Source organism: Lissotriton helveticus, chromosome 6 (assembly GCF_964261635.1).
Source record: "Lissotriton helveticus chromosome 6, aLisHel1.1, whole genome shotgun sequence".
NCBI classification, from domain to species: domain Eukaryota; kingdom Metazoa; phylum Chordata; class Amphibia; order Caudata; family Salamandridae; genus Lissotriton; species Lissotriton helveticus.
Genome location: NC_136067.1, coordinates 720,360,216 through 720,648,573, shown reverse-complemented (window position 1 = coordinate 720,648,573; position 288,358 = coordinate 720,360,216).

Below are 288,358 nucleotides of genomic sequence, written 5' to 3'. Positions count from 1 at the left end.
TATGAATGTTTGGTGGGAGTTTTCTGTACGACAGTCAACTTTTGATGCCTGTTGTTGTTTTAAAAACACAGCATACTGAGTGTGAAAAGTTAGGTGAGTAAGGCTGTTTGCCGGCCAAAATGCTCCATGGTGCTGGAACATTAAGATGATTTATGCAGTGATTTTTCTTTGAGTGAGCATCTATACTTTCTTGGTCCCAACAGCGATTTGTTTGCTGTTGTGCTCCACCGGCATGACGCTCCACTCCTCATGGTACCGGAGGTTCATGTGGATGCAAATGTTCGTTTCGATACACATATATATGTATATTATTAACAGCAAAAATAATTATAACAAATATATGACAAAAAATATTTAAAAAACCAAATATAATAAATATTAAATTACATTGTTTTAAATAAAAATAATATAAACCATAAAACATATAAATATCTAAATAATATAAACACAATAATAAATAGCAATAAAAAACTATTAATGTAGACTAACAAACATTACAAACAGGGCCTAATTACGTCTTTGGCGGTCTTCTGCTGGGACCACCACCACTGTGGTCCCACGAACAACACCAAGGACATAATGAGCCCACCTGCTGGATTATGAATTTAATCCAGGTCGGGCGGGTGGTGCCATGGCAGTCTCACAATGGTCATATGTTATGCTCACAGGAGAACCTAACAAGCATACTGCTGCCATGAAAGATCCTGCAGCATGTTCCTGTATAGTGTGGCATGCACCATGTCGTGCACACACACCATGCAGGAACAAGGGTGCAATTCCAGGGGGGCACTTCATGTGCCTCCCTGTACACACCTTAAGGCCCAGATTTGGTGGGTCCCTGGCATGAAAAGGGTGGTGGATATGCAGGTCGTAATATGCTCGGCGGTGTCAGCTTCAGCACCACCTGCATATTCAGGTCTTCTGAAGACAGCCGCCACAGCAGGATTCTTGATCTCGGCAGAGGCAGTTGTCTTGTGGTGGTCCCACTGCCACACTCGTAATAGGGCAGATGGGTGGTGGGACCACCACCCCGAGTACTGCGGTCCCAGGACCACCAAACTCGTAATAAGGCCTAAAGTTGTTAACTCACAAAGAATTATTTTACTATTGCCAATCCATCATATAAAACAGTAGGGAAGTGATGAAATCTGGAAGGGTTAGATTTACTATTCCCTCTCTCGTCTATGCAACAGTAGAAAAAGTGTTGGACTCGGGAGGTTATATTTAGTCTTCCCACTCCAATCTATGCAATAGTAAGGGAAGTGTTGGACTCTGGAGCGGTTACATTTACTATTTCCATACCAATCTATGCAACAGTAGGGAAAGTGTTGAACTCTGGATGGGTTAGATTTATGATTCACACTCCAGTGTAACCTAAAATACAAGAAATGTAAGACTTTGGACGGACTACAAGTAACATTCCACCTCCTAATCATTATGTAAATATTTTGTAATATATTTGTGTAATAAATATGTATTTATGTATGTAAATACCCAAAATTAAACATAATTAAACCCATATTATAAATATAAAATACAAATTAATTACTATTAAAAATGCATAAACATTTTTAAAAATGTTTTAAATAAAATGTACTTTCCCAATAAAAAAAACAGTAAATACCTGAAAACATACTTTACATAATTAATTCAGCAACTTTTAAAATATTACTTTTACAAAAACAATTGTTATTTGTAAAAAAACATTTTACAGACATTGTTATTAAAAATACTAGACTATTACATAAAACAATTATGTACAGATTTCCAACAATAAAAAGATACATATATAACACTCAATGGATCAATGAACCAATTGTTAACAATTAATGTAAAAAAAATTATATATTAAATGCCCTTCCAAACCTATAACAAAAATGTAAACATTGAACTATACTGTAATTTTTTAAAAAAGATATTAGAACAATTACAATTTAAAGTAAATTACATAAATATTCATCAGTTACATAACTAACGAGCACTAAAAATATAATTGACATTAAAATACAATAATTCACACTTTATTAAACTTTCCACTCTATTCCCAATCAAGAACAACGACCCACTATTAAAATATAAAATACCAACAAACAAGAAATAGTTTTTTTTTTTAAATGAATCAATCAACAATTACTTAATTAATTTATTAACAATAAAAAATGTATTAAAATTCAAATACAATTTTTGTACTTTAATTAAGTTCCCACCATATACCGCTACAACACCACTAGCACACTACTTAAATATAAATCACCATCAAAAATAAAAACATTTTAAATATACTGTGATTTTTTTACATTAAAGAATAATCCAACAATTAATAAATAAAACAATGTGAACAATTAATGAACAGTGACATAAATATTAAACAATAATAATGTATTAGGGTATATATAAATATATATATATATGTATTTATGGACAAGTTAAACAACAATGGCTATTACATCCAACTCACCTCCACAATGAGTAAATCGAGTGTAGAGTTTCTAGACACCACCGTAATGGTACAAAATGGAGGATTAATAACTAGTCTCCATAGGAAGGAGACTGCTGGGAACAGCCTCCTATATGCCCTCAGTGCTCACCCGGAGGTGCTGATTTGGAGCATTCCATATGGGGAGCTACTGAGGGCAAGAAGGAACTGTAGTACACAGGATCTTTTTGAGTTGGAACAGACTCGGATGGTGCAAAGATTCAGGGAGAGAGGGTACCCCGAGTGGGTATTAACGAAAGCCAGTACCAAAGTAGCTGAAATATCAAGAGATACCGCCCTAAAAGATAAGGAAAAGGAGAATGAAAAAACTATGGTAACCAGGCTGATTACTACATATAACAATGAGTCAGGGAAAGTACAACAAATCTTGAGAAAAAACTGGAAAATATTACAAACTCACACTGTCGTAGGTAATCTGGTAGGAGACAAACCATCGATAACATATCACAGGGGCAGAAGCTTACGTGATATGTTGGTGAGAAGTGACATCACAGAGAACAGGACAGGAACCACTCACAATCTGAAAGGATTTTATCCCTGTGGCCACTGTAGAGCATGTACAACAAGCAAAATGGTGAGAGAATTTGCAATACCAGGGACAAATAAGAACAAAAGTATCAGCCAATTTCTAATACCACCTATGCAATTTACATCCTTGAGTGTCCCTGCAGACTAAGGTATGTAGGGAGCACTACATGTATGGTGAAAAACAGGTACAAGAACATCTGAGGGCCATTACAAATCTAGACTTTCAGTATCCAATTGCGAGACATTTCCACGAAAAACATGGATCAAATAACTCTTTATTAAGCTTTTTTGCAATAGAACACATAATGGTTAACAAGAGAGGTGGTAATAGGGAGTTACAACTTAGAAAGAAGGAATCCAAATAGATAATAGAATTAGAGACAAGATTCACCGGGGGACATAACCTTGATGAGGAGCTAGCAACACACTTACACGCTGATTAAGAGGAGTATCCATATCATTCTACATCAAACCTTTTTATAAAGTTTAACCCCTTGGACGCTCATGACGAGCTCAGCTCGTCATGGAGTGCCCATTCATTTCAATGGAAATTACATGAAGTGCCTTAGCATCCAAGTGGTTAAGCAATTGTGTAAGTTGATTTGGAACACCATGATATAATGAGTACAGTTACAGAAGTAGAAGGTTTTTAACAATAGTAATACTTTATTCTTTATGATCAATTTTCCAGACGGACAGGAACGCATCCTACATTGTCTCTTTTAAGCGGCAGAAAGGGGTTCACGATCTTCTTGTGCCTCAATCGGATTCACTTGCACTGGTTATATGAATTTGGAACACTATTTTCACAGTTTTTCTTCTTTTTTTGTTTTATTTCTACGATTGACCAGAATGAACTATGTCGATGGGGACTTAGTAATCCATTTGGTATAAAATTGATTCCCTCCATCGTTCGTCCGCCGTAACAAATGGATCAAGATGATGTTCTGAGTCTGATAGTCACTAGTCCGAAAGCAGAATATATGAATAAGCTTCAGAAATAGCGCATAAAGAAAGACATTTTTTTAAATAAATGTGCTACAGGAGGCTATATTACAATAGAACCTTAAGCCTGAGGGTTCGATATTGGCCATTTGGGAGGTTTGAATTTGGATGCTTTATCAGTAAAAGTATAGGACATCCGTGCACCCCCGCAGTAAGTGTAAAAAATAAGTGGGAGAACAGGTCTGAGCATATGAAAGAATGTATATAAAACCTAGTCACGCAAATGGCGGTAGATGTAAATATATAATTTTCGAAAACGCTTCTTGACAATGCATGTTGTAACATTGCTAGTATGATGTAAATACGAACATTTGACCACTCTAAAATGGCGGCGAATAGGCGAAGGGAAACACAACCCCTCTTCTATGTTTATGACTGTGTCAGTCTTATGTTTACACGGTGGTTAGTACTGCATAACATGGCGTGATCAAGACACCACGGTGTCGAAACGCGTAGCGGTGTTGCGGTATTAAAAGTTCTGGCTAACTTTCCTTACCTCTGAGTGTGCATTTTTTTGAGAAAAGGAAACTGTGAATTACTACACCGGCAGTGGTTCTAGCCGGCTCATGCACCAACCGACATGGGATGCTTTCCAAAGAAGGACCTGTAAACGTGTGGATTGATATATATATATATATATATATATATATATATATATATATATATTTTTTTTTTTTTCTACTATTCCGAGGAGTCAAAAGCGGTGCATATAAGCCGTCTCCCTCCCTTGTTTACAACAACCAGTGCGAGTGCAACTGAGGGTGCATCTTGCTTAACGCCGAAAAACGCCAAAACCAAGGGCGATATGTCTAGTATAAAGGAACGAGGGGAAATTGCTACGGGGATGTTTAAACCGAGCTCAGGAGGGCGGCCAAAACAAACTGTAAGCAATCAGGCCACAGCGAATCCGGCCAGTAACCTGACAATACTTTTTCAAACATTAGAGAAAGCCCACGAGAGGGAATTAAGAAAATGGTGGGAGGCTACCTCCCTACAGGGCTATGTGGACTGTGACCGAATACCTAGGGGCCTCAGAATTTATACAGTGCCGGCCTATGAGAACCCGGATCCCCAACGTCTTAAGGACTGGGCTGTATACACTGCTGAATCAGCGAAGGGCATGGTGAAGATGCTAATTCACTATGCCTGGAGCGATAGAAAGAAAGCCCTTGCCGAAATTGAAAGATTGGAAGATCTAATTGGGAAAGAACAGGACACCGAAAGTGCAGCTGACTTAAAAAACGCCATGCTGAAAAGGTTGAAAGACTATGAACAAACGAGCAGATGAAGAAAACAAAATAAATTTGATTGTGATGAGCACGACCATGCGACAGGGCGTGTACTGACTTTCGCACGCAAATATGATAGCGCCCGAAAAAAACTAAACAAAGGCAGCGCAACAGTAAGCGAGGGTCAGGAAACATCCGAATCAGATGCAGATTTATCTGAAGAAGAACGCTCAAATAAAGAAGCTGGCTCCAGTGGACAGAATGTGGAAACCGAGACAGAGCCTCCGTTTTTTCGCGAATACAAACTGATCAGAGAAAGCCGCCAAAGACCAACACAACAGATGCACACTCCGGTACAACAAAAATCGAAAAATCAAAAAAGCGGAAAACAAGAAAGGTGGCAGAAGAAGTGTCAACATAGAGAGAAACCAGGAGCCAACGGAACAAGAACAAAAACAAACATTAAACAAACGACCGGCACAAACTGTAGTCAATCTCTCAAGTAGGACTTTAACCCAAGAAGAGCAAAAGGTCTTGGAGCGAGGCCCTACTTTTTGTCCCACTACAGGATATGACTACGCTAATGTTCGCATAGACCTGTTCAAGTTTATACGAAAATTAAAATTTCAAAAGATTTTCCTGCTTAACCCCAGAGATGAGGTGCAAATATCTAATACCGCTACCAATGATGATGAGTCAACTGGGATACAGTGTACAGTAAACACTTTCCGAGCACTGTCAACGATGCAAGCACTGGAAAGTTTGGGCGCCGGTGAACCAACAGTGCCCAGCACCCAGGAGTATTTGGAACAAGCTGGCATCAAACAAGTAAGCGGGAATAGCAAATTCAAGAAGAAATCAAGGAAAATACCACAAACACCTTTTGACGCTATAGACGTTTTTAATGAGGCTGTCATTGCAGACTTAAAAAATCTTGCCAAACACACAAGCAAAGGAATCGAACACTATAACATCCCACGCAAGTATTGTGAAGCATTGAAAACGCTAAGAAATTACAAAACCATTGAGATTAAACCATCAGATGAAGGGGGCAATATGGTGATTTTTAATAAAGAACATTACCAAAGGGAAGCATTGCGGCAACTGGAAGATGTTGAATGTTATACTTCAATGCACCGCAACAAATATGTGGAATGCATAGTAAAATACCATCAGCTATTGGGCCAGTGGAAGGAGGAGGGTATGTTAACCAACGATGAATACCTCTTTCTGTACTGTGACGAACCAACTTTGCCAACATTCTACCACTTGCCCAAAATTCTTAAACACTACAAAAATCCCCCAGGAAGACCTATTGTGGCCTCAATTAACAGCCTCCTTGAGAATACAGCTATTTATGTAGACTCTTTTCTATCCCCTTTGGTGAGAAATCTAGCGTCATATATACAGGACACACGGGGGCGCTAGGTGGCGCCAAACCAAGATGGTCGCTCTAGTTTGAGGCTCCCGCCAGACCGAGCACCTATCTCAATCCTGCAGAGATCCTGACCGTAGATTTCGGTCCTACCAGCGCTGCGCTCTGTCCGCGACACTGTGCTGCTCCCGTCGGCACCTCGCTTGCCAGGGAAGCCCTGCCGCCCGTGGAGATAGTGGCCGGGGAGCACGGGGCTACCTGCTGCACTGGAGAGGAGGTTCCGGGACGCCGGCTCACCCAGCCACGACAGACCGAGGCTTCGCGGCCTGTGCGGAGCTACCGGAGGAAGCCTGCCCCCCCGGGGATATCGACTAGCCTGAAGTATCGGGAGACACCGGGTGGCTGCCGGAGGTGAGCGCCGCCTGCAATCTACGCCCCCCCCCTGCGCGGAGGTCACATCAGGCCGCGCCTGCCCTTGTGGGGACGAGTGCCGCGACACTGCCTGCGGCTCTCCACGTCGGCGGCCGTGCCGCTTCGCGCCTCGGCCTGTGGCACCTCACATCTGCAGCACCGCGCACGGGGCCACAGGGGCCCGCTGGTCCGATAACGCTGCCCTCCTTGCTGCTGCGACGCCTGAAGGCAATCAGTCCGCCCAGTGCAGATTACACGTGGCCATTGTGAGTCCGGCGGCGTATAGCATCCTCCCCCCTGCGGCGCATCCACCGACCCGACCATTCCTCCTGCGGGGCAGAGGCGCCGGCAGGTACTGCCTCAATGATCACTGCGCCCACAGCTTCCCTCCGACCCATCTGAGGTAGACCGCGAGGACAGAGTCTCTCCACCCCCACCCCCCCGTTCGCAGCACCATACCAGCTGTCTCCTTGGGCCAGCACACCCGGTCTCTACATTCTGATCTGCTGTGAGGGAGGCGCGGATCGGTACAGAGCTTGAGCTGCCAGCGGCCATTGCGTGGGACGTCGGTCCGCAATATACTCGCTTCCCTAACCCACATTCCTCTGGTGTTTGAGACATCTTGCGCTCCTCGACCCGCATCTTTCCTCCCTGGTCTGCTGCAGCAGCCCCCCCCCTCCTTTTACGCCGGGGTCTTCCTGGGACCTGGCGGCCATTTCTTCAACTGCATTGCGGACGCCCAGGCGGGACATGGGCCGCAATGATGCCAGGCAATCCAAAATCCCTTTTGAATCTAAGAAAACATCTAAAACGACGCAGGAGACGGAGGGCAGCCCCGCCGCCTCGGCCCCTCAGGAGGAAGAATGGAAGACACTCCTATTAGGCTTGAAGCAGAGCCTGTCAACAATAGACTCCAAAATTGATACCATAAATACGCGCATGGACAGCGTAGTGGCCAATCTGGAGCACCATGACACTCGCATCAAAGAGACTGAAGAAAGGGTATCGACGCTGGAGGATGGTGCGACCTCTACTAGCAGGCAGGTCACTCAAATGGACAGGCTGCTTAAAATAATAGCTGACAAAAACGAGGATTTGGAAGCGAGGTCCCGCCGAAATAACGTCCGAATTTTGGGCCTTGCGGAGTCCACCAACACAGGGAAAATGGAGGACTTTGTGGAGAACCTCGTCGTGGAACTGTTTGGTAAAGAGTCCTTCTCCACGCACTTAATCGTCGAGAGGGCCCACAGGTCCTTGGCCGCTCGCCCTCCTCCCGGTTCCCAACCGCGTCCCATTATCGCACGCTTTCTTAACTACAGGGACCGGGATGCGGTGTTGAGGCGTGCAAGAGAGCTGGGGACGGTGAACTATGGCAACACAGCGCTATCCTTTTTCCCCGACTTCACCCCCTCGGTCCAGGAGGCCAGACGCAAGTTTGCGGGGGTGAAAAAGAAACTGCAAGCACAGGAGTTTCAGTATGCTATGTTGTATCCTGCGAAATTGAAAATATCATACCAGGGCAAACATCACTTTTTTCAAAACCCACAGCAGGTGGACGACTTCCTAAAGCAATGCAGAAAAGACCAGTGCAGGGAGGAATCATCTCAACGACGATCCAGGTCACAATCGCCTCTGGCACACCAGGACTAATTTAATGTATTGTTATGCTGGCCCCTGGGGTCAAAATAGTCCCTGGACAGCGGGTGTTTGAGGACTGCTGCCTGCGAATCCTGGTGAGGTACTCAATTTGCTTTAAGTCTTATTGGTCTACGGTTTAATTGTGTGCTCGATCACCCACCTCCGTCCCGCATGACTCGACCGGGGTATGCCTGGTTGATTGCGGGTGCAAGTAGGGAGGTGGTTGGCAGGTCTGGTGCCCCTAGTTCTACCCCCAATGGGTGATCCCCACCTTTCCCCTACCCTTCTTAGGGCAGGGTCTTCGTATGTGCCTTTTTTGGTTTTGGTAATGTTGTGGTTCTGGGAGGGCGGGTGGGTGACATATGCCCGGCTAGTTGGGGTTGCCGGTGTGGGTGGGTTGACACTTCGAATTCATCTTGAAGTTTTTGAAGAGGTGGTTCCGCATGTTCTGAAATGGTCTTGGGGGGGATACCGCAATGGGACTGTTATTTCTATGAAATCGATTGTATCATGATCTGTGATGCTGCACCTATCTACTACACTAATTTCTACTGGTTTGAATGGGTGACGTAGCGGACTCACAGTCGACACAGCAATTTCGGTTGGTCACATGGAATGTTCGCGGGCTGAACGACCCGCGCAAGAAGAGACAAATTTTGGGTTACCTAGATAGACAGAGGGTGTCAATTGCTATGCTTCAGGAGACTCACTTAAAACCAGAAGGTTCCCCTCTGTTTGCATCTAAATGGGCCTCGTGCAGAGTGTTCTCCTCTTATTCCAACTATGCTAGAGGTGTAACTATTGTGGTCAGACGAGGGATGCAATTTACTCCTGCTGGGACTGAGGTGGATTCGGCAGGTAGATACTGCATGGTCTGGGGGACACTACACTCACATACAGTCCTTTTTGCCTGCTATTATGGCCCCAATACAGACGACCCATCTGCACTCCTTACGATGTGGGGTAAGATTCAAACTCTGGGCATAGGCCACTTTATCCTGGGGGGAGACTTCAATACAGCATTGGACCCGGGCCGAGACAGATCCCATCCACAGCCGGGGCACTACACTCACACCCAGCGTTCGCTATCAGCTATTGTTGAAGAACACCATTACATTGATGCCTGGCGACACTTACACCCCTCTCTCCGACAGGGTACACATCACTCTGCGGTACATTCTACATGGGCGCGGATTGATTATGTGTTCCTATCGGCTGGTCTCCTCCCTTGGCTGGCCGGCGCCCTCCACCTTGCCAGGATGTTCTCAGACCACTCGCCAGTCCTCCTCACATTTCGCATACCAGTTGACGCCTCTCCATTCTTAAGCTGGCGCCTAAACCCCGCACACCTCACTGATTTGGCCTTCAGGGCAGAACTTGAACAAGACATACAGGACTTCTTTGAACGGAACATGGGGTCAGTGTCGAACCTTACTACGGTGTGGGAGGCCTTCAAAGTCACGGTCAGGGGGTGGTGCATCGCGAAGGGGGGCGGTGTCCTTAAGTCGCTACGTGGCGAACTGCGCAAGTTGGAAACTGAGCTCAGGGACCTTGAACGCGAGGTGACTCGTGACCCGCTGGGGCATGCTTCTAAAGCCCTCCTCAGGGACAAGCTGAATGACTACGCGGAAGTGGCGGCGAAGGAATGTAAGTTCCTTGGGAAACCATACACTGCGCGCCTCTATGGCGAGGGAGACAGGCCGGGCAGGGCGCTCACCTTTGCTGTCAGGCCCCCAAGATATCACAACTATGTCGCTACTTTACGGGACAAACATTAGGTCCCGCAGAGAGACCTCAAAGACCAACTCCGCATTCTCACTGATCACTACTCCACACTATACACCTCTCACAGATCTACGCCTATTAACTTACAGATGTACCTTGAAGACACTGCTATTGCGTGGCTTGGTCCATCTCAGCAGAAATTTCTACATCATGAATTAGAACTGGACGAAATAAAAGACACTATCATGTCTATGAAATCGGGCAAATCGCCTGGTTCTGATGGGTTGCCGATAGACTTTTATAAAGCCTATATTCACATACTCGCCCCAATACTGAAACAAACTTACTATTCGGCCCTTGAGGAGGGGACTTTACCGACCACTATGCGTGAAGCCCTGATAGCATCCTTATTGAAACCAGGCAAGCCTCCAGAACAATGTGACTCTTACCGGCCTCTATCATTACTAAATTCTGATGTGAAGATCTTGGCAAAGGTGCTTGCGACACGCCTTAATCTGCTGATGGAGCGTCTGGTATTACCTGACCAGGCGGGCTTTGTCCCGAATAGGGCAACGTCACATAACCTTCGCACCCTTCAGGCTGTATTGCAAGACATCAACCCTCACTGCGAGGCTGCTGCAGTTTTCCTCGACGCCACTAAGGCGTTTGATTCTCTAGAATGGGACTACCTTCTGGCTCTTCTGGAACGGATGGGAATCCCCTTTAATTTTCTTGATTGGATTCGATTGCTGTATTACAAACCGCAAGCTTCAGTCCTTTTAAATGGCTCCCGTTCAGCACCATTTGCGATCCAAAGGGGTACCCGGCAAGGCTGCCCGCTCTCCCCGGCTCTCTTTGCTATCGCCATTGAGCCCCTGGCGGCCAAACTCCGGCAACATCACAATCACCGCTCCTTGATATACCCAGAACGCCAGTTGCTCATTGCATTATATGCTGATGACATGACTTTATATGTGCACAAGCCGCAGGAGAACCTTAACCCCCTGTTGCGGGAAATCGCCAAAATCGGAGCCATATCGGGGATACAGATCAACTGGTCGAAGTCTGCTCTATTCCCCTTGACGGACAAGACCACACGCTTCCCCCTGGATTACCCACTAATGTGGGAGGCAGATGACATAAAATACCTAGGCATCGTAGTGACTAGAGACCGGGAAGCACTCATTAGGTCTAATTATGGTACTGTCCTGGATAAACTAACTGACACCATCACTAAATGGATTCATCTCCCACTGTCAATGGCAGGGCGTATTTCCCTGATTAAGATGGTGGTTCTCCCCAAGCTCCTGTATCTTTTTACTAACATACCGTACAACCCAGGTTCCCACTTCTTCCGTTCCCTCAATTCCCAGCTCTCCAGACTTATTTGGGGGGGCAAGCAGGCTCGGATTAGCCTGAAGACACTCATGCTACCCTATCACCAGGGTGGATTTGATGTACCAAATCTTCAGCGATATTATGACTGTGCCCAGGGGCACTTCGTGGTGTACTGGCTACATCCTCCTCCCTTCATGGCTCATCTGGCGGTAGAGGACGGCTATATGAGGCCCGCCCAACCATCGGGTTATTTATATGCCCCGGCCCGAGTCTTGGACCGGGATCCTACAACGGTGGACTGTACGGTGCAGGCTTGGAAGCGTATAGCTGATCATATGGGAGTCCAGTTCTTATATTCTCCATGTATGCCCCTGGCGCATGACCCCAGGTTAAGTGTCCCCTGTGAAGAACTTGGTCGTAAAATGCTTGCGAAGTATGCGCTCCGTACATGGGGGGATCTATATCTCCAAGGGAGATTCCGCTCATCGGCGCAATTCTTTTGGGAAAATACCCCCTCTGTAATGGATACGTTCCTATATACTCGGCTGCGTCAGAATGTTAGGACGGTCACTCCTGATTTCCCTGATGAGCCGGAGACTATAGCACCCCTTCATGCCCTCTTACAAACGGAATCCCCAAAACATGTAGTGTCCATGCTGTATAAACATACCCAGGCCGCCCCGTCTCCCCCGTCGCTGAGAGCGCGAACTGATTGGGACAGGGATCTAGAAGAGCCGTTGACGGACGAGCAATGGGAAGAAAGCTGTTCGCATACCAGCGCAGTGACAGGCAATGCACGACTTAGACTGGTTCATTTTAAGTTTTTGCACCGACTGTACTATACACCTGCCAAACTGTTTCGCTTTGGACTCCGGGACGATAACAGATGTTTGCGATGCAGAAGTGAGGGGGCGGACTTTTTCCACTTGGCTTGGTTGTGCCCTGCAGTAGCGGCCTACTGGGACGAGATATTTAAGGCACTGTCCGATATGATTGGGGTGGACACAGAACCGTGTCCTAGGATTGCCCTACTGGGCCAGTCGAATCCAGTGATTAAAACACATAGGAAATTTTTTGCACTGGGCCTCCTTTTAGCTAAACGGCACGTAGCGTGTCGATGGGGCAGAGGCCGTGCGCCCAAATTCAAGATGTGGTTGGCCATGATGTCTACTTGGCAGGAACACCTACACACATATGCCGAACTTCTACCACGACAGTCCCGTCCTAAAGACCTCTGGGGTCCCCTCACTGCGTATCTTCTGCGCATGCAGGCTGATGATGCGTCGGAGGCGGGGAGTTGCTGAGAAATAGGCTAAGCTAGCCCGTCCCCTTTCTTCAGGCCGGAACTAGGCTCTTGACGGGCGGGAACTGGCGGACTCCCCCCCTTCCCCCCCCCCTATACAACACCTCACTTTCTGTCAGTGTGCACGACCACCCCCCCTAGGGGGAGAGCTTGAGCTTATACATTGATCGGGCCATCACAGGGGATTGGATTGCGGGTCACGTGGGCCACAGTTCCCTGGCGGACGGCTTGAGTGCCGTGCGTCACCGTCACCAGTTAGTGTATATACCACATTAGACTGTTCCATGTGGCGCAGCATACGACACGTCCCACAAGGATGTACGCACAGATCGGTTCATTGACTACCCCCCTCTCCCCCCTCCCATTTCAGCCAGAATGAACAATTGGGTGCAGAATGCCATTCTTCTAGGAGGGGATAGACTGCTGACATGGGTAATGCTACATGTAGCCCGACTCCTCAAGATGTTTTTCACCATGTTCTGAGTCTGATGGGAAGCATGGGAGGGAACTGCCTCTTTTGTAAGGGTTTGTTTGTTGTAAATGTTAAAAGAACCTCAAGAAGCCGTTATCAGACAGTACCTTGCTAGCTTGCTTGCTAGATAATATATTCGTTGACAGTTTACATCACCTATACATTGCGGCCGGCCCTGCTGGGTTGTAGGCGACATGCTGTGTTTACATGATTTCTGTTGCATCCTGCTGGATCTACATACAGGCATGGCTCTGATCACGATAGCTGCCGGCCTGCAGATGCAGGTTGTAGGCGAGTAGCTGTGTACTTTTTATGCATCATTAATAAAGGTTTTTTAAAAAAAAAAAATATATATATATACAGGACACACATGATTTTCTCAGACACATAGAAGGGATTAGATGGGAAGAAGACTTGTTGCTCATAACCCTAGACATTACCAGTCTATACACCTGTATTTGTCACTCTGATGGTTTGAAAGCGATAAGATGGTTCTTGGGCCAAAAACATCCTAAATTCACCCAACATAATGAAATGCTGTTAGACATGATCTCATACTGCCTTCATAATAACATCTTTATATTTGGAGGGCAGCTGTACCAACAAAATCGTGGCACAGCAATGGGTACGTGCTTCGCCCCCAGCTACGCGAATCTTTTCGTCGGCTGGTGGGAGAAGCACGTAGCCTGGGGGGAAGCCAATGACCAATGGCTGGACGGGATTGTACTTTGGTCGCGATATATCGACAACCTCTTTATTATATGGAGAGGCGATCAACCCTCGGCCGAGGAGTATATCGCATCTCTGAATAATAATGAATTCAATTTGATATTTACAGGTAACATCAGTAATAGTACGGTTAACTATCTGGACCTACAGGTCTATATTGAAAACAGCACCTTACTAACCCGTCTTACAGAAAACCAATGGCAGGAAATGCAGTCCTGCACGCAGGCAGTCACCATCCCATTAGCCTGATAAAAAGCATACCCTACGGGGAATTGTTGCGCTTGAAGCGCAACTGTACCACCGAAAGGAGCTACACAGTTGCTAGAAATGAGGCACTGGATCGCTTTAAAGATAGAGGGTATAGGAAAGGCGACTTAAAAACTGCTGAAGAGAAGGTACAGGGAATTGAGAGGAAAACATTGCTGTCCTTCAGAAATAAAACAAAGAGGACCAATGATAATACTGTACGAATGATCACCATGTACAATGATAAATCTGCCCAAATAATTCAAATATTTAAAAAGAACTGGCACATACTCCAAACCGATAATGTACTTAAAAACCATATCCCAGAACGTCCTCCCATCACATACAAAAGATGCCCTTCGATTGGAGACCACCTAATACAGTCATTTTACTAAACCCAATACAACACAGAATAAACTTGGGATAAACGGCTTTTTTCCATGTCGGAAATGCAAAGCTTGTAAATTTAGTAAAAAGGTCACCACTTTTGAAGGCAGGCCAGGGGACCCTAGGCCAATAAGAACAATTAAACAATTTTTCAACTGTAACTCTGAATACACCATCTATTGTGTTATCTGTCCGTGTAAAAAAAGATACATAGGCAGTACTAAGAACCCCACCAAAAAACGAATATTGGAGCATATGCGGGCTATTTCAAATAAAGACCCAACCTACCCTGTCGCAAGACATTTTGAAATATATCATCAAAGTAACAGGGATCTGTTACAGTTCTATTGTATCGACGGGGTTGATAAACATGAAAGGGGTGGAGACAGGTTGAAAAAACTTAGAGCCAAGGAGTCCCGTTACATCATTGAGCTGCAAAGTATGAGTCCGGCTGGACTCAATAATGATGAGGAGCTTTGGACTCACCTTGAGTAAAGAGTAGTGATGTCAATGTTGAGAGAAAGAATAACAGCATTTTCCAAATATCTCACCTCCTTCCGTTTTCCTGATAAATCTACTGCTCAAAATGAAAATAGAATCTTCTAAGAGCAGTTAGTATTACCTAGACAAAAGTTAAAAGCCCATACAGGGCACAATTCTGAAACCACAGTTGGGTTTGTGATAATGAAACTGGTTATTACATATGAATTCATTGTATATACTTGTTTTCTTTTTCCTACAGTGGTTAAGACAAAAACAGGCGTTATATATTGAAACTGATGAATTCTTTGTATAATATACACGCTTGTAAATGAAACATTTTTCCTCGTTTTTCAATTATGGTTTAAATTGATTTTATGCTTTGCACTTGCACTTTAAAATGAATTTAAGTATGTCTTTGTATTATATTAACCCGTTACAAGATGGCCGCCTTGTAAATTAGGTCGGTGGAAAGTCCATCTTTTGTTTTCATGGTTATGACGACATGTGAAGGGTTTAAAATGGTTGTTTTTCACAATTGTAATGGACATTGAAAAAGCCGCGAGGCAAAACGCGTCTGTCGATAGGGGGGGAGAAGGCTGAGCACCGAATAAAGCATCTGTAGCTTTTATTAAGAACTCCGTGTGTGCCTTTCATTGCAAGCTGAAGGAGTGCATGCTGTTCAAGGTATATATATATATATATATATATATATATATATATATATATATATTCACTGAAAAAACCATAGGTTATAGACCATATATAGTTAGGAATTAGCATTTAAAAAACCTTATTTTACTCACACAAAACCATTGAAATTCCATATATAGTTAGTTGCACTAACTATATATCGCGCACCCGCAATCCACTGCTGATGATGTCACATATTACATCATTCATGACATGGTCAGTGACATCACTGATGACATCACTGATGACATCTCAAATGACATCACTGATGACATGACTGATAACAACATCCAGTGATTTTTTGTTTCTGTAAAGTTTAAATATGTCTTACATATTGAAGAATGAGTGGATGTGTAAGTGTCTGGACGAAGGATTTAGTAGGTGCATGACTGACTGTATGACTGAGTGATTAAATGTGTCTCACTGAGTGCATGGGTTAGTGACTAAACTGTCTTAATTTGTGCATCATTATGTCTGTTGTTCTGTAAACTGCTGCATGTGTTGATCAGTAGCTATATGAGTAACTATATGGGTTATTGATTGATTGTCCAAGTATTTGTATGGGAGACTGAGTGTGTGTGTGGCTGGCTGGGAGGTGTGTGACTCTGTGCAGATCAATGTGTACTTATATCAATGATTGTATAACAAGGTAAGTATGTGTTAGTATATGTTTGAAAATATAAGGTGCTCTATGTTTAACTGTATAGACAAGAAAATGGAAGTTTGATTGATTCTTTACAGGACTGACTAGGTGTGTGAGTAACTCCATGGATGAGTGGCAGAGTGTGAGTGTCTGTATAGGTGTATGAGTGCATATGATAGTGTTGTAAAGATGAGTGATTGTATGTATGAATGATTGTATGGGTGAATGAGTGAATGTGTGTGTAGACGTAGGAATCAGTGAGTACATATGTAGTAACTAGTATTGGTGTGTCAATGGTTTCAAAAATTATACTCTGTATTTAACACTGGGTGAAACAGAGGTTATATTAAAATATGAGGAGATGCATTGTATTGTCACATGAATGATATCATCAGTGATGTGGTCATTGATGTCAAATGAGATGTCATCAGTGATGTCATCAGTGATGTCATTTGAGATGTCATCAGTGATGTCATCAGTGATGTCACTGACCATGTCATGAATGATGTAATATGTGACATCATCAGCAGTGGATTGCGGGTGCGCGATATATAGTTAGTGCAACTAACTATATATGGAATTTCAATGGTTTTGTGTGAGTAAAATAAGGTTTTTTAAATGCTAATTCCTAACTATATATGGTCTATAACCTATGGTTTTTTCAGTGAATTTTCAAGGTTTTGTAAATGCTAATTCCTAACTATATATGATCTATAACCTATGGTTTTTTCAGTGAATTTCAATGGTTTTTTAATAGCAAATATCATAAGCTGTCGAATGTCAAGTACGTGGTAAGTGAAAACATTTTCATGTTTATGCACACTGATCTGCTTTGAATGGTGCCCCCCCCCCTCATTTCTATTAGGAGTACTCTCTCTTGCACATAGTGAAGGGTAGTTAACGCAGGCCTTTGCCCCCGTTGTAATACGTCGTGCCTGCTTCTCTCTCCATTTGATTGATTGTTATCCAAGTATTTACTGTTTTAGAATTGGTTCTCTTTGGTTCATTCTCTATTTACAAACAAACACAGAGTCGCAATACTCTGTTTAGTCTTTGCAGATAACGAAAAATCGTGTAAAAAAAAAAAGAAAAGGAATCGAGCAAAATCAGTAGGCCACTAACGGGATCTCTTTTTGACCTCGCTAAAATAGAAACATTAGGAACAACCCCTCATGACAAATACAAAACTAGTGAAATGAACTGAACTCCACACAATGATGGCTGCAAAACAGCTCGGCTCCGCCACCCACCCCGCCCAAAATAACGATAAAGAGCGGCTGCCATGATTGGTTGCGGAATGGCCACGACGGAGCTACGAAATGGTACTGCTCTCATGCTAACCCCAGCTTCAGTCTGAAACATCCAGAAACACTGTAGACTACCAATTCGATCAGTTCCGGTAGCGACCCAATGTAACCCGGTAGAGAAGAACTAGCCCTCCCCTCTTTGACTGATGGTTCTTGTTGCCTGTCCCTTCTGTTGTCATTTAACAGAACTATTTAGCCTGCTGAAAGGGGTTGTGTTCCGACCGCTGGTTGGTGGAGACATTTTGACTATATTCTGGACCTGCGTTGTCGCGTAATGCGTCATATGACGCGCCGCGTTAGCGCATCCGGAAGTCATCCGGGGCGCGCAGCGCGTAACGTAAGCATAACAAGTCATGTGACTTGTTAATAAAACTTTTCATTGGTTCATTTTACTTTTCTTATTCTAATGATGAAAGGCTTGGTCATATGACCTAAAAATTACGCTTTTTATTACTTCCGAACATTATTTTTTCTTAAATATATGTTATAATGTTCCAGGCTAATGTACTTTCCCGGAAAATTTACAACTGTCCTGCAAGTAAAATATATTCTTTTTTCGAGAAAAAGAGCGTTTCTTCGTCCCATGACGGAGCCGTTGAGCAAAAGAGGGTCGACCTGCTGTCTTAGTCGCCGATACGCCTGAATATGAGATTCTTATCGATCACTTTATGTTGCAGGAATAGAAAACACAACAGCCCTTGACCATTTATCTTTACTGCGTTCCTTCGTATTATACCTTTTACCCTTCATGTAATTGGTCTGCTTTATTTCACTTGCCTTTTAATGATTCTAAAACAGTGACTATTATTAAAAGCTTTACCAATGTATATACTACTACCATGTTTTCTTTTAAAAACCTTTATTGTGAAAATGTCATTATACAAATACGAGCCTATAACCACGTGGGCCTGCCACGGAGCAAACTGTAATCGTATATGATGAGTAGACATTTACACTGTAGAGGAACGTAACGGGCGGGCCATTAGGTTGCAAGAACTAAGGTGTCTAACAGTTACGGAATCGGTGGACGTACATTTTATAATTAAAATACGACAGGGCCAGTTACAATAAAATTATCTAGATATACATTTGCGGGCAAGTACCATGGGTGACGTTAATTCGAACTTTCAATAGTACAGTAATCAATAACACATCAGAACTTAATATCAATAGGGATGTCGAAATATTCAATCAATTCTCGTCCCCGCCCGCCATGTGCTTCAAAACTGCATACGTATCTCGTGATTTCAAGGTTCTGCAACCAGTACACAACAAGGAGTTACGAGTCCCATTTATTCCGGCGCCATTTTGGGCGAGGACGGGCAGGTCCAGGATATAGTCAAAATGTCTCTACCAACCATCGACTATGATGATGTTCATATGCTGTATTTATTAGAGTAACACTCATCTGTCCACATGAAATTAATTTGCCACAATCTAAACATGTCATTTTAATCTTTCCAAAGTTCTTCTAAATATTTGGGACCGTTTCCCTTGCCTCTGATGCTGTCAGTGCCACTTCTTTGATGAATGTACTAGCAGGTCAGGGGTTCTCCTCCAAATCTCTCTTTTATGCAGCACTATAATTAATTGGTGCCACCTCTCCATATGACGATGCATGGTATAGTTACCATAACTATATTTTTTTTCGGTTCCTCTGGAGAGTTCATCGTGGCAGATGAAGCGTGTAACGTACCGGGCATTTACCTTTTTTTGCATGTACAGGAAAGGAAAAAAAAATCGAGCGTCCGAGTTCTAAGGTGTCCCAAGGCCATTTTAGTGGACCAGGCCCAAATCCAAAGAACAGGCCGCCATTTTGAGAGTCCTGTTGCAGCCGCCTGTCGCTGTAGCATCAAGAGCAGCCGAAACTCAGCTGAATGGCAACTGAAACGGTAAAGGGGCGCCCCACTACAGCAGACGAGCCTCCACCTAGGAAGGCCCGTTCACGCCGCCTCCCCCCCCCCCCTTCGGGCACCCCACGCCGTTATTCGGAGCAGTATTGTAGGATGGCCACACCAGTGCGGCAACTTGCTAGACATCACCTCGGTGGTAACCGAATCTCAACGCCTTGTGGTGTCTTCTATTCAGAAAACATTGTTATGCTGCCTTCGACCTATTCGCCGCAAGTGCGCACACAACTCAACTGCATAGCTTGCTAGACACCACCTCGATGCCATCCGGATCTTGGAATCTCAGCGCCTTTTGGTGTCTTCTCTTCAGAAAATATTGTTGCGCTGCCTTTGGCCCCATTCGCACATCGGTCCGCTACTGACGCCATCTCACAGGCTAATGGGGCGCCCCACGCCGACTTTCAGCATTGTAGGATGACCACACCAGTACAGCAACTTGCTAGACATCACCTCGGTGCCATCCGGATCTCGGCGCCCCACTGCAGATGAAGTGCCTCTCAACTATGAAACCACCACGGTGACATCCGGATCTTGGCGCGTTGTGCTGCCTTCGGCCTATTCGCACATCGGTCCGCTACTGACGCCATCTCACAGGCTAATGGGGCGCCCCACGCCGAGTTTCAGCATTGTAGGATGACCACACCAGTACAGCAACTTGCTAGACATCACCTCGGTGCCATCCGGATCTTGGCATCTCAGCGCCTTGTGGTGTCTTCTATTCAGAAAATATTCTTGCGCTACCTTTGCCCCATTCACACATCGGTCCGCTACTGACGCCATCTCACAGGCTAATAGGGCGCCCCACGCTGAGTTTCAGCATTGTAGGATGACCACACCAGTACAGCAACTTGCTAGACATCACCTCGGTGCCATCCGGATCTTGGCATCCCAACGCCTAGTGGTATCTTCCATACAGAAAATATTGTTGCGCTGCCTTTGGCCCCATTCGCACATCGGTCCGCAACTTAGACATCACCTCGGTGCCATCCGGATCTTGGCATCTCAGCGCCTTGTGGTGTCAGTCAGAAAATATTGTTGCGCTGCCTTTGGCCCCATTCGCACATCAGTCCGCTACTGACACCATCTCACAGGCCAACAGGGCGCCCCACGCCGACTTTTACCATTGTAGGATGGCCACACCAGTGCCACAACTTGCTAGACACCACCTCGGTGCCATCCGGATCTTGGCATCTCAGCGCCTTGTGGTGTCTTCTATTCCGAAAATATTGTTGCGCTGCCTTTGGCCCCATTCGCACATCGGTCCGCTACTGGCGCCATCTCACAGGCCAACGGGGCGCCCCACGCCGACTTTCAACATTGTAGGATGGCCACACCAGTGCGGCAACTTACTAGACACCACCTCGGTGCCATCCGGATCTTGGCGCGTTGTGCTGCCTTCGGCCTATTCGCACATCGGTCCGCTACTGACGCAAACTCACAGGCCAACGGGGCGCCCCACGCCGACTTTCAGCATTGTAGGATGGCCACACCAGTGCTGCAACTTGCTGGACACCACCTCGGTGCCATCCGGATCTTGGCGCGTTGTATTGCCTTCGGCCTATTCGCACATCGGTCCGCTACTGACGCCGCCTCACGTGCCAACGTATTTTCTCCGCATTTTATACCCTATGCCGCATAACACGTCATGTGACTTGTTTATAAAACTTTTCATTGGTTCATTTTACTTTTGGTTTCCTAATGATGGAAGGCTTGATCATATGACCTAAAAACAACACTTTTCATTGGATGAAAACTTTTTTTTTTTCCCAAACGATGAAAGCCCCACCTTGTTTCTGGATGTTTCAGACTGAAGCTGGCGTCAGCATGAGAACACCACCATCTCGTAGCTCCGTCGTGGTCATTCCGCGAGCAATCATGGCAACCGCTCCCCACCAGAAGCCTACAGGAGTCGGGGGCCCCAAAGCTTTTGATGAATCCTCAAGGCGGAGGGGACGCTTTCGAGAATGGGGTCCAAGACCTAGCAGACAAGCGTCCGATTTCCAAGGTGTCCCAGGGCCATTTCAGTGGACCAGGCCCAAAAAGGAAAGAGCCTGCCGCCATTTTGAGAGTCCTGTGACAGCCGCCTATCGCTGCACTGCAAGAGTGGGCGCAACTCAGCTGAATTGCGGCTTTTGACACAGTGGACCAAAAACGGACGGAATGGCAACTGAAACGGTAAAGGGGCGCCCCACTACAACAGATGACACTCCACCTGGAGAGGCCCGTTCACGCCGCCTCCCCCTGGGCGCCCCACGCCGTTATTCGGAGCAGCATTGTAGGATACCAAAACCAGTGCAGCAACTTACTGGACATCACCTTGGTGCCATCGTTCTGCTGCCTTGGAACTATTCGCACAACAGTTTGCTACTGATGACCCACCCCCCGCGACGCCCCACGCCGGAAATCTGGACGTTGTGCTGCGTTGGGACTATTCGCACAGCCGACCGCTACTTCGTTGTTTTTCCCTAAAAATGTTTATATGTTATTACTATTTTTGTTTTCTTGTATATATTTATAAGTTATTAAAGTTTTATAATCTTACTACTTTGTCGGAGTGCTATATATTTTTAATGTGACACATAATTGTAAAAACTTTGATGTACAAAGAGTCATCCCTGGAATCTTCCGCTTCAGGCTCGGTCCCCTCCCCAATCACAATACAGGATGGTTTTCAGATAATAGGAACGCGTCTGCTGTGACGGATCTCATCGAGTGTGGGCCTTGATCTACTATAACTCCTTTGAAGAGGGGTGATTCTTTACAGCTGGGGCCATAAACTACATCTGCAGGGCTAGCTGATACCCTAGGACCAGCCTGGACAATCGGACACAGAGGAAAAGGAGTGTCAGAGGGTGCGGTAGTGAATAGGGCGAAAGGGAGGTGTCGGGCGGGCACAGGGTGTGATTCTCAGGGAAGAGCAGCGCAGATGGGGGGAGGTTTATTACCCATGCATACGACAGAGAGCGGGGGTGACCACTGCCTGGGGGAGATGCTTGCGAGGGTGGGGAGCCATGCTAAGGATCGACAGCGTGCACAGAGTGGGTCTGGTCAAGGCATCTAAAATGGCTGCCGTGCACGACAAAAGTGTGGCATTTGAAAAAAGACAAGATGGCGCAGACAATGTTTTTCAACACTTCCTGATTTCCTTCGAATCGAACGTTAACAGACGTTGGGGCATATTACCAAAGTTAAGCGATATTTATCCCTAACGATGCTTAGCAACGATTTTTTTTACCGCTAAGCATCGTCAGAAATTATCGTAGATAAACCTTGCTATTATCAAGGTTTATCGCAAATACGATAATAAACGACCGCAATGCATTAATATCGCTGAAAACTCAGCGATATTCATGCATTACCGAGCTAATGCTCTTAGCCATGTTATCCACCTCCCATTGGATAACATGGCTAAGAACTGCTCAGGGCAGGTGCTAGCTTTTGGAGATATTCGCGCTTATCTCGAATATTTCCAAAAGTTGATAATAGGAGATAGCGATGTTAGCGACTGTTTCCAGTCGCTAACATCTTGGCATGCCCACTTTGCATGTCATTAGTGATAAATATCACTCACATGCAAAGTGGGGCCCAAGATGGTCGCTATCTCCTACTAGCCGTCGCTAACTGGTGTTAGCAACAGCTAGGTAATACAGATATAATTTTATCTCCGCGAAGCGGAGCGCTGTTACAGATATATATCTTGTTTTTGAACGTTAATTTCTCAAAATCCACTGAAGCACATATATTGAGACCTAGCAAAGGCACATCGAGCTACCAGTCCCTACAATTTTGCCAAGTTTCGTGCAAATCCATTCAGCCGTTCGATTATTATTATTATTTTTTTTTTGCCCCGCGGGGCCCTTTTAAAACCTCCACATCAAACCTAAGAGGTCAAGGAGGATCTACTATGCCCCCTTATGGTCATTTGCCCCTTCGCTTTGGCCTCCTCTTGTCTCTCGATCCTACCGAGAGACAAGATGGCGGCCGCTACGGACTGTTTGCAATGTTTACAGACGCCGGAGAACCAATCAGCTTCGCAAACCTCCGTTACGCGAAGCGGAGCGCTGTTACAGATATATATCTTTTTTTGAACGTTAATTTCTCAAAATCCACTGGAGCACATATATTGAGACCTAGCAAAGGCACATCGGGCTACCAGTCCCTAATATTTTACCAAGTTTCGTGCAAATCCATTCAGCCGTTCGATTATTATTATTATTTTTTTTTTTTGCCCCGCGGGACCCTTTTAAAACCTCCACATCAAACCTAGGGGGTCAGCGAGGATCTACTATGCCCCCTTATGGTCATTTGCCCCTTCGCTTTGGCCTCCTCTTGTCTCTCGATCCTACCGAGAGACAAGATGGCGGCCGCTACGGACTGTTTGGAATGTTCACAGACGCCGGAGAGCCAATCAGCTTCGCTACGCGAAGTTCCGTTACGCGTAAAGTCCGCGAACCGGAGCGCTGCCCGGTCCGCTGTTACAGATATATATCTTTTTTTGAACGTTAATTTCTCAAAATCCACTGGAGCACATATATTGAGACCTAGCAAAGGCACATCGGGCTACCAGTCCCTACAATTTTGCCAAGTTTCGTGCAAATCCATTCAGCCGTTCGGGCTAAAAGTGAGGCCAACCGCCCTATGGAAAACTCAATGTTAAAAACACGTTTTGGGACCCCCCTTTTTTCTCGGCCCCCCCTTGACGAACCCCCCCAAATTTTCAAGGGCTGCTCAGAAACAAAATGTGCCATTTTCCTGAAAATTTCAGCCAATTCCGTCCACAAACGCCAAAGTTATTAGACATAGAATTTTCAAAAATCCCATAGAGAAAAAATCCTAACTATATATACCTACTGGCGACCGCCAGTAGGTAATATATATATATATATATATATATATGTTCGACATGGTATTTTACCTAATCCAACACACATTTCCACACAAGCAGCAACTGACAATTAATGCAACGTGTAAAATTGTAAATGGAATCAAATGTTAATCTGTTTTGAATTTAATTTAACATGACTTGCATTTTTTTAACCATGTAAACTCCACTATGTCTATCGTTGTTGGGCCTATAACCATGACAACCAATGTTTTTTTTTAAGTTTTCACTTGCTTAAACTGTTTTTTCACCTTTCTTCATTTGGGTCACATGGTATTTTGTAACACTATATAAAGAGTTTACACATGGAGAGAAGTAGATGTAGTGACCAAGGCGGCTGGGTCCGTCGAAACGCGTCTACGGTATGGAATAAAGAATAATTCTTGATACTTATCTCACGGTGTCGGTGCCTACTTTATATGCATTGGAGAAGGATTGAAGGAATATGTATATATATATATATATATATATATATATTACCTACTGGCGGTCGCCAGTAGGTATATATAGTTAGGATTTTTTCTCTATGGGATTTTTGAAAATTCTATCTCTAATAACTTTGGCGTTTGTGGACGGAATTGGCTGAAATTTTCAGGAAAATGGAACATTGTGTTTCTGAGTAGCCCCTGAAAATTTGGGGGGGGTTCGTCAAGGGGGGGCCGAGAAAAAAGGGGGGTCCCAAAACGCATTTTTCCCATGTTAATTTCCATAGGGCGGTTGGCCTCACTTTTAGCCCGAACGGCTGAATGGATTTGCACGAAACTTGGCAAAATTGTAGGGACTGGTAGCCCGATGTGCCTTTGCTAGGTCTCAATATATGTGCTCCAGTGGATTTTGAGAAATTAACGTTCAAAAAAATATATATATCTGTGACAGCGTCCCGGGTAGCACTCCGTTTCGCGTACTTTTCGCATTACGGAGCTTTGCGAAGCGAAGCTGATTGGCTCTCCGGTGTCTGTAAACATTCCAAACAGTCCGTAGCGGCCGCCATCTTGTCTCTCGGTAGGATCGAGAGACAAGAGGAGGCCAAAGCGAAGGGGCAAATGACCATAAGGGGGCATAGTAGATCCTCCCTGACCCCCTAGGTTTGATGTGGAAGCTTTAAAAGGGCCCCGCGGGGCAAAAAAGAAAAAAAAAAATTTTTTTTTTTTTCGTGGGGTGCGCCCGGTTCGCGTAACGGGAAGCGGACTGGGGAGCGTACTACAAGGAAACAAGAATGATTGACTTTTAACTTATTGTATGTTTATAGACTTTTTTTTTCTTTTTTTTCTGCTGAGATGTGGATGGCACCCAGGTGATGTCCAGTAAGTTGCCGCACTGGTTTTGGTACCCTACAATGCTGCTCCGAATAACGGCGTGGGGCGTCCCGGGGGGTGGCTCGTCAGTAGCGGTCTGTTGTGCGAATAGTCCCAAGGCAGCAGAACGCGCTGAGATGTGGATAGCACCCGGGTGATGTCAAGTAAGTTGCCGCACTGGTTTTGGTATCCTACAATGCTGCTCCGAATAACGGCGTGGGGCGCCCCGGGGGGGGGGGGGGGTGAGGCGGCGTTAACGGGCCTCCCCAGGTGGAGGCTCGTCTGCTGTAGTGGGGCGCCCCTTTACCGTTTCAGTTGCCATTCCGCCTGCTTTTGGTACACTGTGCCAAAATCCGCCATTCAGCTGAGTTGCGCCCACTCTTGCGGTGCAGCGATAGGCGGCTGCCACAGGACTCTCAAAATGGCGGCAGGCTCTTTCCTTTTTGGGCCTGGTCCACTGAAATGGCCCTGGGACACCTTGGAAATCGGACGCTTGTCTGCTAGGTCTTGGACCCCATTCTCGAAAGCGTCCCCTCAGCCTTGAAGATTCTACAAAAGTCTTGGGGGCCCCCGACTCCTGCAGGCTTCCGGTGGGGAGCGGCTGCCATGATTGCTCGCGGAATGACCACGACGGAGCCACGAGATGGTGGTGCTTTCATGCTGACGCCAGCTTCAGTCTGAAACATCCAGAAACAAGGTGGGGCTTTCATCGTTTGGGAAAAAAAAAAGTTTTCATCCAATGAAAAGTGTTATTTTTAGGTCATATGATCAAGCCTTCCATCATTAGGAAACCAAAAGTAAAATGAACCAATGAAAAGTTTTATAACTATATAGTCACATGACCTGTTATGCGGCATAGGGTATAAAAAGCGTTGAAAATCCGTTGGCACGTGAGTAGCGGACCGATGTGCGAATAGGCCGAAGGCAGCACAACGCGCCAAGATCCGGATGGCACCGAGGTGGTGTGCACCAAGTTGCCGCACTGGTGTGGCCATCCTACAATGCTGCGCCGAAAGTCGGCGTGGGGTGCCCCGTTGGCCTGTGAGGCGGCGTCAGTAGCAGACCGATGTGCGAATAGGCCGAAGGCAGCACAACGCGCCAAGATCCGGATGGCACCGAGGTGGGGTCCAGCAAGTTGCCGCACTGGTGTGGCCATCCTACAATGCTGCGCCGAAAGTCGGCGTGGGGCGCCCCGTTGGCCTGTGAGTTCGCGTCAGTAGCGGACCGATGTGCGAATAGGCCGAAGGCAGCACAACGCGCCAAGATCCGGATGGCACCGAGGTGGGGTCCAGCAAGTTGCCGCACTGGTGTGGCCATCCTACAATGCTGCGCCGAAAGTCGGCGTGGGGCGCCCCGTTGGCCTGTGAGGCGGCGTCAGTAGCGGACCGATGTGCGAATAGGCCGAAGGCAGCACAACGCGCCAAGATCCGAATGGCACCGAGGTGGTGTCCAGCAAGTTGCCGCACTGGTGTGGCCATCCTACAATGCTGCGCCGAAAGTCGGCGTGGGGCGCCCCGTTGGCCTGTGAGGCGGCGTCAGTCAGTGGGGGCTGTTTGAGGATCTGACTGCATTGGAAAGCAATGTGATGCTGTGCGTCGCCCCCAAGATGAAGGTTCCTCGGCTGCAGTGGGGCGCCCCTTGGTGTTTCACTCGCTATGCAGCTGAGTTGCGTGCGCACTTGCGGCGAATAGGCCGAAGGCAGCACAACAATATTTTCGGAATGGAAGACACCACAAGGCGCTGAGATTCGGTTGGCACCGAGGTGGTGTCTAGCAAGTTGCCGCACTGGTGTGGCCATCCTACAATGCTGCTCCGAATAACGGCGTGGGGTGCCCAAAGGGGGGGGGAACCGGCGTGAACGGGCCTCCCCAGGTGGAGGCTCGTCTGCTGTAGTGGGGCGCCCCTTTACCGTTTCAGTTGCCATTCAGCTGAGTTTCGGCCGCTCTTGATGCTACAGCGACAGGCGGCTGCAACAGGACTCTCAAAATGGCGGCCTGTTCTTTGGATTTGGGCCTGGTCCACTAAAATGGCCCTGGGACACCTTAGAACTCGGACGCTCGAATTTTTTTTCCTTTCCTCTACATGCAAAAAAGGTAAATGCCCGGTACGTTACCTGCCTCATCTGCCACGATGTACTCTCCAGAGGAACCGAAAAAAAATATAGTTATGGTAATTATACCATGCATCGTCATATGGAGAGGTGGCACCGATTAATTATAGTGCTGCACAAAAGAGAGATTTGGAGGAGAACCCCCGATCTGCCAGTACATTCACCAAAGAAGTGGCACTGACAGCATCAGAGGCAAGGGAAACGGTCCCAAATATTTAGAAGAACTTTGGAAAGATTAAAATGACATGTTTAGATTGTGGCAAATTAATTTCATGTGGACAGATGAGTGTTACTCTAATAAATACAGCATATGAACATCATCATAGTCGATGGTTGGTGGAGACATTTTGACTATATCCTGGACCTGCCCGTCCTCGCCCAAAATGGCGCCGGAATAAATGGGACTCGTAACTCCTTGTTGTGTACTGGTTGCACAACCTTGATATCACGAGATACGTATGCAGTTTTGAAGCACATGGCGGGCGGGGACGAGAATTGATTGAATATTTCGACATCCCTATTGATATTAAGTTCTGATGTGTTATTGATTACTGTACTATTGAAAGTTCGAATTAACGTCACCCATGGTACTTGCCCGCAAATGTATATCTAGATAATTTTATTGTAACTGGCCCTGTCGTATTTTAATTATAAAATGTACGTCCACCGATTCCGCAACTGTTAGACACCTTAGTTCTTGCAACCTAATGGCCCGCCCGTTACGTTCCTCTACAGTGTAAATGTCTACTCATCATATACGATTACAGTTTGCTCCGTGGCCGCCCCACGTGGTTATAGGCCCGTATTTGTATACTGACATTTTCACAATAAAGGTTTTTAAAAGAAAACATGGTAGTAGTATTTACATTGGTAAAGTTTTTAATAATAGTCACTGTTTTAGAATCAGTAAAAGGCAAGTGAAATAAAGCAGTCCAATTACATGAAGGGTAAAAGGTATAATACGCAGGAACGCAGTAAAGATAAATGGTCAAGGGCTGTTGTGTTTTCTACTCCTGCAACATAAAGTGATCGATAAGAATCTGATATTCAGGCGTATCGGCGACTAAGACAGCAGGCCGAGCCTCTTTTGCTCAACGGCTCCGTCATGGGACGAAGAAACGCCCTTTTTCTCGAAAAAGGAATATATTTTACTTGCAGAACAGTTGTAAATTTTCCGGGAAAGTACATTAGCCTGGAACATTATAACATATGTTTAAGAAAAAATAATGTTCGAAAGTAATAAAAAGCGTAATTTTTAGGTCATATGACCAAGCCTTTCATCATTAGAATAAGAAAAGTAAATGAACCAGTGAAAAGTTTTATTAACAAGTCACATGACCTGTTATGCTTACGTTACGCGCTACGCGCCGCGCCCCGGATCGCTTCCGGGAAGCTGCGCTTCGCGCACCGGAGCACTTCCGGATGCGCTAACGCGGCGCGTCATATGACGCATTACGCGACAACGCAGGTCCAGAATATAGTCAAAATGTCTCCACCAACCAGCGGTCGGAACACAACCCCTTTCAGCAGGCTAAATAGTTCTGTTAAATGACAACAGAAGGGACAGGCAACAAGAACCATCAGTCAAAGAAGGGAGGGCAAGTTCTTCTCTACCGGGTCACGTTGGGGCGCTACCGGAACTGATCGAATTGGTAGTCTACAGTGTTTCTGGATGTTTCAGACTGAAGCTGGCGTCAGCATGAGAGCACCACCATCTCGTAGCTCCGTCGTGGCCATTCCACGAGCAATCATGGCAGCCGCTCCCCACCAGAAGCCTGCGGGAGTCGGGGGCCTCCAAGACTTTTGTAGAATCTTCAAGGCTGAGGGGACGCTTTCGAGAATGGAGCCCAAGCCCTAGCAGACAAGCGTCCGAGTTCCAAGGTGTCGCAGGGCCATTTTAGTGGACCACGCCCAAATCTGAAGAGCCGGCCGCCATTTTGAGAGTCCTGTGGCAGCCGCCTATCGCTGCACCGCAAGAGCGGGAGCAACTCAACTACATGGTGAGCGAGACGCTGTAGTCGAAAGAGCGGGCGGTAAACAGCTGAATAGCGGAAGAGGCACAGTGTAGCAAAAGCGGGCGGAATGTCAACTGAAACGGTAAAGGGGCGCCCCACTACAGCGTGTCTTTAGGTGAAACGGATTGTGGGACAAGGTCAAGAATGGAAGAGTCACCAAAAGGCAAAAAGTTCTGCTTGGCCCCGGGAGCCGGCCACCTATGTCGGGGGCGATCTCAGGCCACACCAGGGCAACACGACTTGGGGAGGGGGCCGGAGCCAAGCGCCCCCTCCGAGTCCGCGCCATCACACCGTCCCTCGGGGGCCTCCGTCAAGCGGTTCAGGGTGGCACCGCATCACATTGTTTTCAAATGCAGTCACGTCCTCAAACAGCCCCCACTTACATTGAGAATAGTGAAGCTGTAGCAAGTGCAAATAAGCTTCAGACAGTGTTACAAGCACTCCTCAAAACTTTGAACTATCAGAGTGCATGAGTTTCATGCTCGATCGATTGAGCTAGCCTGATCGGGCACCAAAAAGTATAAAATAGTTATGTAAATAGTTATTTAATAAAATGTTTTACCCTGTTACTTTGCTGGTGTGTTGTATATATTTGTAATATTTGCATAGAGTTTATCGTTATTTTGGGCGGGGTGGGTGGCGGAGCCGAGCTGTCTTGCAGCCATCATGGTGTGGAGCTCAGTTCATCTCACTAGTTTCGTATTTCTCATGAGGGGTTGTTCCTAATGTTTCTATTTTAGCGAGGTCAAAAAGAGATCCCATTATTGGCCTACTGATTTTGCTCGATTCCTTTTGTTTTTTACACGATTTTTCACTATCTGCAAAGACTAAACAGAGTATTGCGACTCTGTGCTTGTTTGTAAATAGAGAATGAACCAACGAGAACCAATTCTAAAACAGTAAATGCTTGGATAACAATCAATCAAATGGAGAGAGAAGCAGGCACGACGGATTACAACGGGGGCAAAGGCCTGCGTTAACTACCCTTCACTATCTGCAAAGAGAGAGTACTCCTAATAGAAATGAGGGGGAGGGGGGGGCAGTATCAAAGCAGATCAGTGTGCATAAACACGAAAATGTTTTTACTTACCATGTACTTGACATTCGACAGCTTATGATATTTGCTATTAAAAAACCATTGAAATTCACTGAAAAAAACATAGGTTAGAGACCATATATAGTTAGGAATTAGCATTTAAAAAACCTTGAAAATTCACTGAAAAAACCATAGGTTATAGACCATATATAGTTAGGAATTAGCATTTAAAAAACCTTATTTTACTCACACAAAACCATTGAAATTCCATATATAGTTAGTTGCACTAACTATATATCGCGCACCCGCAATTCACTGCTGATGATGTCACATATTACATCATTCATGACATGGTCAGTGACATCACTGATGACATCACTGATGACATCTCAAATGACATCACTGATGACATCACTGATGACATCTCAAATGACATCACTGATTACATCACTGATGACATCTCAAATGACATCACTGATAACATCTCAAATGACATCACTGATGACATCTCAAATGACATCACTGATGACATCACTGATGACATCTCATTTGACATCATTGGTCACATCACTGATGATATCATTCATGTGACAATACAATGCATCTCCTCACACTTTCATATAACCTCTGTTACACCCAGTGTTAAATACAGAGTATAATTTTTTAAACCATTGACACACCAATACTAGTTACTACATACGCACTCACTGATTCCTATGTTTACACAAACACTCACTCATTCACCCATACAATCATTCATACATACAATCACTCATCTTTACAACACTATCATATGCACTCATACACCTATACAGACACTCACACTCTGCCACTCATCCATGGAGTTACTCACACACCTAGTCAGTCCTGTAAAGAATCAATCACACTTCCATTTTCTAATCTATACAGTTAAACATAGAGCACCTTACATTTTCAAACATATACTAACACATACTTACTCTCTTATACAATCATTGATACAAGTACACATTGATCTGCACAGAGTCACACACCTCCCAGCCAGCCACACACACACTCAGTCTCCCATACAAATACTTGGGCAATCAATCAATAACCCATATAGTTACTCATATAGCTACTGATCAACACATGCAGCAGTTTACAGAACAAAAGACATAATGATGCACAAATTAAGACAGTTTAGTCACTAACCCATGCACTCAGTGAGACACATTTAATCACTCACTCATACATTCAGTCATGCACCTACTAAATCCTTCGTCCAGACACTTATACATCTACTCATTCTTCAATATGTAAGACATATTTTAACTTTACAGAAACATACAGTCACTGGATGTTGTCATCAGTGATGTCATCAGTGATGTCATTTGAGATGTCATCAGTGATGTCATCAGTGATGTCACTGACCATGTCATGAATGATGTAATATGTGACATCATCAGCAGTGAATTGCGGGTGCGCGATATATAGTTAGTGCAACTAACTATATATGGAATTTCAATGGTTTTGTGTGAGTAAAATAAGGTTTTTTAAACGCTAATTCCTAACTATATATGGTCTATAACCTATGGTTTTTTCAGTGAATTTTCAAGGTTTTTTAAATGCAAATTCCTAACTATATATGGTCTCTAACCTATGGTTTTTTCAGTGAATATATATATATATATATATATATATATACAATTATCATTTAATACACTTTTCACCCTATTCCCTAACAACCACCACCAACCTGCTACTATTATAAGTTATTAAAAGTGTAAAGAAATACATTAAATTTAACAAATTCAACATAAATATATATATAGAATAACTATTAGACAGTTAATAATTAAAATACTTATTCATTGATTAAATATTTAATTTATAATACCAAAATATTTAACAATAAATTTGTATTGATTATAATTTAAATTACTTCCCACCCTTGTTCGCTGCAAATACAGCAATCCACTACTACGTGTTTATTTATTACTTAATGTAAAAAAATCATTTAAAATTACAACCTACTGTACAAAAGGTTAATAGCAATTATACTAATAAAAATTAACACCTAACCTTTATATTTTAACTAATATATATTAAATTAAACAGAAAGCAATATGTGTTACAACTATTTAAAGTAAATAATATTAAATAAAATTATATTATTTAAAGTGGTATTGCATACCAAAAAAAATTATATTTTGACAACGAAATTCTGTGACGGAATATTTCTACATTAACAATATTTTTGGCACAATACTTAAATATCACCAAAAGAAAAACGTGATAGTCTCCAAAGATCAACGAAACTACACACTGATAAATGTTTACATTTTGTTCCAGCCGTATGGTACTCTTGTTGCTCTGCACTAGAATTTTGGGTAATTACGATTTGAGTGAAATCCCATTGAAAAGAGTTGAGTATTGTTCCAGATGATTATTCTTTGGGGAAACTGACCGGTTTGGAGACCCCTGCTTTATGGCATTCATATTTTTGAGAGGTGGAACCTTTCAACTCAATCTCTGTGAGGGCATCTACATTTTAAAAGACAAATGTGGATACCTTTGACGTTCAACATGGAATCTATACAAAATGATCATTTGTATGTGTGTGCGTGCATGTGGGTTTACTAGTTGTTCATAAGTGTGCCAAAAGAGTTGTCTTTGAAAGAAAAAATCAAGATACAAAGAAATCACGTAACATCACCCACTGGTAAACGGTGTCAATACCAAAGCAAGAACAAAAAGCCATTTTCGAAAAGGGAAGAAACTTTTGATTAAGTTAATCAAAGTATGTTCTGACATGCTGTAATTTCAAAGTAATGTGGGAGAAAAGTGTTTCAACTCTTTTCAGAAGGAGAAAGAATACATTGCTGTTGTCAGATATTTAAATCCAAAGCAAAGCAGAAGTACAGTTTTCATCGAGGTGATGTCATGCTCTTTTCAACATAAAGAATTATGGTATTTATTATCTAGAAAACAGTTTTAAATGTATTCAAGAACAATGTGTTAAGTAGTACTTAGGGCTTACTACTAAGTACTTAGTACTTAGCCCTACTTACTAAGTACTATGGAGCCGATTATGATGTCGGACGGACCTGAGTCCGTCCGCCACCATAGAGTAGGAGGGAACCTCCGCATGCCCTGCGGAGTTCCCTCCTGTGCAATTAGGATGTGACCGCCACCCTGGCAGTCACATCCTCTATTTTTACCATTGCGGCGGGTGCAGCTTCAAGCTGCATCCGCCGCAATGGTAAAAATGCATACATTGCATTTGTATGCAGAAAGCGGCAGGCACCGTGCGGTGCCTGCCGATTTCTGCATCAAATGCAGGGGGGTACCATAGGTACCCCCCATGTGCACCCCCCCACCCACCCTTCACCCAGGGGGCCCGCAACAGGCCCCCGCAGTGAAGTTACACATGCTTTTCACCGGCGGAAAACCCGCCGCGGAAAAGCATTTTGCACAGCCCATCCTAATATGGTTGACGGTGTCTGAGAGACACCGTCACCATATTAGAGCTTTTCCGCCGCAGTTGTAAGCCATCCGCGGCGGAAAAGCTGCGGACGGAAACCAGGACCCACCAGCCATCCTAATGTGCCTGAAAGGTCTTTGGTGGGTCCGCAGAGGATTTTCCGCATCCTACGGGCCGGCGGTGGCTTCCGCCGGCCCGGAGGATGCGGAAAATCCTCCATCATAATCGCCCCTTGGTACTTAGTAAGTAGGGCTGGTACCCTAACTTTTGCTCAGACAGCGGCTAGCCCTATTGAATGTTCGGGTGCCCAAAACCAAATGTGCGTTGTTTGAATTCAACTCATGCCTCTTCAATCAACCACCAGAGGCTCACTTCCTCTTTATCTCACACTTGCAGGTTCCTATTTCATCCCTGCTTTCTTTCTCACTGTTTTTAAGTCTTTCTCTTCCTCTTTTCTGCCTTTTGAATTTTCAATCTTGCTCGGGGTCTGTCTCATTAAGAAAAATAAGTGCCGGTCCGCAAAAAGAAGTGCCTGTTCCCCAAAATAAGTGTTGTGGGCCCAACTGACCTGCGACCCTGGGTCAAATTAAGCACTTGTGTTAAGTGATCAAAATTTCCTGATGGCTACTAAAGAGCCAATGTTGGAGATCACTAGCCAAACTGCTGCAGAAAGAAAACCAAGGACCACCTTCTCATGAGTGGCTAGGAGTAGTCGTGCGAAGGATCTACATTTATTTCCGTGCAGGGTGCACATAATATGTGTTGCTTTATGTTTTTATGACTTTACTGAAGCAAAGGAGGATGTTGCACTCTTGAACATGGTCCCATAATCTAAACCTGCTTCAGTAGAAACATACAAAATTCCCACTGTTTGAAAGCTGTGCACAAATAATGCGGTTTTGAACATCTCTATTGGTTCTGGGAGAGAGAGTAGACTAACACGCTGGGTTATTTTATTTTTTGCAGGTGACAAAGAAATCCAAGCTTCCTTGAAAAAGTAAGGCATGTTGTGAGGTTTTAGGTCCTTTTTATGACCATAATTTTAGAAAAACCTAGTGCATTTGCTAGGGGGATGTCGGTCAAATGTGTGGTTATACATTCGAGAGAGAACAGCAGAGCTTAATTTGAGCTGGTGGTTGCAGGTGGGACCCACTGGCACTCTCTTTTGGGGACTGACACTTATTCTTCCTCATCAGATTTTCATCCAGAGCAAGATAGTGAAAACATGGAAGGGGAGAAGGGCGAAAGAAATACAGAAAAATAATGGCAAAGGGAGAAAACGAAGTAAGAAAAACTGCAAGAGTAAGATAAAAGGGCAGGGAAAGTGTGGTGGTGGATGAAAGAGGCAATGGGTGCAATCAAGAACATGCAACCTTGAAATGTGGAACCCCACTATGTCTAGCCCCAGCTGCAGGCTTCATAAAAAACTTTGGGCCCCACAAATTTAGCACTGGAGAACACCGGTACATGTTTGTTTCATTATTAGATATGAAAGGTTGTCGGGAAATACTTGGATGTGTGAAATGAAGAAAGACAGCTACGTTTTCAAGATATTTTAGATGATTTGTGGTTGAAGGAGTGCAGACAGCCTCTCAGAGACTCCGGCAATATATATGGCTGACTCTGCCCCATATTAGCCAATCAGAAGTAAAACTGCTACCTCCAGTCTTCATTACTTTTTATGATGCAGAATGAATTTAAATGGACAATAAATGGGCAATTGAGGTGAGAAAAAAGCGATTAGACTTGAACTAAAAGTGGAAATTTCTCTCAAAGTCTAATTTTGACATTGCCTGATGAAATTAAATCTCCTCGCTGAAGCATTATGTTTGCATCTTCTTTGGCTAACGCACTACACTGCACTGAACTGTACATGCACAGACATATACACTGACATACACGTATGCACACACAAACTCACACACACAGCCACACACATGGATAGTAAAAACAAAAGTAAAACATCAAAGCAAAACAGATACAAAATATAGGAACCCACTGGAAATACAGTGGTCAATCTTGCAAGGTTGTACTGTTCATGATCACTTAAGGGCTGCTAACACTGGACAACTCCTGCATGAGCCATAAGTGCAATAGAATACAGTCACTGTAAACGGATGATTCCAAACTATTGGGTTATTTTTGCAACTACTCACTTTTAGCGATTGTTAACCAACCCCAAGCAGGGCGCAGTAAATTGAATAGTCTTCTGGCAAACCCTTTTACCAGGTCACCTTACAAAGAGTATGAACACCTCAACTTCTCGCAATCCTAGTGACAGAGACACCAGGGTAAGGTGCCCGAGATGTGATAGCGCAGAGGCAGACATAATTCATATGTTCGCAGGATGCCCAATCCTTTCACCACTCATAAATAGCATCGAAATGTTCTGTGATAAATCTTTGGCCTTTAAAGTGAAACTGACACCCGATGTAATAATATTAGGCCTAGAGGATTGTAACGTACAACAACATATGGCAGGAGGCTTCATATTTGTGGCAATGGCCGTGCTACGTCTCTGCATAGCGGCTGCATGGAAAGACAAACTGGCCCCTCCATTCCAGCAGTGGTTGGCTAGGCTATTGCATATGCATAATCTTGAGAAAGCCATCTACGCGAGAAAGGGGAAAAAAAGGAGAGCACTTGGGCTACAGTTGTGGAAACCGATTGCCGATTGGAAAGATAGGATGTTAAATGTATAAGGGGGCAATGTAAGATAGCTGGCCCTGAAGAAGTGGGTTCTGGTTCCTTTCTCTTTTCTTTCCTTGGTGGGCAGTCAGAGTTTTGGGTTTATGGACTGATATACTTAATGTTAATGGTATGGCTAATGTCTATTTCCTTCTTTCCCAAATGCCTAATGTCTTAGTTGGTATGTCTAATCTGGATTCCTTCCTTTTTTTATTTTTTGTTATTTTATATCATATTTTGTAAGAAACGAAATTAATGTATTATGTACCATCTGTAAATGGCAAATGAGAAATGACAGTCATTGTCTGGCGCGGGGAGGGGGGTAAAATTGTTGTAAAATGTTAAAAAAAAAAAGAATACAGTCACTGTAAACAGATGATTCCAAACTATTGGGTTATTTTTGCAACTACTCACTTTTTGCGATTGTTAACCAACCCCAAGCAGGGCGCAGTAAATTGAATAGTCTTCTGGCAAACCCTTTTACCAGGTCACCTTACAAAGAGTATGAACACCTCAACTTCTCGCAATCCTAGTGACAGAGACACCAATACCTGGCTGAAATAAAAAGAAACACATTAGCATACTGTAAGGTAATGAAATAACTCAATAAAGGGCAATTAAATAAACTGTCTTGGACTTTGAATAGACGAGTAAAGCTACTGGGAAGATTAGCTTATCTCTGGTTTAAGGTTAGGGTTTGTTCAACCCTTAACACGGCAATATCTCACTAACTTGGTGTCCTAATGATTCTTGGTCAGTCGCTTAGCACTCAGTGGAAACAAGCCTCAATCTGGAAAGCCTACTGTCGGACTCACAGAAACAAAGGCATGCATGAGCTGACAAGCAATCTGCACAGACGAGGACCACTCAGGCCCCTTCTCGATGTGGCTAGCATGCAGTGTTCCGGTCTTGACGCTTACCCATATTTCAGTCTAGGTCTCCTGCTATACATTGTCCTGGGGACTGTTTCTGGCAGCAACTATGTCACCACTCGCTGGAATTTGTGTAAAACTCTCAGTTTTCCGTTTTTTCTGATTTTTACAGATAGATACCGACAGAAACCACCTATTTCCATATTTGTAAACTTTAAATATGGTTGAAAACTGAAATTATTTTGTTTTTTGAGTGATTTTAAATTCTACATTCAGGGCCAATAACCTGTGTGGGTGGACAGTGAAGGGACTCACCAAACCCCCCCAAAATTTGGATGAAAACTGATAAAATTATCTAAAAATTATTATGGATAAATACAGACGGAAATGTCTTTAAAATAAATACCATAAAGCCAGGAAAAAAACCATAGGTGTAAAAAACTCCTAGCTGGATAAAGACTTCGGAGGATTGAGGAAAACAAGGAATACAGAATCCAATAATGGATTTTTTTCAGAAACGATGAGTCAGGAGGGAGTGCGGAAACAAGCGAGGGAACACAACTTTGTTGTGATGTACCCTCCAACCAGAGTGAGGGCTTGAAACAGTAAAAGCACAGGAACAAGAAATGGCATCAAACACCACATAATAGGGAATTTAATGGATTGGGAAAGTAAGGAAGGAACTGAAGGTGGACCAGCCATGATGGTAAGGGTAAAGAATAAAGAATGAAAACCTAAAGTGGACTAGCTCTGGAGACACCTTAAATTGCAGCTACAAACCCTCAGGCAGGTGGTTGCCATTCAGTTTACCTAGTTTCATGAGATAGAATTCTTCTGGTCTCTGATGAGGGTATGAGGGAACAGAGCACTCCTACATGCTTTGTCAACGTCTCTGTACTGATTATGCTGGTTTAGGGCATTGATCCAGGCGAAACAGAGAGCAACTGGATGGAAAGTCAGCAGAGGTTCAGGAGAGAGGTTTTAGACTTGTTCCCAGCCATGAGCAGTGGACAGGACTCAGAGCCACGCTCTGGAATCATCACATCAGGGTCCATACAGGTGTGTCAGATGTTGGTGTTCCTCGATTGGAGGAACTGAGGCCACTGCTTTTTTGCCTAGTTCTCAGCAGTTGAGTATCAGCCCACTGTCAAAAATTGGGAGTGCATATCTCCAGTTCAAAAATAAAACCAACAAGATTGGGGCAGAGCTTGCCTCCTCAGACAAGTTTCTGGAAAGGGCACGCCTTGCTTTTCTGACATAGTGCCCTTCAGCAGTGAGAAGCTGTATGCAACTTATCATGTAAAGTCTTGAGGGTCCGGCTGTGTTTCCCTTGTAAACATTATGTGTTCCCCTCAGGCAACACCAGGGGACAAGGGCATAAATAAACCCCTTCCATGCTCATGACGAGCTCAGCTCGTCATGAGTCACAGTGGATCTGCTCCCATGACGAGCTGAGCTCGTCATAACGGCCGGGGCCCGCCCACGCGCAGCTAATTCCCCGCCTGTGCGGGAGAATTAATGAGTGGGCGGGTCTGTGACGAGCTGAGCTCGTCATGAGCACAGCTCCATTGTGAGCCATGACGAGCTGAGCTTGTCATGAGCACAGCTGGGCCGCGGACCTCCTCCCGCCCCCCCCCCCCCACCGTGGGGGAAATACCCCAGCTGCCAAGGGGTTAAAGGAAGAAGGAGTGGCAGTGGTGCTGAACTTGTTATTATTTTGTGGCGAGCATCCGTTCTTCATCTTGTACTCATGATTTCATACAAAATGATGATTTCAAACAGCTGATGACCACCTCTGATAGGTTCACGGGAAGCAATTGCAAGCTATTTTCTATGGTGCATGCATTCCACTGTTTGCAATTGGTATGACCAAAACCAAGTTACATAATGTTGGGAAATGTTTACATTGAATACTTGTTGATCCGGATTCTTTCTACAGGGTCACCCCAGATTTTTGCATTTTTTTTGCTGAACATGTTCTTGTTGGCTTTTAGAACTTTGTGCACTTTTTTCCTGTTAATCCGTGGTAATGTGCTTGTGCTCTCCATTGAAAACATGGTAAAAATGGGATACACCTGATTAGAGTATTTAATTTACTTGCCAATCCCTAGTATATGGTACCATAGGGCATGTAGCTCCAATGTTACATTCATTGTGCCGCCCACTAAAGTAGTATTGTAAAACATGCTTAGTGCAGTTTTAAATTCGCATTTAGACCTGGCAAAAGAAAACTTTTGCAAGGCCTAAACTTTCCTTTTTAATACTTATAAGTCACCATTAAGGTAGGCCCTAATGGCTAATAAGACAGGGTGCAAAGTATTTAAAAAGTAAGACATGTGTACTTAAGGTTTACATGTTCCAACGGTGAAAAACTCCTAAACTAATTTTTCATTGCTGTAAGGTTTTGTCTCCCATAGATTAACTCTGAGTTACCTTATTACACTTAATAAGTGATAACTTCAGTTTTGGAGTGGATAGAGGAATACGTCTTCCACTCATTTGATTTGTAATTTAAAATCCTCATTAATGGTAGAGTAGAATTTTATTCTATTTTGAAAAATGCCTCTTTTACAAAGTTGATAGAAAAAAGGTGCGAAAGTAGCAACACCAACCCCTGCACTGCTGAGATTAGGACAACTGTCCTTCACATTTAAACCATTTTAAACATTAACCAAAGTAATCCATTGTATTTCCATCTTTTTAACGTGTTAAGTAATCCATGTTTTCCATTCCTATAAAATCACTGAAGAGACAGATAAGTTTAGCTGGAATGCTTTATTCCGCATTTTCAGATGCCATATGCTGTTTATCCAAACTTAAACATAGACAGGTGATGCCAACAATCCTTTGACCCAGTATAGTAAAAGACCCAATGCATTTCGAACGTGATAAGTTCTTCATCAGGGATACTGCAATAAATCAGAAAGAACTATTTAAACAACTTCACAGAAAAATACGCACTAGATGGTGGTGAAAAATGCATAGTATCAATGATCCCTCCACCCTGACAACCCTCGTTCATCTCCCCTTCCTGACAATGTCATACTAACAAAAATAAATAAACCAGTGCCCTCCAAAACCACTCATAATTTGTGACAACCACAGAAAACAACCAGTGTTCATTTACCTTAAGAGGCCATAGGTAACAGGTTAACTAACATGTGCTTGTCTTTCTTCATTTTCAAAAACGAATCAACTTCTCTCTCTAACAGCATGATTATATTTTAAACTTGCTCGCGCACGTTTCCCCACAAAGTTGGCATTTTTCTTTCGCACCGACATGTGCCTTTCTGACAGTGTCCATTGTCACATTACTGTGAATGTCTCTTCTGAAGTGTGTTGTGTATTCCTTCCAGACATGGGGACAACATGGGTCTGTTTGTAGAGGGAGTGGGTCTTCTTGACAGGATGGCTGGGGAGGAGTTTTGAACCGCCCTGATTACACTCCAAAGGACTCTGCCTGCAGCACACAGGAAGGAACTTGGCTCCAGGCCTGCCCTTGTCTTAGTCACCCTAGACAGTTTGGAACTAAACCCAGGGGAAGGGGAAGAATTGACCAGAACCAGTGTGGGTGTAGGCCATGGATTGCCCACATACAAAGGCTGGCATTGGCATTGACACCTTCAGAGCCTCTCATCAGAACACTCCTGGACTTGTGAAAGATTCAGAAGAAGGTCTGGCTGGTTGTCTGAAGAAGGCAGACTGGACCTGCTTGCCTTGAACCCAGTATACCCAGAATTGACTCCAAAGTCCAGTTGGTTGATCTCCTGTTTGAGCTAGAGGGTCACAACATTCTTCCTGAGGCCTTCACTGTAACTGCCCAGCACCACTAGACCTGCCTTAGCTCTAAATGCTGACCTCAGCTGGATTTATCTCTGATCCCCATGAGGTGCCCTCTACTTTCTCGACCCTGGCCTGGCATCAGAGTGCACTCCTACTTCAGAACAGAATGTCAGGAGAGAATCCAGTAGTTTAAGGCTCTTTATGACTGCATGCGGGCCCCTAGCATAAACATAGACCATCTGCATTGCCCAATGAAAAAAAGCTCCAGGGACCACCTGCTCTTTGCATCAGCTATGTCAGTCCACATTAGCAACAATCACTGCATCTCCTGCCAAAAATGTGTTCGACACCTATCTGCTCTTTGCTCCAAACAGCGACCACCCACATCTGCCACCAGTGAAAAGCTCCTGTGATGACCTGCGCCTCTCCCCGACAACGATCTCTCCATGGCCCCCATCAAAGTAAAGCTTCAACTGAGGATCCTTGCATTGACTTGGACTTTGAGAAGATTAACTTTTCTCTGGGACAAACCCGGTTCCTGTATCCAACCAGCGCTCCATCATGATTGGCCTGACTTTCATCTGGTCCAGCTCTTTTTGCTTGTTGGTGCTATTTTCATGTGAAAGATTAAAAATTCATAATTCTGTTGCTGTTTACTGGATTTTACTTGTGTTGTGTTTTCACTGTATTACTGTTTGGGTGCTGCATAAATACTTTACACATTGCTTCTAAGTTAGGTCTGACTACTTTTGTGCCAAGCTACCAAAAGGTTCAGCACAGGTTTATTAGTGAGTTTTGTGGTTCACCTGGACAAGGATTAGGTTTAATACTTGAGTATGGCTCTCACCCCTCTCAACTAACAAACCAATTGCATACATTACTGAAAAGATAAACATTAAGAGGCTCCATTCTCTCCAAATCAGTTCCCCTAAGGTACAGCTATTTTGCCCCAACTATAATACACTAGTCAGGGCCTGCACAAAGATGTTGCAAGGAATACTCCCTTGAAACTACATAGGGTGGAGGCGAGCAATTGAGAGATTTCCGGTCTCTGAGCCCATCAAGGATGTCCCTGAGGACCACAAGATCCGCAGTATGAGAGGTTGCAGGATCAGGTTTTCCCCAAATTTTGCATAAAAGAAGACACATAGGGGAAAACACAGGACAAAAGAAAACCTGGCAGGGATCATCCATGCAGATTACGAGGAACGTCCATTCCCACAACAAATCTTGTTCTATCACTGATTCATGCAAATTAGGAGTTGTATCTGCCATTATAGCTATCTGTTTTTTAAATAGTGAAGTGTAGTCACCTTGGATCTTGCAAAATGAGCCTCATTAAAGTGATATAAGATCTGTGCCCTTCTTATAGGACAAAAGTCATTATAAACTACAAGCAACCTTGTGTTAGACCTGGCACCATTGGCATAGGTTTCCCTTGCATTATTGCCTTTGCCTCCTGTGTTTTTGCTGTGTGTTGAACTTTGTTTTGCTGGTCTAGATGCTTGGCCACTTTGCCACTGCTGTTCAGTGCCAAAGTGCAAGTGCTCCCTTTGTAAATTGTTGTTCTGGATTGGTGATTCTATGATTGGCATCTTTGATTAACTAGTCAGTCCCTAATCCAATGCATTGTGTGTGCCCAGGGCCTGTAAATCACATGCTGCTAGTGGGCTGCAGCACTGATTGTGCCACCCACAGAACCAGCCTGTAAATGTAACTCAGGACTGCCATTGCAGAGCCTGTTTGCAGTCTGGTACTGCCATGTCGATCTGGCAAGTGCACCCACTTGCCAGGCCCTAACCTTCCTGTTTCTTATATGTTAGTCACCCACAAGGTAGGTCCAAGGTACCCCTGTGGGCATGGTCAGTGTATGTGAAATGTAGGACATGCACTGGTGTGTATGGAATGTGCTGATAGTGAAATACTGCCAATTTTGTTTTTCACTATTGCAAGGCTACCTGTTACCATAGGATAGAATGGGGAGTTTGCTTATAACATCTTATAAACATAACTACCCCTGGGAACAAGGTAGGAAAATAAAGTTTTGTACACCTGAACTCAGAATGTTAAAATTAATCTTTTAATTAGGGTGATTTTTGCATTCTATGTTTGAAAATACCACTTTTAGAAAGTGGGTGTTTTCTTGCTTAGGCATCCAGTGTGCCTCTGCTAGGATGCGTATTGACTGTCTGGCTTTGGAGTGACAGGGGCTGGGGAAGTGCAGGAGCCCCAGAGAGTCTGGATGAGTCAGGGCTGGGCTGAATAGACCCGGGCTGCATTTAGATTAGGGGGAGGAGATTTCCTTTCACCTCAATGGGCCTGGTCTCCCTTCCACAATGCTGTCTCCACCTCCTGCCAGGAAGCTGCACAAGAGAGGACAGAACTAGTTTTGACTGAGCATAGGACTTCTCTGCCACCAGTGAACAAAGCATTTTGCTGTATAAAAAAGAGGTCCCCAGCCCCCAGACCTTTAGATCATTTCTGGGAAATCAAGAGTAAGCTTTGCCAACGAGAAGAGCTGGAGAAATTGAGGAGGAGTACTGTCCCTGTGCTATTTGCTTTCTGGGGTTGGCCTGCAGTGGCTACTTTCTGCCAAGGAAAGGGAAAAGGATTTTGCTGTTTGCTGTGTCCCCTGCTTGAGGAAGATCTCCAAGCGCTTGAAGAAGAGCTTGCCTCCTGTTCTGAAGTCTCAGGGACACAAAGACTTCACCCCCAGCTCCCCTAAACTCCCTTTCTGGGAATTCTGACCTTCTAAGAGGTGCCTGTAGCTGTTCTGGTCCTCTGGAGGTTCTTCTGGCTGTTGGGAACCGGAAAAGCAACACAAAAATGAGAAGCGTGATGCATCTGTGCCTGATTCCGATGCATTGCCGAAGAAACCGACGCAGCGATTGCCCACGTCTTGAGAAATCGCTGCACGCCACATCAAGTGAAACGGTCTCCAAGTCCAAGATCACCGCACCGATTCCCACGCAAGCCCTACAGTGCGACTGCAAGAAACCATGCATCGCCCCGGATCACCGCATCGCAGCGAGGCACCATGTCTGCGCAGCAGTAAGGAACCGACACATCACCTCCCCAGGAGCAAGCAACCAACGCATCACCTTCCCTGAGTGTAAGGAATCGACTCCTCACCTTCCCTGCGACCCATTTTGTTTGTGTTCGTGACACATCCCAGGTACTTAGTGTGAAAAGTGTTGCATCTGCGATTTGCTTTGAACTTAACTATTTCTACCATTTGAAAGTCAAATTTCTATTACTGTATTGTGGATTTTTGTCATTTTGGTCTTGTTTGGTTTAGATAAAGATTACTCATTTTTCTAAACTGGTGTGGTGTCCATTTGTAGTGTTTTCACTGTATTACTGTATGGGTTCACAAATTCTTTACACACTGTCTTTGAGATAAGCCTGTCTGCTCATGCCAAGCTACCAAGGGGATGAGCAGGGGTTATTTTAGAAGTGTATCCCCCTTACCCTGACTAAGAAGAAGGGTCCCTACCTGGACAAATGTACTTACCTCTGCCAACTAGAGACTCCCATTTCTAACACCTTGTATTATGGTACTCAAAGGCTGAAATATGTAGAATTCCACTAGTTAGTCATCGGGCATATGTCTGGAGTACAGATGTAGAGGAGGCAACCCATAGTTCTACCTTACATTTCTAAAGATTTCTCACATATGTATTAGCTGTGCCTGAGAGCAGTGCAAAGGCAAGCCCTTTTCTGGTTCCATACTATATAAGCCTGTGCCACCAGCAATGGCAGTGCCAAACCAATCTAATAGCCTCTAGGTGTTGCATAAATTAAGACTTTAACTTAGCTCTGCAAGGTTTGTTTTCAGATCCACGGGTGGCTCGAGTGAACTTAGTTCAATGCACCAGTGCTTGAATGTGAAAGACAGATTACCATAGCCCCACAGAGCCCCACCAAATACATAGTTGAAGTGGAGTCAATGGTTTTGGGTTCCTAACAACACACCATGGTGATTAGAAACAAACCTATTTCATTCTCTCTAATACCACACACACATACTGCACTAAGAAAAATACACTTTAAAAAAAGTCTCAACCTGTTGTTTAGCACCTGTAAACTAACCACACAGAATATCATAATAACAGCACAAATTAATGTTGCGATCAACAATAATAAAATGAACATTTCTACCATTGTTAAAATGTCATCTAAAAACCTAACACCTTAAAACCGTCTCTGCCCTACACTAGGAGGGCATGAAGTAGTATAACTTACACCTAGAGTTTCCTAGGGAGAATTAGCACACTGCCTACCTGTTCACAGCAAGCACTTTTAGTTGTCAAAAGTCAGGGAGGCCATGTTCCCTGCAAAAAAAACACGCGTCGCATCAGCTCCTCTCCTCACAGACTTGGTTTAGTATCAGCATAACGTGAGATTTGGCAGCATCTCTGGTAGTCAAGATAATCTCAGGAAGTATTTTGCGCAATAATCTTGAGTGGAGGGCCTCTCCAACGAAGTGGTCAAGGGGCAGTCCTTTTATATTGTATCCCACCTGAGATGGTAATTTCTGACATAACTTCAGGAATGTCTGACATAATTTATGTGCATCAAGAGGCTAATGTAAGACACATTCAAATAAACAAATAAGGTTAAAACATGTCAATTCAGGCTACACTCTTTTGGTTCTTGTTCTTCACTGACCTTGAAATAGAAAAAAGGAGGCACTTATCCTGGACTGATGTTGCATCAAGTGTTCTTATCGATGTCATTGTCTGAGTGACTTGACACTTTTATAGGCCAGATAAGGAGAGATGGCATCTATGTCAAAGGCAGGCATATCAATGATTCTGCAAAAATATAGAAAATTTAGTCTAGACCTGCTCAACATGGAGCCGGGCCTTATTGCCTTTGTCATCCCAGGCTTGTACATCTGATTTGTGACGTCAAACGTCTGAAAAGATGTTTAGAGATTTATCTAAATTATAGTGAAATCCATGCTCTCAGACCAGTAAGATATAAAACTCTATATCTAAAACAGAGGGAAATAATACGGTAAGCTAGGTATAAATATTTCCTCAACACTTCAATCAATGAGTTATAAGCATTATAATATATGAAAAGACATTATAATTTATATACATTATGTCTGTTAAGAAGGATGTGTGTTGGTGATTAAATAGATTACAAATATTGCGTTTTTAAAAAGAAAAAAGTAAAAATAAGAAAAAATTGTAAATGAAAATTTCCCTCTTCACGGCACAGTCTCTGGGATCGGTTTAGAATCCTTTGCAAGTTTCTGGTAAAATCACACCTTGCTTTCAATCTTTATCTGAGAACATGTTAATGTCATCAGATTCACATGCATCATACATGTGATCGTGGAGAAAACAATTCAATGCATACTTGTTGTCAGCGCGCACATTAGATGGACCAGCAAGCGGTTGTAATTCTAAAGTACTCAGTGATGGTGAGAATACTTCATTTGGAGGCTCAAATACCATCAGGGATCAAACCAAACCTCGGGCAACTGGTCAAAGAGTGATGTTGGTGAAATTGATCTATCATAATTAGTATCTTGTAATAGGGTCAGATGCATTGCTCTGCATTGTCTCTGGTGTGATTGCAATGGTTGCAGGAGCATTTCCACGTCTAGGAAAGCCACTAGAGATTGCTCTAGATCCAATATCATTCACACTACAGAAAACAGGTTTCACTTGATAGCACCTATTTTACAAAAAGACAGCATCCATGTTTCACTAAGCTTGAAAAGCCTAGACTGTGTGAAATAGTTTCTCTGCATCTTTGTTCAGCTGTATAAGAGTACTCCATGTCAATGATTTCTTGTCAGATCAGGAGAAAGATGACAATACCACAGTTGATTAGTTGTAGAATCGTTGGAAATCCTCCAAAAATACTGCGGAATAAAGAAAAACCAAGTGTATAAGTCTGAAAACTCCTTTAAATCCAGTCACCAGACCAGATCTAATGTCTTCAAAAAGATGTACAATACCAGTTGTAGAGGAATTAAAGATAGTATGTACGATATCAGCAAAGTGATTTGGGTATTGCGTCTGTAATATACTCTGAATCTCCAAAGCAATTCTGCCTTCTGTAAGTTGTAAGTTTCTGCAGCAGAAGTCAAAGGGACTTCTTTTTGTAGTAACACAGCAACCCATTTGCTAATTTTGTCAAAACACATGCCTCTCATATCAATTCTAGGCCAAAGGACATTTCTGATTACAGTTTGAGGTGATGGGCACAAGGTTATTACACAACACTGTATTGTTTTAGAAACAATCATCACATTAAGTTGGCCAGGTATCAACCTGCAACAAGTAGCATTGGTTAACATTAAATAAGAACCATTGTACATTAGTTCATGTTGCGTGGGGATGGATTAAGTAGGAGTAACTAGTAAAATACAACTTAACCCTGGTATCAAATTACTACACATTCCATGCAAGTAAATTGTATCGCACAGAAGAGAGCAACCTAAAGTATTTCTGCAGCTAGAGATACTAATAAACACAGGGTCATATCCATTTAAGCACATGGAAGAAAAAGGACATTTCCATCAATGGAGCAGATGTGAAATGTGCATGGTTTCATACCAGCCTAAATGTTTATATTGTTAGCAATAATGAAATGTAAAAGTTGTAAACAGTACAGAAATAATTATGTGTATTTGCCATGTAACAAATTACATGGTTAAAAGACTGTTTTGTTCAGAAGTTGCCAAGGCACAAGACCAAATCTGAGTGTTTGTAAAGCCCAAATTAGTTGTATAATCGCTCTTAACTGAGTCTGGCCATGTTGTAATAGACCCAAGTCTCCTTTGAGATGATCTAAGGCTGAGGGTGTGCTGTTGTTTAATGAATAAACGCTCTTAGAAAGCGTATGCATGCCATTGTCAATAACTTTAAAAACTGTTTGTAACTTTTCATGATCTATCTGGATAATTATAAGTGGAATATATTCCTGTAGCTATGAATCATTTATTTCTAGTGGGGTGTAGTCTTAGAAGGAAACCAGGAAAATCCTGTTTTTCTTTGATTGAGGATAAATGTTCTTCCACAGCTGGTCATCGTTGTGACAAACAGGCCATCAGTCTGACTACCACATTACAAGGCAGGCGGGTGGATGGCTGAGATCAGGGGAAAAGACCGCCGCCTCAGAGAGGATCGGGGTGCAGTCAGAATCGTATCCCTTGCATGGCGGTAGGGATTACGACGTCTTTTTCCGACAGCCTTTTCATGGCGGTCGGGCTGTCAGAAATGGACTTTGGGGGCCCCAAGCAGGTCCCCGTCCCTTGTAGGCCACTGTAAAGTGGCCCTGAGGGCACATGTATTGCCACCACACACATCTATGCACTGTTTGCCAGGCACCACATGGTGCCTGGCCCTTGGTGCGTGACCAAAGTGCGTTTTTTGCATTGCAGCTTGTGTCGAGGGCCTTTTCCTGGGCCACAGCACAAGCCACAATGTAAAAGATCTCTTTTTGACCACCAGCACGGTGGTCCTATCGAAATTGTGTGGCCGGACCGCTGCCTTCCTGTCGGACGGTCCCCGGACTGCCATGATGGCAGGCGGCGGTCCGACCATCCGGCATCCAAATGATGCCCAGAGCAGATACAGCATCATTGTAAGCCTTGGAGGTGAATGCGGACCATTATCTCAGTGAAATTAATGAACTGCACCTATTGCTACCAGACTCTGCAAATTCTTTACGACTGCTGAAGCACTTACATTTCTCTGTGGCCACGCCCACAGGAATCAAGAACGTGAATCAATAGCTACCAATATATACTTATATCGGTTAGCTGAATTCCTAGGGCCGATATGGTCCAAATAAATCACTCTGAACCTCTGACAGTTTGAGACTGTGAGGAGAGTTGGCAAGGTTCTTTTAACAGTAGATGATTTGATATGTTGACAAATCTCACATTGCTTAACATAATCTCTAGTTTATTTATATAAGCAAGGCTACCTTAGAGGTTAACTCCAGCATGGGTAGATGACAATTCATCATGTGTTTCCCTGATTAAGTCTAATCTAGACAGTTTATTAGGAATTATCCTGTCTCCCACTCTTGGTAGAGTGACCACAGGAGTGTTGTCTGAATTAAGGGTGCAGAAATCTTTAGGAGGAAAGCCTACAAGAGGCCTTCTACCTTGTTGTGGGTGCATATATGTATGTTAAAAGATCTACATCAATCTCCATTTGAAATCTGGTTAGGACTGCTACTCTAACAGTCTGAATTGCAACCTTAGCAGCTGAGTTGGCTGCACAGTTCCTTTGGCATGAAATGTCATCACGCTGGTGGCCCAAAGTGTGCATCACATGGACCAATGCAAGCTTATCTTGTAAGACAACTACCTATTCCCAGAGATGTTTATTCTTAATAGATTTTCCCTTTTAGTCCTTGATTCCATTAAAGTGCCAATATTACAAGTCAACATTGTACCCTTGCACACAGAGGGTCGAATCAAACACTAGTAATCTGGGAATTGACTGGTCAGCCTTCTTGTGAGAAATTGGGTTGTTGGTTGGGGGTTTACCCCTGTTCAAGCTAAAGCCACAATCCCTGTCAGGGTGAACCACAAAAGTCACTAAACTTACCTGTGCTTAACTCTTAGTAGCTTGACACAAAAAACAATCAGGCTTAACTTAGAGGCAATCTGTAAACTATTTATGAAGCACACAAACAGCGATAAAGTGAAAACACAACACCACAAAAGTCCCACACCAATTTAGAAAAAAGAGTGTATTTTAATAAATTACTTCACACCAAAGCAACAAAAATCCAATCAGTAGAACCAGAGATGAATTTTTAAAGTTTTTATTAAAATGTAGTCCCTAAAGGATCAAAGCGCCAATCATGGACATTCTAGATGGAGCGCAGGTTGGATACAGAGAGTGGCTTGGGCCCGGTCAGGGCTTACCTTCGGACTTAGAAGAAATTCTGGAAAAACATTCTGAGAAGGTAAAGTTTACCGGGCATGACTGCAGCCGGGGTCGGAGGAGGACCCGTCATTGTCGGGGAGCCGCTGGACGAAGTCATGGTGAAGATTTCTGCTTTCGAACGTAGTTGTTTTTTTTAATCAAAAATATCCAGTGTGACAAGGCAGGAGGCTGCAGTCAACGAGAGTTTGAAGAGGCTGGAACCCCTTTAGTGAAGGTGTTCTTGACAGGATATGCTGCTGTGTAGAAGAATGCAGCATGAGCTACTGTGAAGTCAGGCGACCAAATATGAACCTTGGGCAGATAGATGAGCAGATAACACTTCTGTAATGCAAGTACCAGGGCATGAAGTACTGCATGTTGCGCAGTGCTATTACCTAAGATCTTAGTGTGGGTGAGCTGTGGACGGAATTCACCATCTTTCACTAAATATTGCACAGCTGTGTAGACTGCAGAGTACTTATAACTTGTTCATGTCACTGGTTTAGCAGACCCATCTGTATAGAACACACTCACTCTGACAAGACTCAATGGGTATAGCTTTTGGATTGGAGCAAATTCTGTTCATATTGGAGAAAAGCTTATGTACAAAGAGTGGGATCATACTGAAACTTTCATCCACTGCACTTAAGAAAGAGGACCCCTTTACCCATCCTGGGTGTAGAGCACGAGCATTAGGGATGCTTGATTTAGCTGCGGCTGCCTCTGGTGCTGATACAGGAAAACCACAATCATTAATTTCTGCTGTGTTAAAGTCCTTTCATTTAAAATAGCTGTCTGCTTAACTGTAAGAACGTTTTCAATTTGAGCAAAACGTGCTTAAAGTGGCAAATAAAAGTGAAACTTGCATGCTGTAGGTACAGGCTGTCCCACGATGTAGAGAACATAAGTACAACATGATTGGCTTGGCATGACTCGGAGCACTAGGTTGGTCTTACTGTTTCAAGTTTGTAAATATTTTTTCTCTAGCATGTCTACTTGTAGAGCATGCAAGATATCAGTGTATTCATTTGTCCACTGTCTAGCGCAAAACATGAGAGAAATCAGGTCATATAAGAGTTTGGCTTTCTTGAGCGTAGTGAGGGCAGTAATTACGTCCAAAGTTAAGAAATCCCAGCAGGGACTGCAGCTTCTTCATTGTGTTGGGAGGCTGCAAGGTAACACACTTCTGCAGGCAATCAGAAGCCAGTCCCTTGCCTCATTAGACCACTCATACCCAAGGAAGGTCACCTTAAATTAGACAATATTCGATGTTTTAAAGTCAATCTTGTAAATGTGTGATGTTCATATTAGTACAATTTTGTCCACCTTTGTTAGGTGTACATCTAAGTCATCATTAGTGAGCTAGATATCATCAATGTATGATAATACCTCTGGATCTGGTTGTAAGACTTTCATGGTGCGCTAAAAATAAGCCAGGACTGTTCTTGAAGCCCACTGGCAAGTGTCAAAATGAGACCTGCACTCTGTCGAAAGGCGGTTAGATACTCGCTTTCAGGTGTTATGTTCAGACTAAAATACCCATTGGAGATATCCAGATTTGTTTAGTATTTATTCTGATACAGGTTCGTCATTAAACCCGTACTAAGCTCGTTTTGCACTGCATATGTTCTCATGTTCAAATTCCCATAGTCTAAACCTATCCTACAGTATGTGTCTGGCTTGGAGGCAGGACAAAGGGCATGTTCATTGGTGAAAGACAAGGTGCTATTATGCCCTGATATAGCACTTGATCTAATATTGCTTTTATACCATGGCTTTAAAGGGTATTGAGCTTCCACTTGACATCCAGTGCGTAAGAGAATAACCTGGAGACTTGCGTGTTTATTCCACCACGCTTGGTTTCTGTATAAGGCTAGAGTCTGTCAGATAGTCCATTCACTGGAGTAAATTTGCCTGATGTCTTTAGGTACTATGGTAGAAAAAAATTATCTTATTACTTTCTCCGCCCTGGGCACTTCCATAATATAAACTAGAGGCCAGTCATCTTCAGCTAGTATAATGCCATAATCCTCACATAAATGCGGCCAGAAGACAACTTTAATAATTTGTGGTATATGTTATGTTATATTGATTTGTATATTCACCTGTGAGGTATCCAGGCACTTGGGCAGGGGTGTAGGTTTGTGTTCCCCAACGTGCATATACGAACAGACACGTCTTCGGCTTCTTGCAGAACTCAAAAGGTATGGAGGACATGTTGAGGGAGGTTGTTTCATGTCTTGAGTGTGATGTTGGATAATCCACTTACATCTGAATCTCTACATGTCAACTCGCATAATTTCATCAGTTAGACCTGTCACCAGAAACCACTGGAGACTCTGATGCACTATTGTTATACTGCGCTGTCTAGAAGCGCTCTCGACAAATTTTTTTTTGCAGGAGAAGCTGCAGCTATATCTGCATGTTTCTTAGAAAGTTCTACTAGGTTCTTCGTGTTTACTAGTGTCTTACAGTCCAAACCTTTCTCTTTCCTCTTCACGCTGACTTCAGCCTCTTGTCCTGTTTCACCTTTCTTACTATACTCTTCCTATCTTCAGTACTAGGATCGACTCCCTCTCTGCTCATTTACCGACTGAAAAGAAAGTGGCGAGCAGATATCAGAATACTGACACTATTCTGTTTTTTATTTTTTATTTTATTGCAATCTCTTAAATTATAAGCACCCCAACCAGAGTCACGACATACAGGAGATCCAGTCTGTCTTAGTTCTTTCTCTCTTCCTCTGCTTTTCCTACCTTTTGTTGCAGATCTCTCTTTAACGGAACCCTCAATGTCACTTTTAGGCTTTAAATGTGGCTTAACAGCATGCGTACCCAGGTTATCACGACCCACAAAGGTGTAAACTTCCTCTATTTTCTTTGGTAGTTCCCATTCACAGTTCACGACTTCCAGTCACTGGCGTATGGCCAGAAGCAAAGATTCTTTCTTAATGTTGCTCAGGATGATTGAGCAAACTGTAGAAAAACTCCCCATTAACTTCATTCCTAAGTGCAGAGTTGGTGCTGTGCATTCTGTACTTGTTTCAGAACCTCAGGGAGAGCTGTCAAGGAAGGCATGCTATGCGTGCAGGTGCAAATGCATCCCAGGAGGAAGACTTATGTTCAATATTCTATTTTTGACTTGGGGTTTCATGCTAGAATAGACCACTTCCAACTGGTTGGTCTTGCGAGCAATCTTGAAATCAATCCCTTATTTGCCAGCAGGCTCGCAACACCAATTGGGCTCACAGGGCTTCAGCCCCCCCCCCCCGCCCCGCCGCCCCCCCCCCCCGTCGTGTCCGTCAGCCCAGGCAGAGACAGCTTCGCGGGCTGGCGAGCAACTTATTGCAGCCGCACCCGAGGACTTAACAGGACTTTAAAAGACCATTTACTTGCAAATGAGGAATTTGTTGTGTGTTGACCCCTTCTTACAGACAGGTGGAAGAATTAGCCCCCCCCCCCCGAAATATTTTTCAGTCCCCCTCCCCCCGAAATTTGGCTCTAGTTGACCACCTGTTTGCCAGCACCTACGCATTGCGACAAAGGATGCAGAGCGTGTGTTTATCATGTTTAAAAACTGACCAGCAATCTCAACGTTTGCTTTAAATAGTCATTTTGAGTCATGTGGAAGGCCAACTCTCTCCTAATAGGTGAAGAATACGCATGTGTTTTCAATATGGTATATAACTTACATGTTATTTTCACATTTCCATTCAGGATAATATCTAATTCATTTTGTTTTTTATGCAATGTAAATCAGGGCGCTAATGAAAACAAATATGATGAGCTGGTTGGATCTAACCGCTATATGTATCAAGCTATTTAGCATTCGCAAAGGCCGAAATTCTGCGAATTTCGGCCTTTGCGAATGCTAAATAGACAAATGGAATGTATCAAACTAGTTTGATGCAAAATAAGGAATAGCAAAATTTGCTAATCCTTATTTTGCGATTGCACTTAAGGAATTGCAAATTTTGCGATTCCTTAAATGCAATGTATCAAACAAATAAAATGCAAAAAATGCCATTAAGGATTAGCAAATTACCACCAACTTCTAGTTGGTGGTAATTTGCGAATTCTTATCAAAAATCTTTTTTGATAATAACCAAAGGTGCCATATGACGCCCATACATGCCCTTAGGGCATGTATGTGCGCCATATGCCCCCAAATGTCTTTTTCAGGGGTGCAGCAGGGTGTTCTTGAGACACCCCTGCACCCTTGGAAACATCCCTAATTTGCGATCAGCAAATTGCTAATTGCAAATTGCACTTTCATTCCTATGGGCCTCCTGGCCCATGGAAATGAAGGGGTAATTTGCGATTGACAATTTGCTAATCTCAAATTAAGGAATGCTAAGGAATCGCTATTGGAAAGCGATTTTGTACATACATACCGTTTTGCATTTCCTAAATAGCGATTCCTTAAAATTCGCTATTTAGGAAATGCAAAATGGTTTGTTGATACATATAGCGGTAAGTGGCTTATTTGTGTCTCTGGAGTCAATCTGTGGGGAGAAGTCAGGAGGGCTTGTAATTAGTGGATCTTTTCCATGGACCATCAGATATGTAAGTCGGGCATTCCTTGGTATACGTTTAGAATTTTGCATAATGAACAGTTCATGACCTGAGACTCACCAATAATTTGTTAAACTGGGCTCCCTGGCGGCGAGTGTGTTTTGCTTGTGGGTATGGGAAAATGCATTTTCTTCAGTTCGTTTGACGGTTTATTTGGTGTCTGTGCACATTTCGAAGCGTAAGCCCTGTTGTGTACTCATATGGGAACAGCTGGTTCGCTTATGGGGTCAGAAGAAGGAGCATGCAGAATGAGGAGACATGGCACCGTAACTATCTGGACAGGAACATGGCTGATGCTGCCGGTTTCCTTTTATTATACCACGCTCCACACCTTGCCGAGAGGGTGCTGCATTTCTGTGCCTGGTATATTATAGCAGAAGCTGGAGCCAGGCGGTGTAGCACAACCCATTCCACTTTGCACATCAAAAGTATCCTTGGTGATTACCTTTCTTGGGCAAGTATTTTTGGAGAATGTGAGTTATCCATCTTTATCTTTCAACGTTCCCTCTTTGATAAGACATAGCGAGTCAGAGGTACCATTATAATGGCCGCAAACACTGCTTGCAATTTGTGACCAGTATTTTTGTGGGGAGGTTTGAATGTTGTGAACCTACCTTTGCCCTGATAGGTCAGTTTGTAAATTCTGAATTGGAGTGGGTCACAACTTGACCCACCTAATTAATATTCATTAGGTAGTTCGCAAATTACACCACCTCCCCAACTGGATTCAAACACAGGTATGGTGGCCTGCAAGGGTCAGCAGATCACCACGTCTGTGACTGCATTTAAATAAAGAAACTTTTTTTTTAAAGAAGTCTAATTTCCTTACAGGAAACTGTGCAGCTTAAAAAAGAAACCAAGTCCTGCTTTTACAAGTTTCTCTGAGAGTCAGCAGTGGTCTACTCGTCTCCTGCCTATTTCCACAGATAACTTTTCCCCAGTTCTGAAAAGAGTTGTGGGTTTAAAGAGGACTCCTTCTCTTTTAAGAATGAGTTAAAGCCCAGCTTGGCAGCCTGAAACTTTTCAATGGTTTGAGACTTGAATTACAGTTGCAAACCATTGATACATAGGGTACAGATTTTGGAATTCAGAAGGGATGAGCAATTCTATTATAGGAGTTATTAAATTTACTGACTCCTTAATGGGAATTGAGACATAGGAAAACACGTTTCCACAGTCGCAAAATCCGATTTTAGGTGCTTGCAAAATGTGCTGCTGTTTAGTCATGTTATTGTTTAATCTCCTGCCTGCCTACCTGTATGCCTATTTGTTTACGATTTAACGGCCATGGTGGTGAGCTGAACCTCCATGGACAAGACCGGAGTATGTCACGCTTGTCTATGTTGATAAAGACCATGTGCCGTGACCCATGGGGGGCACACAGCCACCAGGCGTGAGTACAAATACTGCAGGTTCACATTAGTCAGAGGAAGCCTTCGCATGGTATATGTTCCACCTTACTGGCATTTAAACTGCACGACCATTTTGTATTTTTGGCCTAAGGCCCTCATTTTAAATATTTTAAAAGTTACTTTAGTACTTGAAAATTTCAAACATCGATTGGTTTTTATACCAACTTATCATATTACTCTCCTATCTGGAATAAATGGGGCGTTCGTGTAAATATTTGAGTGGGACGTTTTTGCAAATTACTGAGTGGGTTTGCCTATGTACTTATATCACCTGTAACTCCTTGGTCTGACTGACAAGTCTGATTCATCATCTTGACGGACTCCGACTTCTTTCAAAGGGCTCTTCTATCCACAGATGGCGGCTGCGTGACCAGGGGCGCGTGAAAGCTGCACCGGATCAGAACGCCAGTGCAATATTGCCCCCTACTGGCCACTTGCCACATGTGTAAACTGGCACGAAAACCCACAAATGGAAAGGAATTGAAACGATGCATTCACGTTTCACATGCGTGCAGCTGCCTTAGCAAGGGAGGTGTACAAAAAGATGCGGGATTACTCGAACCGAAACCTTACGTTTCATAAACCTCACGATTAGCTCCAGTGGTATACTTGTCTTGTGCACTGCCTTGGCTTGTGGACAAACTATGAAATGTAAGCGCTCTCGTGATATTTGTTTTCCATTGCATTCAAATAGAATATTGTTAGATTTTATACAAATTATGATTTAAAGGCAGTTTATTCTTAATGAAATGATGAGTTCACGTAGACAAGTGTCAGGCGTCATTTATTCGAGTTACTCAGTGTCGGGTTGCAACCATTCTCAGAGAAAATACCGCCGTTTGTTCATGCTTTTAAAACGAGCAATACTCACACACAATACCCATCGGAAAGCGTAAAAGGCCACTTTATTAGGACAGGTTTATGTCACTGCTTATGAACTTGAAAACAACTTTAACATAACATCAACTTTGTAAACATCGAATTTCTGACAAACTCCTTTCCCCCCTCACAATTCTCAAGGACAGGCGTAACGGAGCCCCCCGTGGTGCCCACAATGCAAGGGCCGCCAGGGTTGCCAGGGTTTGTTGTTTCGGAGGGGGGCTCTCGCCTCTCAAAGCCATACTATAGTATTCCCTGCAGAATACCTTCAATGGCATAGACTAAAAAATAGGTAAAAGCTCGGGAAGGTCACAAATGCTTTCCTGGGCATAGAAGGGGCCCCCAACCTTCATGGGAACCCCATTGAGGCTAACACCAATGAATATCTGTGCGATCTGGGAGACGAGGGGCTCCTTATCATATTTTGAAGGGGGTGCCCCATCATTTTGTGTTATGCCACTGTTCTTAAGGTGTACCAACTGTGCCCCCAAAGTCCCCATCCCCTGACCTCGTTCTTTCATCTTTCATTCACCATCATCCTCTCATCCCCCCCAGTCTCTCTCCCTCTCTTATCCCACAAAACAGCCTCCAATCAGGGCCGTTTCTAGGTGTTTTGCCGCCCTAGGCGAGAATTTAAAAGTGCCGCCCCCTCCCTTTTATGGATGTGTGTATACATAGTTTGCTATGTATGTAGGCTTGTGCATTGCCTCAAACACTACTTTGTAGTGAAGGGTAGATGGACAAATAAATGTGCGTGGTGTTTTCTGTGTTGGCTCATAGCACATTCAACAGCTATGGGGGTACATTACCAGGGGTGGCCAGGACAAAGACGGCTGGGGCACAGGCTATATTTGGTCACCCTCTAGCAACGCCTCTGCGAATCACTCACCTTTATACATCTCTTATCAACATGCCTGAGGAAGTGCAGACGTATACTTTCCCTGCCTGGGGGAAGGGAAGAGCCCAAGGTACGAGGGCTGGCTGTGGTGAAATGACGTGTCTCTCTTGACACCAGGCCTAGATCCACGCACTGCTGGACTGCACGCAGCTCAAGGGAAGGGCTCTTCTTTAAGGCAGACACTCTTCGCGGCCTTCCTTGACCCCCTCTCCCGTGTCCTCCAGCCTCACCCACATGCACAGTGGGATCCCATCACCTCCCCGGCTGGAGACCTGGACATGGGGCCGCGGCCGCCATCTTATGATAATTGGACAGGGCCTGCTGCAACAAACAACCTCACGCTAACATCCAAATCCCTCTTGTGTCATGCTGTCCCTTAGAACTCCGAGTTAGTTTGTAGGGTTACTACATTCAGTAGATGGCAATTGTGGTGCCTGAGGGTTCTACAAAGAAAATGTAACAACATATTCTTTATAGACTCATGTCCTATGCCAATAAGTAAGAAGTGGCACTGAAAAAAGAGCATTTTTAAAATATAAAATGTGGAACAAAAACCGGAACATAATTCATATGTTAATACTTATTGGCAGTAGCGTTATGCAAGCCCCTGCAATCCCTGCGGCGAAAGGGAGATCCCAATCCTTCAAGGGCCCCCATTAAGCCCTAGGCCAATGAATACCTGTGTGATATGGGAGACTCAAGGGCCTCTTTTCACTTTCTGCAGGGGGCCCATTATTTTTCATTACGTCATTGCTCATTAAGGACATACAGCTCTTGCAGGTTTGCAGCAGCTTTCAATGATTTTCTTTATTACGTTTTTCTTTTGCATTCTTTTTTTTTAAATGTAGCTCATTGTTTTTGCCATCACAATACAGTGAATGAAAGATGGAGTAAAAATTAAATGGTCCCCCAAGTTATTCAGATGCCTTTAAATCAGAACATTCTTCAGTTTCTCAACATTGCCTGGTACAATACATCACAACGCCGAGATAACTTGCAATTGTCACGCCTCTGAGGGTAATTCTCTTAAAACAATTATAGGCCTTCACAAGTCTCCGGAACTTTCAGCTGAGTGACCTACTCGAAGCAACAAATGACAATTAGTGCTCTATGAATAACGCCAGTCTCCATAAAGCCACCCTCATGGACTATCTTTAATAAAATGAAGTTTGGAGCATGAGGCTAGTTTTACCCACAAATTGATCGTATAGGGTATTTGAGGCTCAAGTGAAGTGCAAAAGATTTATGACCCACGGCAGAAGACGGCATGGTCATTAGAAACAAAATAAATAGATTTCTCTGGGAAGTGAGGGCTGACAAGTTTTCCCCTATGCTGTGCGCCTGTCTCTGGGGCCGTGAGGATGATCTCGGAGACTCACAGGCCTCTTTTACAACATCACAGCCAAAAAATGTTAAACGTTCCTCAGGCCTGCGCGTTCGTAACATAGCTTCGCTCACTGACTGCGGTGACTCACCTGTGCTCGGGTGAAAGTCATGTCCACGATTCCACGGGCTCCTCTATAGACTGTGTGGGATGTGGAACAGACCCCAGATGTGCTGTTTGCAGGCTCGTGCTGGCTTCAGACACTCCGCGCCACAGCACTAGTGAGACTCTGGTCTGGGGTCTCAAAGCGGGAGCCGAGGCACTTGGAGTAAATGATGGCCGGGACAGGCCAGGCTGTGTGGCACTGGCAGCATTGCAGCCAGTAATCAATTCACCATCATCTAAGGCACCAGAGCAGCGCCAGCCAACACACACAAGTCCGTCCCCCGCGCACCAGGAGAGAGAGAGGGTGGTGCATGTCTCTGTCACTGGCTGCTGAAGCACAGCTCGGCGATTGGCCAGAAATGATGCCCAGGGCCGTCATTGGTAGCGCTCTCCCGCGCTACAAGATTGACAGCCCTGGGGACCCATACACACACTGGTAGTGTGTACAACCGGCCCGCTGCACACATCTAGGGTGCGCGGCGCAGCACGTACAAGCAGGTGCGCTTGCACGTCACTCACAGGTGCTGCTGCCCGTTTTTGCCGCCCTCCGTCTTTTGCCGCCCTAGGCGGCCGCCTAGTCCTGCCTAATGGCAGAAACAGCCCTGCCTCCAATGAAACCTCCTTGTCTTTTTCCATAACTTCACACACCATCCTCCCCTCCTCTGTGCTTCCCTCCTCCCCCAGAGGAGTGGATACCCTGTATCTGACTGACCATCCATCCCTAAACTACCGCATACCCCGAGAAATGCACAAAGCTTGCCCTGCTGTGGCGTAGTTTGCAAAAACTCACATCGACCCTCAAAGTATGGAAGGTGGGTTGCTCACTTTCAGTTCTTCCTGCCACTGGTGAAGGAGTCAGCCAAGAGGCTGACATCCTGACCTTCCCTCACTTAAATTACTTTCGCTAACGGCCACCACTTTCAATATCCCTAGCCTTTCCTCTACTCTGTCCTGGTCAGCTCGATTCCACAAAGTGAACCGGGGGTGGAGACTGACATTGCCTTTGCTCCCTTCATGTCCCTTCGTTATGGACAGGCCAGCATCTGGTACTCTGCTGCGGTTTCTTCACAAGGGCAGGTGAGCGTTGCCCACACCCACTCCACATGAAAAATAAAATGACAATTAAATAAATGATTTCAGTCCCATTTTATTTTCCCAATGTGCGTGCTGCCGTGCTCACAAACCAAGAGACATGTGGGCCTTGTCTTCTGCAGCAGAGAACATGAGCAGTGGCTGGCTGGACTCCCCAAGGTGCGCATGTCAGTTTGGTCAACTGTCTTAGGATGGCCAGCCTGACATGCTTACTTTGCAGCTCCGCAATCCAACAGCTGGGTGGAGAGCAAGCTCAGGCCACCAGGGCCTGAAGGAGCATTCGGCCAACCCACTCCATCTAACCCTGGAGCTACTCTCGTGATAGTTAACAGCATGAGAGCAGCGTCTGGATTGGTTAGTTGAGCTCCATGGCAGACTGCAATTTCACCGAGGAGGACGTGTGCCAGTAGGTAAGTACCATTTGTTATTTATTTAAAATGTTAGTGTAGTTTTATTTTGGAGAGTGATGGGGTTGTTTTATTATGGGCTTTTGGAGGGAGGGACCCTTTGAAACTGTAGGAACCCATTCTAGGGCATCACATTTTTGTGTATACATTTATGGGGCCTACACAGCACAATTTCTCATTACGTATTTCAAAGAGTTGTTCACTGCCATTCAGAAAAAGGCAGAGTGCTTCCCCTGGCTGGAAGACATAGAGCGTCAGATTGATCTCCTCCCCGGCATTTCCTTTGATGTTGTTATATCAGTGACTCTCATAGCAGGTGCATCCATTGCAGCAAGAAGAAACATTTATTTGAATGATTGGAATACTGATGCAGCACAAAGCGGTGTTGCACTCAAAATGCCTTTTGAGGGCTCTCATCTCTTTGGTATGGAACTGGAGGATAGACTGCACCGTCTCTTTAAGGAAAGGAAACATTCTTCCTTGTTCCTACGCTATTCCTCTCAGGGGACAAGTTCTTCAAAATTCAGATCCTTGTTTTGGCAGCCTTAACGAAGGCAACGGCATCCGGACCAGTTGGCTAAGTTTCAGGCTAGATCCACCTTCAAGTCTTTTAAGAAGAGCAAAACAGATCAGAACTTTAAAGGGCATCGCTCCTGACTATGCTGAGATGCAGGTCTTTGTATTAAGTGTCATGGAAGGGTTCAACAGTTCGCTTCTTAGTGGCTACTGTTGACAACAGATGATCAGGTGCTTCAAGTGGTAAAGAAGGGTTATCTGATAGACTCCCTATTCCTTCCAGTCGCCTCAAGGATCATTCGTACTCTGCTGGCTCAAGATCCAATCAAGAAGAGGGCATTAATGGAGGGAGTTTCACTGCTTCAAAAGAAGGGTGCAATAGTTCTCGCCACCACAGAGGAGTGGGGTTCAAGGGATTTACTAAATTGACTTCCTTGTTCCGAAGCCTTCGGGAGACTTGCGTCTGGTCATTGAATTGAAGAATCTCAATTCCTTCATTCAGGATATCCAATTCAAAATGACCCTACAAAGGATAATTCTCCTGATCACGCTCAACGACTGGATCTTATGTATGCTTACCGGCACATTTTTATTGCCACCCAACATCACAAATTCTTGAGGTCTGCAGTGATAGATCTCCATTGACAATTCAAATTTCTTCTATTCGGCCCAAAGCCATCCCTGAGGATTTTCACCAAGATGATGGTGCCAATGGTGGTTCACTTGAATCCTCTGGGGATTCCAGTCTTTCCCTAACTAGAAAATTGGCTCTTGCATGCACCAAGTCTAAAACAGATTAATCTCTTCAGGAACAAAAGGGGTTATCTCCAGCTTAGACCTCCTGATTCTTCCTCAATGCCAGTTGTATCCCCATGGATCAAATTATCATAGGAGCCTGCTTCTGAATGGATCTAGGGAAGGTTTTTCTGCCAGCGTGAAATATTTTTCCATTTGCAGGTAGCAGTGGGAGATCTTCTCTCCAGGGATCAGGCTCCGGCAAAGCTTTGGTTAGAAATTCAGGGGTACTTGGTGCCTACAGTACATAGAATCCAGTGGGCGAGGCTTCCTCTACATCCTCTTCTGTGGCATTTGATCAGTCATTAGTCATGGACGATTCATTCCCTGGTCAAGGAAATTCCCACGTCTCAAGAGGTCAGGCTCATTATGCTTTGTTGGTTGGAATCAAAGAATCTGTCCAATGGAGTGCCGATGCCCCTGGATCCTCCATTAGTCATCGTAACAGACACCAGCAAACTGGGCTGGGAAGCTACTCTGTTGGACAGGTCCTGTCAAGAGGTCCTTCCTAGAGAGTCTCAGATCATCGAATTGGAGGGAGTTTATGGGAATCTTCAGAGCACTGAAGTTTATCAATCACTATCTCGCTTAGAGCAATATGTTAATAAAGACAGACAACACTGTAGCAGTTTTTTACATCAACCATCAGGGGACACACCATCAAAATCCCTCGAAGCAATAGCAGCACAATTAGGCTCAGGGGCTGAGATCAAGCTGTCAGCCATGCACATCAAGGACCCCGACTACATGGCAGCAGACAATCTCAGCAGGAGGTTTCCAAATTCACAGGGTTGACATTTTTCATGTTGACGTTTCGAGAGATAGGCAGAGGGTTCGGGTAACTCTTGCTGATTCTCCTTGCAACCTAGGACAATCCTCATCTTCACACGTTCTGCTCTAGGTTTCCAGAACAGGGAGCTTGGGGAGTGGCTGCTTTGGTGACGAAGTGGCAGAGAAGTCTCCTATATACATTCCTTCCTTCCCATTCCCTTCCCATTGGAGAGAAGGTTCTCTCCAAGTTCCAGCAGGAGGGAGGGGGACTTGATTCTTGTAGTTCCTTATTGGCTACTGATCTGTCTAGACTGTTTAGGAGCTATTCAGTGGTAAGACCAATGAAAATCCCCTTTCTCTTGCTTGCAGTCTCTTATTGGCCATGGCGGTCATGGTTTCCACTTCTGAAGTCCCGGGCGCTTCTACCTTTCTTGGGTACTGCTGAAGTCTACGTCTCCTCTCACAACTTTGGCTCTGGCCTCCCTGCTCCAACTCACTCTATCTGTTTGGAGGTTCAGAAGTCTGGACTTCTAGCAAAGGGTCTTTCACCTTCCTTGGTGGAGATATTGCAGCACTTTAGGAGGCCTTCCACTTTGAAGCCTTACTCAAAGCATTGCAAGTCTTTTGACCCATGGTATTCTGTTCATGATTTTTCTGCACCAACCTGTAGTTTGTCTGATATCTTGCACTTTCTTCTGGATTGGTTTCACTTAAATCTCTCTCTTTCAGCTCTGATAGCTCAATGAATGGTCTGTAATGAAGGCTTTTAGAGAATTTTCAGAGCCTTCTTCAGTTAGCTTTTGGTGGTAAGACCAATGGAAAATCTCCTTTCTCTGGCTTGGGATCTTCCTACTGTTTCACCGGCTCTGCAATTCCATCCTTTTGAGCCTCTAGATGCTGTAAATTTGAAGTTTCTTTCCTATCAGGTTCTTTACCTAGTTGCTATCACTTCGACTGGAAGGATTGGGGAGCTGAGTCCTTCATAATGCTACACTCACTTCATTAGATTTTTGGAGGATGGGGACATTTTAAGACATAGCTCTACCAGTGTTCCAAATGTTAACTGTGGTTTTCATAGATCCCATGAAATAATTCTTTCTTCTTTCTTTTCTTCTCCCTCCTCTGTGGAAGAACAATTGTTGAATACACTTGATGTTAAAAGAGTTATTTTGATTTATGTTACCAGGTCTCAACAGTTCAGGAAAGATTACTCCATGTTTGGGACTTTTGGGCAGTCTGAAAAAGGCAAGAAGGTGACTTCTATGACTCTCAGTAGATGGATTAAGTCTACAATTCCATTGGTTTGCAAGACGTTTCACAAGCTCTTCAAGTTTAGGAAGGCCCAGAGAGGGATGGCCATCTCCTGGGTGGAGTTCCAGGGAATATCAATCCATGAAATCTGTAGGACAACTGCTTGGCCCTCAGAACACACATTTGTCAAGCAATATTGCCTTAATAATGTTTTACGTTTAAATTTGAATTTGGGTACAGGTGTTTGGAACTCTGCATTATAATTACTTTATTCTAATTTTGTTTTGTTTCTGGTATTTGTATGCATTAATCCTGTGGTGCTGAATAACTACTGTGGGGCATATTATCAAGGGATTTATCTCCGTTTTTTTGGCTTTAAAAGCCAAGAAAGCGGAGATAAAATTATCTCCCTATCAGCAACAGGGTGCTAACACGCAAATTCGCATGTTAGCACCCTTTTTCTCTACGCTTCCCCTTGCATCTCTAATGAGATGCAAAGGGGGCGTTCCAGACAAAAATAATAGGAGAAATGTTGTTAAGCGACATTTCTCCTATTATCAAGGATTTCGCTAACCCTGTTAGTGATAAAAAAGCAGCGCTAACCACGGTTAGCGCTACTTTTTTTACACCTGGTATTTTCCTGACTTAACCATGATACCCTACGGAAGGTGGATATCATGGCTAAGTTTGTGAGCCCCTATCATCAAGCTAACGCCAAACTTCGAGAGATTATCATTGGTTTTCCAGCGATAATCTCTCATTTGGCAGTTAGCGCGAGGATTTTTATCACTTCTGAGATAAACCTTGCTAATAGCAAGTTATCTCTGCGATAATTTCCGGCGATGCTTAGCGATAAAAAATTAGTAGCTTAGCCTCGTTAGCGATAAATATTGCTAATCGTTGGTAATATGCCCCTGTGTTTCATTCTGTTCTTTTCTTTCAGTTCATAAAAGGACTTTTTGGTTTACCTCACTTCATAATGTCTGAGACGATGACGAGGGACATAGGGGTAATGCCTGGTTACTTACAGTAATCTTCATTAACCTTAGTCCATCTCATCCGTGGTAAAGTTATTACATCCTGGAAACCCTTCCTCCAGTCAGTCCTTTGACAAGGGCTTGGATGTATACAGGAGGAGCCAGGGGTGGCAGCTCCTTTTATGGTACCCTGGTTGGGTGGGTGAGGCGAGCCTTCAAGGATCCCCCTGCTCTTTGTTTTCGTTGCGAGGTGACATCCCCTCACTTTGTAATGACTGTGACGAGGACAACATGGACTAAGGGTAATGAAGATTACCAGTAAGCAACTCGGGCAATATCACTTATCTTGTACTCAGAATTTTTCCTTCCAACCCTGCACCAGGGAAGGTGGTGATTCGGCGGCTGCACAGCCACCCGTATCACTCCGTGCTCTTTCGCCCGCCCAAATCCACCAGGCTCTGAGGGCTGTTTCCTATCCCTTAAAAAGGGGGCCCAAGTTTCTTACCCACATTTAGTTAGCGGAATCTAAAATTCAGATAATACAAACTAACCTATCTGCCTAATTGAAACTTAGAGGTAGTCATGTTAAAAACGAAGGTAGGCAGGGCACTGGTATTTTAAAAGACAGCCTCTCACCCTCTCTATCAAACTGAAAGCAATCCACTGCAGCAGCAACTAGTGTTGGATAGCACTGTTGCTGACATTAATAGAGTATTTCACTCCTTACATGTTAAAATAATTATGGTGATCTGTTTTGTGAAAACTAACAATTTTAACTCCTAGAGGTCCCTAATAATGCCAAGGTAAATCCAAAAGTGTCCTAATGTTGTTGGCTGCCCTTCTGTTCTGTTACAATGAAATACACTCCAGTATTGTGTTATGGTAAAATTCTTTGCAGAGTGTTCTAATGCATTAGCTTCTTGGGTTTAGAGAACTATAATATCACCTAACCTGGTCGATGGGGAAAGAAATTGGTAGGAAGAATGGGACAAAATGATGAAAAAAGGCCTCTCAAGGCCTGAGGAAAATGGGAGTTATTTTTGAAAAATTACCAAATTTGACTTTGAGCCCAGAATCTATGGCAAAGTATTTTAACTCTTAGTATATTATGTTATGTGTATTTGTAAAGCTGACTATCACCCGTGAGTGTATCCTAGCGCTGAGTTAGTAAGTGGCCCTAGCCCTACCTATGGTAGGTTGCTTGATTGAAAAGCCAGATCTTCAGCTTCCTGGGGTATTCAAGAAGAGGGGCAGAGTCTCTGATGTGGAGAGGTAGGTTGTTCCTCGCTTTAGCTGGGGATGTTGGCAAGTAGGAGTTCTGCAGAGCAGAGGTGTTTGGATGGTTGGTGAAAGGAGATGCGACTGTTCAGATAGGTGAGGCCTAAGTTGTGGAATGACTTGAATGTGTGAGTGAGGAGTTTGAATTGAGTGCATTTGTGTATTTGAAGCTAGTGTGGTTCCCTGAGGTGTGCTGTAATGCGAGTTCGGTGTAAGAGGGTGGAGATGGGTCTGGCTGAAGAGTCTGTTCTGTAGTCCTCTAGTAACTTGCTTGGTGATGCTGGCGTTGAGGGTGTTCAACTTGATGATGACTAGGGCAAGAGTGACAGTTTATCATGTGTTGCTTGGGAGCATAGTCTGGACAGGATAGGATGTTAATATTGCGTGTGCAGATTAAATTGGCAGAGGACTCATGTATGCATTGAAGTGGGTGGGGCTGAGCGACGAACCTTGAGGGGCTCTGTAGATGTGTTTGCGGGTTTCCGAGGAGGAAGGTGCCAGACTGACAGCTACTGCTACTGCTAGCCACTACTGAGAGGGCTCTGTCTTCAAAGTTGGCCATTCCAGATTAAAGCATGTGTTGGCTGAGTATAGAGAACTAGTATGCAAATGAAATTTTGCAGCCATGAAGTCTGGAGAGGACTGATAGACTGCTCAACATGACAAGGTCCCAGGCAAAAAGTAGAAGGACTGAATAATGTGGAAGGCATGTTCTCTGTGTCATAAACCAATAAGGAGGCATGTTGCTGCTTTTGCAACAGTTGCAGATGGTTAAAAAGTGTTTACCTGGATCCCCGAGTAAAAGTAGTTGGCATAGATCATAACAGTTTATCTAGTGTTAGTTTTGTTTGATGAAAACAGTTTCTGATGACTCTAGTGACTGGGTCTGCTAGGACAGATTTAAATCTATATAGATGGGAAAGTTGCGGACTGAGTAGGAATTGTGGAGATTGGCCCAGCACAGTGGCCCAATCCTTTGGGTCCCAGTTGGAAATAGTCTCTCTTATGATCAGGAGTGTGGTTGTAGCAGGTGAGCTTAAAAAAACTAGATGGCATCTGCCCATAGATCATAGAAAGACCACAGAAACACCAGCTTCCAAAGGTGACATTTCTAAAATAGTAATATAAAATCTGCTTTTACCTATAAACAGGATTTATCACTACAATTCCAAACATACCAAACATGCTCACGCACCCCTTTCTTATGAGAAATTACCACTGAACACACATATCAGGGAATTCCCAATGCAAACCTATGAGAGGGCAGCCTCACAGCAATGAGAAAGCAAATAGGCTGTTAGTCACTACCAGAACATGCCACAACACAAAGGCACATGTTCTGCCTTTTACCTACAAGGCACCCCACCCATCGTGCTACCTAGGCCTACCTTAGCGGTGACCTATATGTAGTAAAGTGGGAGGTTTGGACTCCACAACCACTTTAAATCCCATGTCACTGTGGCAGTAAACTATGCACGCAGGCCCTGCAGTGGCAAAGGCCTAAGAAAGGTTAAAATTAAAAGGCTACTTTTGTGGATGACACAAGTAGCACTGCAGGCCCACAAGTAGCATTTACTTTACAGCCCCTGTAAGTGAGATACCACTATACAAGGTACTTACAGGTAAATTAAAAGGTGTAGACCAATCTTCCAAGTTTACAGGAGAGAGCACGTGCACTTTAGCACTGATCTGCAGTGGTGTAGTGACCAGAATCAGAAAACCAACAAAAATAGGTCAGAAAAATACAGGACGAAGGCAAAACTTTGGGGATAACCCTTCAAAAAGGGCCAATACACCGCAGTCTACAAGTGTACTCTGATCATCAAGCAAGGATATTACACCCAGCTCTGTTCTATTGTCAGGTCTAAATCTTGCCTGAAAACATCAAGTGCACTAGTGTTTTCCATGTGTTCCTGGAGCCCGCCAAAAACTATTTTTCTAATGGTTTTACCTAAACATAGCAGTAGATAATCGCGTGAAAAGTATTGAGCTGGAAGAGCGGCAGGGATGTTTCTTTTTAGAAAAGTTTTAGTACTTGCTGATTTCCAGGCTTCAGGCACCATGTCACTCCCCCCAGAAGTATTGTTCCTATTGGAGGCATCCTGCCTTAAGTTTTTAATTCATTGTCTTCTCAAAGGTATGTGGTGCTCCTAATTTATGTCCTCCCTCACATTCTTTTGTATCTTTTCCCAGTCTCCTTGATCAGTTAACGATAAGGGCAGCAAAGAGGAGATTTTCTCCAATATGTTCTACTATGGACAAGTTGTGAATATTGACCTGACGATAAGTGAGCAGAAAAGGAATGGAAGGTGATATCCAATCCAAGACAACTGGGATTGTTTTTTAATGAATATAAAAAAGATTAGTTTCACATACTTGGAAGAAAAAAACAGTGAGAACCCCACAACACGCACTTGATAATTATAATGAAGGGAAGGAGAACTAATACAAGTCCTTTGGTTCTACGATAAACATATGGTTTATAATATTATGTCCTGAAGAAGGTGGGGTGAACCAACTCAATACCACCAAAACGCCACATCTACAACTTGTGATGAAATCTGTTTTTCTTTGTTTATTGCGGTTATTGTTAGTTCTGTGATCGTGTAGATTAGAGAATATGTTTCATAAGAAAATACTTGCTTATTGTAATAGTGAGATATTTTAAGTGATGACATTTTGCATATAGTATGAACAATGGTTTATATTTTTTTTTAGAATTGATACAATATTGAATTATATAAATGAAATATTGGATACAGTATGTTTTTATTTATGATAGCAATTTCCAATATGTAAAACTTGATTATTTTGGATGAACTTGACATTTTTACATTAAACAGTGTTCATTGTTAAGACAATAGTGTGCATGGAAGTGAATGGCAGATTTCCCTTTATGAATATATGACTTATATTGATATACAATGATGATAGTAAGAGTGTGTGACGCAAAAGGGTCCTTCCTTGTCTCCCAGTACCCCATGTAATGTACAGTGCTGTGTTGCTTCCTAGCTAGGTTCACACTATATATATGCATCTCAATATTTATATGCATAGGTACATGCAATGAGGCTAAATGCAGAATATTATGTGATGGGAGCATCACTCATTCCTTTTGCAGGAAACTGTTGCACCATACGACTTAATGACGAGAGCTGCCAGCCTATAGTGATAGATATGGAGAGTGGCTACTGAAACTGAAGTGATTGCTGAAGGGACAAGTATCATATGTGGTCCCTGATGAGGAGGGCTTATGAGCTTTTGAGGCTGGCTGTAGCAGAATACTGACTGATGGGGTGATAACTGACAACACATGCTTGATAGCGACTGCTTAGCATCACATTTTCTGTTTTAAAGGCATGGTCAATACAAAAATCTGTTTTCCAATATAATGACTGTGTAATATTCAGTTAAGGGTTGCTCCAAAGGGGTAATGGCAGTCTGGTGGTCCATTGTGAGGTCAGAAATCTCAGGGTCAGTCATAGATTCAAGGCATTTAAAAGTCTGTCTACCCATTTGTCTCCAAATAACTTCTAGATGATCTATTTGGCACAATAATATAATGAGATGCATATCCTCACACTCTTTCAGGGGACAATGTGAGCCTAACTTTTTGTCTGGAACATATTGGTCCGTGTGCCTTATATGGTGAAAAGGAAATCCTAGCATATATTTGACTCACACATATCATTACATTTTATGTAAGGGCTTTATGATGAAAAGATATCCAAGAATGGCTTCAGGGAGATGTGGACTGCAGTCCATCACACAGAAAATCTTGTTTAGTGTCTTGTCATAATTGTCCTTGGTTATAACAGATTTAAGGAGAATGTATCCATTCAATGGAGCTATATGTGATAGGTGTCTACCACAGAATGATGTACGTCATGTGTATCTATTTTAGCTCGTTTGAATGTTATTATATTCATTTTACATTTATTTTTTGCCTTTTGGGCCAAGTTTACCCACTGTGCTGCCCTACAGGCTGTACCTATTGTATGTCTAATGGAAGCCTCAAAAAGTGTTCTGTTTCTTCATTGAAGGCTGTGTCAGCATTGAGTGATATTTCCAGGCACTGTGCCCTGGGGCTGAACACTGGGGCTGTGTTTGTTCAGTGAGGGCAGTGGAGGTGGTGAACTGATGCAATTGACTCAGCAACGCACGTTGAGCATCGGGGCTCGTACTTCACAGGCTCCATCGAAAGTGCAGCAGAGGAAGGCAGGGTGGCCCCAGAGCTGACTCTGATGGCCCAGCAGCATAATTTTGAGTCGGCCAGTACACCCCCACACCTGCACTCCAGTGTAGCATGGCCATAAGCAGCGAAACTAGCAGCACAGAGCCATGGAGGAACTCGTGCCGCAGTCCAGTAAACAAGCAGTCTCCTGGTAACCTCACTTCTGGCTTGCCCACCTGCCAGTCTTCACAGACCCACCACCCCATCACGCCTGCTGGACCCAGCGTGATTCCACTGGGAGTGTGCTCTGGTAAGTCAATTGGCCAGCAGCAAACGGGGGGGTGAGTGTGGGGCCTGGCGGGGTCAAATGGTGTTCCACTGTGACTTAAAGGCACACAAAAGCACTGCAGGGCAGGACGCGCAAGCTCGGTGACACCTGACTGGCTGGTGGCCTCAGCAGCCTCTGCAAAGGAGGTCGGAAGACCTGAGTGCCAAAATTTACTTAGCAGGAAAAGAGCAAACTGGGGGAGTTAGAAAGCACAGAAAGTGCAGAGAGACATAGAGGAGGCTCCAGTGGGGCCCAGGGAGGCCTGAAAAGGGTCGTTGGCTTCCAAGAGACATAAACATATTGAGCCCACTGAAGACATCACCCTGAACAGCACCAATACCATGAGGATGGGAAAGGTCAGTGGCTGTCCGACCCTCTGGAGTAAAAATAAGAAAAATACTCCAGAGAATCAGGAAAAGGAAAAGGGATCTGAGGTACACTCCATAAGCCAAATGAAAATCACAACAAAGTTTCAGCTCCTGAAAGACACAAGTGGCAATATCTATTCAAGCACTAAAAAAACATTGCGGGCTTGCCCCTGCCCCTGGGCCCAATGATAGTAATGTATTCAACCACCCATAAGCCCTCAAATCCACCGACTGTCCACAAATTTGGCCGCCTCACCTCTAAAGTCCAAAGTAGTGATCCCTATCACCCTAAGCCCCATCAGGATAAGTCAGATGAAACAGTCAAGGGCAGAACATCAAGCAGGGAGCTAGAACGAGGAGATGATATAAGTAGTTCGGCAGCACTCTGGGGAGAGGATGGCTGGAATCAGGTACCTAGAATGGCTACTAGCAATACTAAGGAGTAGCCCAACTAATTGCAACAACCAGAAACTCATCAACCGGGCAGCACGACAGTACCCAACAGTGACAATGGAACCCCGGAAGATGCTGAAGCAAACTCACCCATGAAACCAACCCCAAAAAATAGTCTTCTGACAGAGAGTGGGAGCAACCCAGTGTTGAAGAAAGCAGACGGTCATGGTCAAGATGGGTCAACTCATGAAATGCCAATGGAGCTCTCTTACCTAACACAAGAAGAATGGAATGAGATGCTGGCATCGTAAGCAACTAAGAACAAGAATGTAAATGAGAAAACTCCAACACTACCTAGGGCTCAACCTCAGAGGAGGATCGCTGAACAAGAGGGCCCCGGGCCCCTAAAATAATAGAGACTGGTCCTCTATGTGGAGAACTCTTCAATCAACTGTAGACTCAATGGACTACCATTCAGCTAAAATTGACATACATATTGATCTATTGAACATGCTGGCTGTGCATGAAGCTGGCATCGATGGGAAAATCGCTGACCTAAACAATTTATTAAAAGGAACTGTTAGGACACCAGGGAGCTAACTCCTAGGTGCACATGCTCACCTATCCTGGAGAAACTCAGCACACTCCCTGACACCCTGGGTGAGCTTTGAGAGGACCTGAAAGCTGTCATTAAGCCTCATGAAATAACTTAAAGGCCTTACCCCACCGATCAGACACCACATGAAGGAGAAGGTTCTGCTGATTGAAACCAACAGTTCAGGCCAGAGCTCTCTCTCGCCCTGAATTAAGCCCGACCACTTTAAATATCTTTAGTGACATAATCACAAAGCAGACAGGTGAAGAGGAGGTGAACCGAGACAAAATAGCCTCTCACAGTGCCACAGATGAACAAGTGGCCGAGACTGATTAAAATCACCCAACAGCAATGGAGGACCACCCGTAAATCCTGCAGCCAAAAGCCAAGGAGTACTACCAAAAATAAAACGGACCAAAAAAAAGAAATCTAGAGACACAAACTATCCAAAAACCAATCAAGTAAGGGATTAAGCCATCTTCAACAAATAAATGTCAGCGCCAGGAGGTTCTCGGAATGATGACAAACAAGTTAGGGCATATTGAAACAAAGAACTCAACCAAAACTACAATTCAAAACAATTGCAAACGACACTGTGGGCCTGGGGCTTTACCCGCAGGACTTAGGTCAGTCGACAAGTCCACATCAAGAGGTCAGATTAGATGCTACATCAGCTGCCCAACCCGGCCCCATTACACATCAACCCTCAATACAAAAGGAACTAGACATGACACCTGGATCATCTGGTTTAGGAGAAGATACAAATTCCAAGGAACATAGGGGAGGAACAGAGCACAACATGAAAATCACAGCCCCGTTGATGGCTGGTTTAATGATTCTCAAAAGACCCCCTTTATCAAAAAGTACAGCTCAAAACACCATGCTAGAGCCACTGATCCCCCTCATGCATCAAGAGAGTGGAGTCTCACTTGACCCAATCACGGCGGAAAGGAGGACATCACCACCAGGGATCAACCTCCAAAAAGCATAAATCTATCCCACCCAGCATATCACTCAAAGGGTAGCAATGATGTCCTCAACCGAGGCAATAATCTAAAACTGTTAAGTCATATCCCAACACTTGCTAGGGTCACCTCGGCTGACATCGACTCCATTCAATTCATTAGCCCTGCTCCTGGGCAGCAAGACAAATCAACTATGGCTACCTGGTTCTCTACCGACATGCCCCAGAAAGTACTTTGTGAGAGCAAGCAATTTGGAGACTGGGAAATAATTGTGGGAACCCATCAAGAACCAGGGTATCCACACCCGTTGAGTAAAGCTAAAGTCAGCAACAAAGAGAATACGGGTGCACATCAAAAGCCCTACTTTAAGTGAATCAGAATAACAAGTGGTGTTGGATCACAAGCACTGTCATTCAGCCATTTTTCCAGAAGTGAACCTGCCTAGAACGCACAGGCAGCCTGCAAGCCAGCAACAAATACCTTTCGACTATGCTCTTGAAACATACATGGGCTGGCGGGCAAGCTAGATGACCCGGACTTATTAAGCTACCTGCAAACCTTTGAAGTAATCATTCTGGTGCTGGAATTGCTACCAATCACTGGCTTCTCTCAATGCAGTGCCAGACACCAAGGCAGCAAAATATAGCTGTAACAGAGGCGGACTTGCATTTTACCTGTTAATAGCTATTAAGGCTACGAGCAAAGAGCACAAAACAGATTCAATTTTGCACATTACTTTGGAAACAAAACGGGAAGTCAGAAAGGTATTAGCGTTAAACATCAATGTGCCACCTAATCGCAAAAACGGCCTAGAGACATCGACAAAAATGATTGACAACATCTTCAGAGCAGGGTCGAGTCACCCCAGCTCCATGTTAATTGCCACAGGAGATTTCAGTATGACGTTGTTGGGCCGCCCAATGAAAAATGAAATTTAGAGTCACAGGAATGGCAATAGGATATTCCAACACAGGCACCAACAGACCTTATGAGGAAGGACACAAAGGGTCTCCAATTAATCTGCAAATTAGAGCTCCAGGTCTTATGAGTCCTCAGTGGCTAATTATCAGACGACATCTCTCCCACTCTGTCCTTTAACTCTTCTAAAGGAATCTCCTTAATATCTTATTATTGAGGGGGCGTGGCCTAGCAGCATGGCCGACAGGACGTGAGCTCCACCAGCTCCCGTCCTGAGGATCCCGAAATCCTGCACAATCACCCTGTTTGGGCTCCCACACCCTAAAAACGGAGGTCCTGGACTCCCCTCCCGACGGTGGTCCCTGATCGAGTGGCTGACGTCGGGCCCCTGCGCCTGCAGCTGTCAGACTTGCTGGAGCTGTTCTACCCCGGACCTCTGCCTACGCGAGGTCGGGGTCTGTGGCCTAGGCCGGTGGGACGATGCTGTGATGGAGCTGACCGCAGAGGATCTCTAAGGGCACGGCGTTGTGTGGTGGAAAGCGGAGCCCGCTGTCAACCGGGGCTCCGCGGTGGTGGGGTCTCCGGTACTCCGCCGAGGAGATCTGTGGCGCTGCGACACCCCGGGCCTCTGCCCACGTGAGGCCGGGGTCTGAGGCCTAGTCGGGCGGGGCGGAGGTGCGGAGGCGCTGGGACTCGGAGCCACCTGGGAGAGTGAAGCTGTCTCCCCAGGCACGGAGCCTGCTCTTACCCGGAGACCAGGGCTGGCAGGGCTTGCGGGTCGGTGACGGACCCTGCGGTCCCCCTACCTGAATCGCCATCGGCCCGGACACGGAGGTGAGGACAGCGGCGGCCGGCTCCAGCCCCTGGCATTTCTCCTCCTGTGGCATGAGGGAACCCGGGCCTGGCGGCCACCAACTGAGCGGGGGACTCTCTTGCCCCGGGGGCCAGGTGACCCGGAGAGTGGGCCGGAGCGGAGGACCCGGGAGTGGCCCTGAGTTGCTGGAGTGCCCCGATTTCTGGCGCCTCTCCCTGCTGATGCGGGACCCTGGACTCGGATGAGTGAGGCCCTTGGAGGTGACGGGGGGCTCCGGCCGGCCTGAACGGCGAGTTGCTGCGGCCTGTGGCCTCCCTGCTGGGGAGCGTGCTGAATATCTGTGAGGCGCCGGGAGCGGGGGCCGCGGGGAGCGGATTTGGATGGGGTTGCCTACTCCTGCATGTGATCCTGAGTGCCCCGGAAACCTGCTGGGGTGGGGAGTTTGTCGCCTGCGGCCTCCCGCCTGTTTTGCCTGCCTGGACTGCCTTCTGCCACAACCTGCTTCGCTGGATCTAGCGGGTGGAGCTTCCTCGGTGGAGACCTTCAGTGGGCCTTGACTGTGTCTTTCTCCTGCCCCTGAGGTCACTGGGGTGACGCTCCCGAGGGGCCCTGAGCCTTTGCGTTTTGCGTGATCCAGCCGGCACTGGTGTCCTGGGGCTACTTTGAGTCGGTTGTTTCCCTCCCTCCCCCGATGCACGGGTTGAGAATTCGCGCTGTGGAGCGGCTGGACTGCCTGGTGGCTATCCCGGGCTGACGACCCCCCCCCCCCTGCTGTCTGCGCGCATCGGTGCTGCGGCCCTTGCTGAAACCCAGCGGCCTGGATTGAGACGTCCCATTAACGCTGACGCCCCCCTCTCTGGCGAACACTGGAGGGTGCCAGCTGAACGGTCCTGTGCGGAGCATTACGACCTGGGGGAATGACTTGCACCATATATCAAGGCGGCGGTGGCTGGGGGGAGGCCCTGGTCGGACCACTAGAGTGCCTGCTGCGACTCTTGGTATTTAACTATGCGCAAAGATAGGATGTCGCGCTCCACCCAGCCCAACACCATCACTCAATATACTACTCAGCGGCTGCCTTCACAGCGGATTACGCGGCAGACGGGTCAGGAGGAAGGAGCGGATGGACCTGCGGAGCCTTCCAGGGCAGAACTGTTGAAGGCCATACAGGGCTTGCACACTGCGCTGGAGCGGCAGATTGAAAGAATCTCGATTGACGTTAACCTTTTGCGGACAGACCTCCGGAAGGTTGCGGACAAGGTCACGGACGCTGAAGGCAATATTACACAAGTGCAGGGGGAGGTGGCCTCCCTCAAGAAGACGGTCACGCAACTCATGGCCACGACACATGCCTTGGAAGGGAGAGCCGAGGACGCGGAGGGAAGGGCACGTCGCAGCAACATAAGGGTCCTGGGAGTGCCCGAACGATTGGAGGCAGGTAATGCTGAGCGCTTCCTGGAGACATGGATCCGCTCCCAGTTGTGTCCGCGAGGCCTGTTGGATGTCTTCGTCATCGAGAGGGCCCATCGGGCCTTGGTCCCTCCGCCGCGTCCGGGAGCGCCTCCAAGGTCTCTGATCGCCAAGATCCTAAATTATCGGGATCGGGATTGCATCTTGAAAGCGGCGAGAGAAACGGAGAATCTCACCATTGAAAATAGTCGGGTGTCCATCTATCCCGACTACACTCAGCAAGTTCAGGAGCAGTGGAAGTCCTATCTGGGGGTTAAGCAAAAACTCCGGGAGATGCAGTTGCAATACATACTGTTATAACCGGCCAAACTCAAAGTGATTTCACAAGGGAGGGCGCACTTCTTTGAATCTCCGGTGGAGGTATGGGAGTGGCTGGAGATTAGAGGTGATGACCTTCCCCCGGGTGAACGTGGTGGACCCCGAGAGACGTGGGGGACCCGACCTCTGAGGAAACGCCATGGCAGACGGAGACGCCGGTCTGGCTCGGCGATATCCGAGGAACCTAGAGTCACGGTGGGTGAGGATGGTGCTCTGCTCCTGGAACCTCTGCCGGCGGAGAATGGGCCAGGGACTTTGAGCTCGTCCGTCCCTGAGGATGTCCTGGTCCCGGACACACTGCAAGATACTGTCCAGGGCATGATCTTCACGGCTCCAGTGATCCCGGAAACTGGAGGTGCTGAGTCCATGCCGGAGACGGTCCCGTCATGAGGTGCTATCTGATTTATATCTTGTTTAATTCTAGATTGAGTGGCCTTTGCATGTTCAAAGTCCGATGTGGCTGCCCGGAACCCGAGATGTTTGCCCCTGGGTTGCGGGATGGGGCGGAAGACTGGCATCTGGTGCACTGCTGAGTGGGACTGTGTGGGGGGGGATTTGTCTAGATGGGGTAGGATACGCCCTAGGGCTGTCCCATTTGGTTGAGCCTGAAGACCGTATTGTAGGGATGGGGTCCCGGGAGGAGCTGGGGGGGGGGGTGGTTCTGACTTTGTTGTTCCGTGGGTGAGTGTTGTGTGGGGCGAATGGGGTGGCTGTGTACGTCCTGGCACCAGCAGGGGAAGGGCAGGGTTGCATATTTTGTTGTTATTGTCATCTTGCTCGTGGGTGGGGGAATGTGTTTTACGGGGTTTGAAGGGTTGAGGAATCTGGGGGAGGGGGGTGTTGTGGGGGGTATTACTGCAGGCATCAAGTGTTATACCGATCAGGCTCACGGGTGGTTGCTTCTACGGGTTGCAACTGGCGACCCGGAAGGGCGAAAACAGCGGTCATGGGATATAAGTTGATGACATGGAACGTGCGGAGGCTAGGCACTTGCACCAAGAGACATAGGGTCCTGTCCTTCCTCCGCCGCCACGGAGTCTCCACTGCGTGTCTACAGGAGACTCATTTGACTGAGGAGGGCGCTCCAAAGTTGTCCAAAAAGTGGAGAGGTCAAGTGTTCCATTCCTCCTTTTCTACCTACGCCAGGGGGGTATTGGTTTGGGTGGCTCCTGGTGTTCCCCGTCCAGTATGCTGAGGCAGACATTGAGGGCAGGTACCTGCTACTGCGGGTGAAGCTCGACGGGAGGGATTTCTTGATCTTAAATTCATATGCACCTAATGTTGATGACCTCGATTTCTTCTCTCGTCTCCAGGAGGTCCTTGTTTCGGACCTCGACGCCCCCCTTCTCTGGTTTGGAGACTTTAATTGTGTGTTGAATCCGGATTTGGACAGGCAGGCACCCCCTCCGTTCTGGCACGAAACCTCGTATGACGGCGAGTCTCCGGGACGTAATGTGTAACCTGGGGGTCGTAGATGTGTGGCGACAGAGAAACCCCCTGCAGAAACTGTATACCTGCTACACCCCAACGCACAACACTGACAGTAGACTGGATAGGGTCCTCGCCGCTAATATTGATGCGTCCCTTTCCCTAACGGTCACTCATGAGGCCCGTTTCTTGTCGGACCACTCCCCAGTGACGTGCGTTGCCCAGTGGCTTGTTCAGCCCTCCCGTCCTCAGACCTGGAGGATGCCGGTGGACCTCTTACAGGACCAAATGGGGAAAGCCCAGACGGCGATGGCCCTGACTGACTACTTGGACTTGAACTGGGGAGGAGGTGGCATGTCCTACTCGGTTAAATGGGATGCCCTGAAGGTGGTGGTGCGAGGCGCTTGTATGGGCCTGACCTGTGGGGTGCGGAGGCAGCTACTCCACGACCTGCGAGGTGCGGAGGATCGCCTTCAGAGTTGCCAGACCATTTCGGACCCCGATGACTCGGATTTGGAGTCGGAGAGGACGGCCCGAGAGGGCGTCCACGACATATTGACCCGACTGGATAAATATACTTTAGGCCAATACCGACAGCATCTCCATCGAGAAGGGGACAAGACTGGGAAATTATTGGCCTAGATCCTCAAGAGAGAGAGAGTTCGCCCCAGCGCGGATAGTTGCCTTGAAGAATCCCGCAGGGGACTTGGTGCACTCGGAAGCGGATATCCTCGGGGTCCTCCAGGCTCATCTGCAGACGGTATATGCTGCGGACCCCTTGGTGACGGAGACCTCTTCTCAGTCTTACCTTCGGGGTTTGCCTCTCCAGGCCCTTTCGGAGGAGGCTGCGGAGGAGCCGGATGTGCCCTTGCTGCTTCGTGAGGTCAAGGTGGCGCTGGCCAGTCTACCAAGGGCCAAGACCCCTGGAAGTGATGGGTTTCTGCTGGAATTTTACCAGGCGTTTGAGGAGGTCCTGGCCCCCCTGCTCCTGCAGGTCTATTGTGAGGCACTGGAGTGTGGTGCCCTCCCGCCTACTATGAATCAGGGCAAAGTCTGCATGATTCTGAAGCCCGGGGGAGACAGCTGCGACCCTGCGGCGTACCGGCCCATCACTCTAATTAATACGGACGTAAAAATTTGAACCAAATTATTGGCCAATCGCCTGGCACCACATATGGCACACTTGGTGCATCACGATCAGTGTGGGTTCATTCCGGGCCGCAACACTGCGATGAATCTACGACGCTTGAACCATATCCTAAACTGGGGGTACTTGTTGGAGGTGCTTCGGCAGGTGGGTCTGGGCCCCGTCTTCTGCAAATGGATACGGATCCTGTATGGGGCGCCTCGAGCCAGAGTCAGGCTTGGGTATGCGGCAGGGGTGTCCCCTCTCGCCGCTGCTCTTTGCCTTGGCAATTGAGCCTTTGGCAGTCTCTGTGCGGACGGAAATGGCACAGTGGGGGATCAAGGTGAGTGATAGCGTGAATGTGATCTCCCTATATGCAGATGATGCTCTATTTTATTTAACATCCCCGAGCGAGTCCCTGCCGATTTTGCTGCAGCTGCTTGATCGCTTTGGTGCAGCCTCGGGTCTGCGAATAAATCTCAGGAAGTCCCTAATTTTCCCCTTGGTGGGTTATGGTGCCGATCTGAGGATGGGCCTCCCACAGCTGGGATTGAGGTGGGAACTGGAGGCCTTTCGGTATTTGGGCATTCAGGTGGCCTCATCGGATGAGCAATTACTGGCCGTAACGCCGGACGGGTGATGCGCTCCCTCCGGCAGTCTGTGTCATTCTGGAACACGCTTCCGCTTTCCCTCATGGGACGATTGGCGGTGGCCAAAATGGTAATGCTGCCACGACTGCTTTACGTCTTGCAGAACTCTTTGTGCCCTCTCCCCCCACGATTGTTCTGCACGATTAACTCGTTACTTACATCGTTACTCTGGGCGGGTAGGCGCAGCAGGGTCGCTCTGCACACCATTGTCTGGAGCTGGGAGGAGGGAGGTCTGGAAGCTCTGAGATTTGACTTGTAATATTATGCGGCGCAGCTCCAACCGGCTGCAAGGTGGTTCGCCGGCACGGATAATTGGGAGCTGAGCCTTCTGGCGGGCAGAGCGAATGAGAGGACACTCCAGGTGGCACTGATGCAGGGGAGGGGAGCGGTCGAGTCCTTGCCATATGTAGTGAGACATGCAGCGAGGATATGGCAGCCGTTTGTAGAGAGGATCTTGAGGCGGGCCCCTTTTCACAGGGAATTACCGGTGTGGATTCTGGCGCCTGTGGTACTTATGGAAGACCATGTGTCCTTCCGGACTTGGAGAGAAGGTGGTTGCGAGTCCTTAGCGGACCTTTATCCGGACGACTCCTTTGTGTCCTTTGAATGGGCTACGGAGGCCTTCGGACTGTCAGGGGGGCAATACCTCCACTATAGGGGACTCCAGGAGATGGCGAGGGCGACCTGGCCACAGTTTCCAGAGGCGCCGTCGATGTCCCACACCCTCAACATCCTCCTTTTTTGTGGTAGAGGGCATCGGCTGATCGCATTGTTGTATTCGGCTATGCGGCGGGACTCGGACCCACCGGTCTCTCCATCCTGGGCTGCCTGGGAGGCGGACCCTGGTGTTGCCCTGGAGCCTGGACAGCGCAAACGAATCGGTGCTCTGACCCGCAAGGTGTCGTGTAATGCGAGGTTTAAGCTCATTCATTTCAATTTTGTGCATCGCACCTATATGACCCCGGTCTCCTTACGCCGTATCTCTGATGACAGACGGGACAACTGCTCTAGGTGTGGACTGGAGGGGGCGGGATTTCTACATCTGGCCTGGGAGTGTCCACCGGTCGAGGATTTCTGGAGGCAGGTGGTGGAGCGCATTCGGAATGTCACGGATCTCCGGATCAACTTGACCCCTCTTCATTGCTTATTGGCCCTGGTCCCCAAGCCCAAAAAGAGAAACTTATCCTATAAAATGTTGCAGCTGCTTCTGGTGTTAGCAAGGCGCAGGGTGGCTATTACCTGGATGGGATGTAGGGCCCCTGAGATGTCGCTCTGGCTTAGAGATGTCAGGGAATGGTCATTGGCTGAGGAAATACACATGCAGCACACACGCAAAGATGAGAGGCTGCTGGAGGACCTGCTTGCGTGGAGAGTGATGTGTGCAATGGGGACCTCCGGTGGTGATTCGGACGCCACCAGTGCTGAACTGTTTACCCCGGAGGAGTCGGAGTCCGAGGGAGAGGGTGGTGGGAGTGGGGATGGGGGGACTGTCCTTGAGTAGTGCCCTGCTAGTGACGCACGTATAATCCCTTCAGTCATTGTAATTTGCTCTGTTTCCAAAACGGTTTTGATTATGATTTTGATGCCTGTGCCCGAGTGGGCCCTGTTGGGCTGAACAGACGGTGTACACATGTTTTCCTAATGATGCCAAGTTTAGGGGGGGGATTGTTTTTGCTGTTATTATATTACATTGAAGTTTTCATTCGGTGACAATGTTAAAACGTGAGGAACTATTTTCACCTTGCTGTTGAAGCGGCATACATGTTGCATCGCCATTACTGCGGAGTCCATTCATTTGTTACCATGCTGCCGCCCGGCCTCCGGGATGTGGGCTAAATGGCTGTGTTTTATTTGAATTCTACCCAGGACCTCGAATCGAGGCTGTTTCAGCTGTGGTTTACTCCAATGTTTGCTTTTTCGTCACAATAAAAACAAATTGTTTAAAAAAAAAATATCTTATTATTATTTGTATTTTATTTAACAGAGTTTTATATAGCTAGAACTTGACCCAAAATGGGTATCAGAGCGCTTTACAGAGCACCAGTTGCATTACAAAAGGACAAACTCTTTACTTTTTTTGTTAGGCACGAGGAGATTAAGTTATTTGCCCAGAATCACAGGATGTTTTGCATCATTACCGAGACTTGAACCCTGTTCCCCAGATTCGAGGTCGCCCGCCCTAAGCGTTAGGCCAACTCCAACTAATAGACTACCCTTTAGCCTCCTTGTCCCTATGGACCATGTCCACTCATTCAAAATGGGTGCAAGATCCAAGAGTGACCACTTGCCTCAGGAGTTAGAACTGGCCTTCGTTCTGAGCGAGAATAAACACACAGTTGAACCTGATGGCTCATCACATACAATGGATCGAAAGAGAGTAAAGTGGGCCTCAACAACAATTGAACTACTGGCTCAAAACGCAGAACATCATTTACAAATAACCTAGAAAGATATCAACTCTCCAAAGGATAACTGGGAAGCATTCACAGAGTCCTTTGCAAAATGCCATGCCTCAAGAGTAAAATCAACAGGCGTGTGGTGGCGGTGATTCAAGATGGCCGCACCGTAGAACAGGTCCGTGGCGCTGAGGAACGCCGAAGTTGAAGGGCTTTTTACCGCGATTGGTGCCGGACTAAAACCATAGAATTCATCGTCGGAAGGGAGGAAGAGCACTGGGGCAAGTTTTTCAGACCTTAAAACAGTCTATTTGGAAACTTGTTTTGCTCTTTTACTTCTGCCTCACTAATGCTTTGCATTGTGGTGGCCATTTTGTGCACTTGATTCTCGCACTTTCCATAGCAGACAACGTGGCGGTAATGCCTCTGTGTTCAGTCTTTTTTGTTCTTTTTTGCTCATTTCAGCATTTTTAATGCTTCTTTTCACTGTGATTATATAATTATCAACGGATGTCTTTTCTTCTCATTACGTGCCTTCATTTTCTCCTCACATGATTTGAAGCTATGTTTGCTATCATCTTCAGTCAGGTCCTCTTCTGGATTGTTAGCGCAGCCTCCAGCTATATAGTGGTGTGTGAGGACCTGGTCTCTTGCGCCTTGAGGGAGGTTTATCTTAGGTCTTGTGGGCACTCATTGTCTCTAGCATGGATCGCATGCACCCAAACAAGCCTCATGGGCTGCTGGGCCCAATACCAGTGGTCGCAAGGATTTGGCTGGCAATACCAACAAAAGAGTCAAAAAGGATCCATCCTCCCCAAAAAAATCACCTCTTCCTTTGACTTTGGAGGACATCATGGATGAACTGCGCATCATTCGACCTTTTATGTCGGAAACCACCGCAACACTTCAAAGAATCAAGGAGAAATGGTCTGGTTTGGACTAAAGGCTTTCAGACATAGAACAAAAAATGAGTGATGCAGAAGATGTTGCAAAGTGGATTTTCTTTCCCGTGAGGTAGCGCAACTGAAGAAAACTACGGAAGAATTTGAATATCGAAACAGGCACAACAACCTACGTGTTTATGAAATTCCAGAAGGCTCCGAAGACTCGGACATGATCTCCTTTTTGAAGACTCACCTTCCCCAGATAGTTGGTCTGCCGAAATCTAATTATCTCAATATTCAAAGAGCTCACAGGCTCAGCCCCCAAAATGCATTGTCCTCAAACAAACCGAGGGGAATCATTGCAATTTTCTTATTATACTCCAATCTCATGGCAATCCTCAACCCAGCTAAGCAACATAAACAGGTGCTTTGGGCCGGCCCAAAAATCGTCTTCAGTCAAGATGTTTCTAAGCCTACTGCTAATCGCTGAAAAGAGTTTCTAGACCTCGGTACATCACTGATATCTATGAATGCCCGCTACCGCATTATTCATCCATGTTTCTTCAAAGTAACCTGCAATGACAGAACTTTCACTTTTGAGGATCCTGTAGAGCTTAGGAAATGTATTCATGTTCACAAAGGAGAAGCTATGGAACTGAGCAAATCTTAATTGTTTTCTTATTTGTTCTCTCTTATGTTCCACAGGTTTCCCCTACATAACTTGTTCGACGCTGATGTCCTTCCTCGCATTGTCCATCTGTCTTGTTGTGCGTGTTTCACACCGTTGCGTTTTCTCCCCCTATTGTTCGGTAATTTTTCTTTTATTTTGTTTGCCTATGTTTAAGTTTCTGGATTACAGTTTTTTTGTTGTCAGTAAACTTGTTCTTTCTCGGTTTCCTTCTCCGGGGTGGCCTCTGTCCTTTTCTCCCCCCCTCCAATTTTAATGTTCTTTTTGTTTTTACATACTATGACTAAAGTTTTTTGGCTTTTTGTCATCCTCTCTTCAGCTATACTTCAAGAGAGTGTGTGTTCTCCTCTCTATTTCCTCCATTCTATTGCAGCTTTTCTTTGTCTCTAAGTTCTCGTTTTTACTGGTCTTTTTTCATTTTTTATCTTGCATTTTTAATTGGGTACATTTGGCTTACTGTTCTACTTTCCCTCTTATCGCTTAATTCTTGTCCTATCTTATTTTCCCAGCCTTTATCTGTTTTTCTCCTTTCTGGAGTTATTTCTTTTCTAGACTGATACTGCTTAATGGATGCTACCTTTTTCAACTTATGTATTATATTATTTTTAAGTTTCATGTATTTTCGTGCTTAATTTTGAATACGTTCTTTCGATGAGTGGAATATGCATTATTTCATGGAATGTTAAAGGTATTTGTAACCTAGTTAAAAACAACTTGTATTGTCTCACCTTGCTAAATTGAAATGTCATGCAGCGTAATTGCAAGAAATGCACCTTAAAGAGCAGTATTTGTCTTCTTTACGCCAATTATGGGTTGGAGATGTTTTTTCTTCCCCAGCTGTTAATAACAAAAATGGTGTAGTAACTTTGTTTCATAAATCTCTAAATGTTCTTTTGCAAACTGAAGTTAAAGACAATAACGGTAGATGGCTTTTATTGAATGCTAACTTTAACAATACTGAATTCTCTATCTGTAATGTATAAGGCCCTAATGGTATTGATTTAGTTTTTAGGAATGCTTTCTCTACTCTCCTTTCTTCTCATGCTTCCAAAAACTTGATTTTGGGAAGTGACTGCAATCAACGTATGGATCCCTTTTTAGATCGGAACTCCCAAACCAAATTTGTCCCCAATAAAATGCAAAAGATTTTCCACAAGGCTATTTCATCTAGAGGGTTGTTGGATGCATGGACACTCTCCCATCCAGATGTCTTGGGATTTTCCTTCTTCTCCCCTGTTCATAGGCCTCAGTCCCGAATAGATTATATATTTCTCACACAGTCATCTCTTCAATTTATGACAAATGCAGAGATTGGCTCCATTTTCATCTCTGATCACGCCCCCAGTCATTTTAGATTAGGACTATCCCATTTCTGCTCCTACCTCACTCCGATGGCATTTTAACAATGCCTTTCTTTTGGACACTCAAATTGTTGAACAATTTACACAATTTATGCAAGAATCTTTCAATAATAATCTTTCCTCTGTTTCACAATTTCATTTTGTTTGGGACGCTTTCAAAGCCGCCACTAGAGGATTTATAATAGATTTTGTTTCTTGGAAAAAGAAGAAAGCACTTGTAGACATAATATTAATTCTAAAACATATCAAGGTCTTAGAGCACGAATACTTTACCACAAAACATTCTGATACTCTGTCCAAACTCATTAAAGCTAAAATGCACTATAATAAACAATCCTGGGATACCGCCTGCAACAATCTCCTTAAATGTAATTCTAAAATGTATGGTGGCCAGAATTAAGTTGGCAAATCCCTAGTCAATTATCTTAAAATTAAAAAACAAAAATCCAAGATTGCTGCCATCACTGTGCAGGAATAACCACATTACAGATACTAAGATTCTCTAATGCTTCACTGATTATTATACTTCCCTCTATACCACCCGAATCAACCCCTACCGCAGATCAAGTTGATTCTTTCTTTCAAACCATTCCCAAACCCTCTGATAACCACACTGATCTCACATCCCTCGTTAATCCAATATTATAACAAGAAATCACAAATGCTATCAATCAACTTCCCAAAGATAAAACACGTGGTCGGATGGTTTTACTGTACGTTTCTTCCTCCATTTTAAGCAATTTTTGGTCCCACAGTTGCTAGTCTTCATAAGTCATAAGTCATTTTCTAGCCTCCAGTGAATCTCAGGGCTCTTTCACTCAAGTGATGCTGCGTTTACCCCCAAAAAAGTCAAATACCCCCCTTATTGTACAATTACAGACCAAATTCCTTAATTAATACGGACTGTAAGATCAAAATTACTAGCTCTTCGTATCAATCGGGTAATCCCGGACCTTATTAACACTTATCAATCAGGGTTTGTAAAGGGGCATTGAATTACAGATAACTCCAGGACTTTCCTTAATATTATTCATTTCGCCTCCAAGGTAGATTCACTGGTTGCTGCAATTATGGTAGATGCTGAAAAAGCCTTAGACAGAGTAAATTGGGAATTCATTTTTGAAGCATTGAAATGGCGTGGCTTCAGTCCCCCATTCTTAGATACATCCAGTTGTTATATTCTGCACCTTCTACCTCCATTTGGGTGAAAGGACGTCAATCCAAATACTGTCCTCTCCACAGAGGAACTAGACTAGTGTGTCCTTTATCTCGACTTCTATTTATTCTTGCCCTAGAACCCTTTTTGGAAAAACTTTGACGCTCTGAACAATATACGTGATTTCAATCTAAACATATTGATATTAAGTTTACTGTGTATGCGGAGGACATTCTACTATACATCTCTAACCCCAATACCTCTTTGCTGGCGTTTTTCTCTTTACTAAAAGACTATTCTCTAATCTTGGGTTACAAACTTAGGGGCTCATTATGATCGCGGACGGACTTGAGTCCGTCCGCGACCATTGAGGAGGAGGGAACCTCCGCATGGCCTGCGGAGTTCCCTCCTGTCCAATTAGGATGTGACCGCCACCCTGGCGGTCACATCCTCTATTTTTAACATTGCGGCCGGTGCAGCTTCAAGCTGCACCCGCCGCAATGTTAAAAATGCATACATTGCATTTATATGCAGAAAGCGGCAGGCACCGCGCGGTGCCTGCCGATTAGTGCATACAAATGCAGGGGGGTACCATAGGTACCCCCCATGTGCACCCCCCACCCCCCCTTCACCCAGGGGGCCCGCAACGGGCCCCCGCAGTGAAGCTCAGTATGCTTTGCCACGGCGGAAAACCCGCCGTATAAAAGTATTTCTTTTTGGGCATCCTAATATTGCTGGCGGTGTCTGAGAGACACCGCCACCATATTAGGGCTTTTCCGCCGCGGTTGTAAGCCAACTGCGGTGGAAAAGCTGCGGACGTAAACCTGGACCCACCAGCCATCCTAATGTGGCGGTGGGTCTTTGGTGGGTCCGCTGCGGTTTTTCCGTATCCTCCGGGCCGGCGGTGGCTTCCGCCGGCCCGGAGGATACGGAAAAACCGGTACCCTAATCTGCCCCTTAATATTGATAAATTCGAAGTTATGCCATTGAATGAACATTGCTTTTCTCATATGTTTCAAGATATGGGTTTTAAATGGAACTTCAGTAGCATTAAATGCTTAGGTGTTTTCTATACTAAAAATTTCAAAAAAAACCATTAAAATAATCCTTGCTGAAAGACTTAAAAAACATTCGGTACCCTTTGACAATTGGTCCCCACTCTTTTTGTCCTGGTGGGGTAGACTAGCTACAATTAAAATGATGCCACTGCTGATTATCAATTTTTATCTCTCCATGCTCTCAATCATTCTCCTGCCCTCTTTCTTTAATATTATAAACTGTTCCCTGACCAAATTCCTATGGAATAATCGGAAAGCTAGGATTTCACTTATTTGACTTCAACAGCCCAAAGAATTAGGTGGGGTTAATTTCCCTAATCTTAGACATTACCATTCTGCATTCACCCTGAAACAAGTTTGTACCTTTCTATCTGACTCCTCACATACACCTTTAATGGCATGGAGCTCATTAGAGCAATTCCAATACGCACCGTTCTCTTTTTTTGATGCCGCTCGGTTATCTCAGCCCCCCCAAAGTTTCATATCACCCATTTTCACACACTCTACTGGAGTCATAACTTCTTTGTTTAAAATTCATTTTTCTCACTCAGATAATTTTGCACACACTTCTATTTGGTACAACAAACATTTAAAGATTAAAAACAGAGCTCTCTTTTGGAAAGAAAGGATTGAAAAAGGCATTATCACATTTGAACACTTGATTCATGGTTCTCCTATGGACTTCACGGAGATCCAAGAAAAGTATGGCATATCTATTTTACATGATCCTCACTAGTCTCACCTCAGATTATGTTATGTTATGTTATGTTAACTTTATTTTGTATAGCGCAACGGCTACTCCAACGGAGTGTCCCGGCGCTTTATAGTGGCAGCTCATAAAAAACATAACAGACACAAATATTCAGAAAACAATTAGACAGCACAACTAAAGAGTAAAAAGCCAAGTTTTTAGGCCTCTCCTAAAAGACAACAGATTGGAGGTGCAGCGTAAGGTCAATGGCAGAGTGTTCCAGAGCTGGGGCGCCCGCAAACCAAAGGAACGCCCCCCAGTCCGGGCCTTCCTGACTCGAGGCACCACAGCAAGAGACAAAGAATAAGAGCGCAATGCTCTGGCAGGACGATAAAAAGCAAGCCTACGTTGGAGATATTTAGCTCCCAGACCAAAGAGCGCTTTATGAGCCAGGGTCAGTGCCTTGAAAATTATCCGCTTACGGATGGGCAGCCAATGGAGTGACTGTAAGAGACCAGACGCTCTGGCTCGTCTGTGAAGGCCAAAAATGGCACACGCCGCGGAATTCTGCACGACCTGTAATCGCTGCAATAAATAATCCGGGAGACCCAGATAAAGCACGTTGGCATAATCCAATCTGGAGCCAATCAGAGCTTGCACCGTTATCTTCCTGTGCTCTTCGGAGAGCAGAGGAAGAAACTTCCGGAGCATCCTAAGGATGCCGAAACATGAGCCCGTGAGACCGAGAATCTGAGATCTCATAGTCAGATTGTCGTCGATCTTAACTCCCAGGTTTTTGGCCACCTGGGATGCCTGAGCTGGGGGAAACATATCTGTCGGCCACCATGCCTGCCAATCAGGATCCGCGGCACAACCAAAAAACAGCACCTCCGACTTGTCAGAGTTACATTTAAGGCTGTTCCGCTGGAACCAATTGAACACCACCCCGAGACAATCCCGAATGCTCCCTTCATCAAAATCCTCCCCTTTCCTACATGTGAAGAGAAGCTGGGTGTCATCGGCGTAAGAAACGATCTGGGCCCCGTAAGACTCCGCCAGTGCCGCCAAGGGGGTCATAAAGATGTTAAAAAGAGTCGGGCTCAACACAGAACCCTGCGGAACTCCGACTCCCAATGGCGGCATATCAGCAGAACCCGGGGGGACCCAGACCGTTTGTCGACGGCCAGCTAGAAAAGATGTAAACCAGCTGAACACCGTCCCCCTCAGACCGATGTTATATAGTCTGGCGAGGAGCCCCTCATGGGGGACGGTGTCAAAAGCCGCCGACAAATCAAGCATGACAAGCATGGCTTTGCCTCCAGAATCAAGAACCTCCCTAATAGCCTCAGACACTTCTAGCAACGCCGTCTCGGTACTCAAATTAGGGCGGAAGCCAGATTGAGACGGGTGCAGCAAATTATTAGTCTCCAGAAAGACGGAGAGCACACCATGAGCGTGCTTTTCCGTAATTTTTGCCAACGCTGGAAGCAGCGATATAGGCCTATAATTGGCCGGTGCCTCAGGGTCTAACCCCGGCTTTTTAAGAAGGGGGATCACCATAGCCCGCTTCCAGGCCTGCGGGACTATCCCTTCCCTCAAGGAACGGTTCAGAAGTGGGTTGATCAATGGGTTAACCACATCGGCCATCCTCGCCAAAAATTTGGCCGGGCAAGGGTCTAACGGTGACCCAGATTTAAGGTTAGCTAAGAGTGCCCAAGATGTAGAAAGAGAAATGGGCGGGAAGACTGACAAGACCGAGTCAGGAGTAGGCACAGAATCTAGCCCAACCCCACTACTGGGATGAACTTCCACTGACTTCCCCAAAAAGGAGTCCTGGATCGGTTTGATCTTATTAGTGAAAAACTGAGCAAGATCACAGGCCCAAGACTCAGAGGGAGAGGTTTGAGAGAGATTAGATCTAGGGGTTATGAACTCCCTTACCACAGTAAAGATCACCTTGCAGGAGTTAGATGCTGCCTCAATCCTCCTTGCAAAAAAGTCCTTTTTCTCGCGAAGGATATCACGGTGATAGGCTTTAATAACAGTCCTATAGGCAAGTCTAGCCACCGGGTCATACTGGGAGCGCCAAGCTCTCTCAGCCACCTTGCACTGGCGGCGGGCGGAAAATAGAGCAGAGACCCGTTTAGAAATAACCCTAGGCGCCCGCACCGGGGCAAGGTCGTTCAGCCTATCAGTCAGCCACAACTGCAAGGAGTCCACATCCTGCTCTAAGTCACCTGTAAGGGGACACGGATGCTCAAGAAAAGCCTGAGCTAAGGTCTCAGGAGTCACGAGATGGAGAGCCCTAGAGGCAGACCCCTGTGGTCTGGACGTATTGCTAGACAGTTTCTCTCTACCACGAATACAGAACCTGGCAAGCATATGGTCGGACCAGAGCACCGGGGCAAGCTCTATATCCTCCAGCGGCACAGTGGAGAAGACCTGGTCCAGAGTGTGACCCTTGTCATGTGTGGGGCCAGATAGAAAAGGCACCAGACCAAGGGGAGCCGTGATGTCAGATAGCTTAGTCACATCTGGATCCTCGCCCTCATCCATATGGAAATTAAAGTCCCCTGCCAACACACAATGCTCCACCCTCAAGGCTAACCCTGCCACTGCAGCTTGGAGATCGTCAAAAAAAGATCCCACCGGGCCAGGGGGTCTGTAGACCAACAGCCCACTAAAAGCTTGATGGGGGGCTAGAGTAATGGAGAATGCCAGGGACTCAGAACCTGTGATCGGTTCTATCGGGATGATGGAACAGGTAGCCCGCTTGTTTACAACAAGAGCCACCCCCCCTACCCTCCCCTTCAATCTATCTTGACGGAAGATGTTATACTGAGATGGAATAGCCGTCAAGATATCCGGATTGGATGACTCACCCAACCATGTTTCCGTTAGCATCAGACATAATGGTTGTTCCGTCGCAAGGAGATCATAGATCTCCAAAGCGTGTCTGCACACAGATCTGGTGTTGAGAAGTAGGCAGAGATGTTTAATTCCAGCCTCTTCCCTCTGTGACGTCGCGGCCGGCACACCGGCGGGTGTCCAGCCACATCCAGGGCAGAACCTCTTACCCCTGTAGCGTCCAGGAAAGACTGAACGACAGGTACCAGACACATTTTGCAGGGAGCGAAGTTCCTGCGACGAGTAATGAACCATCCTTCTAACCCCTGCGGAGAACTCTGGGACACCCGACCCGTCCGCCACTCCGCCGCCTCCGGGACGCTAACGGGCGCAGACGGGCAGGACTCTGGCAAGACTGAGGCAAAGCGAAGGCCGACCCGCTGCGCGATCCCGCTGCACTCAGAGGACTGATTGAAGTAATGCCTCCAGGTGAGGATCAAAGCGCACCACCAGAACACTCAATATGGCGCTGAAAGAGCGTCAATGCCCTTCCCAAGATGGCGCCCGATTGGCAAACTCGGGAGACCCCCGACCACCCCGGAACCGGGCCCGCTCGAGTAGCGGTGTTCAACAAATTATTGTGCAGGTAAGGGGAGAGCCCAAAAGCACTTCCGATTAAAATCAGGGGGAAAATACAGAAAACGAACAAAAATACAAAACGGGCACTTAAAAACAAAGCGCGCTCTCCACGCAGCGCCAAAAGCTATAATGAGCTGCCAGCACCTGGCAAATGATTCCTATCAAGGTGCAAACACTAAGAGGACCGCCTTAAGTAGTGCTTCCAGGTGAGGATCAAAGCGCACCACCAGGACACTCAATATGGCGCTGAAAGAGCGTCAATGCCCTTCCCAAGATGGCGCCAGATTGGCAAACTCGGGAGACCCCCGACCACCCCGGAACCGGGCCCGCTCGAGTAGCGGTGTTCAACAAATTAATGTGCAGGTAAGGGGAGAGCCCAAAAGCACTTCCGATTAAAATCAGGGGGAAAATACAGAAAACGAACAAAAATACAAAACGGGCACTTAAAAACAAAGCGCGCTCTCCACGCAGCGCCAAAAGCTATAATGAGCTGCCAGCACCTGGCAAATGATTCCTATTATCTATAATTCATCTCCACTCCCAGAACTCTTCCTTAGCTTCAATCAATTAGACATCCACTCTTCCGCTAGATTTTTCTACTCTGTTCAAGGCATCCGATATATACCAGATATTTTCTCACCCCACTAACTCTAGAACCAAATCCATTATAGAACTTCTTTGGGAAAAAATATTTGGCACAGTAATTTGCGTTTCAAACTTGGGGTACTATTTGGGCAAAAATCCATACCTCCTCACGCCCAGCAAGTACAACGCAGGCTCTATATAACTTTTATAATAGGCTTTTTCTCACCCCTTCAGATCTCCACAAATTCAACTTGCTGAATGCTACGAAATGCTGGTCCTGCACTCATGTGAACAGTGATTACTTCATATGTTCTTTCTCTGCCCTCCGGTTAAGAATTTTTGGTTACTTATTTGGAAGAAATCGAATGAAATCTTATCTACCAACGTTCCTTTTGATATTGTTTATATTTTTTTGGGGGGTACTCAGGGAAGCGTGGGTAAATTTATTGACTTGTTTATAGCTATCACCTTTCAGATCATCACCACCAACTGTAAGGATGCTACTAGAATCTCGTACCAAGCTTTGTGGAACTTGTTAAGTCATCATCACAGACTGGATCATGCACATGCTACCTCTATGCCTCTATTGATTAAAAAAGATTTACTTTGGTTACAACTCACCACATTTCTTTCCAGGATGGCCGTTTGATCTATGTGTATGTATATTGCCATCAACCCTCTTAATAATATTATTTTCAATTCATTCTTATTATTATTTCAATTTTACTGTTTATCTGCTTTGCATTAGCTCCCCTTTCCCTCCCCTTCCCCCTCCTTCCTTTTCCTCCCCCTCTTTCAAAATTTTAAATTGCATTTGTCTTAATACAGGTTTTTGAAGGTTCAAAGGGGTTTTGACTAAATACTTCCTTATATGGAGTTCACCCTTTTTTGGTTCAAGTTATTTCTCCTTTTCTCTTTTTTTCCCATTTTGATAATGTTACTGCTTGTTCCTTGTCTGTATAATTTATACTGATGTTTTACTTTGTATATTATTTCAATAAAGCATTCTAAGCTTAAAACTTAAAAAAGAGTAAAACCAACAAGAGCCCCCTCAGCAACTCACCAATGGACCAGTCACAATTGTCCCACGAGTGGGGCAATCAAATAACTGGAGCATAAAATTAATAAGGCCCTGCGGGCTGAGTAAATCTTCAAACAATGCAATCCTCATAGGGGATCAGAAGAGCGCCAAAAAGGACCTAAAACTAGCGGTTTGGAGAGTAAAGAAACAAAACACAGAAGCCTTTTGGTCAAATCTAATTTGGGATATTATGCACCGCATCTCCAATGTGTTTTGGAGAATATTGAATGTTTTAAACAATCCACTAAAGCAGCGTTTGTATTCAAACCACTCAGAGGAATCCTGGGCTATATTTGTGAGTGCTCAAACGCTCATTCTAATGCACACACAAGTGCATCAGCAATGCTGACAGCAGCAGGGGGCGTCCTCACATGAGGGATATGGCAATCCTAAAGTCTTCTGGGAAGACTCGGACAGCGTGCCATGAATTGTCAGCAGATAAGGAAGGGTCAAATCAGTGGAGCTCCAAGTCCAAATGGAATCACTCAGGCTATGTTTAAACCTGATCCCACTAAGTGGGCGAGTATATGGCCCTCTGGTTAATCATGCCCTAACAGTTACCACAATACCAGCATCCTGGATAGAGTCCATTATTTTGTCCATACTTAATGGGGGTGAAATAGCAGCCACTGAGAACTACAGACTTATAGCCCACCTATACATCTCTAGGGTTTCCTAATGTTTTCAAAACACTCCCAAGGATGGAGCTTTTGCTTTAAGGTTTGTGTGCAGCATTCTCTAGGGACTTACTCTGAGCTGCATATATTGCGGCCTGAATATGTTAAAGAAGGTGTACATTGTACAGCATCCTCTATGTGCTAAGTTTAAAAGTTACATGGTATGTGATAAAAATATGATGTTTTTTAGGGGCTGTTTTCATGGCTGGAAAGTTTATAAAAACTACAGAAACCCATATTTTGTTCATTTTTTTAATGCTTTATTGTTATAAAAATGGTAGCAGTGATTATTGATCACAGTGAATATGCTCTGTTAACATGAATCTGCCCATTTACACACAATTATTATTATTGATGATTGCATTTATGTACAAAATGATGTATTTAACATGTGGTTTGTTGATATTGAACCTTTGGCCAAGCCAATGGACTTACTTTATATGTTTGTGTGATCCATTTAGGGGGTCAAAGGTGATTATGTGATGTAATATATGGGATTTTCCATCTGGCTATGTGCATATTTGTAATTTAATGCATAGTATTTAGTAGAGTGTGTGTGTGTGTAATAATTGTACTTTCCCTATTTTTCTAAAAAAAAAAGCACTGAATGGAAAATCATTTATTGAGTGTTATTTTTGTGTGCCACTGAATGGTGATTAGTAACCCACACCACCTCCCCTGAGTAGGCACTGGACTGCTTAGCTTCATTACCCTGAGAGAGTCAGCCACTACAATCGGGTTTGTGGTTCCCAGTAAGGGACATAGACAGCTGCTTAGAATATTTCTGCATAAGTGAGGTATGTAAGTATCATTAGATCAGATTAGAAGCACACTTTGATGGCTGTGCCTAATTCCCTACAATTTTCCGTCCCGTTCTCATTTGACCTTATGTTTCATTTTGGCCACATATTAAGTAAAAGGCAAAGTAGATATAAAGGGAAGCAACTAATTATTCACCTTGATGAACAGCATTTCAATGTGCAGAGATCTGATCACAATTGGCCTGTAAAATTCAGACCCCTGCACAGGTTTTTATCATACCTAGTAATTACCAAGGGTGATTAAGTGACCATTTTCTGTTAATTTTCAGCAGGTCAAACCTACTTTAATTTTATATGGAAATAACTTTTCTCTAACTAGTGGAACATGTGATGTTTTGGTGCATGTTAGTGAACCAAATGTCTCAATATGGGCTATTTATTGCACCAGAAAATTCTGAACACTGGGGTGTCAGACTTTATCAGGTGAAAGAAATATAAACTACCCCTCTTGGACACTTTTAATCAGGCCTTCATTTCTTGGTAGGTATCCATATGAAATCACAAAAATGCCATATTGATATTTTTGTATGTGGGATTCCACCTAAATATCAACTCACAAATATCTTCTGACCATGGTATCATGGTGGAATATTAACCACAATATCATGAACCAAAATATGTAAGTATATAGATTTTGCCCCTCTTTTTCTATAACATTTGAAAATATTGCTTACTTTAATATCATTTACAATTGTGGTGTTTTATTGTATTATGTTTTTCCTATAGTAAATGTTATTGTAATATGTTTCTTTAATATGCTATGGTGTGGTATATTTATTTGGTTTTTTGGCTAATTGATGGATTGTCTGGGCAGCTTGTTTCTAAATCATATATTAACTAATGTTCAAATATTATTATTCTAATTACTTTATACATTTAAATTGTTATTGTTTAATGTCTAGTCCTTTAAATTATGTATTGCATTTTAATTCTGAGTTGAGAGGTTTATTGGGGTATTGTTTGTTTTTGATTACACATATAGTTAATGTTAACTGATTAGTATGTCATTTTACATTTTTATATTTTTTAGTTTGTTATGCATTTGTGTAAATGTTTAATATCTTTTCAATATGTATTGCATTTATTTCCAGAATGTGGGCTTTATTTGGTAATACTTTAACAAAAATATTATATATGTGTACATTGGGAGAGTTGGTAGGTAGTTTTCTTTTAATAAACTAATTCATTAGTAATTCAAAAACAATTGGTAAGATTTAAAAATAGGTATTTTTTATTTTTTATTTTTGGTTTATATGCGACTTAAAGGGATCTTTTTTTATTTGCAAATCTTTTTCTTGATGTATTTTTTTACCAATTTGAGTTAAATGTTTGAAAACTATTTTTGTTTTTCTCCCAATTGTAAGGTATTTGGTGGGGTTTTTTTGTTTTACATTTTTTAAATGTAATTTCTTAAATAATTGTAATGTGTATTTATATAATTTATGTGTAGCAAATCTGACCAACAGACATATTCGTGTTCCCCCTAATTGGATCACCTAATATATGCACTCTGCCAACATCTATTGGACTGGCAACCACCCTGCATGCACCATGCCCAATGTTTCTTAGCCTGGAGTTAAAATAGTAAGTCTAACCTCTCCAATGAACACACTTTGAAAACAGTTGTTGGACTACAGTTAGAATAGTAAATCTACCTGCCACCCCAAAACATACGGACTTTCCCAATTTTTGTTAGATTAAAGTTAGACAGCCCAACCCCTCATGTATGCAGGTTCCCCAATGTTTTTAAACTATAGTTAAAATATTAAATCTGTCCTCTCTCCCCATCCCCAGTGTATGCACTTCCACCAATATTTTTAGACAGGAGTTAGAACAGTAAATGCCTCTCCACCACCTGTATGCACTTTCACGATATTTGAGTGGAGTCAGAACAGTAAACCTGACCCCTGTGTATGCACATTTCCAGTAAGATTAGTAAATCTCACATCGTCAGTATATGCACTTTCCCCGACATTTATTGAACTGAGGATAAAATAGGAATTCTGCTTTGCCTCCCCATGTATGCATTTTCCCCAGCGTTGTTAGTTTGAATTTGGAATAGCAATGACTTTCCTTCCCGCCCATAATGTACGTATTAACTCCAATCTTTGTAGGATTGTAAAGAGAAGTGTGTTTAAATTGTTGTTTTAATTGTTTATTTTTTTAATTTTAGATTGGAGTTAGGCTATTAATGTTTTACATCATTCTTGATTTTGTTAAATACATTTTGTGGGTACATCACTTAAAAGTAAATAGTTTTAAAGTATTTAATTTCTTTTAATGATTATTTATGTGTTTTGTTTTTTAAATTATATCCTACTTGTATTATGTGATTTAGCATTTAACAAATATTAGTTCTTGTTACATATTTATGAAATTTATGTTTAATGTTTTAATAAATAAATCTTTTTTTAACTACTCTTCAAATGTTTTAATAAGTATAAATGATCATATTTTGTTTTATGATTTAATAAGAATGATTGCTCTTTTTTACGTGTAAATTATATTCAGTTGCAGTCTGCATTTATGTTATTGTATAATTTTAGATATGTGGTTTATTTTTTAGATTTGCTTCACGGTAACATGTATTTTTAAGAATTGCCTTTTAAAAGTTAATACATTATTGTTTATTGATTATGATGTTTCTTAAAGTGGATTACTTTTAAAAAAATGTAATTATAATGTTTTCATTTTTGTAATTAAAATGTTTATTGATTTAAAAAAAATATGCTCGAACAACAACACACAAAAACATTGCAGTAATATCCCAATTTCCCACTCCAGGCCTCCCTTGTCAACCCGACAGGCTGCACATATCTCCCAGCATACTTGAATGTAAAAGTCTTGCACTGCTACAGCAGGTAGAAACAAGTTGGTGCCAAATATCCAAGACACCAATCCATCTGTCTCCTCCAGCGTCTATCACCCACCTGAGGGCCAGCTTAAAACACCATGACTCCCCTTCTTTATTCTCTCATTGACCACCCCTCATACTTTCTCAAATTTCCTTGTGCATCCCCGGTCTTCCTACACTAATTTCTCCTGCATGGAACAAACATCCATCTCCCGGATACAATCTTAGAAATGTGGCTTCAATAAAGATTGCAGAACCCCCAAAGTCTTCTGATGAGAGATAAGTTCAGAGGTTTCCCAAGCCCCCAACAACAGCAACCGGACCTGATTTGCATTGGACACCTCAATAGCCATCTCCTGGCGAGGTTTCACCCTCTCTCAAAACATGCAGATCCAGTGGTACTCCCACAGCATGAGTAAGCAGGACCCCCTCTGGCCTCAAACCCCCAGGCATGTATCATCCACTGCTCTGCCAAGCCTATACAAGAGTTTAATATATGCTGTGACGAATCTTACATTGGATCAAATGGAATCTCGCCTGAATGGCCATTTCCCTATGAAACTGCTTCCTGCTACTCATCATCCTCCAACTCCCCCACATCTGCCTTCCAGGTTTCCCTTAAGCCTGTTAACTCCCCCTGCAAGTTGTTCATGAGTGCCTTACAAGTAAAGGATATTCCTTTGGTTGCCATATGTCCATTCAGGAGTCATTTCTCAACGGAGAGCACTTCCATCTGGAGCTATTCTCTCCTACAGGGCATGCAGCAGTTGATAGTATTCAAAAAGTTGTGTGAGTGCCATGTCATATCCTTTCTCAAATGGGAAAACAGTACCACACCATTCGTGTCCCGCACATCCTATAGCATACAGAGGCAGATGAGATCCCATTTTCTAAATCCCTGCAGGGCCGAACATGCTCACAGTCTCATGCCCAGCCACAGTTGGGTCTTGGACGTAAATCTGTTTCCCCACCCCATTTCTTTCTGGAGAGCATTCCACACCGTGCACACCATTTGGTCGGCACCAGTGCACTTGGCCTAATTTTGCCACCATAAATGGCTTTGAAACCCAAAGGAGTTAGGTCCTTAAGCGGGACAGGGGCGGGCTGGACCTTTTGTAAATCAATAAAACAAGACAATTGCCTGCACCCTTCTTAATCAGTGACAATGTGGTTATTCAAATATAGACCATTACTTACTCTTGGTTGATCTGGTACCTTGGTTTGTACCATTCACTTTTTATTTTTCAAAGAATTTCAAACGTATTTTTATGCAGCAAAGCAGATACACTAACACATCTAACTTACTATATACACATATACATACATTACATGCACAACAAAGAAATGTATTCACAATTTACACTACATCACATCCTGACAACATACTAACAACAATTTAAATACAATACAAATGATATTAGTTTCTCAAATTAATTTCATAATTTGTCATCAGACCACGTCAAATGCCCAGGGACGTTGGAAGGATATTCTCAAAGTCCTAGTGTATATTTAATATACTGTGTGTTCCCATTGGTATGCCGACGCGTTTCGAGTAGGGGCCACCAGGGTTCCCGAACTCTCATCAGGGCCTTATGATTAATCTGTGTAGGAAGTGAAAAAGGACAAATGAAAATCACTAATCGTTCAAAAAAGTCATTGGCCTCGTACAGCTCTTATGCCATACCCAAAGTATTGCCCAATTGTACCTGCGAGATGATTCAAATTGGAGGCGGTATGTTTGAGGTTTTTTTTTTCTTTTGAAAAGGGCTGTTTCTCTGGGCTCTGCTCGAATCACCATATCATCGCGCTGCCGATTCTAAATGAAAGAACGAGGGCGCGTGCCACTGTCAGTATTTTAAAATGCCACGTGTATATATACAAGGGGTGGAAAAACAAAAAAGTGTCCTACCTCGTCTCGAAAACCTTTTTGTCGAGATCAAGTGCTTGCGCGGGTAGCTGCTTACATATGTTCGTTGCCTATTTAATAAAAAAGTGTATCAAATTTTTTTTTAAAGCATAATTCAATCGAGGGTACTAAAGACTATTAGTGCTTTGTCAACGTACGGATTCATACCTGCGTTTGTACGCATATGCCGTGCAGCTTGAATCCCTGTATCCTTCGTTGCTCGGGGACTGAACGTCAATTACGATCCCAGTCAAGTGCACAGACTGCAATGGTTCTGAAAGATATGTGGGAACCCGGTAAATCACTCGCGCAGACAGCCAGGTTACGGCTTTAGTTAAAACGCGAGTGGGAGCAAACTTACTTGATTAGTGAATCTTGACGAGCACTAAGGTATGCGCTTCCGCGTGAAGTCAGGAACCATCTGACTGATTGACGAAGTGGAACGCGCCATTTTAAGTTTGCATTGTGGGTGGATACTAAGCCCTCTAGAATTATGGGAGATGTAGTTCAACATCTTTTATATCGTGGCAACTATTTACCGAAATTCCCGTGAATTTACTTATTCTTTAGGACAAGCTATGAACCTTTGTTCGTGACAGTACAGGCTAACTAAACTCTTCGACGTTGCAGACGCCTTCACACTCTAGCCAATTCGGACATACTATTCAGTCCGGTTAAAGTGGTGTTAAATTTCAGAATTAAATATGCTTCTTTCTGAAGCAACATCCTGTCTACATCACCAGAGCACTGTGTACTATTCATAGTGAATAGTACCGACCATTTAAAGTCATTTTCGTTATGCATTTTTTCAATGAAGTGCTCAACCATGGGAGCATTGAGCACCTTCCTTTTAAGCCGCGATCTATGCTGGCCTATACGTGCATTCACTTGTTGGTTCGTCTTGCCGATGTATATCTTCTGGCACGGACAGATGATCACATAAATTACATTTTTTGTTTTGCAATTCGAGAAGGCGGAATGTTTCCATTTGACATTCGTGTGTTCAAATTAATTCCCCTCAATAGTACTGGCACATGACACACAGTTTCCACACCTGTGGTGACCTTCCAATGGTTTCATGTTCCAGAGAGATAAAAGGTCATGTTTCTGTTTTGGCTTTGAAATGTCTGCGCGGACAATTTGTTGTCCCACACTTTTGTTCTTTTTATACGCGAATATTGGACGCGGGAAGGGGCATTCTAGTCCCTCCAACAAATGCCAATTTTTCAAAACTGTCTGCCGCATTTTGTGCGTTTCAGGGCCAAAGGTAGTCACGCAGACAGGCCGGTCCATTTCTTTCTTCTGTCTGATCTGTAGCAGGCACTCACGTGGTGTGAACCGTGCTCTTTTGTAAGAGTGTTTTAGAAGTTTTTTAGGGTATCCCCTGTGCTTCATCTCGTCACAGAAAGTCTGTGCATGATTATCATAATCTCCTATTTCACTACAGTTTCTACGTATCCGTAGCAATTGCCCGTAGGGGAGATTGGTTTTGAGGTTTCTCGGATGGTGGCTTCCATGGTGCAAAATCGTGTTTTTGTCCGTGGCTTTTTTATACAATGATGTTTTTAAGCACCCTTCGGTGCTAGTCACTTCGACATCTAAGAATGTCATTCGGGTCGTGCTCGCCTCCATTGAAAATTTGATATCTTGATGTCTCTCATTGATCCAACCATGGAACGCCAATAGATCGGTCTGGCTCCCCTGCCACAGGAGCCAGACGTCATCTATATAACGCAACCATTGGGCAATATTTTCAGAAAAGGGGTTGTTCCTTTCAATGAATCTTGTTTCGTATTTTGCCATATACAGCACCGCCATCTCTGGGGCATAGGGGCAGCCCATCGCGGTCCCTTTTATCTGCATATAGAACTGGTCGTTAAAGACAAAATAGTTCCTTTTCAGTGCTATTTCGGCTAGTCTCAAAATAAACGATGTGGGCACTCTGTGTGGCCGCGGCCTACTGTCCAGGTAATACTCCATCACTTCTAGGGCCTCGTCCTGCGGGATCTGTGTATACAGGGACGTAACGTCCATTGTGACCATTATTTGGGTGGATGGGTCAAATGGAATCCCCTCGATTTTTAATAAAAAATCGGTAGTATCCTTTAGATAAGATCTTACATCTTTAATAAATGGCTTTAGAAAAAAGTCCACGTATTTAGATATGGGCTCTAGGCAAGAGTCACAACCCGATACTATCGGTCGGCCCGGTGGTTCATTTAGACTTTTGTGGATTTTTGGTAACAAATAAAGGACTGGGGTCCTAGGGAATTTCTTATTAAGGAACTCAAATTCCTTATTACCCAGAAAGCCTTGGTCCTTTCCTGTCTCAAGGACGACACTAATCAGTCCTTGGATCTCCTTTGTTGGATCTTCTGATAGCAGATATGGCTTGGCACTTAAGGCTTCATGATCATGTCCATAGGTTGGATAGTCTAACGCTGCATACATCCACTTGTTCACTATACTGACTTGAGTGGCCTGATAATATTTGAGGACATCTAGCAGGGCTATTCTGCCTTCGTAAGTGGATCCCTGAAGGCTGTGGAAGGGTGTGGAGTGACATGTAGTGATCCATTCATCCAGAGCAAGGTCCTCTCCTAACCATTGAGTTAATGGAAAAACACCCCCAGTACTGGGTGGGAACTCTTCTGCAAAATAAATGTGAGTCTGGGAAGGGTGATCATCTTTAGGGGCACTGCTCTACCCATCAATTAGAGGGGGGCTCTCTTCTCTGGGTGACATCCACCTCCAAACTACGCAGTAACAGGGCCATGTTTTCATCATAATCAGTCAGCCCATCCCTTGATATCCACAGACTCCATATCGGAAATGATGTTGCATCACTCTTTGCGGCATGGGTAGAGCACCTCGGACCTCTAATATCCCCAGGGGGAATATTTCTCCCAGTTAATACCCAATCCTGAATACTTACGGTATATCCTAAAGATCTCCCTCACCCGGGCCAAGGACAGCTCTGGCTCCGCTAAGGATAAGATGACATCATTGACGTAGAGAGATATCGTCTCTTCCCTTGCATCCCCATCGCCATACTTAACTTTGTTTTTTAAATAGCAATAATGTTAAATGTCGTTAAATGTCGTATACTTGTAAAGCGCACAGCTGCCCCAGCAAAGGGGTGTCCCGGCGCTGTATACCGCTGGGGAACCCGTCCTGGTTTTCCCTGTGGGATGGTCCCTACTGGGAATCCCCAAGGTGGAGCCAGGCATCCCCGGCGTTGATGGGGCCGTTGTGGAGACTAGGCAAGCTAATGCCCAGAGTTGCCGAGTGGGACCCCAGGTTAGAGTAGGCACCGATGTGAGAATTGTCGAGTCTGCTGACCCTGGTCCACGACCCTGCCGCGTCGGGAATTGAACCCTGGTCCCGGGCCGACTTCTGCTCCCGGGTCTGCCGCCTCTAACCATGTTAATTACATTTAACTCCGTATACTTCAACAAGAAATTCTAATATTTTGAGCCATTAATTTTTGTACTCAACTTTCTTGCATTTTACATTGTATCTATGTAAGGTTGATATTTTGCTTGTCAATATTTTTGACAATATTTTTGGATCATAATATTCTTGTGGTGGGAAATTTCATCATACAATCTTGTATGCTTATGTCCCACAGGCCACTATTGTAAATGAGTGGGGGCCAGATGTAGGTAGGCCAATACCGGTCGGTAACGGCCAAATTCACTGATTTTCGGCCGTTACCGACCGGTATTGGGCATTCGGGATGTAGGGGACCCGAAAACATCCGAATCGGTAAATTTACCGAATCGGTAAAGTTTCCGATTCGGAAACCTTACCGAATCGGAAAAAATACCGATTCGGAAAATATACCGATTCGGAAACATTACCGAATCGGTAAATTTACCAATTCAGAAAATAAGAAATGGTAAAATTAGTTTTTGAGATGTAGGAAACCTCTTAAATACCGAATTTGCATGAAATTCGGTATTTAAGAGTCGGTATTTACCATGGATTCAAATCAGGTGGTAAACAGGTGCATGGTATAAAAAAGGCCCCAAAATGCAACATTTTCACCAGAATGGCGGCATTCTATGTCATTGCGAGGCGGATACGGCTACAGGCAGAATGAGAGAGGGTCTGGAGGAGGGAGGAGCAGGTGTACAGGCAGAGGATCACTCTATTCCAGCTTACTGAGCCTGAGATCCTCCAAAGGTATAGGCTGGCTCCCTAAACTATCCTGGACCTAATCAGGGACCTTCACCCACTATTGGAACATCCAACCACTAGGGCACACGCCACCCCCCCCCCATGTGCAGGTGCTGTGCAGCCTACACATGCTTGCTTCTGGGAGTTACCAGAGTGTGGTTGCTGTGGTAGGTGGGGTGTCCCAGAGCTGTTTGTCACGTTTCTTTAAAAAATTCCTTGATGCCATGTTGCAGAGAATGCATTTCTACATCAGCTCCCCTGCAACGCATGCAGAACTGCTAAGGACAAAGACAGACTTTTATTAGATGGCGCATTTCCCAAACATAATTGGCTGTATTGATGATACCCACATGCCAATATGCCCACCTACTGCCACAGAGTACATTTATCGGAACCGGAAGTCCACCGACACCATAAATGTACAGGTGATCTGTGATTCCAAGTACATGATCACTGACCTAGTAGCCAAATTCCCCGGGAGTACCCACGACTCCTACATCTTCCAAAACAGTGGGATCTACGCACGCCTGACAGCGGGGGAATTTGGCGAAGGATACTTGCTAGGTAACACACTGTGTGAAACTCCCTTGATACGTATTACATGTGGATGTGTGTGTGTGCATGTGAGTAATTTTTTTCTCTTGCCATTAGGGGACAGTGCATATGCCCTCCGGTCCTTCATCCTCACTCCCTACCTCAACCCTACAACACCAAGTCAGAGGAGATATAACAGGGCACACAAGACAACCCGAAACATTGTGGAGCGCACCTTTGGCATGTGGAAGAGCAGGTTTCGCTGCCTCCACAAGAGTGGAGGTGCCCGCCATTACACACCAATCATCTGCTGCAAGATGATTGCAGCCTGTGCTATGCTGCACAACCTTGCGGTCAAGAAGGGCACAGCAGTGGAACTCTCAGATTACGAGGACCATAATGATGAGGAAGCAGTGCCTGAACCACACGCATCTGGAGTTGCAAGACCTACTGATAGCAGACACAGGCGGGATGAGATCACACGCAACTACTTTTAAGTAAGTTAAGAGACACAGACAGGTGGAGTATGCACCAAATGTAGTTTAATTTGGTAAAGAGGTAGATGTTTAAGGGTCAGCGCTGATTTGCATATCGCCATTGTCTAACCCAGGGTGGTGTGGAGTGGGAAAACGATGGATTTGGGCCCAGATCTTTGGACTGGGGTGAATGTGTGACATTGATCCACATTCTGTCCATCATTGTTGTGTTTGCAGTTACCGCTCTAAGTGTACTGGGGATGCTCAGACGTGAGTCCCAGGCACTCCACACCACTGGAATCAAGCTAGCCGGGCTGAAGAGAGGTGTTACCTCGAAACCGGGCCGGTCCTCGGATGCTTGTTTCCGTTCTGGGAAGGACATGGCTTTTGTAGTTCGGACTGGACTGTTCCCATGGGGCACAGGGTCAGCGCTGATTTGCATATCGCCATTGTCTAACCCAGGGTGGTGTGGAGTGGAAAAACGATGGATTTGGGCCCAGATCTTTGGACTGGGGTGAATGTGTGACATTGATCCACATTCTGTCCATCATTGTTGTGTTTGCAGTTACCGCTCTAAGGCACAACTGTGCAAAAAAAAGTATTTAACTGCAATGATGTCAGTCCTGGTTCACATCACCATGAACTTTAAAAGTCATTTCCTTCATCGCTTCCCGGTAACACCTGTAGGTTGCTCACCCTGCTCACTGTCTTGCTGGCCTGTGGCCTCACCGTGGCGCCTGCTCCTCCTTGTTTCAGGGACAAGGGTGCTTCCCATGCTGCTCCTGCTTGTGCTCTCCTCACTGACAGGCACATCCAGAGCAGCTATATGTGCAGTTTGGGCATTTAACAGCACCTCAAGAGCACTGGTCATCCTGCCCATGCCCCTAGTGACCTCATTGGTGTTTTGGGTCATGGCCTCCTGCATGTTACTGCTTCTCCTGCATGACAGGGATGTGGCAGTGGCCAGGTGGTTGATGGCTTTATTTAGTCCATGACCACGCTGCCTTTCTCTGCGCCTCGCCTCGAAATCAGTGTCTAGTTTGGTGCATAGCAGCTGCACCGAGTTGCCAATTACGCGCATCCCTGCTGCCATCTCTTTGTTGACTTGTACCAGCTCACTGATGCCCTTTCCTATTTCTCTAATGTTGCTGTTCAGGGACCTCATTTGCCGTTGGCATGCCTGGATGGCTCTTCCCTGCATCCTCTGTATTCTCACCATGCTCCCCTCCAGACAACGGAACACACTTGGACCCTCAACTGGTGCATCTGCTGGCCTCTCTTGGACTCTGCGGCGTCTTGCACCACTATGGACCACCCCTGCACTGGAGTGCCTTGTACCAGTGCTGACATCTGCAGGCAAGTTGTGTGTTTCGTCGCCCTCACTGTCAGCTGCTGCAGACTCCATTTCTAGGAGTGGGGCCACAACATGCCTCCTGCTGGGTTGTGATGCAGGTGTGGACTCATGCTGTGATGCTGGCATTTCTGGGGATGACAGCAACAGAGGGGATTGTGATCTGTCATGGGACGCCAGGAAGTCTTGAGGCATCTCTGTGTCTTGTGCAGGAGGATGGCTACTTGATGCACCTGTGTCCTATGGTACAGTGTGGGTAGTTGGACCTGCTTCCTGACTGTCCTCCCTCTCAGGTGGTGTGCCTTCAGTCTCCTGCGAGCGCCTGCGAGACGTTTCACCTGTGGACATATGAGCGTACATTAGCTAAGCGCTACTGTCTCACAGTCACTACAATTAAATGTGTATCACATTGGCTATATTCTCTATGCAGTCATTTACTTCACTAGTTGGTTGTTGTGCTGTATGGCATGTTATTGCATCTCTTGACTACATATCGCATCATGAATTGGCCCTGTATAGTGCTAGCAGTACTGGACTGGGGTTCACTGGGCCACAAAGGGGACAGGTAAGGATGATGGTATGGGGGGGGGGGTATGCTGTGCATGTCTCTTACCTTTTTTGGTTGCAGCTCTGGCTGAGCTGTCTACTTCTCCCAGTCCGCAGACGCTGTCCGGTTCGATGGTTGAGGCCACCATCTCCTCCAGGTCAGTAAGGGGGGGTGCTGGGTTCTTGCCTCCACCAGTTTTGGATGCCTGCTTGTGATGTTCAGCCATTTTCTTTTTGGTTTGGCTCCTGAGGTCATACAATCTTTTTTCAGGTCCTCTGTGTCTCTGGTGGTCACCACACCTGCATTTACTTTTACAAAATTTCCAGCCAGATTTTTCTTTTGGCAGATTCTGCCACAGTGAGGGACTGCCTGCCAAACAGTTTGTGGTGCACCTTCACCACCTCCTCTACAAGGACTTGCAACTCCATACTGCTGAATTTGAGTTTCCTCCTCCTCTCAGGCTGCTCTTTTTCCTTGCTGCTTGCCATTTTACACTTTTAAAAGTGCACAAACCCTTTCTGCTGCTCAGTGACTTGGCTCTGCTCCAACTGCCTTTCCATGAGCTTCTAATTAGTTGCAGCTGTCTGTGTAGCCACTTCCTGGGAGGGAGGGGGAGGGTGGTAGCACCTGATTGGCTGCCTGCCTAAGTTTCACTTTTGTTTGCTTTCCGATTCTGTATTTACCGATTCGATATTCCCAATGCACTCCTATGCGGCGAAAGGCCCATAGGAATGCATGGAGGATTCCAAATCGGTAAATACAGAATCGGTAAATACAGAATCAGTACATACAGAATTGGTATTTTCCGTATGTCCGATACCGATTTTTACCGATTCGGTATTTTTTACCGATTTTTTATCTACATACCATTTACCGATTCTAAAATACCGATTCGGTAAAATTCGGTATTTTAGAATCGGTAAAATCGGTTTACCTACATCTGGGCCTGGGTTCCTTATCATTTCACTATTTGTTCAATTATATCATGCAGTCCAACTATTTTCCTAGTAGGCAATAGTATTTTGCTATGGGAAATATTGAAGACAATCGTTTAGGAATTCTTGCATCAACCTTTTCTTTTTTCACCTAGAAATTCCGTAGTCTTCCTATAAGAAATCAACTCAAACCTAATTCATCACAAAAGAATCACTCCTAAAGTCTTCCCCATTAGCAAGACTGAGTGCCTCAAAGCACTTTCATCACGAGAAGAGCCACCACATACATTGGGATCTTTTCCCCGTTTCTAAAATATTGCGGGGCAGATTTACAATAACTGGTGCATCCCTACATATCAGCAGGGATGCGCCAGTTATTGTGCGCCATGCCTCCGACAATGCGGCGCACCATGGGGCAAAAACGGCACAGATGCGTGACGCATCTGTGCCGTAAAGGTGGCGCATTGCTGGAGTTGCGTCATAAGCGCGACACAGCTCCAGCAATGCTCTGGGGGGCCTATTCTTCCAATGCTGCGTCAATCCTTACGCCTGCTTCAAGCAGGCACAGGGTTTTGACGCAACATGGGCTAAAAGATTTCACTCAACCACTTTTAGGAGGCGTTCCTACGCCATACGCCTGTGTAGGAACGCCTCCTTCTGGCGCAGGGCTTTACAACATGGCACATCTCCCAGATGCGTCACGTTGTAAATACCCCACAGCATGGCGCATCTTTAGCAACTGCTCCATCAGGATTCAAGCAAGCCGGGCCGAAGAGGCTGAAATGCCAGAAACCGGTCCCCGGTAGCTTGTCTCCTTTCTGGTGAAGAATTGGCTTGGTAGTTTGGTCTTCCCTGTTCCCATGATGCACTGGGCCAGGGACAGACTAATTTGCATATAGCCAGGTTCTGAGCTGGGATGGGGCAGTGAGATAAATAACGGTGATGGATCAAGCCCTGATCTTTGGACTGGGTAAGAGTGGTCTGCTTAATTCAGACACTCTGTTCATCACCACCCCCTTTTCTGAATCGTTTTTGGCCACTATAGGTGTGGCAGGGTATACTCAGACATGAGTCCCTTTCTCACTGCTCCATCAGGATTCAAGCAAGCCGGGCCGAAGAGGCTGAAATGCCAGAAACCGGTCCCCGGTAGCTTGTCTCCTTTCTGGTGAAGAATTGGCTTGGTAGTTTGGTCTGCCCTGTTCCCATGATGCACTGGGCCAGGGACAGACTAATTTGCATATAGCCAGGTTCTGAGCTGGGATGGGGCAGTGAGATAAATAACGGTGATGGATCAAGCCCTGATCTTTGGACTGGGTAAGAGTGGTCTGCTTAATTCAGACACTCTGTTCATCACCACCCCCTTTTCTGAATCGTTTTTGGCCACTATAGGTGTGGCAGGGTATACTCAGACATGAGTCCCTTTCTCACTGCTCCATCAGGATTCAAGCAAGCCGGGCCGAAGAGGCTGAAATGCCAGAAACCGGTCCCCGGTAGCTTGTCTCCTTTCTGGTGAAGAATTGGCTTGGTAGTTTGGTCTGCCCTGTTCCCATGATGCACTGGGCCAGGGACAGACTAATTTTCATATAGCCAGGTTCTGAGCTGGGATGGGGCAGTGAGATAAATAACGGTGATGGATCAAGCCCTGATCTTTGGACTGGGTAAGAGTGGTCTGCTTAATTCAGACACTCTGTTCATCACCACCCCCTTTTCTGAAGGGCTTTACAACATGGCACATCTCCCAGATGCGTCACGTTGTAAATACCCCACAGCATGGCGCATCTTTAGCAACGCAGCTGCGTCACAAAAGTGACACAACTGCGGCGTAAAAGAGGCGCAAGGGGCTTGTAAATCTGCCCCGAGTTTCCCTTTAAAACAAAAAAAAGAGGTAATTCCAACTTTCATGTTATTTAATTAAAAAGTTGGTCAAAAGGACGGCAGATAATTGAAAAAGATATTAAATATCTGGTTAGGAACCCCATCCTCTCCCGGAGCCTTTGCTGCAGGAAGAGGTTGCGGTACAAAAGGGGGTGGTAATGGACGGAGCATCTGAACCAATCAAACACTCACACCCAGTCAAAAGATCTGGGTTTAATCCATCACCGTTCTTTAGCCCACTATTCCACCCCAGTTCAGACATGGCTATATGCAAATCAGTCTGACCCTGTGCCTCATGGGAACAGTCCAGCCCGAACTGCCAAGCCATGCCTTCCCTGGACTGGAAACGAGCTTCCGAGGACCGGTTTCTGGCATTGCAGCCGTCTTCAGCCCGGCTTGCTTGAATCCAGTGGCAAAGTGAGCAAGGGACTCACGTCTGAGCATACCCTGCCACACTTATGGCGGCCAAAAGTGGTACAAAAGGGGGTGGTAATGGACGGAGCATCTGAACCAATCAAACACTCGCACCCTTTGGAATGCCAGAAACCGGTCCTCGGAAGCTTGTTTCCGGTCCAGGGAAGACATGGCTTGGCAGTTCGGGCTGGACTGTTCCCATGAGGCACAGGGTTGCATATGGCCATGTCTGAACTGGGGTGGCAGAGTGGGCTAAAGAACGGTGATGGATTAAACCCAGATCTTTTGACTGGGTGTGAGTGTTTGATTGATTCAGATGCTCCGTCCACCACCACCCCCTTTTGTACCGCAGGAAGAGGTTGGGCATCAATAGGCACCTCTTCTTCAGAGAAAGGTTGAATTAAGAACTATTGTTTATCCATTATTACATGTGTTAATCTAGTTTATCGTAGTCATTTTGTTTAACTCAAATGTGTGCAGTAAATTGTATTACTTGTCCCGTTGTTTATAATTTTCTCGGGAATTGACCCCTCCCTACATCTAGAGGAATTCGAGCTTGCTCACTTAGCTGAGCTAAGTTAGCTCACTCAATACAATTAGGGTCGACAATTTACATCTCACCACTTTCAGAGTTCACTCCCCGCCATTAAAAACTGCACGACTGCGCATTGTTCTGATCTGTGTTTGCTAATTTCATATTGTGCAATTTAAGAGTTACCAAGCTGAAACAAACACATTTTGCTTTTACAGAGATTTACTTACGGAGGGGTCACAAGAAGCTTTGCAGCCTCATAGATTGTTTAAATAAAGGAATGCTAAAACAGAGTGACAAAAGAGCGTGGCTTATTCTGTTCTCTCTGCATGGAGCACTGCTAAGTATTAATAAATGTGGCAGCGGGTGAGCTGTTCTTTGATAGTTTAATTATACCAGGGAGCGGTGGGATGCGGTGCATGCACTGTCTGGGTGCCAAGTCTTGATTGAATGTTCATTTTCTTCATAGCACAGCAGTCTTCCGTTTTAACTCTGTGGTACAGTGAGCAGCACATGTCGTCGAAGTCACAACTGGATGTCATCCAACATTTATGTCACTGTGGGTGGGCCACACGGACATACGTTTGTCAATTAGGATGATGTGGCCCATGGCAGAAGAGTAGGTGTTTAAAAAATAAGAAAGGAATAGTAAATACACACGCAGCTCTTAATGGTTTTACTTTTTAAGCTGCAGAACTACGATTTATTTGTTTCTGTTCCACTTTGATCATATTTTTCTTTTTTGTGCCAAAACCTCATCTTTTGATTGTCCGCGTGTCTGTGACCAACTATCAACGCGTCTTTATAGCTGTCTGACTGCCTATCTATGTAGGTACCTTTCTGTCTACCTGTTTAGGACCTGATTATGAGTTTGGCGCAATGGCGCCGGCTCTGCTGCACCAAACTTGGGCAAGGACACAAGTTGAACCTATGTTACACGTGTTCAACTTGTGATACAGTCGGCGGTCCTTTGCGTTTCCCATGGCGGTGCCTGGAAAACAGCGATCTGAATTTAGAATGGCAAAAAAGTTACAGCATGGCATGGATGTCACCGTCCATGCTGCACTGGAGCTTTGTGGGAATACAGACAGGAGGGCAAATGTTGTGCACCTCTGAATGTATCCCCATGGTGGGCGGACATCGGGGCCCTGTAGGGCCCCCTTTGTTCCTGCACCACCAGCCTTTTCATGGCCGGGCTCCACCATGAAAATGTTGGCGGTCCAGGAACTCGTAATATGCTGAGCAGGACTGCGCCTGTCCCTGCTCAGCATATTGCATTGTGGCGCTCATGCACCAATACCAGTCTGTTCCCAGGCGCAGCGGCAGTCCCCACCCCAACAACTTTAACAATCATAATATGGCGGAAGGTGGACCACCTACGCCAGTCTGGCGGTCAGAAGACCGCCAAACTCGTAATCAGGCCCAAAGTCTTTCTTTCTATCCATCTTATTCCAGATTCGTATTTCGTATTTATAAATCTGGATTAAATGGATCTTTGAATCCACAATTATACATGGTAAAACATTTTAAATATCATGTATTACATTTATATAGGTAGTGGGAATAAACCAGCAGAAAAGAGGTTGACAAAAGACAACAAGAAGCATTTGTCCATCCAGTATCTTCCTTTAAAATTCTCTTTTTGACTACATACTCCACACAAGCCATTTGGGCTTTTAAGTCGACCACAAGTTAGCCATACCCAGCTTCCTGGAAAGATGATGTACTGACTTGGAAATCTGGTGTTATTATTACTATTATGTTTTTTAAGTGAACACTCTTTCAGCAGGTTCTCTCTGACTCCTCCAGAGTTCTTCTGCATAGGTAAGTAATGTATACACCTTAATCTGTAATTTCTGGCAGTAAATTGCAAGAATTAAGGCACATTTTGTGATGAATCTCACAATTTATAGTGCAGTGATTTCTTTTTGTTTATATCTCTTCTATTCTTTTGGAGGTTAGAAGGCTGTAGCCTGATCGAGACACATGGCCACTTTTTTCACTACTATGCCTTAAAAAATAGTTGTTTTTTCTTTTAACGTTAATGATGCCCCTTATATTATTATGTTTTGTTACGCTTATTTTAATTCAGTTATCTCATCAAATATATGTAGTAGTTTATTTGCAGCTCTGGCTGTCCCTGTACAATAGAGCATGGATTTCTATCCCTGTTAGCCATGGTCTGTCTAGGCATGATCTTAGAGGGGATCTATGCACTTGTAAATCAATATTGGAACACTATTTAGCCAGTAGGTGTTGCCGTCTTGCCCCAGATGTACTGGATTTGTTATTACTTGTCTGCCCAGACGACAGAGTGTTAGTATTGTTGAGTGGGTGTTAAACTCATCCTCCTAAGATGTGAGTTGTTGTCTGTTTGGCCTAATTACTGTCAGAAAGTGACCCTGCTCGCAGGCAATTTGCTCCCCACGCTGCTGCACGGCTCTGCCTGCATTGTTTTTGCCTAATCTTGTATTTTTCCCTGTGCCTTACTAGCTTTCTTGCCCAGACTTGTTTTTATTCCTCTGTGCCTGTACTTGCTTTCTTGCCCAGACTTGTTTTTATTCCTCTGTCCCTGTACTTGCTTTCTTGCCCAGACTTGTTTTTATTCCTCTGTGCCTGTACTTGCTTTCTTGTCCAGACTTGTTTTTATTCCTCTGTGCCTGTACTTGCTTTCTTGCCCAGACTGTTTTTATTCCTCTGTGCCTGTACTTGCTTTCTTGCCCAGACTTGTTTTTATTCCTCTGTGCCTGTACTTGCTTTCTTGCCTAGACTTGTTTTTCCTTCCTGTGCCCTGTTCTCCTGTGGCCCCTGCCCGTTTATCCCGCCGCTGCGTCCCTGCGGCTCTGCCCCCCTGCAATCCCATTCGCCGCCTGCTCCCGCCTCCCAGCTGCTCCTCCCTCCCACATTCCCTCATATGGAGGCCGGGCAGCGGCCGCGCACAGCGGGCACGCCTAAGGCAAACCCGTCTGCGTCCGTCCATGCCTGGACCGCGCCCAGCGCCAGGACCCCTGGACCCCGCGAACGCCACAACACCCGACACCGCTACGATGCCAGAACCCTCTACGCACTGAACATTGGATGATCACACACCTGCTTCCTGGCCACCCCAAAGAGCACCCACGGAGCTTTCACCTGCAGGAACTGCAGCTTCACAAGCATCCGCCCCACCATGCTGCCGACCAGGAATGAACCCAACCACCTCAGATGCATCCTTCTCAACACCCGCTCCGCCCACAAACATGCCGTTGAACTCTGGGACGTACTCAACTCAACCTCCCCAGACATCGCCTTCCTGACGGACACCTGTCTGAACCCTGCCTCGGCACCCGACATAGCCATAGCCGCCCCGGAAAGCTACTAGATCACCCGCAGAGACCGCACCAACGGAGCAGGAGGAGGAATCACCATTGTCCACAGGGAAATAGGTCATAGAACATACAGCCAGTAAACACTGATAATCACTGCACTTGGTAACAGTCTGTGACATGAAATCCATCATACACAGTATCACACAAGTCTAACTACATTAGACCCTCACCACCTAAGTAAAACCTTACACTAGGGGCGTAAATCACACAGTGAAGTATAATCCCCCTAACATAAACCTAAACAGATAAAACAACCTCCTATGCATAAATCATATCTAGGGGCATCAAACAGGGTGCGCAAAACATACTATACACAGTACATTTCCTAACACCCAAAGCATTAGCACATAAATCACATTTAGCACATACATCACATTAGGGCCAGCGCCCTATAAATGTAACAACCCCCCTGGCCAACTGGCCATCTAGGAAGGGGCTCAAATTCCCTATGTCCACAGAGTCAGGGCTGCTACCTAAGCAGCAAAGGTCCAGGTTGCGCCACTGCACCAAGCATAAACGTTGCAGCTGCCCACTACTTGCAGGGCACCTGAGAAAAAGAACTGGGAAACCTAAACGCTGCAGCTGGCACTAAGTGCTGCGCAGCTTTGGAAGGCCACGGTAGGGGCGAAGCAGTGCGTCTCACTCCTGGGTTCACAAAGAACAAGTCCCTAGAAAGAAAAACCTAAACGGTGCAGCTGCCCACTACTTGCTGGGCAGCTGGGAAATCAAAAACTGTGACATGGGCCCTCACTGGCCCTTAGGAACAAAGACTGCAGCACGTGGGAGCCTTCTAGGCTCGGAGATCAACTGTCCCCCGGCAGCACACTGGCTCCATCAGATAATAAGTCAAAATGTTGGAGCCCTCTAGGCTCGGTAAATAATGAGGCCAAAAACATGTGGGAGCCACTTGGGCTCTAATAATTACTCTGCCCTTGTGGAGCGCACTGGCTCCTAAAATCATCATGCCCCCAGAATACTGTGGAGCGTTGGGAGAGACACGGGCCTTTAAACAAAGTGTGCCCAATCGTTGGAGCCACGCATGGGCTCAGGACTTATGGGGGCGGGGGAGCCACCTAGGCTCCTTAAACAAATATGGCCTGAGTCGGAGCCACAAAGGGCTCTTAAACAAAACATGCCCCACTGTTGGAGCGGCCCACTGAGCACCCGGGGCCGCTCTTGACTCGGTGCCCTCACTGGCACCACATCCGTCGCCTCGCCACCGGACCCAACTCACCGGTTCTGTCGGGGGAGGCTCTATCTTCAGAAGTGGCGGCGCTTGCGGGCCCCTCTCACCTCATGAGAGCCCCGTCCTCTCTCCGTGCCAGTCTTCACCCGGTCCCCCATCCCGGGACCGGGACTCAGGTTGTGGAGCCCTCGCGGCTCCGGTCTGCAATCTTCTTCCGGGGCTCCCTCCTGGTCATGGGAGCCTCGCAACATTTCGGGCGGCTTTCTGCTGGCGACCCCGGGGCTCTCCTCAGCTCACGGGAGCCGCAGGAGGCCGTCACTCAGCCAGCTTCCTTTTTCCGGTCCTGCCGCAGCCCCGCCCCCGTTACAGGCAACCTTGCCTGACTTCCGGGGCAGCTGCGGCAGGACTGCTGGGGCAATTTTGGCAGCACTAAACTGAGGGGTAGGCACCCTTGAAATAAAAATAAAAGTAGAAGCGGGGTGGGCACCTGCTTTGGCTCCGATACACGGGCTGGGCACCCCTAATTAAATAATAAAAAATTGGAGTGACGCAGGGTGGGCACCTGCTGGCAAATATACAAATAAGGGCATAACGCAGGGTGGGCACCTGCTTGCAGATATAAAAATAAGTGGGGTGGGCACCCGCTAGGAGCACAAGGAGGAGGGAATCCCTATAAGGGGGATTCCCCCGGCAAGGGCGGCAGCGCCGCGCTGCTCAGCTCCCAGGTTCTCCCTCGCTGGGGGAAAATCCAGGAAAGAAAGTAAAGCGCTCACAGGGCGCTAGGACAGCCTCAAGTCCATAAGGCTAGCAAAAAGGAGGCAATAAAGATCCAAGAAGTCATGGGCATCAGGGAGGGCAGTGTAGGGCCCAGGGGCCAGCACACAGGGCGCTCCAGCATTGAGACAGCCCCCATGGGGGTCCCTCCTGGGCCCCACCAGCAGCAAGCCCCCCTCTTTCAGGATCCAGCAAGAACTCCAGGCATCCAGTGCAGGGCAGGGCCCAGGGGCCAGCACACAGGGCCCTCCAGCAGAGAGGCAGCCCCCATGGCGGTCCCTCCTGGGCCCCACCAGCAGCACGCCCCTGGTAGATTCAAGTGGAAAACAAGAACATTTTCATGGGGTCACAGCCCCTCTTTTATACACAGAAATCCTTTGTTGTCAAAGGTGCAGGCAAGGGGCGAACCAGATGCAACTGGTTCTTGAGCACTTTGTTTTGCTCTGCCTATTCACAGGATGGTTCAGGGACATCAGACACACTACAGGGGGTGGAGCCCGCATTGTAGAGGGAAGGCCCAGCCCTATTCAAGTCCCAGGTGCACCCCTCCCTCCCATCAACATCCCTCCCTCCCTCCATTCACCACCGGGGCAGTCCCATCCTGACCCTGGAGCCAGGCACACCAACCAGCTCTAGCCAATCACCAGCCAGACAGTCAATTCACATCCACTGCACAGACATACCAACTTCTAGAAGTGGCACTTCCACACTAGACACAATAAATCGGCCCACATCATCGCCCAGCATTTAATCACACGAGTCCGCCCATACCAAACTCGACCCTGCACTCCCCACACATCAGGAACTACCATGGACACACATATCCCCCATGCATTCCTATGGGAGGGCAGGCCTATCTCACACACACACTCAGAGAGCGCACGCACTTTACACTGGGACACAGTGTCAAAGTGCGCAAAGACCAGAAATCACTATAATTATGTAACATTAAAAGGCAAAAAGTTCAGGGGTGAACCTGCCAGAAGGGCCAAGTCCAACAACACCTTAATAATGACACAAGCTAGTTTTAGTACTTATATTGTATAGGCTTTGGACAATTTTCACATTTCTATTCAAGTCTAGCCAAATTCATTCAGTTCACATTACTCACCTTTTCCAGAGTTTCTTGCCATTTTGTGGGTGTGAAACTTTGCCCAATTTTAACCCACTGAACACTGAGTCTTGCAGAAAATGTCTACAAAAACCATGGCCAAGGGAATTCCCATTCACCCAGTCTCCTTCCAGAATACCAGGTTACCTTTCTATGCAAGATATGCCATCATGTTCAATTTTCAACCAAGATATTGGCAAAGTATGTTTTCGTGAAAAATGCATCTTTTCACAAACCTTACTTGCATTTCACCCCAAAAAATATTTTGCAGTTTCACCCACCCTAATACTTTACCATTTCCCTAGAGAAACAGGGAAGAGCATGGTGGTATCCGTTGGTAATGGAAATGTCTATGTACTAGACTTATAATCACTGAAGTGCTAGTGGAATAGTTGGACACAATGATGCTCCGAATTAGGAATAATTGTACAATACCACTCCAGGCAGGGGAATCTTGGTGGTGATGTTCCAGGTGAGCTCTGTTAACCTGTAGCTTGCAGAGAGTCCACTCTTTAATCCTTTAGAAACAAGGTACATCCACAGGGCTGTAGTTCCAGATTGTGCAGCAGGCACAGTCAGTCAGAATGCAGGACCTTGTAGTGCAAATCAACTTTCCAGCATGGAAATCCTTCTTCTCTTACTTTCTAGCAGCAGATCTGAGTGGCTCTGCACCTTTCACATATTTATTCAGTGTTCTCTGGGGTCATGGAGGAGAGCACTCCTGACCAGTGAGTTGCAAGGCAACACCCTAGAGCATGACCACTTCCTCCAAAGTGTGGCATAATCTTCTCCCAGAAAGCACTATTCCTCCAAAATTCATCATGGCTGAAATCTCAGCGGAGCAAAAAGAGCTAACTAAACCAACTCTCAGTATGGCTCATGTCCATACTATGCGCTACTCTATTGGTCGACTGTACATGAAAATTAATCACAGCATGCCAATTTAGTTTAGAATCTAACAGAAGGCCAAGGTAAAAAAAAGTTTTTCCAATACCATGCCAGTTAAATAAGTGAGTCTTACTTTTGGCATTCTTCTGACCTATCACCATGTTATAAGATTAGCAAAATCAGGTTTTATACACAGACTCATGAATTCATGAAAACAATCTAGTAGGTGATGAAGACCATTAGTTGTGTGCATGATAAGGACTGTATTGTCTGCGTACAGCAAAGCAGGCACCATCCTGCCCCCAAACTTTGGAACATCTGAAGATTATTCCAGCTGATCAATGTATAAAATAAATAACAAAGGGGCTGGTATACAGCACTGGCGGACACCTCTTCCCAGTTTAAAGGATGGCTTGCACTCCCGTCAGGACCATATCTTACCGTAGCTTCGAGCCTGGCAGACAAATAATGCAGAAAGTTGACAAGTGTGCCATCCATACCCATGGCCCAGAGCATCGATCTATTGACTGCCTCAAAGACAGTGCTGAGGCCCATGAAGGCGAGATGACTAGAACCTCCTTTAACTTTGGAGTATTTATTAATCAGTAAATAGAGGTTCAAATTCAGTTCAATCATTCCCCTACCTGGTGTAAAGCCATATTGAATGTCTGTCAGTATAATACGCTCCTCAGCCCACTCTGTCAAACGGTTCAGCAACGCTCAGCCAATAATTTTCACTTCAGCATCTTTTAAGGAAATGGGCCTGTAACAAGCCAGATCAGCTCTGTTTTCTTTTTTAAACATGGGGACTATTATTATTATTATTATTATTATTTATTTTTGTAGAGCGCATAGTCACCATAAGGTATCCCAGCGCTAGGCACCCTATCTCTTTGGTTTGGGCTGGTTCAGGACGGTTAAAGAAGGAACGGGGGGGGCAGGGGATAACTGTTTAGAGTAGGCGTGAGTCATTGGGGAAAAAGATGAGTTTTGAGCCGCTTTCTGAAGTGAAGGTACCGTGTTTCAAGTCTCAGGTCGCGGGGGAGCGAGTTCCAAAGGTGTGCAGTTTGGACTGAGAAGCGTCTTCCGCCTGAGCGGCTTTTCTTAAATCTGGGAGTGGTGATGAGGTTTTCTGTGTCCGACCGAAGGGATCTCGTGGGTCTGTAGGGTGTAATCAGTTTACTGAGAGCGGGGGGGCCTTGCTTTTGAAGTAGTTTGTGAGCTAGACACAGGGCCTTAAATTTGACCCGCTCCCTTATGGGAAGCCAGTGGAGGAGTTTGAGGGCAGGTTTGGCGGAGGTTCTAGCAGGGGTGTTTGTGATAATCCGGGCCGCAGTATTCTGGATTCTTTGAAGCTTGGTGAGGGTCGCCTCCGGGGCACCTAGATAAATCACATTACTATAGTCAAGCCTTGAGATTATCAAGCCTTGAATAAGCAATTTTTGGGAGTTGAAGGGCAAGAGGGGCAGGACTTTCCTCAGTGATTTCAGGAGCCCGAAGCAGGTCCCGGCTACTTTGTTTGCCTGCGCAGTGAATGAGAGGTCCGAGTCGAGCCATACCCCTAGGCTTTTTACCTCTACTTTTGGGTCAGGGGGGGGGGCCCATACAGGCTGGCCAGATGTTCGGGGAGAGTGAGAGCCCTTTTGGACCGAGGAGCAGAACTTCGGTTTTTGTCCCATTTAATTTTAGGGCTGAGTTGTTCATCCAGAGGTGGACCTGTGAAAGGCAGTTAAATAGATCTGCTGATTGTTGTCTGGGGTGGGATAGAGACACCACTAGTTGTGTGTCGTCGGCGTAGCTGACGACGCTCACTCCGAAAGGGGTGATAACCTCCTCCAATGTGGACATGTAGATATTGAATAGAGTAGGGCTCAGAGAGGAGCCCTGGGGCACGCCACATTGGAGGGGAATTTCGGAGGAGCGGGCGTTTTTTTCCCAGATCTGATAGGTCCGTTGATCTAAGAAGGATGAGATCCAGGAAAGGGCGGAGCCTTCCACACCTACTCTCTTGAGTCTTTTAATGAGAAGTTGGTGGTTGACGGTGTCGAATGCCGCGCTGAGGTCGAGGAGGATCACTGCCACTGATCCTCCGTCGTCAAGCAGTGTTCTGGCTTCCTCAACCGCGGCCAGGAGGGCGATGTCAGTGCCCTGTCCTGGACGAAAGCCCGTCTGTGAGCTCTTTAATATCACTGATTTTTACCAAAAAGGAGGGATAGGCCCATGTGATGCCACATTTCAGTGTAAGGTGATTAGGGGACCCAAAGGTCTATACAAGATAGAGATCCTCCGGCACACCATCTGGGCCAGGAGCTTTCCCAGATGGAAGGGCCACTATGGTTTCTGCTACGTCTTCCTAGGTAAAGAAGAGTACACCCTCTACCCCCGGAACCAACTAATTGAATAAGGGTGAGCTTTCAATGGTGGTGTAAATGGACTCTAAGGGGGAAACCCAAGAGTGTGGAGGAATAGTGGAGGAATGTCTGGTAAAGATGCCTCGTGAAAAAGGGGATGGTTTACCACTCTCCAAAATGCCTAGCTATCATTAAGAGAGCAAGTGGCCTCTAGCTGTTCCCAAGCCTCTCTTTTAACACGGGCCCAGCTTAACTCAACCATCGCAAACCTTCCAAACACCTCCGCTCCAGACTCCTACTTCCACAAATCCCACGCATGTGGAAAACTAGATCTGGCGTGCAAGTCTTCTCCTACATCGGTCCTAAAGCATGCAAAAACCTGACACTAAACGTAAGAGCCTCCTCCTCACTTCTTGAACTCCACAAGAGGCTAAAGACCTGGCTGGCTTTTCGATTAGACCCAAGTTCGAGTGTGCCTAGACTCTCACCTGCTCAGTGCCAGGATTCCCTCCCGGGTGATAGAGCGCTCTACAAATCTGCATAATATGTGTTATGTACATTGTTAACCATAATTCTTGAATTTCAAGGGTGTGTCAGTTGAGCCAGAACCATAAATCACTTTTAGAATTTTTCTCAGGCAACTTTGTTTATTTTTTCATGATGCACTTAGCCATGCATAATGAGGGATGGAAGCAGGGTCTGGCCTGCATCTAGGCCTTGCACACATCAAACTGCCAGCAGCCCACCCCGACTGCTCTCAGCTAAAGGACATTTGCAGCAGGGAATGGGCTTGCAGCCAGGCCCTGCACCCATCACCATGCCATCTGCCAACACTCGGTGACCATGTGCAAAGTGAGGGTTAGCATTCTCGCGAGGGTTGGGTGCTTTGGCCAATCCCTGCCCTCAAACCCCTACTGCCCATGGCCGAAGGCTGAGTGATTCAGGGGGTAGAGTGCCAGCGGAAGGTTGGGTGGACAGCCTGTCTGTAGGCCAGGCCCTGTGCCCAATCCCCTCCTGCAACATGGCGATGCAAGGTGGCCTTGCGTGGCTTAATAAATCGTACTTTAGTGTTGTGTTGCCCTTGCACCCACTTGCGTGGTGCAAGTGTGATGCAACACTTTCATAAATACGTCCACAAATCTGCTTCCACCTCACAGGAGCTTTAAACATGCTACCACCAGCTGGGAGCAGACTTGTATTCTATTTCACTACCCGTACTGACGTGGGCAGGGAAACAGAACACTTAATACTCCCACCCGGAGAGGGCACCATAAATATTTGCTTCCTCCATGCAGGAGCAATGCTGTTGGGGCTGCAGGGGCCCTGGTGCATCTAACATGTAGACACCCACATATAATTAATGGAGTCTCTGGGAAATGGGGTCCCCGAGGCCTAAGATGGCCCACCCCTTTTAAACAAAAAGTGGCCTGGGAATGGGGTCCCCAGGGCTTATGAAGGCTTCTGGAGGGGGGCCCCTTTTAAAGTAGATTCGGCCCTGGGGGATGAGGTCCCCAGGACCTAACGAAGTTCAGGGACTAGGGTCACACGAATCACTTCCCTTTTTTGATTATATTTGGCCTGGGGCCTCAAAGGCCTGGGGAGGTGGCCACGCTTCCCCCTCCCCTTTTTATTGGCTTTGACCCCAGGACGGGGTACGCAGGCCCTATTGAGGCCCAGAGAGGGGGACTGCACCATGCCCTCACCTTAGATTTTGGCCCCGGTAACTGAGATACCGGGGACCCAGGAAAGCTCGGGGAGGTGGGGGCCGCCAATCCCTCCTCCCCATTTTTATTGACTTTTGGGAGGGGCCCACATGGCTCCCCTCCTCTTTTAACCGCATGCGTGCGGCGGCTTTTCCCGCGGAATGCGGCATTTTAAAAATTACCGGGTTACATGATGAACTCAGCTCGTCATCAGCACACGGCAGGTAACGCTGATGACGAGCTGAGCTCGTCATCAGCATGCAAGGGGTTAATTGGAACTTACCCCAGAGGATTGGGATCCCCGGTGCCAATTAAGGCTTGTAGAGGGGGGCTGCATGCTCCCTCCCCTTAATAGTCATGGTTTGGCAGCATGGGTGGTGCCACTTGGCCCGCAGACCAACCCTATACCGCACACACCAAAGGCGTGGCATAGGATTGTCAGTCTGCTGATGGCTCAGCTACAGGACCTGGTGGCCAGCTAAGCCATGTGACAAACTCCCTGACAGTGAAGTGGAGGGTTTGCTTTACCTTTGGTAATAAAGAATTACTTCACGTTAATAAATTAAAAAAATTCACTGAAAAAAACAGAGGTTAAAGTAACGTTATTGTTGTGAGAAAAAGATCTGGTTTGTTTTTAAACAACATTAACATTTTGAACTAAAAAGAAAACAGAAATTCACCAGTTATAGTTAGCAGAGCTAAACGTAACTTGCACTCCTGCCATGCACTGCTTAGGACTTCACATATTTCATCACTCATGACATGTTCTATGACATAATTTATGACATAATTAATGACATTTCAAATGACAAACCCTAAGGTAATTATATATATATATATATATATATATATATATATATATATATATATATATTTTTTTTAATTCTTCTCAAGCAAAAAAAGTTTAGATTATGGAGGAGTCAGGGGCCAAGTTTTCTGGTTTCGACCCATTTTTCTCTCCGGGGGGGGGGAGCACTTTAGCTTATTTTCCGGGGCCCCCTTTTGTCCTTATCTAGGCACATGATTGTCATCGGGGAGGAGCTAGTCATTATGACTACTCTGTTCAAGACTCTGCTTGAAATCACTGTTGCCGTTGCGTTAATCATTGGACCCCCTTTCGGTTGCCGAATTGTATGTTTCCCAAATACTCCAGAACTTATTTTTCTTTCTCTGCCTCCCTTGTTTATCCAGTTTGTATACCCTTAAAATTGAGTTTAACCATTCAGAGTGAGAAGGAGGCGTTTGTTTTATCCAATTTATACATATTTCCCTCCTGGCTAAGAGGATAAGTAGGAAGAGGATGTTTTTTGACCCTTGGACATTGTGGTATTATGTAAGTTTTTTCTGGCCCCAAAGATAATTAAGTCAATGCTTACCTCTATATGTTGTTTTAGTACCTCAGAAAGAGTCTTACCGATCTGGTCCCAGTAATCCTCCAACATCGCGCAATACGCTCTATGTATTGTGAACAAGTGTTTTTTTTTCAGTGGAGCTGATTTTACCACTCTGCTGGCAATGCTGTTCGAGGATTCCCAAAGGTTCGCTATGTCGAGGTCTGGCATTGATTTTTCCCAGATTTCTTGAGGTACTTTGTAGTCTTCCTCGCCTGATCTTATCAGAGCCCAATACCAGTATGATATCTCTTTTTTGAATGGTTCTTTATTCAAGAATTTTTGTTCGATGGTTTCATCTCCTTGTAAATCTTCTTTTACTCCTTTAAGCCAGCTGCTTAGTTAGTAGTATTTAAATCTAGATAACTTCCCCTGGGTTTCTCTATCAAGGATCCCCCAGTCTATGATCTCTTTGCCTCTTATCAATTGGCCCCAGAAGTTTATGTTGGCTTCCTTTAGAGGGTTTATTAAGCTATCTTTTAGACATTCCGGTGTTCCAGATTGGGGAAAATTTACTATAAGGTATTGCCAGGGTGTTTCTTATATCGTACCAGGTTCTTGCTGCTGATCTTAGCATTTTTAGTTTTATTTTTTTAAAGTACTTGGGATGACCAAATTTGTATAGGTAGTGGTCGTTTCCACATCCAATTAAGACTCTCCAGTGCATTGTCCATTTTTCAGCTTTGCCTAGCAGAAACCTTATATTTTTAAACTGGAAAGCTTTATAATACTCCAATATATCAGGGCTGGCTATGCCACCTTGCATCTTACGCCTTCTCAATTTTTTCCAGCTAATCCTTACTCCTTTTGATGCCCTTATAAACTCAGATATCTCCCCATGCAGTTTCTTAATCTCTACCTTGCTAAACTCTAGGGGGAGTGAATTAAACAGGTAAGTGCATTTTGGCAGTACTGTCATTTTTATTAGGTTGGATTTACCTAAGAAAGAGAGGTTAAGGCCTATCCAAGCCTTTAACAGAGTGCTTATTTCTTTATGTATTCTCTTAAAGTTTAGACTGGCTATTTCTTCGATGTTTTTAGTATACTCAATTCCCAGATATTTTATTTTGTTCTTTACTAGAGGGTTCCCAGACTCACCATTCCACTCCATTATTTCAGATTTTAATTGATTCACTTGGTAGCCGGAGACCGCCCCGTAATTACTTATGATATTTTCTATCTTTGAAAGGGAGGTGGTTAGGTTTCCTGTAATATCATTAGGTCATCTGCAAACAATGCAACTCTCTTCTCCCAACCTTGATATGTAAAAGGGATAATCTCTTCATTACTTCTTAAAAGACATGCTAAGGGTTCTATGTAGAAATTAAATATTAGGGGGGACAAGGGACATCCCTGTCTGGTTCCTCTTTTTATTTGGAAGCTTTCTGTAAGTGCCTCGTTCACCAATATTCTAGCTGATGGATTTTTATAGATGTTCTTAACCGCATTTTCAAAGTTAGTCCCTAGATCGAACTTGGCCAAAGTGGCACTCAGGAATGGCCAACTGACCCTATCAAAAGCTTTGGCAGCGTCACATGTTATGACTGCCAAAGATAAATTTTGTTGGGTCGCGATATCTATAGTAGCTATAAGTTCATGAGATAGTTCAGATATTTGTCTGCCCTTAATAAATCCCTTTTGGTTTGAATGGATTAGGGACCCTGCCACTGCCCCTAATCTTTTTGCCAAAATCTGTGTATAGATCTTGTAGTCACAGTTCAGGAGTGAAATGGGTCTACATGACTCGCATTTGGTCGGGTCTTTTCCTGGTTTTAGTAGAATGCTGACTGTGGCTTCATTCCACGATTTAGGGAGATCTTCATTGTTGACAAAAATTTCGTTAAAGAGGTCTGTGAGAGGAGTCAAAACACTATCCTGGAGAGCCAGGTATACTTCATTTGGTATAGAGTCTGGGCCTGCGGCCTTCCCCCTTTTCAAGGATTTTATTGCATCTAGGACCTCCTTCTCAGTTATTTTTGGTTCAGGCCTGTCTTGTGTTCCTGTGAGGTTTTAGGAATCTCTATTTTATCAAGCAGGCCTTGTATTTGAGCACCGGAACAGGTGGTTTCTTCCGTATATAGCTTTGAAAAAAATTCTGTGAACATTTTCCTTATTTCATGGTTTTCTGAGGATTGTCCCTGATGGCCTTCCTTTTGTATTTTGTTTACCCGGTTTCTGGTCCGCTCCGTTCTTGCCCTCCAAGCGAGGATCTTTCCACATCCTTCGCCGTATTCATAGTGTTAGAGTTTACTAACCTCCCATCTTTCCCTAACTATTGTTTCCAGGTAATCATTCATTTCCATCTTCTTGGTTTTTATTTTTTCTCCTGTTTCTTTGCTCTCTTGAGTAGTCCTGGTCCTTTTCATTTCTAGATTTAGCTCTTTTAGGTCATTTTCAATATTTTTTATGAAAGCTTTTTTCTCCTTATTTTTATGGGCCATTTTACTCGTAATTGTCCCCCTTATATATGCTTTATATGCGTCCCACGTCGTTTGTTTAGTTGTTCCTTCTTTGTTTAGAATGCAGAACTGCTGGGTTTCTTTCACTAGGTTAGCGACAACAGATTCATCTAGTAGAATCTTCTTGTCCACTGTCCACCTTTGTTGAGTGGGTAATTCAGGTAATATTAAGTTTAATTTTACAGCGGAGTGATCTGAGATATGTTCCGGAATGTGTTCCACTTTTATTGTATGTTCAGCTATTCCACTACTTATTAGAAAAAAATCGATTCTGGAATCATGTCCAAGCCTTTTGTTTTTAAACGTGAATTTATGCTGTTTATTCCCTTTTTCTTTCCAAATATCTATGATCCCAAGATCCCTCTTAAGGATTCCGATCCACTCTCTCATTTTTGGAGCTGATGATAGTTTTCCTATCGGGTGTCTATCTTCTTTTGAATTTAATAAGATATTGAAATCACCTCCCATTATTATGGGTGAATCAACTAGCAGTAGATGGGTATACAGGCTTTGAAGCGGTTCAGGGTCGGCCACATTAGGCCCATAATAGCCCACCACCGTGTATAAGTTGTTATGGATTTTTGCCCTTACGCATACCCATCTTCCCTTCTTGTCTACATCTGATTTCTCAATCACTGCTTTGAGGGATTTGAGGGATTTCTTGAATATGATCGCCACTCCTTTGACATTACAGTTATGGTTTGTACAGATAATTTCACAATTTGACCTCGCACACCAAAAAACTATATGAAAAACACAATGTTAGTGCTCAATAAACATTCATATTGTAACAAAGATAAAAATCCAACTGTCCTCCCAAGAAATTTTTCAAGTCAATTTTCTTCGTTTTATTCTTTCTTTATTTATTCAAAAACCTTGCAGATAAAAATAGCCAACGCGTTTCGTCCGAAACCGGACTTCTTCAGGGCTACAGTTAAAAAAGATACAAAAATAAATTTCAATGTGTGTATAAATACAAGAGTACGTGCACAAATAGATAAATCTTACAATTCTAGGTTTGACAAGCACTTTAGTAAACACCAGACCATTCAAATATTTACAGCATATGAAAGACTTGAAAAGATGCATTTGATTTCCAGGGAGAACATGCGATATAACAAAGCATTTTATCAAACTAAATATGCACCAGTGTATTATATATAGGATATTAGTCACCTAACCATATAAGATAGAATCACAAAAGGACAGTGTATACTGAATTTTAACTGAAATACACAACATATGTTTATATAACAGCTCTACAGTCACAAATTATTTTGAATATTATCCCCCAAACAGGAGTCATGAAAGGACATAACCTGCTCAATTCTAAATGGAGTACACATTATAGTATTTGCATAACAGATCTCTAGTCATAAGTGGTTTTTGGGTCCCTTTACGCAAATAAGAATCTTTAGAAAACTGCACCTACTGAAATTACGACAGTGATACACATTATAGTATTTGCATTGGAGTTCCAAAGTCATAATTTATTTTAAATACCTTTGCGTAATGTATTCTTATGTTACACGTCCCATCCGTCCTGGCAGGTGTATAAGCAATAGGTTTCTATAAGTAAATATATCAGTTTTTTAGAAAATGATCATATATAAAAGCCTATGTGCGGCAAGAGACAGATGTAGATATTTAACATACTTATGGACTCTTTGAGCGAAGGTATAGTTAATATCTAAGTCGTGTATCTAATCTAAATGCAAACAGGCTATCACCTAAAAGACTACCTATCTCAGGGTTTACGAAACGCTTAATTTTCATAAGAAAATGGAAATTGGCACTTACTATAATTATATGGTTGGTAGGTCTAATAATCATCCATTCATTTTGGGATCCAGTGAAATTCAGAGAAGATTAAAGTATATGCCTAAAACCGAAAAGATAGGCAAAGATTATATGTGGTATCTGGCTCTTCGGACCAGAATTCATGATGTCCATAGGTAATGAATAATCTGCCACATAAAAAAGACCCTATATAAAATATCTTTATAATTGAAAGAAAGGTAAAAACAAATATACAAATAATATGTAATCACTTATAGTTGAAGAGAGACTAAGGTTTTTAGGCTTTTAGCCCAAATAATTAAACAAGTAACATGATAGCACTGATTTCTATCAAGTTTCGAGGTTTAACATTTATAAGTTGCAAGATCCAAGAAATGTCTGTTATTTGAAAACTAATATTCAGCAAGGCTAATCACATGAAGCTAAATCCATGCAGAAAAATAGATCGACAGTACACAGCCGTAATGTGAACAAGGAGCCGCAACCCATTGTGTTGCAATCCTCGTATCAATTGGAGAAGCGGCACGCAAACGTGCCCGCCATCTTAACATGGTTATTTTACATGTCCATGTACCAGAATTATAATCACAATCAATATTTGTGAAGGATTTAGGACCAACTACGATACAGGGTATGGTTTGTACAGATGCAGTGCTCAATCCATTTTTGATTTTTACACACAAGCTCCCATTCTTCTTTAGTTAAGTGGGATTCTTGGATTATAATTATCTCACAGTCACTGTCTTTTAGGTATTCCAGAATTCTTGATCTACGTTTTACAATTCGCAGCCCGTTTACATTCCATGTTAACACGTTAAGCTTTTTTCCTTTCCCTCCTATTTTTTTGTTCGACATTCTTGGTCATTTTCTAGTTTCTTAATTAATGGCCCCTGAGCTCCTCTCAGCTTTCTTTCAGGACTTTGTTGGTTTTTTTGTTTTTTTCCCCAATTTGCTCCCCACCCTGTGTGAATTTTTTTGTTTTTTTCGGGCTTTCTTGGTGAGAAAGTCTATGGTGTGTCCCCCCTCCCTGGAGAAGCCTCCCTCTTCTTTCTTCCTTTGGGCACCATTGCCCATTTTTGAGCTCCCTGTCTTGTATTGTTAGTTTATCAATTCTTATGTTCCTACCTTTGTAAGACTGCTGAAGGTTATCAGCCCTTTATTTTTAACATGACAGCTTTGTTATAGGTGAGGGTGTGTATGGGCACGATCTTCCTGCTGGGTCTTGATTTGCTCTATCCACATCCACTAACCCCAAAAACAGCTCCGACTCTTATCACCTGAAGTGCATCCTGCTAAACACCCGCTCGATCCACAGACACGCCACTGAACTCTGGGATCTACTGGACACTACATCACCGGACATCGCCTTCCTTACTGAAACATGGATGAACGCGTCATCAACACCCGACATCGCCATAGCCATCCCGGACAACTACAAAATCATCCGAAAAGACCGCACCATCCAAACAGGAGGAGGCATCGTCATCGTCCATAAGAACACCATAAAAATCACGACCAACTCCGACGATAACCTCACAACCGCCGAACACCTCCACTTCCATATCCACACCGACCCTAGGACCACACTTAGAGGCACCCTCATCTACAGACCTCCAGGAACCCGTAAACAATTCAGAGAAGACATCACTGACTTCATCAGTCCACATGCCCTCGCATCCGAGAACTACATTCTACTAGGAGACCTCAACTTCCACCTAGAAAAGAATAACGACAGCAACACCACCACCCTTCTTGACAACCTGGCCAATCTCGGCCTCAAGCAACTTGTTGACACCCCCACCCACGTAGCCGGACATACGCTCGACCCAATCTTCTCCTCCAGCAGACATATCTCCTTCGATCACACCACAGCTCTCCATTGGACGGACCACAGCTGTGTTCACTTCAGCTACAAATCCACCTCGACCCACAACACCCCACAACCTATTCCCCGAAGGAAATGGAATAAAATCACCACCGACCAACTCCTGACTTCGCTCAACCAAAACCCACCCGCCCTCTCATCGGACCCAAACGAAGCGGCCATCAAACTCAAACAATGGATCACTCACAGCGCTGACGAATTAGCACCCTTTAAAAACCATTGCACCAAACAAGACAGCAAAAAGGCCCCCTGGTTCAACGATGACCTTAAGAAATCCAAGAAGCTATGCCGCACTCTCGAGAAAACATGGAGAAAAAACCCAACCACCAACAACATGTCCACCCTCAAGGCAGCCACCCGCAAGCACCACCAGCTGATTCGATCCACCAAGAAATCTGCATTCAAGAATCGACTAAACAACAACGCCCATAACAGCAAGGAACTATTCAACATCGTCAAAGAATTCACCAACCCCACCGCAGCCTCAAACGACATCACTCCCTCCCAAAACCTCTGTGACTCGTTATCCTCCTTCTTCTACAACAAAATCGCAGACATACACAAAAGTTTCGGAAACAGCTCCAACGAACAATACTCTCCACCCCCCTCAGAACGTAAACCGCCCCCTAACAACCTCAGCACCTGGAACCCAATTTCCACTGAAGACACCATCCGCCTGATGAACTCCATCCATTCTGGCTCGCCAACCGACCCATGCCCCCACCACATCTTCAACAAAGCTGACTCCATCATCGCACCCCATCTCCGTGATGTCATCAACTGCTCCTTCAACTCTGCTACCTTCCCAGAAAGCTGGAAACATGCCGAAGTCAGCGCCCTCCTGAAGAAACCAACTGCAGACCCCTCCGAACTTAAAAACTACCGCCCCATATCCCTCCTCCCATTCCCGGCCAAAGTCATTGAGAAAGCCGTCAATAGCCAACTCGCCACCTTCCTCGAATCCAACAACTCCCTCGATCCCTCACAGTCCGGCTTTCGAGCCAAACACAGCACCGAAACTGCCCTCATCGCTGCAACAGACGACATCCAAACACTACTGGACAACGGAGAAATAGTGGCCCTCATTCTACTCGACCTCTCCGCCGCCTTCGACACGGTATGCCACAGCACCCTCATACAACGTCTCAACAACATCGGCATACAAGGAAAAGCCTTGGACTGGATCACCTCGTTCCTAGCGGGGAGAACTCAGAAAGTCCGACTTCCCCCGTTCAAATCAGAGGCAGCAGAAGTCATCTGCGGTGTACCACAAGGATCATCACTCAGTCCCACCCTCTTCAACGTTTACATGAGTCCACTCGCTTCCATCGCGCGTCAACACAACCTTAACATCATCTCCTACGCTGACGACACCCAGCTGATCCTTTCCCTCACCAAAGACCCCAACACCGCCAAAACCAATCTTCACGAAGGCATGAAAGAAGTAGCCGTCTGGATGAAAAACAGCCGCCTAAAACTCAACTCAGACAAAACGGAAGTGCTCATCCTAGGATCATCCCCCTCTGCCTGGGACGACTCATGGTGGCCTGCGGATCTGGGCTCAGCAACCATACCCACAGACCACGCACGTAACCTTGGCTTCATCCTAGACTCCTCACTCTCGATGACCAAACAAGTCAACGCCGTCTCCTCCTCCTGCTTCAACGTACTTCGTATGCTCAAAAAAATCTTCCATTGGATCCCCACCAAAACAAGAAAGACTGTCACCCACGCACTGGTTACGAGTCGACTAGACTACGGAAACACCCTCTACGCCGGAATTACAGCCAAATTACAGAAAAAACTCCAACGCATCCAAAACGCATCAGCGAGACTCATTCTGGACATCCCCCGCCAAGATCACATCACCGGCCACCTGAAAGACCTCTACTGGCTTCCCGTCAACAAGAGAATAATATTCCGTCTCCTCACCCACGCACACAAGGCCCTCTACAAACTAGGACCCGAATGCCTCAACACTCGACTATCCTTCTACACACCCACCCGTCAACTAAGATCCTCCAATCAATGCCTCGCCGCAGTTCCGCGTATCCAAAGATCCACCATGGGAGGTAGATCCTTCTCCTACTTGGCGGCCAAGGCCTGGAACTCACTCCCCACTCACCTCCGCCTTACACAGAACCACATCCCCTTCAGAAAAGAACTCAAAACCTAGCTATTCGATAAATAATAATCCCCCTCCCCAAGCGCCTTGAGACCCTCTGGGTGAGTAGTGCGCTATATAAATCCTTGAACTTGAACTTGAACTATTAGATTTTCCACTTCCTTTGGGTCTCTTATATTGGACATTTTGTTGTTCCACATGATCCTTAGAGAGGCTGGGAAGCGCATTTGGACACTCGCGCCTAGTGACCTTAGCTGTGGCATAAACTGGCCCAGCTCCCACTGCCTATCCTGGGTAGTTCTTGAAATATCCGATCTGATCCTGCATGTCCACCCATCTTTGGAGAAAGACACCGCTTTTAAACCTTCGCTCAGGATCTTTTCCTTTAGTGCGTACGTCATGAAGTTGATCAGTATCTTTCTTGGGTTTTTCCTTTGTTTACCTTTCCTGAAAAGGTCAAGATGTATCCTTTGGATACCTTTGGCTAGATTTGATGATTTGGTCCAGGGAATTAATTCTTCCAGGAGCTGGATTGTAAAACCCTTTATGTCCTCCCCTTCCAAACCTTCGGGAATATTTAAGATTTTGAGATTGTTTCTTCTAGCATGGTTCTCTAGGGATTCCATCCTCTCACTGATCTCTGCCTCTCTGGTTTTAAGTTTGTTAATTTCTTTCAGGTTCGCCTCTGTTTTTCTGTTCAAGTCTACTATTTCTCCTTCTACGTGGGTGACCCTGTCTATCAGAGTGTTAATTTTATGATCTAACGTTTCACACGTCTCCTGGATCTCGGTCTGATTTCTTTCAGATGTCGCGAATTTGTCTCTTAATTCTTTCATCATCTCTCCCATCTCTCCCAAGATTTTTTCTGCTTGAGATCCTCCCTTCTCTTCGGTATTATACCTGTTTGTCTGGGTTGTCTCTGGCGCTGCTTTAGAGGGAGATGCTAGACCATGAGTTGCTCTTGTGTTGTTTGCTGCTTCCGAGGATTCGCCACCACACTCTATATCATGGGACTCCAGAGTTTCGAGAACTTGATATTGGTTACTCACTGGTATTCCATAACCTCCTTCTTTTGATTTCTCTGCCATATTTGAACCCCCTTGTATAGGAGCTGATATTTCAGGTTCTCTAGTTCTCACTTTGCTGGTGCTCTTTTTCTCCTGTACCTTAAAAAAAGAACGAAGTGATGGGGTAATCTTTTGAGCACTTGTACCTCCTGGTTTTGTTAGACTTAGCCTGGTGGCCCGCGATAGGGGTGCAATACACTTCTTGCTTCTCTTTCTGAATTCTCTCGGGGTGGCGTAGGTCTTGCCTTTACATATCTTTATCTTGTTCTTGGTCCTTGTCTTTATCCTACTGCCTCTGGGTAAGTTAGCAGGAATATTTTTAACTTTTGTGCTTTTCGAACCCTTGGTTTCCTTGGTTTCCTGCTGACTGTTTTTCAGACTTCTCAAACTGTACCCACCCCCAGTAGGTCTCCCCTCTCTCAGACACTTCTTTTCCATGGTGGGCACTTTGGGTCTATCCAGTTTTACTAAGTTGGGTGCTTTCTCCCCACTCCTTCACCCTCAGTACTCCCTGCTACAGTCCTTAAATCTCCCCCAGCGCACTCAGCCTCCCAATTTGCAGTATATGAGCAAATGGGTGCAACACTTACCGGGGGTCTCAGTGTCTTTTCTGCCTTGCTCCGCCTTTTCTCCCCTTCAGTGCTCCTAGTTTTTGCCACCACACTGCCTTGATTACTGGGAAAGCAGCCTCTTTTTCCTGTTTTGTAATCCGGTGTTGTTATTCCCCCTCTGGTTGCAACACGATGGGCAGCTCTCGTGTTTTTCCTATGGGCTCGGGCTGCTTCTGCTCATACCACCGGTGAGCTCCTTTTTGCTCCAGGGGGCTCCGCCGTTTTCCGACATGCTGGTACCTCCAGTGCACCTCCCGTGAGTTCTTCTCTCCTCTTCTCTGTGGCACTGTGGAGCATCCCCTTCGCAGCTCCGCTCTATCCGCCGCCTCCACCTCTATGTCCCGTCGATCCGAAGCGGCAGCGGCAGCACCAGCCTCCCGGGCTGCTCCCATCGCCTCCTCCACCTTTGTAGAGCAGCGAACCAACGTACACACACAGCGCACAGAGCACAGAGCCAGCAGCCCCCGGGTAACGACACCCTCCTCAAGTGCACCGCCTCACTTAGACCTGCCCTTGGCCCGGCTGGGTGATCTGTCCAGGTTAACTGTGGCTCGGTCTCCAATTCAGGGAGCGCCGCCGATACCAAAGCGCCGGCGACTCTCTCCTCCGTAGTCCTCAGCTCGGCACCCTCGGTAAGAGTTCCTTCAAATGTGCTATATATTATTATTTCGCCTGCATTATCGTGGGAAGTCACGATATTCAAGATTCCATGACATGGGAGCTCACGGCTGAGCTTCTTAGTCAGCCGCCATCTTCTCCGCCTCCTAAGGTAATTATAACTCATACCCTCATCATGCACTGCTAATTACCCCACATATTACATCACTCATGATATCTTCTATGACATCATTCATAATGCAACATTTGCAGTGAAAGTATTGATGAGCAGTCATAAGGATTTTCAGGGAGGTAGTGCTGAGTGGTCAAGCTCAGCACTCAAAAATCGAAAAAACAAATACAACAATACCTACAATGGGCAGCTCATTGCTTGTCTTTTCAGGAAACAAAATTACTTTTAATTATTACTCAGCAGTACTAAATACTCGACAGTAATAGCAGGTTGTACCAGGTACTGTCTCCAGGTGCAATTCTCCTGTGTACCGCTACACCCGGTGGTCCCTTTTACTAGTACCTCATGGGTGACCCTCTTTCTGGTGAGCCCCACCATTGGACATAAGGTAAAGTGTAAATCAAGTGCAGAAGCCGCCTGTTAGCTGTCTCACAGTCAAATGTGGACTCAGTTCAAATGTGTTCATTGAGTGTTACCCCATTTAGTCAATTGGGAAGGCAACAGATTGAGTCTTACTACTTGCTTTACTTTGGCTTTGAGGCTGCAGTGAGCAAGAAGTTCACAAGTCTGAGGGTAAGCAAGGTCAGGGGCCACATCCGACTGCACGCCTGCCTAGCTTCAGTTTTCAATGCTGTGGCTCCACCACAAATGCAGATCGAGCCACTGTCTTCTCCTTCAATTGCGCTGATGTGGCACCACCTGGGCCAATGGCAGTCGCAAACCCAAGAGGGTCAACGGTGGTCACAGCAGTTGTAGCCCAGTTTGGGCCAGAGATAGGTGTAGCCCTGACTTGACCTACGACATTCACAGCAGTTGTAGCCATTGTCCGTGCCTAAGGTAATCATGGCAGTTGTAGATTTTCCTGCCAGATACCAGGGTGAAAGTGAAGGAAGACTTTCCATCACACAGGTCACTCCCAGCTCGCTCTCAGGCAGTCAGCTCTCCCTGGATGTCCTTTAGCCATTAGGGATATGCTGGGCCTCTCTTCTCATGCACAAGCTCTCCTGCAGGGACCGCTCCTCCGGCAGAAAGTGAAGTCTTCAGGTATATCCCCTCATCTTTGGGGGACTGACTGTCAGGCCGACACCCATCTTGGTTGCACAGCAGACATTTGAGTACTCAGTGGAGCGCCTACTTCCTGGGTTATAAAGGACTTGGAACTAGAACAGAGGGGGGTGGTTTGGGTCCCGCTTTTACATACACAGGGAATATGGATCCATTGTCTCAAACTGTAGAACTGGTTTGAGGTGGTACTTATTTCAAGTGCCCTCTTCAGCCTGTACTTTAGACACAGGAAGAGTGATGCTTCTCACAGTAAGTAACAATGGGGCTGTCTCCAATACACACAATGAGGTGTGAGGTTTCTGCATTTGGCTATCATCAGGTGCAGTCAAAAGGGTGGGCCTTACTTAGAAATGTCCTCGATTCCTACAACTGAAATTGCGGTCCCCGCCACTCTGAATACCGAGGAAACCTCAACCAACCGTGATCTACCGACCCTAGCTATTTGAGGCCAGGAACAGAAAAGATTGGATAGAAATCCTAAGAATATGATGAGGATTAATGGTTTTTATCTAAAGGACAAGAACATTTGTTAATCATGCAGCCTAAACTGATTAATTGGCAACAGCAAAGGGTTTTTCTGAATTCTGAAAATAAGTACATGTCAATACAAGGATAATCGAATAAAGCTGATTGGTATATATGAATTAAACCTCTTTGCATGAAAGAGTGGCCAACGTTTTAAAGTGTGCATTGTACACATCAGTATCCATAGCTACCACAATTAATATATCACTGAGAAGACATGGTCTAAAAGCTTTAGATGTCACAAAGAATATATTGGGGTATTCTGTAAGCATTGCAATGTATGTAGTAGGGTCCTTTGTAGATCTTAATTGTATAGCCTAGCCTAGGTACTATAATTTCCACGAATCTGTAAAACGAAGGTACAGATGGATTATTTTGTTTACAGAGATGAGAAAGTCCGTTTCAATCATATTTAAAACTTAGAAAATTAGTGTGTCCAGATATCCATTAAAATCCAGACTATAACCCTCATTTTAGCAACAAGAATTGAAGAAGAGCTATGCTGGTATGCTATCTGTCCACTGTACAGAAATAGAAAGGGCCTCAGATGATTAAAGTCTCAATATCAGGCAGATTCATTTTGAACTAATTCAAATTCACCCATGCATTGATAGCTACAAACCTGTGATAGAAATAGTTACACTCCTCAATGACTACTTCTAAGAAATGGGGTTTTTGGTTGAGGAGGGTGGAAGCCACACTCAGTCAAGAACTACAATCTGTGTCAGGGTGAACCAAAAAGTCGCTAAATTTAGCTGTACTTAATCCCCTGGTAGATTGGCACAAAAGCCATAAGGCTTAACTCATAGGCACTGTATAAAGTATTAATGAAGCACACAAACAGTAATGAAGAGAAAATACCACAAAAGAAAACTCGCAAACCAATTTAGAAAACTAGAGTACATTTTAAAATATCAAAATGATACTAGAGTGACAAAACCCCAATCAGTAGAATCGGAAGTATGCAGTTTTAAAGTTTCTAGTGAAAATAGCACATAAAAGCACAGTTCTAGATCAGGGGAAGTCACAAGCTCAGGCCGAATGCAATGGAGCTTGAGTCGGATGTAGGGACAAGGTTAGGCCTACTGAAAAGTTACCTTCTAAGTCTGTCCAAAGAGATGGTCGAGCATTGCAAATGGTCGTTGCTGTAGCTTCATGTTGGGGATCATCACAGGTTGTCATTGCTGAAGCACAAAGAGCAGGTCTTGCGTTGCCAGTCACCGTGGACTGTCAATATGCACATGATGAGAAGGTTTCGCTAGAGCTTCTCTTTAGTGGTCATCAAGGGTGGCAGAATCTTGACGCAAATGGGCCTGTTTGCAGTCTTGAGGAGCCAAAACCTCAGTACTTTCACTTTTTCTTCAGGAGTAGAACACTCTGATGCCAGCCAAGGGTCCAGGACCTTGGGGGTCATCTTGGAGATCAGGAACTCACTCCAGCAGAGGCCAGCAACAGGGTTCAGGCAGGTGAAGTTGTAGATCCAGGCAGGTTCAGTTGTAGCAAATCAGCTGAGCAGTTGCATGGAGACCTCTAAAGCTTGTTGTATCCCTGTAGCTCTCACAGTAGAGCGCTCAACTGCCTGTTGAAGTCACTCTGGGTAGCCTGTGATGAAGACAGGCTGATCCAATCTTCCTTTTCAAAAAACAAGGCAGTCCTTCAAGTGGCGGCAGTTCTCTGGCAGCAGGGCAATCCTTCTTGTGTAACTTGCAGAAGTCCAGGACTGTTCTGATGAGGGGCTCTCGAAGTCCAATATTTATGCCTGGTGCCAGCATTTATATGGGGGGGACTCTTTCTCCTACCCCCACATCTTCATCTAAAATGTTGTTCCACTCTCTCCTGCCAAGGCTCTAAACTGTCTGAGGGTGACAAAAGGCAGAGCAGGCCTTTGCGTGTGCTGGAATCAATGCTCTTTGAAGAGTAAGTGGAGGTAAATACAGTCCTTCCCCAATCACCCTATCAGATTGGACCATCCTATACACACCTAAGTCCTCTTTGTGTCTGTTGGACCTGGCTCTTTTTGCAGGTTGATCCCCAAACATTTAGCCTTTTGCCTCCCATTTTTTTAACTTTAGGACAGTGGGTACTTTACCTTTGCTGATCAGTGCTAAAGTGCATATGCTGTCTGGGTAAATTATGATTTGGATTGGTTATCCATGATTGGCATACTTGATTTACTGGTAAGTCCCACGTAAAGTGCACTGTGTGTGCCCAGGGCCTGTAAATCAAATACTACTAGTGGGCCTGCAGCACTGGTTGTGTCAGCCACATTAGTAACCCTGTAAACATGCCTCACACCTGCCACTGCAGTGCCTGCACATGCAGTTTTAAACTGCCATGTTGACCTGGCAAGGCACCCTTAAGGTAGGCCCAAAGTTCCCCCATGGGCATCACGCAGTGCATGTGAAAGGTGGGTCATGGACTGATGTGTTTTACCTATCCTGATAGGGAAATACTACCAATTTCGTTTTTCACTATTGAAAGGCTAGCTCTCCCATTGGTTATCATTGCATCTGCCTAGTAACATTTTAAAAGTGTAACTTTCAATTGGGAAATAATAGAGATTTGGAGTTTAGGTTCCCTAAACTCTTTAAAGATACATTTTTAGAGAAGATTGTTTTTCAAATATGTGTTTGAAAAGGCCCCTTTTAGAAAGTGGGCATTCTCTTGTCTAACCATTCTGTGCCTCTCTTTGCCTGTGGAATTAACGTCTGGTTTTTAACTGCCAGGAACTGGTTTGTGCATTCACTCTAGACAGTCATACAAAGGGAGCTAAATGTCCTGATGGGTCTTCCTCAGCTAGAGTGTTGGGAGGAGTTGTCACTAACATCTGACTAGGCTGTGGCTTCCTTTCACAATGCTGTTTCCACCTCCTGTGGTGTAACTGGATGAGGGAGGATAGAACAGTTTTTTGAGCAAAAGAGACTTTCTTTAAAGTGTACTAACTTCAAAGGCCAGAAGGGCTAGAGTGGGATCAGGGGAATAGGGGCCTAAGTGACCTGATCCCACCTCTTAACCTCTCCCCTAAGGCATCCAACTCTGTATGTTATTTCCACAAACTGGCAATTCATGTAGAGGTTGCTGGTGCAAGTGGTGTATGGAGGAAGGTCACAGCTGGGGTCTGATGCTTGTGTGTAGTGTGTAGCCTCATACACAGAGTGGCTTAGGTGGAAACCAGCGATCTCTGTAACAACATGCTTAAAACGAGATCCACACAAGCTGGATCAGCCTTGCAGAGCTATAATGCGCCCTGTGCTACCACTCAGAGCTTGGTGTAAGGAAGCAGGAGAGGGCATTGAGAGGCCTCCAACCACACTAGTGGTGGCTTGGGAGCCACATGCTGCACTTATACACCTTTGATAGCAGAGCATTGCATGTGCAGGATAGGGTCCCCCAAAAATAAAAGAGACTCCACCATACGAGTAGACGAGCTAAGTTTACGAAACTTGCATGAATCACTTTTATCCTTAAACCCTACCTTTTTTACCTCTGAGGGAACAAATTGACAATTGGGGGATTGAATTTGAATCTGACATTGTGCTTTTAATTGTTAGACCAGTTTTGTTTGACTTTAATCGCTAGATCATTGCTGTTCTCTTTTAATTAATTGCACATTGCACTTTCACTACACTGTTCTTTCGGGAGGAAGGACCTCTGTTTAGATTGGCTATCTTTGATTTTTGGTGCTCTAGTGGTCGTCAGGCACAAGTATTTAATGTGCCTGCCACCGTGGACGCGCAGCGGACACACGTAGCGGGCGCTCCACTGGCACCCCAAAGGCCCGCCAAGGACAATTCCATCTGCGCCCGCTCTAGTCCAGAACATGGCCAGTGCCAGCCACGCAGTCTGAAGTTATTCAGGTATTTCCTTGACGTCTGACTTTTTGAAATCACTTAATACTGCCTCCCCCAAACTCTGATACGTGCATAGTCCCAAAAAAATGGAAGGGCACTCTAACCTGCCTCAAATAAAGAACCAAATTTAGCTCCTCTTGAACAATCAAGCATTCAGAATAATGGGCCTTCAGATATTTATTTATTTATTTATTTATTTACTACATTTGTATGGCGCAACAGCTACCCAGAGGGTTTCCCGGCGCCTTGGAGTTATGTTAGCTGAACCGAAGACAAACCGTGAACACTATTGGTTAAACAACCATGTTTTGACTCCCTTACGGAATTGGGGATAGCTCGTTTCGATAATCTTTTAAAGGGGGGTTATCAATGCCCGCTCCTTATTTAAACATGCCCAAGATGTTCATGATGTAATTATTGTTTCCCAGTTTGATTTTGTCTTTGTCACAGAATCATGGCTTAAAGAGTGGTGTAACCCAGACATTGTCCAAGCCCTTTCCCCAGGATACACCATTTGTAGAGAAGATAGAATAAAGGTGGGAGGAGGACTTGCTATTATTTACTGAGAACCATTCCAAAGCTCAAACTTTGACATCCCCTATTTGAAAGGGACGGGAAGCTTAAAGGATCCTTCTCATTCGCAAGAGGATTGATATATTGCCCCCCTGTCACCATTTCCATTTTATTAAGCCCTTGGTGACACATTAAGCCCTCTGATCCCTTGGTACTCTAGTTTTAGCCTTCTGGAAAATGTTAACATCCACTTATATTGTAAAAGCAAACCCGGAGTGGGGAACCTCCTCGATAACTTAGTAACCATTGGGCTCCAACAGTTGATGCTACTTCCTACACACCGCATAGGACATATCCTGGATGGGGTATGTTCTAATCTCACTACCTTGATAATCAAACTCCCCCTCCTCAAGCCTGAACTGATCATATGCTTATCCCATTTAGCATTAAAATTCCTAGTGCTAGCCATTCCCCCACCTCCCAACATCCATTCCAACAATGGTTCGTAAATGGAGCAAGATGATAACTAATCCTGATTTGAACAAATGTGTATTAGCTTCTAGACCCAATCTATCAGGCAACACTACTGAAGATACCCAACGTTTTGATTCCTGGATAACCAAGGTCAGTGACAAATTAGCCCCCGAAGTCCAACTAAAAAGAAAACGCATTCCCAAGGCCTCAGCCCCTTGATACACGCTGGCACTAGCTGACCACCATTTGCACTGTAAACAGAAGGAACGGAGGTGGAAAATACCTAATAAAACAGAAGAGCTAGCCCAATTCAGAGCAGCCATCAAATCCGATCACCTGCAAATAAAATTAGCAAAAAAGGACTATTATTCCAAGCAATTAACAGATGCTCAATAGGATCAAAAATCTATTTTCAAAATTGTTAAATCTTTCACGCACACAAAAGCTCTAGATAAATATATCCCCCTCACAGACTCTAGGTAATCATATTTCCTCTTTCTTTGAAGAAAAAATATATATACAAAATTAATTTAATACGATACATACACCTCTTGATCTCAGATCTAGATTTGAGTCGCTCTTACATGGGACTTTCTTTCCAGGTCTTTCATTGCATCAGCCTTGAACAGTCATGCCAAGCAATTCTCTCATGTAAATCTGGTTCCCCTTTGATGCATCTCAACCTATGGTACTTCACGCTATAGTAGATATCGTCAATCCAGTTATTAATACCATAATCAATTCTTCACTTGCCTCAGCTGAACTCCCTGCAGATTAGAAACTTGCTGCAGTAAAATCTCTTCAGAAAAAAACAGGTCACAGACCCCTCCACCCTCTCCAATCGTCTGCCCATCTCTCTACTTCCTACCCCTGGCAAAATCATTGAAAAACTGGTAAATAAGCAAATAACTATCTTCCTGGAAGAGGCCAACATTTTGCACCCTTGACAGTCGGGCTCCCAGCCTAAACACCCAATGGAATCTGCACTATTGGAAATTGCAGACACCTTAAACCTGACCCGAGGCATGGGGAAGAATGCAGTGCTGATCTTATTGGACTTACCAGCCGCATTGAATACCATCTCGCATAACATACTATTACATTGTATGAAAAGCTGTGACATTTCCCATTATGCCCTAGCCTGGCTAAAAGTCCTCCCTCTCCAATCAAAGACAGACGGTCACTCTTGGGCCCTCTCAGTCAACTGCACTTATGATTACCTCCGGTGTCCCACAGGGATCTTCCCTTAGCCCGATGCTGATATCATCCCTTTAATGTCGAAACTACTTCTTACACTGATGACACCCAGTTGATCTTAGTCCTCGATAAAGACTCTACAGACTCTGAATACAACTTTAAGCTATGTCTAACAGGAGTTATTCAGTGGATGCAACTCACCACCTCAAGTGCAACACCGATAAGATGGAGATTATGCTTGTAGGGAAATCAAATCCCTTTGATCTAGTATTATGGTGGCCCGAAGATGGCACCTCTCCACCTAATACCGTAGAGGTGGTAAAAAATCTTGGAATAAAATTTGACACCTTGTTATCTTTCCGCCCACAAGCGCTGGCAATAGCAGGGATGTGTTTCAATTTGATAAAATCTCTTTAAAAATGATTTGACCTCCATCCCTGCTCTGCGAGATAGAAAGTGGCAGTGGCTCTAATAAGGGCAAGATTAGATTACTGCAACAGCTTGTATGCAGGCACTAATAAGCAAGTGCTGCAGAAATTGCAGACAGTACAACATGCAGCCGCACATCTGGTAATGAAACTGCCTAATGAAACTGCCTCAGCACTCCTCGGCCTCAGCAGCCCTAAAGACTCTACACTGGTTACCTATTCATAAAAGAGTATTGTTTAATATCTTGTTAATTACTTTTAGACCCTAAAGATCATTAGGGCCCAAATACCTAACCTATAGGTTTACACCCTATGTTATTGCTCGCTTGCTTAGATCTTCATCAGCAAACTTGCTCAAACCTCCTTCTTTCAGGTATTAGACAAAAGGTGGCAAAACCCTTGCTTCATTTGGGTCCAAAGCCTGGAATCTCCTACCCAACCAACTTAGATCTACAGAATTAAAACCCCTTTTTAAGAAATTTTTAAAAACCTAGGGCCATATTATCAAGGAAGGGCGATACATTATCGCCGCTTTTATCTGCAGGAAACTGCCGCTAAAGCGGCGATAATGGGCTTGATAATATACCCTTGGGAATTCCCATAGAAGCCCAGGTTAACACCAGAACCTGGGCTTCTATGGGAATTCACAAGGGCATATTATCAAGTCCATTATCGCCGCTTTAGCTGCAGTTTCCTGTCGATAAAAGCGGCGATAATGTATCGCCCTTTCTTGATAATATGGCCCCTGGATTTTTGCATTCCCCGACTTGCTGTGCTCCTCACTTATTAATATAATTTTGATTTGTTTATTCATGTTCGAAATTTTAGCTCCATGTCCACGTAGCACCAGGATGCTCTTTCTGGAGCGACAGTAGCGCTCTACAAATACAAATACAGATACAAAATACAAAAACAAGAGATATTTTCCAGAGCAGGGACTGCAAAACATCAAAACATCAATGAAGACTCCTGGCAGCTCCCACTTAGAGGCTCTCAGCCCCCATAAGAGGACTCTCCCGTAGAGGGCCCACTGACAGGGTCCTTTATGGAGGATCTTTTTCATGAGTATGGGAGGACCTTCCGGCACAGCGACAAGACGTTAAGCAGGAGGTCCAAATCCTGAAGCAGGAGATGAGAGATATAGGAAAGTGTGTCTCCTCCCTTGAACACATTGGGGATGCCGGTGGAGAAGAAGAGATTGAGATCCTGTGACAGAAGTCTTCCTGCTGAAGGATCAATCACTGGAGCTACAAAACCACCTTGACGACATGGAGAATCACCCAAGGAGGATAAACATACACAGCAAGGGAATTCCACAAGATGCGGAAGGTGAAGACATAGTATCCTTCATTAGAGGACTCTTCACCTACATTCGCCCGAGGCTCACAACTGAAGGCATTATCCTAGATGGCATGCACCAGGTGGGCCCTCACCAGGCAGGTGGAAATAAAGCCTTCAAGATTCTGATATGTTTACACTATCATTGCCATAAGGAGGACATCATGGTGGTGGCCAGAAATAAATAACAAATAGTCTTTGAAGCGCATAAGATAGCAATATATCAGGACCTCTCCGTCATTGTGTTGCAAAATGTCGAGGGTTTAGTGAGATCATAGAGTTCCTCACGATCAAAGACATCAGGCACTCCTAGGGATACCCCTTCAGGATCTTCTTTATGTGGGAAGGAATCCTTTATGAAATGAACTATCTATCAGATATAACATGACTTCTGGAACTCAAGGGCTCCTGCAGAGCAGCAGGAACAAGTGTGGCCCCATCTGGAAGTCCACTCCCAGACCAAGCAGGCCAAACCGATGGAAAAAAGGGAAAAAGGCACTTTAAGCCAGGCGTGGCCTGATTCTACCCATGGAACTGGTGACAGTAGTGCACCAGGCATTCTTATCAATAATAAGGGACTCAACTGACCAAGCCTATACATGTGAGTCCCCAGCAAACTGATGCAGGTACTCAAAGTAGGTCAAAAGGAGGGTGCTGACCCCAGGGCCATAAAAAGGGTTTGAGACAGAAGGAGCTACAGATGGGAGATGGAAGAATGGTGTGGTGAGATAGCACTCCCAGATTTCAAGAGAGGAGGGACGGATGGCTTTGATCATGTCACAGGTCATCTGCAAAGTGTTGCCAACAACACAGATTTTTAATGTGATTATTGTTTATGTTATAGTTTGGAGTAGGGGGAGAATAGTTCAGGGGAGATACCACCCATTGTCAGATGGAGACTATCGGAGGATCACTACTGGACTCAAGATGTACGACTATGAAGGGGCTCTTGTCAAACAAAGAAAGATTGTTTACCATATTCTAACCTACAATTAAAGAAGCCTTAATGCAGTTGTCTAAAAAGGGTCCCTTATTGCAGTACTTATAGACTTGACGTGCAAGATGCGACTGAAACCCATCTCGTTGAAAAAGATTGGCATAGATTACGGTCAAGATGGTACTTCTCTTAACCTTAAAGAAAAGGGTGATAGCTGTTTTGATAGCCAAATCTTTAAAAGGAGGAGTTAGGGAGATCATATCAGATATTGATGGCAGGGTATTGGCATTAAGAATTTGACTTGATGACCACACTTTTACTGCTGTTGTATGCCCCAAACAAGGGCAAAGAGAGCTATTTAAAATCAATACTTCTGCACATACTTAAAACACCAGAGGCACCTTATAATAGAGGAAGACTTTAATTGGGTTAGATGCAATGAACAGGACCGGTCAACACAACGAGCAGACCAAATTGGAGCGCTCTCCACAGAGGGTAGAGAATGACTATGAGAATTAGTCTTTAAAGATCTGTGGCATATGAAACATCCCAATCCAAAGATGTCACACACTTTTCAAAGGAACACAAAACATACGCTAGTCTGGAATACTCATTAGGCTTCCAGTAAGATTGAGAGTGGAGAGCAATCACTGTCAAACAATGCTCCAATTTGGGTTATCCAATGGATCCCAAGGACTTACAGGCCTGTATAAAAGTCTGCAGAAATGTCCAGGAAATGCAAAACACCATAATCCTATTCCTCCAAGAGACTGATATGGAAAACACAAGGCTGCATACACTATGGGATTCTCTAAAAGTGGTCCGAAGAGGTACACTTATCTCTGTAGCAGCAAAAAATAACAAAGAGAGAACAGAGAAACAACAGACTCTGGAAGAACAGGCTTTCAAAATAGAAGGGGGACACAAAAAAAGGATTATAGAAAATCTGGAGGAAATTTACAGCAATTAGGGAACAACTATGGGAAAAAGACGCAGACAGTGCAGAATATGCGCTGCTATGTTCAAGGAGAAATATTGCAAAGGGGAGAAAAAGGCTGGGAGGATATAGGCCCGCAAACTCATATTCAAAGTTGTGGAAAATCACATAGCAGAAATTATGACTAAGGTATATTCCATTGTTACAAGGGGCTCAGATATCCAACAGGCATTTAGGCAAGTCTATGAATTTCTCTGCTCAGCTAAGGACATCTCAGAGTAGGATATTGAAGGCTTTGTGGAATAGATGAGCCTCATAAAATTATTGGTGACACAATCAGACCATTTAGACACCCCATCACTGTAGCGGAAGTAATAACGCCATAAAAAAAACTTTAATTGCTGAAATCCCCTGGGCCTGGCAGCTTTACACCCATTTTCTACAAGACCTTCTGCCGGTCTTCACCTTCTCCTTAGGAGGCTCTTCTCTTAAGTTAGGGATAGGGGAGTGGTATCACCAACTACACAGGAAGCATCCATTACAGTTCTCCCCGAACCAGATAAAGATGTACAAACATAAGCATCTTATAAACCGATTTCACTCTTAAATATCAAAGCCAATTTACTCACAGGGATTTTGGTGACTAGACTAGGTATAGACATACTGGGGCATATTAGCAAGGGCAATATCGCCGCTTTAGCGGGAATTTTTCCCGCTAAAGCGGTGATATTTTTATCGCCTTATCAGCAAGCTGTCGCTAACAGCAGTTACGACAGCTTTTAGGCGATAGCGACTGGTTTGGGGCCCGCTTTGCATGTCAGCAATATTTATCGCTAATGACATGCAAAGTTGGCGTACCCAACCTGTTAGAGACTGAAAGCAGTCGCTAACACAGCTATCGCCTATTAGCAATACCCGCGACACGATAAAAAAACGCACGCTAACCACGATTAGTGCCCGGATTTTACACCTGGTAAAATCCTGACTTAGCCTTATTAGTCAATGGGAGGTGGATTCTACGGCTAAGTCCCCACCTGCCTATTAGCGAGATTTTCCTAAGCGATAGGATTTTTATCGCTGGAAATCTCACGTTAAACATGGGTTTCGCCGCTATCGCTGGATTTTATATCGCATTGGAGATAAACGTTGGTAATACTGCGTTATCTCTACGATAAAATCCAGCGATAGGAGGCGATAAAAAAATTCACGCTAAGCGAGGTTTGCGATAATCATCGCAAGTTGTTGCTAATAGGCCCCACTGAGCTTTGTGCAGCCAGGGTTCATAACCTGGAGAAACTGTTCAGACGACACCAAAGGCACTCTACACATAACAGGTAAAGTGACAGATCAGGCCAAACAGCCTCACTCTAATCTATCAACACAGAAAAAGCCTTTGACCATATACACTAGCTCTTTCATAGGTATACACTAACACATGGGCTTTGAACACAAATTCCTTATGTGGGTCTTTAGCAACTATCAACAACTTCAGTCTAAAATTTGGATAAACTGTCCACAGGATGACGAGACTGAATTCGAGCACACTGCAATTAAAACTGCAGGGAAGAATTACAAGGATCTTATACACCAGCTGTAACAACTTACGAACTTGTCACAGGCAGGACTGACATGGCACGGCACGGTCGCCACAGTCAAAATTACTGCAATAATCAACTCACCTATTATACCGATATTGGGCAACTGCCTGGTCTTCTTAAGATGGCAGGAAACGGGCTGAATGGAAATAGGTGATCTATTTCATAGGGAGAGAATAAAATTATTCATGTGGGTTAAGACTGAATATAGGGTATCCAAATAGGGGAGGTTCAGATAATCCCAGATCCCACACTCAGTGATGCATACATAAGTTAAGCAAGCAGCTAGATGACTGACAACTCCTGCCCTTCATAAAAATGGCTTACAGCAAAGGAAGGGAATACGTTGCTGAAATGTATAAACACTTATCTACATCTCCAGCCCTTGTGAAAACACCCAGGCAGAGAATATGACAGCCAGAGATGGGAATAACTCTAATTCCAAAAGAATGATCTGCTGTCTTCCAAAGAGTTAAGACAACTGGGTTCAGTACAAGTGTTAAGGAGACTATCGTTAAAATTGCAACTTTCTGACTAGACTTAGGCGAGACTATATATGTGGGACACATCTAAGACCAAACCATGTTGACATGGCGAAGGTCTCCACCACATATGCTCATACATTTACTTGCAATAATTTAGCAATTGTAAATGTATTTGTAGGAGGCACAGCCCTCCATTAAAGGGGGTGGGAACATATAATCCTACACCTAGGTGTAAATCTACACTCCACAATGATGAATGGTAAAATTGTGGGGAGTTACTCAAGGTGTATGAGTAAGCACACACATGAGTAAACATACACATGCACATTTACCTTTGTGAATTGGGTCCTAAATAGTCCGAAAAATATATAATTCCTCCCCTTGCTTTGATGATAAAGGAGTTTTTGGTATACTGGATGCAATATTTTTGTCATGCGATATATCACATGCAATAAAATGGCCACGCACTGTTTTACCGTTTATGAAAAGTGAACTGTTACAAACAAAATAGCAGATTCTCCTTCTATAGTGACCATTTGGTGAATTTCCTAAAGGTTTCTAATAGTAGATTGAAAGTTAAAGACACTGGCTTGCATGAGTGATTCTTTGAGACATTGGCTTTTGGTTCAAGCATCTAGTTAAAGGTAAAATTGTAGACTCCTGAACCGGAATGCATAGAATTCCTGCTTCTCCAGAACTAAAGGAGCAACCCAGTAACCCAGGGACCTGGGCTGGACAAACAATTATTGGTAAAAAATGGTCCCACTGGTCGCCGTGTTGCCCTTGACTTCCATGAAAGTAATATTACACCAGGGATAGAAGAACATTTATTTATACATATCCCATTTCTAAATATACACAATGAATTTTAGCAGTATAATGCAATGTTTATATTTTACTTAGAAACAAGGTGATCCTAAATGGTGAGGGAGCAGTGAGAATGATACATGGTGAGCAGAAAGTGCTTACATGCTATGTACAAAAATATATACATGTGGATGATAGGCATAATCGTCCAGCGTGAGAGACCACATTGAAATGTAATCCTGCTCAATAGTACATAGTCTTGCGGGCAGCCGTGGAGGAAGACCACTATAGCAAGCCTATCTGCTAACTCTGTAAGAGCAAAAGAAAGTGTGTAAATACAAAATAATACCTAGTGAAATCCATAACTCATAATACAACTATATAGGGGTCGGCTGGTACAGAAAAAAGAAACAGGAAGTTCTGCATGTTCACCCTGCCTTAATATGCTGACACAAGAATTGATTCTGTGAGCCAAATTAGGAGGGATAAAGCACTTTTTATGGAAATCAGGGACAGCTAGTGAAAGGAGACCCATGCTCAAGAGGTGACTGACTGGAATGGAGAAGACAGAGGAGAAAGCAATTTCTAATTCTTCCATGCAGTTTCCCCCAGAGATTTTAACTGCCCTGAGGGACACATGAGAGCTCAGAAGTAATGTCAAGGCATGAGCCATTTCTGATGGGCCAGGAAGTTACTGGTCCCATCAATAACTACAGGCCTCACATAATGAGGGTCCTTGTGCAGAGCAGAGCACATTACTTTCTCGTCCATCTTCCTGTTCCAGTCTTAATGAAGTGAGCAGTTCCCCTGCTCCACAAAACAAAAACGTGTTACCTCGCAAAGTCTAAAACTTCCACCAAGATCGCTGCTATATCCCAGAATGCTGAAAATTAGGAACTAGGAATGACCACTTCCTTTTTTTTTCTTTCTGCAAAACAAAGCTTTTACCTAGCAAGTCTGAAGTTAAGCAGTATTTTGTCTTTATTTTGATTTGTTTTAACACATTTTATTTCCTGCGGATACTTCCTTACCTAGCTCGGACATTCCACCCTACAGGCAGGCATAGACCAAAACAATGTATATTTAACAGGGACTGTTGTATTCTATTTCCATGGTTACTCTGCTTAGCTCTGATTAGCATTAGAATGTACTAAGGGTTGCAGCTGAAGGTTCAAGGTCTTTGAGTTGTTGGAAGACCTCCGATGTAGGCTGGCGTGTTTGGTTGCTGTTGTGTACTTCTGGAGATTAAAAGATACAGAAACCTATTCAACTATCTCCTGGGTTCATTTAAGAACCTCACTACAATTGGCGACGATTGGGATCTCCAGTATATTTTACAGCTCTTCCTGACTCTGCTTGGGTCTTCATTGATTTCTGCCGGAGTGCGGTATCCTGAGGTTCCTCTAACTGAACTGTGCAGCAATGAACCGGACATACTAGCGCAAGACTGATGTGTTGGAGGCAGGTCATATGGTTTTTTTTCCTCATCTTATTATTAATAAGTTTACTCGGCCTGACCTTTTCTTAGCCCTCACTTTGCGAGCGCATTGTCCTACCTGCACGAGCAGTTGGAATCCTCCTCTTCGGACAGTCTGCTGCTTCTCGGCCATTCTCCTCTTTCCCAAGTTCCAGCTCTGCTCACGTCGTCACGTCCTCACGTAAGGGTTACACGGGGTCATGCAACGTGCCGCCATTTTTGGTTGATACCAACACTTCATTAGTTATTGCGCAGTGAAAGCAGCTTAGCGTGCACATTCATTTCTTCAAAGTTGGTGACGCGCACACTTCTTTAATCTGAAATTAAATTCGCGTGCACCTTAATTTTTCCAGAATCGGTGACGCACACACCTTCATTACTTTACAATCGGTGACGCGCACACCTGAGCATATAGTAATTTCATTTCTATATTCACGTGACACCTATATAAAGTCTGTAATGTGCACACCTGTTGCTATGATACGCGCATGACTTATTGTGCAATTGTAAGACATTATTCTCAATGTGTTTTTCTTTATTGTACACTGTGTGTTACTTTTAATTTAGTTGTGGCATACTCGACTTTTCCTTAACAATTTTTCTTCATTCAGTTTACTTTAGGTAGCTCATCCTTTGGGTCTGCATATTTTTAACTCAAAGTAGTATAGTTATCAAGTTTCACCTTCATAATGCAATATTTTACTTGTCCTCCACATTTTTTACCAGAACCAGGTATTCCTGAAACCAAACGGAAGCAATGGTTTAAAGGTTTTGCCAGTTATATAATAGCCTTAGACAAGGCAAAATTTGATCCGGTTAGAAAACTAGCTCTCCTTTATAATAATCTTGGTTCTGAGGGACAACGTATTTTTGATCATTTGCCAGTAGCCACTCAAACTGATGGAACTGATTGGGATGCTTACAAAGAGGCAGTGAGCAGACTTGCCAACTACTTTATTGATGAATCTAGTGTTGTAGTGGAGAGTTATAAGTTCTCTACTAGACGTCAATTTGAGTTTGAGTCCATTTACACTTTTTTAGCTGAATTGAGAGTTTTAATTGCTACATGTGAATTTGATGGCAATATTGATTCTTATTTAGGAGACCAACTAATTGTCAATTGCTATAACAAAAAAGTACAAGAAAGACTACTTTGTTGTAAAAATCCCTCTTTAAATGAAACTCTTGAATTAGCTAGAGGTATCGAAAGATCAGTTGTAGCACAGAAAGAATTAAATAAGGCCAAAACTGATCCTGTAACTGAACCAGTTAATGTTTTAAGCACCAAACCTAAATTCAATTACAACAAGTCCAAAGATACCAAGAAGCAAAGTGCTTGTTATAGATGCGGACCTCTTACACATTTAGCTAATGCCAAGAATTGTCCTGCTCTCTGTAAACTTTGCATTAATTGTAAGAAGCATGGTCATTTCGTACGAATGTGAAAGAATCCTCACAGAGTAAGCACACTTGAAAATGTTGAGGACCTTTCACAGAACAATATTTGCACTGTTATAAGTTTTAAAAAGATTGTACTCTCAAATGATTCTGATGGTAATGGTGGTGGTCCGTTGTGCAATGTTACCATTGGTGATGTAGAAATTCAGGTAACTGTAGATTCCGGCTCTCCAGTAACTTTTGTCACTGATGTTTTATTTTACAAGCATTGGAATTCTATTCAATTATCTCCACCAGATATTTGTATCCTTTCTTTTGGAGGTCACAATATTGATATGCTAGGTTTCTTTCTCAACAATGTCAAATTCAAAGATCGGGTAATTTTTACTAAAGTGTATATGGCAAAAAAAGGTTATTACATTCTAGGACGGAAAGATCAAGGGAAGTTTGGCATGGTATTAAGACCAGGTACTTCATGTCCCATTTCTTTAGTGGAAATACCTGAACTGCCTTCTCTCCAAGAACTACTTCTTAAACATGATTCATTATTCAAAGACAAATTAGGTCTGGTGCATAATTTTGAACATAAAATTATATTAAAGAAGAATGCTGTTCCTGTCATCCACAAAGTGAGGAATGTTGCACTATGCATTAGAGATCAATTAAAACTACACTTGGAGAATCTATGTTCAAATAAGGTCATTGAACCAATTAATTAATCAGAGTGGATTTCTCCGATTGTCGTCGCGAAGAAAAAGGGTACAAAGGACATCAGACTTTGTATTGACTTAAGATCATTGAACAAGAACATATTAATTGATTGCTTTCCATTACCCACAATTCACGAAATGTTAGCTCAGTTGGGCAGTGCCAAAGTTTTTTCGTGCCTGGATTTAAAATCCGCTTACAATCAGGTCGAGCTTACTGAAGATTCCCGCTCTCTCACGGCTTTTAATATCCCTTTTGGTGCTTTTAGATTTTTGAGAATGCCGTTCGGTCTGGCATCGGCTGCTTCTGTTTTTCAAAAATTAATGGTTAAATTGTTTGTGGATTGCAGTAATGTTCTTGCTTACCAAGACAACATTCTTGTGTTTTCTAAAAATACTGAAGAACATCTTGAAAATGTGTCTAATGTATTACAAATTTTTGAGTCAAGCAGCTTTCAGTTAAAAAAGAGAAGTGCAAGTTTTTAGTTAAAGAGATTTACTATCTTGGTCATCACATTTCTGAATCTGGTATCACACCCAAATCTGACCTGGTCAAAGCCATTGTTGAAAGTCCCTCTTCCGAGAAAAAAGATCAATTAAGATCTTTTCTAGGGCTATGTGAATATTCATTGACAGTGTTGCCCTTCAAGCGGAACCTTTAAGAAAACTTCTTAGGAAGGGTGCACAGTTTACATGGATGGAGACTGAATCTGCAGCGTTTTGCAAATTAAAAAATCTTATTATTAAAGCTCCTGCTCTACACCCTTTCAGAGATAATGTACAATCGATTGTCACAGTTGATGCTATTGGAGTTGGATTAGGTGCTGTTCTTTCCCATTTAATAGAAGGTGTTGAACATACGGTGGGTTTTGCCTTTAGATCTCTCTCACAAACAGAACGTCACTGTAGCACTATAGAAAGCGAGGCATTAGCCTGTGTTAGGGCTACCAAGCATTTTGAAACATTTCTTTGGGGCAGAAGATTTGTCTTCGTCACTGACCATAAGCCTCTTGTTTTCTTGTTATCCAGAAAAGATCATGATAAGGTCAGTCCTAGATTGGTGAGAATACTATCCAGAATGTTTGAATTCAATGTTTTAATCAAGCACATTCCAAGTGGGAAAATGCTCAGGCCAATTTTTTTATCCAGGTGCCCTTTACATGAGGAATCTTACACTCCTTCTAACGATGATCCTGAATGTGTTATTGGTATGGTTGATGACTTAGTTATGTTGGATGGAGCAATCAACAACTCTGAATGGTTGGATTGTGCTAAATGTGATGATTTACAGAATTTAATTAAAAGTCATGTGTTGGACCTAGGATAACCTGGTTACATAGGGTAGCCTGGCCTAGGGTAAGACAGTCACTAAACAGAGGCACATGTGTAAAGGTTGCACACCACCCAGCAGTAATTAAATGCACTTCCACACAAAAATGACGCTACACCAATCTTTGTGGAAAAATACGAGCTGTTTTATAAAAATATTTTTGTTAGCTTTTCTCTCCTCTCTGTAGTTTTACATTTAATTACACTGTAAAATTTTATCAGTTCTTTCCACACATATCTAATAACATCAGAAGAATTCAGATCGGTAATAGTTTATCTTCTTACAGTGAATTATCCTAGGAATCACTTTCCCAACCGACAGCTTAAGCACCTCCTACAGTAATAGATTACCCACCCAAGCTAAGGTTTTCTGGCTACACCAAAAGAACAATCACAACTTTAACACTTTATCCACTTCAGCTTATCACTTTAGAAATATCCAGGACTTAGGACCCTGGAAGGTTATCTCTCTGTCCACTGTGTGGCACCTTTCTCGCAATATGTGAGTAAACCCAGGATTACAGTTATCAGATGTAATATCATAAACAGCTCTGCTATAACTTGCTATTAGGTAACACAGGTTGAAGTCACCGTTTCTTCTTCCCCTCCTCCTCTGTAAAAGAATCCCACAATGTACTTCAACACTCAATTTTAGTATTCTCAATATCACAGATCACTTCTCCAGCACTGAGGAGAATCTCTAATATACTTGACCCTCTGAGCCTTTAACCCAGTAGGCTTACTAAACGGTTCTCCTTCACCCTATCAGGGCTAGTCATAGAGATCTTCAGAGAATAGGAAAGTGTGAAGGAGCTCCACCAGTTAATCCCGTTATAGGGGCATGAAAGATCCCCTTCCCGGCTGATTCCTCAGTTACTCTTTAATCTTCCCCCCTTTTCTCCACCTTACTTGGGCCTGGGCAAAGCAAGTCGCTGACACCGATCTTCACTCTCCCTCCTCCCAGCTGCTCCTCTCCCGTAAATCGGGCCCTTCGCACATAGGCCAGCAATGAGAGGAGGCCGGGCTAAGGCTGCCGGTGTTACAGTCACCCTCGTAAACCTCGCTGCCTTCTCCTCGAACGAGCCGCGGCACAGGCGCGGGTGAGTAGTGTCCCCGCTAGGCGCCGCCTCACTCGCTCAGTCGACCGCTTACCGCTGGGCCTGCGCGGAGATCAGCGCTTCGCCGGCTCCCACCTCAGTCAGCTGCACTACTGGGCCTGCGCGTAGATCAGCGCTTCGCCGGCTACCACCTCAGTCAGCCGCACTACTGGGCCTGCGCGACGATCAGCGCTTCATCCACTCATGCGCCAAGCCCAGCAGCACCTTCTCCGGCCCTCGCCTCCGATTCAGAGGCTTCACAGCCGCGCAGGGCGTTGTAACTCGCCCCGGTCTTTTCCTGGGAAATACCGGTAAGGTGAACCAGTGAAAGGAATTTGGGGGGGGGGGGTCGGAGGAGCTCAGGATCCGACAGCCACGGCCGTACCGATTCCCTCAGAAGGTAGAGTCTGATGAGAGGGTTTGGTCAGGGGCAAGAGGGGGGACGTCTACACGAAGAGGTTGTCTATCCCTCAGACAAACTAACTACTTCCAGTGCGTCCTCCTCCCCACACCACTGCCTCTCTCCTCCAGCTCACTGAACCGCACAAAATGGCTACCTGGCCCCTGTCCTTTTATAGTCTGACCACTCTGGGTCCAGTAGGGTCCAGAAGGTTCTGGAAGAACTCTATGTTATCCTATGGGGCTTTCTCAGGGGTTGGCAGTTATGTCAGTTAATAGCCACCATTTTGTAGGTCTGAGCGAATTCCATTCAGAAAAGGCACCTAGGCCTGAGGTAAAAGTCTATGAGGGCCAAAGAGCATCTATCCCCCAAAACAACACCATAAAAATCTAGTGGACACAAAAAGATAAAAAGGGGGTATGAGGGGCAAAAAGGGGACAAAATAAATAATTAGGAGGAGGGTCTACGCAAAAGGCCAGACAGGTCTAACACGCATCCCCCCCCAGCTGAAAGTGGGGAGAGCTACCCAACCCCTTGGGTGTCCTCATCACTAAGGCGGAAATACCTAGAGAGACCGTCTGCATTGGCATGGTCCACTCCAGGCCGATGTTCCACCCGGAAGTCCATTCCCTGTAGGGAGATGGACCATCTCAACAACTTGGGATTTTCCCCCTTCATCTGCATCAGCCAACGAAGGGGGCGGTGGTCAGTCTGAACCAGGAAGTGCGAGCCAAACAAGTATGGCCGCAACTTCTTCAGAGCCCACACCACCGCAAAGGCTTCCCTCTCAATTGCACTCCACTTCCGTTCCCGGGGAAGCAGTCTCCTGGAAAGGAAAACTACTGGCTGATCCAGGCCCTCTTCATTAAGTTGCGATAACACTGCCCCAATGCCATGTTCTGATGCATCTGTCTGGACAATGAACTCCTTGGAGAAGTCTGGGGCCCTCAGGACCGGTGCTGCACACATTGCCTGCTTCAGTTTTTCAAAAGCTTGCTGACAAGCCTCTGTCCAAACTACCCGTCGAGGTTGTTTCTTTGAGGTAAGCTCTGTGAGGGGCGCTACAATAGTGCCATACCCCTTCACAAAGCGACGGTAGTAACCTGTGAGGCCCAGGAAAGCTCGGACCTCAGTCTGGGTTTTGGGGGATTCCCAGGCCATGATCGCCTCAATCTTTGCCTGGAGGGGCTGCACTGTTCCCCTACCCACCAAGTGTCCAAGGTACACAACCGTCCCCTGCCCAATCTGACATTTGCTGGCCTTGATTGTCAAGCCAGCTTGTTTCAGGGCCTGGAGAACTGCTTGCAAATGTTGAAAATGGTCCTCCCAACTGCTGCTGAAGACCGCAATGTCATCCAGGTAAGCAGCGGAGAAACCCTCCATTCCGGAGAGGACCTGATTCACCAGCCGCTGAAAAGTGGCAGGGGCATTCTTGAGCCCAAAGGGCATCACACAAAATTGGAAGTGTCCCTCAGGCGTGGAGAAGGCTGACCTTTCCTTTGCTCCATCTGTCAGGGAGATCTGCCAGTACCCCGAAGTGAGGTCAAAGGTACTTAGATAATGGGCAGCTCCCAGCCGGTCAATTAATTCATCCACCCTAGGGATCGGATGAGCATCAGTTTTGGTAACTGAGTTCAGTCCCCGGTAATCCACACAGAACCTCAGTTCTGGAGTGGTGCCTGGTGGAGCTGCTTTTGGCACTAGAACCACCGGACTGGACCAGGGGCTACTGGAAGGTTCTATAACTCCTAGCTCCAGCATCTTGGTAACCTCTCCATGGATGCTAGCCTTCACCTTGTCGGACAGCCGGTAGGTCTTTGACTTCACTGGTGGGCTGTCCCCCGTGTCCACATCATGGGTACACAGGTGAGTCCTTCCCGGGACAAGGGAGAACAACGTAGAGTACTGCTCCAGTATCTGGCGGCAGTCCTCCCGCTGTTCAGGAGTTAGGGTTGGGGAGAGAATCACTCCCTCCACTGACCCATCCTTTTCTTGAGACGAGAACAAGTCTGGGAGAGGTTCGCTTTCCGCTTCCTCTCCTCCATCAGTCACCTTCATTAAAATGACCTCGGGCCTCTCATGGTGGGGTTTGAGTCGGTTAGCATGTAGCACCCGTAGGGGCTGTCGAGGGGTCTTAAGGTCCACCAGGTATGTGGCCTTACCCTTCTTTTCTAACACCTCAAAGGGGCCTGTCCAGTGATCCTGGAGGGCACTTAGCTCTCCAGGCTCCATTACCCACACTTTCTGGCCAGGCTCCAACTCCACCGGGTGAGCGTTGTGGTCATACCACTCTTTTATGACTGCCTGGCTGGCCTCCAAGTTGTCAGAAGCTTGCTTCCACAACTTCGCCATATGGCTCCTGAAGGCCAGCATGTAGCTCACCACATCCTGGGGGGGTTTCCTGGGAGACTTTTCCCATCCATCCTTCACCAGGCTGAGAGGACCGTGTACAGGGTGCCCATACAGAAGCTCAAAGAGGCTGAAGCCCACTCCCTTCTGTGGCACTTCCCTGTAGGAAAATAGCAAACAGGGTAGGAGGACGTCCCATTTCCTCCGCAGGCTTTCAGGCAGACTTCTGATCATGCCCTTCAAGGTCTTGTTGAACCTTTCTACCAGTCCATTTGACTGGGGGTGATAGGGAGTGGTGAACCGGTAGGTCACTCCACACTCCTTCCACATTGCCCGCATGTACGCTGACATAAAGTTGGTCCCCCTGTCGGACACAACTTCTTTGGGGAAACCCACTCGGGTAAAGATCCCCATCAGGGCCCTAGCCACCACAGGTGCAGTGATAGTCCTCAGAGGAATTGCCTCTGGGTACCGGGTGGCATGATCCACCAGAACCAGGATAAACCTGTGACCAGCTATTGTTGGTGGATCCAATGGCCCCACAATGTTGATGCCCACCCTTTCAAAGGGGGTGCTAACGACAGGAAGTGGTTCCAGGGGAGCTTTCAGCTTCACCCCTGTTTTCCCACTGGCTTGGCAGGTTACACACGTCCGACAGTAGGTGTTAGACGCCACTTTCATCTGAGGCCAGTAAAAGTGGGGGACAAGCCGAGCAAAGGTCTTGTCCTGACCTAAGTGTCCTGCCAAGGGAATTTCATGAGCCAATTCCAGCAGAAAAGCTCGGTACCGTTGCGGGACTACCAAGGCCCTTGATGAGCCAGGTAAGGGTACCTTGGGTTCACTGTAGAGGAGTCCGTCCTCCCAGTAAATGTGGTAGTGTCCCGCAACGTCCCCTGCTGCCTGGGCTTCGGCCTGTCGCCTCAGTCCCTCAAGGGTAGGGCACTCCTTCTGGCCCTTACAGAACTCCTCCCAGGTAGGCCCTCCCTCCACATGCCACTCAGCAGGGATGGGTAGGTCCTCCAGGGAGACTACTTCCCCCTCCACGGACTCCTGGTCCACCACTGCAGGTGGCCGATCTGTCACATGGGGTGTGGAAGCCGAAGCAGGCTTCTCCTGTCTTCGGGTCTGTCCCTTTTTGGCAGCGGGTTGAGCCATTGTTCCAGGCTCCAACCCAGGCAAACTCCCTCTCCGGGCAGTCGCCGACCTTGTGCTTACACAGGCCCAGTCAGGTGTACCCAGCATCTCTGAATGCGTCCGGTATTCCACCTCTCTCCAAGCATTATGCTTCATGTCATTCCCCAGCAGACAATCGACTGGCACGGCAGGGCTTACGGCAACTCGAAGTGAACCTGCAACCCCTTCCCACTCAAAGGGAACCTCGGCCACAGGGTAGTGGCCCATTCTGCCGTCAGCCATCGCGGCGGGGTGGAGTACGTTGGGAATCACCTGCTCTGGAGACACCAGTTGACTTCTCACCATAGTCATACTGGCTCCTGTATCTTTCAGAGTCTCCCCTCTCTGGCCATTGATGGTGATCCACTGCCCATACTTGGTAGTATTTGGGGGCACCTGGATCTTAGGAACCATCTCCCGTTGCCCCAGGGACACTAAGGTGACACCCGCCCACTCACCCCCCTTATCTAAGGGCAACTCCTTCCCGAGCGCTACACTAGCTACTCCCGGGGCTTTTCCTCCGGTGGGAGTAGGTGGTCTCTTTGGGCATCTGACATCCCCCTTATAATGTCCAACACCACCACACTCAAAGCAGTGGACAACCCTTGGCTGCTGGCTCTGGCCAGGATGAGGGTTTCTGGGCGGGTTAGCCTTAGGGGTGAAACCTGTTCCCTTTCCCTGGAAACTGTTTTGGGGACCTTTAGAGAACTCCCGTTTTTTATCTCCCCCCTCCTTCTTCTGAGGGGCGCCCTGTCCGGCCTTTTGGGAATCCCCTCCTGTCCCCTTTGAGGACACCCGGGTACTTGCCCAGATGTCCGCCTCCTCTGCAAGCTTCCGGGGGTTGGTCAGCTTGCTGTCCACCAGGTGTTGGCGCAGCTCGGGAAAACATTTCTCGAGTAGATGCTCTTTAAGAAAAAGGTCATACAAACCCTCATAGTCCTTCACCTCACTGCCCTGTACCCAAGCCCTCCAATGCCTTCCTCGCATAGTCCAGGAAATCCACCCAGTTCTGGGTGCTTAACTTGTGGCTCCCCCTGAACTTTTGGCGATACTTCTCCGGGGTTAGCCCAAACTTTCTGATCAATGCTAACTTCATGGTGGGGTAGTTGGTCTGCTCCTCCGGTTCTAAGGCTAACAAGGTGTCCCGACCAGTAGGAGGCATATATTTGTACAACCCACCCCCCCAATGTTTCTCCTGGATCCCATGGGCTCTTAAGGAGACCTCATAGGCAGCCAGCCATTTGGCTATATCGTCCCCCTGACTATAGCTGGCAACTATATCCTTAGGCAGGTAGGGTCTGGACTCCCTGGTTGGTTCTCTGGTTTCGCTGCCACCATTTGGAGTATGGGGGGGTCCTTTTTGCAGGGCCTGGAGTTCTAGCTCCTTTAGTTTAAATTCATGAGCCATCCTCCGTTCCTCCCTCTCCTGTTCTAACCTGGCTAACTCCCACTTCAGTCGCCTTTTTTCCCTCCTGTCTGTGAGTTCCGCTTCGGTCAAGCTTCCTCCGGAGACACTACTGCCCCTCCTTGAGTGGGTCATTGGTCCTGGGAGTAGGTTTCCCACCTCTGGATGGAACAATCCCTCTACCCCTATGACCGTGTCCCGGTCTGTCCCCTCTTCCTCCTCCTTCCCTTCTCCATGTGCTGCCACCCAAGCCCTCAAGCTGGTCTGGAGCTCCCCCTTCTTGGCACCCCGCTTAAAGAACACTCCCATCTGTTGACAAAAGTCCCTAAGCTGGGCCACAGAATAAGTGTCCAGTTCTTCCAACGCAAATTCCATTTTGCTACAGGCAAATCAGGGAGAAGCACACAAAAAGAATGGAGTTACAAGGGGCAATCTGAAGCTAGCTCCACCCCACCACCAGGAATGAATTTGGAAAAAGCAAAAGTAAAAATTAGGAAGGCCGCCAGGAGAAAACTCCTGGTGTAGGTCAGTGGATTACACCTAGTTACTGCAGAGTAGTCGCAACCACAGTTCTCATCCCACCGCTAGACACCAATATGTTGGACCTAGGATAACCTGGTTACATAGGGTAGCCTGGCCTAGGGTAAGACAGTCACTAAACAGAGGCACATGTGTAAAGGTTGCACACCACCCAGCAGTAATTAAATGCACTTCCACACAAAAATGACGCTACACCTATCTTTGTGGAAAAATACGAGCTGTTTTATAAAAATATTTTTGTTAGCTTTTCTCTCCTCTCTGTAGTTTTACATTTAATTACACTGTACAATTTTATCAGTTCTTTCCACACATATCTAATAACATCAGAAGAATTCAGATCGCTAATAGTTTATCTTCTTACAGTGAATTATCCTAGGAATCACTTTCCCAACCGACAGCTTAAGCACCTCCTACAGTAATAGATTACCCACCCAAGCTAAGGTTTTCTGGCTACACCAAAAGAACAATCACAACTTTAACACTTTATCCACTTCAGCTTATCACTTTAGAAATATCCAGGACTTAGGACCCTGGAAGGTTATCTCTCTGCCCACTGTGTGGCACCTTTCTCGCAATATGTGAGTAAACCCAGGATTACAGTTATCAGATGTAATATCATAAACAGCTCTGCTATAACTTGCTCTTAGGTAACACAGGTTGAAGTCACCATTTCTTCTTCCCCTCCTCCTCTGTAAAAGAATCCCACAATGTACTTCAACACTCAATTTTAGTATTCTCAATATCACAGATCACTTCTCCAGCACTGAGGAGAATCTCTAATATACTTGACCCTCTGAGCCTTTAACCCAGTAGGCTTACTAAACGGTTCTCCTTCACCCTATCAGGGCTAGTCATAGAGATCTTCAGAGAATAGGAAAGTGTGAAGGAGCTCCACCAGTTAATCCCGTTATAGGGGCATGAAAGATCCCCTTCCCGGCTGATTCCTCAGTTACTCTTTAATCTTCCCCCCTTTTCTCCACCTTACTTGGGCCTGGGCAGAGCAAGTCGCTGACACCGATCTTCACTCTCCCTCCTCCCAGCTGCTCCTCTCCCGGAAATCAGGCCCTTCGCACATAGGCCAGCAATGAGAGGAGGCCGGGCTAAGGCTGCCGGTGTTCCAGTCACCCTCGTAAACCTCGCTGCCTTCTCCTCGAACGAGCCGCGGCACAGGCGCGGGTGAGTAGTGTCCCCGCTAGGTGCCGCCTCACTCGCTCAGTCGACCGCTTACCCCTGGGCCTGCGCGGAGATCAGTGCTTCGCTGGCTCCCACCTCAGTCAGCTGCACTACTGGGCCTGCGCGTAGATCAGCGCTTCGCCGGCTCCCACCTCAGTCAGCCGCACTACTGGGCCTGCGCGACGATCAGCGCTTCATCCACTCATGCGCCGAGCCCAGCAGCACCTTCTCCGGCCCTCGCCTCCGATTCAGAGGCTTCACAGCCGCGCAGGGCGTTGTAACTCGCCCCGGTCTTTTCCTGGGAAATACCGGTAAGGTGAACCAGTGAAAGGAATTTGGGGGGGGGTCGGAGGAGCTCAGGATCCGACAGCCACGGCCGTACCGATTCCCTCAGAAGGTAGAGTCTGATGAGAGGGTTTGGTCAGGGGCAAGAGGGGGGACGTCTACACGAAGAGGTTGTCTATCCCTCAGACAAACTAACTACTTCCAGTGCGTCCTCCTCCCCACACCACTGCCTCTCTCCTCCAGCTCACTGAACTGCACAAAATGGCTACCTGGCCCCTGTCCTTTTATAGTCTGACCACTCTGGGTCCAGTAGGGTCCAGAAGGTTCTGGAAGAACTCTATGTTATCCTATGGGGCTTTCTCAGGGGTTGGCAGTTATGTCAGTTAATAGCCACCATTTTGTAGGTCTGAGCGAATTCCAGTCAGAAAAGGCACCTAAGGTAAAAGTCTATGAGGGCCAAAGAGCATCTATCCCCCAAAACAACACCATAAAAATCTAGTGGACACAAAAAGATAAAAAGGGGGTATGAGGGGCAAAAAGGGGACAAAATAAATAATTAAGAGGAGGGTCTACGCAAAAGGCCAGACAGGTCTAACATCATGTTATTAATGGTTGGCCTGAAGAAAGAAACTTAGAGGAAGGTTTACGCCAGTTTTACGAAGTAAAAGATGATCTTACTATTGAAAATGATTTCGTTATAAAGGGAGATTTGTTAATTCTTCCTGGAAAGCTTAAATTGAGATTGTTAAATTTTGCTCACCGAGGACATCTTGGTATGATCGGCACAAAAAAGCATTTGCGTCTCTATTATTGGTGGCCAGGAATGGATGTTGATGTAGAGAACTTTGTGGGATGATGTGTTAGTTGTTCTGCGGCCGATCAATCATTGAAAGTTCGCAACACTCCCCTTCATCCTGTGGTAATCCCCAAGGGCCCTTGGGAAAAGTTAGGGGATGGACTTCATTGGTACAATGTACAATCTTAAAACTGACATGACATTTGCACTAGTCCTTGTTGAATATTTCCCCAAATGGGTAGAGTGTAGGGGCAGATTTACAAACCCCTTGCGCCGCTTTTACGCCGCCGTTGTGTCACTTTTGTGATGCAGCGGCAGCGCAAAAGATGCACCATGGTGCGGGGTATTTACAACGTGACGCATCTCCCAGATGCGTCACGTTGTAAAGCCCTGCACCAGAGGAGGCGTACCATCGCAGGGGGAGGCGTTCCGGCACAGGAACGCCCCCCAAAAGTGGCTGAGTGAAATCTACAAGATTTCACTCAGTCACTTTTGGGCCCATGCTACATCAAAAGCCTGCGCCTGCTTGAAGTAGGCGTAAGGATTGACCCAGCATTGTGCACATAGGGCCCCCCTGATCATTCCTGGAGCTGCGTCGCGCTTGCGACGCATCTCCAGCAATGTGCCGCTTTTACGGCACAGATGCGTGACGCATCTCTGCTGTTTTTGCCCCATGGTGCGCCGCATTTTAAATGCGGCACATCATGGGTGGCGGAGCTGCTGCGTACAATTACTGGCGCATCCCTGCCGATATGCAGGGATGTGCCAGTGATTGTAAATCTGCCCCTAAGTTTTTTCCTGAGCCTACTACTTCAGCAGTGATCATTTTGCTTAATGATTTGTTTCATAGAGAAGGAGATCCTAAATATCTTGGATCAGATAATGGAGTCCAATTTAAAGCTCATTCTATGGAAAAAAAATTAACCGACATGGGTATCAAACACTTGATTGTGGCTCTCCATAGTCCCCAGGGAAATGGCATGGTGGAGAGAGTAAATGGGATGTTAAAAGAAACTATTCAGTTAGCTTCTGTGCAGGGAGAGTCTGTTCTTGAAGCTGTCCAAGAAAGGTTATGGAGTTACCATAATACCCCACACTCTTTAATGGGTATTCCTCCTTTTGTTCTTCTTAAAGGGCGTTTTGGTTAATTTAAACTTAGTCCCAATTGGGTTTTAGAACAGACTAAATGTTCTGACAAGATTCCTGATATCAAACAGCTCTTCTGTGGGAAGAGCTCAATCTAAAATGAAACAAGATGATATCAACAAGAAAGTAAAAGTTGTACAATTTGCAGTTGGTGATCTCATCAAGGTTAAAAGACCGGTTGGAAATAAGAGTCATAAGTCTAAATTTTATCCCATGACACTTATTGTTAAAATTTCCAAACATGCAGTTTTGGTTGAAAATGGCAAATGGTGGAGTAAGAGGAATGTGGTTCTTGTGACAAACAATGTTCATGAAAATGATGTCATAGAAACCCCTTATACTACTCTGGTTCATCACTACCAGATTGTTCCTATTACAGTCATTTTAATGATTTGCCTATTCAACAATCGGGCGGTGGTGACGCCACGGTTTCACATGATGTTCTAAATGAAAATTGCTCTGCTTCCAATGTTATTCTTGCTAATTCTGATTTTTTACAGGACAATAATGTTGTTCCTACTGGTGATAATCCTTTTGGGGTAGCAATTTTATCTAGGGAGGGTAAAAGAAAATTACTTGACCCCTACTATCTGAAGGATTATGTGCTGCAATAAAGTAGTGTTTGTTTTCCTTTTGCAGTCCAATTTTAATTTTATTTGTTTAGTTTTTTTGTTTTTGTTTTATTGTGTCATAGGGGAAGATGTGTTCTATTTCCGTGGTTACTCTGCTTAGCTCTGATTAGTATTAGAATGTACTAAGGGTTCCAGCTGATGGTTCGAGTTCTGTGAGTTGTTGGAAGACCTCTGATGTAGACTGGCATGTTGGGTTGGTGCTGTGTACTTCTAGAGAATAAAAGATACAGAAACCTATTCAACTATCTCCTGGATTCATTTAAGAACCTCACTACGGGGACTCTTAGCGTTTACTGTTCCCTTGTTGTTTTTTTGTGGTTTTCCTGGTATGCAAGAGCATGAAATGTTTCTTTTTTTTCTCCCAGTAGAAGCCTTCAGGTGCCCTGGTATCGGGACACTGCCTGATTCCAATATGGCGGCTCCCGCCAGATTTAGGAAGCAACGTTATTTTGTTTCCTTAGAAAAAAGTTGGATTCAGGAAGCCTGGTGTTGTGATCCACTGTGATTTGGCTTTCTGTATCACCACTATGGATGAGATCCCAGGCAATTCTATTGAGGCTCCTTCATTTGCAGCCCTCCAGCAGATGATTGAGGCAACAGTGGAGACTGCTTTTCGGGCAAGGGAAGATTACATTTCTCTAACACTTAAGGCTTTAAGAGTGCAGTAGCAGGATGTACATCCTGAAGACCCTGATAAGGAGGACAGGAGGGGGTTGTTTTGTCAGTTAGTGGAGCTCTGTGAACTATTATACCACGTAAGGTATAATTTGGGATTTCGTATTCCAGGGGCAGTGGGTGATGAAGAGGATTTCTTAAGAATATATTAAAGTTCTAATCCTGAATCTCTCCTTTTGCTTAGTGCAGTTCGCAGGGTAGTGTCACACGAGTGGAAGTACATAAACAGATTCCTGTCCAAGTGCTACCCTCTGGAGGGTTTTTCTGATGAGTCCCTGCCTTCTGATAAGGGGGATAATCTTATGACTGGGCTGTCCTCCTAAGGCAATGTGGTTTCTGCGGACGCTCTTCCATCAGACCAGGTGGATTAGAAAGCTGAGGTTCAATCGAAAGGGCTTATGCTGTTGCCAATTTTTTCTGTCAGGTCAAACACCTACACCATGTAGGTGATCCAATCTCGCCTCAAGGAATTCCAGTCAGGGGCACAGCTCATAAGTGAAGGGGCAGATGCATAGGATTTCTTGTCCATGATGGAACTCGAGGTTAATTTCCTAACAGATGTGTCTTTTGAAAATGTGTGTGCCTCTGCGGCAGCTCCTAGTGCATCTATTAAAGGTCAGTGCTATATTTGGATGTGCGTCTGGAAGGTGGAGACTGGTAAAAAAATGTATACTAATGAAGCTGACCTTTGAAGATTCAAAAATTTTTTATCACCAGTTGGAAGAAATGGTGAATACATCTGTTAAAAACAGAAATTTGGTCATTCAGGGGTTATGGCCAGTGTACTGATGCGGCACAAATTCATGGTAGCAGCCTCTGTCAACATCAAATCCTGCTCCCCTAAGGCATGATTATTAATCACTTCCTGTCGGAGACCATCTCCGTTTCTTCAGTCAAAAGTGGGTCTTGGTGATTGATGCTTGGGTCACTCAGACAATGTCAGATGAATATCTCATTGAGTTTTCTGCACTTTCAGATCCACGTTTCAGCCAAACACCTCTGCATTGGGACCCAATGAAGTGCAGTGCCCTGCTTTCAATGTTTCTGCTACTTTTGGAGAAGTCTGCAGCTTCCACAGTACCTCCACAGGAAAGGAGCTTCAGTTTTTATTCCATTCATTTTTTTGGTTCGTAAGGCATCTGGGAACCTTTGCCCCATGCTAACCCTCAATGGTATGAACCATCACATTCAGCACAAACCTTTCTAGGTGATAACATTATAGACCACCCTTCAACTGATCAACCAGAGGGCCTTCCTGGCATCTTTGGGCATATTAGAAGTGTATCTCAATGCCCCTATTCACAAAGCCCACCACCAATGCCTTTGTTTTGCGGTGGGAGCAGATCACTATCAGGTCTATCTCTACCTTAATGACTGGCTAATTATTTCTCCTTCTTTTCCTAAGGCAGTAGTCCAAGCCTTGGTTTGGGATCTTCTGAGGGAGTTCAGTTAGATTGAAGGCGTTTGTTAATGCCCAAATATAGGGCATTACAATAATTCAACCTTGACAGGATGCGTGCTACTACCGCCATTTTTCTGCAACACATGGAGAATAAACACAAAGATGCTTTTTAACATCTTAATTAAATAAAAAACAAGAAGATGTTATATGATTGATCTAATCTGAGAAGCTCAACAGCTCATCAAATAGAACCCCTAGGTTGTTTACCTTCCCGGCCATGGAAGGAAGTGGCACAATGTTTACAGGCCACCATGAGTCATTCCAGAATGAAATATCATTACCGCAGAAGATCACCTCAGTTTTATTGGTATTTAACTTTAAGCAGTTATCCTGCATTTAATTGTTAATATGGTCCATGCAGTTGTTCAAATTTTTGGGAACAGCACCAACATCAGAACAGATCGATATGACAATTTGCCTGTTGTCGGTGTAGGATATAACAGTAAATCCGTATGATTGAATATGTGTCACCAGAGGACTAACATAGATAATAAACAATGCGGGGATAATGAAGATCCATGTGGAATCCCACATGCAAGAATGAAAGGATTGGACATATAGCCCCCATTCTCAACAGTTTGTTACCTGTTAGATAAAAAAAGACCTGAGGATTGCAAGGATCACAGCTGGATCCTGGCCCTCTCAAGCCAGATGATAAGTACAGAGTGGTTTACTATATCAAATGAGGCAGAGAGGTCTAGTAGGATCATCGACCAATAGTCAAATTTTCTTAGTTGCAAAAATTAGAGCGGATTCTGTACAATGTTTAGGCCTGAAACCATGTTGGGAAGGAGTCAAAATATTATTAGTGTCAAGTAGGTCATTAATTCTTCCTTTAAAGCCTTTTCCAATATTTCAGTAGGAAAAGACAATTTGGAAATAGGTCGATAGCTCTTAGTGGCAGCTGGGTCCAAAGAAGGTTTTTTTTGTGGGAAGAGCTTATGACTTTTTCCAGGCTATTGGAAATAGAACTGAGGTCAATATGTTGTTCAAATGTTTTACCAGGTGAACCACAATAGTACCAGAAACCATGTGTGAAAAATATGGGGGCAGGGATTAGACGGGACATATTTTGCAGATTCCATTAGACTGATTGCTTTATACTCTGTTAAAGGAAAGATTTGAATGGCTGCTAAGGACAGCAAGTTCACCAGAGGTTTCATGGCTTCCCACAAACAGTAGAATAGGAGGGGGTTCTGAAAAATTTGTGTTTTGACTCGCCGCAAATTCATGAAAGACACTCTGAACCTTCATCTGGAAAAAATCTGCCAATTTATCACAGAATTTTTGGACTAGGATAAAAGAACTGCTTTGGCCATAGTTTGAAAGCTTCGTAATTGTTTTGAAAAGTTCTATGGTTTAATTTTTAGCAGAGATTTTTGTATCAGAAAAGAAATTGTTTTTACTGCAATAATTAATATTTAAACTCCTCACAAACTGATTTCTATTTGAGTTTATCTTCCGCATCATACTTCTTCCTCCATCCTCATTCTTGTAACCTACATTTTTGTTTCATTTTTTTAACTCAGGAGAATACCAGGGGGCAGATGGACTTTTCCTATGGTTTATAAATAATTTTTTGGGGAGCAAGCCGATAAACTGCTGAATCTATCCAGACAGAAAAATAAGAGGTAGCTGTTTCAGTATCGATGTTTAATATAGGGCTATCGATATTCAAGGCAATTTTCAAATCAGAATCTGTCATTTTTCTCTAGGGACGTAATTTCATAGTTTTCCAGATTTATAGGGCCAGCTTTATTAACTGGTACAGCTAGTTTGGAAAATATTGCTTTATGATCAGTCCATGTTAAAGGTAGTACTTTTTCAAATTTCAATGCTGAGTGGTTAGTGAAAATCCCATGAAGACTGTGATTAGCTTTGTGAGAGGGCTCATTTACTAATTTCTTCACGCCACAACTACAGCATCAGTCAAAAATTAAAATCTTCTAACGAAGTAAAATTTTGGAGCTCCATACAGGATTCCATAAAAGTTTGCACAGTTCCACAAAGTTCTTCCTTGAGCCTGGTGGACGATATATTAACCCGTTACATGCTGAGGACGGACCCCAGCCATCCCAAGTGACGGTGGGCGTGTGCGGGGGACGGCCGGGGGATGTCTAAATCCCGCTCACTGATTAAAATGCCTGCACTGCGGCGGAATTGGCATCACGGTCAACGGGTTAAGGTGCCATTAAATGCCATTTTATTCTAAAATTTGAAAGTAAACATCAAGGCTTCCCCATCAAGATGTAAAATCGGGAAAAAATTGACTGTGCAAAAGTTGTGATAATTTATTGCTGCCCCCATCCCTGATTACTGATTCTTTCTATTCTATGCATTTCATGTCCATCTGGGATAGCAATTTTTATATCTGGGTCAGATGCCTCATCTAACCATATTTCCATAAGGAATACAATATCTGGACCAAAGTTGTCCATAAATTCAGCAAATTCTGATTTATGCTTTACAAGGGACCTCATATTTAATAATAGGCAAGTACGCGGCCCATCAGCTAATCCACAATTCAAATAAGGATTTAACCATGTTCCTACCAAGTTGTGTTGACAACGCTCACTTAGAATTGGTTTCAAAACATAGTTACACCTAGAACATCTTAAAGTATTGGCACTCAGGTTACAATTATATAGCTGACATGGTATATCCTTACCAATATTACCGCTAGATATCAAGTTGTTCCTAGAATAGGTTTGGATCAATCAATCAATCAGGGGCCTTTAAAGCACGCTCCTCACCCGTGAGGGTCTCAAGGCGCTGGGGGGGTGCAGCTCCGGATCAGCTGAAAAGTCAGATCTTGAGGGTCTTCCTCAAGGTGTGCAGGCTAGGGGAGCATCTGATGTTGACTGGGAGCTCATTCCAGGCCTTGGCCATGATGTAGGAGAAGGCTCTTCCACCTGCTCCAGTTCTGCTGTTGCGCGGGGTCTCTGCAAGGGCAAGGTCGGTGGAGCGGAGGTTTCTTTTGGGTACGTGGAGTAAGGCTCTTTCATTGAGGTATTTGGGTCCGATGTTGTGGAGGGATTTGTACTTGTGGGTGAGTAGCTTGAAAGTCACTCTCTTGTAAACGGGGAGCCAGTGGAGGTCTTGCAGGTGCTGAGTCATGTGCTCATGTTGTGGGTATCCGAGGACAAGTTCTGGATGGTCTGGAGTTTGTGTAGCAGGGATTTGTTGATTCCGGCGTAGGGGGCATTCATGTAGTCCAGTCTGCTGGGTATGAGTGCGTGGGTGACAGCCTTTCTGACTTCGGGGAGAGATTTACTTGAAGGTCTTGAGGAGGATGCAGAGGGAGTTGAAGCAGGTGGAGGTGACAGCAATGATCTGGTGAGTCTTGGTGAGTGAGGAGTCTAGAAGGATGCCGAGGTTCCAAGTATGATCCGTCGGGATGGGTGGGTTTCCAAGGGCGAAGGGTCACCAGGTGTTGTCCCTGGCAGTGGGGGAGGGTCTGAGGATGAGGACCTCTGTCTTCTCCGAGTTGAGCTTAAGGCAACTGTTGCTCATCCAGGCTGTGACGTACCACAGCCAGTTGTCCTGGCGCATGGCGTAGTCTGGCTGCGGACTGGCGCAGATGGGCTTGCCTTAGGCACGCCTGGATCGCAATCTGTGCAAATGCTCTGCCCGATCATTTAAATAGCCCATCAAAGGGGGTGTGGCCAGCTTACGAGGCTGGAACCTGCCTCAGTGATCAAAAAGGGGGGAACTAAATCACAAACTGGGGCACAGCAACCCAAATCCTGCCAAAACAGGCTTTCCTGCTTGTTGGATGTAGTGGTAAATAATATTAAAACTAAAACAAGCGGTGAAAGTGGAAAACATAAAAGAATTCAAACTGGGCTGTCAACCCAGGAAACTGCACAGATTTAGTCAGGGCAACCGGGCACCACCAAGAACAAGCATCCCAGCGTGGCAGTACAAGGAAATTAAAATTGCTGATATTTTTAGTCAGCTTTAGAGACCACTGTGCGAACATGCTACCCAGTTGTTTAAAAAGGCCATCATAGGTGGCATGGCTGTGGGCGTGGCCAGCTTATGGGGCTGGAACCTGCCTCAGTGATCAAAAAATGCGGGGAAAAAGAAATCACTAATTGTGGTACAGCAACTCTAATCCTACCAAACCAGGCTTCCCTGATGTTCCAATATACGGGCAAATAATATTAAAACTAAAACATGGGGGTGAAAGTGGTATGCATAAAATAATTAAAACTGTACTGTCAACCCAGGAAATGGCACAGATTTAGTAAGGGGGGCCAGGCACCTCCCAGAACAAGCCATCTAGCATGGCAGTACAAGGAAATTAAAATTGACAATATCAGCTTTTTATTGTAACGCCCTATATTTGGGCATTAACAAACGGTTTCAATCGCTGCAAAATGCGGCTGCCCGTGGTCTTTTGAAGGTTCTCAAGTTTAGCTCCATCACCAAAAAGATTTACAATCTTCACTGTCTCCCCATGTCTGAACGGGTATAATTTAAGGCTCTTTGTACTGCACATAAAGCCCTGTATGGCACAGGCCTCTCTATTTTCAAAGGATCTTCAAATGATATCTTCCACGTCGTGAGTTACTATCTTCCTCATCCAAACTTGTGGCTACCCCAAAAATAAAGAGGAACTAGATGGGGAGGTAGACATTTTTCGTTTTTGGCATGTAAACTCAGCGACGGCTGGCATCAACGGGAAGGGGGTGGCAGGCGTGCTTACGCTTAAATAAAATTTTAAAATTAAATAAACGGGTGTGTGTGCAATTATAGACTTAAAATATAATTTAAAAAATGTACCTGGCAACAAGTTCTGCTGCTCCAGACCGCGTCACGCTGCAGCCCTGCCACCAGGAAACTCTCTTGACCAATGAGGTTGCTGGTTTCACCAGCATAAGAGCAACACCCTGATTGGAGGGAGCGGCCTGTCTCGGCACTCCACAGTGCTATGGAGGCCTGCAGTTGCCCTAACCCATCTGTCTTAAGACAGCTGGGTTAGAGATTTCAAAGTGCGCATGTCTGGCTGGCCGTCGCAAGATGGCTGGACAAAAAGACATGCGCATTTTGAAAAGTGCACGTGCAGCCCACCCTCCTCCCAGTCCCTGCTGCTGTCATTCAGCAGCTGTTCCACCCATGTCCTGAAACTCGTTCAGGACAGGAAGATGTCAGGATGAAAAATAAAATGGTAATGATGATTTTTATTTTTCATCTTATTTTTTAAGTAGGGCGATGCTCCTCAGCTGCAGCGGAGGAAGCCCCCCGCGTAAACTTTGAAATTCTGTACCTCTGTCCATTAGATCAGAATCAAAGTTTCTCCCTTTCCCTATAGTAGGCTTTTCTAATGACTAATTTGTTCTGGTGGTTTTGCGAGCACCAAGATACTTTGGTAATCACACGCTTGAGAAAACGGACTCACTTACTTTACTTACTTTATAAATCACAGGAAATCAAATCTTCAACCCTCTCATACTCTGAAATTAGTTGAGGAAATATTCAGGATAGACCTAGGAGAGATGTTTCTCATGGCAGAGAGAAAGTTAAATCTCTTGACACACCAATCCTCCCTATTGTGAAAGTCACAGGAGCCAGGGCAAGATGCCCTCAAATTTGGCAATTCTCAGCTTGGCCTTGCCTTCATTTGTACCCCCTAGTGCACCATGTTATTCACCACTGGAGTCTGGTATCCCAGGAGTATGAGACATTGAGTTTAGTGTCTGCAGAGATCAAACTGGAGCTTCAATGGTGGCTTTCTCCATTGAATATGTCCAAGGGGTACAGGTTGATTTCCCCAGCAGAGACAATACTGACAACATACGCCCAATGCCATTGGTTGGGGTGCAGTTCTAGAATGTTTGAATGTCCAAGGCACATGGAACATTTATAAGCGCTCCTAATCCTCAAACTGGAGAGAGTGAGCTGTGGTTTGGAAGGCTCGTCTGTGGTTTACTCTGTTTTCTGCAGAATCAGGCTGTGTGCTTACAGACGGGTAATCAGATTGTGAGTGCTTACATCAATTGCCGGGGGAGGCAGATCTTTCTTTATGCCCTTTCCCGGAAGATTGGGCTTTGGGCAGAAAGGAATTTCTTCTCTCTCTCTCTCTCTCTCTCTGCAGTATATCTTCTGGGAAGGGAGAATGAGCCTGTGAGCTCCCAGAGCAGTATTTTACCCTCCTCAGTGTTTCTATTCCTCTTGCCCAGTCTGCTCTATCCAATTTTCCTCAAATTTGGTTGCCCATGGTTACACCTGTTTGCCACAGCGTAGAATGCTCTTCTTATGAAATGTTGCTGCTTGATATCATCCAGGAAGGCTTTGGCGATAAACACCCAAACTATTTCTTGGCCCGGGGTCTTCTGTACAGGATTCCTTCTTTTCCTCTGATTTCCAGAGTGCTCAGGAAGATCTAGGGGGATCGTGCAGAGTTCTGGCTGATACTTCCAGAGTGGTCCAGGAGATCCTGGTTTCCTCTCCTCCTCGAAATAGAACTGTCCCCTCATTACCAGTTCCCCATTTACCCTTCACAACTGAGAGTCCCTCTTCTGAAGTCAGAATAACTTGAGGCTTGTGGTATGGCACTTGAAATGTTGAATGTTGTGGACCAGGGTTACTCTGTCAAAGTAGACGAACGTAACCAACTGTCAAGGAGTACTTCTACCCTTAGATCAGATAGTGGGCACTGGAGGAATTTTGAGACCTGGTGCAGGGGTAAGGGTTTTTCCCCTAGTTCTTGTTACCCTTTTAAATACTTTGACTTCCCGAGAGATGGTTTGATTTTGGGTTTGGCAGTTTCAACTCACAGAGCCCAGTGGGCATCTTTTCAAGCTTTCATGGGCGCGGCTATGTTTTTTATACAACCGCTGCCCACTCAGCATCGAGGATGTTTCTTTCTTCAAAAACCTGTCTTACATTCACCAGTTCTGTCCTGGGACCTCCCTTTGGTTCTCCAATCACTAATGAATCCTCCATATGAGCCACTACAATCTGCACATTTTAACTTTCTTTCAGCCAAGGTTTTATTCCTGGTCACCATCTGGTCAGTCTACGGAGGATAGTTGAAATTGGTGCATTGCTTTCCTCTTCTCAATTCCTGAGCATTTATAACGATAAGGTGGATTCATAACAATAAGGTCATTCTTTGGTCAAGTCCTCTTTTCCTCTCTAATGTTCCATCCAAATTCCACGGTGAGGAATGCATAGTACTCCTGGTCTTCTATCCTAATCCATCTTCTTGGGAGGAGGAAAAGCTTCGTAGGATGGACTTCCTCAGAGCAATTTCTGTTTTCCTATAGAATGAGTTCCTTCCAAAAGGTGGATTTTTTGTTTGCAAATTATGGCCTTTCTGGGAGGAGTCTTTGACCTTCAGCATTCACCCTCTCAATGTGTATTACGTTGGTGATTATTCCGGCTCATGAATCATGTGAAGTCAATTTCCCCTCTGTGATCCACGGCAGTTTAGCGAGAGGCATGACGTCCTTCTGGGCAATGTTTAAGGGTGCATCTCTGAGAGGTATTTTATAATGCTGCAACATGGGCATTACCGCACACCTTTATTGCTCATTGATGACTTCAGTTGGGGGGGTGCTGCCTCAATTAAGTTTTGTTCCCCTGTTATGTCTTCTGTTCCTGGTATTTGATTTAAGAAACATACATTAAAATTCGCGGGTGAAGCGTCATGAATATTTTGTGTTACTTCTATTCATTTCATACCTACTCTTGGGACCAATCACTGTGGGCTTGGGTATTGGCTAACTTGTTAGGACTAGGACATAAAGACGGAAGAGAAGGTAATGGCCAGATTACTTACCGTAATCTTTATTACTACAAGTCCCTGTCTTCCTGTCATAAACCTGAGCCCTTTTTCCCTCCACTCTCTCATTGGTTACAGTATTGATTTCTCTGTTATGGTTATTTTAGCTTTATATTCCAGGAATGTTCCTACTTTTCAGCATTCTGGGATTCATCAGCCATCTTGGGGGAACTTTTAAAGTTATCTAGGTAACACGTTTCTGTGGAGCAGGGGAACTGCTCTCTTCGTTAGGACTGGAAAGTAACCTTCCATTCGCTATTCTCCTCTGGAATCTAATTAGCTGGAACTCTTTTTTTTCCGGCCACTGTGATCATATTCAACCTATGTATCGCGACTCCCGGGAGTGCTGCGAAAGGGAACTTTTTACGTGGATCCAGTTCAAATGAAAACACATCACACGCCATATCTTCTTTCCCTTCATTACCAGCCCCTTTGTTTGCCATATTTTTCTGGCACTGCTGCTGTTTGCTAACAAACGCAGAGAGGGCGCCAGGCCCGCGCGCTCTCCTGTCCTCACATAATAGAGGGGTGGGCTGCGAGAACCGCTCGGCAGATGGTCGGTGAATGATATACGCCACCTCTGCCCTTGGGCCTGCGTCAGTGCCTTGTTTTTGGATTGTTGCAGTGAAGAGATGGAAGTTGTTGCACGACGTTTGATTATTCCGTAATAATTTTAATCATTTTGCTGGTTTTCGAACAATAGGCCCAGCCGTCTTTAATTTCTACACTCACTGAGTTGTGACATGAGCATTCTTTTATGCATGTTTGCGGGGATTAAAATCAAGCCCTGCATCCATTTTTCCCTTTCACCGTTTTTTTCTTCAGATTAATCCTCGTTAGAATAAATTACCCCGGCCTGGAAAGGGAAGTTGAGAGAGCGTTCTTCTGGCAAGTGTTCGTAAGAAACTCTCCATTGTGCGTTTCGGTGAGTGACTGTAGCAGGTTTTGTTCCAGGGGCAGGCGCGCGCTCTATCATCACACCTCCTTCGCGGAGCTGCGAGGTGAGCTGCTTGAGGGGGCTCATTTGCATGCAGAACGGCAGCTGATTGGATCTGTTCAAGGGTACTGGCGGAGTCCGCCAGGGTGCATACCACGCGCATATCAATGAGGTTAGACAAGTACACTGATAATTCTACAAGGAGGCAAGGAAACTCTGCCTATGCCCAATCACTCTGTTTTTCAGACAGAAGTTGGGATAAAACGGCACGAGTGTGCTGGGATTATTCTGAAGGCCCATGTGGAGTGCCCCATTTGTTCATCTGGTAACTTAGAGGGAGCAGCTGCAGGCCATCACAGAACCTGAGACTCGAGAGGAGGATTGTGGCCATAAACTAAGCGATGTGGCGTTATGGACAGAGCTGCCGATTTTAGAAGTGGGGAGACAGATTGGGTCTCAGCTTCGGCTCAACCTCCTGGGATTCTGGGCAAATTGCTTAGGGCATATTTTTCATTTGTTCAAGCAACGCAACGCTGCAAGATACCTTGCTGCTCTGCCTGAAAGGAAGGGGGCAAGAATGCGCCATATCTATAAAAGAATGCTCCATATCTATAAAGATATGGAGCCTTAATGCTCTCTCCTTTGGCTGGCGCACTTTTTGCTGCTTAGCACCAACATAAGCACCCTTGCACCTGCGTTGTAGGCAGTATTGTTTTTGTGCAGGTAGTGACATCTTCCTGCCCAGAAACAATTCTTTGATGCTTTTGCATCTTTTTTATGTGTGTAGAAAGAGGAAAAAACAATGAGAAAAAAGATATTTCTCCTCATTACGCCTCGCATAGAAACGTGTAGCATTTTGACTCATTTCTAAGCCTGTCACTCATGGTAAATCTGGGTATGTGCCAAAATCCATAGGTGGATGTGTGGGGAACACCACGCTTCTCTAGGCCAGAATAATGCTAGGCAGAGACGTGCGGTGCCTTGCGTTAACCCAGATTTACCAAGTCACGCAAGGTGGCCTTGTGTAGCTTGGTAAATCTCATTCTAGATTTTGCATCATTCTGCAACCCCTTATGTGGCACTGGTGAAGCAAAACCTTTGATACATATGCCACTTAACTCTTTATGCCGATAAATAAATACATAAATACATAATTTAGCCTTGTATAATGTAACTAGTGCTCATATAAAGCATTTTAATACCTTTAGGTCAATTCCCGCTATATGTCACTACAAGCAAAAAAATAAACTAGCTGTGGAGTGCCCTAAACCACCAGAAGTCTGCCCACCAGTGGCGGCAGCCACCTACCTGAAGTGATGGGGTAGCCACGGGTGGAGAGGGCGGTGGGGTGGGGAGGGAGGGGAGAAAAAACTAAGAATAATGAAAAAAAGACTTATGTGCTGCCCAGCTCCGTTTCACTCCAGCTAATGGCTGCATCGCTGTTCCTCTCGGCGGCCAACAGCCGGAAGGGGATGGGCCCTCAGGGCACAGGCTCCACACCCAATCCAGGCGCTGCTCGCACACGAGAGCAGCACCAGGATTGGTCGGAGCGGCCTTGTTTGCCGCACAGACTGTGCATTGGAGTCTGTGCTGTTTCTCCAGCCCGGCTGTATACCACAGTCAGGTTGTAAAAACATAAGTGCACATGTGTGTTTGATTGGCCTCAGACAGCTGGCCGAACATACATGTGCACTTATGAGGGCGGTAACAAGACAACATATCGAATTCAAAATATAGAATTACCAAAATATCGAAGTCAAAATATAGACTGGACAAAATATCGAATGGACAGAATGTAGTGGTCAAAAATATCGAATTAAAGGTATGTGATATAATATCGATTTTTTAAAATATAGAAAGTCAAAATATCGAAGTATATACTATAGGTATTAAAATATATTGAATTTATAATAATATCAATTTTTTTAAGTGTTTTGTATGTTAGTATATGTGTGAAAAGGGTATATTATTTTTGTAATTTATTTTAAGTAATGAATTTTATGTTATTTAATTTTTGCGTAAATTAATTCTGTAGCGAGTTGTGGGTTGATAGGGGAATAGGGAGGTAAGTAATTTAATTATATAAAATTAGATATTAATTTTTAGAAATTACTAATTATTTTTAATTTAATTTTGAGTTTTAGTTCTGTAGCGTGTTGTGGGTTTATAGGGGAATAGGGTGGGAATTAATTTAATTGTAAACATAAAAATAAATAAAACGAATTTCGTTATGCGCACTGCATCACCAAATGCGATGCAGTGCGCGCAACAAAATTTATTTTATTTATTTTTATGTTTAATTACCTGTTAAGGTCCAGATTCCATACATTACTTGCCCCCACCCTGCCCTCCCCCTCCCCATGTCACAGCCCGGCCGGTACTCCCACTACCGGCCGTGGCTGGTCCAAGCATTCCTTTCTGCTACATAACAGTAACCCCTAGGGTAGGCCCTGGACAGACCAGAGGGTAGGATGCAATGTATTTAAAAAGTAGGACATGTACTTTTAAGTTTTACATGTCCTAATAGTGAAACACTCTTAAATTCATTTTTTACTACTGCAAGGCCTATCTCTCCAATAGGATAACTTTGGAGTTACCTTATTACATTTTATAACTATAATTTACAAATGGGACCTAGTAACCATTTCATGTTTGGTGTCTCTGGAATTCGAATTTTAAAAACCTAACTTATGGTAAAGTCAATCTTTAAAGTACAATTTTAAAAATGCCACTTTTACAAAGTTGGCATTTTCTTGCTTAGCTATTTGGTGCTTGATGCCTGTGTCAGGGTCAAATGACTGGGTTTAGCTGACAGTTGGGCTTTGTGTATTCTTCTTAGACAGCCTCACACAATGGGGAGCTTAGGAGTGACTGGGTGGACCATCACTGGCAAGATGGGAGGGAGGAGCAATATATATAGGTGAGGTTGGGTCCTGCTCCTCCCTAGACTGTGTCCTGACTCTATACTAAGGACTGCATACTTAATGGAGCTAGGGCAAGGAAGTCAAGGCATCTGTGGACTTTCAACACAGTACTCTAGAGGCTTTTTTCCCACTTAAAAGGCACAACTGTGTATAAATATTGGACCGCATATACCAACTGTTCAGTACACTCTGGACCAGTCAATACTCTCCCAAGAAGGACTGCTCTGCCGCTACAAGAACTGCCACTTTGCTGCACTGCTGCTCTAAATGAACTGCTGCTCTACTGTGCTTGTTTTTCCTTATTTTGAGTGAATCCATTAATCTTTTTTTTAAGAAATGAATCTTTAAATTATAGTGATATCTAGATGGTTGGTCCCGCAGGAGTCCCAAAAACACTTATGAACTGCAAATTTACAAAATCAAGCATTCAGATTGGCCACAATGTTTTTTTCCTGTCGGTCACACAGGACCGAGCAATCTGATTGACTGCGTACAACATAAACCGAAATGTTGCTGCCGCCATTGCAGGACGTGGAGATTTTGTCCCTGTGTCCTTTGTGTAGGAACAAAAAAAGAGTCAAGGGCCAGGGCAGTGGTACCCTAACCTCTGTCCATTGTGGAGTGATCACAGGGGAACCCCCACTGGGCCCAAATAAAAAAAATTGTTGTGCCGTGGATCCACTGGGACTCTTGTGGGACCCATGGGGGGGCCACCACCGAGTAGAACCTCTGGACTCCTGCAGGAACTGTGGTAATGCAAGAACATGCCTGCACCAACAAGTGAAGTTAGTGTAGTCTCTTGGTATCATGTTTGCCACTTCAGCTGTGGTACCACGGAAGTGCAGCAAAAAACAAAAAAAATATTTAGTGGAGGTCTGTTAGCAGTTGGCCTCCCACGGAGATGTTCACTACCACCAGGGAAATATTAAGCCTGTGGCCAATCGATAGAGTCATGGTCTAAAATACATTCCTAGACGATAATTACTCCACCCCAACACCATCCTGGAGATGGTTGTGCTGGCTATATGGGATGTCTAGATGATATTAAGTAATTTTCCATGACTACTTTAAACTATCAGTCCAATCCAAGGTCACTAAATAGATAACATGAGCAACAAGGGGTGAGTCAAAAATAATTTGTGGACCTAAATATACATTAAGTTCATAAAAATACTTTGCAATTAAATTCCCATCCTCAATTTACAGAATCTGGGCTGGTGGAATTTTATATTTGGAATGACTATTTAGTTATGAGGAAGTTTATTATTTATTAAACATATGCCATTGCATGGACCTAGCCACATGGGCAGCTGAGTATTGGCGAAGGGATTGTGGGAGATTGTAGTGGAGCACCAAGTAAAATTTGTTTAACACGCACAAACTTGTATGTATGCGGGTATCTACATATGTTATACAGGAAGCTTCCCATCTGTTAGTGCCGCCCACCCAACCAAAGAAACATAAAAGTGGCACCAAAAGGATGGGGATAAAGTGGCTTACCGTATCACCAGAAACCCTAATAAAGGGTGGGGATGGGGACTGCAGGCGTCTGGCTTTCCATGCCCTCATATGTTTTGGGGTTTCACCTGAGGGCAAGATTTTTGGAGCAGTATTGCTTTAGGAATATCATCACTGTGTAACAGTGTTAGTGGGGGCATCATTGGGATTATTAAGTCCTGAGGGCTTGGTCGTTTGGCCTCTGTTCTTTCTCTCTGGACACCTTTCAGACCTGCCTCCTGCCAGACTAATCACTTGCCTCCACAATAGCGCTTCTGTAGATGTATTCTCTCTCATTCTGCTGCCACCCACATGGAGTAGCCATTCACCTGCTACCTGCTCATTAGTCTTCCTGGGTCATGCTGGTGAGAATTTCCTTAAGGGACTGCAGCCAGCACAGATTGACTGATCTACATATTGAATACAAGGTAAAGAGTGGTGTTGCAGGATCTGTGGTGGGCTATAGATCATTGTGTTTTCTGGGATTCTTCAGTGAACATTCAGCATCAGGATGGGGAGTGATGCTCTTTGGGTGCCCTAAGAGTTGGTGCTCTTTGTGTGCCCTAAGAGTTGTGTTTTTTCTACCAAGTCCAAAGTCTTACTAAGGTATTTGGGATTATTTTAATTGGTTTGGTGTTCAGGGTGCTTCCTACAAAGGATTATCTAAGAAGACCCAGTAATTGAGTGGAGTTGTTTGAGAGAGGTGGGGCAAAAAGAGCGGAGCTTGCAGTTGGTACTGAAATCTTTTGTAGGCTTCTATTTGTTTAAATGCAGCCCTGCATGCCATGTGATAGGTCCATGCTCCCAGGGAGGGACGAATGCCAAAAGAGAAATAAAAGCCCAAGAATAAGAGGCACACAAATGTGAGTGAAAATAAAGCCAACCTATGTTAAACAATGGGCAGTCTCTAAACCCACTGTAAGCTAAAATAATATCTTGCAACAGACAGCACATGTTCTGTCTTATGCGAGACATAAAAAGGGCTAGACAAATAAATGACATAAATATTATATTTGAAAGTTGTTTGTTCCTAATTTTTAGATTCCCTTGTTAGGGTGCAGGGTGGAGTGCGTAGTCTCTCGAGGATGATCACTTGGCCCAACAATCTTCAATATCTGCATGATGCCCCTCCCTGCTGTCATTGTCAGAGCCCACGGCATCAACATAGTAATGTATGCCGGTAACACCCAGCTTATTCTCTCCCTTACCAACTCAGCCATCACTGTCAAAGTAAACTTTGTCAATTGCATGAGCAACATTGCTGCCTGGAAGAAAATCAACTGCCTTCAGCTCAGCACAGACAAAACCCAAGTTCTTATCTTTGGCAACAACCACTTCCTCTGGGGCACCTCTTGGTGACCCTCCAAACTTGGGCCCCCAGCCACCTCTGCCGACCATGCCAAGAACCTCAGGATCATCCTGGACACCAACTTCTCCATGAGCAGAGAGATCACTGCCATCTTCTCATCATGCTGCCACAACCTGTGAATACTACGCAAAAGATTCAAGTGGATCCCACTGAATACCAGATCAATAGTCACACAGTTTCTTATCACAAGTAGACTTGATTATGGAAACTCCCTCTATATCGGAATTCCAGGCCATGTCCTAGGCAGACTCCGAACCACCCAGAATGCCGCTGACAGACTCATCCTGAACATCCCGCAAAATAGCCACATCTCTCCACAACTCAACAATCTCCACTGGCTACCAGTCCAGGAAAGATGTAAGTTCAAGCTACACACCCACGCCTACAAAGCTCTCCACAACACTGGTCCAGCTTATCTCAACCACCACCTCAATTTCTATCAACCCACCAGACACCTTCAATCTGCAACCCAGGCAAGAGCACTCCTCCCTCACATCAAGAAGAACAGAAACGGAGCATGCTCATTCTCATACCTTAGTCAAGACCTGGAACAACCTCCTGAAACACCTCAGAACCTCCCCATCTCTCGTGGGCTTCTAAAAGAGCCTCAAGACATGGCTCTTCCAGATAAAACAGGCATGATCTCCTCCTCGCCCCTCAGGCCTGCTTTACTCAGCACTTGGATACCCTCACTAGTGATTAGCCGCGCTCTACAAATGTGCTTAACATAACAACATAACATAACATAATAGTGAGCATAATGTGAAATTGTAAATATTATTAACCATTCTTCTTGTTTTTATTATGTAATGAATTTAGCCACACTCGTCAGAGATAAAGTTAATTTGCCCTTATTTGTTTTTCTGGAAGACAGGGCGAATCCTGCTGAAAATAGGCACTTTTTGGCTCCTCCAAAGGCTAGTGAAAGTTACTTTTCCATGGTGAGTCGGGTGTTGGAAGACCCATATAATTAATGAGGGATTGGAATTAGCAGAAGGCTTTCTTCACAGAAAAAAATGTTCTAAGTATAAAAAAACTTAAAAGAAAATAAATGTGCAAAATCACATAAGCATTACGTTTCTGCCTGCAGAATTTTTCACTTAGTAGAAAATCTTCATTGAGGGGGAAGTGTGGCTCAATGGTTAGAGCGGCAGAACCTGATGCAGAGGTCTAGCCCGGGACCAGGGTTCAATTCCTGCCTCGGCAGGGTCTTGGGCTCAATTTCTTCGGACCTGATGTTTCTCACCTTGGTGCCTATTCTAATCATGGGTCCCACACTGCAACTCTGGGCAATAGCTTGCTTAATCTCCACAACGGCCCCAACAACACTAGGATGCCTGGCTTCACCTTGGGGGTGCCCAGGAGTGGGCACTTCACATGGAAAAGCCAGGAAGGGTTCCACAGCGGTATACATACAAGCGCCTGAGATACCCCTTCGGGGGTCGATTGGGGCGCTATACAAATACTACTACATTTACATTGACACCCTGTGTCAATAGCTGAAGTTTATATATTTACATTGAATGTATGTTACATACTGCAATATAAATATGCCATCTTACAGTAACTGGTCTTTTGAGCAATCCCAAGACAGTCCAGTTGACATCTATGGATAGATTTACTAGGTTTTGACACTACACTGTGTAGCAATCACAGTTCCTGTGCTGCATTATGTCAAACGGTGAGAGTAAAACAGCTCTATGTTTACTTAGATATGGTTCTATTTTAAACTTCCCCAAATGTGATGTACTTTAGGCTGTCACATGCCAAATCACACACCCTTGAACCATAGTACAAGGGTGTGCACATTCTGTCAAGCATCGTTTTGTTGACTGGGAGGGGTCCCTTCCAGTACAAAGCTAAGCTTTAATACTTTTCAGACTTTGTATGCATGCTGTACATTGCAGCACATACACTAAGTTTTAAAAAAGTGGATCCTTTTAAAACTTACTCCACTGTTATGCCTGTCTTGATGAGGCATCATTTTTTGACACAAATTGTGGATTACAAATATAAGTAAATAGGGGTTTCCATCAAAACCCATGGGAACCCATGTACCACCAGTGGTATGCCCCTTGAAGCAAATGAGCACACATTTTAGGCAACTTTCTAATGCAAATCATGATTTGCGATCGAAAGTAAATCCCACTGCAACACTTTGCCCTGGGTGAATGTCAGTTTTGTGATGCAAACCCATCGCAAACTGATAGGAAACCTGAGTCTACATCCTGCAAAAAAAATCAACAAATAGTCGTGGTTCATCTGATGATGTCCTCGATTGGAGCTCTGACCTGCCGTAGTCAGCCGCGGCCGGTAGTGGGAGTACCTGCCGGGCCGTGATGTGGGTGGAGGGAGGGTCAGTGTGGGGGGTAGTAATGTATGGATTACGGACTTTAACAGGTAAGTAAACATATAAATAAATAAAACGAATTTTGTTGTGTGCACTGCATCACCAAATGCGATGCACTGCGCGCAACGAAGGTGTACCGCCCTGCAGGTACACTTACTACCGGCCGCGGCTGGCCGTAGTGGTTCCTCATCATGCAAGATAGCTTCTAATGTAAATGTCAAGATTATTCTTTGGTGTGTTGGTGCTCGAGAGCGATTTTGGAGAATGAACACCATGCCAGTGAAACTCCAGCCTACAGTAGCTGGGGAGCAGCAGCAGGCATGTTTGTATACTGGGTGCATGTGACACTCTTTGAGCACAGTGGTGGTAGCCAGGTTGAACTTCTCAGACAAGACTCACTCCTTCATGATTAATACATCTCAATTCTTTCCATTTGTCACAGTGTTGAGCAGCTTAGTTTAAGGTTTCAAAACATGACACTGTAGATATTCCTGCACTGAACACCCAGGCAGCAGCACATTACTCCTGTGCTTTATTTGTCAAAAGCAAAGCTGTCAGCTCATTTTCAAAAAAGGCTGCTGGTTCTCTGGCAATGGCAGTGGCCTGCTCCGTTGTAAAGCGTCTGACAGAAGCACAAACATTCAGTATGCCTGTCTTAACAGGCGTTATGCTAGTTAGGCATACCTCCAATATTTTAATTTTAGGTCTGACCTTAAGATAACTTTGGCTTTTGATTAGCAGGCTTCATCCATTGATCTGTTGAACTGCCATTCATATTTTGTTTCTGCCCACTACAGCATGCGGTTATGGGACAAACTACTTTCCCTTTGGCTTCATTCACTTTGAATGACTGCACAACACTTATGAACATTGTTCATTTTCACTTAAATTGTTCTAATCCCTTCATTGACAAAGTTTTTTCAAAGAATGCTCTTTGATATATTTTTTTTATTTAAATGGTTATTTAACCTGCATTTCAGGTCCCCAGTTAGATGGTTTATTTCCTGTCTCTATTACAAAGTCTCGCTTTTCTGGTAAATGCCTATTATCAACTAATATCAAACTTATTTAGTTTTCAAATGTCCCTCTAAAGATATGTTCCCTCACAACGAGTGGGCATTTGCATGTGGCAAACGAGTTTCTACTGAGTTTATTTATATTATTTTTCTGTTAAACGTCATCTTTAATTCGCGTCCTTTGACACTGCTTGTCATTGTACTGTTTTGTGTTGTTTTAGTAATATCTTTCTCAAGTTGTGTCCCTCCACACAACAATTGCCTTCCTGTCTTGCAAATGTTAATTGGGTTTCTTAAATAAAATTAATAGACGTTCCAAATGTGTCTCGCATGTTATGCTTTCTTCCACAACGTTGAACCACACTCTGGCAAATAATAATCATTTTCGAAAATTGTTAAAAACTGTGGGGCATATTATCAAGGACGGGCGATACATTATCGCCGCTTTTATCGGCAGGAAACTGCCGTTAAAGCGGTGATAATGGGCTTGATAATATGCTCTATGGAATTCCTATCGAAGCCCATGTTAGATGTCTTCACATCTAACATGAGCTTCGATAGGAATTCAGTTCCCTGCCGATAAAAGCGGCGATAATGTATCGCCCGTCCTTGATAATATGCCCCTGTATTCTCTAAGACATTCGTGGACTTTCTCTGGGACAGATAGCTCGTGCAAGTAAAGAGTACCAATTATCATTGATTCTACCTTTAAATAAATAAACTACTGTCCTTCTTTTGAATGTCCTTACCACCCAGCATTTCCATTGAAATGTTTCTCTGCGTGGCATGGTCTGCAGACTGTTGAAAAGCTCCCTTATCTAGGACTGTTTAACTCTTAGCAAAATTATTCCTAAATTTCTAGAAGCACAGCTCCATATCCCAAATGAATGAAATTCACAGTTTGTCAAAATCAGTGTTTTTAGAATTAAATGCAGTCGTAAAGAATTATTCATGACAAAGACAATAAAATACAGAAAACGCTGTTTAGAGGCTTTGGTACTGAAGACACATGCTCTTCAAATACATGTGGAACCATGTACTTAAAGTGCATATCTCATATACATATCATTCTATCACAATGTTGTCACTCACCTCATGGTGCCAGGAAACTCCTACATTGAGTTAACTTATTATTAAAATCCTATACCTGCTCTCTTATCTTCCTCTCCCCAGCTCCTCTTACCCTTTAGATTACCTTAGTTACCTTAGTTACACCTCTGTTTATTACATTTAAGTTGAGTAAGAATACCATGCTAATTTGCCCTTTGGACTGTTATGTTACTCTATCTTTTAGCATTATTTTTGTATTATTTCATGTATTACTCGTTTCATGTAAAAAATTCAATAAAAAGCTTTGAACACATAAATATGCATTTTTTTCCTAATTTTAGGTCTCGCAAAGACTACTAATTATATATCAAGTCTTGCCCCTTGCCTCAGTCTTTCCTTCCCTCCTGTTTCACTGTTCTAGCCTCCAGGCAAAGCACAGTTTCAACATGACCTTTCGAAAGCAGAAATATGAAGCATAAAAGAAAATAAAGCTTTGAAAAATGAATACGAGGTTTTCAGTACAGCCATGGCTCACAGCAAATTCAAGAGCTAGTTTTACATAATCCAGACACGATTAAGAAATTAGACCTTTACCACTTGACTGTCCCCCTTCACCCACCCACCAACAATGTTCCCGCCACACGGCCTAGAGCCGATGGGCATCATGGTAACATCATAATTGAGTTTCATGCAAACCTGGGATTTTTGCAAATATACTGACAGATGTTAGTCCCATAGCATTATTTTAAAAAAAAATCTGTTCTGGCTACTTTACTGCCCGCAGAAAACAAATCAAACATGGCTTTAAATGTTCAATCATGCTTCAGTTCTTTGTAAGAATATTTAATTGCTAACCACTTAATATACAGTTGATGCAGTGGGTATTTTATTCTGTGTTTGTAAAACGTAATAGACACTGTTAGCGTGACAAAATATATTTACTGCTGTAATTTATCCATTGAAACTCCAGTCATCGTTTTCCTCACCAACAAATCATGCATTACTTCTGTTTTTTATTTTTTATTTTAAACTACATTGAAGTGTGACAGAATGAACTACTGTACATCACAGAGAGACATACTTCCCTTCTCTTATTCTGTTGAATGTTCCAAAATTGACCGACGAAAATTTGTAAGAAAGTTGAGTGCCTCATGCACTTTGGCACAAGCATGTGGGGTGGTTCGGTTCAAGAGTCCAAAACTGCAGTTTGCATTTTAAAATCCTTGGGGGGGGGGGGAGTAGGGGGTTGCAGATCCCTCTGGTGCGTGCTGGATTTCCTTTTTAAATTTCCTTTTTTTGAGTCCTGAGGGAAAGGGGGCCCCTGCATGGTAGTGTATTGTTGTTTTTTCTTTTAAAGCCTGAAGGCAGAGCACATTTGAAATTGTATCGCAAAAAGGATCTACTCAATCAGAATTATTAGTCTTCCTTATCAACCTCATAAGGATGAAAGTGTGAGTTAGCATTGGAAGGACTTAAACTCTGCCCGGCAGATTGATCACCATTCTCGGTAATGACCATTTAAAGCACCGAACAATGTAACTATTGTTAAATAAGTAGAGTAATCAATTCGGCACCAAAATGTTGTTTTGAATTTCTGAACTTCACTTTTAGTAAGAAAAACACAAAATGGCATCTTTAAGACAGTGGAGTAATAACACAAAGGCATATATGAGTGCATGAAGGACTAATTCACCCATAAGCGCCTTTGTGAATTAGCCCTGAAATGTCCACCTGGCAATTAGTAACAGCACAAAGAAAATGCAGTACTTTTTAGTTGCATTAACTAAAAAATGCATATTCCCTGAATATTCCTTTATAAATCACACATAATTTGTTTTTAAAAATTGAGCCAACTCAAAGAAGTGGCTGTAATTCTCAAATTGTAAAATGTATTGATGGGTGCCAATCCTGAGAAAGCTCACAATTATGGGTGACCTTTTTCTCAACTCACTCTCATTGGTCTTAATCAACATGTGCTTGAGAAGTATTATCCCACATATAATTCTAAAAATCTGTGTTATTTAAAAAAATAAAGTGAGATTAAAAAACATTCAAACCTATTGGTATGTGCTTTATACTTTCAAAATGTAAGTATTTCACAGTTTTTCAATCCGCCCCGGTATGAAATCGTAATTTATTACTTCCTGTCTGTGAATATATCAAACTCTTATCATTGGATTTTGGAAAGTGGGTTATGGGTAGGAGTAGGTATGCGCTTACCACAAGTAATAAGGCCACTTACACAGTATAGGTTCCAGTAAAGGTCACAGTAAAATAGCCCCTTGCTCAATCCTTTGTACCTGAAAACAGGCAGTCAGGCCCTAACTTAGGAGACAGGAGTGTAAAGCATTTAAAAACAGCAATACATCAAACAAGTAAGACATAACAAACAATAAAAATCCTACCCCAATTTATAAAATAGGAAATATTGTTATGAACAAATTGACACCAAAACAATAAACATTCAATGTAGGGAGCCAGAGATATTAATTTTTAAAGATTAACCACTGTTTAGTGCTTAAAAATATACTGTGCCACTCTGGGACATCTGGTCGCACTTGACTGGGACAAAGTTTCAGGACGAACGCAAGGGAGCTTTGATTGGATAACCAAGCAGGATGCCCGGTCAAAATTTTAGCTTCACAGTTAGGGAGCTTCTCCTTCCGACAGCACTCAACCCTCCACAGCAGGCTATATTCAGAGAGGGTTTGCTGGCTTGACTTTCCGCAAGGCCCAATCAAATCCTAGAATTCTGTAGCTTTCAGAGGGATGAATCTGACATCCTGGCTGAGTCGTGGTTGAAGGTAGTTGGCTTGACTCTCACAATTGGATCGGTCACCTTATGGAGCTTTTTCCCAAAAGCTCTCAAGAGTTCTCCAAACTTCAGGAAGTGCTCCCTGAAGGTCTCATTGTAGGTTCAATGTGTTCAAATCACCAATCCAAAGGTCTGGGATCTCCTAGATGGTCTCTGGAAGGTCTGGACCACAATTCCCACAATGCACCTGGCCAAATCCTTAAAAGGCCACTGGCTGCACTCCAGGATGGGGACTCTTGGTGGGGATGATGCAGGTGGGCTCTGTTACGCTATAGCTTGCTGAGAATCGACTCCTTAATCCTTCTTGAAGCAAAGCACAGTCCCCAGGGCTGCACTACCAAATTGTACAGCAGACACAGTCAGTCCGAGTGCAGGCCTTTGGGTACAAATCCAGATTACAGCAGGCAGTCCCCCTTTTCTTTGTAGTTTCAGGCAGCAGGTCTGAGAGACTATGCAGCTCTCAGATATTTATTCAATATTCTGTGGCGACAAGCAGGGGGCAACTATGTCCAATGAGATACTGGATGTCACCCAGAAGCATGAGAACTTCCTCTAAAGTGTGGCATCTTCTTGTCCTACAAAGCAATGCTTTTCCCGAAATCCAGCATGGATGAATATCTCCAGAGGAGTAAGAGCTAGCTAAATCAACCCACAGTATGGCTTATTTCCATTAGCTCTCCACCCCCTGACCTCTGCAACTTCCTGTCCTAAGCTTGTCATCTAACTGGGACCCAGGATGTGGGGGGTAGGTAGGCATTCCTCACTGACATGTTCTCTCTCTGAGCTCAGTTTGATTTACCCAGCCTCATCTGCAGGACCCATATTCTCAGGCTGCAGAGGTCTCTCTCTCCATCAGATAGCCTCTGCTCCTGCCAGGCCACTTATCACCTATTCAATGCAGCCTGTTAAAGCTGACCAATCAGCAGAGACCTCTTGGAAGCTGGATTTTGGCTTTCAGAAGAGAAAGTTCCATAACTTCTCTTCTGTACTAGTTATGATAAATGCAACAGTGGCAAGTTGTTGCATTTACCAACACCAATCTTTTAGGTCCTTGAACAATATATATTTTACTCATTTCCAAGCAATAAATATGGCTAAATAAAATATTGTAATGTTAGCCTACAGAGCTAAGTATCTACACAAGTTACAACTGAAATGGGCAGCTTTTCCCTCACAAGGGCATATAAACCATATTTTATAAGGCCCCTGCTTACCGTTACATGATCCCCCCCACCCCTGGGATATGTCGAGGAGACGCAGAGGACGTACATCCACAAAAATGACCAACCACTTCATTGAGCTAGGACACTCCTGTGAGGAAATGGAAAGGGCCATTTTAGAGGCTAACCCCTTATGGGATAACACCACACTCCTGAGACGTGAACAACGCTGGGTACACCGGCTTGGCAGTCATATCCATGGCCTTAATGATGATATACCCTGGGCGGAGCTGTAACACTCGCTCTTTTTTTAGTATAGTATGAGTTTCTTTGGGACAGCTCGCCCTTAGGAGTAACACTGTGTGCACCATTCAGACACTGATCAATCAGCCCTCTTAGACACACACTATGATTATCAATTTAAGCCTTTCTGATAATCTCCTATGACCAACTACATACCATCTAAGAACAACCCTGTGGGCAGTGTCTAGACCTACACTACCAGTACCAGTCATAACCTCTCTGAGCCCCGCGAATGCACAACAACACATCACTACAAGACTTCGTGGGAGGTACTGTACATACTATCTTGTTGTATCCAAACCTTTGGAGGTCCCACAATCTACAAACAGACATGTCTATACACTGGTATGTTTTTATTAACACACACGCCCAAATGTGTGCCCCTTCGTTTCTGATGTTGCTTGTTCATCATTAGCGCATCAGAACTTTTAGCACAGGGTTATACATATGTTTCCCAGGAGCTGTTGCCTATATCCAGGTGAATTTAGAAGGCGTATGCGCACATGAGAGAACGCACCTGCGCCAGACGGAGACACTCGCTCCCGGCGCATGCGCTGTACTAACAGCAATGACTCAGCTTTTCCAGCAATGGCCGCCGCCAGCGCAGAGTATATCTGGCGGCACCCCGGACCGGGCACTCAAGATCCGGGCTGGCGTATGGTGGGTAGGTGCAGAACTGTGCCTCTGTATCAACAGAACCGTGAGTAAACCGAGATGGGGGCATTGTGATATGTGATCTAAACGCATGACTGTGGGCATTATTAGATTTAATGAAGGTTCTGTGGCAACATGTTGTGTGACAAGGGACTCTTGAATTTCCCTGTGGATAGCACACACAGCCTTTACTAAAGGGCATGATTAGAGTCATTTTACGTGAGATAATGTTGTTCTACAAGGGACTCTTACATTTTGCTGTGGATAGCACACACAGCCTTTACTAAAGACCGACACCCTCTCTCCCCCACTTTTTTAGACCGTGATCTGACGGTGATACTGACGCCGCCGCTCATGGAGTAATACTCCATTACTAATTAGGTGAGGTTCACCACATCAGGAGTAACAAACGATATGAGGGTAACAGCTCGCACAGGTAACCGCAGGAGTGATTAATGTGTCCTGCACTATCTCTACTTCACGTAAGGGCGTAGGCAACACCATGCACTTCATGACAAGCTACCAATGCGTTCCTGGCCCGATATGTTATGTTGGGGTGACAGGAGTAATACTGGCACATCGGATTAGTAACAACGCCAGATTCACTGTACCAGACTTTCGTGGTGACGGCATACTGCTGCCCCGGGGCCACTTGTACAGCGTGTTCTGGCCCAAAAGGGTACGATTGCCAGTCCAGCACCCTAATAAAAAATGACAAAACCATAGGACTGTAGTCAACCTTCACCAGTGACTCAGGTTATGGTTTTTCGTTCAATATACTCTGTACTGACTGCTTCCTGCATTCCCTTTTTTGTTCATCTTTTTTCCCTTTCTGTGTACTAGGTTCAACTGGAAATAAGACAAACTGTCTGGTCACTGCGGCGCTCTAGTAGGGGCTTAGTACCTCCAGTAGCACATAGGGGCTAATAACCGCCATCACTCACTTTTTTAGTTTACACGATTATCCCTTTTTGTGCACTGGTCCTGATGAACGCACTGGATCTTGTTGACCACAACAGCGCGAAACATGTCGACCTGACCACACCTTATGTTACCCAGGGTACATTATTACCCACTTTGTAACACCCAACCTTTGGGTTTTTTAACATGACAGAGGAGCGTATTCCTCGCTAATAAAGTTATTGCCCTTTGGTATCTCCTAGCCATTTTCACTTACACACCCTCCTACACGACTACTACTCCACAGTAGGACCCTCCCCACATACCCACACTCATCATACGGCTGTTCTCTTAAAAGATCTCCAACAAAGTGACCCTTCTGGGGACCCATAGGGCATTGCAGCGCTGGCCCGACGAGGAGCATCGCCCGATGATGAAGCATGACATCCTTTGGGGAAAGTGAGGGCAACAAGAGACAAAGGATGTCTCCCCTGTCCCTTCTTGCTTCACTCAAAAAGATACCTAGTTCTCTTTTCTTTTTCCTTCTCCAGGACTTCCAATCTCTCCTCCTTTCTTTAGCTGATGTGGGCGTGTAATTCACAGCACAAATACGGATGGAACAGTGATCCCCTTACTTGGTTTTGATACTAAAATCTGGAGCACGGACAATGGACCTCAACTAGCTCCTGGTCCCCCCTCTCTTTGTTTGACTGTATGTAGAGGAGACCCTGGGGGTACCATTATGTGAAAATAAGGTAGATTATCTGCAAGGCTAGGCTGGCTTTAAAATGACCACAGGCACTTTGGCAGTGCACACACACAAGTACATGAAATCTGCTGGCCTCTAAACTTCCATGCCCTATTACATACTAGGGACCTATAGGTAGTTTAATCCCCCTAGCCCTAGTATACACTAGGGACGTATAGGGTCTGTCAATGCCAATTGTGAGAATTTACTTTTAAAGACAGGCTGCAAGGCAGAACTGCCTTCAAAAGGACAGCAGTCACACAATAGCACACACATGTAAGTTCAGGAAATCTGCTGGGCCTCTAAACCTCCATGCCCCATTATATACTAGGGACATATAGGTAGATTACACCCCCTGGCCCTAATATCTACTAGGGACTTATAGGGTCTGTCATTGCCAATTGTAAGAGTACCCTATTATATGGCTCTTTTTAAGCATAGCACTGGCCCTGGCCCTGGTTAGCAGAGCCCAGGGTACAGTCAGAGTCAGTTAAAACCAGTGTAATTCAGCAAATAAAATGGGGATGAACAGGGCAAAATGATGGCTTTCTAACATTGGAAGATAAGAGCATTAAAACAGTAGAGGGACTAAGAATACTGAAAAAGAATTATCCAATTTCTAGAGCTAAAATTGTTGTGCTAAAACGACAAATGGTGTTCAGGGTTTGTAAACCCATGCAGTTTTTCCTTTAAAAGCCTAAACTCCTGGAAGCAACATCTTAGTAGGAAAAGATGGTTTGCAAAGTTAATGTTTATCAGGAAGCTATTTCATTACCTGCTGAAATCCACAGTGTTGCTTTTTCTGTTCCCTACTTTCCCAGCAAAAGCCAGAGCTGGGCTATATTATAGGTTTCAAATCAAGATCGTGGGCATGGTGGATTCCTATGGCTGCTTTTCAATCCAAGATGGCTCCTATAGTTCCTGTAATATCACTTCCTTTTTCTGGAATCTCCCATGTCCCTTAGTTCACCAAGAAAAGGCTGGGTAAATATTTCAAAGATTCTGCCATTGATAAAGAAAAAAGGTTTAATGGTAAAGACGGTGTTTAACTATTACAGAAAAGATACCTATTAAAATTTAACATTTGCCTACCTATAGCGCCCAAGGCCTTTCAATTTCTTCCAACTTACACCTGGCACCTGATGACGTCCCTGTGATTAGGGGTGAACTGCAAGCAATAAGCTGACCCAAATGGGCCGAGATGACCCATATGAACCTGATAGAATATGCAGGGGAGGCTGGAAGGATCCTCTTTGACATTAAAATGTTATGTCTTGCTTAAATGTCATATCATGCTTGACAGGTCTGGTAGGGTTTTCATTTGACACTTTGGGCACTCTTAAAAGAGTCCTCCACTATCACAGGCAAATTTTAGCTGACACTTGGGCACAGCCCTTTTTTGTCTTACCGGCCAGTCAGGCCCCATTCATAGCAAGCCTGTTTTGACATTACAGTGTCACTGCCTGTTTGACATGTCTTCTAGGTTTACATATAACATTCAGGGTGCACTTAAAAGAAGGGAGACAGAATGGCAAAACAATTTGTTTGTATCCACTGTTATACCAGACTTCTGTCTCTGAGTTTGGTGGGGGTACAGGGGCTGCCTAAAAATTAATACTAGTGTTAAATGTAGGAGGACACCATAGTATATTACCCACACCCCGCCAGCCTTCATAGCCCAGGCTTACTGTGAAAATATCCAAAATGGGTAGGGTTGGCCCTGGGAACCTTTACCCTGTTGGTTAGTGTGTCCCCAAGCATAAATGTGGCACCTCCAGGCACCTACGTCAGCACATTCCTTTACCTGAGGAATATCAGAAGAAGACTGAACCTGCTGCATGTTACCTGAGAAGAGCCATGGACGAGCTGACCTGTTGTCTCACTTGTTCCCAGGGCAAAGAAGTTGACTCCAAGAATCATAAGGTTGACCTGTTAAGGCTACAGGGATTCAGCAAGCTGCAAAAAGCCCTTTTCTGCAACAGCCCCCCTGACCAGTGACAACTGGGCCTAGACTGAACCCTCCTGTTGGCCACTACCAGCCACCATGTTAGATCTACATGCCCCCCCTGAGGTACTGGGGGGCTTTAGATGTGTACTACTGTGGTGGATTAGAACTCGAAGGACTAAGTCAAAAGCTAAAATCTTTGACCAGAATGAATCTGCTTGGTTTGTTGTAGTGTTGACGCTGATCTTACATTTGTCTGACCTGCACTCCAACGCCATCAGCTTCAAATTGTGCCTGGGTCTTATTCTACCACGACCACTGGCACTTTGAGCTTCTTGGTGCTATTTCTACTTAAAACTTAAAAAATGTAGTTCTCCGGTTCCGCTTATTGGATTTTGGTCATGTATGTGTCATTAACTCTGTTTTTCTAATTTGTTTTAGGATTTCTATTGTTTTGCATTTCGACTTTATTAATATTGTAGTAATAAATACTTAACACATTGTCTCTACCTCAAGCCTGTCTGCTTTGTGTGATAGCTACCAGGAGGTTGAGCTCAGATTTATTTAGTGACTTTCGTGATTCACTCTTTCAAGGAATGTGATTATTACTTGGGTACTTGCCATCCTCAACTAGTAACCCAATTTCTTACAACTCATGTTCCATTTAATTTGCAATAGGAATGCTAATTAAAGGAGTCTGAGTCTTTTCTAAATACTATTTTAAAGTATTTTCTCACCGGTAAAGTGATGTGCTATTTCCATAAGATAAAACGTTTGACAAATCAATATCAGAATTACATTATTATTTCAAATGGCATGATACCTTTGCAGTATTCATCTCACCAGAAGACAGAGATGTGAGGAATATCCTGACTTATAAGCGATCAAGTCCAGGCAAACTGTAATACTATCAACGTTGCATTAACTGTAGATTTTTGTAGCCAGAAGAATTAGTAAGGTTCTGCCATAAAATATTTAGGGTTTGTTATATATGTGTTAGTTCAGGAACATTATCCAATTTTCTGGTAGAATACCTGATAGTAAAGGAGCATTGTGATTATTTTTGCAAGACGATTGCTGATATAATCTTTATGAATATACACAAAAACTTTGAGATAACAGTATTCAGAATCACAGCTGGTGTCAGTGACAATTACTTTGATCTAATCTTCTATTTGACTGCAGTTGAACACAAATTCCTAATGATTTAATGGAAAGTTCATACTCCATCAAAGGTCAAAGTTTACATGAAAGGAATTTCAGAGCACACCTGTGGCCATATTATACAAAGTGCGCCGGAGGCACAATGGGCATTTGCGCTTGCTTTGCGCGCCCCTGGGGCACTTGGGTATTACTGAAGGGCCCGCAGACGCTTATGCAGCCCCTTCTAAAAAATAGATACAGCTGGCACACATACAAGGCCAGTGCTATCAACAGAGGGTGTTCCCTCATTTGCATGGGGGCGTGGCCCCATGCAAATGAGGGAATTTCTCTGTATCTGCACCCGCGCCGTATTATAGATGCAGGCCCAAAGGTAACAAAGCTGTCAGGAGGCATGCTGACAGTGTGCCACCTAAAATGTGGTGCACTGTCAGTGGGCCCCCTGATGGCAGCCATCTGGAGGGGCTGAAGGGGGCCTATGGACTCCCTAGAGATCCCCTTGCAAGTGGGTGCAGTCACTTACTGTACCTGCCTGCAAGGGGTTCTCTCACTCCTCCTGTAAGTGCAGGCAGATTGCTGCCTGCACAGTGAAACATGGAGCGGCTGCTTCAAAGCTGCTCCATATTTCACTTGAATCCGTAACCCCCAGGGCAGTACAAGTTTGCAGCTTCCCTGGGGGCAGCGCATTCAATCTAATATGGCGCTAACAAGGAAAATGCGCCACATCGTATAGTACGGCCCCTTACATGGGAATTATTTCATATACGATCAGAAGTTAGAACAAGGTATTTGTGAGTGTGCCTCCTCCTCAATTCAAAGCTCTAAAAGACTGTGTTCCTCAGGGCAGCTCTATATGGACTATATTAAAAATCCTGCATTGTACCCAATTTAACATTTTTTAATCTTTTAAAAGCATTGCTTTGTATTGTAGAAGTTCGAATGCCAATCAATTGACATTCACATATCTCTGAGTCTGAATACAGCCACGGTGTGTCCACATCTAACACGGAGATCAGCTAAATGGCCTGGGCCTGAGTCCTGTCTTCTATTTCAATTCAAGCAGAGTGCAATGAGGGTCTGGTACACTCAGTGGAACCTGTTATTAAAGTAAAGCACTTATGGAAGGGTGGTTTAAAAATGAGCTAACTTTTGAAAAAAGGGTTGTATGTTTTTCATTGTTTCACAGGGGCTAAGGGAAAACATTAAAATAAGAAAATTATGCAATGTAGAAAATTTGGCAAAATCAGTCTGTTTTCCAAAGATGGAAAACCGATCCCATAATTTAATGATGTAAGTACATGGAAGGAGTATACCTGTATTTGATATTAAATGAATATCATGAGAATCAAAACCTAAGAACGGTATGGGTCTTTGCTTAGAAATGCAACACAATTGAACAACTATATGTTGATATATAGCAGTATTGATGAGTCAAAAATGCTTAATCATTCAAAGCATTGATAAGTAAAATAAAACAATTTAGATATATTTGACCATTGAGTCCGTCTGTTTCTTTTGTCTCAATATGTTAATCCAAAAAAGTTATCTTTTTAGAATGTGCAGTGTCTTATAGCCTTCAAAGTCTTAGGGGAGCTGTTCGAGTATTTGATACTTTAATTGAGGCGACTGTTTGATTAAAATTACTAAAATATAGACCCACTGAAGACTTTGGGCCCCATTAGGATAGCGGGCGGAAAACCACCCCGCCCGCCATGGATGCGGGAAACAACCGCCCGCCATGGAGGCGGTGCAACCGGCAGACAAATTAGGATCGACCGCCACTACAGACCGACCGCGGCGGTAGCGGTGAAAATGAAACCGCCCGACGTGTGCGGTGATGACAAAACTCCGACCGCGGCGGTCGGAAAAGCAGCTGGAAATACAACACCGCCCACAGGGAAAGCGGAGACACCGCACAGGAAATTACGATATCCCCGAGGGTGGCGCGGGCGGACCGGCAGGCACCGACCGCCGCGGTCGAAGGCAGGATTGCATGGGAGAAATGACGGACAAGCACCAGCAAAGTCACCGCAGCGGACGAACACGAAATCCATCGCGGTCGATGTCAAAGCACCGCAGCGATGCAAAATACTGCATAAACAAAGTAGCCCAGCCACAAATACATACAACACACACACACAGATACAGAAATGGCAAAGATATACACAATACTACATAACCACACCCACTACACACCTGACAACCACTATCCAATTGGACACACCCACACAGCTGAGTACAAATCCACACCCTCCACTCACCACAATCCTTTGCATCTTCCCAGAACAGAAGGCCACACACCACATCTGAGAGAGGCAAAATCGCACACAACACCCACCACCACCATCAACACCACCATCACACCATCACAATCAAACCCCCAGCACAGAACACACCTCATCACCACACCCTTGCACCCACACACCCCTGCACCCACAAACACCTCAACACCCCCACACCATGACCTCACAAAAAATGCCCAAATTCACAGAGAGTGAGTTGACAGTCATGGTCAACGAGATTGTGAGAGTAGAACCACAACTATTTGGGAACCTAGTCCAACAGACACCATTAGCCACCAGGACACAAATGTGGGAAAGGATTGTCCAAAGGGTGAATGCAGTTGGGGCCACCCCAAGATCCAAGAAGGAGATCATGAAGCGGTGGCATGATCTCAAGAGGGTTGTCAAGGAGAAGAGGAGCAAGAACTGGACTCTGGCAAACGTGACTGGCAGTGGCCCTCCCGTCCCACTGAAGACATTCACACCATGGGAGGAGAAGGTGCTTGCTATCCTGCTACCTGAGAGTTACACAGGAGTAGCCGGGGGAGCGGAGGCTGGTAAGTACAGACAACCACATTGACTTTTACCTCCTTGCAATACCCAACCACCAATACACTGTCCATCCCTAAACAAGATGTAGCCAGCCATTCTGCTGAGGAGGCCTGTATGGGGCCGGAATGTCAGTACAACAACTCCCACCATAGCCCCTGTCCCACAGCCCAGCATCATGGAGGCCTGCCCCACCCAGGAGCAAGTGTCAGCCATTGCACTGTGTAACAAACAAACTTACAGGTAGGTAGCCATCTGCACTTGGAGGGTGTTTGTGGGGGTGAGGCCTGTACCACTACTCCCAGCATGCCCCCTGTCCCACAGCCCAGCAGCATGGAGGCTACCCCCACCCAGGAGCAAGTGTCAGCCATTGCACAGTTTAACAAACAAACTTACAGGTAGGTAGCCATCTTCACTTGGAGGGTGTTTGTGGGAGTGAGGCCTGTACCACTACTCCCAGCATGCCCCCTGTCCCACAGCCCAGCAGCATGGAGGCTACCCCCACCCAGGAGCAAGTGTCAGCCATTGCACTGTGTAACAAACAAACTTACAGGTAGGTAGCCATCTGCACTTGGAGGGTGTTTGTGGGGGTGAGGCCTGTACCACTACTCCCAGCATGCCCCCTGTCCCACAGCCCAGCAGCATGGAGGCTACCCCCACCCAGGAGCAAGTGTCAGCCATTGCACAGTTTAACAAACAAACTTACAGGTAGGTAGCCATCTTCACTTGGAGGGTGTTTGTGGGAGTGAGGCCTGTACCACTACTCCCAGCATGCCCCCTGTCCCACAGCCCAGCAGCATGGAGGCTACCCCCACCCAGGAGCAAGTGTCAGCCATTGCACTGTGTAACAAACAAACTTACAGGTAGGTAGCCATCTGCACTTGGAGGGTGTTTGTGGGGGTGAGGCCTGTACCACTACTCCCAGCATGCCCCCTGTCCCACAGCCCAGCAGCATGGAGGCTACCCCCACCCAGGAGCAAGTGTCAGCCATTGCACAGTTTAACAAACAAACTTACAGGTAGGTAGCCATCTTCACTTGGAGGGTGTTTGTGGGGGTGAGGCCTGTCCCACTACTCCCAGCATGCCCCCTGTCCCACAGCCCAGCAGCATGGAGGCTACCCCCACCCAGGAGCAAGTGTCAGCCATTGCACAGTTTAACAAACAAACTTACAGGTAGGTAGCCATCTTCACTTGGAGGGTGTTTGTGGGGGTGAGGCCTGTACCACTACTCCCAGCATGCCCCCTGGCCCACAGCCCAGCAGCATGGAGGCCTCCCCCACCCAGGAGCAAGTGTCAGCCATTATACCCTGCACGCTCACCTTACAGGTATGTAACTACCGTTTATCTTCATGAAGTGTGTGTGTATTAATCTATTTACTATTGTACAAAATGCATAGACAATCAACCTTTAGGACACCATGATCTAACTATCCACTATGTAATGTAACACGATGTTGCCATGATTTGTACAACTGATGACAGCACAATGCACTAGTGTACAGACAGCTGATGATACACAGATGACACAAACACTGACCACTCCCCATCTACTCCACAGGTGATGAAGAACTCACTGCTGGGGACAACACCAACGACCCGCAGAGCCAGTCTCCACCTCCGGCACATGGACTCACAGATGCAGACTCCCAGGACAGTATGGACGATGAGCTCCAGGCCGGCCCATCCGGTGTTCCACACACCCAGAGGTCCCAGGCCCCCATCCTCCCCACCACCACCTCTGCTGCAACGACAACGCAGCAGACCCCTGCTGTCACAGCCTCTGCCTCCACCGCAACCACCACCGCAGCCACTGCCACCAACACCACCACGACCACCAGTACCACCTGCAGCACCCTCCCTGTCCCTAGGGATGACCAGCCCACACCAACAACTGTGGAGGGCAGGGAGCCAGTGCGTGGCGCACCAGTGGCGAGGGAAGAGGTTCGTGGCAGCAGAGCAGGTGGGAGGGCCAGGGCCAACACCAGACCTCGGGCGGAGTGGACACCATCCCTGGACCACTTCACCAGAGTTGTGGATGCCTATCAAGAGGTCCAGGGACAAAGTGGCCGGTCGGACGAATTTTTCAGGGAGCTCATCCTGCTGATGAGGTCCATCAATAACCACATGGGACAGATGGTGGACCTCATGGGCCAGCAAGTGGCGTTGCAGAGGGACAGGCCTGTGTCCCAACCATCACCGCCATCCCCTCCTGTTGTGCAGCAGGATGACAGTCCACCATCCTCCCCTGCGCCAACAGAGAGGGGCGAGTCCTCTGACGCCGCTGGCCATTCAGCAGGCCCCCCACCGCCAAAAAGATCTAGGGGGCGTCCAAAGAAGAGCCTGGGAGTCTCTGGAAGCCAAGCACCTGCCACACGCCAGTCACGGAGCCAGCCTTGAAGACAACCCTCTCCCCAACTGCATTGACTCTTTTGGACTATCTTTCCCCACATTGCCTTGGCAATGGCACCTGTCTGTTGGACTGGGTCACCACATTCATGTGGTGTCTACTCTTGCATCTCAGCGACCATGACTGTCAACTCACTGCTCATTCCCCACCTTCCTGTAAATATTCACGCACAATTCACATGTCCACCCCGTAAATAAAATACCTTACAATCCAGATTTTGTGTAGTGAATTCTTTAGTGCATAATTTACAATGATGATTATGTCCATGATATGTAAACATGATGTACAGTATGCAGGGCAGGAACACGCTGGAGAACCTAGGGAGACACAACAGAACTACAGTCACTGGTCTCATCGTGGCAACACACACAGATCACTGATCCACAAATATCCTAATTATCACAGGTACCCTACACAGTGTCTATCTGAAATGCTGTAATGCCGTCCATAATACATCTCCGGACGTAACGTCCATTCCAACAATCCCATACATAGGTGACAGAACATGTGGCTATTGGGAACATCTGCGCATAACCATTCACAACATAAGCTAAGACACTAGACTATGTAGACGTTGTAACTCGTCACACACCTCAAGTGAAGTAGCGTTGGATTAGCTGCTGCCGTTGGTCAACTCCTTCCTCCTCTCCACTCTCCTCATCACTGGATTCAGGTCCCTGAGCAGGTTGTGGCCTTGGTTCCTCACCGTCATCCAGGAGCAGGGGGACCCCCTTGTGGATGGCCAGGTTGTGTAGCATACAGCATGCCACAACGATCTTGCACACCTTCCCAGGCGAGTATGCAAGTGCGCCTCCAGTCCTGTCAAGGCACCGGAACCTTGCCTTCAGCAGCCCAAAAGTACGTTCAATTACCCGTCGTGTCCTGCCATGGGCCTCATTGTAGCGGATCTCTGCAGGTGTCTGGGGATTACGGAGTGGGCTCAACAGCCATGGCCTACTGGGATAAGCCGAGTCCCCTGTGGAAAAAAAAATACACATTGCAATGTTGTACGGCCACAGTAAAGGCAGTGACACACAGCACGCGATAGCAGTTGTGTAACTCACCCACAATCCAGGCACGTTCGGGATGCAGATTCTCCATCATCCGTGGCACCATGCTGTTCCTCATGATGAAAGAGTCATGTGCCGAACCGGGATACTTAGCACACACATGTGAAATTGTCATGTCTGCAAGGCACACCACCTGCACATTCATGGAGTGGTAGTGTTTCCGGTTTCGAAAAATGTGCTCCGTCGCCTGCGGTGCCACCAGAGCCACATGGGTGCAATCTATCGCACCGACTACATGTGGGATGTGCCCAAGTGGATAGAAGTCCCCCTTAACGGCAGCCAATTCACGTCCCCGGGGGAAATGGATGTAGCGATTCCGATAGATCATCATGGCCTCGAGTACATCCCTCAGCACCATGCTGAACATGGGCTGCGACATTCCCCCAGCGTTAGCCACGGTCTCCTGGAAGGAACCAGTCGCAAAGAAGTGTAGTGCTGCCATTACCTTGTGGGCGGGTGTGAATGCCGTAGGATAGTGACGGCGAGGCTGCAGGTGGGGCTCCAATAGATCACACAAGATCTTCAATGTCGGTCTGTCCAACCGGAATTTCCTGATGATTGCCTCATTCTCCATGTCCTCAAGCACAATCACCTGACGTAGGAGATTTGGCCTCCTCCTAGTTTAGGATTAAAAACAATAGGTCAATGACAAGCATCATGAGATGGCCATAGCACAAAACATCAATAATGTAATGGGTAAAAAACAATGGCCAGAAAGCTGCATGGCACATCTGGTTACATGGCTGCCCAATAGCTACACACAGAGGGCAGGCCTCTCCAGTGACAATACCCAAGTGACAATAATGTGGATACAATGATTAAACGAGTGACATGCGCAGACATGGAGCTACAAGAGCCACAAATCTAATGTGACTTAACATGTCTGTCATACCCATCTGCCGTACCTGCCAGACCTCAATGCATCATGTACATTGTGGAAGCATTCATCAACACAATGATCACAATAGCAGGGACACTTCTGGTTGTGTGCATGATCAGTTCTGAATGCACAAGTCAGGTACGATACAATGCAGTGGCACCAGCCTGGTCAAGGTCTGCACTGACCAACAACACATTAAACCTCACTACATCTGTGTAGAGCACCTGACGTCTGACAATTATCAGCACCCATCAAAAGCCTTACTAAAATGGCACAAACACATGCTAAAGTGGCTCAGACTGAACGTGCGTCCTCCTGTGGATGCAATGGCTCTGTGGCATCGTGTGTACAATGATGTGCCCTACACCATGTAGCTGCATGGCACTTATACATTGTCCATGATTGACATACACAGCAATGTGTACGAAAATGCCAGAACCTAGCGCCAGTCCCTGGCGGTGTGACCCCAGCACCACCATCTACCCAGCCAAGGTAGCCATTGGCACATGGACTGGTGTCCATGCCGCTGGCTAGGCTCCGCCGCATCAGTCGCGGTACCTACCGCCGGTCCCCGGCGGTATGACCCCAGCACCACCATCTACCCAGCCATGGTACCCATTGGCACATGGACTGGTGTCCATGCCGCTGGCTAGGCTCCGCCGCATCAGTCGCGGTACCTACCGCCGGTCCCCGGCGGTGTGACCCCAGCACCACCATCTACCCAGCCATGGTACCCATTGGCACATGGACTGGTGTCCATGCCGCTGGCTAGGCTCCGCCGCATCAGTCGCGGTACCTACCGCCGGTCCCCGGCGGTGTGACCCCAGCACCACCATCTACCCAGCCATGGTACCCATTGGCACATGGACTGGTGTCCATGCCGCTGGCTAGGCTCCGCCGCATCAGTCGCGGTACCTACCGCCGGTCCCCGGCGGTGTGACCCCAGCACCACCATCTACCCAGCCATGGTACCCATTGGCACATGGACTGGTGTCCATGCCGCTGGCTAGGCTCCGCCGCATCAGTCGCGGTACCTACCGCCGGTCCCCGGCGGAGCGTCACCGCCATGGTGCATTGCATACAGCCAATGGCATGGGTGTTCAATGTGGCATGATGCAGATTTGAATAATGCGGAAGCGGCGCGCCGCCGCCGTGGAGCCGGTCATTGGATGCTTTTGAATGATGCACCATCGCGGTAGCGCACCCCGGACACCCGCGGTGCGTCACCGCCATGGTGCATTGCATACAGCCAATGGCATGGGTGTTCAATGTGGCATGATGCAGATTTGAATAATGCGGAAGCGGCGCGCCGCCGCCGCGGAGCCGGTCATTGGATGCTTTTGAATGATGCACCATCGCGGTAGCGCACCCCGGACACCCGCGGTGCGTCACCGCCATGGTGCATTGCATACAGCCAATGGCATGGGTGTTCAATGTGGCATGATGCAGATTTGAATAATGCGGAAGCGGCGCGCCGCCGCCGCGGAGCCGGTCATTGGATGCTTTTGAATAAGGCTGACCCAGACAACCAATTGTAGCACCTTATCAGCTTCCTAACGACCCCATGGGCCGATAAATCTGTGGGAGTGAGCCACACATTCCCACTGCTCACAGAGCCTGCTGCCTGGGACCCTCTCCTGCTGCTGCCTGGGACCCTCTCCTGCTGCTGTCTGGGACCCTCTCCTGCTGCACACAGAGCCTGCTGCCTGGGACCCTCTCCTGCTGCTGCCTGGGACCCTCTCCTGCTGCACACAGAGCCTGCTGCCTGGGACCCTCTCCTGCTGCTGCCTGGGACCCTCTCCTGCTGCACACAGAGCCTGCTGCCTGGGACCCTCTCCTGCTGCTGCCTGGGACCCTCTCCTGCTGCACACAGAGCCTGCTGCCTGGGACCCTCTCCTGCTGCTGCCTGGGACCCTCTCCTGCTGCTGTCTGGGACCCTCTCCTGCTGCACACAGAGCCTGCTGCCTGGGACCCTCTCCTGCTGCTGCCTGGGACCCTCTCCTGCTGCACACAGAGCCTGCTGCCTGGGACACCTCACAACTCACTTCCGCCACAGGTCTGCCATATCCACAGGGATGTCAAGAACAGATAAGATCCGTGCCAGTCCATTCACGAGTGAGGAGCTGGATGTCCTTGTGAACGAGGTGCTGGCACAGTACCCACGGCTGTTTGGTGGCCCCAATGTCGTGGTAAGTCACCATGTAGGGAGCAGTAGGGCAGGGTGGTGTCAGACGTGTATTCATGATGCAGCTGTATGTTATTTTGGATGTGTGGTGCTGACAAACACTGACAGACAAGATGTTTGCTGGTGGTGGGAGTGTGTGTTTTGCATTATGACTCTGTCCTAGGCCAATACTTGTATGTGTGAGTGGGATGTGCTACTTTTTGGGGCAGACATGACCAACGGTTGTTTGCCTTGTAGCTGGTTGGACAGTGTCCGCTTGTGATGTAATTTCAGGGTGCCCCTGTAGTCATAGTCAGTGTGCCCCACAGAGTAGGTTCAGTGGCTGCCCTTCCAAAGTTTGTCCATCAGCCAACTTACATGCTACAGTTGCTGCACACTGATTAGTGGATATGCCACATCAATGCCCTGTACAATTTATGATTTACACAGTGCTGTCGATGCATTTGTGTTGAATCATCATTCTTCAGTGTGATAATCATGGAGACTACGAAGCTCAATGTGTGCATGCATTCACTAATGTTTATGCCATGCAGAGTGGCCTTGTGAGGGTACCCCCAGTTCTGGAGGGAGGGGGGTCACTGTGCGTCCAGATTCAGTGTCTGGCTGCTGTACTGATAGATGCTGACATATGACAATGTGTAAATGTTCATTAGTCCTTCTTTACTCTCATACCTGCAGCTCAAAGTACACCAACGTAAGGCTGTCTGGAGGGCCATAGCAGCAAAGGTGCGAGCCCTGGGGGTATCAAACAGACGACACACACACTGTCACAAGAGGTGGGACGACATCAGCCGGCTGGCTAAGCAAGTGGCAGAGATGAAGTTGGGGATGGTACCACGCACAGGGCGTGTGGCACGCCGCACCATGACTCCGCTGATGGCACGCATACTGGCAGTGACCTATCCAGACCTGGATGCACGTCTGAAGGGGCTTCAGCAGCAAGACAGCGATGGTGAGTATCCGGGGAGGGAGAGTTTGTCTGGGAGTGGATGCATGTGTAGAGTGCCTGTGTCTGCGGTGACACATGTGATGTGCGTGTGCTGCCATGCTGTGATATGTGATGTGAGTGGCAACTGTGATGTGTGTCTGTATGAGGCATTGGCCCACCATGGCCTTACTCTGCAGCTCCTGGCTGCAGTTTTCAGTCCTTGACATATATTTTGTTGTCCACATGGTCACTCTTCTTTGTGATGGTGGGTGTAGTCCCTATTATGCTGTACAGCTGTGTCCACTTAATGAGTGTTACACCATGTCAGTCTACTTTGCATGCACCTGCATGGTAGTGGCCCACACATCTGACAACAATGTGAACCCACATTGGCACATGGTGATTGTAATGGCCTATTTGACAATGTGGCATGTGTAGACAAAACAGGTGTGTGTATTCCCCTCTGGATCCCTTTAGGCTCTGGAAGTGGTGATGTTAGTTGTGGCTACATCATGTCCGTGGGGCAGGTCCATGTGGGCTAGGGGAACACCATCCATGGGCAGGGTGTAGTGCTGTGTGTCATCGACATTGGTCCACTCCTGCCTGTTTGTCCGCATGACAGGCACAGTTGTGGTGTAACTGGTGTGTAGCAGCACAATGATTTGAGGGTGTGGTGGTTACCATGTAGCTCTAGGCCTCTCATGTGCTGCATTGCTCTGATATCGTGTGACCAGACTATGACACTTATACAACCATGTTTCTGTCACTAATGCAGATTCGGAAGACACCACGGCGGAACATGATCCTGAAAGTGGTGGGGAGACCAGCACGACAGCGGCAGCAGAGCAGGGTGAGACGGAGCAAAGTGACACTGACCACACCAGCGCTACTGAGGGTGACAGGAGTATGCATGAGGAATCTGTGGCTGAGACACAGAGTACCACTTCATCTGATGGCAGGGGGGATGAGTCCCTGTTAGCAGCCACAGGGGATGGGGACTCTGCTGCTGCATCTGACTACCAACGGCCACTGCCCAGCCTCCCATCCACTTCCTCTGGGGCTGGCCGTATCCGTGTCACTAAGAGGGGACGTGTGACATTCACACATGGCACCGCAGCACCTGCACCTGTCCCCCCTGCTGCCCTCAGTGCAGAGTGCGTAGAGCTCCTGCGGCAACTTTGCGTGGGCCAGACCGCCCTGCTGAATGCCTTCAGTGCCCACGATTACAAAATAGGGCAGGTTCTGGCAATAATGGAGGGCATACACTCTGACGTGGGTGGCCTACATCGTACACTCCTGTCATTGTCAGGTACAGTGACGTCAGCCCTCCAACATGCCCCCTTTGCAGCTCAGGTGCCTGTGACATCCACCCAGTCAGTGGCCACATCAGATGACAGTGAGCACTTGGGACATACATCAAGTAAACGTTACAACACTAGGAGCACAGCTCAGACCCAAAGCAAACAATCCCGTCCACAGACTCCATCCCCAAAGAAGGGCAGGGACCCCCCAATATGCACAGACAAGGTGAAGTCACAGAAGAGCAAGGCCAGAAGAACATTGTGTCAGACATCAGGCTCACATGCTGCTGAGCCATCACCAGATATTGACTCTGCTATGCCCACAGAGGATGTGTGGGATGTCATGACTACACCTGGGGTGAACACAGGGACACACCCACCTACCACATCAACCCCAGAACAAAGTACATCGAGGCAGGTGGAGGGAAGCCCTGTTGTGACCAGCCCAGTCATTGTGGCAAAGAAGGGCAGTGTAGTGGCCATCCCTGGCAAGAAGGGACAGGAGGGCAGTGTAGTGGCCATCCCTGGCAAGAAGGGACAGGAGGGCAGTGTAGTGGCCATCCCTGGCAAGAAGGGACAGGAGGGCAGTGTAGTGGCCATCCCTGGCAAGAAGGGACAGGAGGGCAGTGTAGTGGCCATCCCTGGCAAGAAGGGACAGGAGGGCAGTGTAGTGGCCATCCCTGGCAAGAAGGGACAGGAGGGCAGTGTAGTGGCCATCCCTGGGGTAAGTGGGAAGGTGGTCACTGTGGGGGGTACACCTTCCAGAGAGGCTAAAGTGGTCCGGAGGCGTAGCCAGCACAAGCGTACTGCAGGATCAAGCACTTCTCCAGAGGGAGTGGCAGTCTCTGCCCCTGAAGTGGAACAGTTGGGGGGTGTGCAGGTGGTGTCAACGCCACTTCCCATCAACCCCATGACAGGGAAGCAAATTCATATTCCAAAGAAGTGGAAGGGCACCCCTCCAACCTCTCCCACCCACACTGTGTCAAGGGCGTGCATGACTCCACCTCCACGTGCCACGGTGCCACCTGGTCCGCACAGCCCTCCACCTTGCAGGCCCTCTGTTATAGCCACACCACATGTCCCTCTGTCACACCAGTCAAGTCGACCTGCAGTCCCTGACACACAGCCAGGTTCCACTCCACATGACAGCCAGGAGTGAGTTGTCAACACCCTCAGACGCCTGTGCCACACATAGGTGTGCTACAGTACACCATTGTTAGCGATGTGGGTGTGTTCCTGGGCCTGTTGCTCTGATGTGCTCTCCCCTGCCAAGGACACTGGTCCTGTTGCTCTGATGTGCTCTCCCCTGCCAAGGACACTGGGCCTGTTGCTCTGATGTGCTCTCCCCTGCCAAGGACACTGGGCCTGTTGCTCTGATGTGCTCTCCCCTGCCAAGGACACTGGGCCTGTTGCTCTGATGTGCTCTCCCCTGCCAAGGACACTGGGCCTGTTGCTCTGATGTGCTGTACCCTGCCCTGCCAAGGACACTGGGCCTGTTGCTCTGATGTGCTCTCCCCTGCCAGGGACTCTGGGCCTGTTGCTCTGATGTGCTGTACCCTGCCCTGCCAAGGACACTGGGCCTGTTGCTCTGATGTGCTCTCCCCTGCCAGGGACTCTGGGCCTGTTGCTCTGATGTGCTCTCCCCTGCCAGGGACTCTGGGCCTGTTGCTCTGATGTGCTCTCCCCTGCCAGGGACTCTGGGCCTGTTGCTCTGATGTGCTCTCCCCTGCCAGGGACCCTGGGCCTGTTGCTCTGATGTGCTCTCCCCTGCCAAGGACACTGGGCCTGTTGCTCTGATGTGCTCTCCCCTGCCAAGGACACTGGGCCTGTTGCTCTGATGTGCTCTCCCCTGCCAAGGACACTGGGCCTGTTGCTCTGATGTGCTCTCCCCTGCCAAGGACACTGGGCCTGTTGCTCTGATGTGCTCTCCCCTGCCAAGGACTCTGGGCCTGTTGCTCTGATGTGCTGTACCCTGCCCTGCCAAGGACACTGGGCCTGTTGCTCTGATGTGCTCTCCCCTGCCAAGGACACTGGGCCTGTTGCTCTGATGTGCTCTCCCCTGCCAAGGACACTGGGCCTGTTGCTCTGATGTGCTGTACCCTGCCCTGCCAAGGACTCTGGGCCTGTTGCTCTGATGTGCTCTCCCCTGCCAGGGACTCTGGGCCTGTTGCTCTGATGTGCTCTCCCCTGCCAAGGACACTGGGCCTGTTGCTCTGATGTGCTCTCCCCTGCCAAGGACACTGGGCCTGTTGCTCTGATGTGCTGTACCCTGCCCTGCCAAGGACTCTGGGCCTGTTGCTCTGATGTGCTCTCCCCTGCCAGGGACTCTGGGCCTGTTGCTCTGATGTGCTCTCCCCTGCCAAGGACACTGGGCCTGTTGCTCTGATGTGCTCTCCCCTGCCAAGGACTCTGGGCCTGTTGCTCTGATGTGCTGTACCCTGCCCTGCCAAGGACACTGGGCCTGTTGCTCTGATGTGCTCTCCCCTGCCAAGGACACTGGGCCTGTTGCTCTGATGTGCTGTACCCTGCCCTGCCAAGGACACTGGGCCTGTTGCTCTGATGTGCTCTCCCCTGCCAGGGACTCTGGGCCTGTTGCTCTGATGTGCTGTACCCTGCCCTGCCAAGGACACTGGGCCTGTTGCTCTGATGTGCTCTCCCCTGCCAGGGACTCTGGGCCTGTTGCTCTGATGTGCTCTCCCCTGCCAGGGACTCTGGGCCTGTTGCTCTGATGTGCTCTCCCCTGCCAGGGACTCTGGGCCTGTTGCTCTGATGTGCTCTCACCTGCCAGGGACTCTGGGCCTGTTGCTCTGATGTGCTCTCCCCTGCCAAGGACACTGGGCCTGTTGCTCTGATGTGCTCTCCCCTGCCAAGGACACTGGGCCTGTTGCTCTGATGTGCTCTCCCCTGCCAAGGACACTGGGCCTGTTGCTCTGATGTGCTCTCCCCTGCCAAGGACACTGGGCCTGTTGCTCTGATGTGCTCTCCCCTGCCAAGGACACTGGGCCTGTTGCTCTGATGTGCTGTACCCTGCCCTGCCAAGGACACTGGGCCTGTTGCTCTGATGTGCTCTCCCCTGCCAGGGACTCTGGGCCTGTTGCTCTGATGTGCTCTCCCCTGCCAAGGACTCTGGGCCTGTTGCTCTGATGTGCTGTACCCTGCCCTGCCAAGGACACTGGGCCTGTTGCTCTGATGTGCTCTCCCCTGCCAGGGACTCTGGGCCTGTTGCTCTGATGTGCTCTCCCCTGCCAAGGACACTGGGCCTGTTGCTCTGATGTGCTCTCCCCTGCCAAGGACACTGGGCCTGTTGCTCTGATGTGCTCTCCCCTGCCAAGGACACTGGGCCTGTTGCTCTGATGTGCTCTCCCCTGCCAAGGACACTGGGCCTGTTGCTCTGATGTGCTCTCCCCTGCCAAGGACACTGGGCCTGTTGCTCTGATGTGCTCTCCCCTGCCAAGGACACTGGGCCTGTTGCTCTGATGTGCTCTCCCCTGCCAAGGACACTGGGCCTGTTGCTCTGATGTGCTCTCCCCTGCCAAGGACACTGGGCCTGTTGCTCTGATGTGCTGTACCCTGCCCTGCCAAGGACACTGGGCCTGTTGCTCTGATGTGCTCTCCCCTGCCAGGGACTCTGGGCCTGTTGCTCTGATGTGCTGTACCCTGCCCTGCCAAGGACTCTGGGCCTGTTGCTCTGATGTGCTCTCCCCTGCCAGGGACTCTGGGCCTGTTGCTCTGATGTGCTCTCCCCTGCCAAGGACACTGGGCCTGTTGCTCTGATGTGCTCTCCCCTGCCAAGGACACTGGGCCTGTTGCTCTGATGTGCTGTACCCTGCCCTGCCAAGGACTCTGGGCCTGTTGCTCTGATGTGCTCTCCCCTGCCAGGGACTCTGGGCCTGTTGCTCTGATGTGCTCTCCCCTGCCAAGGACACTGGGCCTGTTGCTCTGATGTGCTCTCCCCTGCCAAGGACACTGGGCCTGTTGCTCTGATGTGCTCTCCCCTGCCAAGGACACTGGGCCTGTTGCTCTGATGTGCTCTCCCCTGCCAAGGACACTGGGCCTGTTGCTCTGATGTGCTCTCCCCTGCCAAGGACACTGGGCCTGTTGCTCTGATGTGCTCTCCCCTGCCAAGGACACTGGGCCTGTTGCTCTGATGTGCTGTACCCTGCCCTGCCAAGGACACTGGGCCTGTTGCTCTGATGTGCTCTCCCCTGCCAGGGACTCTGGGCCTGTTGCTCTGATGTGCTGTACCCTGCCCTGCCAAGGACTCTGGGCCTGTTGCTCTGATGTGCTCTCCCCTGCCAGGGACTCTGGGCCTGTTGCTCTGATGTGCTCTCCCCTGCCAAGGACACTGGGCCTGTTGCTCTGATGTGCTCTCCCCTGCCAAGGACACTGGGCCTGTTGCTCTGATGTGCTGTACCCTGCCCTGCCAAGGACTCTGGGCCTGTTGCTCTGATGTGCTCTCCCCTGCCAGGGACTCTGGGCCTGTTGCTCTGATGTGCTCTCCCCTGCCAAGGACACTGGGCCTGTTGCTCTGATGTGCTCTCCCCTGCCAAGGACTCTGGGCCTGTTGCTCTGATGTGCTGTACCCTGCCCTGCCAAGGACACTGGGCCTGTTGCTCTGATGTGCTCTCCCCTGCCAAGGACACTGGGCCTGTTGCTCTGATGTGCTCTCCCCTGCCAGGGACTCTGGGCCTGTTGCTCTGATGTGCTCTCCCCTGCCAAGGACTCTGGGCCTGTTGCTCTGATGTGCTGTACCCTGCCCTGCCAAGGACACTGGGCCTGTTGCTCTGATGTGCTCTCCCCTGCCAGGGACTCTGGGCCTGTTGCTCTGATGTGCTGTACCCTGCCCTGCCAAGGACACTGGGCCTGTTGCTCTGATGTGCTCTCCCCTGCCAGGGACTCTGGGCCTGTTGCTCTGATGTGCTCTCCCCTGCCAGGGACTCTGGGCCTGTTGCTCTGATGTGCTCTCCCCTGCCAGGGACTCTGGGCATGTTGCTCTGATGTGCTCTCCCCTGCCAGGGACTCTGGGCCTGTTGCTCTGATGTGCTCTCCCCTGCCAGGGACTCTGGGCCTGTTGCTCTGATGTGCTCTCCCCTGCCAAGGACACTGGGCCTGTTTCTCTGATGTGCTCTCCCCTGCCAAGGACACTGGGCCTGTTGCTCTGATGTGCTCTCCCCTGCCAAGGACACTGGGCCTGTTGCTCTGATGTGCTGTACCCTGCCCTGCCAAGGACACTGGGCCTGTTGCTCTGATGTGCTCTCCCCTGCCAGGGACTCTGGGCCTGTTGCTCTGATGTGCTCTCCCCTGCCAAGGACTCTGGGCCTGTTGCTCTGATGTGCTCTCCCCTGCCAGGGACTCTGGGCCTGTTGCTCTGATGTGCTCTCACCTGCCAAGGACTCTGGGCCTGTTGCTCTGATGTGCTGTACCCTGCCCTGCCAAGGACACTGGGCCTGTTGCTCTGATGTGCTCTCCCCTGCCAGGGACTCTGGGCCTGTTGCTCTGATGTGCTCTCCCCTGCCAGGGACTCTGGGCCTGTTGCTCTGATGTGCTCTCCCCTGCCAGGGACTCTGGGCCTGTTGCTCTGATGTGCTCTCCCCTGCCAGGGACTCTGGGCCTGTTGCTCTGATGTGCTCTCCCCTGCCAAGGACTCTGGGCCTGTTGCTCTGATGTGCTCTCCCCTGCCAGGGACTCTGGGCCTGTTGCTCTGATGTGCTGTACCCTGCCCTGCCAAGGACTTTGCACTTCCCGATTGTGATTCACCAGTGCATAGTCTATGGCATTTGCACATGATTTTGAGAGTTGCTGTTGTCTACTTATGTTGTGTAGCTACATCTGTGCAATATGTGAATAAATACAGTACATTATGGTGTGTTTTCTCTCTCTCCTTACTGATTAAAGTCATTTTCTTGTTTGACTGAGTTCCATGGTCTATTTTGTACATCACCATTGCAAGGTTCTATGTGGCCATATGATTTTTAGACAGGGGGACAGGTTCTTCAGTCCATTGTGGCCCTGCTGATGTTGTACTCTGTGATGGTTATTTGGCAGGCCATGCAGTTTTCGTGTGGGTGAATTGCTATTGCTGCATACACTGTTCACAGGTCACCTTGGGGGACACTGGCAGCACAGGGTGTGCAGCTGTGCTGTGGTGTAGTAGATGTTTATGATGTGATGAGGTGTGTGTTTCCCTTTCTGTGTGCCCTGGCGTGTATGTGTATGGTCGTCTTGTGTTGGCCCTTGGTCCTGGTGGCATGGCTTACATGGCATGTGTGTGGCAGAGGTGTGCAGTGTGAAGGGTGTTAGTTTGTAGTGTATGTATGTGTGCCCCTGTATGGTGTGAGACACACATGTGTCAGGCAGGAGTTGTATGCCTGTTGTATGTTTTGTCTTGCCCTGTGTGGATGTTTGTATACAATTGTGTGGGCTGTGGGGAGTGCACTGGTGCTGTGTGTCCGTTGTCAGGCAATCCTGCTGTGCCTTTGTCCCTGGTTGTGTGTCGCAGTGTGTGTGTATTGTGCTTGTTGTTACAGTGCTTGTTGATGTGCAAGGGGGTGCACGGGATTGGCACCTGGCCTGTGACTACTTCGGGTGGTGTGCAGTGTTGGTCGGGGTGGTGTGTCGCTGTGATGTTTGGAATGTGTCCATGCCTTGGTGTTGCCCTGCCTTCTGCATTGTGCGCATGTGTTGACCGCGGCGGTGACGTGTCCGTGACCGTGACGTTGCTGCAGGTTGGCCGACGTTGTGTGTTCCGGATGCCGTGGGGTGCCTTGTTGTGAGGTGGGTGATGTGTGGGTGCCCATGTGGATGTGTTGTGCCCCCCAGCAGGATGCCAGTGTGGTGCTTGGGACCTGTGTCGGCATGTGTGTTGTGTGGTGTATATGTGTAGTGACGTACCTGCGGCGGCGTCCGCGGCGGCCCATCTGGCGATAGTGTTGCAGCAGGTACATGACCGGATGCATGTGGAGGGCTGGGTCCATGGGGTTCATGTCGGATCTCGGCGTGCGTGCTCCGCTGTAGACTTTCCGCCTGCTAGAGCTGTGCGGTGTCTCCGGTGCGGTGCGTCAGCTTGTTTGGCCCATCCTAATTTGTCGAGCGGGGCGGACGTCATCGACCGCGGCGGAGGGTCTCGATTGGCTGCAGCCGCCGCGGTGGCGGGCGCACCTTGATGGCGGAGCGAGGCGCTCCGCGGCGGACGGGAAATGACCTGTGTTTACATATCCTAATGTGGCGGACGTGATTTCCACTGCTAGCGGGCGGAAAAAGCTGTTTTTCCGCCCCGCCATCGTTTCGGTAGTGCCACCGCCCGACATCCTAATGGACCCCTTTGTGTTTTAATTCCTGATATTCGATTTGTATTTATTCAGCTTTTTTTATTTTAATTTTAATTTTGTCTATGTACAGTTTGCCTTATGACCATTTTAGGCTATAAAAAATGTATTTGTATTGCTGGCTCCAAAGCTCCTTATTCCGAATTCATTCCAGAATTGGGATGTGTAATTTCAACTCTATTTATTATAATATTGTAGAATCTTCAATTTAAACATGGAAATGTGCCTTATTTGGTTCAGTGCAAGTTGATTGTTGGGTATTTATTCTCTTTTTTTAACGCTCTTAAACATCAATTATGCAAAAAGTGTATGTATTTAAACATGTTTTAAAAGTTAATTCGGAAGGATCTGCCTATGTTTTATTATTTTTTTATCTTTACTCTGTGTGGTAATTACATGGAGGCACATGCCAAAGGGTCAATTTTTCTTTGTGTTTAGTTGAAGTAAGATTGTTGTTGATGACATGAATGTTCAGGAAAAGACTTACATCAGAGCACAAGCGAAGAACTGATGCAAAAAGACAAATATGTAACTTCTCTCACAATTAATCCTCCTTAGGGGCACAATGTAAAATCAGTTTTTTAGCATACAATGGGTAATGGAAATTTTCAGTCATTAGTGGCATGTCTGAAACTGTGCATGTAATTTCTGGTTTGCTGAGAGGAACACATGCCACTTTCACATCATATGAAGATTTTTTTAAGTAAAATACATATTTGAAAGGGTGGACATATTTAAGATCTATTAATGGACAAAACAGCAAATAGTTTTTGTTATCAATTTGATAGAGTAAGTTATAAAACTGAGCTACAATACGAGATCATGCTTGTGTTGCAGGTGAAGTTTTCAGCAGCGGTTCCTCCATTAGGAAGAAGGAGCAGCGCCCTTCCCCACACACCTACCACCCACCCACTGCCAGTGCAGCAAACATGAAAAGCAAAATGGTAAATAAGATATTTTATTACCATTTTATTTTTCAGTGCGGCTAGCAAAAACCTCATGTCAGGGCAGAGTGGGACCATTACTGATGATTGGCAGTAAGGAGTAGTGATGGTTGCTGCTCCAGTTTAAGTTGTGCATGTCACTTTAGCCGGCTGTCTTGCGACAACCAGCCTGACATGCACATCTCCAACCTGAGCTGTCTTAGACAGCTGGATGGCGAGCAGGCATAGGAACCCAGTGCCTGAGGGAGCATCGAGGCAGTCCGCTCCAACCAATCCTGGTGCTTTTCTCATGCTGGCTAATATTATCAGCAGCATGACAGCAGGGTCAGGATTGGTTGTGGGGAGTGGCTCTGAGTCTGCTATCTGTATTGGGCCTCGGATTCAGGGACAGAAAAGGAACACGAGGTAAGCTGTTTTATTTTTTACATAAAAACAACTTTTATAACCTCTTACAGGCAGTGAAAGAAACTTGCACTGCCTTGGCTTTAGCCTCAATCCATAAATCTCATTGTCCATTATAAACACTGTTTATAGTAGACCACAATTGAGAGCTTTGCTGGTTTCTCACAGTGCCTGTAAGTGGGTCAAAATATTTGCTCCACCATTTTAAAAAGAAAGTGGATGCTACTGGAAATGGTTTGCAATAAATACTTTAAGGTAACAACCAGGTTACACATTTGAATACTTCTATTTACCACCTTCTTCTAGTAGGTGGCAAATGGGAACCGGAATGTCTCTGCTGAGCGAGGGTTGATGCAGAGTGTAAGGAGAATGGTGGGAAAATGTGCACTGGCAGGAGGGAGCATAGTATTCAGCCTATACGTTAGAAAGACATTAGGCAGTAATGGTGTAGAGAGGCCAGGCTGCTTTTGCAACCAAAGTCTCAATCGATTTTATTGATTCAAACTTGTCAGCCCGTAAATTAGGTCGCGTGTTCCTGCTTCTGGGAAACCAGTTGTTTTCTGTTGAAAATTCTGGTTCTTCGACTCATAATTTATGCCTAAGTCAAGATGTACTCTTTTGAGTATGGTCCAGACAACAAGTTCAATTGGTCAATGAAGAGAAATAGTTCACTATCATTCTCCATGAACTAGTGTTAGAAAGGAGCTTCATTTCTGGCATTTTGTTGCCCTTGATGGGGTGTAGGATTCATTGTTCTCTATTTGAATTACATTGAAGTTGTGGAGACAAACCATTTTGTGTGACAGTATCAACCTGATTATGGTTCGAAGCTCAATGGACACTAAAGAACCCGAATTCATGACCATGCAAGCTGTTTGAATTGAGAAACCAAGGGTTGTATGATTGCATATGCAGAGGTCCTTAAATAGAATTAGCAAAAAATACTTTTGTTGACTCTCTGTTCTTTTTATGCAATTACTTGGTGGATATACGATAATATAGGTATGTTAATCAGGTTATTCTGTCCTCATTGCCTTTCCTAATTTACCTTTGTTAACTATAATTAAAATTAAAATACATGTGGTATTTAGCATATTTACATAGGCCTCCATTACATTTGTATAATATATTGTTTGCTATGAAAACACTGTGGATTAATTGGAAAAAGATTGCATGGAGCCTGTGAAATTTTAAAACAGTTGACTAAGATTAGAAGTACTTTAATAATTTCTCTGGAGCTACACTTCTGCATCTGGTACCAGAATATTGTTGACTAAATATTGTGTGTCAAAAATATGGTTTTCTAAATAATCATTTCCAAAAATACCACCCCATTCAATAACAGAAAATCTAAACCCAATTGAACAATATATTTCTTAAAAAATGGTTAGTGCACAATATCTGTGTCAATATTTCTATCAAGAAATATGTTTTCAAAATTATTTTGACATACAACCCTTTTTGTAATACTATACTTACTGATACTCCTAGAGGGCGACAGGGTTGCTTTATATTGCCCTCTATATATAATGGTCAAAATATAAAGACACACAGACCTTGTCCTTTTTAAAACAAATCTGACACTTGAAGAGATAAAGTCAGGGAGACTCCTATAAGTATGAATTTGTTGCAGCGTAAGCATGGTAAAATGTTTATTATGCGATTACTCTCCTTTACTACTCTAACCGTACTGGGCCCTTTCACATTAGACAATCTGCAGCACTTCCTTTTACCATGGAAGCAATTATAATATGATGATTTTTTCTCCGCTGGTAGAATGGGTAGATAATGGGGCAATCAACCACCAGGTTAGCTGTCCAATGAGATCCATTAATTGACAGTCAACACCAGATCTGAGATCAGATTTAGGTACACCACTCCTAAAACCATGCTGTAGAAATAATGGATAGCAACAGGAAGACCCAACCTCCCGAAAAAGTAAAGTCAAGTGAGGATTATGCAGACCAAAAGCTCTGCAACAGAGACACAGAACAAAATAAGTAACACTTAATGTTCTGTCAGAACTTGCTGATTCTCCCTACAACACATTAAGTCTAAACAGTACAATTTAAATGGAAGAACCAACAGGATTCAGTAATAGACTCAGATATTTGATTCATTTGGTTATTGTATTAAAGATTCAAAGTTCATTGCCACAAGCTATTTCTTAAGAAGTTCAGTTAAAATTATCACTGCTCGTATAACAGTGCCAAACATTTTTGCAGGATTTCTCTGATGGTTATTAACAGAATCATCTTACAGAGTTACAGAGTCTGCCACCATTGAGGCAGAATGACTATTCATTGTCTAACAACTCATGTCCTACAAAGATGGGAAAAGAGTTCAAATTTAAAGTCTATTAAGGGAGAGTCCAATAGCCTAAACAAAGAAATTAAAGGAATGGAAATAAATGGGAATGGTTCGGTAAAGAAGGTTCAGTCCATCAGCTAACAACTGTTGTTTTAGCAGGGCAGTCCAAAAGTAAGAGAAAAGCTCATCAAAAATCAGTCAGCATAGCATCCTCTCGCACTGGGTAGAGGAAAAGAATGGCATTGCCCCTCCTTTGGTTTTTCGTCTTTATAAAGTCTCTAGCAATTTCCAGTGATGTGGCATCACACTATCATCGGAAGACTGTTGTATGATCACATTTACATAATATCACCTAGAACATTTGCAACAGTGAGATAGTTTCCTATGCTGGTTATAAGAAACAAAAGATTGAAAGTCCACATTGGCCTAATGGCAGTAAAAAAGATACAAAGTAATCACCTATAGCAAGAGCTGAAATTTTGTTCCCACGGGAATATTTCACTGTGAACATTGAAGAAACATTCAGGAATGTAGGGTGAACACATGTATAGGACAAATAAAGCAACATTTTACTAGTGGAGACTGAACCATTGAATGAAGTCAGGGAAAAAGGCCAGCACTAGATAAAAGCATTTAGGAAAGGCCTTTAAGTTGGCATCACGTGTTTAAATGAAATTAGCTCAAAACCAACATCAAATATAAAGTAATTACATCAATTTAAAATGAAGAATATATAGTACTTTCACAAATCATTATTACATGAAACTAGCTATTGTTAGAATTACCCTGCTATCACAAATATTCTCAACATTCATATAAGTGTAAAATGTTCTAAGTTCACATCACAACATTCATTTTGCATTTCTCATAAACTATAGAAGCTCTAGTATTACTATGCGCAATTTCAAGATCAGATCATGTTTCTACTCGTTTTTGTGCCGACTTTTCTAAATGGTGCATTCACAACAGAAAGTATTAGAAACCCTAGGGCATTTTAATTGCATCAGTAAACATTAATAAACAACATTTTCACAAGAACTGTTATTAGTACAACTCGTTTTTATGTATTAGTATTGCCTTGTATACATGTTTTCTTCATCTTATTTTAAAGCACGCTTTTACGGTGCTTCTACTACACTTGTCTCATTTTCATGTCACCATGTCTAACATGTGCAAAGTATACTTTCAGCTCTTCGTGCCTTCAATTAGTAAATGTGTTGTGTTTTGTGTTTTTTTTAAATTGTGCTACGGGAGGACTCTATATCATACTCTATGTTAACTAATCCTGTTTGATGGGAGGGGACTGTTTGGATTGGTAGAACTATGCCCCTCTAGTATGCTTTTTTCCCTTATCTGTGATGTTTCTTTATTGCTATAATTGCAGCGATGTGTAAGTATGCTTTGCTTGACTTCAATAAACAGATGTTTGCGATAAATAGTGCTTTATCAAGTCCTGCATTGGCTGGATCAATTGCACAAGCAAATGATTATACTTCTTTCACAGGATTATGCAAACGTTCATGACATTGCGGAACCAGCTGTCGCAAGGTTCTTCTGATCAACAAGAGGGATTTCTTCAATTTGAATGAAAAAATACTAGATAATTTTACTATGCTGGTGGATGATGGAAATGTTGTGCCTTTGCTTTTCTCACCGTTTTAAAATTAGTCTGTCATGTCACTATCCTACATTGTCTTCAACAGACAAGCATCCGTGATATGCTCTTGGTTTTGACAAATATTGTTTTACACAGAGCTCTCTGTAAGTTAGCTCTCCCAATTTGCCAGTTTCAATCCAGACATATCACATGCAGGTTCCTGATTGCCACTGCAACTTTGGCCTGCTTTCTTATACATTTTCAACTATGTGATCGACCAGGAGATGTTAGAAAATTTGAATAGTATAGAAAATTCCATTTTAGTCATGCTGGTGGCTGGAGGACCTTTTGAGGGCAGCTAGCAGGAGGGGAAGCTAGACATGCTACAGGATTTAAGGAAGGTGATGTGGGAGAATTAGATGCTTAGGCAGCTAGAAAGCATTTTTGAATATGTCTAAACATCATCTCCTTAATTACTTTCCCCGTGAAAGGCAAATGTGAGATGGGGTTGTAGTTAGACAGCTTTAGTGCATTGAGGGTAGGACTTTTAAGACTAGAGTGATCATTGTTTGTTTGACCAGATGTGGAACTCAATAAGCCTGGACTGTTTAATTATCCACCACCAGGGGCCCTATTATATATAGGATGCACTTCCCTGTGTGTGCGTGGGGCACCTTAAAACAGGTATGCTGGGCACAAAAAGGAAAGTGCCCCCTATTACATAGAATGCACTGCCCACAGGGCAGCCGTAAATTCTTGCTGCTCTGGGGGCAGCACATTCAAATGAAATACGGAGCAGCTTTAAAGCAGCCGCTCCATGTTTTACAGTGCAGACAACAACCCACCTACACTTTTAAAGGGGAAGTCTGGGGGGTAAATAGGACCCCCTTCCCACCCTCCAGAAGGCTGCTATCAGAGGGTGCACTAACAGTACAGCACCATATATGTGGTGCACTGGCAGTGCACCTCTTGAAAGCTTCTTTGCCTCTACGCCTGTGTCAGTAATACGGCACGGACGCAGAGTCAAAGACATTCCCTCATTTCCCACGCCCCAATGCAAATGAGGGAACGCCCTCTTGAGGAAACCTTGGTGCTGTATGTGCAGGGGACTTTGATATTACAGAAGGAGCTGCAGACGCTTGTGCGTCCCCTTCTGTAATACCAAAGTCCCCTGGAGGTGCACAAAGCTAACGCCCATTGCACACCCGGGGCACCTTGTGTAATACAGCCCTAGACGGTCAAATCCAGTGTAAACATTTTATATTTCAGTGGTCCAAAAAACCAAGGAAAACCATCCTATGCCGTCCCTCAATGTCAAACCTTTGGCTAGATCAGTTCCCTGAATTTCTGAAAAATTACTCACGTGTCATATATATCCGCTTTAATCTCAGGTGAGGTTCATACCACTGCAGTAGTGTCAATGTCAAACTGTAAGTATTTTTCTATTAACAGAGAAATGCAGAGCTTCAGGCTATTAACTAGATCACCAAGTCTTGCCATTCAGAGCAATTGTTAAACCCTAAATAATTAGGTGACTCAGAGGCTGGTTCAAAAGGCCACATTTACGACCTTACCATTTTTAGCGGTTGCAAAAATAGATTCAGGCCTTTCGTGACTGCTAAAACGGCTTTTGCAATGTACTAACCATATTTTGTGAGTAAGTGCCATTTCAAGGGCATCCCTTCCTAATAGCAAGTCACAATGGCATGTATGAATGTTTTGCGACCTTAATGCGGTTGCAAAACATTCGTATTTTACCGACTCCATTCGTAAACAGGAAGGTGTCCCTAAGAGACCCCTTCCTCTCTGTGAATGTGGGCGCTAACATTATTTAAGAGCAGGCAGTGGTCCCACTATTAAAAGGAAAGGTTTTTTGTTTTTTTTATGAATCCCGTTTTCCTGTAAGGAAAACAGGCTGCATTTCAGAAAGAAAAAACACTTTATTTAAAAAGCAATCACAGACATGGTGGTCTTCTGACCCCTGAAGGCCACCATCTCTGTGATTACAGGACTTTCCTAATGAGTCACAAATTGTGACCTACTTCATGAATATTAATGAAGTAGATAATTTGCAACCCCATTGGGAATCGGTAAAAGTGTCTGACTCACATTAGTACATTTCATGTTGCGACTCGCTAATTGCGGCTAGCAAAAAATCGCAATTTCCGAGTCGCATAACGAAATGGTCGTACATCGGCCCATTAGTTTACTATAACATGCATTTTTCCTCTCCTTTACCATGCTAACCTCTGTGTTGAATTCTACTTTGTGCATTACCTACTCATGAATGAGAATTTGCCTAGCCTTAGTGCTGGTAAGTTCCAATTCTATTAAGGACTCGGAGTCGAGGATTATGCCTTACTTTCTTCACTTTATTTTAACAGCAGCAAGGGAAAAACATCAAAAAACGACTTTTCCCATGAACACTTGGGAAAAAGAAGAAAATAAACACAAGTCCTTTCTTAGTCTCTGTGACACGGCAGCTCCCATCATGCTCCTCTGCTGCCTCCTCTTCCTCTTTCTTCGCGCGAAGCCCATGTTCTGGCATTTTCACGCATCTTGTTTGGGACCGTCATTCCTTGAAAGAGATCGCATCATCAGACTCCGACCATCTCCTCAGTCCATCCAAGGTACATAGACATCACTTGCAATGCATCTATAGTCATAAAAGCATAACAATACCATGAATAGCTTACTTACATTACATACGGGGAGGGTCCACTTCTCGGAAGTCATTGGGAGGGATAATCCTCGCCTCCGAGTTCTTAATAGAATTGGAACTTACCAGCACTAAGGCTAGGCAAATTCTCATTTTATGGCAGGACCGGAGGCTTCGGATTATGCCAGTTCAAAGCTTGTCGACAACCAACCGTGCCCCTTCCAAGACTGGCTTAAAGTAGAACTGAGGACCAATCGGCCGATCTCATCAGATCCTCCAGCCGGGCCCCGAGGGCAAAAGCTTTGGAGGCCATAGCACCTCTTGCGGAGTGAGCTCCGAATTGTTTAGTATCTATCCCCGCCTCCTGCATCACCCAACGCACCCATCTGGCGATCGTCGGGGAAGAAACAGCCTTGTACGGTTTACGTAGGGCAATGATAAGTTGTCTTTCGCCCGGAGGGCGAGTATCAACCGTCATGTCTTCATAAGCACGGAGGCACTGCACCACACACAGTTTAGGGGAGTCAGGAAAAGCTGGGTATGAAATGACCCGTGTGAGGGTCTTGGTTCGCCTGTGCACAGTAAAAGATACCCCGTCCGGCGAAAACACTCTGGCTGTAATGTCAAGAGCTCGCACGTCCGAGACCCGCCTGCAAGACACCAGGCACAACAACATCGCCAACTTAGCTGAAAGCTCTTTTCGGGACAGGAACCGATTCGGTTGCCAAGAAAGGAATAAATTCAGAACCCTGTTAACGTCCCACAGGACGGAGTAGCGCGGTTCGGGCGGCAGTGAGAGGCGGATCCCTCTTAACAACCTGCACACCAAAGGGTGTTCCCCAACCGGGGAACCTTGCACCAAGTCATGTCCGGCTGAGATTGCGGAACGAAAGGTATTGATGGACCGATAAGCCAGGCCCTCCTCCGCTAGACCGGCAAGGAAGTTAAGGACCTGTACTACATCTGTCCCCACGGGATCGAAACTCCGTCGCACACACCAGCGACGCCATCTATGCCAAGCTGATCGGTATCTCCTGGTCGTGCTATCCGCCCAGGCCATGGAGAGCAAATCCTCTGCCTTTCCCGAAAGGCAAGGGAGCATCCAGCGACGCCGGAGATCCTCCACGCCATCAGCTGCAACGACCCTTCCTGAATCAGCCGGTGGGGAATCCCTTCCGGACTGAGCAGAATGCGTGGAGAGAGGGGGAGTAGGATTGGAAAATCCCAAGAAAGTTCCAGAAGAACCGGAAACCAAACTTGAGACCTCCACCATGGCGTGATCAACACCACTTCCGCCAACTGACGATGCAGAAGCGCCGACACTCGCGTTATCATCGAAAATGGGGGAAACGCATACCCCTTCTCGCCCGACCAATCCTGGAGAAAGGCGTCCGTTGCCTCCGCCAATGGATCCGGACGCCAACTGAAGTACCTCCGAAGCTGATGATCCAGCCGAGACGCAAACAGGTCCGCCGTGAAGGGACCCCACTTGTCTGCCAACAGCACGAAGACCCGAGGGTCCAGCCTCCACACACTGGCATCCAGCAGGTGCCGGGAGTGCCAATCCACTACCTCGTTCTGCCAACCCGGCAAATACTCTGCCGTGACCGACACTTGATGGTCCAGGCAAAAGTGCCAAAAATCTCGTGCGAGGTCCGCCAGCATCTTGGATCTTGTCCCACCCAGATGATTGATATAGCGGACCGCAGATATGTTGTCCATGCGCAGCAGGACACAAGACTGCACCTTGTCCTTCGTCCAACACTGGACCGCAAAGGACCCTGCGAGCAACTCCAAACAATTGATATGCAAGGACTGCTCTTGGGACGACCAGGCGCCCCCAGTGGAAAAATCGCCGCACCTGGCACCCCAGCCGGACCGGCTGGCGTCGGACTCGATAACTATATCCGGGGCCGACAGTGGGATAAGTTGAGAGTACGTTAGGCCCCTCCGAAGGTGGAATGCCTTCAGACGCTGCATCGCCCGATAATGGAGAGGGCCCGGGAAAATGGCCTGGATTGAGGACGACAGGAGACCCACCAAACGCCCCAAGTGGCGCAGAGATATGAGCGGACTTGCCAAGGTCTGGTGAAGCTCGTGTCTGATCTTTGACATTTTCCTTGCAGGAAGGCTCAAAGTGGCAGACACCGAGTCTATGTTGAACCCTAAAAAGGTGGCCTTCTGGACTGGAACCAGAAGAGACTTCTTCTCGTTGAGAACAAAACCCAGACCCTGGAGGAGGTCGACTGCCTTCTGTAGCTGGGACGCTAACCGCCTCGGGCATTGGTCCATGAACAGCATGTCGTCCAGGTACACGATCATCCTGATGCCCCGCGCCCTCAAGGCCTCCCCTGCCGGGCGTAGCACTTTTGTGAAGCACCACGGCGCCGAGGAGAGCCCGAAAGGCAGCGTGGTGAATTCGTAGACCTGACCGTCCCACCTGAACTGTAGGAAGCGACGGTGGGGAGGAAAGATCGGAACCGCCAAATAGGCGTCTTTCAAGTCGAGCCTGACCATCCAATCGGACGGCCGTAAAACATCCCTCAAGAGGTGAATTCCCTCCATTTTGAAGTGGCGGTACACCAGCCACTCGTTGAAGTCCTTCAAATTGATGACCGGGCGTCGGCCTCCGTCGACCTTGTCGACCAAAAAGAGGTTGCTGAGGAAACCCCCGGGGTGCTCGCTCGCGCAACAGATCGCCCCTTTGTGAAGGAGGGCGGCAACCTCTTCGCTCACCAAACCTGCATCTTGCTGAGAGAAAACTAAGGGACGGGGACGCTGAAGCTGACGTGGACGACCATGGAACTCCATCTGAAAGCCCTGGACCGTCTGCAGCACCCAAGCGTCGCTTGTGAGGTCAACCCATGCTGGGAAAAACTGCGCCAAGCGCCCCCCTACCCGCAAACTCGCTGAGGGCAGCACACTCACCTCTTCCAACACCGTGTTGCTGACCTCTCTGGCCTCCTCGGCCGTGGAATCTCTGTCCCCTCGTAGGGTAGAAGTTGTTGAAGCGGTCGTTGGACTGAAACTGACCGCGGCCGGAGCCTTGCCCCCTGTCGGAGCTGTTGCCACGGCCGAACGTGCGGCCCCTGCCACGTCCGGCCCGGTCAAAAACACGAGGGGCAAAGACCTTCTTGATATTGGACTGCGCTCTGTCTAGGGAGGTAAATGTGGCTACAAACTTCCCAAGCTCCTTGATGAACGGGTCTCCAAAGAGACCACCCTGAGCCACAGCGCCGGCCTCCGAAGAGGCGAGGTCACCCAACTTAGGGTCAATCTTAATAAGAAGTGACCTCCGTCTCTCAGTAGAGAGCGCGTAGTTGGTGTTGCCAAGAAACACAATGGCCCTCTGCGCCCAATTCGAAAGGACCTCTGGACTAATAAGGTCCCCCGACGCTTTGGCCTCCTCCGCCATATCTAAAATTTTGGTCATGGGACCGACGGCATCCATCAACTTGTCTTGGCAAGTTCGCCATGACCTGTCAATACCCTTTCTAGGGTCCCTCACGAACTTGGCGAGAAAAGTCGCCATCTTGGGATCTATATCCGGGGTCATCGCCACCTTTCCCTCTAAGGTGGGGCGAGGACACTCCGCCCTGAGGCGACTGCGGGCATCTTTATCAACTGGCTTGCGCAAACGGTTCGCCACATACAGTGCCACCTTCTCACCGGGGACCCAGTCCGAAGACCGGGGATGGACAATATCGTCCGGGTCCAGCATGTCAGAAGGACCTGCAGAGGAAGACGCCTGCGACAGGAGCCACGACCTAGAGGAGCAAGCCTCCTCGTCTGTGTCGGGCGAATCTCCATCATCATTAGGGTCTGGGGACATTGTGCCCGGGGTAGGGGGGGGAAGGTCAACCAGGGAAACAGGAGCCTGCTGGGCCTCCTCTTGCGCCGCAAAGGCGCGCTTAACCTTATCAGAAACTGTGGAATTCACTCCCTCTGAACACTGCTTCTTATTAGGAGGGGGGGCGATGGGGCCGGGGCCGGCGCAGGAATCAGGGCCGCAAGCTTTGCGTACGCCTCATCCATACGCGCCGTAATTCGCTGTTCAAGGGGAACTATCGCCTGACCCACCGCCCTGTAGATGCTATCATCCACTGCCTGATAGAAATCATCGTCCCAGGGGACGTAATTGAGAGGATCTTCCTCGTGGTACTGGCCCTGGCCCTCCTGCATGATGAGGTAAGTCAGGTTCCGCAGGGCACCCAAGAATGGCACAGACCTTAACCTTTTGCCGTCACCGGCACCAACTTTTGGCTGGGGGGAAATCCAAGAATGTGGGGGCACCAACAGGAGCACAATTTAAGGGGGGGCAAACCCCAGGGGACGCTGCCACCCTTTATTTTTTAGGGCACCACCCGGAAAGAGCGTCTCACTGCACCACACACAATCAACTGGTGCTATTTGCGACCCCTCAGGGTGTCAAAACGAACCATACAACCCATACAGGGCGTCAATGCCAACTAACAGTGCTGTTTGCGACCCCCCAGGGGTGTCAAATCCGGGTGGCAGGGGCAAAAACGGCAAAACCAGTGGAAAACACGGGAAAAAACGCTGTAAAAGCGACTTTCCTTCGCGCTGACCACAGAGATGCAATTGCGCCCCCTGGCGGCGGGAGGACCTCACTGCGCTATTAACTGGCCAGCAAATGCCGTGAGGAGCACGCAAAGCGTCCTGCGATGTAAAAGGGGCTCTGAGACACAAAAACGAGTTAAGCACAAGCCTTAAGGACAAAGCGCTACCCTCAGAGCCCCCAAAACCCAGGAGAAACAGAAAACAGCCACTTAACTTGCTGCTGAGTGTTATGTAGTCAGCAGTCTAGTAGTTGGGTGGGTGGAGCTAGCTGGGGAAGAGGAGGAGTATAGACAGGATAAGAGTTAGTTAGGGTAGGGACAGGGACCGACCAAGAGGTAGATAATAAAGCTCTACATTAAAAGTATATATTGTGTCTGTCGTTATTGCGTTGAGGACACGACAACTGGCGACGAGGGTGGGATTTGTGCATCTGCCACCCACAGGACCCTGAAGGAGTGCCCTGTCCTGAGCAGCGTGAGGAAAAGAAGAGACGCTGCTGTGGGAAGCGAGGCTGCCGCCTAGATCGAGAGGCCAGCAGCACATGCCCCTGCTCCACAGTTAGACCACAGTGTAGAGCCCCGAAGGAGTGAAAGATAAGAAGCGCTGGGGCGCTGAGAAGAGGTGAGTTCGATCGCGCCAAAAACGCGACTCACCCCCGATGCGTGGGATTTGGCGAGCTGTCGCCGAGTGAGCGCGGTACCCAGAGGAGCAAACTGGGAGCCCACCCCAGCCTTCCTGAGGCGTCCTGCTCAAGTGAGTAGCGCAGTGAGAGGCAAGTGAAGCCTGCGGAGGCGCCAGAACGAAAGCGCCGATCTCGCCGACATCGGGTCTCACCCCCGATGCGTGAGAAACGGCACGCGGCGAGCGGAAGACGCTAGAGCCTGCCCCGGCCTACCTGAATGGTGGAAAGTGGCCCAGAAGTGGATGTGGAGCTGCCAAATCCCTGCTGCTGGAAGCAGGGATCCTCAGTGAGTGTAGAAAGAACCCGAATGTGACTGAGGCTGAAGAGGAGCTCAAACCTCGTGGATGACTGGTGGCGGCCATTTTGAAGTCAGGCGGCAGTAAAGGACATCCCTATGAAGTGAAGGGGCGGCCATTTTGAAGTCAGGCAACATTGAAAACTGCAAAACAAGCACTGACAAGTGTAGAAACAAGTACTGGTACATGCAAGATTGAAGTAGTGACAATAGCCAAACAAACATTGATAACTGCACAACAAACAAACACGCGTGAAGGCAGAAAGGAAACGAGAGAACGAGCCCAAACAAATACAAGAGGCGCGATATGGAAACGAGCATTGGTAAATGCAAGTGAGTGGAAGAAACAAGCTGAGTGGAAGAAACAAGCACCAGCAAGTGCAAGCGCAAGGTGACAAACAAGCCTAAGCAAATGCAAAAGACAACAGTGGCACAAGCTGAAGAGGGCAGAAGGCAGTGCCAGAAACAAGTGAAGATCGCACTGAATGTAAACCCGAATGTAAATAAACACAGCAAACACTGGCAAGTGCAGAGGATGCACTGAAGACATATACTGAAAATGCATGCACTGAGAATGCAACAAACACAAGCAAAGGCAAGTACCAAAGTACATGTTCAGCACTATGTGAAGACCAACAATTCAAGAGCAACAGAGATTAATAAAACAAACGTTCCAGACGAGTGAGTAGACAAATATCAAAGAAGCCGTCTCGCATCAACGAAGTGGAAGCGCGAGAAGAAGATGTTAACGTTGCCACATATCGTTGCAACAGCCCCACTGACCACCTGCAGTTAGCACGCAACACCAAAGAGAGTGGAAAACCACAGAGCCACGAGTCACACATGGTGCAGCTGAATGGTAACCATTTGATGTCAAGAGATCCAAGCTTAATTCACTGAAGCGTGCAGAGACAGTCGCGCCAGGAGCGGACAACATACAATAGTCACCTGGGAGCGGCGAACCTCACCTGAATTCAAAGGAAACGACCAAACAAAGACTACCGGCCGGGAAGGGTCAGCAAAAGAAGACAAGAAGAAGAGTAAGGAAACAGTCCTACGACATTGTCATGCCAGCGCATTCCACCATCATGTCGGTGAGAGAAGAAACACATACATCGAGCCCCTGCATTGGAGTGCCACCCCCAGTGACACAGACCGGCAACCAGAGTCTGGGTCCAGAATGGAACCGGTGGCTGGAATCACTGGATGCATTTCTTGACGTTACCCGAGAGCGAAGAGATAGCAAACGTCTGCTACTACTACTCCAATTGGTGGGTCACGAAGGCCGACGCCTGATCAGGACCTTTTCAGCAAAGGATACAGGAACATACAGAAAACTCAAAACAACGATACGTGCTCATTTCACCACAAAGGAAGATGTCGATCATGAACGCATCGCTTTCAATGCAGCACGGCGGGAACCAAGGGAATCACTATCAAACTTCATAACGAGGTTACAAAAGTTAGTACGATACTGTCAATTCAATACATTCACAAATGAGGAAGCGGTCCGTCTCCGGGCGATTGAGAGCTGTTTAAAACCAGACGCACAGCGCAAGATACTTCGAAGGCAATTCTTGTTAAAGGAAATCATCAGGAGGGCTAAAGCTGGAGAGCGAGCCGACACAAGAGAGCTGTCAAGAGAATTGCATGTCAATGCAAGAAAAGAAGATAAGCGTAAGGAGACATCCCTCGTGTCAGAGCATCAATTCCAAGAGGCAACCGAAACCAGAAAGAGGGAGGATGAAGGTAGACCAGCGACAAGACAGCGGGAAAGACAAAGTGACATGAAATACTCTGAGTCAAAAACGCGAAGACACAAGACTGAGATGATCCAGGATTATGACAGCCCCACCGACATAGCCTCAGGGAGTTATTCAACCTCAAGGAGTCACTCAACAAATGGTACAAACTATTCTGAAAAAGAGTCAAGTGGGACGGATCACATGGACAGAACCGAGGTCAGCCTGCTCAACAAGTATGAAGGAAAGACAAGCCACAGAACGCCGGACCAGTCATGTCAAATCTGGGAGCCGCTACACAAGCACGCCCGAGCAACGTGCGGGTCACCAATCTTCACAGACAAGTCAGAAGAACCAAGTAGCCGAAGAAAACACCACTCCCAGGACACAGACACCAGGGCTCCCAACAAGCGAGAAGAAGAAAGAGACCTCACAAAACTGGGTGATTCACTCCGACACCAGAAAGTGATAGGCAAGCACACTCATGATACCAGTGAAAATGAGGAAACCGGGAAGAGACAAGTCACATCATACGAGAGGGGCAGCGACAAAAGGCCTCGGGATTGAACAAAAGAAATAAACGCTTGGTTGTCAGGCAGTCTCTCCACGGGAACAGCGTGGAAGACATGTCGAGAGACATATCCCAAGAAACGTCCCAAAGACAGTTCTGACTCTAAAAGCAGTTTGTCACAGTCTACCGGTTCAAAAAGTTTATCAGTCAAAACACACTTGAAAGAAGGGTCCAGAAGGAAATCAGCAAGAGACTTCTCTGAGTCAAAGGACATGTCGGTACGATCACTGATCAACGGACTCAAGCTCACGACAACCCCCATGGTATCGATCACCTGAGCGGACATTGGAATCAGAGACTGTTCCACCCATCCAAAGCAACACATCTCACGCCGTTGGCTCGGAACAATCGATCACCTCGTCAAGCAACTTGTCCGGTCCGTTGCAGTCTTATCCGGACCTGAGGAGGATACTGTCACCCCTGACGGGGTTTGCGAGGCTGACTCCAAGGGCTTTCGGAAGAAAGACAACCATATGGGACACTGTACATTGGCGGGAAAAAGGACCGCCTCATCACTCCGTCAAGGAGACAAGGTGTGTTGGCAAAGATGGATCAGCATTACGAAGACAAGAGGGGACGAGAATGGAACGTGCCCATGCCCCAATGCTCAAGGAGTTCAACACTGACAAACGCGAGTGGGAGCAGATAGGAACAATAGAGCCTGCATATGAGTCCCAAAACCGAACCAGGACACTCAGTGCTCTATTGTCCAATATGCAGGGTCGTGGGCACGAGAGCATTGATGCCCTTGACCGAATGGACAAAAGAAGTGAACTCACAAACAGATGCTTAGAAAAACAAGTGCCACAATGGAGAACAGACCGCCACTGCCACGCCGAGATATCAGTAGTCACACAGCAAAAAATAATCGTGACAACTGTGGACTCTGAGAACGAGCAGTTCACGCACAATGTCTCACATTTTCAAGAAAGCGCTCCTGTGGTCAAAGATGTCTGTGTTGAGACAGCAGAAGGATCGACCAAAGACAGGCCCATCACTGATTCGACCCTACTGATGCTCGAAGACCGGATTGAATCTGAGCTCATGCATGGGGACACCTTCCTGTGGCCCAAACAGACTGTCTGCCGATTCATGGGGCTGAGTGGACAAGTGCGAACTTGGTAGAAGTTAATTTCATTTTGTTAAGAAAGGGGGAGATGTTATGTAGTCAGCATTCTAGTAGTTGGGTGGGTTGAGCTAGCTGAGGAAGAGGAGGAGTATAGACAGGATAAGAGTTAGTTAGGGTAGGGACAGGGACCGACCAAGAGGTAGACAATAAAGCTCTACATTAAAAGTATATATCGTGTCTGTCGTTATTGCGTTGAGGACACGACACTGAGCAGCGAAGAAAGAGGAAGAGGAGGCAGCAGAGGAGCATGATGGGAGCTGCCGTGTCACAGTGACTAAGAAAGGACTTTTGTTTATTTTCTCCTTTTTCCCAAGTGTTCATGGGAAAAGTAGTTTTTTGATTTTTTTTCCTTGCTGCTGTTAAAATAAAGTGAAGAAAGTAAGGCATAATCCGAAGCCTCCGGTCCTGCCATAGAATTACATTTGCCGGTGTAATTTCAGTTCATAAACTAGGAACACTTTAAGTTGCAACCTCAAAAAGTTGAAGTCTTGGGCCTCGATTACAAGTTTCATGACACTTTAATAAGCATGATTACACCATCTACCGGGCCCAACAGAATTACAAGTTGTTTTTTGACCCTGAGATTTCGGCTGGTGAAGACCAGAGAAAAAACATGCAGGAATTGGAGCAAACCTAGAGATTCACGCATTTTATTCCCAAAAATCTGGTCATCACCGCTATTTCCCCACCCCTGGAATTAATGCATCCCCAAGCTGTCTGTACAGCTGCAGTGTTACTTACTACACAGTATCATCATGCATTCCGCTTACGGTGCTTGCACTCAGCAAATACCATGCAATTCTAAATCAAGCTTGCTGTCAGCAGCAAATAGGAAGTTGCTGCTGGACCAAGGGCGGGGCAAATGATGTCACTCATGTCCGTGGTACACATCCAGCAATCAACAAGTCGTGGCGCTAAATGCAAGTAAAAGATGCAGTAAACGTTTAAAATAGCTTAAAAGACAAAGTTAACGATTAATGGAAACCGGAGAAGAATGAATGGAACAGTCAAAAATAAAACCACAAAAGAGTACATTTAAGCTATGATGACATTGAAAAAATGAGTGAAAACAATTTAAGACAGGATATGGCAGTATTGGTACAGCGAATGTATAGGTAAACATTCACTATTTATTGAGTAGTAATTACATTATATTTTAAAGGCTTTTTTTTTTAGCAGGCACCCTACCTAGTAGGGCCGGAGCAGTTCTGCCCAATTTGGGATAATAATAATCCACATTTTTAAAGCGCGAACAATCACCCGTGAGTGTCTCCGGGCGCTGGTGGCCGTCGGGAAGATTAAGCAAGTTACTGCCTAGCTTCACATGGTGCTGGGCTCATCTACCGCCGGCGCCAGAGATCGAACCGTGATCCCCAGATATCAGCGTCAGTCACCCTGTCTGCAGCGCCACACCTCTCCCTGCAGGTATTATTCGTTGCTATTTTATTATAGTATCAAATTGTATGTACTTTTTAATGTTTTTCCTTTATGTTTTGGAATAGATGTTTTTGAATAATATCTACCACTGGCAATTCTGTCAATCTTTTTGTTTTTTGAAACATTCCCTTCTCATCAGCTGATGTTTTACCATTGAAAAACTGATGTCAAACAAATGTGTAAAACACATTTTGAAATGAAGTGCACACACAATATTATGTTGAAAATGAGGGTGAATATTACATTATGGGTCTTTTATTGCAGCTGCATCTTAATCTGACCGGCTGCACAGGAGCCCACGCAGCTAAATCACTCCATGAAATGCCTGGCAGTTGTTTGAAAATACTCGATAATATGATAACCATGATTCTAGCTCTTTTGCTAATGGAAAAAGAAAGTAGAATGTCGATTGTCTCCATTACATAGCTTTTTCCAGATGTCACTAAAATAGAACAATAATCCCGGTTTCTTACTGTATGCCCCGAAAACCTTCCTTTAATACTGTGTTAACAGTTCTGAGGCCAAAAGACACAAGATCCCCTGGCGACACAATTTTCTATGGTATCAGCTTGTTTACATTATGACCAATATTTGTAACTGTTCTATTTTCTGCCATTCTTTTTTCGTTGGACGGTATAGTTTTGAGGGCACAAAAGTTAGTGCTTACAATTTGTCTGTTATAAACAAATCAAAAATCGAACTGATCTGTAAAATGGTGCTGGATAGAATATCATTGTAAATTAGCTCATACCCAGAAGGGCTGTAACGCTTATAACGCAAGCTTTACCATGATCGACGATACAATGCAGGATGCAGGATGTTACGACGAATTTCTAGCAGTTCCCTGCGTGCTGGAGCGATGATACATGGTGGGTGCCCTCAATGGGGCCAGGACACACAGCTACTTGTGGCCTGGCACCGGGGGATTGGGTCCCTGCGGCCGTATGTGGCCAGGGAGGGAGGCGAGTAGCCACCCTCCCACTTTAAAGAATGTATTTGAGCCCAGGGAGGTGGTGGTCCCTGGAGCCCGGGATGTCCTCATTGCCCCAGCATAATTTTAAGCTAGCCATGTGAAGGTGGTGGTCTCTGGGACATATGTAAGCCCCAGGAGGGGATGTCAATACAGCCCCCTTCCTTTGGCTCAAATAAAGCCCTGGGGAGGTGGCGGTCCCCGGAGCTCATATGAGCCTCAGGAGGGGAGCCTTGTGCGCCCCTCCTTTATTTTTTAAAAATCTATGTGCATGTCCTCAAGACCTGGCCCACCTGGCGGCATTTTTGAAAAAATTAATGCTGGCTTTTCTTATTTTTTGCTGCGAATTCGCTGATCCACTGCAAATTTGTGGCAAAAAATATATACTTTGTTGCCATGGCGGGTACCAAGGGGTACCCAGCAGAGGTTTATTGATAAACTGTGTGATTACTTAAAATCTTTACAGTGTAAAATACAATGAATTACAATAAAATACAGTGAAAAGCAATAAAAAGCAGTAAAAATGCAGTAAAAATGCCCCCCCCCCCCTTCTCGGCCAAAACCATTTAAAACCATTAGTGCAACTATATAGTTACTAGACTGACATGTTCACTACTGTTGTCCAATCGGGTTTTTTTTTAAAAAATTGAAAATTGTGAGTTCACCATGGGACCATGCCTACTAAAGTCTGAGAGACCTGTAGAGGTTCGACATCCATGCTCACGCTGCGGAGCCAGATGACTACTGTTGGCTTCTGCATCAGACCCTTAGCCGACCCAGGTTAAGTGCCTAAGTCCGATGGTTCCGATTACTTAACGATGATTCCCTGGGTTAACTATAGGCTGACATCTTTGGGGCGGCGGGGGGGGAACACTCAGCCCACTGTCAGGGCACAACGGAACTGTAGCCTGTAGTTGGGAATCGAGTGCAGTTTTAACTTGGTGGATAAACTTGCTGACCCTAGCTAATAAGCAGGTCGTAGTTTCTGAAAAACACCAGTCCGAGGCCTCTCTGCATGTTCTGTGGCCCAGAATCCGTAAAGCCGGGCGGATCAGTCGCTGTTGGTCGCTGGCCAACTTTGGACAGCAACATAGCAGGTGTAGCCAGGATTCACTGTGATAGTTACAAAGACGGCAAGCAATGGCACCGTCCGTGCGTGCCCAGGTTGGATTAAAGTCCGCGATCCTGAGAGCCAAGAGGCGCATAAACAGAATTTTCTGTCTTGCCTGGGTTGTTAATGAATCATGCAGATATGGTTGGGGTTTACCGGAGATATAGGACTTGTCCAGCGCCAGAGTTAGTGGGTTGTACCTGAGCGAAGAAAGATCTAGTTCAAAAGAAATGGACTGAACTTGGCGCTTAACGGCTTGGGCCCAGGCGGTAAATGGAATTTCCTGGAGATGCAGGCTCCTTTCCTCAATATTCAGAACTTTAATGGCTAATTCCACATTGGAAGGCCATGGGGACCCTGCGTCGCCAAAGACGATTTTTAGGGAATGCTTTAGGGTGTTTTCGGGCGATTTCAGTACTCTTATGTAGTATTTTAACAAGTCCCCCAGTAGTACCAGATCAGGTCGTTTCAGGCCTATTTCTAGTCTGAGCCTGTTGTTCCGTGCCTGTCTGGGGGCCCGAAGCACCATCTTGTATGCTTTCACCTGGGCTGCTTGGACCACTTTCTCAAAGGCCCCTGGGTAGGCTATGTGTCCGTACGTGATGGCGGGAATCAGTTTAGCCCTGAGTACTGTCAACATCGGGTCCGCAGAAGGACTGGCCAGGCCATAGCTTAAGCGTCTGAGAGACGTTATTATTTTGTTTATTTTTGGTTTGAGCTCCTTCAGATGTTTAACTGCGGTGGCCCTCTCTGATACCCATGTGCCCAGATAGTTGTAAGATGGAGTCGTTGGCATTCGGTGCTCCCCCAGTGACCAAGAAGTTTTTGTTTTAAGTTGGTATTTGCCAAAGATTACTATCTTGGTCTTGCTCACGTTGATACATAGCTCATTGTCCTTGTTGTAGGTGGCAAGACTATTTAAGGCTCTTTGGAGCCCTATCCTGGTGTGGTCCATGATTACTGTATCATCTGCATACTGCAGCGTTCCCAGGACCAACTTCCCTAATCTAGGGGGTGCTAGGTGCGCGTCTTTCAGGGCTTGCCCCATGTCCGCTGTGTACAGATTAAAAAGTAGAGGGGCCAAGACGCACCCCTGCTTTAAACCAGAGTTGGTGGCAATTCTTGTGGTTGTAGTTGAAGAGCTTAGTTTCACCTGGACCCAAGTCCCCTCATAAAGTGCTTGTATGGCTTTTAGCAAGACTTTGGGGATCCCCCAGGTCACTAGTTTCGCCCATAGCCGGCTTCTGTTCACTCGGTCAAAGGCCGTTGAATAATCTATAAAGCAACAGAACAAAGGTAAATTGTTCCTCGAGTTTGCCTTCTTCGCGAGGTACGTGAGCGCTATGATGTTATCCAGCGTGGAACTGTTAGCCCTAAAGCTAGTCTGTGTGGGCGGAAGAATGCTGTTCTTATCCACCCATTTCTCCAGATCCTTTAGGAGAAGGCGGGCGTATTCCTTAGCTTCAATGTCAAGAAGGGCAATGAGTCTGTAGTTAGCCGGGTTTGAGTGCTCGCCTTTTTTATGAATTGGAAATAAAATTGAGCCTTTCCAGGAGATTGGCAAAATTGCGGTTGCGAATGAGTGGTTAAATAGGGAAGTAAGTTTGGTTGCAAAGAAGGCTGGGGCAGACTTAAAAACATGAGCAGGAATCCCGTTTGGGCCAGGGGCACCATCAGTTCTGATCGCCTTGATGTGCTTTGCTATTTCCGCCTCCGAGAATTTTCCAGGTCCGGTCGATCTTGTTTCTTCGGTCGGGGCGCTTTCAGTAATGATGGTTGCGGCTGCCACCTTAGACCACGCGGTGTTACAAAGAGTTGGCCGATTTGGTTCACAGGTGTACAGCCCCTTTGCATACTGTTCCCACACTTTTCCTGCAACACTGTTTTCCTTATATGCACCTCCAGATGACAGGCTGTTAATATAGCGCCAAAGCTTGCTGTTATCTTTTCCTTTGATTAGGGAAAACACTGTCAGCCAGTTTTGTTCGGTCCGCTTTCTTTTCAGTTCCCAGATTTTCTTTTTGTAATTGGCTCGCAGAATGGCAATGGAGGGCCACCCTGGCAGGTGGATACCTTTCTTTTTTGCCCTCACTGCCTTGTTGAGTGCATGCTTAGTTTGATTCAGGCTCTGTGTTATTAGGCGGCATGGCCTGGTGGTTTTTTGACAGCTTCTTGGTTGATGGGTATTGCCCAGGCACCTCAATATATCTTTGATCAGTGTTTCCCATCTGTGTATGGTGTTCTCACTGTCTTGTGGCCTTAGTGCTTCCACCCTTTTGGCTACAAATGCCGAGAGTCTATGGCTGAGATTGGTCGACCATTTTATTCTTTTGAGGACTAGATGATGTTCTTCACCTGTGGGCGTGCCAATTACTTCGTAGGGGTTCGCCTGTTCTCGTGTCAGGTTGAATGTGGCACGGAGAGGCCTATGGTCGCTTCCGACTCTGTCATCCACGGTGAAATTACAAAGATTGTGAGTCAGGCCTTCGTTGGTGAAGATGTAATCTATAGTGGAGACATTCCTGAAGGTCGGATTGGTGGTCCATGCGGGGTTGCTCATTTTTTGTGTCCCATGGGTGGATTGCAAGTTGTAATTTGCTAGAAGTTCGATCAATGGGGCTGACTTTTTACTTGGGGGTGCCACAGGGATCAAGTCCAGTCCTCTCAGATTGAAGTCACCCGCTATTATTACATCGTGGTGCAAGCGGCTTATTAATAGGTCTTCCACGACAGTGGTAAGTGCTTCCCAGGCGTGGGGGGAATGCAGTTTTGCTGGGTTGAGATAGCAGTTGATTAATAAAAGCGGGTGGGGTGTTTGATCCACTCTCAACCCTTCTATTGTAATGGCTTGCAAATCGGGTGACTCAAGGTTTAAATCCTTTACATTAAGTTTACAGGCATGGCTTATGTAGATGGAAAGACCCCCTGACGGACGACCAAAGATCGTCCTTTTGGTAGCTGATCTAAAATGTTCGTAAAAGCCAGCTATTGAGGTCGTTGATCTAGCCCAGGTCTCCTGGATGCATAATATGTCGCCCTGAGACAGATAGTCATGAGTGGTCGTATCCCTGCGGATGTTATTTAGCCCAGCAATGTTCCATGAAATGATGGTTAACTTGCGAGCTTGGCCCCTTAATGGATATACACATGCTCTATTTTCATGGGTGTAGGCGGGGTTAGGAGCCCTGTCTCCAAGTGTCCTCCGTGTGAGCCAGGCCTTGCAGCTTCACACTGCGCTGCTTTTCTTTTAGCTGGATCTTTATTTTTAACGGGGATCTTGGCCTCCCTGATTTCAATCCCCCATCTGGACTGGTGGATTTTGTGCCTTTGAGAACAGAGATAGGTTCTTGCAGGCCGTGGTGCGGTCTAAGGACGTGCGGGTATTTTGGTGCCCTGGGGGCGATGACTTCTATACCCCATTCCGCCAGTTGTGATGCTTCATTAAGGACATCTTGTTGTACTTGCTGATTCATGAATCCGACTATGGTGGAGTCACCGTGTGTGTCAGTCTCCAGGCTCTGAAACCTCACCAATTCGATCATCCCCGAGGTGATGTATGTCAGGGAGTCTATATGGCTGAAGAGACGTACAATGTTGGACCTGTTCAGGATGTCAAAGGAGCCTAGGGCTGCGAATCTAGGGGTCAACTGCAGCTCATATATTTCTGATGGATTTTTATGTTCAGTGGAGCGCCGTTGAGCCCCTTCTCCCAGGAACAGAGGCCTCTGATGATTTGGATGTGGCGGGTTTTTATGGGTGTCTCCTGGCCACAGTCTATCTGGCGCCACTATTGGAAGTCCTACCTTACTAGACGATCCTTGCCTTTCCTCATTAATTAGATTCTGATGTGTAAAGTTATTGTATGCAGCTCTTGACTGCTGACTGCCAGGAACCTCAATTCGTTGGACTACCGGGCGGGGTGGTCCCAACTGCGCCCCCTGGTGTGGTAGAAGGTTTGTTTCTGTCTTACTCTGAGATGCCCAACCGGTTGGGGCGTTGGTGCTGGGTTGTCCACCGATTGCCGCCTGTGATGACCTTGGTTGAGCCTCCACGTTGGATTGTTCCTCCATGTGAGGGATTAGATGTCCAAGGGCCTGGCGTGGAGTGAGAGAAGCATCGCTAGCCTTGTCGGTCTTGGGAGCGTGTTTAGGGATGAAAATGGGAAAAGGTGGTTTACGGCTGCTTTCAGTGGCTGTGGCGCCAGGGGTTATTATGGCTGCAGATATGATCCTGCTTTTGACTTTAGATTTCTTTAGTTGTTTCTTTAGTCTTTTCTTGGCTCTCCTTGACAGCGTAACATTTACACTGGCCGGTACGCCTTCGGCCTTCTCCGAGAGAAGTGTGCTGGCTGATGAGTCGTCGCATTCGGGGTCGGGGTCCAAGACGTCAAGGTCCCCGCACCCTTGTTCTGCCAGGCTGTGGTTACTGCTTGGCCCTACCAGAGGAGCTCTTGGTGGGCTGATAATCGCAATGCATTGGTCGGACATTGCGTCGTGCGCTTTCGTCAGAGCAGGTAACTTTTGTGCCGCCTGTACTTGAGAGGACCTCTCACCCAGGCCCTTGGCTAGAGCAAGCATATCTTTTAGAACTACCGGTAGGCTTGCCCATTTATCTATAATGGCAGCACAAGAGTGCATGTTAACCTCGTGGGCTTCGAACAGCGCTTCAAGCTTTGCTAATTTGACATCTTGGCGCACCAAGTGCTGGGCAATTGAGTGCAGGAGATCAACTTGAACCTCCATCTTCGTAGACTGCCATAGTAAGGCCCTAGCCATGGTGTCTTGAACTTCTCTTATAACGGTCAGGTTTAAATCTTTGACCGTGACTTCGTCGGTGGAGTCTTGATGTTGAATCGGGCCCAAAGGGCTCCATTCCTCCGTCTGCGATGTTCTCCTGGCGTTGGTTCTACCTGGGTTTATGGGTGTTTCTTCAAGTGTGCGTTCTATTGACTGTTCTAATTTTTGTAAGAACGATGCCGTTAGCGCGACCATGCCAGGAGTGGTCGACTTCGTTGATGGCCGGGGTGTCACCGTAGTGCTTGGACGTAACCCTGTGCTCTTTGGGGGAGAGGGGGCAGTAGCCATGTTTTGCTTTACAACGCCTGTCTCCACGTCTGCCCATTCCGTGGGTCTTGTGTGAACATCGGCTGTGATTATTAACGGACTCTTCTTCTTGGCAACAGGTTGAAGTCGTGCTTCCGGGCTTCTGATTTGTTCGATATAGGGGGGCTCGCTGAAGGAACCACCAGTTTGATCTTGGTTGGCCATTGGCGACCCCGGTTTGGCACCGCCCTCAGAGCCTGTTTGTCTCACGTCAGGGGTATCGGTCCACTGGGGGCCTGGAAGAATTGAGTAATGAGACCCTGTGGGAGGGAGCTACCCGAGACTGAGTCTTGAGTTTTTTGGGTGCTAACACTTCTAGTTACTCTCCTTTGTGCCATATTTTCAGGGTTCACCTCCGCCCCTTCCACCTCCGAGCTGGACTTGATCTTTTTGAGGGTCATCTTTAAAGCGCCGCAGACTGGGGCTCTATGTGGTGAGATTCGTTTTCTTATGTGCTTATTTGTTGGGGTATCACACCTATGGGGGCCTTATATTGCTTGTGTGAGTCTGATTGGTGTTGTTGGTTGGTGTTTCTAATTCACCATGCAAGCAGTGCTGGTCAGGGTCCTTACCAGGGGAGAGGGAGGCGGCAAGCGGTGCTCACAGGGGGGCCGCGGGCTGGGAGACCTAGTCAAGCAGCCCCTTGGTCCGCACCCTCGGCTCTTACTTTGCGTCCGCCTCTACAGGCAGCCGCGCTTGCCACTGCCACTTACCTCCCGCACTGGCTGCACAGTTAGACCCCAGACACTGCTAGACACTCCAAATGCTCCAGGGTCCAGGTATACCAGATAACCCAAAGCGCTCCAGTTAGCTCCCAAAAGGCAAAGGTTCAGCAAAAGGCATCCAGAAGCTCGCAATGCTGGGGTCGATGAGCAGAGGGGCCAAAAGTCTCACCTCCTTCCTCACTACTCCACCCCCACACCTGGGGCCCAACTTTTCTGGCTTTCCGGGCTTTTACCACAGTTTTTTTTCCTATTCGCTGGAACTGTTCTAATGCTCCACTTGCCTCACCTCCCTTCAGGCACTTCCTTCCTTCCTTCTGGCTATTGCCACTCCACCGTAGCCAGTGATAGACTGTAAAGCAGACAATCTACTCACTTCTTCCTCTAATCACTAGAGCTGGGGGCTAAGCCAGTCCAAGCCCACAACTCGGCAGCCTTTCAGCCTTTTCAGCGTTTTCAGTGGTACTCCTCAGCAGCTGCGGCCGCGTTTTTTTCAGCGGCGTTCCAGTGTCAGCCTCTCCTGCACCACTCACCACGCCCTGCGGAGGAAATATGCGGGTGTACGGCTCCTGCCGCGCTGACTGCTCCCGCTGCGACTCAAGAAACCCAAAGGGCTTACCGCCGCGACTAGAACTGGTGCCGGTGCCGGTGCCGGTAAAAGGGGCTCAGTACAGGGGGCACAGGGGGCACGGTCGTCAGCTCACTGGTATTGCGGCTGGTATATGGATGCGGTTATGACGGCAGCTGCGTTTGGCTACGGCTGTTCTCCGCGACTGCTGCGGCTTCGGTTCGGTGGTTTTTCCGTGGGTTTTCAGCTGCTTAGCCGTCCGTCAACGCTCGCCGCTCACAACCCTCTCGTGTGCCTCGCGCCTCACTGCTGCAAAACCATTGAAGGCGAGGCAATTTCAGACAGGAGGTGAGTAACCGAGCATCAAACAAACCACTCAGCTAGGATAGGTCTGACAGGTGAGTAAGTCAGCCCAAGGCTAGGGAGTCAGGCTATTTCTACCCTGCCCCCTTTTCTTTTCTTCTGGCAAGGCTGTGCATGGAGCAGCTTTAACTTTGTAATGGGGTGTTGGCCAACCCCACCACCTATGGCTGAAGGCCATGCATGGTGTGCGTTTTGGTGTTTATAGGGGGTTGATGTGAAAAGCCTTGCCACAGGCCAGACAATGTGGCCAACCCCGTCTCGCACTGCCAAAGGCCATGCGTGGTACGGGGTAGAGTGCTTATAGAGTGTTGGCTGCAAGGCCATGCACGGTGGTGTTTGGATTAACGTAAAGTAATTAAAATTACTTAACATTAAAAATGACACAGAAATTCACAGAAAAAATCAAAGGTTACAGGTATGTTATAGTAAGGAAATAGAATTGAAAAAAACATAGAAATTCTCTTAAAAAAACCAAAGCAAAACCTTGTATCTGAGTACTATCCAGAACTGCATACAATGTGGTTACAAGACAAGATGCACCGTAGTGCAAATTGTCACGATAGCCCAAGTGGCAAGGCAATTAGAAAACTTACAGAGTATGCGACTTCCAAATGGCTGCACAGGCCAAAGAGCAGACAACATAAATACAGAAAAAAACAGTGCCAGAAAACATTGTATCTGTGTCTGTTCCCTAAATACCCAGATGCAAAATGGAAGAAAATGGTAGGGACTCCCGCCCAGCCAGTCAAATCCAGATCTCATTTGAGATTCCCTTTCTTCCCTCTTAAAAGAAAAGGAGAAAAAGAACATGAGTATCAGAGATAAAAGCATTTAAAAATTGCAACGTAAGAGCGGGGAAAAACATATGGTAAATATTTTGACAGATTATCAAGTATCTCCCAGATGTACTTTTAATTCTTCCTCTGTGTTCCACACACCAGGGATCTTGGTAGCGAAATTGATAAAATGTTTTGATTCCTTTCTTCTGAGCATCTTAGTGCTATTGCCCCCTCGAATGTTGAGTGGGACTTGCTCAATAGCATAGTAGGACAGCATAGTAGGACAGCATAGTTTGATAGTTTGGATTTATCACTATGGTTTATTTTGCCAGGTCAAAATGGCAGTTTAAACTGCACATACAGACTCTGCAAAGGTGGGCCTGAGACATCTTTATGGTGCTACTTAAGTGAGTGGCACAATCAATGCTGCAGGCGCACTAGTAGGATTTAATTTTTAGGGCCTGGGCCCAGGTAGTGCCACTTTACTAGGGACTTACAAGTAAATTTAATATGTCAATTGAGTATAAGCCAATCCAACATGTTTTAGGGATAGAGCACAAGCACATTAGCACTGGTTAGCAGTGGTAAAGAGTCCTATGGCCAACAAAAACAAATTCAGCAAAATAAATGATGGAGTGAAGTCAAAATGTCTGGGAATGAAACTGCAGAAATGGCCAAGTCCAACAAGAACCCATTCTGAGAACCCCTTTCCCCAAACCTTTGCATCATAGTCACCTCTTCTATATGATGTGCAGCATCTGTGTTTATTTATATTTATTAATTTATAGACTTGCAAAGTGCTACCCAAAAAGAGTTTCCTGGCGCTGAGCAAAGAAAGAGATGAAACAGATTAACTGCTCAAAACAGCTAGGTCTTCTAGACTTTATGAAATGCAAGTAGGGAGATGCAATTTCTCCGAGGCTCTGGCAGGGAGTTCCACAGTTTTGGACCCTCCCATATGAACCAAGCAAAACCTAGGTAGAGTGCACAGGGCCAGGTTCCAAGATCTCAGTATGAATATGACTCATTATTTTGCATACCATTAGTTTACAGCTTTTTACTGCGATGTTTTTACTTAGCAAATACCATTACTATGCAAGTTGTTAGTTTGCATACCTTTACATTGCAAGTGTTAGTGTATACGAACTAAAAACTTGCCTAGTAATAAAAACCCAATACTACACTAAATACTAAATACAAATACACTACCCTACACATCACAAGCTCTAAAACACTACCTAAACCCTCAAACACTGCACTACCCTACACTACTCAAACACCACTACACTACCCTAAACCCTAAATCACGACCCCCTGGACGACCCACCCCCTTCCCCCAGCCCGCTCCCTACTCTCAAACTCTACCCTGCACGCACCCCCGACACTACCCTAAACCCTAAAACACTACCCTACACTACACAAACACCACAACACTAGCCTAAACCCTAAATCACTATACCCAGCACAACTCTGCCCCTACCCACGTTCCTGTCCCTACTTCCAAACACTTCCTTGCACACACCCCAGACACTACCCTAAAACACTACCCTACACTACACAAACACCATAGCACTACCCTAAACCCTAAATCACTACCCCCAGCCAGACTCTGCCCCAATCCCCATTCCTGTCCCTACTCCCAAGCACTACCCTGTACGCACCACAGACAATACCCTAAACCCTAGAACACTACCCTACACTACACAAAAAACACAAAACTACCCTAAACCCTAAAACACTACCCCAGCACGACCCTGCCCCTACCCCCAAGACGGTCCCTACACTGAAACACTACCCTGCACGACCCCCCAACACTACCCTAAACCCTAAAACACTACCCCCAGCACAACACTGCTCTTACTCCCATTCCTGTCCCTACTCCCAAAGACTACCCTTCAAGACCCCAGACACTACCCTAAACCCAAATACACTACTCTACACTACACAAACACAACTATGCTACCCTTAAACCAAGAAGACTACCCCTGCATGACCCTCCCCTAACCTAAACCCTTAAATACTACACAGCCCCTCTTACCTCTCTCTCCTCAGTTCCTGTCTTCTCTGGCTTAAAGTCTGCAGTCACCTGTTGAATAATCACAAATTATGTCGCCGTACACACGCATAGTGGGTATGGATGCATGTGCCACCTGCACTCCCTCTTTTTTTGAAAAGCAGGGCACAGTCTGCAGGTAAAAGTGCACACTTACTCAAACACGCGAGGCAAGGAGCAACATTCACCATCTAAAAACGTGAACACAAATTATCAAGCTCTCCAGCTCTTTTTCACTACACTCAAACACAACCGATAAGCACTGCACCTGGTAGGTGCACATCTTCAGTTAACACACTTTATTTCCTGATGCACAAAGGAAGTTCCTGGCCTTCAAGCACTGCACACCAGTCCATGGCTATATTACCTAACGCACACACACACACAAACACACATACTCTCTCTCTCTCTCTCTCTCTCTCTCTCTCTCTCTCTCTCTCTCTCTCTCTCTCTCTCTCTCTCTCTCTCTCTCTCTCGTATACAGAGCCGAAAATGTACAATACCCCGTCAGCATGCTTGTCACCTAACCTCAAGAGTACTCTACTCCGACCTCACCTAATTCAACTTTCTGATGATGTTAGAGTTTATAAAGCGTGACTGTCACCCATGCGGGCCTCCTTGCTCTAGGTTGTCAGTTGTTTCTGGGACAAGGAGAGCAAAGACAAGAGTGACTATTAATGCTTGAACAGCTAGGTTTTAAGTTTATTGTTGAAGATTGGGTCAGGCAGGGTGAGACATTAATCGAGTGCCAGAATCGTCAATCAGAGGCAAATTAACCCCGCATTCACTGTTCCTTGAGAGGGACAATGCCTCAACATTGTTGAGATGAAACGAAAGCGAGTCGAAGCTGAAGCGCCTCCGTTTACACACAACGATGTGGATAGCCTTTACTTCACATGTGTTACATGGCTACGCGTTGTAACACTTGCGAAGTAATGGTCAGCAGTGTTTCAGCTGCCTACTAATGGATGTTTACCTCTCAGCATACATGAGGGCTGATAAGGCAGCACCAGATCCTATATGTAGCATGGGCTTGCTCCTGCTCTGGCTTTAAAGATGAAAGATGTCTGATTTGCAGTTCCTTTTACCTACACTTTAGTGTCTCCAGGTGGCTGCTGAGAGCATGAAGAATGCTGTTACCTGTCGTGGGCTTTCTGAAAAGACTGGTCTGCACTTTGTCATTCCTGACTCTAGTCAACACACCAAGACATTTCAACAGTTTTTTGCTCACCATGTAAGTTGTCAAGGTTTATGATGTTACCTTTGATTTTACATATCTAGCGGAATTTTCTGTTCCCTTCCATATAATAAACAGTTCATCAATGTACCGTAGTCACATAACGGCATGTTCCATCTCACTGCCAGTCTGTGGTGCAATGGAAACATGTTCCTCCCTCCTGCCCATGAAAAGGTTTGCCCATTGGAACCAGCTCCGCTCCACAGAGGTGGGTACAGGCCGGAAAGCCGGCGGCTCAGCTGAGGCAATGGGCCTGCCCTGTGGCCCCACCATTTACCTATGTTGTAGGTGTCCCCAGTGGGACCAGGGCACCCAAATGTTTTTTAAGTAAAAAAAACACACATGAGCAACTCAGGAGTGGGCTCCCTATACTCCTCTTTTTTTCTTTAACAGCAGGCTGTGAGTGTCCTGGATGAGACTGTGGCACCACAGTAAATCTAAAAAAGAGAAAGCTGCCATCCCCACTTCATTATTGGAGCAGTGAGGCCAATAATCAAATATTCAATGCTCCTTCCCAGTAATGCCACATAATGCCCTGCATGGGCTTGTCTAGAAAAACTGTTGCTACCATTATGTCCCAAAAAGGGGCAGTGGCACCACCTACAATTATAAAGAGTGTTGTGGGGCCTGCCAGAAGCACAGGAAGCCCCGATAGAGAAAGTATTTGTTTTATGAAAAATAGTAAGTCTCAAGGGTCATTTATTGTATGACCACAGATGAGCTTACCATTTTTTTAAACCACTCTGAGCTGGAGCTGTATGCTCTTCAGCTGAATCACAGGGGACACCTTGTGGTTGATTCTATTGCTGTATTTTGTGGAGTGAGGAGTGTAAAAAAAGATTCAAAAACACTTTAATAGTTAATTGGAATAAATATCCTTTCTCTGATATTTTTTGTGAAATAATCATTATGTATTTCTACATGTGTATTTATAAGGATTATGTTTTAATATGGCTACTTATAAATGAATGTGGTGATTTTATGAGAAAGCCAATGGGTCTGCTTTATATAGGTTGATGTGCTGAACTCTTGCACGTTGATGGGCATCTTACTTCATGTTAAAAAACACTTAGGAATTCACAGAAAAATCAAAAGCATAAAGTGACGCTATAGTTAGGAATCGAAGGCCATGCTGGGTGGGTGGCAAGGTATAGTTACTTTAGAGCATGGGTTATAGTTATTTGAGATAACTATAACTGGTACATTTCAGTGGTTTTGTTAGTTTAAAACATTTAAAAGCTAACATTAAAAACTGCCAAAATAAACCAGGTATAGTTTAGTGAACTACCTATAATGTGTACCTCCATCAAGCACTGCCTTCAACCTCACTTGTGACATATTAAATGAATCAGTGATGACACCACTCATGACATCTCACTCATAGCTTTCAGCCATAACCTACATCCAATCTGCAACAGGAATTGGATTCGGAGCGTTAACTGGTAGGCTGCTGTTGGTGTTGGAAGTACATGCTTCTCTCTGTATGTCAAGATGTTATACTGAAGGGAATGAGGAAGATATTTGGGAACTCATAGAAAATATGTTCTCATTTTGGCTTTCTAGAGCACTTACCATAACTTCCAAGGCAGAAAAGCCCTCATTTTATCTCACTTATTGCAATATCTTCTGTAGGAAATATCTTTCAGTTATACAGCTTTGATTCTATCAAGGTGGCATTCAAATGTGCACACTGATGTCATCAATTTAGAATGTTAGAGCTCTCAATTAGAGCTCAGTGGTTACACTGCAGTTGATCATTAGGGATCTAACTGACAGACTGATGCGGGTGTTGGAATTGCATGTTTCTTGCTGCATTTTACTGACTATGACAAAAAGACCCCACCTCACTTTGTTCCTTTCCTGCAGTCTCATTTGCTGGAAATTCTGTCAATTTTACTGCTTTGATTCTATTAAACTGGCTTTCAGGTTGGGGCAAACTCTTGTCATAAATAAAGAATGTTATTGCTCTGGTTGATCATTAGAACACTGTAGGAAGCTGCAGTACAACACTGGGGAATCAACCGACAAGCTGCTGCTGTTGCTGGAAGTGCACATTTTACTTAGAATATCAGACATTATTCTCACATGGCTGATGAAGATAGTGTGAACTTGTAGGAAATGTGCTTTCATTTTAGCTTCTGGAGTACATTTCCTAACTTCTATGAGAAAATCATACGAGAAAACAGTCTCTCTCAAACATCGGTCATTAAATCCCATAGAGGGTTAGCCTTTTTCACAAGGTAAAATCACTAGAGAAGTCACCAAAATTCCTAAAATGAGTACAACACCAACAAAATATTATTTATATTATGCCTAAAACCAATTATTACCCTATAAATGGGCTCATGTATGTGACCTTCAAAACCTGGCATTCACTACAATGCATTTCAATGGGAGCCATGACCCCGTGTCTTGTAATGACTGCCACAACATGTTGTCCATAGTGTAGCCAGTCAATCAAGGTAGGGGGTTCCCTTGGGGCCCCCACACATACATGCCAACAGAACTGATTCAGGCAGGAGACTACAGATTTTTTAAGGCAAAAAAATGTGCTATGTTAGCAGGCTAAATCCTGAAATTTCCTCTGCTTCAATGAAAGTCTATGAGAAAAATGCTGTCCCCAATTTATTTTTGAGAATCTCCCTCTTCCTTATTTCAAAATGTTGACATCTATGCCCACATACTCCTGAGGGTGAGGGTGTGCTCACCCTGCCTCTTTATATATATATTTTGTAAATGTATTTTCTGAAAGCAGGGCCCATGTCCCTGAGTCCTGTAAAGGCTGCAACACCGGCAACAAAATATTATTGATGGTATGTTTATTTTATGGTAAGACAATCAGGATTAACTACTCCCCTTTAAAATGGCCAATCAGAGCAAAACTGGACACCAACACTCCATATATAACTACCTTTTTGACCCTTCATGTCCAATCAATCCCCTGTCCAAACACTAACTTCTCGAAAACTGCAACACCCAATCACAAAAAGAATGCTTTCTGAGTATAGTTCTAACTTTGTGCCAAATTTGCTATTGCCCTGTTGAGTAATTTTTTCTCTACTGGACAGCAAAGTTTCCTATGGAAATTAACATGGGAAATGCACTTTTGAGAAGCCCTCTTTTTCTAGGCCACTACTTAATGGATCACAGCATAACTTTTGTGCTCGTGATCTCTCCTTAAAGCATGTAAGACTGGTCCCAATTAGCACATTTAATTTACTTGTAAGACCCTAGTAAAGTGGTACAACATGTACCCGGGGCCTGTAAATTAATGCTACTACTAGGCCTGCACCACTCATTGCGCAACCCATTTAAGCTGCACTTTAAAAAGTCACAGGCCTGCCATTGTAACCTGTGTGTGCAGTTTTAAACTACAATTTTGACCTGGCAAAAGAAACATTTAGCCAGGCCAAATATTCCTTTTCAATATATATGTCACACCAAAGGCAGGCTCTACGTAGCCCATTGGGCAGGGAACAGTGTTTTAATAAGTTAAACATGTAGTTTTGAGCTTTACATGTCCTGGTAGTGAAAAACTCTTAAATTTGTTTTCATTACTGCAAAACCTACCTCTCCCATAAGATAACATTGGGTTACCTTATTACATTTAATAAGTGATCCATTTAAATTGGGAGCAGATGGGAATTTCAGGTTTGGTTTCTAAAGAATTTGCAATCTAAAACCCTCTTTAATGGTAAAGTTGGATTTAAAATCACAATTCTGAAAATGTTACTTTTAGAAAGGTGGCATTTTCTTGTCCCACCATTTGGTGCCTGCAGCCTGTATACTGGGTCACATGGCTACATGCAGCTGGCAGTTTATCTTTGTGTATTGCTCCCAGACAGTGAGACAAAGGGGGGATAGGTGTTGGCAGGATGGGTCATCTCTGACTTGATAGGGAGAAAGCTGTCACCTACCACACTTCCACATTACAAAACCTCTGCCTCAGGACAGTCACAAAGGATTTGACACCAGTCTTTTATGCCCTGAGACAAGCTGGGGCCTTAGCAGGTGAGCAGGAAATTCCATTTGTTAGAAAAAACCAAAAGTGTCGCACCGGGTTTCGTGCATAATTTTAAACCACACAAGTGAACGCTGAACAAATAAATCAAATACTACTAAAGTTCTTTTTACGATATATTTCTTTGTTTTGTTTTAATTATAAACATTTCTCGTTTTTCTATCTTTTTTTATAAATTACTTTTTCGTCTTTACAAAGTTCATCATTTTTCATTTAAACATGATTGTATACAAATGTATGCATTACAGATACAGACATAACAATAGTAAGTCATTGTTATGTTTCTAAAAAAAGATAGAAAAACTAGAAATGTTTATAATATATATATATATATATCTTTAGGAAAAGCAGAGATCAAAGCTACTTAGGGACCCCCTCACTTCAGCATGGTGGTGGCTAAGAAACACTCACCATCCATTATTCATGAACAAGTTGGGACAGGGGCTGAGGACTAAACAAACTTTCAGTACCAGTATGCAATGGAAGTAGAGCCTAGTAGCATTCAGCTCCTGAGAGTTGCACAGATGCTGCTGTTACACTCTATCTGTGGAAACTGGGGTGAGTGGGTGAAAATCTTGAGTCAGTTGGCGCCGCTGTGTATGGAAGTGTTGCAAAGTCAAGAAATGCACTAAGTGTAAAGTGTGTGTATATTAGGTGGCATGGTTTGCACCTGGGTTGATATTGCTTGTTTTAAAAGTTTAATATGATAATATTGTATAAGGTGATTTAATTACTTTTAAATTGAGTGCATTTTTAAAGGAGTAATGCGAACAATAAGCGTTTGTACAACTAGTATTTCTACAACTACATACTGTGTAGTATTCTCATTTTATGCTGTAATGTTCCCTTTCACCTTGTCCCTAGCTGCTCAGCCAGTGTGAGTGTTCTGTGTAGATGCTCAGTCAGTGTGAGTGTTCTGTGTAGAATGTTTAATTGTGTCTGTTCTGCCGTCCACCTATACGGAATCTGTGTAGTGAGCTACATTGATGGTGTGCCATTTGTCATCTTTCATTGTTGGTGTCCCTTGAACCAACATTGCATCAGTGCAAGTTCAATCGCCACCTGCCACTTCAAAAAACTGAGGCGCGAGTCACATTTATCACGCGCTCACCCACCAGAGTGATTCTGCCCTGCGATGCCTGCCATGCACCCTCAGTGACGTCTCTTCATCTTCACGGCACAGTTAACTGTTGTGCAGCTCTTGGCAGCTCGCTGTGACCACAAGCCTCTCGGTGTGCGTCTCCTGAGCATACCACCATCTTTTGATTGGAGGTTTCTGTCAGATGTTATGATTGCAGTGTCTTCTGCCTCGTGTTATCTGCCAACCATGTTGTGTTCGGCAAATAAAGTTTGTCGCTTGTCAATTCAGCACCAGCATCGCAGTTTGAGGATCGTTTTGCTCCACTTTGTCTTGGCTGCAACGTTTTACTTGTAAGCACAATGGCTGTTTCTACATTGGGCGGTGAATCGTTTTTTTTCTCTCTTGTTTGCCTCAGTAACACTTTTGGGTAAGCGCAACCGTCGTCCGGACAGGAATTGTCTTCCAGGCAGTCTCTACGTTTGAACTGTCTTTCGAGTTTGGTTGGTCCTGAACATTTCGGGGAGTCATGTGGTGAGTTCCAATTCTTAACAAGCCAAAGAGCCCTTCCATCTTCAGTGGGTGTCGTCTCTGCTGCAAAGTATTATCTTCTTTCATGTCTCCTGGATCCACTTCGTCTCTGCGAAATCCTGTTTGCCTTGGAACGCATGTTCCCCATTATCGCGGTGACAGGCACACCATTGACATTTTTTTTGTAATTATAGATTGTGGTGCATGATGAAGAAATTTAACGTTAAAATGTTTTCATTTCACAGGAAAATTAAACTTATGAGTTGACAGTGACTTGTTATTGCTGTATGGTGACATTAAACACGTACAGGTTTTGTTGTCATTAGATCTCTTACGTTCTTCTTTCTGACATAGTATCCCTGCCTAAGGGATAGGAGTGGGTCTCTGCCCTCTGTCCCCTCTTTACATTCTTGCTACAGTTTTGCTAAACCTTTGTACCTTGACTCAAGGTGTTGACTTAAGGGGTTTATTCCTTTGCTACGTTTAGTATGAGTTTTACCCCATTTTCATGTCTTTTGTCTCTACATTGTTGTTGTTAACCCTTACGCTGTTTGGGTTATGGGGTGTTTTTCCCCATTTGCGTATGTTGGATACTTCTTTACTTTTCTGGTATGTTTTTGGGTGTTAGTCCCACCACCTCTTTTTGCGTCATGTTGTGAGTAAGCCACCCTGCGCCACATGTTGTCAAGTCGTGTGTAAGTCACCTTGCGCTTCACGTTGTCATGTGTAAGTTGCCATGCTCCTCATCCTGCTTTTAAGTCATCATGTTGTGTGTGTAAGTCACCCTGCGCTTCACGTTGACATATTATGTGTGTTTGCCACACTGTGCTGCACCTGTGTTTATTTTCTCGTGCTGCATTTGTTCTTGAGTGTTAGTCCCATACTTCACTAGTTGTTACACTGCTTTTAGCATGTGTCCCTCACATGAGGGGTGACGTATTGGGTCATGGTTCCCTTCCCCACAGTCTCCTTACATTAAAAGTACTTCCTTAGGTGTCGTCCACCCATAGTGTTTTAGTCTTGGGGTACTTTTCCCTCTCTACTTTCTATGTGGTTGTTGCTCACTTGGTATCTGTGAGTTGTTCTTACACTTCTTTCTTTTTTGCTTTTTGTTCTCTATTAAAGGAGGAGGATGGTGTTAGTGTTTTCCTAATTTTAACAAAGGAGGGAGGTAGAGTAGTGAAGTAGGATTCTTACTCCACGGGCTTACATACATAAACAAAAGAAGGAGCACGTGCTCTGAAACATGTCGATGCACACATGAGGTACTGTCCATAACCACAACAGATAGAACCTCGCACTTCACTTCTTTTTAGCAGTGCCAGCCCGGGGTTGTGAATAAAGTTTTTCCCATACACCCACGAGCCAGGTACTTTTTAATTCTTCACTAAAATCCCACCACTCACATAAATATCCCTATCACTTACACCACACGCACCACACATAGTCATTGACTTCAGTGCTCCCGCGTAGTCATAAGGTCGCAGCACGCCCTACCTAAAAAGGTTGCGGATCGTAGAAACCTTCATTATACTCTGGGTTCCACGGCTGGTAATTAGGTCCTGCGATCGGTGGTCCATACTGAAAAGGGGTGAATTGTGGTGGGTCCATGTATGGTGGATACTGGGGTTGGGGTTGGTAACCTCTCCACCCTCTTTGTTTAGGGAACTGTTGTCTCCTTTGTCTCCAGCCTCCTCTCCGTGGTCTGTACCCTTTGTTCCCACTGGAATTGGAACCGGAGGAGCCATTATCAGAGCCATCACTGTCAATATCGCTGTTGCTGTCGGGCTATGATAACTGAAAATAGATACAACATCTATGTCCACAACGATCATGTTACTAATTACAGTGGATTAGTACAACAGTACTTCATGCTCCCTTGAGAACAGTAGTTATGCCCACTATATGTGCCTAGTATTCATAGATCGACATGTCTCCAATTTAGATATAATCACTGGGGCCTGGTGACTGTTAAACGACACAATATCCAGGTTCACCAAAGACCTTGTTCTTTTAATATATTCAATTAGCCCAGTAGCAACTTGCAGAACGCACGCGTTAGATTTAGCATCTCTCCAACGCGCATGCGCGATGCAACACTAGCGTCTCTCCAAAGCGCATGCGCGATGCAACAAACAATGAATGCGCACGCGCCAAGCTGAGATCAACGGCGGCAGCGCACACATGGACACTGGGCTGAAATACAAACCGGTCCGGCCGGACCTGCCTTATAAGGACTCGTAATCAGTCTTAAAATCATTAAGTTAACGGGCGGATTGCCCTTATTTGGGCACAACATCGCATCCGCCCGAGTGCAATTACCGGCTATACTAATTAGAACCACCGGGTATAAATACCACACACGCCAGTCTCTGGCATCCATTTCAGCGGAGCAGCGTGTGGGGTAAGACGGTGGACAACTCATCCCGAGTCTGTGAGTATACTGCTGGCAACACTAAGCTTTCCCTATGACAAAGTGAGTAAGAAATGATTTTAAAACCTAATTGTTTCTTCTACCTAGATTGCAGAAGTAGCAAACACCCCCCAGACGTTCTAGAGTGCTCATGAAGCAAGCAACCTATATCTATTAAGTATGACCTACACTTCCTTGATATTCAATTTTATAGACAATCATGTGTGTTTTCTATGTTGTATGTCTTGTGAGTTTTTTCTTTTACAGGGCCAATTGTGCTAATGGTTTGTTCCAGGTGACTGCACCTGTCTGAACTACCCATGATTAGGGTGACCATTCTTTTTCCTTTTTTTCTTTTTCAAGTCATGCAATTGCATGTATCCTGAGCCAAAAAAAACGCTGTAGGCACATTATAGCCTATATTTTTTATACACTTAATAATTAATTTTTCACTTTTTGTTACTAACACAACACTTTTGAGTTACAATCTAGTGAAACGTGAGTAAGTTGGGGAAGTTGTGCCCCCGTCCTGAAGAAGGAGCACGTGCTCTGAAACATGTCGATGCACACATGAGGTACTGTCCATAACCACAACAGATAGAACCTCGCACTTCACTTCTTTTTAGCAGTGCCAGCCCGGGGTTGTGAATAAAGTTTTTTCCATACACCCACGAGCCAGGTACTTTTTAATTCTTCACTAAAATCCCACCACTCACATAAATATCCCTATCACTTACACCACACGCACCACACATAGTCATTGACATCAGTGCTCCCGCGTAGTCGTAGGTCGCAGCACGCCGCATCCCGTTAGAGGGGTGCGAAGACCCCTATGATGAAGCATGACACCAAGGGGCCTTTTGGTGTGTGAGGGGTATTTTACAAAACACTAAGTGCTCCACACCCCTGTGGGTAACACTTTCCTGCCAGTAGGATTCCTTTTGTTAGTGTTTTCCTTTAATTCTTCTTTCCTCCTTTGTTTGTCTGTTTTCCCTCTTGTGATGTGGTTTTACTATTCATCCCAGGGTTTATGGACTGTTTTCATCATTTGTGCATTGCTGTGTATAGTTGTTTTCATTTTAATGTGGTTCAATTTATTTATTTCATTATAAAAGGGAGAGGATATGTAGTATTCTCATGTTATGCTGCAATGCTCCCTTTCACCATGTCCCTAGCTGCTCCGCCAGTGTGAGTGTTCTGTGTAGAATGTTGGTGTGATTGATATTATTGGAATGCTTGGGTGTCTGGTGTGAGTGTTGTCAGTTGGAAGATGAGCTGAGCAGCTAGCAGGCTGCTCCTGTTGGGGCTCTGTATCTATTCTTCTTATGGACTTAATAAACTACCTGAAACTCAGCTCGGCTACATTTACTATGTCTTCTGAACACATGGGGCCAGCCCACTCATATTGCTACTACTGCTGAGTTGCTGCATTTATTCTTTTAAACTGGTGATTTATACTGTGTTTATACTGTGTTTTTAAAACTTTGCACTTGGGCACTTTAGGGCGACGTACAGCGGACCTAGCGCTGTCACGTGACACCCTTTACCGGCTTCCCTCGCCGCAGGCCACGCCCACTTCTCGGCCACGCCCCCTTTCCGCCCTACTTAGAGCGCTGAACCTCGAGCGCTCACTTAGTTCCTGTCTCCTGAGGCAAAATAGCCGGGAGTTGCTGCATTTATTCTTTTAAACTGGTGATTTATACTGTGTTTATACTGTGTTTTTAAAACTTTGCACTTGGGCACTTTAGGGCGACGTACAGGGGACCTAGCGCTGTCACGTGACACCCTTTACCGGCTTCCCTCGCCGCAGGCCACGCCCACTTCTCGGCCACGCCCCCTTTCCGCCCTACTTAGAGCGCTGAACCTCGAGCGCTCACTTAGTTCCTGTCTCCTGAGGCAAAATAGCCGGGAGTTGCTGCATTTATTCTTTTAAACTGGTGATTTATACTGTGTTTATACTGTGTTTTTAAAACTTTGCACTTGGGCACTTTAGGGCGACGTACAGCGGACCTAGCGCTGTCACGTGACACCCTTTACCGGCTTCCCTCGCCGCAGGCCACGCCCACTTCTCGGCCACGCCCCCTTTCCGCCCTACTTAGAGCGCTGAACCTCGAGCGCTCACTTAGTTCCTGTCTCCTGAGGCAAAATAGCCGGGAGTTGCTGCATTTATTCTTTTAAACTGGTGATATATACTGTGTTTATACTGTGTTTTTAAAACTTTGCACTTGGGCACTTTAGGGCGACGTACAGCGGACCTAGCGCTGTCACGTGACACCCTTTACCGGCTTCCCTCGCCGCAGGCCACGCCCACTTCTCGACCACGCCCCCTTTCCGCCCTAACGGTCTACTATTTAAATGTGCATCTCAAGAACGTGCAGCGGACGTGCGCAGCGGGCGCGCCGTTTGCGCGCCGAAGGCACACCTAAGGCAATCCCGTCTGCGCCCGTCCGCGACCAGACCGCGGCCGGGGCCAGACATGCTGCCGGCAGCGGAACACAAGGCAGAAGGCTTGCGTGGTCAGGTGAGGACCTAAAAGCACTCAATCCCCCAGCTAAATGCTGCACTCACCTTATAGACCCTATGACCTTCAACCCTCCTCAGATCTGCTACGACTGTGGGATAACTATTGGCAGCGATGCCTTTGTGATATCCCCTAATCCCAAATCTCCATCTCAGATAAGCCTTAGGGCGGGCTTACTAAACTGCAGATCCTTAGCCAAACACGCAGACGATGTCTGGCTCCTATTAGAAGAGCAGGAATGGGATATCCTGTTTTTAACTGAAACGTGGATCAAGGAGGACAATTTAACCTCCATTGCACTTGCAGTCCCTTTGGGTTTTAAAATATGCCTCGCCAACCGCCCTGGGACAAAAAGAGGCGGTGGTGTAGCCATTATTTTTAAAGAACACTTAGCATTGACATCCTCAGCCCCCACTGCTATTCAAGAAATTGAAGGCCTCCACTTTTGCTTCCAAGTGAGCCCTCAGCTATCACTAGCAGGACTAGTGATATACCGCCCCCCAGCTGGCACGGACCCCTACCTAACTACTCTATTAGACACGATTGTCCAGAGTTCGCTCCTCCACCCCCTTTTTATTGTGGTAGGCGACTTTAACATTCATATGGACAAACCCGACTGCGCTATGGCAGAGCTGCTCAGAACCACGTTAAATACGGCCAGCCTCAGACTGATCAATGAGGGCCCGACACACATAGGGGGCCACACTATTGATCTCATCTTTTCTAATATCAAGAATGTGCTGTCTGAGACACCTCTCCCTCTGACATGGTCAGACCACGCACTCGTCCCATTCACACTGAACATCGCGAATGATATCCCAGTGTCGAGTAAATGCTACTTTCTGAAGAGGCAATGGAAAAAATTGACCCCTGATACTATGTGCCCGGTCCTGGCGCAAACCATCCCTTCCCTGACAAACAATGCCAATACGGATGCTATACTTCTCAATAATTGGATCGGAAAGATGGTTTCCTCCATTGCTCCTGCCTCTTGGGCCCTATCAAAGAGAGACTCCCCCTCAGCTCCCTGGTTCTCGCAGGAACTTAGGAATGAGAAAGCGGCCTGTAAAAAACTAGAGAGACTCTGGAGAGCAAACTACGGTCTAGAAGAAAAAGCTAGGTACAAGGAATCTTCCAAAAAATTCCGGAAAGCCATTAGAAAAAGTAAAAAGCGTTTCTATGCGGACTCGATTCTTCAGGCAGAACAGTCTAGCAAACAAGTTTTCAAAGTGGTACAGTCGTTTTTTAAGCCAAAATGCATTGAAAGAGAAGTTGTACCCACAGCTACGCTATGTGAGCAAATTTCAGAGTTTTTTGATCATAAAATCAAAACAGTGTACGACTCTTTTGGTCCAGTAATAAAAACAGTGAAGCAGGACCTAGCGAATAACGGCGAGCCAGGTGAAACCCTCACCCAGTTCATGCTTATCCCCCTGAATGAGGTAAGGCAGGAACTTAGCCGCTGCAAATCCGGCTCCCCTGACGACCCCTGCCCAGCTAAACTATGGAGTGCCATAGCGGATTCGGTAGCCCCCACACTTCAATGTATTTGGAACTCGTCCATCATTTCAGGCACTTTCCCGGACGTCTGGAAGCACGCTACTCTCTTACCCCTAAAGAAGAAACCTAATGGGGACCCAGATGACCTTACGAATCTCCGCCCAATATCCCTACTAGCGGCCCCGGGAAAAATGCTGGAAAAAATTATACAGCGCCAACTGAGCAAATTTGTGGAAACTAACAACATTCTACATGAAACTCAATCGGGCTTCCGTCCTGGCTTTAGCACTGAAACAGCGCTCATAGAGGTAGCCGAGTCAGTGAGGTGGTCGATGGATGCAGGAAACTCAGCAATGCTGGTACTCCTGGATCTGTCGGCCGCCTTCGATACGGTGGACCACGCCAGGCTTCTCAGCCGGCTGACAGAGATAGGTATTCAGGACAGAGCGCTGGGGTGGATAAACTCCTACCTTTCACTGAGAACGCAGAAGGTGGCACTTGGGACGATCTCTTCCACACCCAAACCCCTCAGTTGTGGAGTCCCGCAGGGATCGGCCCTCAGCCCCCTTTTGTTCAACATCTACCTGGCTCCTCTCTTTACGCTAATTGCCAACTGGGGTGTCAAGGCAATCTCATATGCCGACGACACCCAGTTGGAATTTCCGTACTCGGAGACGACGCAGGAGTCTTTCTCTAATTTCAAAGGCTGTCTCCAGGACATTGCGCATTGGATGAACACCAATAAATTAAAACTAAATGCTAATAAAACCGAAGTCATTTTCTTCGGCAAGGGTCCCTCCCCCGCCCCTGAACTTTGGTGGCCGACGGAGATGGGTCCGCCCCCCTCACGCAGTCGCTCGGCAAAAAATCTTGGAGTGAGATGGGATGATAACATGTCCTTTACATCCCATATCCAACAAGTTGCCGGTTGTTGCCTGAGCAAGTTGAGAAACCTCCGGAAAATCCTTAGACTCTTACCGGTGAGCTGTAGAAAAACGGTTGTCCACGCGACTGTCACTTCACGGCTGGATTATGCCAATGGTTTATACCTTGGCCTCCCAAAATACCTGACTCACAAGCTTCAGGTAGTTCAAAATGCGGCTGCGAGACTGTTACTGCGAATTCCTTTCAAGCAGTCAGTCTCTCCGCATCTCCGAACCCTGTATTGGCTATCTGTTACCAACAGAATAAAATTCAAAGCTCTGACGCTTGCGTTCAGATCTCTGTATGGCTTCTGCCCACAATACCTGAAAAACCGCCTTCCAAGATATGCCCAAAGCCGTGTACTACGGTCCAATGACCGTGTCCAACTGATCGTCACGCGGGCAAAAAAGGCCCGACTAGGCGGTCGGACCTTTTCAGCTAACGTCTCCGCTCTGTGGAACTCCCTGCCACAAGCAATCCAACAGGCCCCCTCCGAACCCTGCTTTAAGAAACTGCTAAAGACGTGGCTTTTCACCCAGCCACGCTAGCTCTCCTAATTCTTTCTTGCCTCAGGTTATTTGTGTTCTACTAGCGCCGGGACACCTCCTCGAGAGGTAGCTGTTCGCGCTGTATAAAATCCAGTATTATTATTATTATTATTAAACACTGTTCAATGCCTAAAGTGGGACATGCAGCCATTCTTTTTTGTGTTTCTCCGCAGGTATGCAATCTGCATTTTTGCTGTGGATCGCTCCTTTGCTGTTGGTCTCTGCTTTTCAAAGAGCTTGTGAATGCTATGCTCAGTGTGCAAATGTAAGATGTAAGTGTATGGAAGAAATAGATCCTTGCAGGGCAGTGGTGGAGGGAGGGGGTGGTAAAGGTAGTGAAAGGAAAACAAACAATAGTTTTGGCATGCAGTGCTCCCTCTCGCCAAAGAACGCCTTTGCAGCCTCATGAGATTTTATCAGGAGGATTTGCTGAATGGTAAAATCGGGTTCAGTGCCACACAGCAAGGAAAAAGCGGCCACACGAACACCAGGCCAGTCATGAGCAAATGGAATGGAATCAGGGCCTCTATGTATCCTTACACACCCCAGCATTTAAAAATGACTGATCCTTATAATCAGATTCCACTGGTCACTCCTCCGCTAAGGCGGAGCAGCATCGCCCTACTGCCTTGCAGCAGTAAAAAAGGCAAAAACAAAATGATCACAACATAATGTTGTTATCATTTTATTTTGTCCTCCTGCTGCAGCAGCTTTGCGTGATGGGGCAGGCGGGGCTGCAGAGCAGGGGAGGAGTGGTAGGACCCTCCTAATTATGCAATGACTGTTTGGCCGGCCCTCTCGGGCCGCCCAAAACAGTCATGTACACATTCCCTGTTCTCCATGCAGGCTGCATTACAGTGATGGAGCAGGGTTTTTGCAAAAAGAAAACCTGCTTGGGTTAACACCCCCCTAATACATACTAACAGTGTGCGGTGGAAACTAACATACAAAAACACATGAAACACATGGGAAACTGCTTTGCACATGCGTGCACATATGTGAATTAATGCGTGAAGAAACTAAGCCGACTTACATTGCGCTTCGATAGAAACAAGAAATAATGCATGACTAGGATGCATTTCACTTCTTGCATGGGATAGTGCAAAGGTGGGTGGTAAACTGTGAAAAGTGCATTTTTATGTAATTAATGAATGCTTATGTTTCATTCTCCATAGTGAGCCGAATGGGCCTGTGTTTCCCTAAAGTTAACATGATAAATGGGGGCTGAAGAGTGCATGAATATTCCGACCAAAAGACAGAAATGCTGTGCACTGCAGAAGAAGAGCAAAAGTCCAAGGTTGTTCAGCTCAAATAACATTGTTTGTCTGCCGAAAGGATGAGACTGGCTGTGGGACCCAAGACTTCTTCCGCGGACGTAGCTGAGAAATACATGTGAAATAGTGTGAAAGTATCAAGTACTAAAAATGAATGAACGAGTCAGAATTTACGTTATGCGAACAACGAATAAACAAAGGACTGTAGAAATTGTGAATGGGAACCTGGTAGTGTGACAGACCACCTCCCATATCAGCCAATAAGAAGTCAGATTTTATTAACTGTTTCAACTGATGTTGGATGGACATGTAGGTTTTAGGGTGTAACTGGGGTGCCTTTGGGGGTGTGGTTTTGCGAGATTGTTGGTAGGAGAGAAGAGAGCAGGAGAGAGGAGGGATGCCTCACTGTCCGTCAGTTTGCAGAGAAGCCTAGCTGTTCCTGTCCTGGTTCCGTTCCAGGGTTCTGAAGCCTTTGTTCCCTGACTCTATTTCAGGGGACCCCCACTACCTCCTTGGCCAGGGGGATGGTATTTCGCTGATTTTTGGGTTAGTATATCCATCTGACTCGTACTTTGCATAATCATTTGCACTGTATTTTTGTCTCTGAAACTTATGTTTCTTCATCTATCCCCTCCGTCATATGTATATTGTTTCACATTATTTGCTGAAAACAAGTCTCTTCATCTATCCGCTCCTTCATGTGCCTATCATATATTTGATGATGAGTATGACACTGTTTGAATTTTGCTGATGTTTTTCTCTCCCTCTTGTGAATTTCATTGTTTGCATTTGTAACCTGTATGCGATGAGCAATAATAATTAACATTATCTTGAGATAAACTTTATTAATCTTACCGAGAGTCTGTGATGATTTGTCTAACTAAATAGTTAGATAGATAGTACTATTATTACCATCAACTATTCAACCTATTGGTCCATCAACCAGAGGAAAGAGGGTTGATATACAGGTTTAGTGTTGTCTTTAGAAGTGTTAAACATGAACATGTGAAGAAAACAAATTTTTAACGTCATTAAAACTTGACCACCTGCGCGTCAGGGATTTGGATGAAATTGTATGAGCCATGTGTATGTGATGTTATCAAGTATTGATCCCTGATTAGGTGTTGCGCTGGATCAACAGCATGCACAGGGAACATGCCCAGGCCTCCAGTCCCTGGATGAGTGCCGAATCACGGCGCTCAGACTAATCACAGACTAATCACAACACTGCATTCCAGCATTGATATTGGTCAGGGGAGCCTGGCTGTGCTTCCTGGAGTCAGAGATGGAGGAGAGCAGGACCAGAGACGCATGACCCGGCAGCAAGGTAAGTGTATTTTTTATTTTTTATTTTACATTGTGCCCCACGCCCCTCCCTCCCAGGGTCCCCCTAGCCCGCCCTGCCACCTATGAGCCGTGCTTGCCACCACTGTCAGATTCATTACCATCTATGGGTAATCTGAACATAAGGTCAGCATGTACATTGTTCTTTCCTTGAACATGTTTAACACTGTATTAATACAACTGAAGTTCAGCTGCAACACTCGCCAAGTGTTCAGTGATTATTCTTTTACCTCCAAGTGCCAGTACATTAACCAAAGGCTTATGATCACTGTTAGAAATGGGGATCTCTAGTTGGCAGAGGTAGGTAGTTTTGTCCAAATAGGGTCCCTTGCTTCTAGTCAGGGTAAGGGAAATACACACTTTGCACTTTTCAGGTGCAAGGAAAACTCCTCCCACTACTCTAAATGCAGCCAAGCCCCATTCAGCTCAGCTCCGAGTCATCAAGGAAGAGCCAGGCACACGTCAACCCCCCTCCCTCAGTGGATGTCTACAATGAATGCACATCCCCAGCCCCTGTCACTCCAAAACCAGACAGTCAATCCACAAACAGGCAGAGACACACAGAATGGTTAAAGAAGAAAATGCCTACTTTCTAAAAGTGGTATTTTCAAACACACAATTTAAAAACCATCTTTACTAAAATATGTGTTATTAAATTCTGGGTTCATAGAGCTTAAACTTTATTTCTCTATATTGTCCCAATGGGAAGGTATACTTGTAAGATGTTACAAAGTATCTCCCATTCTATCTTATGGGACAGATAGCCTTTCAATAGTGAAAAATGAAATTGGCAGTATTTCACTATCAGGACGTGTCACACACACCAGTAGATGTCCTACCTTTCACATACACTGCACCCTGTCCAGGGTGTACCTTGGGCGTACCATAGGGGTGCCTTACATGTTCGAAAAAGGAAGGTTAGGGCCTGGCAAGTGGGTGCACTTGCCAGGTCGACATGGCAATTTAAAACTGCATGCAAACACTGCAGTGGCAGGTCTGATATACCTTTTCTGGGCTATTCATGTGGGTGGCACAATCAGTGCTGTAGGCCCACTGGTAGCATGTGGTTTACAGACCCTGACATACTCTGAGCATTTTACAAGGGACTTACCACTAAATCAGAAACACCAATCAGGGAGAACCAATTGTAATAACAATTTACACAGGGAGCACTTCCACTTTGACACTGATCAGCAGTGGCAAAGTGCCCAAACCATCTAAGCCAGCAAAAGCCAGCAAAAACGAAATCAGCACAGCATTAAAAATACAGGAGGTAGAGGCAAAAAGTCAGGGGAAGCCATGCCAAAGATGCCAAGTCTAACAATCACTACAAAGAACATATTTGCTTCTCAACTCAAACATTTGGAGCTTTTCTGCTGCCCAGGTACAAGCAAGTAGCTCATGTTCTTTAAATTAAATAGTTCCAATCAAAGGTTTCATACTACGAGATCTGAAGACATACTCATTCTTTGTATTTATTATGCCCCAAGATTGCTACTACTTGCATTTATTGGCAAGATATATTGCTTTCCATGGATAAATGGTTTTAAGCAAGGAGCTTTCGAAATTTCCAGCTTCAGTAGTTTAAAGATTTTGTAACGTGCCATGGTTCCCAAAACTTAGCATTTTTCTTAAAAAGCATCCTTTAAGGCTCAATTTTATCCCCAAAGCCTTCCAAACATTTGGCATAGAATTCACCCGAATTTGCATTTGGAGAGCCTCACAGTTAACCCTCTCTCAGAAAAAGCAAATAAAACTTATTCATTACATATTAGTAATGTTGCTCAGGACTTTTACCCAAAATTACAATCGCTCACTGCCCTCTTTTCCTATCCAGCATTCTTTCTGTAGCTCCATGAATGATTAATTGGTGCAGTTAAGTTTTCAAATTGCTTTTAAATTGTTACAGTTTTGTATTGATTTTATATGCTAATAAAAAAAACACCAGCTTCCCAAACAACAAACTTGACAAACAGATTGAAAAAGTAAGGAAATAAATATCATTGAAAGCTAAATAACTCAAAGCACATAAATGTTAAAAAATAACCAAACACCCCTAAAACAATGTAACTATTGTTTTAAACATAAAATTAAAACAAACCTTTTACATCAATTAGAGCAAAAAGCACCATCTCGACAGAACTTAACAGAAAAAAGCAGCACAGTAGAAGGGCAGCAACTATAGGAGTATACAATATGAATAGTGAAAATGTATGTTAAAATATTAACTGGAAATTCAATATATTTGAACCCTAAAGTAATAAATATCTACTTCTAACATTTTCAGATATAATGTCAAAAGTAGGAGGTACCTAACCTCCCAGAAAGGCAAAGAAATTATTAACGCACATGGGATATACACATAGCCAGAAGAGCACAATCACAGAGATTATAAATCGGAAATGTGCAGAATACTATGCTAATGCTTGTTATGGGAGGGCTACAACTAGAAATGATGTCAAAATTAATGTTAGAGAGTATTAACACCCCCAAAATATAATATTAGAACTAAGAAGTGTTGCAGGACATGAGAGAACTGAGCACTAGCTTCCTACTACCCATAGGAACAATTAAAAAATATACTCCCAAATGTCCCTGAACACACGACAGGGCAAATGCCAGGACACTTCAATTTAAAAAGATTAATAGCACACACCACAAAGGCTAAAAAAGAAAGCCCTAATGACCTCAGAAGATACCAAGACATAGACATCCTTGAAAATCTAATAACTTGACATACTTAACCCTTCCTGTACTACAATAAAAAAATAATAGGAGATCAGTAATATATGCTGAAAACTGAAAATAATCTCCTCAGACTAAACCAAACCCACACCTGGAATGATGGATGACAATTTTAAATCGTATCCTCCACCATTCAGACAAATATACATCATACGTGGTGAATGTCACAACAGTAACATACCACAAATTTACATTCTGCTTTCCAATCAAGAAAGTACTACCCACTATGAACTATTATTTAAAATATGAACTAACAACTACTACCCCCACAAAATCATAATAGACTTTGCGTAAGCAATGATTAAAACCGTTTAAAAAATCTACCAACACATAGCCAACCAAGGCCTTTGGAAACATCTCCAAAATCAGCACTAAGGGGCCGATTACGATGTCGGTTGAAAAGGATCCAACCGACAGTCGGATTCTCAGTGACCGTGTCGGAACCCTTCCTACTGACTCGGTCGGTTTACATTCCAGCCAACCGATTACGATGCTCACGGTCGGAAGGTAAATCATGCAGTCATTCCAGATTGGTTCCGACTGGCTCTCGGAGTACCCGTGTTGGTCAGAACCACGACTTTGTCAGAACATCTAACTTTGGGGACCCTTGGCATGGCCCCCTTCATTCTGAGGCCTCCAGTTGGTGGCTGAGGAGATACCTAAGTGACCCCCCCTGTACAACCATGCACTCTGTGGCAGGCACCATGTGGTACCTGCGTTAGGGTGCAGGGTTTTACGCACACACCCCATTTCCCCATAGGAGCATGTGTTACGGCCAGTGGTCAGGCGGAACAAGAGCTCCCATAGAAAATAATGGGTCGTAATCGGTCGGGCGGAACACCCAACCACAAATCGGTCAGTCCTGATTCCGAAACTTTGTTGCGCAGAAAGTTCCGACCGGGTTCAGGGTTTTCCGCACACACCCCATTTCCCCATAGGAGCATTTGTTACGGCCAGTGGTCAGGCGGAACACGAGCTCCCATAGAAAATAATGGGTTGTAATCGGTCGGGCGGAACACCCAACCACAAATCGGTCAGTCCTGATTCCGAAACTTTGTTGGGCGTAAAGTTCCGACCGAGATCGTAATCGGCCTCTAAGTGCTGCATAACCAACAAACAGCCACATTGAAACAATTAATAGCCCTAGCATATGCTCCAGTCACAGAAGTAGCTAACCACTTCAATCTCCTCATAGAATCCCTCTACTAACAAACCCAAGAGCAAAAATTAAGTCCCCTAATGGATTATTTTGAACACACTTGGGTTTGCAGACTTTACTGCTGTAGACACAGGTTCCAAGTCAAGTTTCAAATACCATGGTGGTACGTACATGACAGCACCATGGCCCAACAAGTCAAAACCGGCAAAACAATTGAACGATGGCACTACAATTTCTAAGCCACTCTAGGCCGAAGTCATCTGACCCTATACTAATTCCTAGAAATCAAAAAAAGAACAAAACTATCAAGAACTTAGAATGGTGCCATCTTTAACACAAGTTAACCTAAAATATCCAAACAGAACAAAGAAATGGACGAAATCCTACAATGCAAAGTAAAACTCTTTATAAATAACAAAGGCCTCCACTGCCTAGAAAGCGTAGCAAGTACAATGATATAAACCACCTAGCGAACCAAATTAAACTAGTATTTAAAAAAAAAGATTCTCTTTGTTCGTCAGTTTAATATACAATTAAAAATTTAACAATATCTAATATGACTGATACACATAATTAGATAAAAAAACATTGAATAAAACTCAATAACACAAACAAAATTACAAAATTCAGTATACAACATTTACTTAAAATGGCAGAGTAATAAAAAAAATAAAAAAATATTTTGGACCCAAAATCAAGAATTAAACCAACTTATGGTTTGTTAGCTGATGTCCTTAACACTTCTCCAATCTACCTAAAAATGTAAGAAAAAGTAAGCCAAAAAACACATACATTGAATAACCAAAAAACAAATCTACAAAATTATTCCATAGTCCTGGGAAACCATAAAAAATCTTAAAATTGAATTTAATAAATGATATGGGAACTCTTAAAAATAAACATAATTAAAAGTAACCTTGGTTTAAATATTACAAAAGACTACTACTCCAACCAAAAAACCTGGACATACCTACCCTCACATAATATACACCCCCAAAGGCATAATAAATAATAGAAAATGGATTCACAAACTATACCCACATCATAAAAAACGCTACTAAAAGTAATTACAGTACACATACTATAATTATGCCCACCTCATTTCACTACATAACAACAAAACAAACCTAACACAAACCTACACAGCCACCATGAACCAATACCATACTCTACAATAGCCATCCCTACCCATATCCTGGCTACCCCCATAACCCCAAATAATAAATGTGTGCTTATCTTACCTGTAGACCAGTGGCAGATAAATGCAACCAACAGGTTCTGAAATCTCCTAACAGTGATGACAATAAAGTAAAAAAAATAGGTAGCTGTAAAAAATTATATGGCCGCTAAATAAAAAATAAAAAAGATTATGTTGTAATAGAAATGAATAAAAACTTTTGAAAATAAATGAAAAATATAAAATAAATGTTTTCAAAGATGGTGGTAAAAACATTTACAAATGTGAAAACTATAATGAACTTGTTAAAATGTATTGGTAAAATGCATAATAAATAGTGCTATAAAGTTAATTTCATTAATAGTATTAACTAATGTATAAAACAAAATATGTTACTATAAAAATGTTCATCAAATAACTTCTTTTAAAATTAAAATGTATATTTTAAAAAGCATAAACTGTGTTAAAAACAGGTAACAAAGTGGACTACAAATGGATGTGTCACATCAAAAACTATAATATAACATGTATTAACATCAAAAAAGAAATATTGTAATTGTATTACACAACAAAAGTATGTGAAGCAATATACTATCCTGTTATTTTTAAACAGAATATAAAGTAAAAAAATGAATAACATGCATGTATGTGTGGTAAACAATTTAAAAATGCATACATACAGTATATCTTAAATTATACAAGTGTAGTATTTATATGTCAAAACAAACACTATAAACCAATTAACACTACAAAACATGAAATACCTCAATAAAACGTATTAAATATCCGACCCTCCCTTCACCATACAGTATCAATTAAATTACACATTAAAATGTTAAAATGTACCACACCCACTAAAAAAACATTTTTAGAAGATGTTAACCATTAATAGGGTAATACTATTCCCACACCACACTAAATTACACTAGACTAGTCCCAATCTAAGCCATTTCAGGGAAGATGTTGGGTATTGATGGGGTCATATTTACTATTCCCACTCCAATGTAAACCAGTTTTGGAAATATGTTGAACATTGAAAAGTTCATATTTACTACTCCAACTCAAATCTAAACCATTTTAGGGAAAGTGTCCGACATTGAAGGGGTCAGATTCAGTGGCATAGCAAGACCTTTGGCAGCCTGTAGAAGTCCCTGCTTTTACCGCACCACGACGACCACAGGTAAAAGCCGAGGGATGTGCTGGCGATCCCTGCTGTGCCGCCCTGCGACAGCCGCAGGCAAGAGCGGGTGATCGCCGCCCCCAAAACTCATGCCACAGGGGTGGTCTGTAACCCCCCGAACCACCCTTTGCTACACCACTGGTCAGATTCCCTTTCCAATCTAAACCATTTTGGGGAAGGTGCTGGACACTTATGGGGCTGATTTACTATTTCCACTTTAATGTACACCACTTTAGGGACTATCTTACTATTCCCAATACAATCTAAACAATTTTGGGCAAGTGGTAGGCATTAAAGGGATATGATTTACTATTCCCACTACATTCTAATTATAGCAGTGTAAACCTACTATAGCATCATATGCTATTTCTAAATTAAATTAAATCTATGTCATTATACAACAAAAAAATAATTACATATATACTTTTCACACTAGAATTTAGACAGTCTCCCTAAATATTATACTTACCAAACAATAAACACCTAAAATATATATTAAAAGCAAACTAAATGAAAATATAAAAAATAGCAATTAAAATATCTCTAATTAAATATAAATTACTTTTATATGTATTTAATTTTTTACACTAATGTTTCTAAAAACCCTGCAATATTTTGTGAATAATATAAAAAATACATATTTATTAACCAATATTACATTTTAACGCATTATAAATATAACAATACATACATCAATGACCATTATATTATCTGAATAATTAATAAACATGCTAAAAACACATTTCAACAAAACATCTAGATTTCAAATATGTAAAATGTATTATTAAACAAACAAATGTAAATAAAAATGTTTTATATATAAAAACTAAACTACAGTATACATTTTGAAAAACAATCACCTACCTTTTCCCCTGTAAACCCAAAATCCTGCTGCTAAAAAAGTCTACATTTCAGTAAAAAACTGTAAAAAAACATTTTAAAAATTATACGAACCTTAAATATTTGATTAAACTATTTGATATAAAAAATACTAAACAAACACAATAATAAAACAGTACAACAGAAAAACAATCACACTAAAACAAACTATCAAGATAAAAAAAATTGAAAAAACCTGTTACAACAATATTTGTAATGAGATTGTTAATATCAATACAAAAAATAACACTAGAAAATGATATTCTTACTTGTGATATTTCTGTTGATGAGATTTTCTATATCACACTATTCTAGTGATGATATTCTGGTATCAAAAGTATTAAAAACTCAATATTTTGTCCAAACACCTCACCAAGTACACCTGCCAGAAAATCCCTAAACATTCGTTAAAAACTGAAGCACTTGCCAACCGGAAAAGCATCCTGTAACATTGATGAACATCTTCTGTGGTGAGAAATTCTGTGAGGCATCTAGGCCCAGATTTACTAGTTTATCACCCAGCGCAGTGCAGCAAACGCAAATGCTGCACTGCGTGAGAATGAGAGAGTCCCATATTTACAGAAATATGGCACTTCCTTCCCTCTCCTTAGCTCCGGCGCAGAAATGTGCTGCTGTGTGCCACAGACATACCTTTGCACCACAGTGCAAAGGTGTCTCTGTGAGTCTAGCATAGGTTGTGTGCTAGAAGGATACCCTTCCAGTACAAAATACTATGCCTAGACTAACTTTAAACCTTTTCCCACTTTGTAAGGGTGCTGTACAGTGCAGCACACATGCAAAGTTGGAAAAAAAAGGAGAAATGAAAGCATTACCCCTTCAAGTGCCTATTTAAAACGGGTGCTGTTTTTTGCCGCAAAACCCTGTCATCTTTTTTAAGTAAATAAGGTTTTGCGTCAAGAATCTTGGATGGTTGCATGGGATCGCCCATGAACCACCCATGGACCGCCCCCTTAGGGCCATGTATACAATGTAACGGAGATCCACAATATTCCTCAGTAGCAGCTGTTCACAAACCGAAATTGAACACAATATTTTGTAATCAGGTGTGTACAATGGCCCCCCCGGGTACGGTGCGTACCCCCCATGATCGCAGGGGTACGCACCGTACCCCTGCGATCATGGGGTGTACGAGCCATACCCCCATTGTACGATCAGTGTACGAGCCGTACCCGCATTGTACGATCGGTGTACGAGCCGTACTCCATGTACGATCGGTGTACGAGCCGTACCCCCATCGGTGTACGAGCCATACCCCATGTACGATCGGTGTACAAGCCGTACCCCCAACGTACGATCAGTGTACGAGCCGTACCCCATGTACGATCGGTGTACGAGCCGTACCCCCATTGTACGTTGGGGGTACGGCTCGTACACCGATCGTACAATGGGGGTACGGCTCGTACACCCCATTATCGCAGGGGTACGGTGCGTACCCCTGCGATTATGGGGGGTACGGACCGTACGGAGTGTATGTATTTTGTGTGCTTTTCCGTACGTCTCGCCCTTACCTGACGTGGACCGTACGAATTGCGTCCTCATACCCCGGTCCGGATCATACTCGTCGGGTCGTACAGCATGTGTACGAGTCGTACGGTATGTGTACGAGTCGTACGGTACACGGTTTCAGCCTTGCAATACGTACGGATCGCTACGATTCGGACGGATTCACGGAATACGGATCGTACTTCACGACTCGGACGGACGGCTACGATTCGTACAGAGAGGGCTCCGGATACAAATCGTACGGACGTTTTTTTCCCGAATCGGAATAGACCCCTTAGAGTGTGAAGCTTCATTTCTTATTGAAAAGCTTGAGAAGGAAGAAAGTGGGAGTACCAGCTCATGTGAGCAATTAAATTTGACCTGGTAAGCTTTCCACTAGCTACTGAGAGTGGACGAGCTAAACTCTAGAGAAAAATATATAAAAAGATATCAAGTATTTTGACTGGCTCACAGAGGGGGCTTCAAGAATTTTATATAAATTCTATGATGCAAAATCTTGCTAGCGACGTGAGTAAGTCTATTGCTGGCTGCTATACTGCTGAATACAGCAGGATGCTACTTCATTTGAACAACCTTTGCCCTTCAATTCCTGACTTTCGAAAACCACATCCACATATGCAGTCCCTGAAGGGCTGAATTTGGGTGATGTAGAAGTCTGAGAGAAAAGTTAAAGAAAGGGTAGCTCCTGTCCTCCGGCAACCCCCATGCAACTTCTCAAAAGTGTTGATGGTGCCCCTGTCCTCCTGGGGCCACCACAAGAGGAGAAAACATATACAAATGAGAAAGCCCTTCAGGGCATTGAGGGGGCCTTCCTTGAGGAACAGTGAATATTTTAGTTGCGGCTATCCGGCTGTGCTTGGGAGAGCTTTTCTTGTTCATGTTTGTTTTCTATTTTTGTTGGGGATGTCCAATCCCAACATGGGCATGCATAGGAGCCCACCCCCGTCTGCCCCTGCTGGCTTTCTGTCCAACAAGCATGCATCGCTGCCGGCGCAGGAGCCAGCAGCCTGCTTCTCACCTGCCCACTCCATGTGTGGTAACCTCCCCCAGACATGGAGACAAGGAGCCGGGGGAGAGCCCACTACAGTTGGGGGGAGTGCAAAAGTGTTCGCCCTTGTTGGTCTGTCGTCTGGGGACTAGAGATGGGGGGGCATTTTCTCCTTTGTGGGGGGACATAATTGCACACAGCCCTGTTCTACCTGCACCAGGGACCCAGAGATGGGGTATCAGGCCCCCCTTTGTATAAACTGGTCGGGGATTGGGAGTCCTGGGCCCTCAAGAGCCCATGTATCCCAATTACAGGGTTCCTTCATTTTTTAATAAGCCTTGCTTCGATCTCCAGGCCCGGGCCCACCCTGGGAGCAATCTAAGGAAGATGTGGCAGAAACCTACACACTCCATTTTTTGATGGGACTGAAAGGTCACCAACATTTAAACAGCCAGTACTTGGCCCCTTTTGGCGAATCTTGACAATCCTGGGCTTATTGTACTCGTGGTAGTGAGCTCTAGCCACCAGGGGCAGTTTCAGTAGTCCTCCAGGTTCAGAAAGGCCATACCCTGCAGAGAGCTAGTTTCACTGACTCCTTGCACCAGCCTTCTCCTCTACTGTGCCTCCCACAGAAAACATGGCCTCCTGGCCACTTTGCAGGGCATCTGGAGGTGCAGTGGAGTCCAGGTCGTCCTCCAACTGGTCCTTGGGGGTGCAAGGGAACCAGCTTCCCTAGTCCTGGATAGACCCACTGGCCCTGGGGTCACCTGGAGGCAGGGTTCTAAGTCTCTGTTGGCTTCTAGTCGTTCATGGCTGCTGCTGCCTTCAGAATCTGTAAAGAAGTACGAAACAACTTCAGGTAGGAGGACTTCATTTATTGCGTCCCATCTCAGCGACTCCCCGGCAGCAACTGCCACCAGTGGAACACCACATTCCAGAGTGGAACCCACAGGTTGCACGAGCTCACACACAAGCTTATCCATTCTACAGATCCCAACACACCCCGCTTCCTTCACAATAATGAATAATAAGAGATACAGAAGATGAGAAATGAGGAGAAAAAAAAGAAAGAAACATGGAATAAGAAATAAAATATAACAAGGCAATGACATTGCATAAAACAACATTACAGCATTTTGTAATCTTGAAACCCCAAATTGCTTGTTGACGTAATAATAATACAATAATACAGAAATTTGTAAAGCGCGAACAGCTACCTCACCTGGAGGTGTCCCGGCGCTGTGTGAGCAGTTAACTGAGAGAATGACATAAATGAATCAGATCTTTTGATTGAAGAGCCACGTTTTTAATAGCTTCCTAAACCCAGCCTCTGATGTTGCAGACTGAATGGAAGGCGGTAGAGCGTTCCACAGCTTCGTCGTGCTGGCCGAGAAAGTTCTGCCACCAAGACGCGCCTTTCTAACTCGCGGGGCGTATAGGTGGAGTAAAGAATTTGAACGCAGGAGTCTCGTCTGTTGATAACGGGGGAGTCTCAGTTTGAGATAGTTAGGGCAGGTACTATGAAGGGCCCTGAAAGCCAGGGTAAGAGCCTTAAATTTGATTTGGCTTGCCACTGGAAGCCAATGCAGATCGCGCAGATGCGGAGAGACATGCTGTTTAAAAGAATATGTTTTATCAGCCTCGCAGCCGCATTCTGCACGGTCTGTAATCGTTGAATCAGATATTTAGGTAGGCCCAGATAGAGGCCGTTAGCATAATCCAGCCTCGAGGTAACCGTTGCGTGGACTACCGTTTTTCGGCAATCTTCCAGTAGTAGCAGGAGGAACTTACGGAGATTCCTTAGTTTGCTTAGACATCCTGCCGTGACCTGTTGGATATGGGAGGAGAAGGACAGACTGTCATCCCATCTCACCCCCAAATTTTTTGCATTTGTGCTGGGAAGGGGCGCGGGACCCATCTCCGGTGGCCACCATAGATCCGGGGAAGGCCGTATGCCTTTCCCAAAAAAGAGCACCTCCGTCTTACCCGCGTTCAGTTTTAATTTGTTAGTATTCAACCAGCAGGCTACACCACAGAGGCAGCCCTTAAAATTGTCAAAAGCAGCCTCCGACACATCTGAGAAGGGAAAGACGAGCTGTGTGTCGTCAGCATATGAAATCGACGTGATCCCCCATTTGGCGATCAAAGAGAAGAGTGGCGCTAAGTAAATATTAAACAGTAGTGGACTAAGTGCAGAGCCCTGAGGGACCCCACACCAAAGCCGTTTCGGTTTAGAGGAAAAAGGACCCATCGCCACTTTCTGGGACCGATTGGTCAAATAGGAGTGAAGCCACCCCAGAGCTTTATCCTTTATGCCGACATCCTTTAAACGTTGCAACAGTCTGTCGTGGTCGACGGTGTTGAACGCGGCAGATAGATCCAGGAGCACCAGCATAGCTGATGCCCCTGAATCTAACGACCACCTAACTGACTCAGCTACCTCGATGAGGGCGGTCTCAGTACTGAAACCTGCCCTGAAGCCGGACTGAGTATTGTGCAGTAACCTATTGTCCTCGATAAAGCTATTAAATGGGCGCTGTATCAGCTTTTCCATCATTCTACCTGGTGCAGCCAGTAGGGAAATCGGTCGGAGATTGCTAAGATCCTCCGGGTCACCATTAGCTTTTTTTTCAGAGGAAGAAGTGTGGGGTGTTTCCAGCACTCCAGAAACACCCCAGAAGCAATGGACATGTTCCAGATATGTAGGAGTGTTGTTACAATTGAATCAGCCATCATGTTCCATAGCTTAGGAGGACAGGGATCATCCGGGGCCCCTGATTTACATCTTTTTATTTCCATCAGTGCATCCCTAAAGGAGATGGGATGGAATTGTCCTAAGGTCGGAGTGGGCACGCTGTTGTCACCAATGTCTGCCATTACCGTAGGGCTTGACTGGGAGAAAGTGCCATACACTTTCTTGATTTTATTATCGAAAAAATTTGAGATGTCTTCGCAGAGACTCTCAGACGGAGTAACTTCTGTCTCAATAATTCTTGGCTTAAAAAAGGACTGCACAGGGGGGCGTGGCTTGCGCGCCGCTACAGTATGGCGTGTCGCGCTTGAGCTCCGGGGTGAGTTGGTCCCGTAGAGCGTTTCTTTCCGCTCCTTCGTGCCCTTCTGACCGGAAAAATCACTTGACAGCAGCGGAACATGTGCTGACCTTCACGACGCTGTTTTTTCCGCGCTTTCAGCCGCCGAAGAGATGCTTTCTGAATCATCCCCCACAGGCGCTCGCATTCCTGAAGAGAGACCGCCATTTTGTCGCGCATGACGTCCCTGTCATCGGACTTCTGAGGTGCCGCCGTGGTTACAAACTGGCAGTGTTCAGCACTCGGCTAAGGGTCTCTACACACGTCGTCTGACATGGTAACATTTATGCTTTTTTCTTGATGTTACTTTCCTACTTCTTGGCTGGTTTTTTGAGCTGCTCGCTTTTATTTTTCTCTCACATTCTTCATGGAGGTGTCCCTATCGCTTCATTGAGGTGATTTCCTGCGCAACTCTGCTCATATTTAAACAGCTACTTTGGCTCTGCGTATTTTGAGCGTGAACTGTCTCTTTTTTTTCACTAAATCTGCATACTTTGCGCAACTTTGGTGTTCTAGCCTATTCCTGTGGTATTCTCTTAGGCTCCTGCTACGATACTGTCATTATGAATCGGTCCTCGAACAACAAAGACTCTAAGGACCTGGGCGCATCTTTAAAAAGAATTAAATCAGTCTCTCCGACGCCTGAATCTCCTCAGGCAGACACTGCTTCCACATTAGCCACCATTTTGGCGCGCCTTAATGAAGTGCATGATATTGCGCAGTCCACTAAAACTAATACTGACCTACTACAAGTGGAAGTGAATGCTATCAGGAGTGACTTTAAAGCCCTTTCTCTTCGTGTATCAGAGACAGAAACACGAATAAGTTCCGCGGAGGATGGTATGCGAACCCAATCCAGGTCCCTTTCTCAACTGGAGCGTTCTATGGCGGCGATGCGCAGAGACCTCACGGAGCAGGAGGACCGTAATAGGAGATCTAATCTGCGTATTTTTGGCCTACCGGAGGACTCAGAGAAATCATCCTCCTCTATGATTGAGTTCCTATCTCATTGGATCCCGGATACACTCCAACTATCTTTCCACAGAGATTTTGAGATTGAAAGAGCACACCGTGTTCCAACGTTTCGTTCTAAGGCAGCCACCCAGCCAAGAGCAATTATTTTTAAGCCCTTGCGACATCAACACACTGAGCTGATTCTGTCTCATATGCGCAAGATTAAACAACTCAACTGGGAGGGTCATCGCATATCCATTTCCCAAGACTTTGCCAGAGACACAGTCATAAGACGGAAAGGTTTCTTGAACCTTCGGAAACGTCTCATCGACTTGGGCATTCCTTTTTCCTTTTCAGGTCCATCCAAGTTTCGCATCACTTATAAAGGACGTTCCAGGATCTTCGATGAACCGGCGGACTTGACAACGTTCTTAGACAACCAGGAGGAAATAGAAATGGAGATTCAGAGAGCAACTTCGCAAGCTCCTGGAGCCTCGGGGACTTGATTTGTTTCTCTCTATTTATGGTTGTGCTGCTTTCAAGATAGATTCCTCTTCTTTATTTCTAGTTCTGCTTACATGCTGATTTGATCCACTGCTATTGTTCGTTCTGTCTCTTTTCTCTTCTCCATACTATTCTTGTATTTCTCCTTCTCTCTCATATTCGACCTTTCCGCCTTTTTCTCTGGTTTATCCTTCGAAAAGACTTTTTTCAGCTCCTTTCGATTCTTTCTTATTTCTTTCATACCCGGCTTCTCTGGCCTCTTTAGTTGTTTGTACCTCTTTCTTCTTTCCTTCTTTTCTTTCTCTTAACTATTTTAGTTACGGTGTGTTTCCTTTATATTGTTGCTATTTCCAATTACATGGTACCTGCCTTGTTATAAGTTATTGGTTGCAGATTTCTTGCGTGTAATTGATATATTTTTACTTCTTTCACTAGCAATTTCTCTCCTATTTACCTTATACTAGGTATCATTCTAGTATGGCGGGGTAGCATTCTCCTTATTCTTTCTGCTCCTTTTCATCTTCCCTCTCTGTTTCTTCCTCGTCTCTACATGCTCCTCTCGTGCACCTCTCTTTTTCCTTCTACGATTCCACTTTATAGTATAGGTATTTGCCAGTGTTTTTTATTATTAATATGCGGTTTCGGTGCATATTTGTCACTGTATTTATGAAATGCTACACATTATTTAGGTTGTTTCGTGCATACTTAAGCTTTTATTGCATTTTATACTATTGTTAGTCAATATATGTTCTTGTTCACGCTGTGATATCGCTAGTCTACTTTGAAATGTATTTTTCCTCTTATAGCAACTTCATACTTCATTATCAAAATGTATTTCCATTGATTTGGTCTTTTTCTTCCTATTGTTATTTATCTTACTGATTGTTGTTTTTCCTAATAATGGGCTGTTTCTCAATACCAACTTTTGCGCTTAATACGGATCTCCTACTCGCCTTTTCCACGTTCTCCCTTGCATGATCTGGGTCTCTTTTAGACCTCCCCCTCTGCCTCTCCTCTTTCTCTTCTCTTGTCTTGCTTCTCTTCTGGCCTTTCTTTTTTCCTGGTTCTCCCACATGGATGTTCCCGTAACATCTATTCTGCTTAATGGTTGGTCTACTATATTTGTGATCCCCGCTCTTTGTCTGTCATCAATGTTGTCTCCGTTGGTATCCCCTTTTCTTATATGCCAGGTTTAAATGTATTATCCCTTAATGTTAAGGGTTTGAATCATCCAGTGAAACGATCTAAAATCTTAGATTACTGTAAGTCGCTCTCGGCAGACTTAGTCCTCTTTCAAGAATCTAAGATTACTAGTAGAGAAGCTGTATTTTTAAAGAAAGAATGGGTGTCGGATGTGTCTTGTTCGGATGCTTCTGGTAAACGCAATGGTGTGCTTACGTTAGTTTCGAGGAATTCAGGGTTATCAATTATCTCTTCTGAGCATGATTCTGAGGGTCGCTGGCTTTTATCTAAGTTGTCGGATGGACAACATGATTTGTTTGTTATGAATATATATGCTCCGAATGTTGATGACCCAGCGTTTTGGAAATCCATTTCTAAAAAATTGCATGACACCCCACATGCTGGCAGTCTCATTGTTGGTGGCGATTTTAACTTACCAATGGATCCTTTATTGGACAGAAATTCTGCATTTCAGTTTCGTCCGCCCAAAGCACACAAACAGATGGTTAACATGTGTTCCATTGCTCAATTGCATGATATTTGGCGTCTTCATAATCCCACTGGCAGTGAATTTTCTTTCTTTTCCTCCCCTCATTCCTCATTTTCTCGTATTGATTATCTCCTGGTTCACTCTTCTCTTGTCTCAGCTTCTTCTTCTCCGCTTATACATCCCATTGTCATCTCTGATCATGCTGCGGTCACTTTTACGCTCTTGACCTTTGCGCCGAAACCAAGTGGTCGTTCCTGGAGACTTAATACAGAAGTGTTACATGACTCTTCCCAGGTGGACAAATTTTCAACGGATATAAACACTTTTTTCCGTGAAAATGAAGATTCTGTATCATCTCCAATAACTTTATGGGACTCTTTTAAGTGTACTTTCCGGGGTCAAGTTATTGCATGCATGTCCAAACGTAACTTGGCGATTAAAAGAGAACTTACTGACTTATCTTCTCAAATCAAAGCTCTGGAGGCCTCCTTTAGACATACCAAAGATCCGACTACCCTGCAACAAATTAAACTCATAAAATACAAATATAATACAATTGTCACTAAAAGAGCTCATATTGGTTTCCAGGCGCAAAAGTCCAAGAAGTTACTTTTAAAGAATCGGGCTGGGAAACTTTTGGCTGCCACCTTAAAATTCCAAGATTCTTCCTATAAGTCCTCACAGATCTCTTCTATTAAAGATCACACTGGCTCTAAGAAATTCCAAACTGAAGAAATTCTTGAAGTTTTTCGCGATTTCTATAACAAATTATACACCCCCTCTAACCAAGCTTCTTTTGACAAGTGCCAAGATTTTTTGAAATCAATTCCGATTCAATCAGTCTCAGAAGAAGATCGCTCTACTCTGAATGAACCTATCTCTCCTGAGGAAATAGCGGATGCTATCAAGGCCACCCGTTCGGGGAAAGCACCCGGTCCAGACGGATACCCGATCTTATTTTATAAAACCTTTCTACCGTTGCTTGTTCCTAAGTTACAAGCTGTCTTTGACGCTTTTGTTCGTAATGGTTCTGTTTCTGGTACGGCTGCTGAAGCAACCATAGTCGTGATCCCGAAAGAGGGGAAAGACCATTCGGACCCCAAGAATTTCCGCCCTATTTCGCTTCTTAATATGGAAGCGAAGATTTTTGCTAAAATCTTGGCTAAACGTCTAGAATCTTTTATTCCCAATCTAGTTCATCCCTCCCAAACTGGTTTTGTTAAGGGTAGATTGGCAAGAGACAATATCCGCACTTTCTGTCATATTATTGGGGCGGCTAAGCGATCCCAATTACCTGCTGCGGCCTTGGCCCTCGATGCGGAAAAGGCCTTCGATAAGGTCTCTTGGCCTTTCCTTCGAGCGGTCTTATGTGCACATAACCTCGGGGACTCTTTTATTAACATGGTAATGTCTTTATATTCCCAACCTAAAGCTAATATTAGGGTTAATGGTTCTACATCCTCTTCTTTTAACCTTTGCCAGGGCACGAGACAAGGGTGTCCCTTATCCCCTCTCTTGTTTCTGTTATCTATTGATCCTCTCCTTCGGCTGATTGATTTACACCCTGATATCAAAGGATTTTCTTTTGGCCCTCATTGTCTTAAAACTGCTGCCTACGCTGACGATGTTCTCATTTTCTCAGATGATATAGCATTGGCCATCCCTGCTATCTCTGACACCATTTCTTTGTTCTCTAAGGTATCCGGATACACTCTAAACAAAGATAAGACAGAAATGTTCCCTTTAAATGCCTATTGTTTTCCTGCTCATATGGGTTCGGCTGGCTTTAAGTGGCAATCTACCCATCTAAAATATCTGGGCATCTATTTCTGTTCCACGCTACATGCCACGGTTGCCTATAATGAATCTCAAACTCTTACTAAAGTTCGTCGTCTTCTGGATACATGGTCTCCGAAACATATTTCGTGGTGGGGTCGCCTACAAACCCTTAAAATGATGATCACGCCGATTATCAATTTTGTCTCATCCATGATTCCGATGAAATTTTCCGACTCTTTTTTTCGGGAAATCGATAGTATCACCACCAAATTCCTTTGGAACGGCAAACGCGCTCGGTTAGCATATAAATATTTACGTAGACCTTGTGATATGGGGGGTTGTAATTTCCCGGATTGGGGAACATACCAGACTGCTTTTCTGGCCTCTCAAGGGGCCTTATGGTTTTCTCCCCCATCCCGTCATATCCCTTTATGGCTACTCATAGAACAGGATTTAGCTGCACCTCTACCACTTGCCTCTCTTTGTACTACTTCCATTCTGCACATCCTGTTTTCCCGCTCTATAATTATTGATACAATTGTCGCACTTAAGAGAGTAGATAGGAAGTTGGCATTTCCTCTGCACAAAACTAGATGGTCTTCCATTTGGCGTAATTCCAAAATTAAACTTAATATCACCCCCAACCTTATGTCTTACTGGGCTATGAAAGGTATCTCTCTTGTACAACATCTGTATAGTGACTCTGGTGAGCCCTTACCCTTTTCTACCTTAGCGCTCAAACACTCTTTAACTAATCTAGACTTCTATACCTTTCTTAAAATCAAGGTTGCCATCTCAAAAACTCGGTTTCACCCCTCCTCTCCCACCATCTCGCTGTTTTGTATGTGGCTCAAGGCGGGTCATGTTGCCTCCCACATATATAAGTTTCTATCTTCTACTTCGCTTCCTGATCAGACAGTTGCACAGCAAAAATGGTTGCGTCATTTTGATCACAATATTACGGATCACTTATCATCTGAAGCTTGGCAATCCATTAGCAAATTTGCGCTCCGTAACAAAATAGCTCCTTCCCTAACTCAGTCCAAGTTTTTCTCGATCAACCTACTCCATTGGACACCTGTCCGTCTTCATTCCCTCAACCTTAAAGAGGATGACCTCTGCTGGAGTTGTGGACTAGAGGCGGGTGATTTCCCTCATATGTTCTATAACTGCTCCTTACTTAAACCTTTCTGGGACCTTATTCAGCAACATTTGTCTCTTATCTTTGACATTGAGCTCCAGCTCTCTTTTCCTTTAGTTATATTAGGTCCCTGGGCTGCTCCTACGCCCCTTCCCCTTGATTTGTTGCAATTACAGCTATTAGATCTTCTTTTATCTGTTGCGGTTAAGGTTATCCTTATGGAATGGAAATCTTTCTCGTCAGTCTCCTACCATACGTGGTGGGCATGGGTTTCCTTCCTACGCAGTGCTCACACCTCAGTAGATCTAGCACACCTGTCGCCTTCCATTTCGAATGGGGTTTGGGCATCCCTGGATGACTATATGGAACTCTCCTCGCAAGGTGTAGTCCCTCGATTCCCTGTTGTTCTGTCTACTTAATTTTTGTCTGCTAGTTACGTTACCTTGGTTTATTCCTGTGGGATTCCTTCTTTCTTTCTTTCTTTCTCCTTCTTTCCTGTCCTCTCCTCCCGTTCTTTCTTTCTGCTGCTATTTTCCTTTCTTTCCTTCTTTCTTCCTTTTGCTCTTATTATCTTCCCCTGCCCCTATCCTCTTCCCAGAGGCTGATACGTTCTGCATTCTAAATGATATACTCCTTTATTGGCTCATATTATTAACTCCATATTGATTGCCTTTTTTTTTTTTTTTTTTTCAATTTTATCTACATTAAGTTTAGTTACTGATCAAATGATACCCAGGCTTGTTTTCATGTTCTCCTCATGTTGGAATGTATCACCTCTTTGTATTTTGACTGCTATTATTTGGACCCTTACTTCTCTCAATAAAATCTTGTTGAAATCAAAAAAAAATAAAAAATAAAATAAAATAAAAGGACTGCACAATCTTAAAAACTTCTTTGCTAGAATGCTCCGCTTGTTGGATGGAAGTAGCAATATAGAGTTTTTTGGCTTTTTTTATAGATTTATGAAGATTGCGGAGGGCTTTTTTATAGCAGATCTTCGCTAGTTCCCAATAATTCGCCCGCCACGCGCGCTCCAACCTCTTACAGTTACTCTTTTCTGCCATCAGCTCAGCTGAGAACCAGGGGGCAGAAGGTGAATCCCTGCGAGACATCGAGAGTTTTGCTGGGGCAATAGACTCCACCGTATTGCCTATCCACAGACTCATTTCAGCCGCGTCAGTATTTGGATCTGTGGTTAGAGCTGGGGGATTAATTACTAGGGCAGGGCAGGGAGTGTCTGGTAGTAGATTTTTCCATTGCCTGCGCACAAAGGAGCGTCTGCCATTAGCCTGCTTGCAAGAGGGTAGTGAGATTGCAAAGGAGATCAAAAAATGATCAGACCAGAGCAGTGGCTGTGGCGTCTCTGCTGTTGTGTCCAGAATATTGGAAAAAATCACATCAAGTGTGTGACCTGCCCTATGCGTGGGACCGGTAATAGTTTGTCTTAGATTAGCTGCACTCAAGGTTGACATTAACTGCAATGCCATGGGGCAGCTGGTCCTATCTACATGGGCGTTTAGATCACCTACAACTATAAAATGGGGATGTACAAGGGAACTTTGGACAATAGTGTCCATGAGTTCACCCAAAGCGGTCGAAATACAATCTGGGGGTCTATAAATAATCATCCCGGCTAGCGATAGTTGCGGCTTGACTTGCAGACAGAAATTTAGCCCCCTATAATGGTAGTGGGTATAGAGGATGTGAGCATAAATTTATCTTTAAAAATGAGAGCCACTCCGCCAACCCTCCTATCATTCTCCCTGTTAGAAAAGGTCATTTTAAAACCCGGAGGAACAGCCAGGGCAATAGAGGACAAATTGTCATTATTCAACCACGTTTCTGTCAGGAATAAGGCATCCCATACTGAGTCCGTCAACAATAACCAAATGTCATCTGCATGTCTTGGAAAGGATCTACAGTTTAGCAAGCCAGCCCTGAATATGAACTCCGGGGTGCCTACTATAGGTTTGGTTATTGGATTACTATACGAGTTGGCCGCCGCAGGGCTCTCACATAAAGCCTTGTTGCAGTGCAGGCATGCCTCAGGTAGCTCAGTGTGTGCCAAATCGGGCCTAATAGCATTACAGGGCTTCGCTATATTCATCGCCAGTAACTCTAACCTGGACCATGAAATCCTCTTAATATCCCCGCACTCGCTGGCAGCATGGCTGGCGCTGGCCGCGAATCGGTCGCGGACGGGCGCAGACGGGCTTGCCGGCCATGCCCCCATTTCCCTTATATAGGGAGGTGCCCAGAAGTAAAGCGAGAAAGGGGGAGGAGTCGCGTCCCTCCGTTCAATCGGCACCAACCGCCGTGACGGACTGGGGAGTGACGAAAATCAGGGTAAGTGAAGGGGGATGTGCAAGTTCAGCAAAAAACACACACAGTTCAGTCCTAAAAGTATCTCACAAGGGTATTTAAAAACGAGCGGTTCTTAACTCAACCAAAACTCTTTTTCTGATAAAAGCCTCTCACCACCAGCGCAGAGCTCGCGCTGCTCACACCAGCGTGGCCGATCACTCCTCACGCTTTTAATGGTAATGAGGGGGGAGGAGTCACGTCCCTCCGTTCAATCGGCACCAACAGCCTTGGCGGACCGGGGACCGACGAAAAACAGGGTAAGTGAAGGGGGATGTGCAAGTTCAGCAAAAAACACACACAGTTCAGTCCTAAAAGTATATCACAAGGGTATTTAAAAACGAGCGGTTCTTAACTCAACCAAAACTCTTTTTCTGATAAAAGCCTCTCACCACCAGTGCATAGCTCGCGCTGCTCACACCAGCGTGGCCGATCACTCCTCACGCTTTTAATGGTAATGAGGGGGGAGGAGTCGCGTCCCTCCGTTCAATCGGCACCAACAGCCGTGACAGACCGAGGACCGACGAAAATCAGGGTAAGTGAAGGGGGATGTGCAAGTTCAGCAAAAAACACACACAGTTCAGTCCTAAAAGTATATCACAAGGGTATTTAAAAATGAGCGGTTCTTAACTCAACCACCAAAACTCTTTTTCTGATAAAAGCCTCTCACCACCAGCGCATAGCTCGCGCTGCTCACACCCTTGACGTAGTCAAGCATGGACTCAGATACCACGGAAACAGCACACTTATTCCAAACTTTCCCATTCTCCAACACTACTACATGGTTCTTTATGGCAATCACTCATTTGGGAGGAGAGAAGCAAGACTCCCCCTTGCAAAGAAAACCAGGTTTCTTAACGCGCACCCAATCACCCACCTTGACAGACGAAGAACAATGAATTCCAGGTCTGGTGTCGAACTTGGCCTGTACTGCAGCCTCACATCACTTACGACGGACAATTTTATTTCATTGTGTCAACCACCCTCCTAGACATCCATTCTTTGTTTAATTTAGAACTGGCAATCCTTCCCCTCAGTAAGGTAAAAGGAGCAATTCCGGTACTAACATGAGGAGTGGTCCTCACAGGCCACAGCATGTCACTAACATCTTGACGCCAATGCAAATCATTCACTAAAGCCAGCTTCAGATGTTCTTTGACAACACAGTTGAAGCACTCAACCAAACCGTTGCTGCGGGGATGCTAAAGGGACATAAGGGTGTGGTTTACACCTACATCCTTCAGAACCTTTTGCATTTCACAAGAAACCAACTAGGTATCTTTGTCCGATACTAACTCTTCTGATAAACCCTCCCTGAGAAAAACCTCTTGCAAAAAACTGATAATGGACGAAGAGTTGGCATTATCCACAAACGGACCTCAGGCCAATTAGACATGTAGTCAAATAAAACTAGAGCATATTTGGGAGAACTGCCAATCAGTCCAAACAGACCCACAATGTCGAAGGCCAATTTCGTCCAAGGAGAGTTCTTCACCACAACAGTTCCACCGGGGAAGGATAGGTCACCTGGGATTCCTAACTCTTCACACAAGCACAACAGTCACAAACAAAATGCTCAACATCCTTATCTAAGGCAGACCACCAAAAATCTTGTCTCACCCTACATTTCATCGCACGAATCCCAGGATGGCCTTCATGAGCCAAATTCAAAACACTTTTGCGTATGGACGAAAGAACTACCAGCAAACCACTTCTCCTCAATATACCATTAACCCTGGATAACAAATCCTTCACTCTCTTGTAAGGCACTAATTCAGAAGGACAATTTGTATCACAAGGCCACACATCAGCTAAGAGATAATTGACCTTCATCACATTGGCATCCTCAAACATACTCTTCAACCACTCATGTTTGGAAAGAGCACTCCAGCAATATCCTCCAATGAACACACAGCACAAACGATGTCTAAATCATCATACTCCAACACATCATCTTCACATGAGAGAGGTAACCTGGATAAGCAGTCAGCTACATAGTTTTTTGATCCACCACGTACTCAACCGATAGCGAAACTCTTGCAACCTATATTGCCATTTAGAAATACATGCCATGGCCCTGCCACCACCTTTGGTGGTAAATAAATTGACCAAAGGTTTGTGATCAGTTCTTAAAATGCATTTGTTGCCCCACAAGAAATTTCTAAAGTGTTGGACCCCCCACTACAAACCCAAAGCTTCTTTTCAATGAAACACTGCTGAAGCCGACAGCAGGCCAAAATGCATGCAAATGTAGCAATAAGCACCCTCAGGAGTGACAAAGGATGTTAAAAGTCTAGATTCTTTACACAGCTCAATTTGGTGATATGCTGAGGAAATATCAAGGGAGGAAAAAAACCTGGTGCCCTGCAGAGTGGTCAGCATCTCATTGATATTTGGTAAAGGTTGAGGATCAACAAAAATGTTGGCGTTGAGATCTCTCAAGTCAACACACATACTGAGAGATTTGTCAGATTTCTTAGCTAAAACAACGGGGGCCAACCATTCAGAACCTTCGATGGGTTCAATAACCCCTGCAGCACATAATCGTTCCAATTCACATTTCAACTCATTGCGTGGACTTGCGAACCTTATGAGCAAAAGCTTTTGCACCATCCTTGAGTACGATGCAATGCTGAAACCCCTTGAGTTTCCCAAGTTCATCATTAAATACCACAGGAAAAATATGAGCCCACTTGTCATTGGATATCGGGGCAATAGTATGAGTACAAGATGAGTCAGGAGGTGTGAGATTATAAAATTGGCTGAGAGTATTGCAGGACACGACCATATCAGGCTAATAATCGAGTCTAGAATGATGTTAAGAGCTCCTTGCTCGTCCCACCATAATAAGTTTGCACCATCCTTAACCACATAGCTTGAACTGTATTTAAAACTAGACTTGCCATTAGTTTTCCTAAAACCTCCGCACTTTTACCCCCATATTCAAAAATGTTGATGTTGGACTGCTCCACCTGAACACCGACTACTTTGCCAAAATCATTGATGATGATGAGGGTAAAAGGAGAACCAGAGTCAGCAAGAAAGCTAAGACAAATACCATTAACATTAATGTTGCACGAAGGATATTTTCTTTTGTAAGATCCCACTAGAGAAGATAGTTCCACAATGCCTTCAGCATAAGACGATGAAGGAGACAACATTAACAGTTCGTAACATGCTTCATCAGAATCCATCAAATTCTCTCCAATGGCTTTTACTTCTTGAGATTAATTCTTTTTAACCCTACCAGCTTTTCACATTCTTGAGTAATGACCTTTCTTACCACATTTATAACAGGTTTATTTGAGAGCAAAGCAAAATTTGGCATTCCCTAAATGTGACTTGCTCCCACATCGGAAATATACAGTCTCGTTTTGTTGAGATTTGGCTTTAAGGTAGGGCATAGTAGTGCTCTACTCGGATCTGACTTTGGGATAAAGTGCGGTGGGACTAGAGACAGATCCTTTTGATTTAGGAACAGGTTTGGTATTTAAGAGTTTGACTTCGCTTGTGGAAACGGCACTGCTAATTTCTTTCATACAAAATTGAGAATGCTCAATACTCCTACCCAAAGTGAGTGCAGTTTCTAAATCAGGATCGTCAGAGGACAATAGTTTTTCTTGGATCTTGTTGTTGGATGTCCTTTCAATTAATTGATCACAAATAATTTAATCTCTAAACTCCCTGTAGTTACATGTGACCACTAGGATTCTTAGAGCAGCAACAAAGTCATCAATTGACTCACCAGGAGTTTGAGCACGTTGTAAAAACTTATGGCGTTCAAGAACAATATTTCTCTTAGGACTGAATCTATTGTCCAAAGTCTTGATGACAGAGGCATAGTCATCAACAAGTAGAGAATCACCATTGTCACCACCTCTTAAAAGAGTACTTACTACCTCAAGCTTTAGTGTTTTTAAAATGTTTCTACCTTCAGAACCTAAATTGTAAATCTAGAGTGATTTCTTTTTTTTAGAAGTGAAAGTTTCTCCATCAATGTCTTCCAAGTACGCTTCAAAAGTACCTTTCCACTGTTACCACTGGACAGGTGGGGAACAGGCAGATTGTAAGAAAGGTGGAGGCGCTGAAACACAATCCATGACTTGGCGTGGGTGAGTTGCTGCCCACGTCATCACAACAGTACTGAAATATGATAAATTCAAACAAAAAAAATTAAATGGCATGAGAATACACAGAGAATTAGAAGAAAGCATTAAAATAAGCAATTGATGTGCGCATCACCGAGTGCACAAATGGTGAGGTAGAATAAAGATGCGAAAATAGGACTCAAAAACAAATAACTAAAAGTGAAGAAGTTGTGCGCATCACTGAATGCGCAGAGTAATGACACCCACAACTGAAGAAAGGTGTGCGCATCACCAAGTGCGCAGGGTAGACAAAAGCAAGATAGCAGTGTGCATATTCACAAACATGTAGCAAGGGAGGAAGTTAACGATACTCAAAATTGAAGAAAGGTGTGCGCATCACCGAATGCACATAGTAGACTGAAGGAGAGCAGCGGTGAGAATAGAAGACAGAGCACGTGTTGCTATGACAACGCACTACAACAAGGATGTAGCATCCCAAAAAGGCCAGCGTCGGGCAGGCAGGTCAGGCAGGATGCACGTCACACGTAGAGCATCACCTGTAGAGACGACGTCACAGGAGGGGCACGAGGAGTAGCGCGAGGCTCTTTTCTTTGCGCGCACCCACCTGAAACCAGCCAAATAAAGAGTACCTTGAAACTGGAAAGATCTCTGTTAGCACAATCAGGACACAGCTGAGCCACAATAGGAACTCCAATGACGACCAGAACACAGGAGCGTGGCAGTAGAGCTTCCCAGGACTTTGAAACCCTAAGGGCAGCAAAACTGCACTCTAAGGCAGATTTCCCCCTATGTGTATAATACAGTGTCACTGCCCATAAAACCGTAAACCAGGTCAACATCTAACCTTGCAGAGCCCCTCTGCACTAGGCTGTTACCGTGTGGAGTTACTGGGCTGTGCACGACTGTAGTCTCTCATGTGCAACCTGCACACATGTGCACACAAGTGCACACATGTGTTCATAGGTAATCAGCCAAGTACCCCTTTACATAGCTGCGTTGTAGCTGTCTTATCTTAAAAGGCGGATACTGGTGGTAAGCACATGCAGTCCATTTACCATGTGATTACTGTGATTCACCTATCTTAAAAAGTAAAGCACTTGGTGATC